We start from the raw sequence: 278,828 nt of genomic DNA, 5'->3' as shown, positions 1-278,828 counted from the left end.
GAGAAGGGAGTTCTCCTCTACCTGTAAATCTCTCTTCGAGCGTAACATCAAATTTGCCCTCCTGTATCCAGCAAAGCTGAGGGTCCTCTCTAACGGCAAACCCATCTTCCTCGACACTCCGATTGCAGCCAGATCTCATTTTCGTTTCGATGATCCGTTACCCCCTTCTACTTCACGATCACCTCCCCCTCCATATTGAATTTAATATTCTTGCTATTAGGTTTATCATTGAAATGTTTATGCCATCTTGTGGTAGTTATTACTCCTTTGATGAGTATGGCAAGGTGTTGAAATTTATAGGAGAGGTCATGTGTTAATGTCACATTGGTTCCTAACTTTTTTCATCTGTGTTTTTGTTTTATTTTGGTTTGTTTTTTGCCCACCCTTCCCATTTTCAGGTCCTCCTTGGGGGCGGTACAGTATGCTTGTCCTACAATTGTTGGATGGTTGGGAACTCTCCTTTTTCTCCTTCGATTTTGGTGGCGTGACCCAGCTCATGGGGACAGGGTCAGGTCTCAGTCCACATACCACTTCTGGAATTACACTTCTGTAGAACAGGTATAGGATGACTCACTCCTCTAACGCCACACAATCTATATCTATGGTAGTCTCCACTACCATTAATTTTATTTCCTGGAATATAGCTGGCTTCAACTCTCCCATTAAGCGCCGAAGGGTTCTCACACACCTCAAATCCTTTCACCCTGACATCATCTTTCTCCAGGAAACTCATAGGCTAAATACAGGTGATAGTACACTGAGGAGTCCCTGGCTTAGGGAGTGTATTTCGGCCCCCTTTATCAAGAAAAAATGTGGGGTTGCAATACTCTTTAGTGCATATTTGCAGTATGAGATTCAGGATTCTTTGATAGACCCGGAGGGCAGGTATTTGCTTTTACATGTTCTCATTCGTGGAGAGCGCTTTACGTTACTGAACATTTATGCTCCCAATGTCCCCAACCAATCCTTTTATACGAAAATATATAATTTGCTGATGGAAACTGATACTCCCAACCTAATCATAGGAGGGGACTTTAATATTGTAGAACAAATCCATCTGGATAGGTCATTGCCCTCAGGTTCCTTGCCGCGTGCCCTGGGGGGGATTCATATTTTAAAAAACAGACTTCGTGTTATTGATCCTTGGAGAATTGGTCATGGTAACAGCCAAGAATACACCTTCCACTCTCGGGTGCATAATACTTTATCAAGAATTGATTCGTTTCTTATTGCAGCTGGCTTGTTCTCCAGGGTTCACCGTACTGCAATCAATTCTATTCTTATATCAGACCATGCCCCGATTCAATTGACTCTGGAGGGTTCTCCTTGTAGCTCTAGTCGCTCTTGGCGTTTCCCATCATATCTCTCCCAGAGTGATGATTTTAAGCAATATCTTAAATATCATTGGAATAACTTTCTTGATGATAACATTGCTCACTGGGACACACCTGTGTTGTTTTGGGAAACGTTGAAGGCGGTGATGAGGGGATGCGTAGTTTCCTATCTTGCCAAAAAATGTAAGGATTATTTGATTAAATATAGGGCCTTACATGATCAGATGGTGTCATCATAAAATACTTATGTTTCTAACCCTACTGATGCCAACCTACAGGTCTATAACCAAAGTAAACAGCTTTTGAAGGTATTTTTGACTGAACAGGCTCAACGCAGGTTAGATTTACTAAGAATAGATATTATCGATGGGGCAATCGATCAGGGAAGCTATTAGCATATATTGCTAAACAACAATCCCGTAAATCTTATATCACTTCGGTAATTGACTCTAGCTCTGGGAAACGGTGTACCACTTATAAATGTTTAGTTGGGACAGACCAACAAAGAAAAAAGATTGCTTCTTTGGAGCACTCTTTTTAATGATTTTAGTACTTAATTTGACATGTTTGTAATGTTAAAACGTAACCTTTATTGTATTCCAATAAAATAAATGGGGTAATTTAAAGGTATTTTAAGAATTATTATGAATATATCAGTGCATATACTATATTTAACCCCTTGTCTCTCTTACACAAATCTAATAAACATCAAATTGTGTTATGTGGTGAATTATTTATAAAAATACATTCTTTTCAAAAAATATCATGTTGTGTGGTGAAAAGCTACAATGTTTGTGAATCATTGAAGGATTATATATTTTTGTATAATAACGATTAACTGAATTTCTAATAAATAATTCATCACACAACTTGATATTTTTTTAAAAGAATGTATTTTTATAAATAATTCACCACATAACACAATTTGATGTTTATTAGATTTGTGTAAGAGAGACAAGGGGTTAAATATAGTATATGCACTGATATATTCATAATAATTCTTAAAATACCTTTAAATTACCCAATTTATTTTATTGGAATACAATAAAGGTTACGCTTTAACATTACAACCATGTCAAAGTAAGTACTAAAATCATTAAAAAGAGTGCTCCAAAAAGCAATCTATTTTCTTTGTTGGTCTGTCCCAACTAAACATTTATAAGTATATTTAACTTTTTTGATTGCAGGAGCACCTCCAGCTTTGTGAGTTATTAGAAACCCAAATCATGGGATACATTTATAGCTGGTTTACTAAACTGTTGTGACTAATGCTACCTTTTTTACTGTTTGTCTGGTGCGGGATAAAAATATTTTGCTAAATGGTGTACCACGCAGGATGATATCTCCTCCTTATTTTATAAATATTTTTCTGTTTTATATGAAGCTGTGGATGTTGATACTGGTTTGTCCTGTGAGATTCTTTCGGAGGCCTCCCTACCCAAACTTACTTCCTCACAAAGGGAGGTTTTGGATGAGGAGATCTCGGAGGAGGAAGCTCTCAGTGTAATTTCCTCATTGCCATCTAACAAGTCCCCAGGCCCCGATGGTCTAAATGGAGACTATTGTAAACTATTGAAGGATGACTTGGTGCCCACGTTGACAAACTTGTTTCAAAGGTTGCGTGCTGATAATTTACCCTATCCTACCTTTAGTGCTTCTTATACTATACTCATTCCGAAACCAGATAGGAATCCAGAATTGCTTGCTTCCTACCGTCCTATCTCCCTTTTAAATCAAGACTTTAAATTATTTACTAAAATAATATCAAACAGGTTACAACGATTATTGCCATCCTTAATTACGTATCATCAATTAGGATTTACACATGGTAGGCACTCAGTGAAAGGAGTTAGAACAGCAATGGGAGCCATTTTGGCATCCATGGGCCAGCGTAAATCACAAAATATAATTTCTCTTACGTCCTAGAGGATGCTGGGGACTCCGTAAGGACCATGGGGTATAGACGGGCTCCGCAGGAGATAGGGCACCTAAAAAGAACTTTGACTATGGGTGTGCACTGGCTCCTCCCTCTATGCTCCTCCTCCAGACCTCAGTTAGATCTTGTGCCCAGAGGAGAATGGGTGCACTGCAGAGAGCTCTCCAGAGTTTTCTGTGGAAAAAGAATTTTGTTAGGTTTTTTATTTTCAGGGAGTCCTGTTGGCAACAGGCTCCCTGCATCGTGGGACGGAGGAGAGAGAAGCAGAGCCGGCTTGTCAAGTTGGGCACTGCTTCTAAGGCTACTGGACACCATTAGCTCCAGAGGGAGTCGGAACACAGGTCTCACCTGGGGTTCGTCCCGGAGCCGCGCCGCCGTCCTCCTCACAGATGCCGAAGATAGAAGCCGGATAAAAAAGGCAGAAGACATCTTAGGCGGCAGAAGACATCAGATCTTCATGAGGTAAGGCGCGCAGCGGTAAGCTGCGCACCATTGCTCCCAGTCACACACACACAGAGCAGCACTGAAAGGTGCAGGGCGCAGGGGGGGGGGGGGCCGCCCTGGGCAGCAATAAACCTCACATTTTGGCACAAATACAGTTGGATTAGACTGCGGAGGCAGTAAATCTATGATCCCCCGCCATTTTATTGAAAAATCACTGGGACCGAAGCCCGCCGTCGGGTGGGCGGGGCTTGATCCTCAGCACTAACCAGCGCTATTTTCTCCACAGAAGCTGCATGAGGAAAACGCTGGCTCCCTGGTCTCTCCCCTGCTGAACTCACAGGCTGGAAAAAAGAGGAGGGGGCACATTAGCGACGCAGTGAGTGGGAATTGGCATAATGTATATAAAAAAGCGCTATCTGGACATATTTTTTCTAGTGTTTTTAAGCGCTGGTGTGTGCTGGCATACTCTTTCTTTGTCTCTCCTTAGGACCTGGTTGGGGTTTTGTCCCCTTATAGGTTAATCCCTGTGTGTGTGGGGTGTCGGTACGTGTGTGTCGACATGTCTGAGGCGGAAGGCTTCTCCAAGGAGGAGGTGGAGCAAATGAGTGGTGTGTCCCCGTTGGTTGTGCCGACTCCAGATTGGATGGACATGTGGCATATGTTGAATGCAAGTGTGGCATCTTTACATAAAAGGCTTGATAAGGCTGATTTAGGGGGGACATCAGGGGGTCAATCCTCAGATTGGACCGACTCACAGGGCCCGTCGGGGTCTCAAAAGCGTCCCTTAACACAAGACACTACTACCGACACGGATTCTGATTCCAGTGTCGACTATGACGAAGTAAAATTGCACCCTAGGGTGACTAAAACCATTCAGTGTATGATTGTGGCAATAAGGGATGTGTTGCATATTGTGGATGAACCCTTGGTCCCCGACACAAGGGTACACAGGTTTAAGGAAAAGAAACAGATTATTAACTTTCCCACATCTCATGAATTAAATGAATTTTTTGGAAAAGCTTGGGAGACTCCGGAAAAGAGTCCGCAGATCCCCAAAAGAATTTATATGGCATACCCTTTCCCTAAGCAGGACAGGGAGATTTGGGAATCACCCCCCACTGTGGACAAGGCCCTGACGCGCTTGTCCAAGAAAGAGGCGCTACCGTCTCCTGACACAGCGGCCCTTAAGGACCCTGCAGATCGCAGGCAAGAAACTACCTTAAAGTGTATTTATTCTCATACGGGTGCTGTGCTAAGACCGACAATTGCGTCGGCATGGGTGTGTAGCGCAATTGCAGCTTGGACAGATGAGCTGACAGATCAATTTGATAATATGGATAAGGATACTATATTCCTAACTCTAGCCCATATTAAAGACGCAGTCTTATTTATGAGGGATGCTCAAAGGGACATTGGATTGCTAGCTTCTAGGGCCAATGCCATGTCTGTCTCAGCGAGAAGATCCTTATGGACTCACCAATGGACAGGTGATGCGGATTCCAAAAAACATATGGAAGTACTACCCTATAAGGGGGATGTATTGTTTGGGGATGGGCTAACGGACCTGATTTCCACAGCTACAGCAGGTAAATCAAATTTTTTACCATATATTCCCCAACAGCAAAAGAAAGTAACACCCTATCAGATGCAGTCCTTTCGGTCGCACAAGTCCAAAAGAGGTCGGGGATCCTCTTTCCTCGCCAGAGGTAAGGGCAGAGGCAAGAGAGCACCTGCTGCGGCAGGTGCCCAGGAACAAAAGGCCTCCCCGGCTGCTCCAAAACCCACAGCATGACGTTGGGCTCCCCTGAGGGAGTCCGCACCGGTGGGGGCACGTCTTCGACTTTTCAGTCAGGACTGGGTCAGTTCGGACCTGAATCCCTGGGTGTTGGAAATAGTTTCCCAGGGTTACAAATTGGAATTCGAGGAGGTGCCCCCGCGCCGGTTTTTCAAATCGGCCTTACCAGCTTCCACATCGGGAAGGGATGTAGTGTTAGCTGCAATTCAAACGCTGTGTATACAGCAAGTGATAATCAAGGTTCCCCTGCACCAGCAGGGAAGAGGTTATTACTCAACCCTATTTGTGGTCCCGAAACCGGACAGTTCGGTCAGACCTATTTTGAATCTGAAATCCCTAAACCTGTACATAAAAAGATTCAAATTCAAAATGGAATCTCTCAGAGCGATAATAGCCAACATGGAGGAGGGGGAGTTTATGGTGTCTCTGGACATAAAGGATGCGTACCTTCATGTCCCCATATATGCCCCCCATCAGGAATACCTGAGATTCGCTGTACAGGATTGTCATTACCAATTTCAGACGTTGCCGTTTGGACTCTCCACGGCCCCGAGGATTTTCACCAAGATAATGGCGGAAATGATGGTGGTCCTGCGCAAGCATGGAGTCACAATTATCCCATACTTGGACGATCTCCTGATAAAAGCGAGATCAAGGGAGAAATTGCTGAGCAGTGTGGCGCTCTCTCTGAGAGTGCTCCAGCAACACGGTTGTATTCTAAATCTACCGAAGTTACAGTTGATTCCGACAACTCGACTACCGTTCCTAGGTATGATACTGGATACGGAACAAATGAAGGTCTTCCTCCCAATAGAGAAAGCCCAAGACATCCAGAACATGGTCAGAGACCTGCTAAAACCGAAAAAGGGTGTCAGTTCACCAATGCACTCGAGTTCTGGGGAAAATGGTGGCGGCCTACGAGGCCATTCCCTTCGGAAGGTTCCATGCAAGGACTTTTCAATGGGACCTTCTGGACAAGTGGTCCGGGTCCCATCTGCACTTACATCGGAAAATAACTCTGTCCCCAGAGTGTCCCTCCTGTGGTGGTTGCAAAGTGCTCACCTCCTGGAGGGTCGCAGGTTCGGAATTCAGGATTGGATCCTGGTTACCACGGACGCGAGCCTCCGAGGATGGGGAGCGGTCACACAGGGAAAAAAATTTCAGGGTCTTTGGTCAGACCAGGAGTCCTGTCTACACATCAATGTGTTGGAACTCAGGGCCATTTACAACGGCCTTCAACAAGCGGAGAGTTTTCTTCGAAACCTACCGATTCTGATTCAATCAGACAATGTCACAGCAGTGGCTCATGTGAACCGCCAAGGCGGGACAAGAAGCAGAGTCGCGATGGCGGAAGCCACAAGGATCCTTCGCTGGGCGGAAAATCATGTAAGCGCTCTGTCGGCTGTCTTCATTCCGGGAGTGGACAATTGGGAAGCAGACTTCCTCAGCAGACACGATCTCCATCCAGGAGAGTGGGGACTTCATCAAGAAGTCTTTGCAGACGTAACACGTCTTTGGGGAACTCCTCAAAGACATGATGGCGTCACGCCTCAACAAAAAAACTTCGGAGGTATTGCGCCAGGTCTCGGGACCCTCAGGCAGTAGCAGTAGATGCTCTGGTAACACCGTGGATGTTCAAATCGGTCTACGTGTTTCCTCCTCTCCCTCTCATCACAAAAGTGTTGAGGATCATAAGACGAAGAAGAGTACAGACGATACTCGTTGTCCCAGACTGGCCTCGAAGGGCCTGGTACTCGGATCTACAAGAGATGCTCACAGGAGATCCCTGGCCTCTTCCTCTAAGGGAAGACCTGTTGCAGCAGGGGCCCTGTGTATTTCAAGACTTACCGCGGTTACGTTTGACGGCATGGCGGTTGAACGCCGAATCCTAGCGAAAAAGGGGATTCCGGAAGAGGTCATCCCTACTTTAATAAAGGCTAGGAAGGAGGTGACGGTAAAACATTATCACCGTATCTGGCGAAAGTATGTGTCTTGGTGTGAGACCAAGAATGCACCTACGGAAGATTTTCATCTGGGTCGTCTTCTCCACTTCCTACAGACAGGAGTGGATATGGGCCTGAAATTAGGCTCTGTTAAGGTACAGATTTTGGCCCTCTCGATTTTCTTTCAGAAGGAATTGGCTTCTCTTCCAGAAGTCCAGACGTTTGTAAAGGGAGTGCTGCACATCCAGCCCCCTTTTGTGCCTCCAGTGGCACCATGGGACCTGTACGTGGTGTTGCAGTTCCTAAAATCACACTGGTTTGAACCGCTTAACAAGGTTGAGTTGAAATTTCTTACCTGGAAGGTGGTCATGTTGTTGGCCTTAGCATCAGCAAGGCGAGTGTCAGAATTGGCGGCTTTGTCACACAAGAGCCCCTACTTGATTTTTCATGTGGATCGAGCTGTATTGAGGACACGCCCGCAATTTTTGCCTAAAGTGGTTTCTTTGTTCCATATGAATCAACCTATTGTGGTGCCTGTGGCTACAAGTGACCTGGAGGATTCCAGATCCCTGGACGTAGTCAGGGCCTTAAAAATTTATGTAGCCAGGATGGCTAGAATTAGGAAAACAGAGGCTCTGTTTGTCCTGTATGCGGCCAATAAGATTGGCGCTCCTGCTTCGAAGCAGACTATTGCTCGCTGGATCTGTAATACGATTCAGCAGACTCACTCTACGGCTGGATTGCTGGTACAAATTCGGTTAAGGCCCATTCCAGTAGGAAGGTGGGCTCTTCTTGGGCGGCTGCCCGAGGCGTCTCGGCATTACAACTTTGCTGAGCGGCGACTTGGTCGGGGTCAAACACTTTTGCTAAATTCTACAAGTTTAATACCCTGGCTGATGAGGACCTATCGTTTGCTCAGTCGGTGCTGCAGAGTCATACGCACTCTCCTGCCCGATTGGATGCTTTGGTATAAACCCCATGGTCCTTACGGAGTCCCCAGCATCCTCTAGGACGTAAGAGAAAATAAGATTTTAAACCTACCGGTAAATCTATTTCTCCTAGTCCGTAGAGGATGCTGGGCGCCCGTCCCAGTGCGGAAACTCTGCAAGACTTGTATATAGTTGTTGCTTCCATAAGGGTTATGTTACAGTTGACATCGGTCTTGGACCGTTACTGTCGTTTGTTCATACTGTTAACTGGTTATGTATGTTCCAAGTTACATGGTATGATTGGTGTGGGCTGGTATGAATCTTGCCCTTGGATTGCTAAATCCTGCCTTCTAGTGTCCATCTCCTCTGGGCACAGTTCTCTAACTGAGGTCTGGAGGAAGGGCATAGAGGGAGGAGCCAGTGCACACCCATAGTCAAAGTTCTTTTTAGGTGCCCTATCTCCTGCGGAGCCCGTCTATACCCCATGGTCCTTACGGAGTCCCCAGCATCCTCTACGGACTAGGAGAAATAGATTTACCGGTAGGTTTAAAATCTTATTTTTAAGTTTAGACGCCGAGAAGGCCTTTGATAAGAATTTATGGTCTCATTTGCATAATGTTTTTACGATTAGAGAGTTTGGTTCCTCTTTCACACAATTTGTAAAATTTATTTATACTTCCCCAACAACCTCATTGATTATTCACATCTCGTGGAGTGACCCTTTACCTTTATTTAGGAGCCCCGACAAGGTTGTCCACTCTCTCCACTACTTTTTAACCTTGCCCTGGACCCTCTAATTAGAATACTACAAAATTGGCAACAGTTCAAAGGTATTCAGATAGGACGGTTGGAGGTTAAGGTAACAGCTTTTGCAGGCGATTTACTTTTATATTTGGGTAATCCGGCTGTGAGTTTATTGCCCTATTAGATAAAATTGCCCGCTTTGGTGAAATATCGGGTTTTGTAATTAATATTGAAAAATCATCGGCTCTTTCCCTAGGTGCTGAGGTACAACCCTCTTGGGCACGCGGCACTGGTCTACATTGGGGGGCAAAATATATTAAATATTTGGGAATTTATTTACCCCGTAATATTTCTGACTTATACTCTCTTAATGTTAAACATCTTATCTTGCGTTCACTTGATGTGCTCCGGGATTGGCGCCACCCCCCTCTCTCCTTTTTAGGCAGAGCAGACCTTATTAAAATGATTGTCTTTCCAAGAATATTGTATCCCCTACAGGTGCTGCCGATTATACTCTCTAAATCAGACGAAATCAGGTGCTGCCGATTATACTCTCTAAATCATCACTTGATGTGCTCCGGGATTGGCGCCACCCCCCTCTCTCCTTTTTAGGCAGAGCAGACCTTATTAAAATGATTGTCTTTCCAAGAATATTGTATCCCCTACAGGTGCTGCCGATTATACTCTCTAAATCAGACGAGGCTAATATTCTTAAATCCTTTTGTTCCTTTATTTGGAAAGACAAAAAAAACTAAAATTAGTATGGTTGTTCTGCAGAAGACGAGATTGAACGGTGGCATCAATTTTCCGGATGTGCGGCTCTACTCACAGGCTGCTATGTGTAGATACATTAGAGACTGGTTACATAAACAAGACATCTACGCTGATACACTCTTAGAACAGCAGTTTTTACCCCAGACAGGTCTGATATGTTTCTTACACATGCATAAGCAAGAGATTCCCCCTCATTTATTAGATAATCCACTTTTAATGACTGCTTGGTCAACCTGGCATACTGTGAGGAATGCTTGGAATCTTAATAGTCATCATTCTCTTTTCCTCCCCTTTTTGGCAAATCCTCAATTTCAAAATGGTGAAGCCGCACTTCCATTCCGCTCTTGGGCAGGGAAGGGCCTTAAGTATATCCGACATTTAACCAATAATAATGCTAAAAAGCCGCTCTCCTTTGCAGAAGCGAGTTCGCTTTTTTCTTTTCCCACAGTTGATGATTTTAGATTCTTACAAGCACAACATTATACTTCAACTTTCCTGGCCTCTTTATCTAACATAGATATATCTAACTCCTTGGATGTGATATTTCAAAATGAGGATGTGTTGTCCAAAGCCATTTCATATTTTTATATTACTCTGCGTGCACCGTATTATGATAAACACAGACATACTGGTATTCATCAGTGGGTTTCTCAATTTCCACAACTAGAGGAGAAGAAAATTGTGGCCCAGTTGCTTTATACAAATAAAACCTTATCGGCTGCCATGTATAAAGAAATGCATTTTCGTTTATTTTATAGAGGATATTTATCCTTGTCTAGACGAAGCCTGATGGGCTTACAGTCCCATTCGTGTTGTCCTAAATGTTCCTGTGTAGAGGTCTCATTATATCACTGTTTGTGGGACTGTCCTCTAATTAAAAGATTCTGGGTGCAAATTAAAAGCTATGCTACTGCCCACCTCCTCAACTACCTGCCACTGACACCAGAGTGGGCCATACTTGGTATAACATCTCCGGGGTCTAAATACACTAAAGGCAGCAAAAAACTACAACTTATTATTTCAGCAGCTGCAAAAAAAGCCATCCTCCAGCACTGGATTCATCCCAGTCCTCCGAGTCTGTCTCTTTTTAAGGAAAAATTATTTTCTCTTTTTAAAATGGATTGGCTTGAGGCATCCCTTCATAAGGAGGCTAGAGTGAAAAATGTCTTTGAATTATGGGAAAGCTACGTGGATACTTTGCCATCTCCCACATGTCTACAAGTTAAAACCTGCTTACAACACACGGGTTGGTATGAAATTAGAACGCTGTTGGAGGATGAACCTATTCAGGTGTAATTGTTTTGATATATACGGGTTCAAGGTTTGCCCCCTTGGAGGACTGAAATATCGGGTTTTGTAATTAATATTGAAAAATCATCGGCTCTTTCCCTAGGTGCTGAGGTACAACCCTCTTGGGCACGCGGCACTGGTCTACATTGGGGGGGCAAAATATATTAAATATTTGGGAATTTATTTACCCCGTAATATTTCTGACTTATACTCTCTTAATGTTAAACATCTTATCTTGCGTTCACTTGATGTGCTCCGGGATTGGCGCCACCTCCCTCTCTCCTTTTTAGGCAGAGCAGACCTTATTAAAATGATTGTCTTTCCAAGAATATTGTATCCCCTACAGGTGCTGCCGATTATACTCTCTAAATCAGACGAGGCTAATATTCTTAAATCCTTTTGTTCCTTTATTTGGAAAGACAAAAAAACTAAAATCAGTATGGTTGTTCTGCAGAAGACGAGATTGAAGGGTGGCATCAATTTTCCGGATGTGCGGCTCTACTCACAGGCTGCTATGTGTAGATACATTAGAGACTGGTTACATAAACAAGACACCTACGCTGATACACTCTTAGAACAGCAGTTTTTACCCCAGACAGGTCTGATATGTTTCTTACACATGCATAAGCAAGAGTTTCCCCCTCATTTATTAGATAATCCACTTTTAATGACTGCTTGGTCAACCTGGCATACTGTGAGGAATGCTTGGAATCTTAATAGTCATCATTCTCTTTTCCTCCCCTTTTTGGCAAATCCTCAATTTCAAAATGGTGAAGCCGCACTTCCATTCCGCTCTTGGGCAGGGAAGAGCCTTAAGTACATCCGGCATTTAACCAATAATAACATACCCTCCAACATGACCCGCCCCACTAGGTACAAAGGGGCAGATGTATTAACCTGGTGAAGGCATAAGGAAGTGATAAACCAGTGATATGTGCAAGGTGATAAAGGCACCAGCCAATCAGATCCTAACTGTTAATTTACATATTGGAGCTGATTGGCTGGTGCGTGTATCACCTTGCACATATCACTGGTTTATCACTTCCTTATGCCTTCTCCAGGTTAATACATCTGCCCCCTAATGCTCTGTTTCTGGACTTCCCTCTTAATTTATTATTGCCATTACCTGTGAAGAAACAGCTTTCTTATCATTTAACTAGTTCAACACAGGCATAGGCGTGCGCACGGGGGGTGCCTGGTGCGCACAGACACCCCCTAATGTCCGGCACCCCCTGCACGTCACACCTGCGATCCGATCATCGCGGTCTGTGTGCTGCTGTTGTAGCAGTGCTACTACAGCAGCACACAGATAGCAACGATCGGATCACTTGAATCGCTGCTCGGCGGTTACATCCCCTCCTCTTGCGCCGCCGCCGGTCAGCTGCGGCAGCCTCATAGTCACTCACAGTGAGTGACTGCCTCGCGATGTGACGTCAGCACCCTCCCTTCCTCCCTGGCCGCCTGGCCGCCCTGTGTTGGTCTCCCTCTCCCGGCTCCAAGTCCCGCCCGCGCTCAGTCCCTCTCTCCAGTCTGGGTGAGAGTCTGCGGGGGGATAGAAATCAGCATACAAGAAGGGTTGTTACTTTTATATATATATATATATATATATATATATATATATATATATATATATATATACCAGCTGGACAACACTCACAGAGGCTGAATGAGGAAAATAACTGACAGCTCACAAGCTTGTGAGCTGTCAGTTATTTTCCTCAATCAGCCTCTGTGAGTGCCGTCCAGCTGGTCCTTTGTATATACAGTTCTTCTAGGGGGTTCACTACGATATGCCGGCGGTCGGGCTCCCGGCGACCAGCATACCGGCGCCGGGAGCCCGACCGCCGGCTTACCGACAGTGTGGCGAGTGCAAATGAGCCCCTTGCGGGCTCGCTGCGCTCGCCACGGTACGGGCACGGTGGCGCGCTACGCGCGCCACACTATTTTATTCTCCCTCCAGGGGGGTCGTGGACCCCCACGAGGGAGAATAAGTGTCGGTATGCCGGCTGTCGGGCTCCCGGCGCCGGTATGCTGGTCGCCGGGAGCCCGACCGCCGGCATACTGAAGACCACCCCTTCTAGGAGCATGGTGTGTTATACAGTCCACGGGAGTGCCAAACATTTGCAATTATATATATATATTTTTTTTTTATTATTTTTTTATTAGCTGGGCTAAGCAACCCGTAGTTTACTGATTGCACCTACAATCTATCAGTGCACTCAGTAAACTACTGATTTCTTGGCTCTGCTATATATACTGTATATATATATTAGAGATGAGCGGGAGCGGGTTCGGTTTTACTCGGATTTACTCGGTTCTCAAAACGGCATTTTATTGGCTCACGGATGTCACGTGTTTTGAATAGCCAATAAGATGCCGTTTTGAGAACCGAGTAAATTCGAGTAAAACCAAACCCGCTCATCTCTAACATATATATATATATATATATATATATTTAGTAAGCAATTCACGGCACTCCTATGTCCTGTATCCAGTATGAAGGTGTTTAATGGCCGGTGCCCTCCGAGGAAAAACGGGAGAAGCCGGTTCCTTAGACAAAGTGCATGTAGCGGCGGCACTCTCGGCGCATGAAGAACTGAAGTAGACACGGCTTGGTGTGATATATATATATATATATATATATGTATGTAGTGCTCAAAGTGGGCCGGTATACACCGGTATGGAATAACGGCACTTTGAGCACTGACTGAAGATCCCCGCTGCCGCATCCGCTGGTCACAGAGCTCTCTCAAACCGGCAGCCAATCAGGAGCGGCCGCCTCATCCACCGCACCGTAGTCCACAGCCTCCGCCACAGCTAAATAGGTAATTTTACCCTGCTGCCTTTTTCTCTCCCTAGTCCCTAATGCATGCTCTTGCTGACCCTGTCCCTCTCCCTCTGTCACTCTCCCTGTCACTAGGGGAAATTTACTAAGCTCCCGATTTTGACCGAGATGGTGTTTTTTCTTCAAAGTGTCATCTCGGGAATTTACTAAACTCAAATCACGGCAGTGATGAGGGCATTCGTATTTTTTTGGAACTCAAAGAAAAAAAATACGAATGAATACACCATCGGTCAAATACGCCTGTTATTTGGTAGAGCTCGGTAATTTACTAAAAAGTGTAATTCACAAACACTGCCGGCAATAGCCAAACACTGCCGTGAAACAATACATCGTAAAAAAATGCTAAAATAAAACAGACCTTCTTTTTTTTTACTGTGTTCTGATAGGCATGCACGGATCCATGAGATCCGTGCATGTTTATCAGTGGGAAGGGGTGGGAAAGTGTTAAATTTGCAGGAAAAAAATGCGTGGGGTCCCCCCTCCTAAGCAAAACCAGCCTCGGGCTCTTTGAGACGGTCCTGGTTGAAAAAATATGGGGGAAAAAATGACAGGGGTTCCCCCATATTTAATCAACCAGCACCGGGCTCTGCGCCTGGTCCTGGTTCCAAAAATACGGGGGGACAAAAAGCGTAGGGGTCCCTTGTATTTTTGAAACCAGCACCGGGCTTTACTAGCCAGGTACATAATGCCACAGCCGGGGGACACTTTTATATTGGTCCCTGCGGCCCTGGCATTACATACCCAACTAGTCACCCCTGGCCGGGGTACCCTGGAGGAGTGGGAACCCCTTAAATCAAGGGGTCCCCCCCTCCAGCCACCCAAGGGCCAGGGGTGAAGCCCGAGGCTGTCCCCACCATCCAAGGGCGGCAGATGGGGGGCTGATAGCCTTTTTGTAAAGATGTGAATATTGTTTTTAGTAGCAGTACTACAAGTCCCAGCAAGCCTCCCCCGCAAGCTGGTACTTGGAGAACCACAAGTACCAGCATGCGGTGGAAAACCGGGCCTGCTGGTACCTGTTGTACTACTACTAAAAAAATACCCCAATAAAAACAGGAGACACACACCTTGAAAGTATAAGTTTATTACATACATGCACACCGCCAAACATACATACTTACCTATGTTCACACGAGGGTCGGTCCTCTTCTCCATGTAGAATCCATGGGGTACCTGTTGGAAAAATTATACTCACATAATCCAGTGTAGATCGGTCCTCTTCTGTTCTTTGTATAATCCACGTACTTTGCAAAATAAAAAAACGAACACTCGACCACGCACTGAAAGGGGCCCCATGTTTTCACATGGGACGCCTTTCCCGACTGCCAGGACCCCCCCCTGACGCCTGTCTAAGAGGGTTCCTTCAGCCAATCAGGGAGCGCCACGTCGTGGCACCCTCCTGATTGGCTGTGTGCTCCTGTAGTGTCTGTCAGGCAGCACACGGCAGTGAAACAATGTAGCGCCTATGCGCTCCATTGTAACCAATGGTGGGACTTTGTGGACAGCGGTTGACCGAAAGTAACCTCACCGCTGTCCGCAAAGTTCCCACCATTGGTTACAATGGAGCGCATAGGCGCTACATTGTATCACTGCCGTGTGCTGCCTGACAGACACTACAGGAACACACAGCCAATCAGGAGGGTGCCACGACGTGGCGCTCCCTGATTGGCTGAAGGAACCCTCTTAGACAGGAGTCAGGGGGGGGGGGGTCCTGGCAGTCGGGGAAAGGGGTCCCATGTGAAAACATGGGGCCCCTTTCAGTGCGTGGTCGGGTGTTCGTTTTTTTATTTTGCAAAGTACGTGGATTATACAAAGAACAGAAGAGGACCGATCTACACTGGATTATGTGAGTATAATTTTTCCAACAGGTACCCCATGGATTCTACATGGAGAAGAGGACCGACCCTCGTGTGAACATAGGTAAGTATGTATGTTTGGCGGTGTGCATGTATGTAATAAACTTATACTTTCAAGGTGTGTGTCTCCTGTTTTTATTGGGGTATTTTTTTAGTAGTAGTACAACAGGTACCAGCGGGCCCGGTTTTCCACTGCATGCTGGTACTTGTGGTTCTCCAAGTACCAGCTTGCGGGGGAGGCTTGCTGGGACTTGTAGTACTGCTACTAAAAACAATATTCACATCTTTACAAAAAGGCTATCAGCCCCCCATCCGCCGCCCTTGGATGGGGGGGACAGCCTCGGGCTTCACCCCTGGCCCATGGGTGGCTGGAGGGGGGGACCCCTTGATTTAAGGGGTTCCCACTCCTCCAGGGTACCCCGGCCAGGGGTGACTAGTTGGGTATGTAATGCCAGGGCCGCAGGGACCAATATAAAAGTGTCCCCCAGCTGTGGCATTATGTACCTGGTTAGTGGATTCCGGTGCTGGTTTCAAAAATACGGGGGACCCCTACGCTTTTTGTCCCCCCGTATTTTTGGAACCAGGACCAGGCGCAGAGCCCGGTGCTGGTTGATTAAATATGGGGGAACCCCTGTAATTTTTTTCCGCATATTTTTTCAACCAGGACCGGCTCAAAGAGCCCGAGGCTGGTTTTGTTTAGGAGGGGGGACCCCACGCATTTTTATTTTTTATTTTTAACAATGGTTTTTTTTTTAACGAAAGGTGCACAATGAAGCCCAGCACGGATCTCACAGATCCAGCCGAGATTCATTGTGTTAATGTCGGCAGTGTTTTACAATTCACTCCCGTAAAACACTGTCAAAAAATACGAATGACATCGACATCGGAAAATACGAAAATGCAGAATACGACAGCTTAGTAAATTAGTCGTAATAAATTCAAAAAGTTGCAATTTTACACTTTTGATGTCATTCATGTTTGAACTTTAACCTCCTTCTGAAAAATAAGAATTTTAGTAAATATACCCCCATATGTCCATGCTGTCACTCTCCCTGAATTTTCTCTCATTCCGTGTGGCATAATGTGAATTTCGGCTCATACCGTGTGGTATAATGTGAATTTCGGCTCGTACCGTGTGCTATGTGAATTTTGATTCATACCATGTCCTATAATGTGAAATTTGGCTCATACTGTGTGCTATAATGTGAATTTCGATTTATACCATGTGCTATGTGAATTTCGGCTCATACCGTGTGCTATATTGTGATTTTCGGCTCATACCGTGTGGTATAATGTGAATTTTGGCTCATACCGTGTGCTATAATGTGAATTTCGGCTCATTCAGTGTGCTATATTGTGAATTTCGGCTCATACCGTGTGCTATATTGTGAATTTCGGCTCATACCATGTTCTATATTGTGAATTTCGGCTCATACCGTGTGCTATATTGTGAATTTCGGCTCATACCGTGTGCTATATTGTGAATTTTGGCTTATATCGTGTGCTATATTGTGAATTTCGGCTCATACCGTGTGCTATAATGTGAATTTCAGCTCATACCGTGTGGTATAATTTGAATTTCAGCTCATACCGTGTGGTATAATGTGAATTTTGGCTCATACCGTGTGGTATAATGTGAATTTTGGCTCATACCGTGTGCTGTATTGTGAATTTCGGCTCATACAGTGTGCTATAATGTGAATTTCGGCTCATACCGTGTGCTATAATGTGAATTTCGATTCATACCGTGTGCTATAATGTGAAAGGGGCAACAGTGCTAGATAGTATAAGGGGTCCTACTAGTGTGATGTATAAGGGTTATATGGGGTGGTAAACTACACTGAAGGGCAAACCCCCTTTTGAGTGACCACACACCCTTTTCTGGAGAATTTCCACCTTCACTTCTTCATACCCCCACTTCAAAATTTCCACTTCGACCACTGTATGTATGTGTGTGTCTATATATGTATATGTGTATATATATATATATATATATATAATGTGTGTGTATGGGGGGGCAGAGTGGTGACTGGAGGGGACAATGGCCCTCATTCCGAATTGATCGCTCGCTAGCTGCTTTTAGCAGCAATGCAAACGCTAAGCCGCCGTCCTCTGGGAGTGTATCTTAGCTGAGCAGAAGTGCGACCGAAAGGTTCGCAGAACTGCTCCAAAATATTTTCATGCAGTTTCTGAGTAGCTGCAGACCTACTCCTACCTTGCGATCACTTCAGACTATTTAGTTCCTGTTTTGACGTCACATACACGCCCTGCGTTCGGCCAGCCACTCCCCCGTTTCCCCAGGCACGCCTGTGTTTTCATCTGACACGCCTGCGTTTTTTAGTACACTCCCGGAAAACGGTCAGTTACCTCCCAGAAACACCCCATTCATGTCAATCACTCACCAATCAGCAGAGCGACTGAAAAGAGTCGTTCGACTTTGTGTAAAACTGCATCGTTTGTTGTGAAAGTACGTCGCGCTTACGCATTGCGTCCCATACGCATGCGCAGAAATGCCGATTTTTTTGCCTGATCGCTACGCTGCGAACAACGGCAGCTAGCGATCAACTCGGAATGACCCCCAATGTGTGTGTGGAGGCAGACTGGCCCTCTCCCACCCCATGTGGTTTGTGCCACTTTTTTATATATATATTTTTACGGAGGGACCTGCGGCAATGTGGTACATTGAAGGGGCATACAGCAGCACTGTCAACGCAGTACTAGCGTGAGGAGGCGATCCAGTCCCTCCTCTCACCTTTTGTTCTCCTCTCTGGTGCTGTTGCCCGACGTTACAATCCAACAGAAACCAGAAGAGTGGAACCGCTGGTGCTGGTGCTGAAAGGGGGACCCGCCGCTGCCTCAGGTTCATAGTGCCTCTTGTATTGAAGGGACACACACACACACACACACACACACACACACACACACACACACACACACACACACACACAGTGATGCTTGTACTAGGGGGTACGGGGACAGAACGAGCTACACAGTGCCACCTGTACCCCCTCTCTCTCTACCCTGGCCCTCTCTCTTAACCCTCTGTCTCGCCTCTCTCTTTTTCTCCCTCTTTCTCTCTGATTGCTAATATATGGTGCTAGGCATGCCCGGTAGGCAGAGCAAGGCACGCCACTCCAGTTGTGCACCCCCTTATAAAATGTGCTGCGCACGCCTATGAACACAGGTGATGGAAATCATAAATTAAGAGGGAAGTCCAGAAACAGAGCATTTTGTACCTAGTGGGGCGGGTCATGTTGGAGGGTCTGTAATAATGCTAAAAAGCCGCTCTCCTTTGCAGAAGCGAGTTCGCTTTTTTCTTTTCCCACAGTTGATGATTTTAGATTCTTACAAGCACAACATTATACTTCAACTTTCCTGGCCTCCTTATCTAACATAGATATATCTAACTCCTTGGATGTGATATTTCAAATTGAGGATGTGTTGTCCAAAGCCATTTCATATTTTTATATTACTCTGCGGTGCGTATTATGATAAACACAGACATACTGGTATTCATCAGTGGGTTTCTCAATTTCCACATCTAGAGGAGAAGAAAATTGTGGCCCAGTTGCTTTATACAAATAAAACCTTACCGGCTGCCATGTATAAAGAAATGCATTTTCGTTTATTTTATAGAGGATATTTATCCCTGTCTAGACGAAGCCTGATGGGCTTACAGTCCCATTCGTGTTGTCCTAAATGTTCCTGTGTAGAGGTCTCATTATATCACTGTTTGTGGGACTGTCCTCTAATTAAAAGATTCTGGGTGCAAATTAAAAGCTATGCTACTGCCCACCTCCTCAACTACCTGCCACTGACACCAGAGTGGGCCATAATTGGTATAACATCCCCGGGGTCTAAATACACTAAAGGCAGCAAAAAACTACAACTTATTATTTCAGCAGCTGCAAAAAAAGCCATCCTCCAGCACTGGATTCATCCCAGTCCTCCGAGTCTGTCTCTTTTTAAGGAAAAATTATTTTTTCTTTTTAAAATAGATTGGCTTGAGGCATCCCTTCATAAGGAGGCTAGAGTGAAAAATGTCTTTGAATTATGGGAAAGCTACGTGGATACTTTGCCATCTCCCACATGTCTACAAGTTAAAACCGGCTTCCAACACACGGGTTGGTATGAAATTAGAACGCTGTTGGAGGATGAACCTATTCAGGTGTAATTGTTTTGATATATACGGGTTCAAGGTTTGCCCCCTTGGAGGACTGAGATACCACCCCCCCTCCCCCTTTTTTATTTATTTATTTATTTATTTATTTATTTCTGTTATGTTGATTGTTTTGTTATTTTATGCCACTATTTGTTACTTAAGTGATGATGTTTGTTACTCACTGGAAAGTTTAAAAGAGGAAGAAAAAAAAAAGCAAACACACATAAATAAAAAAAATTGATGTACACCCATACTGTTTAGAACACAATTCACAGTATTCCACATTGTTGAATATGAATATAGGCTTTGCTTCATATTTATTGTAACTATGTGGATATTATGTTCGGCCTTTTATTTTGTACAATAATGGCTAACTGTACTTTGTGAACTTGTGATGTGTTTAATAAAAACATGTAAAAAAAAAAATCAGCAGGGCTGTGTTTTTTTTTATATCATTAGCCCCATCCCCCGTTGTTGCAAAATGTAAATTGCGGATCAGTGATAAAGGGCATGGGCTAAAACATCATAATTTTCATAATTTAGCTCCACCCCTTTCACGCAGGCCCACAAAGCGGGATGTGGGAGATCCACCCTCTCTTCCAGGAGTGCGGGGTGTCCCCAAAAAATCGTGAGTGTCCCACATCTTCTGGAAAAGTAGGTTAGTATGATTCAGTTGCACAAATGTGTGTAATAGTATAAAAAAAACTCACAAATAGATGTAATAATTTCTTTAAAACTCAATGTGGAATCTTTTCTTCTCTCATTACTAGTAATAAACATATAAAACCCTTTATGAGCAATGTGAACTTGCTCCTAGCTGCAACATGAATGGATGAAAATGGATATAAAGACCAATACACCAATACCTCTTTTCCCTTAGATGGCGTGTGAGGAAATTGTTTGGTTCTCGTACTGGCCCTGCATGGTGAATGAATGAACTTAATTTACCTGATTTACAATTAAGGGGGTCATTCAGATCTGATAACTTCTGTGCGTTTTCGCACAGTGGGTGATCAGATCCTAGCTGCGCATTCGTATGCACAGTAATGCGCAGGTGCATCGGACAGCTACAACGGGCATCGCAGGTCGGCGACGGGATGGTGCGAAGGATCCATTCGCACGGGCGTTCGCAAGATGATTGACAGAAAGAGGCCGTATGTGGGCAGTGTCAGACTGGAGCATGAAGGGCCCACCGGGGGTATGCAGTGGTAGGGGCCCATGCTTAGACGTGTGGCCAGCCTCCAAAGGGGGTTTGGCCAGCCACCCCAGAGGTTTGGCTAACCATTAGAGAGTACCTGGTCTGGACCCCTTGATATTGTATGTAGTAATTAATGCTAGTGCATGCATGATAATGTACCAGATTTATGACAGCAATGTATTGTAGAGAATACATTATAGTCCTGTGCAGTATAAGGTAACATATGTATAATATATCCTAGAGGAGGAGGGCCCCACAGGCGGTGGGACCAACCGGTGGTTTCCCCTGTACCCCTGTGTGCCAGTCCGACCCTGTATGTGGGTGGCAACTGAACGTTTTCAGGGAGTGTCCGGAAAAACGCAGGCTGGCTCAAGCATTTTGAGGGAGTGTGTCTGACGTCAGCTCCGGCCCCGATTAGCAGGATTCAATCGCACTGGAAGAGTAAGTCTGGGCTGCGCAGAGACTGCACAAACTTATTTTGTGCAGCTCTGCTACACATGCGATCGCACACTTGCACAGTGAAAAAACACTCCCACTGTAGGCTGTGACTATCTGATCGCAGGACAGCAAAATTAGCAGCCCAGCGATCAGATCTGATTTAGGCCCTAAGTCCCTTCATAGACTTCTCTCCCCTGACAACTGTAAATAGGTTGCATACACCACCAAGAGAAAAGAAGAACGTATTCAGATCTGATGATTTATTTTTTTAATCTTGTAATTGTTGATTGAATTTTAAACAGGCATTGCAAAATTAATAAAAATAAATGATCAAATGTCAAAATAGGTAGATATAAATATAATAAAAGGGATGATAGATCCATTATTCTATTATCAAAAAGATTGGCATTAGTGAGTGAGGTCAGAGGCGTAGCATGGAGACATGACACCTGGAGCAGGGTCATGTCACGGCGCCCCCACCCACCACCACACATACATACATACATACATACATACATACATACATTCACTCACACACATTTAGGTACATACAATCATAAACACACACATATACACAGATATATACACATATACACACACACAAACTCACATATATACACACACAGATATACATAAACACACACATATACACAGATATATATGCACACATACACACAGATAGACATACATAAACACACATATACACAGATATATACACACTCATATATAAACACACAAATATACACAGACATACATAAACACACACAGATACACAGATATATACACACACATATATAAACACACAGATATACACAGACATACATAAACACACACAAATACACATACACACACACAAATATTCACATATACACACAAACATACATAAACACACACATATACTCACACATACTGTATTCAAAGATATATACACAAACACACATATGCACACAGACATACACACATTTACACATAAACACAAAGTGTACACAGACATAAACACATACACACACATATACATACACACAGACACACACACACACACACACACACACACACACACACACACACACTATACACACACATTAATTCTCACCAAGTGGGCATCAGCTGAGCACTCCTCGTTCTAGACTGGAGGGGCGGAACGTCCATGGGATTGACAGGCTGGGCCCCCCTGAGTAGAAGGAAAGGACTGAGGAAAGGGAAGGGATGGCCGCCACACTGCTTGCATGTCCCAAGCGGCGCCTGGAGCTCAAGCTCCACTCGCTCCACCCTCCCTATGCCCCTTGGTGGGATACAATATTTGAGACCGAAATTACAGTACCTGTCAAGAATGAAAAGAGGAAAGAGGAAATAGGGGAGAAAAAGAAAGAAGAAGAGAAGAAAAAAAAGAAAGAAAAAAAGTGTCTCCAACATAAATCAGAGGTGTTGGGATGTATTCGCAGCAAACGCTCCAGAACCAAATACCAGCGGGAATATACTTTGTAGGAGTTCTCCCGAATATCTACGCTAATGGAACACTTAAAGACGGTGGTACAAATAGTATCCCAGTCGTCTCCATTGAAATGCATGCCCAGATCTGATTCCAAGCCTGTTTGTGAGGTTAGAGTGGAGGAGACGTCAATGCCAAAACAGAGATATACAGGTGTGAGATAGCGCCCTTGTCTGTGGGCCTATACATAAGTCTTTCACCACCATTACAACTGTGGTACACGCTTTTTTTGTGTGTTTTTTTTAAAGGGCACCCATCTATCAAAATTGGTTATTGCAGTGATAGGATTTATTTGCTTTGCTCTTTTTACTTACCTCATCATTATTGATTGAGACCCCATGGTTCTTCATGAGTGTCTTTATAAATTGTCAAGCAATGAGACAGTAATTTCTCTGCTGCTTCTTTGGCATAGACAGTGCTATATCTGCTACACTAAGATAAAAAATAATCTTCTCTTAAGCTCATCTATACTATACAGCCTCTTGCAGTGTGCCACCCATGCATTAACTCCCACTTTGGCAGCATGTTGCTCACACTATACAATAGGTAATACCTAGCGGTGTTGGACACACACTTAGGGGGGAGCAAGGCATGTCTCCTTTGGCAACTAGCGTGGATACTACTGTACAAAATCTCCCTAGGTAATGCCAGAGTTCTGGATGCCAGCGTTCAGAAGACCGTCTGCGGCATCCAGATGCTTAGAATCTCGACTTGGGCAAAGAAAGTATAACTCTAACCTCCCTCCCCGCAGTCTAAACCTAACCCTCATCCTACCCCCACAGCCCTACCCTAACTCTCCATGGCAGTGCCTAAGCCTAAACCCCCCCTTCCCCATGCAGTTTAACCCTCCCCGGGGTGCCTTAACCTAATCCTGCCTTCCCACAGCCAAAACCCTAAGCCTCCCCTCCCTGCAGCCTAATCCTACCCCCCCCCCCCCCGCCCTCTACGCAGCGTAAACGTAACCACCCCACTCCATGGCTTCAGGGCCATCTTTTTGTATAGGCTCAATGGGCAGTTGCCCAAGGGCCTCATGAATATATGGGCCCTAGGCTGATAATTTAGGGTACCCTTTTTCCAGGGATACCAGATTTTTGAAACTCGGCCCTGGGTTACCCGAGATATCGACTTCAAAGCAGTGATCCCCATCTGAGCCTGTTAATTGCTTTTCCCCGCCAGATATATTGGGTTCTGTCTGAGAGTTTTTCTGAGGGCATATTCCAAAAGCTAGTACTCCCCGTTTTGGTGGCAGCTTGCCTCTACTATGCCCAGAACCAGAGATATCAGACTTCCAGTAACTGGTCCCTGCTCCAGATCCAGGCATGCAATTTATATTTTCAAAAGGAAAATCAAAGGAAAGTTAAGAAATAATGTGGATTTAGGCAATAGTGGAATGAGTTGAGTAATTGGTTGAGTATAGATATGGGGGATTGGAGGGGAACAGGGATGGGTGGGCAGAAGGAGAAAAGAGGTTATAGATGAATGGGGAGGTTTGGAGGGAACCAGTGGAGTGATTATATCAGAAAGGGTTTCGGGATTAGGTAATAGTGTAGGCTGTAGAGGTTTTTATAGGGATATGTGTTGGAAGATAGAAGGGTATAAGTAGGGAAGAGATAACAATACATTGTATATATAGAGATATGGGCCCTCATTCCGAGTTGATCGCTCGCAAGGCGAATTTAGCAGAGTTGCTCACGCTAAGCCGCCGCCTACTGGGAGTGTATCTAGCTTCTTAAAATTGCGACCGATGTATTCGCAATATTGCGATTACAAACTACTTAGCAGTTTCAGAGTAGCTTCAGACTTACTCGGCATCTGCGATCAGTTCAGTGCTTGTCGATCCTGGTTTGACGTCATAAACACACCCAGCGTTCGCACAGACACTCCCCCGTTTCTCCGGCCACTCCTGCGTTTTTTCCGGAAACGGTAGCGTTTTTATCCACACGCCCCTAAAACGCTGTGTTTCCGCCCAGTAACACCCATTTCCTGTCAATCACACTACGATCGCCGGAGCGAAGAAAAAGCCGTGAGTAAAAATACTATCTTCATTGTAAAATTACTTGGCGCAGTCGCAGTGCGATTATTGCGCATGCGTACTAAGCGGAATTTCACTGCGATGCGATGAAAATTACCGAGCGAACGACTCGGAATGAGGGCCATGGAGAAAGCTGTAATGTGCATCCAGGGACATGAGACAGACAGTGTCACCTGCCATGAACTCTGGTAATAGACCACGTTTATATTCCCAGGAGCAGTCACTAGGAGACATACATAAGGTGTACAATGCATTACTTCCATCTTCATTACACAAAACCGCATCTATGTAAGCTCACCATTAATATCGTCCCCTCTGCATTGGAGTTGTGTCAACAATGAGATATACCACAAAGGCAGCTCTAAAAATTATACATGTGCAGATCACCCACCATCAGGTTTGCATTGAAATCCGCATCTGGCCCTTTGTGCATTGTGATAGGAAAGCCTGGCTTGCTTAAAGCTGTCTCCATTTCACCTCCTACTATGACGCTGTTGGTAGAATTCTGGAATGGACAAGTGTAAGATAGGTTAGGCAATAATTTCTACATGCTACAGTGAACCTTGTGAAACAATGAGTGTTGGTTCTGTGTCCAATTCCAATATCCTGTCAAATATATTTAAGCAACTTCTTGAATAGCGTTTTCATTCCTGACAAAATATACCAGAGATTGGGAAAAGAGACCCAGCAACTTGGACTAGAATAACATTTTTAATACTACCCAAGTAGGGTCCTAATTCAGACCTGATCACAGCAGCAAATTTTTTAGCTAATCGGCAAAACCATGGGGGTCATTCCGACCCGATCGCACGCTGCACTTCGTCGCAGCCTTGCGATCGGGTTGGAACTGCGCATGCACTGCGGCCACATTGCGCAGGCACGTCATTGCCCGGCGACGCCGCTAGCGAAGAAAGTGGTCGCAGCGGCGACCGCAAGAAGATTGACAAGAGGAAGGCATTCCGGGGCGTCAACTGACCATTTTCTAGGAGTGGTGCGGCGCACGCAGGCGTGTCCAGGTGTTTGGAGGGCGGATGTCTGATGTCAATTCTGGGACCTTCAACGCTGGATTCATCGCACAGGGTAAGTAACTCTTACCCTGGTCTTGTCCTGCACAAAACTTGTTTAGCATAGCAGGGCTGCACAAGCGATCGCAGCCCTGCTATGCTAAAATACACTCCCCCATAGGCGGCGTCTAGTTGATAGCACGAGCAGCAAAAAGTTGCTACGTGCGATCAACTCGGAATGACCCCCATGGTTTTGCCGATTAGCTAACAAATTTGCTGCTGCGATCAGATCTGAATTAGGCCCTATGTTACTTAAGCCTCTCCATCATTGAGACCCAATACAAGTTATTTCTAGGTGTTTCCAGTGTCCTAAACTTTTAGCCAAAATATATCCAAACGTAATTCCAAATACTTGTTGGAAATCCAGTGCTTCGGTTCGAATACTGTCACGCTTCTGGAGTCAAGTCACTTGCCGGTGTGAAGGTAGAAGGGTTAGATCAGAAGCTGGAAGTCCTTTTATAACTCCTGCTCATGGATAATGACGAGGATACTGGAACCTCACTGCCTGTGGGTAACACAGAGAATGGACTGCTGGCTAATAAAGGCACTATCATCAATAAATCATATATAGAAAGACATTTATCAAAAAACAGGCCTGAGTCACTTGCCGCTTTATGCAAATTATGCATTTGATGCACTGTTGCTCGTCTGTCAGACTGAACAAGTCTGCCCACTTCGTTCCGCTTGAGTATCCAGTAGCCATGTATGACCACAGGTCTTTTGCTCAGACTCAGTTTTAATTCTTGCCAGGGCCGCATCAAGCGGTGTGCTAGCAGTGCCTGGCACACAGCACATATGCACTGTGGGTGCAGTACGGCTGGAAGCACCCGCATGGCCACACCGCCGCCATATTAGCCTGGCTACTACTCACACAGCAGCCGGGCAGCGCTGCAACATCCTATACCTCCATAGGCTCCGCCCCTCCCAAGTCCCGACTTCTTCTTGTGTACCCACAGCAGAAAAACAAAGAGACGGATTAAAAAGTTCGGCAGGTGGAAGTAGCTGCTCCAGAGGTGGACCTAAGTATAACACACGCACGTACAGACACACACATACACATACAAACACACACATACACACACACACACACACACACACACACACACACACACACACACACCATTGCAAAAGGGGGCTCTATATGGCACAGTGTGTAAAAGGGAGCTCTACCTGGTGCAATGTGTAAATGGAGCTCTACCTGGCATTGTAAAAGGGGACTCTACCTGGTATAATGTGTAAAAGGGGTCTCTATCTGGCGCAGTGTGTAAAAGGGGGCTTTACCTGGCATAATGTGTAAAAGGGGACTCTACCTGGCACAATGTCTAATGGGCTCTACCTGGCACAATGTGTAAAAGGGGGCTCTACCTGGCATTGTAAATGGGGACTCTACTAGGCATAATGTGTAAGAGGGGACTCTACCTGGCACAATGTGTAACAAGGGCTCTAGCTGGCGTAATGTGTAAAAGGGTCTCTACCTGGCATAATGTGTAAAACGAGGCACTACTTGGAGTAATGTGTAAAAGGGGCTCTACCTGGCGTAATATATATAAGGGGCTCTGCCTTGTGTGTATAAGTGGCACTACTGTGTGGCATCATTTGATTAATGGAGACTACTGTGCGGCGTAATATGAATTGGTATTATTTTGTGACCAAGCCCCTTCCCCATGAAGCCACGCCCCTATATTTTTGTCACGTGCCTTTGGTGCGCACTCTCCCTGTTTTAATTATGGGGAGAGGGCATCAATTCCATTTCTGGCACAGAACATCAAAATGTCTAGTTATGGCTCTGATTCTCGCACTACTGCTGTGAATGGCAACAATCATTCTATGTTCAAAGTCTACCAGATCGCATCAATTACCCACTATTTCACGAGTGATACACTTCATTAATCAATTTCTGTGCTTATACAGATTCAGACAGTGGCGTAACTAGAAATTTTTCTGCCCCAAGCCAAAAAATTCTCAGCCCCCCCCCCCATAATTGGCACTAGTAAAGCGATGAATCTGCGCCTTCGATGCGTGACGCAAAAAATGGGCATGGCCTTGCTGAAATGGGCGTGGATTTGCATAAAGGGGCGTGGCGTTGCAGGAAAAGACTACCTTATACCCCAGTTTTGTAACCTGCACGCCCAGACGTTGGCCACCACAGGTAAAAAAAATAATCCTGATTCATGCCCCTTACATTATTTGTCATTTTTCCTCCTTATAGTAATGCCCAGTATACATTATGCCACATACTTGAATGGCCCTTAGACATTATGCCACACACAATAATGCCCATGACACAATATGCCACATACCATAATGCCCCCAACACATTATGCCACACACCGTAATGCCTGTGACACATTATGACAGGCATCGCAATGCCCGTTATTCATCATGCTACACACTGCAATGCCCCTGATACATTATAGCACATACAATGCCTGTGACACATTATGACACACACCGCAATGTCCATGATACATTATGCCACACACTGCAATGTCCGTTATACATTATGCCACACACTGCAATGACCCTGAGACATTATACCACATACCACAATTCCCGTGATATAGTATACCACACACCATAATGCCTGTGACACATACCGCAATGGCCGTTATACCCTATGCCACACACCACAATGCCGTTAAACATTATGCCATACACTGCAATGCCCCTGAGACATTATACCACATACCATAATGCCCATGATATAGTATACCACACACACACCGTAATGCCTGTGACACATACCGCAATGCCCATTATACCCTATGCCACACACCGCAATGCCGTTAAACATTATGCCATACACTGCAATGCCCCTGAGACATTATACCACATACCACAATGCCCATAATATAGTATACCGCACACACCGTAATGCCTGTGACACATACTGCAATGCCCGTTATACCCTATGCCACACACCCGTTATACATTATGCCACACACTGCAATGTCCCTGAGAAATTATACCACATACCACAATGCCTGTGATATAGTATGCCACACACCGTTATGCCTGTAACACATTCTGACACACACCGCAATGTCCGTGATACATTATGCCACACACCGCAATGCCCATTACACATTAAGTCCTACAGTAAGGCTTCTAATTACTTTTAAATGACCTGCTCGTTGCCAGAGGTTTCATGCTCTTGGTTCCATGCACGGTGCCAGGGGTTTTCATGCTCAGGGTGTCATGCTCGTTGCCAGGAGTTTCATGCGGTAGGTGTTATGCTTGTTGCCAGAGATATCATGTGCTGGGTTTCAAGCTTGTTGCCAGGTGGTAATATTTGTTGACAGGGATTTCATGAGCTGGGTGTTGTGCTTGTAACCAAGGGGTAATGCTTGTTGCTAGGGCTGTGCTTTCAGTGCCACATATGCCCCCAGTGCCAGATATTCCCCCACAGTGCCAGGTACACATATGCCCCCAGTGCCAAATATGCCCCCCCAGTGCCAAATATGCTCCCCCAGGGCCAAATATGCTCCCCCAGTGCAAAATATGCCCCCCAAGTGCCAAATATGCTTCCCCAGTGCCAAACATGCCCCCCCAAGTGCCAAACATGTTCCCCCAATGCCAAATATGCCCCCCTGTGCCAAATATGCTCCCCCAGTGCCAAACATGCCCCCCCAAGTGCCAAATATGTTTTCCCAGTGCCAAATATGCCCCCCTAGTGCCAAATATGCTCCCCCAGTGCCAAACATGCCCCCCCAAGTGCCAAATATGTTCCACCAGTGTCAAATATGCCCCCCAAGTGCCAAATATGTTCCCCCAGTGCCAAATATGCCCCCCCCCCCGGGCTCCCCCGCTGCTGTGCTATTTTGGGAAGGAGGGACACGGAGGGCACAGCGCGTGCCTCTCCTGTGTGTCCTTACTGCGTCTCCGGCGGCAGGGTCATGCCTATCAAATGAAGTGCCGGTTCGTGAGCCAATCAGAGCTCATGAACGGACACTTAATTTAACAGACACGCCGCTGCCACCGGAGACCCAGGAGGGACACACAGGAGAGGCGCGCACTGTGCCCTCCGTGTCCCTCCTTCCCAAAATCAGTGGTGGCTAGGGCGCCCACAGCTCTGCGCACCTCCAAACGATCGCAGTGGCTGCGGACCCCTAGTTACGCCACTGGATTCAGACATCCTACATCAGCATTACGTATATACGGAATAGCTACTTTGTATAAAATCGCCTGCTGTTTGTAATAATTTGTCCGCTCACTGTTTACCACCCTACATATTCAGACCTGAATATAACAGTCAGACAAGGAAATTATTATAGTGAAAACCAGGGACGTAACTAGAACTTTGTGGGCTCCATAGCAAAATTTTTAAGGGGCCCCCCCAACTCATGTCTCCACCAGGCATAGTGACATGAGGTGAGGTAAATGGCTGCGGAGGCACCGGCTAGTATCAGGGTCAGATTTACACACATCTTTATGAATCTGAGGGTTCATGTGGGCATTATACAAAGGTGCAGCAGTATATACTGCTGGAAATTTGGCGAGGTGATGTGCAGACAAGGTACGCAGGGGATGCACTGCCTCACTTGTCATATGCCAGTATATTCCAGAGTTTTGACTATAAAAATTATTAGAATAAAGTATTTTTCATATCATTTTTATAGTCATAACTCTGGAGTATGATAGGAGAGGCTCTGCCTCACCTCAATGCACGTCACTGGTATAGCTAGTGTCGCACAAGAGGCGTGTTAAGTGTTGTTAGGCAGAGATAGACTGTAGAAACATACAGAGAAAGACAGCAGGGACATTGGGGGCTAATTCAGACCTGATCACTAGGCTGCGTTTTCATACAGCGGTCAATCAGGTCTAAACTGCGCATGCGTATGCACCACAATGCACAGGCGCGTCGCACGGGTGCAAAGCGGATCGCCGCCCAGCAATAGGTTTGTAAAAAGGATCCATTCGCATGGGCGTTCGCAAGGAGATTGACAGGAAGAAGGCGTTTGTGGGTGGCAACTGACCGTTTTCTGGGAGTGTTTGGAAAAATGCAGGCATGTTCAAGCGTTTGCAGGGAGGCTTCCTGACGTCAGTTCAGGTTCCGGACAGGTTTAAGTAAGTCCTAGGCTACTCAGAGACTGCACAAAATCTGTTTGTACAGCTCTGCTACACATGCGCATTCACACTTGCACAGCTAAAATACACTCCTCTGTGGGCGGCGACTATCTGATCACAGCAATGCAAAAATCGCCTGCTAGCGAACAGGTCTGAATTACCCCCATAGATAGAGTGGCAGCAGGGACATAGAGAGAGTCGGAGAAGGGACAAAGAGACAGACAGAGGCAGCAGGGAGATAGAGAGACAGCACGGACATAGATAGAGATAGTGGCCACAGGGACATAGAGAGTGGGACAGCAGGGACATAGAGACAGGGGCAGAAGGGAAATAGAGATAGAGAGAGTGGCAGCAAGGACATAGAGACAGACAGAGGCAACAGGGACATAGAGAGACAGCAGGGAAATAGATAGAGATAGTGACAGCAGGGACATAGGGGTTCATTCCGAGTTGATCATAGCTGTGCTAAATTTAGCACAGCTACGATCATCTTCCCAGACATGCGGGCGACGCCCAGTACAGGGCTAGTCCGCCCCGCATGTCAGTCCGCCCTCCCTCCCACACACAAGTACAAAAGCATCGCACAGCGGCAATGCTTTTGTTCTTGAAGAGTAACTCCCGGCCAGCGTAGCTCCTGCGGCTGGCCAGGAGTTACTCTTCGCTGCCCCGGGTTGCAGCCGTTGCGGCGCACCCCCCGCATGGTCCAACCACGCCTGTGTTGGCCGGACCACGCCTTGAAAGCGGCAGCCAAATGCCGCTGTGCCGCCCCTCCCACCCAGCAACTACCTCTGCCTGTCAATCAGGCAGAGGCGATCGCTAGGCAACGATGGCCTTCGGCCATCTGGCATAAGTCGGCGCACTGCGGCGCCAGCACATGCGTAGTTCAGACCTGATCGATGCAATGCGAATAACTGCAGCGTACGATCGGGTCGGAATGACCCCCATAGAGAGAAAGAGTGTCAGCAGGGACAGAGAGAGAGACAACAGGAGCATAGATAGAGGGACAGAGAGACAGCAGGTACATAGAGTGTCAGCAGGGACAGAGAGAAACAGCAGGAGCATAGATAAAGGGACAGAGAGACAGCAGGGACATAGAGTGTCAGCAGGGACAGAGAGAGACAGCAGGGACATTGATAGAGTGGCTGCAGGGGCAGAGAGAGACAACAGGGACATAGAGATAGTGACAGCTGAGACAAAGCGAGATAGCAGAAACATAGAGATGGATAGAGGCAGAAGTGAAATAGAGGCAAATGTACTAAACCTTGGAGAGAGATAAAGTGAAGAGAGATAAACTGCAAACCAATCAGCTGTCATTTTTCAAACCCAGACTGTAACATGGCTGCCATGAGGTGATTGGCTGGTACTTTATTTCTCTCCACCTTATCACTCTCCAAGTCTTAGTACATCTCCCCAGAGAGGCAACAGAGACATACAGCCAGCAAGGCAGCAGGGACACAGGGACAGATAAAGACAGCAGAGACATAGACAATGAGTGGCAGCAGTGACTTAGAGACAGAGAGATGCAGCAGGAACATAGAGACAGAGTAATATCAGGCAGGGCTGTCTTTTTGTATGGGCTCAATGGGCAGTTGGCCCCAGGAGTATAAGCACCCTAAGCTGATAGCTGAGGGTCCCCTTTTTCCATGAGTACCAGATTTTTGAAAATCGGCCCTGGGGAACCAGAGGTATCCCACTTCAAAGCAGTGGTCCCCATCCGAGCCTGGTAATTGCTCTTCCCAACCAGATATCTCAGGTTCTGTCTGACTTAGAGTTTTTCTGAGGGTATACTCCAAAAACTGGCACTCTCCCCTTTTGGAGGACACTGGCAGCTTCTCTCTACTATGCCGAGATATCAGCCTTCCAGAGCTGGTCCCTGCTCCAGCTCCACACACCTGGTATGCAGTTTATATTTTCGTCAGTGGATTGCTCTGGCTCCTGTACTCTGATCCCCAAGTCCCCAGTACCTCCTGAAAGGTGGAACTCTCTAGTTGAAAACTAAGAAATCTATTTCCAGGAACTGGCGATATCTATAGTCAAGGTATCTGCCCTCCCATCGGAAAATGATTAATATTAAGCCTGTCGAAGGCGGAAAAAGAAGACAATACAAACTGCACACAGAGTGGCGCTTTTCGATTGTGGCATAAGGATGCAATTAACGTATATGGATGCACCATGCTTCTTTACCGTACATCATGCATAGAGTCGCACGGCGTGCGTGTTGCAGCGTGGCGGGTGTATATACGGTAAAAGGCACAATCACTGAGAAACGCCATAAAGACGCACACAAACACATATTCATACAACACATAAATTACACATAGACAAAATATATCCAGCACCAGACTTCTATTATATTGTATTTATATAATAGAGTGTAAAACCAGATATATATGTATTATTGGGACGGAACAAGTTCATTATATCATGCTTAGTGTCAAAATGGTCAGGAGAATGTGTGGATTAATTTGATAGCTATGGGTAAATTGTAGTACATTGCAACGATTAGTTATGAACAAATGTATGAAATATAAAGTCACATCCTACGAGAACAAAGGACTTCCTGAGAAAACATGTGGGCAGAAGCCCAGTGGTTAACCCCTGTATCTGCGTCTTCAGATTGGACATTGCTTACATATGAACTGACCAATAACACACAATGAATGAGAAACCTCCCTCTCCTGGGCCAATGGAAGGAGACCGAAACCAACAACCTGTTAACTCCCACTGATTGATATATGCAGTTTTCTAAGGCATAGGGGGTAATTCCAAGTTGATCGCAGCAGGAAATTTTTTAGCAGTTCGGCAAAACCATGTGCACTGCAGGGGTGGCAGATATAACATGTGCAGAGAGAGATAGATTTGGGTGTGGTGAGTTCAATCTGCAATCTAAATTGCAGTGTAAAAATAAAGCAGCCAGTATTTACCCTGCACAGAAACAAAATAACCCACCCAAATCTAACTCTCTCTGCAAATGTTATATCTGCCCCCCCCCCCCCCCCCCCTGCAGTGCACATGGTTTTGCCCAACTGCTAAAAAATTTCCTGCTGCGATCAACTTGGAATTACCCCCATAGTTAGGTTAGTTGCTGTGAGGAAGACATGGAGGAATGTTCTATGGGATAGGGTGACATATACTGGCTGTATCTGTTTCTTTTGTAACTGTAATTCTGTACCACTTACCTAGGCTTATACATGTTATACTGAATGATATACTGTACATATGTTATTTTGTATGCATAACTTTGAATATCAAATACATATTTCTCATACGTCCTAGAGGATGCTGGGGACACTTCAAGAACCATGGGGTATAGACGGGATCCGCAGGAGACATGGGCACTTTAAGACTTTGAAAGGGGTGTGAACTGGCTCCTCCCTCTATGCCCCTCCTCCAGACTCCAGTTTTAGAATTGTGCCCAGGCAGACTGGATGCACTTATGCACTTGGAGGAGCTCTACTGAGTTTCTCTGAAAAGACTTTATGTTAGGTTTTTTATTTTCAGGGAGGACTGCTGGCACCAGTCTCCCTGCATCGTGGGACTTAGGGGAGAGAAGTCAGACCTACTTCTAGTGAGTTAAAGGCTCTGCTTCTTGGCTACAGGACACCATTAGCTCCTGAGGGTTTCGAACACTAGGTACGCCTAAGGGTTCACTCCCAGAGCCTGCCGTCACCCCCCTTGCAGAGCCAGAAGTCAGAAGACAGGTGAGTAGAAGAAGAAAAGAAGTCTACAGTAACGGCTTCTGAGGTACCGCACAGCGATTGCGCTGCGCGCCATGCTCCCACACACAGCGGCACTTCAGGGTGCAGGGTGCGGGGAGGGGGGGGCGCCCTGGGCAGCATAAAAATCCTCATTAAGGCTGGCAAAGTGGAAAATAAATAAATCCTAACCCCTGCCAGTGTAATTATTTAAAAAAATAGCGGGGCTGAAGCGCGCCATTAAGGGGGCGGGGCTTAGCCCTCACAGCTCTCATCAGCGCCATTTTCTCTTCACAGAGCTGCAGAGACGCTGGTCCTTCCTCACCACTGCTATACAAGTAACAGGGTGCAAAACGGGGGGGGGGGGGGGTGGAGGCACATTAAATTTGGTGCAAGAATAAGTATTTTAAAAGCGCTGCAGGGTTTGAGGCATTATATTAAGGTTTCAGAACCGGGATAAGCGCTGGGTTGTGAGCTGGCAAACTCCCTCTGTGTTTCTCTGACAGGCTTTATTGTGGGTCTGTCCCCTATTTGCCCAATGTGTCTGTGGGTGTCGGTACACGTGTGTCGGCATGTCTGAGGCGGAGTGCTCTTCCCAGGAGGAGACTGTGTTAGGGACAGAAACGGCTGTGGGAGTGACCCTGTCGGCACCGCCGACTCCTGATTGGGTAAATGTGTTGAATGACTTGAATGCTAATGTGGCTCTTAGTAATAATCGGAACCAGGCATGGAAGAAGTCTGTGGAGGATGTGTTATCACAGGTTCAGACCCCCTCGGGGTCACATAAACGTTCATTTGCTCAGTTGGCAGACACAGATATCGACACGGACACCGACTCCAGTGTCGACTATAGTGATGCCAGATTAGACCCAAAATTGGCAAAGAACATTCAGTACATGATTGTGGCAATAAAAGACGTGTTACATATCACTGAAGACCCTGCGGTTCCTGATACTAGGGTCTGTATGTATAAGGGAAAGAAGCCTGAGGTAACGTTTACTCCCTCTCATGAACTGAATACTCTGTTTGCAAAAATTTGGGAAAATCCTGACAAAAAGTTTCTGATTCCCAAAAGGATTCAGGTGGTGTATCCGTTTTCCTCTGGGGATAGAGAAAAGTGGGAATCATCCCCCATTGTGGACAAGGCTCTATCACGGTTGTCTAAAAAGATGGCTTTACCGTCTCCTGACACGGCAGCCCTTAAGGATCCTGCGGATCATACACAGGAAAATACGTTAAAATCCATTTTACGTCACCACAGGTACTCTGCTCAGACCAAGCATCGCATCGGCGTGGGTGAGTAGTGCTATCGAAGAGTGGGCAGAGAACATGTCTTCTGATATAGATACCCTAGATAGGGATAGCATCCTGTTAACTCTGAGTTATATCAAGGACACTGTGGCCTACCTTAACTCTGGGTTATATCAAGGAGGCGGCGAGAGATATTGGTATTTTGGGATCAAAAGCCAATGCCATGGCGGTCTCAGCTAGGAGGGCATTGTGGATTCATCAATGGAATGCTGATGCTGACTCTAAGAAAGCTATGGAGTCTCTCCCATATAAAGGTAGTGTCTTGTTTGGTGAGGGTCTCACTGATTTGGTATCTACGGCTACCACGGGTAAGTCGTCATTTTTGCCTTATGTTCCTCCACAACAAAAGAAAGCTCACCACTTTCAGATGCAGTCCTTTCGGCCAAATAAATACAAAAAAGGCAGAGGTTATTCCTTCCTTGCTAATAGGGGAAGAGGAAAAGGTAAAAGATCTCCGGCCGTGGCAGGTTCCCAGGAACAGAAGTCCCCCCGGCTTCTGCCAAATCCACCGCATGACGCTGGGGCTCCTCTGCGGGAGTCTGCACAGGTGGGGGCATGTCTCAAACTCTTCAGTCAATTCTGGGCTCGTTCGGCCCTGGACCCATGGGTTTTAGAAATATTGTCCCAGGGATACAAACTGGAGTTTCAAGACGGTCCCCCTCACCGATTTTTCAAATCGGCCTTACCAGCTTCTCTTCCGGACAGGAAGGTTGTATGCGATGCAATACAAAAGTTGTGTCTAAATCAATTCATTATCAGGGTTCCCCCGTCTCAACAGGGAGAAGGCTTTTATTCAAGCCTGTTTGTGGTCCCAAAGCCGGACGGTTCGGTCAGACCAATTCTGAACCTAAAGTCCCTCAATCTTTACCTAAGAAAATTCAAATTCAAGATGGAATCTCTCCGAGCAGTGATCTCAAGTCTGGAGGAAGGGGATTTCATGGTATCGGTCGACATAAGGATGCCTACTTACATATCCCCATATAACCTCCGCATCAGGCTTACCTGAGATTTGCTATTCAGGATTGTCATTACCAATTTCAGACGTTGCCGTTTGGTTTGTCCACGGCTCCGATTTTCACCAAGGTAATGGCGGAAATGATGGTTCTCCTTCGCAAGCAAGGAGTCACAATTATCCCTTACTTGGACGATCTCCTGATAAAGGCGAGAATCCAAAGACAAGCTGGTACAGGACATTACGCTCTCCCTGACAGTTCTACGACAACATGGTTGGATCCTAAACTTGCCAAAGTCACAGTTGAATCCGACGAAACGGCTATCGTTTTTGGGAATGATTCTGTATACAGATCTACAGAGAGTTTTTCTTCTAGAAGAGAAAGCTCTGAAAATTCAGAGTTTGGTAAAACAAATTCTGAAACCAGCGAGAGTGTCAATCCATCAATGCACTCAATTGCTGGGGAAGATGGTGGCGGCCTACGAGGCCATTCAATTCGGCAGATTCCATGCCAGAGTGTTTTAGTGGGACCTGTTGGACAAGTGGTCCGGATCCCATCTGCACATGCACAGGACAATAATCCTGTCCTCCAAAAGCAGAATCTCACTCCTGTGGTGGCTGCACAGCTCTCATCTCCTAGAGCGTCGCAGGTTCGGGATCCAGGACTGGATCCTAGTAACCACGGATGCGAGTCTCCGAGGTTGGGGGGCAGTCACTCAGGGGGAAACCTTCCAGGGAAGATGGTCAAGCCAGGAAATGTGTCTACACATAAACGTTCTGGAGTTAAGGGCCATTCACAACGGCCTTCTACAAGCGGAACATCTTCTTCGCAATCAGTCCGTCCTGTCACGATCCGGGTATCTGGACGCCATTTCTTACCTATCAGATGCCTCCTAAGGCTGGCTCAGCGCTCCAGGACCGGATCCCATCTGTTATCCTGATGTGCACATTCCCGCATCCTCTCCTGTCTCTCTGGACGCAGTCACAGTAACGCCTTATACATCTGACATGGCGTCTCCCGCGGCCTCCGCCGCCGTCCCTGAGCTTCTGCATTCAGAGTGGCGATTACGTCAGCCGCGGCCTCCGCTGTGTCCGCGTGGTCGGATGTGCATCTGTCAGCCTGGCGTCTCCTGTCTCCGGTGGCCGGCGCCGCCATTACTGTTTTCCAGACCACATGGATTACAATCCAAACTTCCCTCCAAGTGTCTGCATGGGCGCAGCCATCTTGGATTCTGTCAGCTGATCTTTCCTACCAATCCGTTGTCAGTATTATTAATTTGCATAATTGCCTAGCCAATCCCTTCCTTGCTGCAGGTATAAATAGGTTGTGCCTGAGCAAGGAAGGCGTCAGTGCTTTGGTTGTCAAACCTAGTTCCAGTTTGTCTCTCTCCTGTGATTGTCTTCCAGGTTCCAGCTCCTGTCTCCAGACTTCTGCTATAGAGACCCGCACCAGCATTCCATCTGCGGTGTAGCCTGACTCTCCGATCCATTCTGGACTCACCTGTTTCCAGCTACAACATCACCTGCTTCCAGCTCAGCTTCCAGCAGCGTACAGCTTCTCTTAAAGGGCCGGTGTCCTTTCTGCAGTTTACCACTCTCCACCGGTATTATTATTTCTCCGCTCTCAAATTCTACATTTCATCTATATTGCATCGCTCTCAAGCTTTATTTATTATTTAACTGGTTCCAGCCAGTATCCACTCCGTGCCAACACCTGTCTGGTTCTAACCAGTACCCACAGCAGCATTTTATCTACAGCAGTCCAGCTTTCCCTGGAACACCAGCTGGTACGACCCTGGGCTTTCCTCATTGCTACAGTTGAGCCTGGTAAGGACTTTCCAACTTGCAGATAATAAGAACTGTCTCATACCACCAGAGCTCTGTGGCCCCTGCCACCCTGTAGTACCCAGGAACTGTATTATTATTTCTCTGCTGATTTTTATGTTTCTTTTTACTGCTACTGTGATGCATGGAGTTTGTCATAAATAAATATCATTGACTTTTACTCAAGTTGTCGTGGTCACGCCTTCGGGCGGTTTCTCTTCATGTTACTTACATGTCCAGGGGTCTGATACAACCTCCCAGGTTCCGGTACATCTCAGCCCCTACAACTGAGGCTGCTTTCCGTCAGCTCAGGCCCTCAGTTGTGACAGTAAGCACTGACAAAATGAATCCAGCCGGAGACCAGGATCAAGCGGCCAGGCCGATGCAAGAACTGGCAGCCCGACTTGAACATCAGGAGGCTGCACAGGGCCACATCATCCGCTGTCTCCAGGATCTCTCTACTCGGCTGGATGGGATTCAGACAACTCTCCGTGGATCAGGCGCATCTGGGGCGTCAACCACAGTGACTCCAACTATAACCCCACCCACCTTACCCGTTTCTGCTCCACGTCTTCATCTTCCAACGCCAGCAAAATTTGACGGATCTCCAAGATTCTGCAGGGGATTTCTCAACCAGTGTGAGATTCAGTTTGAGCTACAACCTGGCAATTTTCCCAGTGACCGTACAAAAATTGCCTACATCATCTCTCTTCTCAGTGGCTCAGCCCTCGACTGGGCATCACCGTTATGGGAGAGGTCCGACACCCTGCTATCTTCTTACACTGCATTCGTGTCAACATTCAGGCGCATCTTCGACGAGCCAGGCCGGGTAACTTCAGCTTCGTCTGAGATTCTCCGTTTACGCCAGGGATCACGTACTGTAGGACAATATCTTATACAGTTCCAGATTCTGGCATCTGAACTGGCATGGAACGACGAGGCCCTGTATGCTGCATTCTGGCATGGTTTATCCGAGCGTATTAAAGATGAGTTAGCTACCAGAGACTTACCCTCCAAGTTAGATGAGCTAATCTCACTTTGTACGAAAGTTGACTTACGTTTCAGAGAGAGAGCAACTGAGCGTGGAAGATCATCTGCTCCAAAATCTTCTGCTCCTCCTCCTCACCAACTGTCACCAACTAAAGATGAACCCATGCAAATTGGTCATTCCCGTTTAACTCCTGCTGAGCGCCGAAGACGACTCTCTGAGTCTCTCTGTCTGTATTGTGCAGCTCCGTCTCACACTATTAATGCCTGTCCCAAACGTCCGGGAAACTCCAAATCCTAGCTCGCCAAGGAGTGGGCCGGCTAGGAGTAATGATCTCCTCTCCATCTCCTCAAGATTGTAATCTCCCAGTCTCGCTTCAAGTTGCTCAACGTTATCAGAACGTCATTGCCCTCCTGGATTCCGGAGCAGCTGGGAACTTTATTACCGAAGCCTATGTTAAACGGTGGTCCCTACCCACCGAGAGACTTCCTTCCTCCTTTTCCTTAACTGCCGTGGATGGCAGTAAAATTTTTGATACAGTTATTGCTCCAAGGACTCTACCAGTTCGTCTGAGAGTGGGAGTTCTTCATTCCGAACTTATTTCACTTTTAGTGATTCCAAGAGCCACACATCCTGTGGTCCTGGGCCTTCCATGGCTCCGTCTTCACAATCCTACAATTGATTGGATGACTACGCAAATTCTGGCATGGGGTCCCTCCTGTGCTGAGACATGTTTGTTTAAAGTGTTGCCTGTCTGTTCTTCCTCCCCCAGGTCGTCTGATGTTCCACCTCCTCCATATCAAGATTTCACGGATGTGTTCAGTAAAGCTTCTGCTGATATCCTTCCTCCTCATAGAGAATGGGACTGCCCGATTGATCTCGTTCCAGGGAAGGTTCCACCTCGAGGCCGAACTTATCCGTTGTCTCTGCCTGAGACGCATTCTATGGAGGAATACATTAAAGAGAACCTAGCAAAGGGGTTCATTCGACCTTCTTCTTCTCCAGCCGGCGCAGGCTTCTTTTTTGTAAAAAAGAAAGATGGTGGTCTGCGGCCGTGCATCGACTACAGAGGTTTGAACGACATTACCATCAAGAACCGCTATCCTTTACCCCTGATTACTGAGCTCTTTGACAGAGTTAGCGGAGCTACCATCTTTACAAAGCTGGACTTGAGAGGTGCATACAATCTCATCCGGATCCGTGAGGGTGACGAGTGGAAGACCGCATTTAACACCCGTGACGGACATTATGAGTACCTCGTCATGCCCTTCGGATTGAGCAATGCTCCAGCTGTCTTCCAGCATTTCGTCAATGAGATTTTCAGAGACATTCTATACCGTCATGTCGTGGTCTATCTAGATGATATCCTCATTTTTGCCAACAATTTAGAGGAACATCGTTTTTGGGTAAAGGAGGTTCTGTCCCGTCTCCGTGTCAATCATCTCTATTGCAAATTAGAGAAATGCGTCTTTGAAGTCAAGTCCATTCCGTTTCTAGGGTACATTGTGTCCGGTTCCGGACTAGAGATGGATCCTGAGAAACTACAAGCAATCCAGAATTGGCCGGTACCCTTAACCCTCAAAGGGGTCCAGAGGTTCTTAGGGTTCGCCAATTATTACCGAAAGTTTATACGAGACTTTTCCACCATTGTGGCGCCTATTACTGCTTTCACCAAGAAGGGTGCTAACCCGTCCAAGTGGTCTGAAGAAGCCATGCAAGCTTTTCATCTTTTAAAACAGAGGTTCATCTCTGCGCCTGTCCTGAAACAGCCTGACATCGACTCTCCTTTCATCTTAGAGGTGGATGCCTCCTCCGTTGGAGTAGGAGCGGTGTTATCTCAGAGGCCTAAAGATGGCCATTTACATCCTTGCAGTTTCTTCTCACGGAAGTTCTCCCCAGCGGAGCGCAACTATGCCATTGGCGACCAGGAGTTGCTAGCCATCAAGCTCGCTCTAGAGGAGTGGAGATATCTGTTGGAGGGAGCTTCTCATTCAATCACCATCCTTACAGACCACAAGAACCTTCTATATCTGAAAGGCGCACAATGTCTCAACCCTCGTCAGGCCAGATGGGCACTTTTCTTTTCCAGGTTCGACTTTAAACTCCAGTTCTGTCCGGGCTCTCAGAATCGCAAGGCCGATGCCCTTTCCCGCTCATGGGAGCAAGAAAATGAGTCAGAGTCTTCAGACAAGCATCCTATTATAAATCCGTTGGCATTCTCCACGGTAGGGATGGACTCTACGCCCCCATCAGGGAAAAGTTTTGTGAAGCCGACACTAAGGAAGAAGCTCATGCATTGGGCCCATGCTTCCCGCTTTGCCGGACATACAGGTATCCAAAAAACCCTGGAGTTTATCTCTAGGTCCTATTGGTGGCCAACTCTGAAAAAGGACGTTTTGGAGTTTATTGCATCTTGCCCAAAGTGTGCTCAACATAAAGTATCCCGCCAGTCGCCTGCGGGGCAACTGGTTCCACTATCTGTTCCCCGTCGACCATGGACCCATTTGTCGATGGATTTTATTACAGATTTGCCCATGTGCAACAAGTTTAATACCATCTGGGTGGTAGTTGACCGGTTCACCAAGATGGCACACTTCATTCCTCTTACCGGTCTTCCGTCAGCTTCCAAGTTGGCTCAAGTATTCATACAAGAGATCTTTCGACTCCACGGTCTTCCAGAAGAAATTATCTCAGATCGAGGAGTTCAATTCACAGCCAAATTCTGGCGAAGTTTATGTCAAGTCCTCCAAGTCAAGCTAAAGTTTTCCACGGCTTACCATCCTCAGACCAATGGTCAAACTGAGAGGGTGAATCAGGACTTGGAGTCCTTCCTCCGCATCTATGTGTCCTCCTCTCAAGATGACTGGGTTCAATTACTTCCCTGGGCCGAGTTCTGTCATAACAACCAGTATCATTCTTCATCTTCTTCAACACCATTCTTCACCAACTTTGGATTCCACCCTAAAGTCCCTGAGTTCCAACCGCTTCCAGCAACTTCTGTTCCCGCAGTGGATATCACCTTGCATCAGTTTGCCAATATCTGGAAGAGCGTACGATCAGCTCTGCTCAAGGCATTGTTCAGGTACAAGAAGTTTGCGGATAAGAAGCGTCGAGCAGTTCCTGCTCTCAAGGTGGGTGATCGGGTATGGTTATCCACGAAGAATTTGAGGTTAAGAGTTCCCAGTATGAAGTTTGCACCTCGCTACATCGGTCCTTTTAAAATTGATCAAGTCATTAATCCTGTTGCTTACAGACTCCAGTTGCCTCCCTTCTTAAAAATACCCAGGACATTCCATGTTTCCCTGTTGAAACCGCTAATCTTGAATCGGTTTCATTCCTCACTTCCTCCAACTCCGAAAGTCCAAACTCAACGAGGCGTTGAGTATGAAGTAGCCAAGATCCTGGACTCACGTCACCGTTACGGTCAACTTCAGTATCTTATTGACTGGAAGGGTTATGGCCCTGAGGAACGTTCATGGACCAATGCTTCTGATGTCCATTCTCCTGCCTTGGTCCGGAGATTCCATTCCAAGTTTCCTCAAAAGCCAAAGAAGTGTCCTGGGGCCACTCCTAAAGGGGGGGGTGCTGTCACGATCCGGGTATCTGGACGCCATTTCTTACCTATCAGATGCCTCCTAAGGCTGGCTCAGCGCTCCAGGACCGGATCCCATCTGTTATCCTGATGTGCACATTCCCGCATCCTCTCCTGTCTCTCTGGACGCAGTCACAGTAACGCCTTATACATCTGACATGGCGTCTCCCGCGGCCTCCGCCGCCGTCCCTGAGCTTCTGCATTCAGAGTGGCGATTACGTCAGCCGCGGCCTCCGCTGTGTCCGCGTGGTCGGATGTGCATCTGTCAGCCTGGCGTCTCCTGTCTCCGGTGGCCGGCGCCGCCATTACTGTTTTCCAGACCACATGGATTACAATCCAAACTTCCCTCCAAGTGTCTGCATGGGCGCAGCCATCTTGGATTCTGTCAGCTGATCTTTCCTACCAATCCGTTGTCAGTATTATTAATTTGCATAATTGCCTAGCCAATGCCTTCCTTGCTGCAGGTATAAATAGGTTGTGCCTGAGCAAGGAAGGCGTCAGTGCTTTGGTTGTCAAACCTAGTTCCAGTTTGTCTCTCTCCTGTGATTGTCTTCCAGGTTCCAGCTCCTGTCTCCAGACTTCTGCTATAGAGACCCGCACCAGCATTCCATCTGCGGTGTAGCCTGACTCTCCGATCCATTCTGGACTCACCTGTTTCCAGCTACAACATCACCTGCTTCCAGCTCAGCTTCCAGCAGCGTACAGCTTCTCTTAAAGGGCCGGTGTCCTTTCTGCAGTTTACCACTCTCCACCGGTATTATTATTTCTCCGCTCTCAAATTCTACATTTCATCTATATTGCATCGCTCTCAAGCTTTATTTATTATTTAACTGGTTCCAGCCAGTATCCACTCCGTGCCAACACCTGTCTGGTTCTAACCAGTACCCACAGCAGCATTTTATCTACAGCAGTCCAGCTTTCCCTGGAACACCAGCTGGTACGACCCTGGGCTTTCCTCATTGCTACAGTTGAGCCTGGTAAGGACTTTCCAACTTGCAGATAATAAGAACTGTCTCATACCACCAGAGCTCTGTGGCCCCTGCCACCCTGTAGTACCTAGGAACTGTATTATTATTTCTCTGCTGATTTTTATGTTTCTTTTTACTGCTACTGTGATGCATGGAGTTTGTCATAAATAAATATCATTGACTTTTACTCAAGTTGTCGTGGTCACGCCTTCGGGCGGTTTCTCTTCATGTTACTTACATGTCCAGGGGTCTGATACAACCTCCCAGGTTCCGGTACATCTCAGCCCCTACAACTGAGGCTGCCTTCCGTCAGCTCAGGCCCTCAGTTGTGACACGTCCTGATCCAGTCGGACAATATAACAGCAGTAGCGCACATAAACCGCCAGGGCGGAACAAAGAGCAGAGCGGCAATGGCAGAGGCCACAAAAGTTCTCCGCTGGGCGGAAAGACATACAAGCGCTCTGTCAGCAATCTTCATTCCAGGAGTAGACAACTGGGAATCAGACTTCCTCAGCAGACACGATCTCCATCCAGGAGAGTGGGGTCTTCATCAAGAGGTCTTTGCAGAAGTGACGAGTCTTTGGGGAATTCCTCAAATAGACATGATGGCATCTCGCCTCAACAAGAAACTTCAGAGATATTGTTCCAGGTCGAGGGACCCTCAAGCAATAGCAGTGGACGCACTAGTGTCACCATGGATGTTTCAGTCGGTGTATGTGTTCCCTCCACTTCCACTCATTCCAAAGGTGTTAAAGATCATAAGAACAAAGGTTCAGGCGACCCTCATTGTTCCGGACTGGCCAAGGAGGGCTTGGTATCCAGATCTTCAGGAACTACTCATAGGAGATCCCTGGCCTCTTCCTCTACGAGAGGATCTGTTACAACAGGGGCCGTGCGTATATCACGACTTACCGTGGCTATGTTTGACGGCTTGGCGGTTGAACGCCGGATCCTAGCCCGAAAGGGTATTCCCAGTGAAGTCATTCCCACACTTCTTCAAGCTAGGCAAGGAGTAACATCAAAACATTACCACCGTATTTGGAGAAAATATGTGTCTTGGTGTGAATCCAAGAAGGTTCCTACGGAAGAATTTCAGCTAGGGCGTTTTCTCCATTTTCTGCAAGCAGGTTTGGATGTGGGCCTAAAGTTAGGCTCGATTAAAGTACAAATTTCGGCCTTATCGGTTTTCTTTCAAAAACAATTGGCCTCCCTTCCAGAAGTTCAGACTTTCGTGAAAGGCGTTTTGCACATCCAACCTACATTTGTGCCCCCAGTGGCACCGTGGGATCTTAATGTGGTGTTGCAGTTCCTTCAATCACATTGGTTTGAACCTTTACAGAAGGTGGAGTTGAATTTTCTCACTTGGAAAGTGGCCATGTTATTGGCCTTAGCATCCGCAAGGCGGGTGTCTGAGTTAGCGGCTTTGTCTCACAAGAGTCCTTATTTAATCTTCCATGAAGATAGAGCAGAGTTGAGGACTCGTCAACAATTTCTGCCGAAGGTGGTTTCACCGTTCCACATGAACCAGCCTATTGTGGTGCCGGTGGCTACTGACGCCTTTGCTGAGTAAAAATCTCTTGATGATGTCAGGGCTTTAAAGATTTATGTAACCAGAACGGCTCCACTTAGGAAAACAGAAGCTCTGTTTGTCCTGTATGCTTCCAACAAGATTGGAAATCCTGCTTCCAAGCAGACTATTGCGCGCTGGATCTGTCATACGATTCAGCAGGCTCATTCTACGGCTGGATTGCCGTTACCGAAATCTGTGAAGGCCCACTCTACCAGAAAGGTGGGCTCATCCTGGGCGGCTGCCCGGGGGGTCTCGGCATTACAAATCTGCCGAGCAGCTACTTGGTCGGGTTCAAACACTTTTGCGAAATTTTACAAGTTTGATACCCTGGCTGATGAGGACCTCATGTTTGGTCAATCGGTGCTGCAGAGTCATCCGCACTCTCCCGCCCGTTCTAGAGCTTTGGTATAAACCCCATGGTTCTTGAAGTGTCCCCAGCATCCTCTAGGACAGGGGTGGCCAACCAGTCAGAGACAAAGAGCCAACAAATCTTGTTAGGTACGTCAAAGAGCCGACATCAAGCCGAAGGAGCGTGTGCAAAAATGGGGTGTGGCCTTGTGCCTGCTAGGCCACACCCCTGGTATAAAATACAATGAAAATGTCAGATCCACTTAAAATACATTTTAAAGCCAGAATCAACATAAAATACATTGAAAAAGACACTTCCACATAAAATAATGTAAAAATCCAGATCCACATAAAATATATTGAAAAAGCCATATTCACACAATACACGTCAGCTCCTCCATGTGTCACTCCAGCCAGTTCCCCTATGTGTCAATGTGTCACTCCAGCCAGCACCCTCCTGTGTCACTCTGGTCAGCTCCCCATTGTGTCTCTCCTGCCAGGATTCTCCTTTGTCACTCCAGCCAGCTCCCCATTGTGTCACTCCAGCCCACCCTCATATGTCACTACAGCCCAGTATCTGGCCAGCACCCTCCTGTGTCACTCCAGCCAGCACCCTCCTGTGTCACTCCAGCCAGCACCCTCCTGTATCACTCCAGTCATCTCCCCCATTATATCTCTCCTGCCAGGATCCTTCTGTGTCACTCCAGCTAGCTCCCCCTTGTGTCACGCCAGCCCACCCTCATATGTCACTACAGCCCAGTATCTGGCTCCCTCAGTTTTTAATTGCCGTAGTGTTGCTGTGTGTCTGGCTGGAGTGCACCAGTTTCCAGAATCTGTTGTGGTCAGGTGACTGAGTGTCGGGAGCCACATTTGAATAAAGAAAGAGCCGCATGTGGCTCAAGAGCCACAGGTTGGCCACGGCTGCTCTAGGACATATGAGAAAATAGGATTTTAATACCTACCAGTAAATCCTTTTCTCTTAGTCCATAGAGGATGCTGGGCGCCTGTCCCAGTGCGGACTCTATCTGCAGTTATTAGTTATGTCTACACACAGGTTGTGTTTCTGTTATAGTCAGCCTGTTGCTGACATGGTTCATGCCGTTGACTGGAGTTCTGTTAAATGCCATGTTGTATGGCGTGTTTGTGGTGTGAGCTGGTATGTATCTCACCTTAGTTTAACAATAAATCCTTTTCCTCGAAATGTCCGTCTTCCTGGGCACAGTTCCTATAACTGGAGTCTGGAGGAGGGGCATAGAGGGAGGAGCCAGTTCACACCCCTTTCAAAGTCTTAAAGTGCCCATTTCTCCTGTGGATCCCGTCTATACCCCATGGTTCTTGAAGTGTCCCTAGCATCCACTACGGACTAAGAGAAAAGGATTTACCGGTAGGTATTAAAATCCTATTATATATCTCTGAGCGTTGGACCTCAGTATACCATGCGTGTAAGTACTTGCTTTCTTTTAAGGGACATAGTGCTGCGACGTTCAGCGCACTATTATCGTATATGGTAATAAGATGCACCTTGCGTCCGCAGTATATATTAACGCTGGTATTTAAATGTTTATTTGAAATAATGGAAATACACACCCCGCTCCACTATCCATCCCTTCCCTGCGTATTAAACACACCCCGTGGAAGTCATGTACCAGGGCCCCTCATTCAGCCCAATGCCCCCTTCTACAGTTTAGTGTTCTTCCTCGCGCCCCATCTCCCACCATCTGTGCAGTAGAGGAGTAATAAGCAGAATAACTGCTCCAGGTCCTACATGCTGAGCGGAAGATAGAACACCTCCTACCGTCCGCGGGACATCACAGCTGCTGCTGATTGCAACCCCGCACCCCTACCACTGGAGGATGGGTAGGGGCCCCAGTGCATTGCTGTGCCCAGGGGCCTACACTGCTGTTAAATCGGCCCTGGCAGCAGGGACATAGAGACAGACAGAGGCAGCAGGGACATAGAAAGACAGAGAGAGACGGAGAGAGGCATCAGGGCCAGAGAGACAGCTGGGACATAGAGTGTCATCAGGGATAGAGAGACAGCAGGGACATTTACAGAGTGTCATCAGGGAAAGAGAGACAGCAGGGACATAGAGAGAGGTACTGCAGGGACATAGAGACAGCAGGGACATAGAGACAGCAGGGACATAGAGTGACAGCAAGGACAGAGAGAGACAGCAGGGGCATAGATAGAGGGGCGGTAGGGGCAGAGAGATACAGTAGGAGCAGAGAGAGACAGCAGGGGCATAGGTAGAGAGAGGGACAGCAGTGATATAGATAGCAGGGACAGAGAGACAGCAAAGACGTGGACAGAAATAGTGGCAGCAGATACATAGACAGCAGGGACAGAGTGAGTGGCATCCCTGGCCCATGCCCACACATATTGAGTTGTTCACACCCCCCTCCCATTTCCCGGCCTCCAGAACCTGTCCCAAACGGGTGGTCCCCATAGCAGTTGCATCCCCAAGGTTCAGTGATATTTAGAAAGTGTGTCATTGAGTACAACGGTAAAATGTGTAACAGATCTTGTTTAGTAGGGCGGTTTATGAGGGTGGCTGGGCTTGTTTCCACTCCTAGGCTATAAATAATTGTATACTTTACAAATATGTATGAGTAACTTGTTAGTGGACTTACTCATGAAGGTTAAAGGTTTATGGAGATGAAGAGTTTTTCAATATCTGAACAGAGGTAATCTGCTCCAACAGATCCAGAATATAATCCCAGAACTGCTGGATTACAGGGTATTCCCATCAGATGCGCAAGGAGATGCCAACCACGCCACAATTTCTCCAAATCTGGTTAGACAAGAGAGGCTAAATATGTAGGATCTTCTCTGAGACCACGTACAGTATACCCCTTTGTATATACTTCATTGGGGTTCTTGCTGATACCCACACTTAGAGGGGCTTTCACTATGATTTAAACTGTTTTTTTTTTTATTATTAATTTGGAATGATTTTGATAAACTGACCTCTGGTACTGAGTATAGTAACATTTGTAAACAATCTTTTTTCTTTAACATATATAATGAAAAGCTCTCCTGTCTGTTTACATTTTTGTACAGTAGTATGGCATTAGTCACTTGCGCAATGATTATGCATGAGTCTACCACCACTTAAGAAGGGTACACACGGGCAAACGATGCAATGTCGTCAACAATTTCTCTTGAACTCCTGGACAAACGATTTATGATTATTATCCTTTATTTAATTGTCGCCACAATGGTTCCGCAAGCCCCAATTACAGAGTACATAAACACATAATCAAAACAGGAAAACAGTGACTTACAGCTGAAGACAATGTCGGACAAGTACAGGATAAGTAAACATAGCTACATCAGCAGATAATACTGTCTGAGATAAGTATAAGGGTGGCCGAAAACCGCGGGATTTGGTGCAGTTGAGATTATTAAAGTAAGAAAAGGATAAGCACATGAGGGAAGAGGACCCTACTCATGAGAGTTTACATTCTAAAGGGGAGGGGCAGACAGACAGGGGTGACACAGATGGGGTAAACCGAGAGTGTGGAACAGAGAGTTAGGATGAGATTTGGCTGGGTTTGGTGATGAAGTAGGTCTTGAGAGCCCGTTTGAAGTTTTGTAGAGAGGTGAAGAGTCTGAGGAGGAAAGGTAGGAAATTCCAGAGAAAGGAAGCAGCACGTAAAAAATCTTGTGAGGAATTTGAGGAAAGTGTGAGAAGCTTGAATTGGATTCTGAAAGGGAAGGGAAGCCAGTGAAGGGTTTCTAGGAGAGGGGAGGTGTACGTAGTGCGTTTGGTGAGGAAGATGAGCTGGACTGCAGCATTGAGGATAGATTGGAGTGAAGAGAGGCATTTGTCGGGGATGCCAGTCAGGAGGAGACAGTAATCTAGACTTTAGATGACCAGTAAGCGGAAAAGGGGATAGTGCGTACACACTGTGCAATCTAGCAAAAGACCTAAAGTTATATCGTCAGTGGTCACATCCAGGAGTATGCTGTTGATGATAGCCTCAGACTGAGCAGCATGTAGGGTAGACCTAAAGATTATTATTGTTATTATTATTATTATTATTATTATCCTTTATTTATATGGCGCCACAGGGGATCTGCAGCGCCCATTACACAGTACATAATCAAATGAGCAAACAAGAAAACAGCACTTACAGTTCAAGACAATATAGGACAGGTATAGAAAACCAGGGGTTAGGTGCCATCAAAGGGAGTATGGAGTATAAGATTGTATAAGTAAGAAAAGGAAAGGCACATGAGGAAAGAAGGCCCTGCCCTTGAGAGCTTACAATCTAAAAGGTGAAGGGCCAACAGACCAGGGTGACACAGAAGGGGTAGACAGTGAGCATAGACAAGAGGGTTAGGAGGAGAGTTGGCTGGGTTTGGTGAAGAAGTGGGTCTTGAGAGCCCGTTTGAAGTTTTGTATAAAGGTGGAGAGTCGAATGGGGAGAAGTAGAGAATTCCAGAGATAGGGAGCAGCACGTGCAAAACCTTGTAGTTATGAGTGGGGGGAGGTAATCAGTTGGCAGGAAAGACGGTGTGCATTAGCAGACAGAAGAGGACGAGTGGGAATGTAAAGAGAGATAAGGTCAGAGATGTAAGAGGTAGAAGAGTGGGTGAGGGCTTTGGAGGCGAGTGCGAGAAGCTTGAATTGGGTTCTGAATGGGAAGGGTAGCCAGTGAAGGTCCTGCAATAGAGGGGATGTGGATGTAGTACATTTGGTGAGGAAGATGAAACGGGCAGCAGCATTGAGGATAGCTTGGAGTGGAGAGAGGCATTTTTGATATAGGCCAGATTTGAGGAGATTGCAGTCTGGAGATGACCAGTGAGTGGATGAGGGTCTTAGTAGCGTCCTGGGTGAGAAAGGGTCTGATCCTAGAGATGTTTTTAAGATGGAAATAGCAGGTTTGTGAGAGGTACTGAATGTGTGGTTTGAAGGAGAGGGAGAAGTCAAGGAATACTCCAAGACATCGCACCTGGGGGCTAGAGGAGATAGTTGTGCCATCAATGGATAATGAAATTGTGGGAGGTGAGGTTCTGCGGGAGGGAGGGAAGATGATCAGCTCAGTCTTAGACATGTTAAGTTTAAGAAAGCGCTGGGACATCCAAGAGGAGATAGCAGAGAGACAGTTGGAGATACGAGTGAGAAGAATAGGGGAGAGGTCATGGGACGAAAGGTGGATTTGAGTATCGTCAGCGTAGAAATTATATTGTAAGTCAAAAGAGCTAATGAGCTCACCTAATGAGGATGTGTAGAGAGAGAAAAGGAGAGGCCCAAGAACAGAACCTTGGAGGACAACTACTGGTAGAGGAAGTTGGGGGGGGGGGATGTGGAGTCATGAGAGGAGGGGTATGGGTCGTTGGGTTGACCCAATTTAGGTTGACACTCATTAGGTCGGCCACTGAAGGTTGACATTGCCATTAGGTCGACATGTACTGGGTCAACAGATCAAAATGTCGACATGAGGTTTTTTACTGTTTTGGTGTCGTTTTCTCTGTAAAGTGACAGGGAACCCAAATAAGTGCACCGTGTCCCCTCACATGGCTCGCTTCGCTCGCCATGCTTCGGCAAGGTGCTTCGCTCCACTACTGCTTTGCTCGGCTCAGATTACCATTCCAATCGTAGTCCACGTGGATCGTTAAGTATGAAAAAAATCCCAAAAAATTAATAAATGTGAAAAGACCTGTCGACCTAGTACATGTCGACCTAACGGCCATGACTTCCGCTCCAGGTACAGGGAAGAAAGATGTCAGAGTTGGTTGGAAAGAAGGAGAGAGAGGGGGGGGGGGGGGGTCAGGAAATGGAGGAGGGGGGTTGCTCAGGTTCTGGTGGGATGTTACAGTATGTCATGACCTGTGACGACAACACCGCAGGAGCACACTGGACGATTTGAATGACTTGTTGTTGCGATCCGTTGGAATGTGGCAGATCGTTCAAACTATCGTCTAGTCAGTGTGTAATCAGCGTTTCTTTACACTGACTTGTCTCTTCTCTCAACTTCTCCCTTCTTTTCCCTCTGTATATACACAGTTGGTGACGTCATTCCACACATCACCCGGCGCAACACCAAACCTCACCAGCAGGTGGCAGCTTCTCTCCTCCGTCGCTAAATCTTTTTCTCTCCTGTTTATCATTGACCCTAAAAGAAAAAAGGAAAAGGAGAAAGCAAAACAGAAAGAGAGAGAGAAGGCCCTGTCTGCGCCGGCTCTCAGTCCCCTGGGATACCGCATATGTACTATCCCCGGGAGATCAGCCCACTGGAGGGAAATGACCAGGACCTGCTGGCAGCTCACAGGGATTATGATCTGATTTACCTACATTGTTCTCCTGCACCTCTCCAGTGCAAGCTAGAAAAAAACTTTCCTATATGCCACCAGTTGGAGCTGAGCGATCGCACTGCTGCCCATTTATTTCCTGGCGGACCTTGCTCCTTCCCTGTATTACTCTCTGCTGCTTAATTTCCTTATTTTCTTCTATTCTCCCCCCTCCCCTTCCTTCTCAGCGTCTTAATCTGAGATTTTCTATTTCCCTCTGCTCCTCATCGTCACACTTATTACTGCCTACAGCACCGTAACAGTAAACCCATTGCCGCCTGGCACCGCTGGCTGGCAAAGAGAATGGAGTTCTCAGAGAGGAGAAGGAGCAGGAAATCCCAGAGCTACAAGCTGGTGAATGAAGGTAGGCACCGGCCGGGGAGGGGGCACGGCGCTGGGTGCTATTGCTGCTGCCACCTGTCAGGAAGTGGCAGGGCTGTGTGTGTGTGACATATACTCTATATAGGTAGTATATAGTACAGACAAGGATGGCAGGGCTCAGGCTGCTGCGTGGCGTGGGCACGGTGGTGGCATGGGTGGAAGTGCCACCTGTCAGGAAGTGGCATGACTGTGTGACACAGGTATGGTGTATGTATAGGCATTATATTGTACACAGTACATGACAAGGATGACAGGGTTGATCTGATGTTGGCAGTGATTAGTTCCACTCTGGTCAGGAGGTTCTGCAGCAGCTGCGGCATTTGTCACTCACGGGTCCCCTCCCCCCCGATGTGTGGACACAGACACAGAGGGTGAATTTGTCTCTTTGCTGCCTGCTATTTGGGCCTCCAGTAGAAGAGCCCTCGATGACAGTGCTGGTGCCCGCAGGGACACACAGTGACAGACAGCACACAGTGAAGACAGCCCAATGAATGAATAGGTCTGCAGAGGACAAAAGCTGTAAGGACCCCATAAAGAGCTTAATGCAGGCACCATGCCAGGATGGGAGAGCATGGCATACATACATTACACATACAGAGGAGAAATTGTCTCGCACATTTTCTTATTGCATTGTTTTATTTCGCCCTCATGCTCATATTATAATCCATTATAATAATCAGAGCTGTCCTCTGTGGCATATTTCATTGTTGACACAACTCCAATGCAGAGAGGACATATTAATGGCGAGCTTAAATGTGGCTTTGTGTAATGAGGACAGCACAGGCCATAAAGATGGAAGTAATGCATTGTACACCTCATGTATGTTTCCTAGTGACTGCTCCTGGGAATATAAACGTGGTCTATTACCAGAGTTCATAGCAGGTGACACTGTCTGTGTCTCGTGTCCCTGGATGCACATTACAGCCTTCTGCATATCTACAGTATGAGATATATATATATATATATATATATATCTCTAGAGATTTATTTCACTTGGATAAGTAATATATAGAAAGAGCATTCATTCAGTTTATTGCATCAGTTTATTTAAAAGTTAAAAGCAACTTCTGATTTTTATCATTTGGAAACAAGAATACAGAACATTGGTAATAATGGCTGTGCAGTCTGCTAGAATTGGTTACAAGTATTTGTCAGAGAATTACACCTATTGGCAGCTATTTTTAAAAGGACTGGTATAAATTAGATTAATGCTAGGTACAGACTTGTACAGTCATACTTTCGATGCTACTTTACTTATGTTACGAAGTCTCGGTCAAAGTGCCGACATCTGCGTACACACCAACACACCTTTACCATTTACTTTTAATTGATGAAACTCATCTGTCTAAAATATCTCACAAAGGTGGCGTTGCTTGAGAATATCGGATAGAACGGTAGAAAGTGCGTACTCACTTCACTTTTTGTCAATATTTTACCATCAAGTCCGATGAAAATGAAACAGCACATAAAACCTGATCTTCTGTTGCGACCAGAGGCGTTTCTAGAGAGGAGGGGACCCGTGTGCAGACTCCGTGTGTGGGACCCCTCCTCTCCCGTAGCCGTCACCGCTGCTGTCAGCGCTCTCAGCACCGAGACTCTGGCACAGTGCCAGAGTCTACAGCACATGTGCAGGACTCCGAAAAAATGGACGCCGCGCCATTTTTCTGGAGTCCTCCGCATGCGCTAGCGCTCAGTGCGCTAGCAGCGGCGGTGACGGCTACAGGAGAGGAGGGGGCCCACACACAGTCACCGATGGACACCAGAAAGGTGAGTATAGAAGAAATGGGTGCAGTGTGTGCGGTGTGGGCACCTTCTGGACCCATGGGCCCGTGTGCCCCACACACACTGCACCCATTATAGATACGCCAGTGGTCGCGACCTATTTTGACTGCAAGACAGGTCTCTATTGGTTGTTGCATTCCTGCCAGCCTGACACTTTTCAGTGTGATAAAAATCTGATTCTACTTTTTCCACTTATTTTCTGCCTGCAGTTGAAGTACTTAATTGTGTGAAAGGCCTTTCTTTCTTTAAATATAACTCAGCCCTTGTTGCCATTGAAAATAAAGTGTGAAAATCAGTAGATGACCATTTTATCAAAAGTGAGTTCAACTGGCGTGGGTGGCATGAGGGTCAGTTCAAGGGTGCGACCGGTGCGGCTGCATGGGGGAGCCATAACATAGGTGGTGCACCACAAAATTGACTGACTCCGAAGGAGCGTCACGGTCAGTCCTCAGACACATGCCCTGGACTGCCCACCTGACTCTTCTAATATGGTCTGACCCAAGTCAGGCCGGGCACATTGGATAACTGTTTGACCTGTGAAGTCCCTGTCAGGGAGAGTTACGGGCCATGAGTCACAGAACTTCAGTACCAGTGCTCGAAGCCTGTCCCCACTAGTCTAATGGGCCCTACACACTGGCAGATAATACTGAAAAATATGAACGATCATTAATGAACGAGATACCGTTCATATCTTTCAGTGTGGAGGCACCAGCGATGAACGATGCGCGGCTCCGCGCTCGTTCATCGCTTGTCCCCCGTCGGCTGTGCATGCAGGCCAATATGGACGAGAACGTCCATATTTGCCTGCACTGCTATGGAGCCGGGTGACGGGGGGAGTGAAGAAACTTCACTCCCCCCGTCACTGCCGCCGGGCAGCTCGGCGGCAGATCTATCGGTGTGTAGGGCCCATTAAGGTCCGTACACATTAGACGGTCGCTCTGTGAGCTCGTCCAATGTTTCCCTTCCTGGGCCGGCCGGTCGGCGGCCGACAGTACACACTGAGCGATATGACCGCTCATATCGCTCAGTGACTTCACGTCTCCGCCAGCCGTGCATGCAGGTCGTGGACGACAGTCCAGATCCTGCATGCATGCACTGGCGACAGCGACGATCGTTGCTGACCCACGGGGCTGCACATTGGTCGTCGCTGGCGGCATACACACTTGCCGATAAAATGAGCGACGTCGCTCATTTTATCGGCAAGTGTGTATGGGCCTTTAGATACAAGAGGAAGCAGGAAGGCAGCCTGGTTGGTCTGCACTTTGCACTGCAGCATACTGTAGCAGCATCATGTTCTTTTGCTTGCAGATAAGCGCAGTCTATCAGGAGAAAGGAATATCAAGTATGTCTAATTTTGATTTTGCCTTGCTTTGGAACTTATTATTTTTGTTATGACATTTTGGGGTAGTATGGGGGCAATGGCATCTTGAAGCACTGTGGGGGATATGACATCTTGGGGCACTACTAACTGGGGGCAAAGGCATATAGGGCACTATAGTTTGGGGGCACATGGGGTGTTTCTGTAGGGATATATCTATTTGGTACTACAATGTGGGGATGTATGGGGCACTGTTTAGGGGACACATCTATATTACTCTACAGCATTAATTCTAAACATAGTTGTATGGAGAAAAGGAGAAGGATGACACTCCAAAAATTCTCATACAGGGTGCTAGTAGACCTGGGTACAGCTCTGGGTAGAACAACAGTTATATAAAACCTACATTGATTTGTGTGGAATGTTAAATTACGCAGCAGAGTGGAGCGGCTTATATATGTTTGTCCTTTCATCTGTGATAACTATAATTGGCATTTTGTGTATAAGTACGTTGATATAATTGAATTTCAGTCTTACAATAATTTTCAATACCACAGATAATTAGAATTATACATTTGTTTTTGTTGCTATAGCATATTTCACAGCTTGGTACAAACCAATTAAATTATTTGGGGCCAAAAAGAAATGTAATGAAACCTCAATCTTAATTACTGTATGAATGAAAAATGATATGTGGCATGCCTATATTCTCTGTGCGTCTGCAGCTGTAACTAGGGTGGCCAGTATCGGGATTGGCAGGGTCCCGGGATTTTGAGCTAAAATAGTCAGGATTTGAACTTTTTGATTTGAACCAATCCCGGGATTTCAGGATCAGTCAGTGTGCACTTGTGTTTTTTTGTTTTGATTTATTTGTTTTCATTTAAACTACTGGGCAGCGCTGAGCACTTGCAGCAGGCGGCTCAGACATTACCTGTCTGCCCCTGGCCCCCAGCTGTGCGGCTGTGCACAGTGTGACATGATGTCATAGGTCACACTGCTCAGACCCAATGCCAGCCATGCCCATCTGCCTGCCCGCACAAACACCATGCTTAAGGCCAAGCAGAGGAGGAGTGTGTGCTTCTTGGTGGGGAGCCAACCGTGGAGGGAGGAGCACACAAGCAGAGGCCAGTATTTGGGGGGATGGGGAAGTGGGATAGAGATATAAGGACTGAGGAACAAGGAGGGTGGAGAGAAAGAGATAAAGTTCTGAGGGACAGACAGGGGAGAGAGATAAGGCCTGAAATACAGGAGAAAGATGGAGTGCATCCACCGAGTTCTGCCTGCCAGTGCCACCACCAGTCCCGGGACTGAAAAAATGGCCCAGGATTGGCCTCCCTAGCTGTAACCTATCATTAGGTATGCAGATACAGCCACGGTTGCACACAGAATATACCATGCAGCATATCATTTTAATGAACATAAGCTGCTTGTGCATCCTATTCGCATAGTGTTGCGAATAAGGTGCATTTTAATGAAAAAAGACGCACATAAAGAAGCTCGGAACTACTGAGATGGCATGGCATGACATGACTAGAAGGGCTGTTTAACGTGCAGGCAGACTAGATTCAAGTGGACACATCTGTAGATGTATAGGTATACTTGTAATTAGTTTATATGTCTTTCAAAGGACTTAAGGTGCATACACACGGTGAGATCCTTGCTGTGCCCGATTTTGACTATGCAATTTCCCTTGAACTCCCCCAGAGCCCAGATAGCACCGATAATACAGTTTTTGACTATCTATACTTTCGATTTTGTCTATGTACGATTTTGACTAAGTGCCAATTTTGATTATACTTTGTACTAGATAGTACACTATATAGTCAAGATTGACTTGCCTGCACAGTCTATCTAGCCTTACGATACCGACCCCACGGGAGTGCGCATCCGGATCGAATCAGTATCGCAAGCTGCCTAGCACTTTGAGATTTGCACTAACTTTCCTTAAGATTTTGACTATATAGTCAAAATCTTACAGATTTATCTCACCATGTGTGTACACACCTTTAAGTTGGTTTTGTTTATGTTGTTCTGGCTGTGTTGAGATTCTTGGGTCCTCCTTTAAAGTTAACAAATGTCAGTGGTTGCCAAACGTTCTTATATCATGGCACACCAGAGTATCAGCCTTTTTTCCATGGCACCTCAAGGCCAAAAGTTACTCAACTGAGAAATTCAGCAAAAATGATTGAATACAAATTTGTGTTTACTTATCATCCTTAGGTTCAGTTATGTGGTAGGGGGCATGGTTGCTCTTCTGTTTGTCTACATATTTTATGATTGACAGCCACTAGCACTGGTTTTGCCTATCACATGGACTATAAATAATTTGATTTAGTCCTGGACCAGAAAACCATGGCACCCCTGCAAGTGCCCTGCGGTACCAGTTTTGGAACCACTGGTAAATTCAGGTAAATCAGAGCTTCTCAAATCCAATGCTCATATGTCCTCATCAGCTCTTGTTTTTAGGATTACTGTCTGTTTAAAGAGGGAGCATAATTATTGAACCAGTCAAGTGGACTAATGCCCCTTTTTACACCGAGCTTTTGACCCGGTTATTGCTTGGTCTACCCAGGTCACAGCTTGGTAGACCCCCTTAAGTGGGGTCTGTGAGTGACACATCATACCTCCCAACATGACCCATTCCAGGAGGGACAAAATGCACTGCTCCTGGAGTTTCCGCTAAATCTATGATTTGGTGTCACCTGTGTTGAAATAGTTGTTTGATAAGAAAGGTATATCACCAAAGTTGATGGCAATCATAAATTAAGAGGGAAGTCAAGGAACAGGGCATTTTGTCCCTCCTGGAAAGGGTCATGTTGGGAGGTATGCATTCCAGAAGGGACAAAATGCTCCACCTGTACTTCTGTCTTAATATATGATTAGTGTCACCTATGTTAAACATACCTCCCAACATGACCCTCTCCAGGAGGGACAGAATGCTCTGCTCCTGGACTTCCCTCTTAATTTATGATTACCATCACCTGTGCTGAAACTCCTTTGTTATCCATTAACCTGTTCAAAACAGGTGATGGCAATTACAAATGAAGAAGAAAGTCCAGAAGCAGAGCATTGTGTCCCTCCTGGAGAGGGTCATGTTGGGAGGTATGGTTAAACTATTTCATTTATAAGAAAGGTATTTCAACACAGGTGATTGCAATTATAACTTAAGAAGGAAGTCCAAGTGGAGAGTATTTTGTCCCTTCTGGAATGGGTCATGTTGGGAGGTATGGGTGACATGCAAGGCAGACCCAGGTTCAGTGTAAATGGGGCTGACCCGGGAATAATCCGGGTCCAATGTGCGGTGTAAACAGGGTCTGACCCAGGTTGGAACTGTGGGGATGATTCAGACCTGATCGCTGCTGTGCGTTTTCACACAGCGGGCGATCAGGTCCTAACTGCGCATGCGTATGCTGGTCAGCGACGGGATGGTGCGAAAAATCCGATCGCACGGGCGTTCGGAAGGTGATTGACAGAAGGAAGCCATTTGTGGGTGGTAACTGACCATTTACTGGGAATGTCCATAAAAACGCAGGCATGCACAAGCGTTTTCAGGAAGGGTGTGTGACGTCCGCTCCGGCCCTGATCAGCCTGTTCTCATCGCACTGGAGGAGTAAGTCCTGGGCTGCGCAGTGACTGCACAAAGTGAATTTTAGCAGCTCAGCGCACATATAGGATCGCACACTTGCACAGCAAATTTACACGAAGGACAGCCCAGCGATCAGGCCTGAATCACCCCATGTCCGGAAACCTGGGTGAAAACTGGGTTTTTGTTGTAAAGTTAACCACACATCTAAAGATAAAGATAAGAAGTACAGCTTTTATCAGTACTTCCCTAATCCAGTCCTCAGGATATTCTCTACAGTGCAAGTTTCTATATCTCCTTGCTGGAGCACAGGTGTACGAATTACTAACACATTTTAAAAGATCCACAGGTGTTTCTTATTATTTCACATGTTATGCTTTGATGAGACCTGTAAAACATGCACACCGAGTTAAATGGTGTAAAGTTGCCTCTGGATAAACAATGTTGCGATGAAAGAGTTCCAAATAGTATTTTTTTATTTTTCATGCATGGATAATAGTGTCTGCCTGCTGGCCTGTAGCACACACATACTGGGTAGCTTTGTTTTACACGGGAATTTAGTTTTGAGCATACCTCCCAATATGACCCTCTCCAGGAGGGACACAATGCTCTGCTCCTGGACTTCCCTCTTAATTTATGATTGCCAGCACATGTGCTGAAACACCTTTCTTATCCATTATCCTGTTCAAATCAGGTGCCTGCAATTATCAATTTAGAGAAAAGTCCAGGAGCAGAGCATTGTGTCCCTCCTGGAGAGGGTCATGTTGGGAGGTATGTTTTGAGTGTGATGAAAAATGAGCATGTTTCCGTGGAGTGACTTCTCATCGCATAGCATTGAATCTCCCCCTAGGGATGCATTTGAAGTTTCACTTTTTTTGGCCATTGGGACAGATACCCATGATACTGCATCCCTTTCAAGTTGTAACCTTTTCTACTGCAAGTGAAAGCAAATAGAATATTAATTAGTAACACCAGTAAATTATTAATGCAATGTCCCTATGGTAGTTAAAGGTCTGGTAAACAATTGATTTTATACTCTTACATTGTTAGCAATTGCTACAGGATTAGAATTCCACCTTTGGAATTGATGTTTTAATTGAGTGAGAAATTCTTAAATGTTAATTACAATATGTGAAATTAACAATTTTCCTAGCTAAACTGGTGTTAGAAAGTTTACATAAACCCTGGAGGCACTCATTTTGTATGCTAGAATGTTGTATGACTATTATAGCAAACTTTCTTTTCCCTTCTTATTTCTAAAGTTCCAGCGTGTTGCACAGTACTGTACATAAAATGTATGACATAGGGACACATTACTTTGCTTTAATATATTAATGCACTGCAGGCATACTTGCCTACCTGACCCTCTCCATGAGGGAGAAAATGCTCTGTTCCTGGACTTTCCTGGTAATGTATGATTGCCATCACCTGTGGTGAAACCCCTTTCTTATCAATTAACTAGCTCACCACAGGTGATGATCTGATATTGTATCTTATGGGATCGCATAAGGGCCCTCATTCCGAGTTGATCGCTCGCTGCTGTTTTTCGCAGCGCAGCGATCAGGTGAAAAATCGGCATTTATGCGCATGGTACGCAGCGCGTACGCGCTAAGTACTTTCACACAAAACTTTGTAGTTTTACAGAGGCTCGAGCGACGTTTTTCAATCGCTCGAGTGTTTGATGGATGATTGACAGAAAGTGGGTGTTTCTGGGCGGCATCTCAGCGTTTTCTGGGAGTGTGCTAAAAAACGCAGGCGTGCCAAGCAAAAACGCAGGAGTGGCTGGAGAAACGGGGGAGTGGCTGGCCGAACGCAGGGCGTGTTTGTGACGTCAAACCAGGAACTAAACATTCTGCAGTCATCGCAAGCTAGGAGTAAGTCTTGAGCCACTCTGAAACTGCATGAAATTATTTAGTAGCAGAACTGCTAATCTTTCGTTCGCACTTATGCTAAGCTAAGATACACTCCCAGAGGGCGGCGGCCTAGCGTGTGCAATGCTGCTAAAAGCAGCTAGCGAGCGAACAACTCGGAATGAGGGCCAATGTGTATATAGCAGTGTAAAAATAAAGCTGTCTATCATTTGTGGGCTACATGCAAAAGCAGCCAGTATTTACCCTGCACAGAAACAATATAACCAACCCAAATCTAAATATCTCTGCACATGTTACATCTGCCCCACCTGCACTGCAACATGTTTATTTTCCCAGTTGCCCAGGCCCTATGCTCAGATTATCGCTAATGAATGCCACACAATGCTGGATATTGGGAAATTGAGGGCGAGATTTTCTGTTTTGGCCGATCCGATAATCGAAGGAACGTGTACTGACCATGATATCTTCGGTTTAACAGAAAAACAACAAAACGGTTGTTTATACGTACTATACAATAAAAAAGGCAGAGCACCCGACTATTGGCAAATTGATCCGATAATTGTATAGCGTGTACCTAGCTTTAGCAGGTTTATAGTCCCTTACATGTTGGCCTGCAAATTGCACATTTTAGAGAACACTTCTTACCACCCCACTTCTGCCTCTTTGGTTGTAAGGGACGATGCACCAAAATTGCGTGTGACATAGCTGGATGTTCATTTTCTGAGCATGCACAGTTAAAATTCATGCAAAATACACTGTGCAAATGGTGGTACATTCATCTCTGCATTAATGCCAGAATTATCTTTCCTTGCCGTGTCATGAAAATCAGTGCAAATATGCTGCCTTGGGATTGTGAATTCTAAGATGTCAGCTAAATGACACAAACAAGACCCGTTTTGCAAACAGAACACAAGGACACCCATGTTATATGAAGTTGTTCTAGAAAGCTACCATTGCAGGTTATTTCTTGAATACGTCCTTTTTCCTGACAATAATAATCACAGTACTCAGCATGTGTATACTATGCTAGCACTCGTTGACATAAGTGCCTGTAAATCTGTATTCTGGCAATTCCATTAGATACAGTTTGCGAAAGTGAACTCACATCATGAAACTTGCATACTGCGTTGCGATGCGAGCACACGCAGAATGCGAGATTCAGCTAGAAATGTTTATTCGCAGCATTCATGGGGATGTCACACAATTTTGTTCTACAAAAAGTAACCTGGGAGAAGTGCCTGAAAAAGTGGGGGATTCATCCTGGGCCATCTAAAAAGTGGCAACTGAGATAGCAGGGCGAGAGTAGAACTTAGATTTCCTGGCCTTTGCGATGGGCGGCTTGTGCAGCACCCTTGGTGCCGTAAGCCGCCTGATGCTGACTGAGTGATCAGATGCTGCATCCTAGGAAGCAGATCTGATCACTACTGCAGCAGGAGGCATCTGCTTGTAATAGACGCCTCCTGCTGCATCACCATACAGCGCTATCACTGCTGCTTCCAAGGAAATGACAGCCACTCCATCCACATCTGAAATAAGCTAAGTATGCAGTGAGGTGAGGTTGTGCGATTGTTATTCACTTTAAGCTGCCGTGGCATTCAGGTGGTGAGCCTTACTGGATATAGCCACCATCCAGCGCTTCATTTCCTGCCTGTCACTAGATGACAGCGTTGTGTGTGACCAGCATCAGCCCTACGTAGTAACACAGTATCTAAGGTTGAAAAAAGACAATTTGTCCATCGAGTTCAACCTATTTGTGGTCTCCTATGCAGTTTTATTTTAATCTAATTTTGCCTGATGCTGATGTCAGCCGTTGTGTATTAATATCAGCCGTTGTGTTTTAATAACTATAGTGCGTGACTCTGCACCATAACCCTGAATATCCTTATCCAAAAGGAATTTATCTATCCCATTCTTAAAGGTGTTGACTGAGTCTGCCGTTACTACTCTCTCAGGCAGGGAATTCCAAACACGTATTGTCCTTACTGTGTAAAAACCTTTTGCGACATTGTGCGGAATCTCCTCTCCTCTAACCTAAGCGAGTGTCCACGTGTCCTCTGTGCTGATCTTATCAAAAACAAGTCCCGCGCAAGCTCTGTGTATGGTCCCCTTCTATATATGTAGATGTTGATCATGTCCCCTCTTAGTCTCCTCTTTTCCAGTGTAAACCTGCCTAGCCTTGCAAGCCTTTCCTCGTATTCCAGTGTCTCCATGCCCTTGATTAGTTTGGTCGCCCGCCACTGAACCTTTTCTAGCACCAGGATATCTTTTTTTGTAGTATGGTGCACAAAATTGCACACGGTATTTGAGATGTGGCCTCACTAGTGATTTATAAAATGGGAGTATAACACTCTTGTCCCTTGCATCAAGTCCCTGTTTTATGCATGCTAATATCTTATTAGCCTTCTTTGCTGCAATCCTACTTTGGGTACTGCTGCTTAGTTTGCTATCTATGTGAACACCTAAGACTTTTTCCAGTACAGAATCCCCTAATATTACCCCATTTAGTATGTACGTGTAGGTGTTATTTTTGTTCTTGCTACCACAGTGCATTACCTTACACTTGTCTGTATTGAATCTCATTCTCCATATTGCTGCCCATGCTTCTAGTTTAACTAAGTTGTTCTGAAGAGACTCGGCATCCCCCTCCATATTTATAACCTTACACAATTTGGTATTGTCTGCAAAAATTTACACCATGCTCTCTAGGCCTACTGTTAGGTCGTTAATGAAAATGTTGAACAATAGTGGTCCAAGTACAGACCCTTGTGGCACACCACTTAGCACTTCAGTTTAATTTGAAAATAATCCATTAACCACAACACGCTGCTCCCTATTATCTAACCAATTTCTGACCCAAGTGCATATTGTGCTCCCTAGCCCTGTTTCTTGTAGTTTATAGATAAGTCACATGTGTGGTACTGTGTCGAAAGCTTTGGCAAAGTCTAAAAAGATTACATTCACCTCCTTACCCTGATCAAGGTTCGCACTTACTGTTTCATAAAAGCCAAGTAAGTTGTTTTAACATGATCTGTCCTTCACAAAACCATGTTGGTTCCTTATAATGACCTTATTGGCTTCAAGGAACTTCTGAATACTATCCCTTAGAATACCTTCCAATACTTTCCCCACTATAGATGTAAGACTTACTGGTCTATAATTACCAGGTTCAGTTACTTCCCTATTTGAATATTGGCACTACCTCCGCTATACTGCAGTCCTTGGGAACCATACCTGATATAACTGAATCTTTGAAGATCAAAAATAGTGGTCTTGCTAGTTCAGAGTGAAGCTTCATAAGAGCCCTTGGGTGAATTCCATCGGTACCAGGTGACTTATTGATCTTTACATTTTTAATCGGCCACAGACTACCTCCTCACTTAAATAAGCAGTTATCAGTGGGACATTATCTTTGTTGCGATTGTGTGTTAGTCCCTGCATTTGGTCCTCTCTGGTAAATACCGTTGAAAAAAACTCATTTCGTTTGTTCGCTATGTCATTATCATTTTTGCTTAAGACTCCCAACTTGACTTTTAAAGGGCCTATACTCTCCTTTTTTAATCTCTTGCTGTTGATGTATTTAAACATTTTTTGGGGATTTGCTTTGCTTTCCTTAGCTACTAGTTTTTCAGTTTCTACTTTAGCCGCTCTTATTTCTTTTTTGCATTACAATCCTTATAGTGCTGAAATGACTGCATTCCCTTCAGATTTGTATATTTTGAATGCTCAACTTTTTTGCCCATTAGTTCCCTTATCTTTTTGTTAAGCCACATTGGTTTGGGATTTTTATTCCTTCTTTTGCTGCTCATGGGAATAAATTTGCGAGTATTTTTAACTAGCAGTGATTTTAATACATCCCATTTCTCTGTAGTATTTTTTTCTTGAAACAGAATTTCCATTCAGTGTCCCTAAAAGCTTCCCTCATCATGTCAAAGTTGGCTTTGCTAAAGTTTACAGTCCTAGTTGAGCCGGTATAGGACTGCTTATGAAAACTGATATTGAATGTGACCATATTGTGGTCGCTGTTTATTATGAGCTCCCCTACTATAATATTTGATACCAATTCCCCATTGTTTGTTAATACCAGGTCTAAGATTGCATTGTACCTAGTTGGTTCCTCGATTAATTGAACTAAGTAGTTATAAATTAGTGTGTTTAAAAACATATTGCCCCTAGCAATATCACATGAATCATTTTTCCAATTTATCTCTGGATAGTTAAAATCTCCCATCACTACTACGTCTTCTACTCCTGCTGCTCTTTCAATTTGTTTCAGTAACAATTCCTCATCAGACACATTAATACCAGGTGGCCTGTAGCATAACCCCAATACTAACTTTTTTATTCCTTTACCCCCGCATGCAATTTCTATCCATAACGTCTCAAGAGTATTTACAGTCCCCTCTTGAATATTTTCCCGTATATCAGGTTTTAAAAACGGCTTTACGTAAAGACACACCCCTCCACCCCGTTTATTTAGTCTGTCTCTCCTGAACAGCGTATAACCCTCTAGATTGTCTGTCCAGTCGTGAGATTCGTCCCACCAGGTTTCAGTAATGCCTATAATATCATACTGTTTGCTTGTTGCAAGGATTTCTAGTTCCCCCTTTTTACCTGTGAGGCTTCTAGCATTTACATACATACAATTGAGATATGTATTTCCCCTAGTGCTAGGGACATCATTCTCTTTATGCAGCAATGATGACCCGTAATCGTCGTTAGTTAGTGTTATGCTAAAACCTTTTATAATACCCATGTTAACACCCTTGCCGGCTGCTCTTTCCCTCCCCCCTACTCCTCCCCCATTTCATTCACTAACGCCATCCCTGCTATTCTCACTGAAGGACCCGTAGTTTCTAGCTAAACCCTCCGCCCAGGCACCTAGTTTAAAATCTCCTCCAACCTTCTAACCATCCTTCCCCCCCAGCACCGCTGCCCCCTTCTCATTCGGGTGCAATCCATCACGACAAAAAAGATGGTGCCTGACTGAGAAGTCCGCCCAGTGTTCCAGGAACACAAACCCCTCTTTCCTGCACCAATCCCTAAGCCACACATTTACCTCCCTAATCTCCCTCTGCCTCCCTGGGCTAGCGTGTGGCACGGGTAATATTTTGAAGAATATTACCTTAGATGTCCTTGCCTTAAGTTTCTTACCTAATTCCCTATAGTCTTTCTTAAGGACATCCCACCTTCCACTAACTTTGTCATTGGTGCCAACATGCACCAAGACCGCCGGGTCATTCCCAGCCCCTCCCAACAATCTATCTACCCGGTTTGCGATGTGCCGCACTTGAGCACCCGGGAGACAACAGACTGTACGGCGATCACGGTCCCAGTAGCAGATTGCCCTATCTGTCTTCCTGATAATGGAATCCCCTACCACCACAATCTGACTAGGTACCTCACTATCTTTTTCCTCACTGCGCCAGAGGGACCGCTCCTCAGGTTGCTAGAGGGAACAATCTCCTCCAGCACCGTAATTTCTCTGACGTCCTAGTGGATGCTGGGAACTCCGAAAGGACCATGGGGAATAGCGGCTCCGCAGGAGACTGGGCACAACTAAAGAAAGCTTTTAGGTCACCTGGTGTGCACTGGCTCCTCCCACTATGACCCTCCTCCAAGCCTCAGTTAGATTTTGTGCCCGGCCGAGGTTGGATGCACACTAGGGGCTCTCCTGAGCTTCTAAAAAGAAAGTAAATAATTAGGTTTTTTTATTTTACAGTGAGACCTGCTGGCAACAGGCTCACTGCAGCGAGGGACTAAGGGGAGAAGAAGCGAACCTACCTGCTTGCAGCTAGCTTGGGCTTCTTAGGCTACTGGACACCATTAGCTCCAGAGGGATCGACCGCATGGAACTGGCCTTGGTGTTCGGTCCCGGAGCCGCGCCGCCGTCCCCCTTACAGAGCCAGAAGCAAGAAGAGGTCCGGAAAATCGGCGGCAGAAGACATCAGTCTTTACCAAGGTAGCGCACAGCACTGCAGCTGTGCGCCATTGCTCCTCATACACACTTCACACTCCGGTCACTGAGGGTGCAGGGCGCTAGGGGGGGGCGCCCTGAGCAGCAATAAAAACACCTTGGCTGGCAAAAATACCACAATATATAGCCCCAGAGGCTATATATGTGATAATTACCCCTGCCAGAATCCATAAAACAGCGGGAGAATAGTCCGCGAAAAAGGGGTTGAGCTATCTCCTTCAGCACACTGGCGCCATTTCTCCCTCACAGCTCCGCTGGAAGGCGCTCCCTGGCTCTCCCCTGCAGTCTACACTACAGAAAAGGGTAAAAAAGAGAGGGGGGGGGGGGGCACTAAATTTAGGCGCAGTATATATAACAGCAGCTATAGGGGACATAATTCAGTTAGTCCCTGCATTATATAGCGCTCTGGTGTGTGCTGGCATACTCTCACTCTGTCTCCCCAAAGGGCTTTTGTGGGTCCTGTCCTCTGTTAGAGCATTCCCTGTGTGTGTGCGGTGTGTCGGTACGGCTGTGTCGACATGTTTGATGAGGATAATGATGTGGAGGCGGAGCAGATGCCTATAGAAGGGATGTCACCCCCTGCGGGGCAGACACCTGAGTGGATGGACTTATGGAAGGAATTGCGTGCACGTGTCGACTCCTTACACAAAAAATTTGACGACATGCCAAATGCGGGACAGCCGGCTTCTCAGCTCGTGCCTGTCCAGGCGTCTCAAAGGCCATCGGGGGCTCTAAAACGCCCGCTACCTCAGATGGCAGACGCGGATGTCGACACGGATACTGACACCAGTGTCGACGACGATGAGTCTAGTCTAATGTCCACTAAGGCCATTCGTTGCATGATTGAAGCAATGAAAGAGGTGTTACAAATTTCTGATATAAACCCAGGTACCACTAAAAAGGGTATTATGTTTGGGGAGAAAAAACTACCCGTAGTTTTTCCCCCATCAGAAGAATTAAATGAAGTGTGTGAAGAAGCGTGGGCTTTCCCTGATAAAAGATTGGTAATCTCTAAGAAGTTACTAATGGCGTTCCCTTTCCCGCCAGAGGATAGGTCACGTTGGGAGACACCCCCTAGGGTGGATAAAGCGCTCACACGTTTGTCTAAAAAGGTGGCACTACCGTCTCCGGATACGGCCGCCCTCAAGGAACCTGCTGATAGAAAGCAGGCGATCCTGAAGTCTGTATATACACACTCAGGCATTATACTTAGACCAGCTATTGCGTCAGCATGGATGTGCAGTGCTGCCGCTGCGTGGTCAGATTCCCTGTCAGAAAATATTGACACCCTAGACAGGGACACTATTCTGCTAACCATAGAGCATATAAAAGACTCAGTCTTATACATGAGAGATGCACAGAGGGAGATCTGCCGGCTGGCATCTAAAATAAGTGCATTGTCCATTTCTGCTAGGAGAGGCTTATGGACTCGCCAGTGGACAGGGGATGCAGATTCAAAAAGGCACATGGAAGTTTTGCCTTATAAGGGTGAGGAGTTATTTGGGGATGGTTTCTCGGACCTAGTTTCCACAGCAACTGCTGGGAAGTCAGCATTTTTACCCCATGTTCCCTCACAGCCTAAAAAGGCGCCGTTTTATCAGGTACAGTCCTTTCGGACTCAGAAAAACAGGCGTGGAAAAGGCGGGTCCTTTCTGTCCAGAGGCAGAGGTAGGGGAAAAAGGCTGCAACAAACAGCAGGTTCCCAGGAGCAAAAGTCCTCCCCCGCTTCTTCCAAGTCCGCCGCATGACGGTGGGGCTCCACAGGCGGAGCCAGGTACGGTGGGGGGCCGCCTCAAAAATTTCAGCGATCAGTGGGCTCGCTCACAGGTGGATCCCTGGATCCTGCAAATAGTATCTCAAGGGTACAAACTGGAATTCGAGGCGTCTCCACCCCACCGGTTCCTAAAATCTGCCTTGCCGATTACTCCTTCAGACAGGGAGGCTGTGCTAGCGGCAATTCACAAGCTGTATTCCCAGCAGGTGATAATCAAGGTGCCCCTACTTCAACACTGTTTGTGGTACCGAAACCGAACGGTTCGGTGAGACCCATTTTAAATTTGAAATCCTTGAACACATACATAAAAAAATTCAAGTTCAAGATGGAATCGCTCAGGGCGGTTATTGCAAGCCTGGACGAGGGGGATTACATGGTATCCCTGGACATCAAGGATGCTTACCTGCATGCCCCCATTTACTATCCTCACCAGGAGTACCTCAGATTTGTGGTACAGGATTGCCATTACCAATTCCAGACGCTGCCGTTTGGACTCTCCACGGCACCGAGGGTGTTTACCAAGGTAATGGCGGAAATGATGATACTCCTTCGAAGAAAGGGAGTTTTAATTATCCCGTACTTGGACGATCTCCTAATAAAGGCGAGGTCCAAGGAGCAGTTGTTGGTGGGAGTAGCACTATCTCAGGAGGTGCTACACCAGCACGGTTGGATTCTGAATATTCCAAAATCACAGCTGGTTCCGACGACACGTCTACTGTTCCTGGGTATGATTCTGGATACAGTCCAGAAAAAAGTGTTTCTCCCGGAGGAGAAAGCCAAGGAGCTGTCATCTCTAGTCAGAGACCTCCTGAAACCAAAACAGGTATCGGTGCATCACTGCACGCGGGTCCTGGGAAAGATGGTGGCTTCTTACGAAGCAATTCCTTTCAGCAGGTTCCATGCCAGAATCTTTCAGTGGGACCTGTTGGACCAATGGTCCGGATCGCATCTTCAGATGCATCGCCTAATAACCCTGTCTCCAAGAACCAGGGTGTCTCTGCTGTGGTGGCTGCAGAGTGCTCATCTTCTAGAGGGCCGCAGATTCGGCATACAGGACTGGGTCCTGGTGACCACGGATGCCAGCCTTCGAGGCTGGGGGGCAGTCACACAGGGAAGAAACTTCCAAGGACTATGGTCGAGTCAGGAGACTTCCCTACACATAAATATTCTGGAACTAAGGGCCATTTACAATGCCCTAAGTCAGGCAAAATCCCTGCTTCTACACCAGCCGGTACTGATCCAGTCAGACAACATCACGGCAGTCGCCCGTGTAAATCGACAGGGCGGCACAAGAAGCAGGATGGCAATGGCAGAAGCCACAAGGATTCTCCGATGGGCGGAAAATCACGTACTAGCACTGTCAGCAGTGTTCATTCCGGGAGTGGACAACTGGGAAGCAGACTTTCTCAGCAGGCACGACCTCCACCCGGGAGAGTGGGGACTTCATCCAGAAGTCTTCACGCTGATTGTAAATCGATGGGAACGGCCACAGGTGGACATGATGGCGTCCCGCCTAAACAAAAAGCTAGAAAGATATTGCGCCAGGTCAAGGGAGCCTCAGGCGATAGCTGTGGACGCTCTAGTGACACCGTGGGTGTACCAGTCAGTTTATGTGTTCCCTCCTCTGCCTCTCATACCAAGGGTACTGAGAATAATAAGAAAACGAGGAGTAAGAACAATACTCGTGGTTCCGGATTGGCCAAGACGAGCGTGGTACCCGGAACTTCAAGAGATGATCTCAGAGGACCCATGGCCTCTGCCGCTCAGACTGGACCTGCTGCAGCAGGGGCCCTGTCTGTTCCAAGACTTACCGCGGCTGCGTTTGACGGCATGGCGGTTGAACGCCGGATCCTGAAGGAAAAGGGCATTCCGGAGGAAGTCATTCCTACGCTGATTAAAGCCAGGAAAGATGTAACTGCAAAGCATTATCACCGCATATGGCGGAAATATGTTGCTTGGTGTGAGGCCAAAAAGGCCCCAACAGAGGAATTTCAACTAGGTCGATTTCTGCATTTCCTACAAGCAGGAGTGACTATGGGCCTGAAATTAGGCTCCATTAAGGTACAGATCTCGGCTCTGTCGATTTTCTTCCAGAAAGAACTAGCTTCACTACCTGAAGTTCAGACGTTTGTGAAAGGAGTGCTGCATATTCAGCCCCCGTTTGTGCCTCCAGTGGCACCTTGGGATCTCAACGTGGTGTTGAGTTTCTTAAAATCACATTGGTTTGAGCCACTTGAAACCGTGGATCTAAAATATCTCACGTGGAAAGTGGTCATGTTATTGGCCTTGGCTTCAGCCAGGCGTGTGTCAGAATTGGCAGCTTTGTCATGTAAAAGCCCTTATCTGATTTTCCATATGGATAGGGCGGAATTGAGGACTCGTCCCCAGTTTCTCCCTAAGGTGGTATCAGCTTTTCACTTGAACCAACCTATTGTGGTGCCTGCGGCTACTAGGGACTTGGAGGATTCCAAGTTACTGGCCGTAGTCAGGGCCTTGAAAATGTATGTTTCCAGGACGGCTAGAGTCAGGAAAACTGACTCGCTATTTATCCTGTATGCACCCAACAAACTGGGTGCTCCTGCTTCTAAGCAGACTATTGCTCGCTGGATTTGTAGCACAATTCAGCTGGCGCATTCTGCGGCTGGACTGCCGCATCCTAAATCAGTAAAAGCCCATTCCACAAGGAAGGTGGGCTCATCTTGGGCGGCTGCCCGAGGGGTCTCGGCTTTACAACTTTGCCGAGCTGCTACTTGGTCAGGGGCAAACACGTTTGCAAAATTCTACAAATTTGATACCCTGGCTGAGGAGGACCTTGAGTTCTCTCATTCGGTGCTGCAGAGTCATCCGCACTCTCCCGCCCGTTTGGGAGCTTTGGTATAATCCCCATGGTCCTTTCGGAGTTTCCAGCATCCACTAGGACGTCAGAGAAAATAAGATTTTACTCACCGGTAAATCTATTTCTCGTAGTCCGTAGTGGATGCTGGGCGCCCATCCCAAGTGCGGATTGTCTGCAATACTTGTACATAGTTATTGTTAACTAAAGGGTTATTGTTGAGCCATCTGTTGAGAGGCTCAGTTGTTTTCATACTGTTAAACTGGGTATAGTATCACGAGTTATACGGTGTGATTGGTGTGGCTGGTAGGAGTCTTACCCGGGATTCAAAATCCTTCCTTATTATGTCAGCTCGTCCGGGCACATTGTCCTAACTGAGGCTTGGAGGAGTGTCATAGTGGGAGGAGCCAGTGCACACCAGGTGACTTAAAAGCTTTCTTTAGTTGTGCCCAGTCTCCTGCGGAGCCGCTATTCCCCATGGTCCTTTCGGAGTTCCCAGCATCCACTACGGACTACGAGAAATAGATTTACCGGTGAGTAAAATCTTATTTTCCTCACTACCATCCACCAAATCCTCGTCCAATCGGGCGAATTTATTGGGTTTGGTAGTTCAGAGATGTCGAGCCTCCCCCTCTTTTTCTTCCTTCTAACTGTGACCCAGCTAGCTGCCTGGTCATCCTCATCTACCAGTGACCCTTCCCTCAACTCCTCCACCGTTCTATCTAAGCTTTGCTCGAGATTGTGAATCTCCCTCAGCCGCATAACGGTTTGCTCTAGATCAGTTACCTGTGATTCCAGGGCAACCGTTTGCACACACCTCGTGCAGATGTAATCACACTGGGACGGTTGCTCCAGGTACGCGTACATCTTGCACGACATGCACTGAGTGAGGTACCCAATCACAGCCCCACCCATATTGCTTGTAAGGTCTAACTCCCTGTTACCTTCAGAAGAAAAAGAAGAGGCAAAACAATCTAGGCAATGCAATACAGTACTATAGCCTAGTTGTGACGAGAAACAATATACAACAGTTGGGCAGTAATTGATAATACAAAATAATCAAGGACAGGGGAGATAAAGAAGGACAAAGAGAACAGGAGAAAAAAAACAAAAACAAAAAACACTCACTTATACAATATGAAGTTGGGCTTATACTTATCTATCCTTGTGCGCCCCCTGATCCTTCTCTCTTTTTTTTTTTTTCTCTCTTTCTGTTAAAGGTTTTTTTATTCCAGCATTAAAGTCACTTTATTTTGTATGAGAGAGAGTACTCTTAAAATACAATAATCTCTCTTTCTCTCCCTCTCTTCTTTTTTTTTTTCAATTGTTTATTTAATTTTCCAAGTTATACAGGGTTACATTAGCCCCCCACAACAGGTGGGGAGGGTATTTCCGTAAAACAACATTATACTTAGAGCAGAGTTATAATCTAAAAACAGAGATCATGGGGTTCCCATATTGAAAAATCATCATGTTGATAATAAAGGAAATAGAGATAAAGTATACACCGAGAGCGACCAAAGCACTTCGATTAATTAGGAACCAAAAAAAAAAAGAAAAAGAAAAAAAAGAAAAACAAAAACAATATCGTGGCTGTAACAAAAGAGAGAAGAAGGATAAAGAGAAAGCAAGAAAAGAGAAAAGAGGAGAGGGGAAAGACGAGGAAAGTATAGAGTAGGGAGAAAAAAAGACAGAGTCGGAGGATCCGCCGGCGCGCCTCTTTATACAGCAAATACCGCTCGGATCGCTAGTGTAAAATAGGAGGTAATACTGAAGGTACCCGAAAAGGTAGTTTTAAGGACGGTCACACACCTACTCTATATGGGGCGAGACTACTAAAATCACAGTAGAAGTGCTGCGGGACCCTCAGGGGAGCGCGTTCTACGTGCTGGAGCTTGAGAGTTGAACCATAATTCCCAAATCATAAGATACTGGAAAGATCTGTTATGGAGGTATGCAGTGATTTTTTCCATGCTTGCAAAGTACCATACTTTATCAATGACCCGCTTAATAGGGGGGGCCTCCTTCTGTTTCCAATGGAGAGCAATTGAGCAGCGAGCAGCATTTAAAATCTGTGTCAGTAATTTACCGGTATTTGGAGGTGTGTTAATAATGGGGAGGCCCAGCAGAAAAGACCAAGGGTCTTTAGATATCTGGGATTGGAGCACTGTACTTATCAAGTGTGCGACTGAGTCCCAAAATAGCCTGATCTTGGGGCACTTCCACCAGATGTGGAGGAAAGAGCCATGGCCGCCGCAGCTTCTCCAGCACGTGGGCGAAGAGGAAGGGAACATCTTATGGAGTCTAGAGGGGACAAAGTACCACCTATATAATATTTTGTAAGCATTTTCCTTTACTAGCGTTGAGATGGAGGATTGTGGGGCAGCAGTGAAGACATCCGACCAATCATGGTCAGCAGGCGGCGGACCTAGGTCCCGTTCCCACTGGAGAACAAAAGCCGGGGTCGTTTGCTGACCTCCAACCTGGAGAAGGGAGTATAGTAGGGAGATGATTCCTCGAGCCAGCGGTTTATGATAGCTGTATGACTCCAGAGTGGATAAAGGTTGGAACGGGGAAGAATTCGATATAGAAGAGACAAAGTGTCTTATCTGGAAGTAGGTAAAAGGGTTCGCTTCCGGGAAATTATATTTTGTTATGATATCCGATAGAGGCGCGCACGTACCCTCAGACAGTACATCCAGTACAAAGCGGATATTCCTTTCCGACCATGGGCGAGATCGAGTTAGGGACTGACCCGGGGTGAAAGAAGGGTTATCCCATAAAGGGGTAAGCGGAGAGGGGGATGACAGTAGGTGAAAGCGCCGAGTGCAGTAGTCCCAGATCTGGCAGGAGAATTCCAGTACAGGGTGCAGTTGCAAATGAGGGGATCAAGCCTTGGGGGAGGATAAAAGTAGAGACGACAAAGACGTAGTGTGGCCCAGTGCAGATTCCAGCTGTAGCCATCGAATGTTCTGAGCAGGGGCGAACCAAGTGACAGCTTGGCTGAGATGAGTGGCCAAATAGTAAAGGCGGATATCTGGGAAGCCTCTCCCGCCCTCCTGTACAGGTTTGCGTAATGTGGAGAAACCTATCCTAGGGACCTTATTTCTCCAAACAAAGCGGAGAAACCAAGAGTGAACTTGCGCCAGGACAGAGTCCGGGACTTTCACAGGCAGCGTCTGAAACAGATAAAGTAGGCGGGGGGATTATATTCATTTTCAGAGCTATGATACGTCCCAGCCAGGATATAATCAGGGACTGCCATTTATGGAGATCGGCCTTAATGTTGACAAGCAAGGGGGCAAAGTTTGCCTTATATAAGTCACCATAGCGGCGCGTAATAAAGATCCCCAGGTATTGGATTTTAGAAACACACCAAGAAAATTTAAAGTTGGATTGCATGCGGGCTAGGTGGGTAGAAAAAATGTGGAAGGGGAGGGCTTCCGTTTTGGACCAATTAACCTTATATCCCGATACATGCCCGTACTCCGACAGAAGATGGAGAAGGTTCGGCAAAGAAGTGTGCGGTGAGGAAAGCGAAAGGAGGACATCATCTGCAAACAGGGAGATTTTGTAGACTGAGCTCCCCACCTCTAACCCCCCAATGTCGGTCGAAGTCCGGATGCGTGCAGCCAACGGTTCTATTACTAGAGCAATGATCCTTCTCTTTTATGCAACAGAAGTCCCCGGCTCCTCCAGTGGCAGCAGCTGCAACGGCAGCAGTCTCCGTCCTCTCCTCTGATGGCTACAGCAGCAATCACCATCCCCTTGTACAGCTCAGCAGTAGGTTCTGATCCCAGAGGCAGGCTGTGGCGGCAGCAATTCGCAGCAGCATCCCTGGCATTACCTAGTAAACACCCACACAATAACAAATCAAAAACAAAACAGGCAGCCCCACACTCCCAAAAACTCAGCCCCTCACACACACACTCAAAATCTCAGCCACTCACACACACACAAATTCTCAGCCCCTCACACACACACAAATTCTCAGCCCCTCATACACTCAGCCCTAAAACCTGGACTGTTAATGTTCCTTGAAGACAGAGGTTGGGAAACACTGCCATAGAGGATGAGGACTGAGGTTGGGAAACACTGCCATAAAGGATAATGACCAAGGTTGGGAAACACTGCCATAGAGGATGAGGACCGAGTTTGGGAAACACTGCCATAGAGGATGAGGACCGAGGTTGGGAAACACTGCCATAAAGGATAATGACCAAGGTTGGGAAACACTGCCATAAAGGATGAGTACCGAGGTTGGGAAACACTGCCATAGAGGATGAGGACCGAGGTTGGGAAACACTGCCATAAAGGATAATGACCAAAGTTGGGAAACACTGCCATAGAGGATGAGGACCAAGGTAGGGAAACACTGCCAATAAGGATAATGGCCAAAGTTGGGAAACACTGCCATAGAGGATGAGGACCGAGGTTGGGAAACACTGCCATAAAGAATAATGACCAAGGTTGGGAAACACTGCCATAGAGGATGAGGACCGAGGTTGGGAAACACTGCCATAGAGGATGAGGACCGAGGTTGGGAAACACTGCCATAAAGGATAATGGCCAAGGTTGGGAAACACTGCCATAGAGGATGAGGACCGAGGTTGGGAAACACTGCCATAAAGGATAATGATCAAGGTTGGGAAACACTGCCATAAAGGATAATGGCCAAAGTTGGGAAACACTGCCATAGAGGATGAGGACCGAGGTTGGGAAACACTGCCATAAAGAATAATGACCAAGGTTGGGAAACACTGCCATAGAGGATGAGGACCGAGGTTGGGAAACACTGCCATAGATGATGAGGACCGAGGTTGGGAAACACTGCCATAAAGGATAGTGGCCAAAGTTGGGAAACACTGCCATAGAGGATGAGGACCGAGGTTGGGAAACACTGCCATAAAGGATAATGACCAAGGTTGGGAAACACTGCCATAGAGGATGAGGACCGAGTTTGGGAAACACTGCCATAGAGGATGAGGACCGAGTTTGGGAAACACTGCCATAGAGGATGAGGACCGAGGTTGGGAAACACTACCATAGAGGATACATAATTTTTTTTTTCAAAATAGACAAAAAATAGATAAAATGTTTCTAAAAATGCTTAATTTAGGGAATAAAGCATTTTTCAAAATGATTTCAATCTGAACAGAATAGCTATTGTGAGAGTACAAGTATAGCTATTATATTTGGGCATTTTAGAAGATGAAAGCTGGCAAATTTTAGTGCTGTAAAGATTTTTTGCCAGCGACAGAAAATTGTGCCAACCTCAGATGTCTCTAAGTTGCTTCTGATCAGTGGCCAGCAGGACTGCATTGTCTTCAGTAGAAGAGGAGGAGGAAGGTAAGGGCAGAAGAGGACAGAAGAAAGGGGTGGTGGGAGAAGGTGCAGGGCAAAGGGTACAGTGGCTTGTAAAGGGCACAAAGAGAAGAGAAGAGACACTGGGGACATGGCTACATAAATACCAGTGACTGCAGGGGACTTGGAGACCTAGAGACTGAGGTCTGAGGGGGTGACATAAATACACACTGGGGGGCATGGAGACATACACTGCTGGTGCCTGCTCTGCTTCCACTGCACACCATGCACCCTCTTGGAGACACTGATCACATTGCTGTCAGAGTGGATGATTGGTCACCCACCCACCGTGCCTGCCCACCAGTCAGCCGTATAATGGAAACCTGCCCCATTGTTAATCTGGCTCTATGTAGGCTGGACTGACTATCGAGGTACACTGGTGTTAAAAAGGTGTTGTTTTTTTTTGCAGTGCATATCAAGAGCAGTTTGTTAATTAACTTAAAAATACATGTCTGCAGCAAGTCTGCATAGCTGTCAGACAATGGGGGTAATTCCAAGTTGATTGCAGCAGGAAATTTGTTAGCAATTGGGCAAAACCACGTGCACTGCAGGGGGGGCAGATGTAACATGTGCAGAGAGAGTTAGATTTGGGTGGGGTGTATTCAAACTGAAATCTAAATTGCAGTGTAGAAATAAAGCAGCCAGTATTTACCCTGCACAGAAACGAAATACCCCACCCAAATCTAACTCTCTCTGCATTTGTTATATCTGCCACACCTGCAGTGCACATGGTTTTGCCCAATTGCTAACAAACTTGCTGCTGCGATCAACTCAGCATTACCCCCAATATCTGTTAGTTATCACTCTCATAATATGGCAAGCTGCTGCAGAGGGATGGAACAGCATGGTGGACTCATGTTGTTAAGTATAAACGCTTCAGTTATTTAATGCATATTATTCAACTTAGTTAAAAAGCATTTTATACATTAATGTCAAATACTAGTTCTCTCTTTGAAGTACTATACAAGTGAAAATGGAATATGCTAAATACATTTGCTTTTACAAATCCAATGTGAAGAAGGTTGATTAACGGTAATAGCTTGCTAATTGTGTGCTTTGAGTATCTGCTTAATTCATAAGCAGTATATTTAACATATATTTAGCTGTCCCAGTGACTTGTGTTATTTGCAGATATATACTTGACTCCATACATAATAATAAACATTTATGTCCTTAAACTTGGCAGTATCTTCGAATTCCAGTCAGTAAAACCAAGTGGAGGTACACAGTGAATGTGGTGAGACGGTTGGATGCTGATAGTGAGATCTCTTCCATAACCATATGCATGTCTAATCTAAGGAGCCAGTCATTAATGGACGGAGGGGAAGTTGATCTCCATTTAACTGGGATAACCGCCTTAGCAGCATTCTGATTTTATTGATTGAATGTAAAGAAGATATGTAAAAAGGCTATGCAAAGATAATATTACTAAAGATTAGTCTATTGTGATGCCTAATATTGGTAAAAATTCTGTATAAAAAAATTAATGGATCAACACTCAGTATGAAATAGTCTTTGGCCATTTAGCTCTTTTAAAAATAGACTTCTCTCAATAAAAAAATGTATATCCAATTCTGAACTAGAGTCTTTCTGGTCCCAATTAAGACGTAATAGTACCTTATATAGGCATTATAGTACATCTCCTCCCATGCAGTGTCCCACAGAGATAAGCTGGGGGCAAGTGTGGTACTAGTCACTCACCCTTCCCAATGAGACTGCTGTGGTGGCATCCAGTGGTCCAGGTAAGCTGGGTTTCCGGTGTCTGAGTAAGTGTTATAGTTTTTTTTTTTTTTTTGCTAAACTGGAGTATGACCTTCAGCCTTGTTGCTGGGGAAAGACATGATGGCTTTTCTTACCAACGCGTTTCACCTCAAAAATCTTTATATTTTGTTATACTGATTGAAATATGTGTGACATCATAGTATAGGTGATTCGCAGGGATTTCTATTACACTTTCATATATATCAAGGGATAGGAGAACCCCTTATTTTTCTAATAGCAGCAAACCTTACTATTTGGTACCACTGACCATCTGTGTTTGAAAAAGGATAAGAGCTGATTGGTTGATACTTTATCGCTATCCACTTTGTCTATCGCCAAGCTTTGATACATCTTACCCATTACTGGTCCTCTCCAACTTCTGTATTAGCTTGCAGGAGCCACATCTGGGCTGTACATAGGGGTGGACACACCTGTTCATCCTTTGGAGGAGATGTATTAAACTTTTGAGAGAGATAACGTGGAGAAGTGCCCATTGCAGCTTCTAGCTGTCATTTATCTAGCACAGAGTATAAAATGACAGAAGCTGATTTTTTGCTACAGCATGGGCAACTTCTCCACTTTATCTCTCTCATAGGTTTGATACATATTCCCATGTATACTTTGTGTTGGGAGTATCCTGGACTCCATGGCCTGAACAGACATCCTACTAGCACCACCTAGTTTGTAACCATCACACACCCCTTCCCCAAGGTATAAACTCGGAGAGTGAGTGACTATGGGACGAGTTCTTTTGTGCTGAATTTCCTCTTCCACTCAATTTGCTGGTGTGCTCTTCCATCCAGTGGTTTCATCTTCCACATTCCTTTCTCTTTCTTAAGCCTGTGAAATACCAATGCTGTGCACTTTTTTTTTTACTACATCTTTCTTCCTGATTTCTTCATCACATTGTGAATCTTTGTTTGTTCTCTTGCACAGACCTCCCGTTTACAAATTTGATCAGAATGGTAATTGCAACAGGTGTACAACACCCTTGACAAAGGGCAAAGGAATCACAACTACTTTCATAGACAAATGATGCAGCTTACTTATAAATATAAAGCAGTCATGATCAGTCTTCTTACTACCTATCTCCTTGTTTATGTCATACTGTAACACACACTGCCATACTTAGAGGTGTTGTCCTCAAATGCTTTCTGCACGGGAAGTTTAGGATGTTTCATTACACATTTCAATAAGCTAAAAATGCATATTCTCTAGTATAGCCATCACCTTATTGGCTAGCTGGTTACACGCAGAGCCAGGGTGATTTTTTTCTAAGTGATTTTTAAACCCGTTTTGTACTTGGGGGTCCTATGTTTGTATTACCTCTTCCTTGTCACCTACCAAGATCTCCATCTCATCATGTAATTGCTCGATAAAGCTTTTGAATTGCACAATCATTTCCAATGCCTCATTTATTGAGCAAGCCAAAGTAAGAGCTTCCATCTCTTTATTTCAAGTATTTGCTGCGATGTTCTCCTACATACTATATTCTGTAGAAAGAGCTTTCTCCTAATTAAGTAACCAATAAAACTGCTGAATTTTCTATTATATTTCTCTCCTGAAACTTGAAGACAATGAGGAACAATTCATGGCCTTGCAGGCTTGCACCATTGAGAAGGTGTACAACATATTTATTACATTATTTCTCTCTTTTATCCACGTTGTGTGAATCTACAACAGTAAAAGTGACTTCTCGTTTTTCTCAAAGCACCATTGGAGTGCACATATTAAGTATACAGTTATGTCTTGAAAAAGGTCACTATTTGACTGAAATGCATTGATAGAAGGAGTGTGGACAACCAGCGTTCCTTTTTTGTCTGAACTAAACCACCCATTAACATCGCTACCTCCGGATCAGGTAATCTCTATAGTTTTCCATCTTACATAGAGAGATGCCGTAGAGGTTAGCACTGGTGGTGTACATATTCACTTGTATTTATATTTAAAATATTTTTAACTGTCGTTATCTGAACTTTGTGTGATTTTTAATGTTCAAAGTGTTTTTGCTCCTTCCATTTGGGGTCTTTTGTACAATAAAAACTTTTTCCTGATTTTACTATTTGCCGGATATACGTTTTTTTGAATGAAGACTGGAAAAGAAAATATACCCTTTACGTGCCTTGAAAATCTCCACTAACACTGTGAGTTGGGTACGCACATTACCCTTTTCTTTCATCTAAGAATATTTGAAGATACCTTAATGTGTATTACATCTTTTATTTTAAAGTGAGTTTTGGTAAAGGCTATATACCTTCCCTAAGAACGTATACTAATGACTCATAAGTACGTGTCTCAATAGTTGTTATACCATTGTGTTAAGTGTATAACATCTATACTACACATTGGATATTTTGCTTTCTTTCTGGGATCCATCTGGATCTTATTAAATTATATTAGTTTGGCTGCATGAACATCATAGGATCCCTTCAGATAAAGATACCTTGATGAGCTTCAACCTACCTTTAACACTGTGAGTGGGGTACGCCTTCTTCTCTTCACCTAAAGATACCTTTATATGATTACTCCACATCATTATTCAGTGAGTGGGGTACGCTCTTCACCGTTATACGTTTGTTAAAATTGTAATACACTATTGTGTGTTTTTTTATGTTTTTTATGCACTGAATTCTTTGCACAAGCACCAAGTGTCAAGCAGACTGAAGGCTGGACACAGGAAAAACTTCAAGATAGGAACGTCTCATATACATTGAGCTTGTTATATCAGCGCCCGGGTGGTACACCTCCCAAATTGTTGTACTTTGTTGGTTGTTTTGTAGTTGTGTGGTGACATCTGAGGGGGGTATATAACCTAGGGCACCTTATTCTAGTGCCAGTCTTTGAGCTCTTCATTTGTATTTTTCACATAGTTATCTGTATATATGTGTTATGTTTTACTATCAGCCAATCATACATGTAACTGGGCGGCAGGTGAGTGTATGTGTGCTTCTCTAGGACCACACAAACTGACCCGATGTGATCTGGTTGCTGAATCCATTTGGCTGGCACCTGGTGACTAAATTAGGAATAGTTTTGCTTGACGGTAACAGGATTAGGGGTATATTCAATTGGCGTCAGATCCATTCCGACATGCATTTGACGGAATGGATCCGACAACCCCTATTCTATCCCATCTCAATTCGACTTTTTCAAGTCGAATTGAGATGAGGGACCCAGAGGAGGAGGAGGAGGAGGGGGGGGGGGGGGGAGCCGCTGGGAGACCAGCAGGGGACAGCCGCCGGCAGACGCAGGAGATCAGCGCTACAGTAGCGATGCAGAAGGATGTCACACAGCCGCCCGACCTCACGGCAGTGTCCACCCGGCTCCAGCAAGCGTGACCTCACTTGCTGGAGCCGGGTGGAAGCTGCCATGAGCGGCGCGGCTGTGTGACATCCTGCTGCAGCGCTGTGCTGTAGCGCTGATCTCCCCGGTATGCCCGCGGCTGTCTCCCTCCTCTGGGTCCCACATGTAAGTCCGACATTTTTTTATGTCGGACTGGGATGGTTGAAAAGGTTTTCGACACAAGCACGTGGATCGGCAGCTATACCGCCAATCCACGTGCTTTTCGACAAGTCGAGTTTCTCATCTTGTCGAAAATATTGAATAGGTTGGAACCCCTTCCGACCTAAAAAAAGTTGAAAACTGCCGTCTTTTTTCGACAGACGGCAGCTTTCGACGTCCATTGAATATACCCCTTAGTCTGTCTGTGGCAAGTTTGAAGGTAAATTAAATGAGAAATCAAATGACACATAGGGCTTTATTTACTAAGCAAGCTGACTTTTTCAGCCCACTTTATCCCCAAATTTAAAATGCCAATGACCTTAACAGCACCGTGTTTTCTAATAAAGTAATTTCTGTTTTAAATTCAGAGCTTAAACACACTGAGACGTAGTGTTTTGTAAATTAATCCTGTGTCCCCATTGCAGTGTTGGTGGATGTACCACTGATTCTCAATTCTGTCAGTAGCCTGATATAAGGAAACACACAGTATTTGCCATGAAAGCTCCCACCAGCACACAGTCCTGATTCAAATAATAGGTTCTAACATTTTTATCAGGTTATGTATTTTTTTTTTTAGAGATACAGTATACATTTGTTAGACACAGAAAAACCAGATACTCTGCCGTACACAAATGCTAGACCCAACACAAGTTGGGTCCAAAATACTAGTACAGGTTGAGTATCCCTTATCCAAAATGCTTGGGACCAGAGGTATTTTGGATATCGGATTTTTCCGTATTTTGGAATAATTGCATACTATAATGAGATATCATGGTGATGGGACCTAAGTCTAAGCACAGAATGCTTTTATGTCTCATATACACCTTATACACACACAGCCTGAAGGTCATTTTATCCAATATTTTTAATAACTTTGTGTATTAAACAACGTTTGTGTATATTGAGCCATCAGAACACAAAGGTTTCACTATCACAGTCTCACTCAAAAAATTCCGTATTTCGGAATATTCCGTATTTTGGAATATTTGGATATGGGATACTCAACCTGTACTCACATAATCATTTAATCGGAAAGGATTTTAATAATAGTGATGAAATTGCTTCCTGTTTTCCTCTATGCAGAATACCATTGTGAAACATTCCTGTAATCGTTTGTTTCTATAAAGAACAGGTTTGTCTTAAACTTCTGTGGAGTTGGCCTTTTGGAGCTTCCAATTACCGGGGACAAATAATATGCTGACAGATTTAAACTGTGGAGGGACAGAGGCAATAATGTTATAGTCTCCAAGTGTAACATCTTTATTCTTGTTTTCTTCTGTATTATTAAGTCTCACAAGAAATTCTGGAGCAACCCTTACCCTATTAATAGGTCTTATTACGCCCTGACTCTCATGCATGGTGCTATTTTTTCTTCTTCTATTTATAATTTATTTATAACAACCTAGGCATGTAAACTATTTTGTGACTTGAATATTTTGTCTCATTTTGTACCAAAATATACTTTTACATGTTACATCAACAAAACGCAGAAAACACTTGAATTTTGTAAGACAATAGTTTAATTTGTGTGTTACATGTTTCAAGCAATATGATCAACATTATTTTTGACACAATATAAAAAATCTGTTCACTACTAATGGCTGAGGACAGATTATTGGATGATTCATTCATGATTGTAATGTCATTTTATCTTCTCTTCCATTGAATTTTGCAATGACACTTCAAAATTTGTTTGCAGCCCTGGGACTACTATTCCTGTATTTCCGCTTTGTTGGAACATGGAGGAAGTCTGTATATACTACTATGCATAGGACATAGCTGTGAGTCCAGTAGAAAAGCTAAAGAACCGAACTGGCCTAGTGATTATGCTTTCACACTCTCAGTGATCTATTTATTAATGTAGTTGCTGCGATAATCATCATTCTGTATTGCAGCAATACAGAATGATGTAAGTCTCCAGCTAGAGTTCATAGCATTCATTGTGTAACCCCTTATCAGAATCAGCTGTATTGGCCAGGTATACTTGCGTATACTAGGAATTGTTTGCGGTTACAATGCTTCGCCAAATAACAATATGGAGGGGATTTACTTAACATGGGGCCTAATTCAGACCTGATTGCTCGCTAGTGTTTTTTTGCAGTCCAGCGTTTGCATAGTCGCCGCCCACCGGGTAGTGTATTTTAGCTGTGCAAGTGTGCGATTGCATGTGCAGCCAAGCGGTACAAAAAAACTTTGTGCAGTTTCTGAGTTGCCCAGAACTTACTCAGCCGCTGCAATCACTTCAGCCTGTCCGGTGCTGGAATTGACGTCAGACAGTTGCCCTGCAAACGCTTGGTCACGCCTGCATTTTTCCAGCCACTCCCAGAAAACGGTCAGTTGCCACCCACGGACACCTTCATACTGTCAATCACCTTGCGATCGGCTGTGCGAATGGATTCATCATAAAACCCATCGCACAGCAGCGATCCGCTTTGTGCCCATGTGCATACGCATGCGCAGTTCTGACCTGATCGCAGCGCTGCAAAAAAACCTAGCGTGCAATCAGGTCTGAATGTCCCCCATGGTACGGTACATAATGTGTAGACATTGTTATGACACTCAGGGGCAGATGTATTAACCTGGATAAACACACCAGCTAATCACCTCCTAACTGTTAATTTACAAATTGGAGCTGATTGGCTGGTGTGTTTATCACCTTGCACTTATCACTGGTTTATCACTTTCTTATGCCTTCTCCAGGTTAATACATCTGCTCCACAGTTCTGTAGGTTAATAGGTGATGCCTTATGACGCTCACGCAATTACCCACTGCACAGCAGTCTTTTAGTCTCCTGCAGCCAAAGACTTCGCCTATAGCAGCTGCCTTTCCATGGTAAATTAGGTCCACCCCATACTGAGATGCCCCCATGTGTTATGTATATACAAGGTGACTATCGGAGGCTGGGCAGGGGTAAATGCAGTACGGTGAAACGTCACCTGACACAACCTTACTACTGTGCTAAGACAGCTGCTCTGCTGCATGTATCTAGAGCTACAGCTGAGTTACTAATTACCCAGCAACGGGGAACGCCATCTGCCTCTGGCGTCCCCGTTGCTAGGAGTCCAGCGGCTCCCAGCCCCCGGCGTCAGCCTGTTGCTAGGCGCCGGGCGGGGACTGGAAGGCTGTGCGCCCGGTATCCACGCGTTGCTAGGTGCCGGGCGGGGGTCAGCGGGAGGCGCGGCGTCCCGGCTCCTAAGCAACGCCCAGGACGCGCGCCTCCCTGCTCTACCAGACATACATACATAGCATACATTACTACGGGAACACTGTGCAACATAGCATCTCAGTTCATAGCGCCAGGCATTTTAGACATTGTTTAGTAGATGAACAGCTAGTGGGAAGAAGCTTTTAGAGCAGGGCTGGCCAAATCGGTCTTCGAGATCTACCAACAGTTCATGTTTTCAAGGCCTCCTGGAGATCTGTAGAATTGTCAGGAATGAATGCAGCGCATCTTAATTAGTAATGACTACACCTGTGCACCAGCTAGGTGGTCTGGAAAATGTGAACTGTTGGTAGATCTCGAGGACTGGTTTGGCCAGCTCTGTTTTAGAGGTTCTAGTCAACTAGGCGGGAATGGACCTATAACGCCTGCCTGATGGGAGAGTTTCAAACAGGACGTGACCAGGGTGTAGCTTGTCCGCCATGATTTTCCCAGCCCACTTCTTGAGTATAAGTCGTGGACAGAGGGTAGATCGGCCCCAACGACCCTTTTTGCCGACCTCACCACCCTAGCCGCTGTCTGTCACAGTCTTTGGCAGCTCCGTACCATACTGTGATTCCACAATGGCTGTGTAGAAAGTGAGCAGTTAAAACTCTGGTACAAACATTAGTTTGACAGGAAAGGCTCTGCCTCATCCCACCACACGTCACTGCTACAGACCAGTTAGCTTCTCATCAGTAGTAGGGAAAGTAATGGAAAAACTATTAAAATAAAGAGTTGTGGTATATCTTAAATCAAACAACTTGCAGGATTCAAAACAGCATGGATTTACTGGTGGGAGATCATGCCAAACAAATCTTACTGACTTTTCTGACTCCGTGACAAAAATAATAGATCAAAAGGGGGGCTGTAGATGTAGCATATCTAGACTTCAGTAAGGCATTTGACACTGTCCCACATCGCAGGCTGCTAAATAAACTTGAGAGTGTGGGATTTGATTATGAAACAGTTAAATGGATAAAGACCTGGTTGCAGGATAGGGTACAGACATTTGTAGTAAATGGAGTGCATTCTTTGGAGGGAAATGTTACCAGTGGAGTACCCCAGGGATCTGTACTTGGACCAATTCTCTTTAATATCTATGTTGGTGACATTGAAAATGGTATTGAAGGGAGAATATGCCTTTTTGCAGGTGATACAAAGATATGCAACAGGGTAGACACACCGGGAGGGGTAAAACAAATGATTGATGACCTAGGTAGGCTTGAGAAATGGTCAAAGACATGGCAACTACAGTTTAATATTACAAAATGCAAAATCATGTATTTGGGTCACAAAAACCCAAAGGCTGAATATAGTATTAAGGGTACCATAATGGAAACTACTGAATGTCACAACTGAGGGCCTGAGCTGACGGAAGGCAGCCTCAGTTGTAGGGGCTGAGATGTACCGGAACCTGGGAGGTTGTATCAGACCCCTGGACATGTAAGTAACATGAAGAGAAACCGCCCGAAGGCGTGACCACGACAACTTGAGTAAAAGTCAATGATATTTATTTATGACAAACTCCATGCATCACAGTAGCAGTAAAAAGTAACATAAAAATCAGCAGAGAAATAATAATACAGTTCCTGGGTACTACAGGGTGGCAGGGGCCACAGAGCTCTGGTGGTATGAGACAGTTCTTATTATCTGCAAGTTGGAAAGTCCTTACCAGGCTCAACTGTAGCAATGAGGAAAGCCCAGGGTCGTACCAGCTGGTGTTCCAGGGAAAGCTGGACTGCTGTAGATAAAATGCTGCTGTGGGTACTGGTTAGAACCAGACAGGTGTTGGCACGGAGTGGATACTGGCTGGAACCAGTTAAATAATAAATAAAGCTTGAGAGCGATGCAATGTAGATGAAATGTAGAATTTGAGAGCGGAGAAATAATAATACCGGTGGAGAGTGGTAAACTGCAGAAAGGACACCGGCCCTTTAAGAGAAGCTGTACACTGCTGGAAGCTGAGCTGGAAGCAGGTGATGTTGTAGCTGGAAACAGGTGAGTCCAGAATGGATCGGAGAGTCAGGCTACACCGCAGATGGAATGCTGGTGCGGGTCTCTATAGCAGAAGTCTGGAGACAGGAGCTGGAACCTGGAAGACATTCACAGAAGAGAGACAAACTGGAACTAGGTTTGACAACCAAAGCACTGACGCCTTCCTTGCTCAGGCACAACCTATTTATACCTGCAGCAAGGAAGGCATAGGCTAGGCAATTATGCAAATTAATAATACTGACAACGGATTGGTAGGAAAGATCAGCTGACAGAATCCAAGATGGCTGCGCCCATGCAGACACTTGGAGGGAAGTTTGGATTGTAAACCATGTGGTCTGGAAAACAGTAATGGCGGCGCCGGCCACCGGAGACAGGAGACGCCAGGCTGACAGATGCACATCCGACCACGCGGACACAGCGGAGGCCGCGGCTGACGTAATCGCCACTCAGAATGCAGAAGCTCAGGGACGGCGGCGGAGGCCGCGGGAGACGCCATGCCAGATGTATAAGGCGTTACTGTGACTGCGTCCAGAGAGACAGGAGAGGATGCGGGAATGTGCACATCAGGATAACAGATGGGATCCGGTCCTGGAGCGCTGAGCCAGCCTTAGGAGGCATCTGATAGGTAAGAAATGGCGTCCAGATACCCGGATCGTGACAGCACCCCCCCCCTTTAGGAGTGGCCCCAGGACACTTCTTTGGCTTTTGAGGAAACTTGGAATGGAATCTCCGGACCAAGGCAGGAGCATGGACATCAGAAGCATTGGTCCATGAACGTTCCTCAGGGCCATAACCCTTCCAGTCAATAAGATACTGAAGTTGACCGTAACGGTGACGTGAGTCCAGGATCTTGGCCACTTCATACTCAACGCCTCGTTGAGTTTGGACTTTCGGAGTTGGAGGAAGTGAGGAATGAAACCGATTCAAGATTAGCGGTTTCAACAGGGAAACATGGAATGTCCTGGGTATTTTTAAGAAAGGAGGTAACTGGAGTCTGTAAGCAACAGGATTGATGACTTGATCAATTTTAAAAGGACCGATGAAGCGAGGTGCAAACTTCATACTGGGAACTCTCAACCTCAAATTCTTCGTGGATAACCATACCCGATCACCCACCTTGAGAGCAGGAACTGCTCGACGCTTCTTATCCGCAAACTTCTTGTACCTGAACGATGCCTTGAGCAGAGCTGATCGTACGCTCTTCCAGATATTGGCAAACTGATGCAAGGTGATATCCACTGCGGGAACAGAAGTTGCTGGAAGCGGTTGGAACTCAGGGACTTTAGGGTGGAATCCAAAGTTGGTGAAGAATGGTGTTGAAGCAGATGAAGAATGATACTGGTTGTTATGACAGAACTCGGCCCAGGGAAGTAATTGAACCCAGTCATCTTGAGAGGAGGACACATAGATGCGGAGGAAGGCCTCCAAGTCCTGATTCACCCTCTCGGTTTGACCATTGGTCTGAGGATGGTAAGCCGTGGAAAACTTTAGCTTGACTTGGAGGACTTGACATAAACTTCGCCAGAATTTGGCTGTGAATTGAACTCCTCGATCTGAGATAATTTCTTCAGGAAGACCGTGGAGTCGGAAGATCTCTTGTATGAATACTTGAGCCAACTTGGAAGCTGACGGAAGACCGGTGAGAGGAATGAAGTGTGCCATCTTGGTGAACCGGTCAACTACCACCCAGATGGTATTGAACTTGTTGCACATGGGCAAATCTGTAATAAAATCCATCGACAAATGGGTCCATGGTCGACGGGGAACAGATAGTGGAACCAGTTGCCCCGCAGGCGACTGGCGGGATACTTTATGTTGGGCACACTTTGGGCAAGATGCAATAAACTCCAAAACGTCCTTTTTCAGAGTTGGCCACCAATAGGACCTAGAGATAAACTCCAGGGTTTTTTGGATACCTGTATGTCCGGCAAAGCGGGAAGCATGGGCCCAATGCATGAGCTTCTTCCTTAGTGTCGGCTTCACAAAACTTTTCCCTGATAGTAGAGTCCATCCCTACCGTGGAGAATGCCAACGGATTTATAATAGGATGCTTGTCTGAAGACTCTGACTCATTTTCTTGCTCCCATGAGCGGGAAAGGGCATCGGCCTTGCGATTCTGAGAGCCCGGACAGAACTGGAGTTTAAAGTCGAATCTGGAAAAGAAAAGTGCCCATCTGGCCTGACGAGGGTTGAGACATTGTGCGCCTTTTAGATATAGAAGGTTCTTGTGGTCTGTAAGTATGGTGATTGAATGAGAAGCTCCCTCCAACAGATATCTCCACTCCTCTAGAGCGAGCTTGATGGCTAGCAACTCCTGGTCGCCAATGGCATAGTTGCGCTCCGCTGGGGAGAACTTCCGGGAGAAGAAACTGCAAGGATGTAAATGGCCATCTTTAGCCCTCTGAGATAACACCGCTCCTACTCCAACGGAGGAGACATCCACCTCTAAGATGAAAGGAGAGTCGATGTCAGGCTGTTTCAGGACAGGCGCAGAGATGAACCTCTGTTTCAAAAGATGAAAAGCTTGCATGGCTTCTTCAGACCACTTGGACGGGTTAGCACCCTTCTTGGTGAAAGCAGTAATAGGCGCCACAATGGTGGAAAAGTCTCGTATAAACTTTCGGTAATAATTGGCGAACCCTAAGAACCTCTGGACCCCTTTGAGGGTTAAGGGTACCGGCCAATTCTGGATTGCTTGTAGTTTCTCAGGATCCATCTCTAGTCCGGAACCGGACACAATGTACCCTAGAAACGGAATGGACTTGACTTCAAAGACGCATTTCTCTAATTTGCAGTAGAGATGATTGACACGGAGACGGGACAGAACCTCCTTTACCCAAAAACGATGTTCCTCTAAATTGTTGGCAAAAATGAGGATATCATCTAGATAGACCACGACATGACGGTATAGAATGTCTCTGAAGATCTCATTGACGAAATGCTGGAAGACAGCTGGAGCATTGCTCAATCCGAAGGGCATGACGAGGTACTCATAATGTCCGTCACGGGTGTTAAATGCGGTCTTCCACTCGTCACCCTCACGGATCCGGATGAGATTGTATGCACCTCTCAAGTCCAGCTTTGTAAAGATGGTAGCTCCGCTAACTCTGTCAAAGAGCTCAGTAATCAGGGGTAAAGGATAGCGGTTCTTGATGGTAATGTCGTTCAAACCTCTGTAGTCGATGCACGGCCGCAGACCACCATCTTTCTTTTTTACAAAGAAGAAGCCTGCGCCGGCTGGAGAAGAAGAAGGTCGAATGAACCCCTTTGCTAGGTTCTCTTTAATGTATTCCTCCATAGAATGCGTCTCAGGCAGAGACAACGGATAAGTTCGGCCTCGAGGTGGAACCTTCCCTGGAACGAGATCAATCGGGCAGTCCCATTCTCTATGAGGAGGAAGGATATCAGCAGAAGCTTTACTGAACACATCCGTGAAATCTTGATATGGAGGAGGTGGAACATCAGACGACCTGGGGGAGGAAGAACAGACAGGCAACACTTTAAACAAACATGTCTCAGCACAGGAGGAACCCCATGCCAGAATTTGCGTAGTCGTCCAATCAATTGTAGGATTGTGAAGACGGAGCCATGGAAGGCCCAGGACCACAGGATGTGTGGCTCTTGGAATCACTAAAAGTGAAATAAGTTCGGAATGAAGAACTCCCACTCTCAGACGAACTGGTAGAGTCCTTAGAGCAATAACTGTATCAAAAATTTTACTGCCATCCACGGCAGTTAAGGAAAAGGAGGAAGGAAGTCTCTCGGTGGGTAGGGACCACCGTTTAACATAGGCTTCGGTAATAAAGTTCCCAGCTGCTCCGGAATCCAGGAGGGCAATGACGTTCTGATAACGTTGAGCAACTTGAAGCGAGACTGGGAGATTACAATCTTGAGGGGATGGAGAGGAGATCATTACTCCTAGCCGGCCCTCTCCTTGGCGAGCTAGGGTCTGGAGTCCCGGACGTTTGGGACAAGCATTAATGGTGTGAGACGGAGCTGCACAATAAAGACAGAGAGACTCGGAGAGACGTCTTCGGCGCTCAGCAGGAGTTAAACGGGAACGGCCAATTTGCATGGGCTCATCTTTAGTTGGTGACAGTTGGCGAGGAGGAGGAGCAGAAGATTTTGGAGCAGATGATCTTCCACGCTCAGTTGCTCTCTCTCTGAAACGTAAGTCAACTTTTGTACAAAGTGAGATTAGCTCATCTAACTTGGAGGGTAAGTCTCTGGTAGCTAACTCGTCTTTAATACACTCAGATAAACCATGCCAGAATGCAGCATACAAGGCCTCGTCGTTCCATGCCAGTTCGGATGCCAGGATCTGGAACTGTATAAGATATTGTCCTACAGTACGTGATCCCTGGCGTAAACGGAGAATCTCAGACGAAGCTGAAGTTACCCGGCCTGGCTCGTCGAAGATGCGCCTGAATGTTGACACGAATGCAGTGTAAGAAGATAGCAGGGTGTCGGACCTCTCCCATAACGGTGATGCCCAATCAAGGGCTGAGCCACTGAGAAGAGAGATGATGTAGGCAATTTTTGTACGGTCACTGGGAAAATTTCCAGGTTGTAGCTCAAACTGAATCTCACACTGGTTGAGAAATCCCCTGCAGAATCTTGGAGAACCGTCAAATTTTGCTGGCGTTGGAAGATGAAGACGTGGAGCAGAAACGGGTAAGGTGGGTGGGGTTATAGCTGGAGTCACTGTGGTTGACGCACCGGACGCGTCTGATCCACGGAGAGTTGTCTGAATCCCATCCAGCCGAGTAGAGAGATCCTGGAGACAGCGGATGATGTGGCCCTGTGCAGCCTCCTGATGTTCAAGTCGGGCTGCCAGTTCTTGCATCGGCCTGGCCGCTTGATCCTGGTCTCCGGCTGGATTCATTTGGTCAGTGCTTACTGTCACAACTGAGGGCCTGAGCTGACGGAAGGCAGCCTCAGTTGTAGGGGCTGAGATGTACCGGAACCTGGGAGGTTGTATCAGACCCCTGGACATGTAAGTAACATGAAGAGAAACCGCCCGAAGGCGTGACCACGACAACTTGAGTAAAAGTCAATGATATTTATTTATGACAAACTCCATGCATCACAGTAGCAGTAAAAAGTAACATAAAAATCAGCAGAGAAATAATAATACAGTTCCTGGGTACTACAGGGTGGCAGGGGCCACAGAGCTCTGGTGGTATGAGACAGTTCTTATTATCTGCAAGTTGGAAAGTCCTTACCAGGCTCAACTGTAGCAATGAGGAAAGCCCAGGGTCGTACCAGCTGGTGTTCCAGGGAAAGCTGGACTGCTGTAGATAAAATGCTGCTGTGGGTACTGGTTAGAACCAGACAGGTGTTGGCACGGAGTGGATACTGGCTGGAACCAGTTAAATAATAAATAAAGCTTGAGAGCGATGCAATGTAGATGAAATGTAGAATTTGAGAGCGGAGAAATAATAATACCGGTGGAGAGTGGTAAACTGCAGAAAGGACACCGGCCCTTTAAGAGAAGCTGTACACTGCTGGAAGCTGAGCTGGAAGCAGGTGATGTTGTAGCTGGAAACAGGTGAGTCCAGAATGGATCGGAGAGTCAGGCTACACCGCAGATGGAATGCTGGTGCGGGTCTCTATAGCAGAAGTCTGGAGACAGGAGCTGGAACCTGGAAGACATTCACAGAAGAGAGACAAACTGGAACTAGGTTTGACAACCAAAGCACTGACGCCTTCCTTGCTCAGGCACAACCTATTTATACCTGCAGCAAGGAAGGCATTGGCTAGGCAATTATGCAAATTAATAATACTGACAACGGATTGGTAGGAAAGATCAGCTGACAGAATCCAAGATGGCTGCGCCCATGCAGACACTTGGAGGGAAGTTTGGATTGTAAACCATGTGGTCTGGAAAACAGTAATGGCGGCGCCGGCCACCGGAGACAGGAGACGCCAGGCTGACAGATGCACATCCGACCACGCGGACACAGCGGAGGCCGCGGCTGACGTAATCGCCACTCAGAATGCAGAAGCTCAGGGACGGCGGCGGAGGCCGCGGGAGACGCCATGCCAGATGTATAAGGCGTTACTGTGACTGCGTCCAGAGAGACAGGAGAGGATGCGGGAATGTGCACATCAGGATAACAGATGGGATCCGGTCCTGGAGCGCTGAGCCAGCCTTAGGAGGCATCTGATAGGTAAGAAATGGCGTCCAGATACCCGGATCGTGACACTGAAGAAGAAAGGGATTTAGGAGTCATTATTCCAAATGACTTAAAAGCAGGAAAGTAATGCAACAAAGCAACGAGAAAGGCAAGTCAGATGCTTGGGTGCATAAGGAGAGGAATCAGTAGCAGAAAAAAAGAAGTAATAATAATATAGGTCATTGGTACAGCCTCATCCAGAATACTGTGTCCAGTTCTGGAGACCATATCTCCAGAAGGATATAAATACATTAGAGAATACAAAGAAGGACAACTAAAATGCTGGTATCGGCATTCTGAGTAGTGTCGGTATCCCCGCATCGGTATTTCAACTGCTGGGATCCCGGCCGCCAGGTTCTTGACCGGATCCCCATGGAGCAGCCCAAGCTTTCTAGGTCTATACTGGAAGGTTAGGGATTTTCGCTAATTTTTGGGAATTCAATATGGTGACTACCACATCAAAAATATGTGCTAATATCAGTCACTGGGAACAATGTAATCAATAGCCTTATTGACCACATAACTACATGCTGGCCATATCTGCAAAGTCCTGCCCATCCTGCTGTTAAGGGAAGAAAATGAAAATACACTGATCACTAACCACCTGATTAGTGGATTCTCATGTACTGCCGTAGAGGCAGACTCTCACTAATGTCATAAGATCACACGCATGTGCATGTTGTGAAAAATACAAGCAGTAAGGAAAGGTTCTTTCAGAGTATTGATCCCCATCCCAGAACATGACTTACATAACCACATGTGTCAGGGGGTATGCTGGGACAAGTAATGCGCCTTTAGAGATGGGGGGGAAAAATCAAACCATTTAATTAGAAAAAGACACCACTGCACAAAACCCAGTCTCTTGCTCACCTGATTCTTGGGATGGTCATCTTCAGTCCATGAAGGCAGCCACTAGTTAAAAAAATGGTAAGCTGTTATTTAATGACATATGACTTGTTCCTCAGGGTGTAGTACGGCTGACCGGCGGTCAGGAGACCGCCGGTCAGCTTATCGACGCCGGGATCCCGGCAGCATACCAACGCCGGGATCCCGGCGGGGAGGGGCGAGTGCAGCAAGCCCCTTGCGGGCTCGCTGCGCTCGCCACGCTGCGGGCTCGGTGGCGACCTGCGGTCGCCACGGGTTCTATTCCCACTCTATGGGTGTCGTGGACACCCACGAGTGGAAATAGTCCCTGTTGGTCGGCATGCCGACCATCGGGATAGCGACCCGTCGGGATGGTGGAGGAGGTCATGTGACTGTCGGTCAGCTGACCGGCGGTCACATGAATACCACCCGTTCCTCACAGAGCCCGGTGTGAATGAGAAAAACATGACATACTTCTATTTATGCAGTGGAGGTTCCCACGATCTGAGGTCAGACATAGGGAATCCCCACTGTAATACATTGCAGTGATACGCAGATAGTGTTTTATAAGATTAAAGGGGATGTAGTCATGTGGCGAGCACAGCGAGCCCACAAGGGGTTTCCTGCTGCTGGGATATCGGCGGAGGTATGCTGACCGCCAGTCACGCATACCCAACCCGTGTAAAGTCTATCTTATACTTTTTTTTGTTTCTTACATTATTACCGTATCCTACACTATTGGTGAAAAAAATCACAGGCATCTTCGTTTACTCTCCATATATTGCACAAACTGCTTATTTTTAGTGGATGCAATTTCCTCCTACATTTTTTTTACAGAAATTTTGTCTATCTCTTCACCAGTTACATATAGGATGCTTTGAGTACACACTCTTGCGCTGTGATAGAAGTCAAAAAGACATAGCACTAGGATTTGTGTAAATATAAATTATTCAATACCATGTGTAGGAGCCCTTAGTCGGCTGTCCCAGAAATGTTTTTTTTTTTGTTATTTATTTTCCTCATTGTATCATCTTCTGCTAATCCTAAATCATATTTATAAAAAAGACCAGCGAAACAAATCAGATAAACATAGTAACATAATATCTAAGGTTGAAAAAAGACAATTGTCCATCGGGTTCAACCTATTTGTGGTCTCCTATGCACGATTATTTTGTATAAAATTTTGACTGAAGTTGCTGACTGACGTTCCGATTAACCCCTCTTTTTTATAATAACCATAGTGCGTGACTATGCCCCGTAACCCTGGATATCCTTATCCATTAGGAATTTATCTAACCCATTCTTAAAGGTATTGACTGGGTCGGCCATTACAACTCCGTCAGGCAGGGAATTCCAAACACGTATCGTCCTTACCGTAAAAAAGCTTTACGCCGTATTGTGTGGAATCTCCTCTCCTCTAACCTGAGCGAGTGTCCACGAGTTCTCTGTGTTGATCTAACCAAAAACAGGTCCTGCGCAAGATCTGTATATTGTCCCCTTATATATTTGTAAATGTTGATCATGTCCCCTCTTAATCTCCACTTTTCCAGTGTAAACATGCCTAGTCTTGCAAGCCTTTCCTCATATTCCAGCGTCTCCATACCTTTAATTAGTTTGGTCGCCCGCCTTTGAACCTTTTCTAGCTCCAGGATATCCTTTTTGTAGTAAGGTGCCCAGAATTGTACACAGTATTCAAGGTGTGGCCTCACAAGTGATTTATATAACGGGAGTATAATACTCTCGTCCCTAGCATCAATTCCCCGTTTTATGCATGCTAATATCTTATTAGCCTTCTTTGCTGCAGTCCTACTTTGGGTACTACTGCTTAGTTTGCTATCTATGAGGACGCCTAAGTCCTTTTCCAGTACAGAATCCCCTAATTTTACCCCATTTAGTAGGTAGGTGTTATTTTTGTTCTTGTTACCACAGTGCATTACCTTACACTTGTCTGTATTGAAGCGCATTCTCCATTTCGCTGCCCAAGCTTCTAATTTAACTAAGTCATTTTAAAGCGACTCAGCATCCCACTCCCCATTTATAACTTTACACAATTTGGTATAATCTGCAAAAATTGACACCATGCTCTCTAGACCTTCTGTTAGGTCGTTAATGAAAATATTGAACAATAGCGGTCCTAATACTGAGCCTTGCGGCACACCACTTAGCACTTCAGTCCAAGTTGAAAAAGATCCATTAACCACAACGCGCTGCTCCCTATTATCTAACCAGTTTTTGACCCAAGTGCATATTGTGCTTCCTAGCCCTGATTCTTGTAGCTTGTAGATAAGTCTCATGTGTGGTACAGTATCGAACGCTTTGGCAAAATCTAAAAAGATTACATCCACCTCTTTACCCTGATCTAGGTTTGCGCTTACAGTTTCATAAAAGCCAAGTAAGTTGGTTTGACAGGATCTGTCCTTTTTAAACCCATGTTGATTCCTTTTAATGACCTTATTGACTTCAAGGAACTTCTGAATACTATCTCTTAGAATACCTTCCAATACTTTCCCCACTATAGATGTAAGACTAACTGGTCTATAATTACCTGGTTCAGCTTTACTTCCCTTTTTGAATATAGGCACTACTTCCGCTATACGCCAGTGTTTGGGAACCATACCTGATATTACTGAATCCTTAAAGATCAAAAATAGCGGTTTTGCAAGTTCAGAATGAAGCTCCATTAGAACCCTTGGGTGAATACCATCGGGACCTGGTGACTTATTAATCTTTAAATGTTTTAATCGGTCACAGACTACTTCCTCGCTTAAATAAGTACCTATCAGTGGGATATTCTCATTATTGAGATTATATGTTAGTCCCTGAATTGGGTCCTCTCTAGTAAATACTGTTGAAAAAAACTAATTTAGTGTGTCCGCTATGTCATTATCATTTTTGCTTAAGACTCCTAACTTGTCCTTTAAAGGGCCTATACTCTCCTTCTTTAATCTCTTGCTATTAATGTATTTAAATATTTTTTTGGGATTCGCTTTGCTTTCCTTTGCTACTAGTTTTTCAGTTTCTACTTTAGCCGCTCTTTATTTCCTTTTTGCAAATTTTGTTACATTCCTTATAGTGCTGAAATGACTCTGCTTCCCCGTCAGATTTGTATTTTTTAAATGCTCGCCTTTTCTTGCCCATAAGTTCCTTAATCTTTTTGTTAAGCCACATCGGTTTATGATTTTTATTCCTTTTTTTGCTGCTCGTAGGAATAAATTTGAGTGTATTTTTAGCTAGCAGGAATTTTAGTACCTCCCATTTCTCCGTAGTATTTTTTCCTAAAAACAAACCTTCCCATTCAATATCCCTGAAAAATACCCTCATCTTTTCAAAATTTGCTTTGCTAAAGCTTAGAGTCCTAGTTGAGCCAGTATAGGGCTGTTTATGGAAACTGATATTGAATGTGACCATATTGTGGTCGCTGTTTCCCATGGGTTCCCCTACTATAATACCTGATACCAAATCCCCATTGTTTGTTAATACCAGGTCAAAGATTGCATTGTACCTAGTTGGTTCCTCAATTAGTTGAACTAAGTAGTTATCATTTAGTGTGTTTAAAAACATATTGCCCCTAGCAGTATCACATGAATCGTTTTTCCAGTTTATCTCTGGATAGTTAAAATCTCCCATCACTACTATGTCTCCTACTCCTGCTGCTCTTTCAATTTGCTTTAGTAACAATTCCTCATCAGATGCGTTGATACCAGGCGGCCTATAGCATACACCCAATACTAACTTTTTTTATTCCTTTTTCCCCGCATGCAATTTCTACCCGTGTTGTCTCGACAGTGTCTACAGTCCCCTCCTGAATATCTTCCCGTATATCAGGTTTTAAAAATGGCTTTACGTAAAGAAACACCCCTCCACCCTTTTTATTTAGTCTGTCTCTCCTAAACAGTGTATAGCCCTCTAGATTGACTGTCCAATCATGAGATTCGTCCCACCAAGTTTCAGTAATGCCTATAATATCATACTGTTTGCTTGCTGCAAGTATTTCTAGTTCATAAGTTATTCGATTTTGTAACTGGTGTTTGTAAAGCAATAGCTATAGCCAGCGCTATTTTTCAGCAGGAACTGAGCTCCTGAACCTCTCATTAAATATGATATCACCTGGGTTCTTGAACTGCTCCTGTGCAAAAATTTATTTTCTATAAAATAAGTTTTATTTTAAAGTCCATTTTGAGTGCCTTCTTTTCTAAAAACTATCATCTGTCTATCTATAACTTATTTAATAGCTACGCCCCCAGACCCGTAATTCCTAAACCTATTTTTCTAAAAAAAATAGTACTGGTGTAACTGGCATTGCTGAGGGCATTGTGTATCTGGCACTGCTCGGGGCATTGTGTATCTGGCACTGCTGGAGGCATTATGTATCTGCCACTGCAGGGGGCATTGTGTAACTGGCACTGCTGTGGGCATTGTGTAACTGGCACTGCTGGAGGCATTATGTATCTGCCACTGCAGGGGGCATTGTGTATCTAGCATTACTGGGGGCATTGTGTAACTGGCACTACTGGGGGCATTATGTGTATCTGCACCACTCGTGGCATTATGTGTATATATGGCAGTACTTGGAGCATTATGTGTAAAAAATAAAAAAAGGTTTGGTACCAATTGATGCCACGCCCCTTTGATAGCTCCACCCACATCACGCTCACCTCTGTTCTGCCCACAGTTCCTGAACCTATTTTCCTACAAAAATAGCACTGGCTATAGCCAATATCCATAATAGGTTCATCAATCTCGGAGATCAGATTAGAGGTAGTTTTGCCTTTTATTCTGAATAGAACTGTATCAGCTCATTGAAATTTATGGTCTTTCAGAGGTGAACTATACATTATGCTATTTCAGTTGAGTTAAGCCAGGACTTTGATCTTGTCATTTCAAAACACTGAGGTCCCTATGTACTAGTATAGAGTGTCAAAGAGTAGAGCTCACTCCATCCCCTTTGAGGCAGCAGAGGATTTTGGCACACATAGAAAAGGAAGGAGCGGTACACAGGCCTGCACCATGTTGTTCTCCTTTAGAAATTGCTAATACAAATCATAATTTATTGTTCCTACAGTAACTGCAGAGCAACTCCAAACTATAGTATAGAAATAACAATAATAAAAATAAAAGCCAACGGTGCAGGTGCTTGAGCCCCTACAATATCTGTACCTCCATAGCTGCTAACCATGGGGTTCATTCATACCCAATCACTGCTGTGCATTTTCGCACAGCAGCGATCGGGTCTGAGCTGCGCATGTGCTGGCGCCACAGTGCGCTGGCGCATGCCAGACAGCCGATGGCTGTCTTTAGCTAGCGATCGCCTCTGCTGATTGACAGGCAGAGGCGGTCGCTGGGTGGGAGGGGGCGGGACGGCAGCGTTAAGCCGCCGTTTAGGGGTACATCACACGCAGCCGCTGCGACCTGGCCAGCAACAAGTAGCTCCTGGCCAGCGCGCAGGAGCTGCGCCGGCTGGGAGCTACTCCTGAAGTACAAAAGCGATGCTTTTGTACTTTGGCGATGGGGCAGGGACTAACATGCGGGCGGGCTAGCCCTGTGCTGGGTCCCCCCCGCATGTCTGTGTGACTGATCGTAGCTGTGCTAAATTCAGCACAGCTATGAGCAACTCTGAATCACCCCCCATGTTTTCAGATTAACATTTTTCAGCCACTTGGCTCCTACAGTCCAAACCATGGTATGCCTACCACCCAGAGCCGGATTAAGGGGGGAGCCCAGGGGACACATTACCCTGGGCCCCCCAAATTTAAGGGCCCCCCGTGCCTGCCGTGAAGCACTGGCAGTTTTGCATGTTTTTTTTTTTTCAATGAAGTTGAGCAAACTGTTTCAGAGACGGAGACAGCCTTATCTCCGTCTCTGCACCCGGCGGGACCACCCACAGCCACTAACGAGCTGCCGAGAACTCTCCTCACAGAGAGCTCTGATCAGCAGCGCTCTCTGTACTGGACACATGAGTCACAGTGGAAGGAGCTGCTGAGCATGTGCAGCAGCAGCAGCAGCTCCTGTGCGTAACTAACTCAGTCAGAATCTCCTTCTCTTCTTTTACATTGGTTAGTGCTGTGTGTGTGTGTGTGTGTGTGTTTCTGTAGATATGCTGTTTATTTGTAGGTATGTAGTGGGTGTGTGTGTGTGTGTGTGTGTGTGTGTGTGTGTGTGTGTGTGTGTGTGTGTGTGCCTGGTGTGTGTGTGTGTGTGTGTGTGTGTGTGTGTGTGTGTACTGTATGTGTGTGGATGTTTTGTGTGGATGTAGGTATACTGTGTGTGTATGTTAACAGTTTTCTTCTTGTAGTACTATAGGGTTTAGGATTAGTTGATATACTTAATTTTGTGACAGGCAGATTATACAATCCTGCACTGTTGTAACCATCAGCTTGCCTATCCCTAGACGCAAGCAGATCATGCCCCCACATAATACTATCACCACCTACTGTGTGACAGGTTTGCGATGACCCTGTGCCTCGCAGACTAGCCACAACGTCCAATCCTCTGAGTCTAGCTGAGCACTACAGTGTGATATCATATTGTTTTTCTACAGTGTATACATACGCTAATTTTCTGTTGAATAATATGTGCTATATGTTGTTACTGCCTATAACAGCTGTCTTCTTATACTTTTATCTATCCTATATATATATATATATGTATATATATATATACGCGCACACACATGTAAGGTACATCCCCTTCCTATATACACTATATTTAGTCCTCTGGGGCCCCCCTTGTCTAAAGTACCCCGGGCCCCCTGAAGCCTTAATCAGGCCCTGCTACCACCTGTTGGGCCAAAGTTTGTTGAAACTTATTTTTTTTTGTTTTCTCCAAAAACATTTTTCTCAATTCTGCTGAAAAGTTCCGCTGTTGTATTTTCTGTCCACATACCATTATTACTCAAGAATTGGAGCAGTACGGATGGTGTAATGGTTAGCATTATTGCCTTCACAGCACTGAGGCTGTGGAGGGTCGATTCCCACCACAGCCCCAACGGTGTGGAGTTTGTATATTGTCCCCGTACTTGCGTGGGTTTCCTCCGGGTACTCCGGTTTCCTCCCAGAATCCAAAAATATACTGGTAGGTTAATTGGCTCTTGAAAAAACACCCTAGTGTGTGTGCATGTATGTATGGTACGGAATATAGAGCCTGATTCATACCTGATCGCTGCTGTGCGTTTTCACACAGCGGGCAATCAGGTCCTAAATACACATGTGTGTGCACCGCAATGCGCATGCGCGTCGGACAACAACAACCAGTCAGCGACAGGATGGTGCGAATAATCAGATTGCACGGGCGTTCACAAGGTGATTGACAGGAGGGGACGTTTTTGGGTGTTAACTGAGCGCTTATTGGGAGTGTCCGGAAAATCGCAGGCATGCCCAAGCGTTTTCAGGGAGGGTGTGTGACGTCAGCTCCGGCCCTGATCAGCCCGTTCTGATCGCACTGTAGGAGTAAGTCCTGGGTTGCGCACAGACTGCACACACTTGTAAAAACCAGCCACTGGTGAGTGAGGTGCGAACAGATTTGCAGCTGTCCGCTGACTGAGGGTATTTTTAGCAGCTCGCCGTGTGCGATCGCACACTTGCATGGCGAATATACACTCCCCTTGGGCGGCGACTATCTGATCGCAGTGCTACAATTTTAGCAGCCTAGCGATCAGGTCTGAATCACCCCCTAAGATTGTAAGCTCCACTGAGGCAGGGACTGATGTGAATAGGCAAATATTCCCTGTAAAGCGCTATGGAGTATGTGTGCGCTATATAAATAACTGGTAATGAATAAATAATTAATAAGAATTGTGTATCATCCAGAATACTCCATATTGGTAAAATGTTCTTTTTCTTAAAAACAGTGATTTTTTTTAAATTGATATACTGTACTATGAGGTATATCATATTTGCTGAATGGTTTCCTTATGGTAAACTCACTGCTCTAAGAGCATCATACAAATCCATTAATATGAGGTTCTTTGTGATGTCCTGAAGAATTGTATGCTTTGCTCTGGGATTGGTATCTGTTTAGATTCCTGCTCTTGGAAAAATATTCAGCGATACTGTATTATATTTACAAGCCATATACTAACAATATTTCCTTAATCCTTTCCAGGTTCATGAGCATCTAAAACTATTTTATTGAGGTTCTCAGAAATCTCTTATAATTAGTGCATGGTTCTCTTTCAGCAAGAGCATTTCCAAATGTACGAAGCCATGGACACCAGGGCTTTTGCTGGCGTTACCCTAGAGAAGCCTATGGACTTCTTTCCACATTCCTAGCTGAGAGAGATTTGATTGGATCCCTCCCAGCATCCCGTGGCCGCCACATGCGCAGATGGTCTCCCGGTTCATATCCTTTGCGATACTAATCGCATATGCTAGTACATATGTGATTAGCATGGATGCGATGTGTGGCTAGATGTACCACACAAGGTTAGTGCATCCCGCTCTCATTGTGCAGTGACATCTAAACTGTGGTCAAGGTAACCAATATTGTGTTGGGGTGGGGGAATCTTTAAGGAACAGGCCCCGCCCCCCCGTAGCCTATTTGTCTTCCTATTAACTCAGAGGGGGCGAGTTAATTGTTTTTGTGCAGCAGATCATGTCTTATCCCCTGTCGGAGCGATAATCAGTTGGGTTGTTTTGCACTTGCCATGCCCAAATAGACCGAGTTTAGTCACGTAAAGTGGCCAAACCCGTTTGAAGTCCTGATTAGCGCACCCAGAAAGTAGTTTAGGCATTCCAAACCAGAACTTTTACCAATTTCTGTGCACCACCTCAGGAGGTAGTGATGAATTATGTTACAGCACCCGCCGGCATTTATTGGCATATTTTTTCTGGACCCGCTGAGGTCCGGAAGCAAAATCCCCTATAAGTGCTGTTTTTCTGCGTCCGCAATAACGGGGTTATTCAGAGATGAATGCAGATCGCTGCATACATTCATCTCCACACATGCTGGGTGCCGCCCGGCACAGGGCAAGGCCGCCCAGCATGTGTGATGCCGTCCCCCGATGTGTCTGCAATTAGATTGCGGACTCATTGGATCTAAGGTTGACCACTGGCTGTCAGGCGGTCAGCGCTCATCTTATTTCGGAGTGGCTGCATGTGACGTCACACAGCCACCCTGAAAAACGGGCCCAGCGTGCCCCCATTCGCCTCATCTCGCTCCTGCAACGCCGCATTTGCCGCCCCACGAACGCTCATCGCTGTCAATTACATTGCGGTCCGCAATGTGCATGTCCGCGCATCCACAATGTGGCCGCTGCGCATGTGCAGTTTGCTGCCACCAGCAAAGTGGGCTGTGCACCACAACAGCGGCAGGTTTTGAATGACCCCCACAGGTCCAGGAGGTTTTCCATGATCCTATGTTCTCGCCCTAAAAATGGGATTTTTTTTGTGGGAGAAAAGGGGCTTTAATTAAATTGCCCAGAAAAACAAAATTGGGCAAGAAACTGCAATAAAGCCCTTTTTGTGTGAAAATATAACGAGCACAATTGAATCCCGCCCCCCCCCAAAATGCAGTCCCAAGACTGTGTCATACTATAAGAAGAAATTTGTTTTTTACTAATTTTCCCTGTTTTGTTTCCAAAGGCTGCAAATAATGATTTATAATTCTGTACATTAACTAGAGTGGCAGACAGAGGCTATGGAATTTCCCCCCAGGGGAGTAGCCAGAACTTTATGGGCCCCATAGCAACATTTTGAAGGGGCCCCTGTTCCATTGCTTCTAGAGATACACCTCTCTGCAGCAATTGTTAATTTTACGACCCATAATAGTGCCATAGTTCATTTTATGAACACCAGTAGTGCATTTCTTAATGTTATGCCCCATAATAGTGCTCTAGTTTATTGTAATGACCATAGTAGTGCCCTAGTTAATATTATGCCCCATAGTAGTGACCTAGTGTATTTTGTGAACAGCAGTAGGGCCCTAGTTCACGTTGTGTCACATTGTAGGGATGCCAGTACACATTATCCAACACAGTCACCCCAATGCACATTATGACATAGTGTCCTCAGTTCATATTATATCACATTACAGTGCCTTATGTTCTTATTATGCCACACTACAGTGCCTTCACTTCATACTGTGCCATATTACAGTGTCCTACTTCATATTATGTAACATTATAATGCCCTCCAGTTCATTTTATACCACATTACATTGAGCAGGTCCAGGGGTGTAACTAGATATATTGTAGGCCCCAAGGCAAAAGTCTGTAAGGACACCTATATACCACCCAATGGTGAAAAATGTATATTAACACGTTACTTTGACAGGCAAGGTGAGCCCCTTTCAGCTCTGGGCCCCATAGCAGCTGCACTTGAATCCGTGAATCTCCCTCTGAGCTCTGTCTGCTTGGTGTACTGTAAAATCTGCCTTCCTCCAAGTCCACCCTCTGTCATCACATGACATGCTGAGAGCTGTAAGCTTTTGTCTGTGTAGCTGGCACACATACTCTGCAACCTCCAGAGAGATTTTAAAAAGGAGATAATCTTTTGTAGAAGGACCGAAGTTTAGTGTGTATGTAGGATTACCTATTTAATACATCTGTGAAAAAATGATATATATAAAAAATTACTTAGCCTTCCATTACAATTGTGATATTTAGGTCTATAATATTGTCAAAGAGAAAAACCCAACAGTTTACTTTATCTAGTGTAAATATGAAACCAAATTTTCATAAAACTATCCTGTTTTACAGATTATCAGACTGATATCTTTAAGGCCCCAGAATATAATGACATCAATGGAGAATCCATGGACTCTCAGCATTTTTCAGGTAAAATCTTATATTATGTATTGACTATCCTTTGCACTAAAATACTGTATTTTAACTATGGCTGTAGTGTGGGTATTACATGGATCAGAACATTTTATTATATGCAGCCATCATCTCATCTCTTTGTCCTATGATTCCTTCATTTTAAAAAGGGGGGAATTGTACAACTACTTTATTCAATCATATCATCATGTGAGTTCTCACAATGCCAGGAGATGTGTGTGATATGTATTTATGGGGGCTATTATCAACTCATGTGTATAGATGACTGCCTCCATAAATTAAGTCCACCCATTATCAGTGTTACTCAGGGCAGGGATGAAGGAAACAGGAAGCAACAGATTAAATTAAATAGTGGTCAGAGCAGGATCCCCCAAAAAGGAATTAGGGCTGGGTACATACTATGCGATATATCGTTTGTACACCCGGCGAACAATATATCGCACTATGTGCATCAGCTCGTGTGTGCAGCCGATATGTCTGTTAATGGTGTAGTTCACAGACATATCACGTTGACCCTGCAACATGGCAGATGCTGATATATTTTACCGATATATCGGTACATCCGCCTGTGTGTACGAGTGACTGGCCTACCGACCCCATTATCCTGGCTGCAGGATCCAATGACACTTGCAACATTTAAGTGCCCGCCCAGTTGTTATGTCTTGCCAGACATATTGAGCAGCCGATTGGTATGCTTGATATGTATGCTTAACAGATCGGTCAGTTGGATGGCCAGCCAGCTGGCATCTGAAGCAGAAAAATTAAAAAAAGTTCACACACATTTTTATTTTATTTAGTGGTCTGTCTCTGAATTATGGTCACTATCTGGCAACTGAGAAATATTTGACAATATAGGGCCTTATTCAGGTTTGTTAGCAAACCAAAAAAGCAACCACCTTGGCAAAACCATGTGTACTGCAGGTGGGGCAGATGTTACATGTGCAGAGAGAGAGTTAGATTTGGGTGGGGTGTGTTCAAACTGAAATCTAAATTGCAGTGTAAAAATTAAGCAGCCAGTATTTACCCTGCACAGAAACAAAATAGCCCACTCAAATCTAAATGTCTATGTACATGTTACATCTGCCCCACCTGCAGTGCAAGATGGTTTTGCCCAGTTACTTGCTTTTTTGGGTTGCTAACAAACCTGAATAACCCCCATAATTCACTAATGCAATGAATATGGACATATTAAATACTTGTACAGTTAGATGTATGCAGCATACTAGTGAACATTACATAGCGGGCTAATTAGTATTTTGATGATGCAGTCAATTGTTTGAAAAGTCAGTTGGGAGTCTGTTTTTTTCCTATTTAGTAGACAGGAAAAAACAGACACCCAACCGACTTTTCAAACAATTGAATTCCGCCCAATGTGTCCACTCGCAAAAAGTTAATGGTTATTACTGAAAAGCCCAAAAAATGATGCAAGTTTAGATAATTCAGAGGTGGCATTAAAAACATAAACTTAAATAAGGCTAGCTTAGAGCAAAGATGAGCATACTATATTTGCAAACATTTGTTTATATAGCACCAACATATTCCATTTTGTTGTACAATTGTGAACAATCAATGTAAAAAAATGCAAATGGGAAATAAAAGTCAGACAAAGAGGTGAGAAGCCTCTGTAGGAATTTTATATAGGAGGATAAGTGCTACATATTTCAGTTTGGTCCAGCCAAATTGTAAACATTCTTGGTGGACTGCATGATCTAGTTGCACAGCAGTGTTGGCCTGGGGTCAGTTAGTTGTGTGAGCGTAGAAACAGAACATAAGTCAAATTATATGTGTGTATTGTGTGAATGGGAGGTAATTGTGTAAAAGGGGTGTGGTGGGATGGTGTTGCATGCTGCCATGCAGGTGTAGGTGATGGCCTACCTGATTCTTACAACGGACGGTCCTGGTATGTAGGCTGGGTACAAAGCAGGAGGTCTAGGAGGAAGGACAAAATGTGAGCGCCGTCCTACCTTTGAAGACCGCAACGCCTTACCAGACCCAAACTTCAAAAATCCTCACTAGCACTTTTGGCATCAGATCATAGATTCCATCTATGGGCAGCAGGTGAAGATTTGACCTTGCACCAGAGTGCAAGGTCCACTGTCAACCCAGAAGAAATATAGACAGAAAGTGACAGACAAAGATGGTTCTCACCAGTGTTGCTCTTGAACTTTGTCCCACATGCTTTCTTACAAGTCCCTGTAAAAAGACAGTAAACACCACAGCCTTCAGGACCTAATCGTAACTTAGGTGTGGGACTAGCTGTCCTAACTAACACAACTATAATAAACAAGGCCCTCAACTCACTGACCTAACATACGTTAACAGTGAGTGTAGTGAAACACAATCTGCAATCTAGTGTACAATTTACCCTGCACGGATACAATATAAGAATGACCATTATATAGGATAACACATGGTACTGTCTCTCAGGCACATTTCCTGCCTAACCAACAGATCATGTGAAGTGATTTGGGCCTAATGCCCAGGATCACTCTAATTTAGGGCTCAGGCATGTGGCTTGCCTAACTGCTGCACATGTTTTCTAATGACTATACTTTAAGTGACATGGGCGTACTGTCCAAGGTCACTTAATCTGCAACACAGGCTCACTGCCAGCCAACATGTGGTACAGGCCTAGTGCCTGACACCTGGTGGTCTAGGAAGGAGTTAACAGTAGGCATCACCGAGGACCTACCTGTAACGGTGGAAGAGGCTGAATTGGGGAGCTTCATTCATAGCTCTTTTGCTTCCCCCACCAGCAGCACTCTCTGGTCCTCAGCTTCTTCTGCTGCCACCTCCTGACATCTGCTACCATCCTCAAGGCCGGCCACTGCTTCTTCCTTTCTTCTTGCCACTGGTGCTGCCCACGGCCCTCCGCCAGGGCTGATTTCTGGGCCAGCTCTTCCCTCTTCTTTTCTTCTGGAGTTCTTCTCTCCTCCCTCCCGGCCACCAAACTGACTTCCAACTCTGCAATGCCTAATATAAGATGTTGCGAGGGGGCCGAGCTATGACATGGCCGCTTCCTATTGGCTACTGATCCACAAGCCGTGTTAGCTCAAGGACAGTGCCAAATTCAAACGCCCGATGCTTTTACCGCTTTTGACCGTCACTGGTAACAGAAACCCTGTCCCAGTGCCAGCCACTAAGGACCACTGCACCACTGGAGCTGGGTGCCGACACCTGGTCCCAGTGCCAGATGGCCTGCCACACTTCCGGCACTGGGAACAAACATACTATCCCAGCACCTACACCTGATGTGCCAGTGGGACACATCTATACCATTGTGTAGAACAGTTTATGGAAATTATATAGTTGGATTTGTAATTTGATAAGATTGCCAGAAGGGTTGTTTTTTTCCTTCTGGATCGTGTGGCAGGCTCTCGAAAATAGGGTGACGCTTCTGGCTGCCTGTAAGAGTGGATAAAGCTCCTGGAGGCACCAACTGCAGCCGCCCTCGTCCCGAGTGAAATGGGCGGGACAGACAGATGATGACGCTCTTTGTGTTGAATCCTGGCTCCACCCATCACTTCACAATGCCTGGAAGAAAGTTTTGTTGTGCAATGGAGGTAATTCCACAATTCTGTAACTGTGAATGAGAGCAGTTAACGAGTGTGGATGTGAGACACATTTTGAGTCAAACGAAGAAAATGTATTTTGGTGTGGTTAGGTTGATAGCCCCATCTGTAAACAGAAATATTTTATATGTACAGTACACTTATCTTGTAAAAAAAAGAGTGATGTTTATGTAAAATCCAAGTAAAACCGAACCCGCTCATCTCTAGTTATAATACATTGGCAAATAAAATAATAATTAACAGTTACTGGCAAATAGAACAAACATTTAAGTATTTTATTACCATTTAATTATGTGTTGCTGTAATTGCTTTGTTTCCGTTTAATTATTTTCTTTCATTCTTTATGAGAGAGCAGAAATTAAAGATCTGAGCTCTACGAATGCTTTATGTCTTTTTGTGTCAGGTTTGCAGTGGTGGGATCCTAGAGGGGGGGCTAGTGCAGAGCTTTGCATTATGCTCCTGAAGACCACTGCTGAATATAAGTGATCGATAGTCATCAAAGATATTTGGCATAATACAACCCCTACAGTACAATATAAGATTAGTTACAAAGGAGTTATGTAGCTATATAAAAACACAAGGCCACAGAAGTAGCCATTTCTCCCTGATTCTCAAGTGCGCAAATAAGCAAATGCCAGCGTAACAGGGGCACATCTAGAGAGGAGGAGGCCCGTGTGCAAGCTTCGTCTAGGCCCCCTCCTCTCTAGCCGGCAATGCTGTAGCTCTGAGACCCTAGCGATGTCCCAGAGCAAAGAGCGCATGCGCATATCTCCTGGAAAATGGCGCGGTGGCCATTTTCTCAGCGATTTTCCTACTGTGCATACGCGAAACACCAGAATGTGCTTCACCATTTTCCCAGTGATTTCTGCAGCGCTGCTGCTGCACCGCGGGACTCTGGAGGGTAAGTATTAAAAATAATGGGTGCAGGGTGTGTGGTGTGGGCCCCACCGGTGGGGGATCCAATTACTATACCAACGATGCAAATTCGACTCCTCAAGCAGCCCTTGCCTGGAGTCTACCTTGTAACTTTCTTAACATATGGCCACAGTGGCCGCAAAGCTGCATAAGTGATCGCAATCACATGCTGAAACACGCCCATGACATTCCCATACCATGCTTATGACGTTTCCTCCTCTTGTGAAGACTTTAGGTCACCTCCCAGTCTCTATCCGTATCAGTCCATGGATCACAGAAGCCGTCTCAAGTAATAGCTATGTTGTATGCAAATGTGCACTCCATCGCACACCATGGTTCACACGTGTGCAGTAATGGTTTCCTAGATTTTTTTTGACATGCGCAGTAGCAAATATCGGCGATGTGTCCACCTCTGAATCGGGCCCTCTGTGAGGTAATGAGGGCATTCAAATCTTGGGACTCACTACTAATAGGTCTCCTCTGGTTACTTTACACATGTTTTTCGTTTATCTGTTTGTATGTGTTTTCAGTTGAAGAGGTGATATAGCTTGTTTTTTATAAATTACTCTGGAATAGGGAGGTACCAGGGCAGCAGAAATTCCTGCTGCCCTACTTCAGGTGAGTTTAGGAGACTCTCCTTCCATCCTGATGACTTTTTACATTTTGTGAGATGGGTTCCTTTAAGTATTTATAAATAACATATGAAAACACATCTATCAGACACTGGTGTACGCTTTAGGTGCATACATATTAGTCAGTTGGCTCCAGGAGCGACATTGCCAAGTGTGTCCCCTCCCAGGCCGGGCCCCCCAATGTGGGCATACACACTGTGCGGTATCTTTAGCCGCGGCCAGCCCGAACATGCAGCATATGACAATATCATCAGATTGAGCTGCATGCACAGCCCACAGAGGGGGTCGTTAACAACCCCCGTGACCGTGCATCGGCCGTCGTTTGCAGCATACACACTGGGCGATATAGTAAGCAATATCGTTAAGGAGGGTAAAAATGAGCGATAAAGCTTACTATAGGGGTGATTCAGATCTGATCGCTGCTGTACGTTTTCGCACATCGGCGATCGGGTCCTAACTGTACATATGTATGCAACGCAATGCGCATGCGCTTCGGACAACAACAACGGGCATCACCAGTCAGCGACGGTATGGTGCGAAAAATCTGTTTGTACGGGCGTTCGCAAGGTGATTGACAGGAGGAGGCCATTTGTGGGTGGCAACGAGTTCAGTATGGTATGCATACCGGCGCTGGGAGCCCGACCGCCGGCTTACCGACAGCATGGCGAGCGCAAATGAGCCCCTTGCGGGCTCGCTGCGCTCGCCACGCTACGGGCATGGTGGCGCGCTATTTTATTCGCGCTATTTTATTCTCCCTCCAGGGGGGTCGTGGACCCCCACGAGGGAGAATAAGTGTCGGTATGGCGGCTGTCGGGATTCCGGCGCCGGTATACTGTGCGCCAGGATCCCGTCAGTCGGCATACTGAAGACCACCCGGTGGCAACTGACCATTTACAGGGAGTGTCCAGAAAAACGCAGGTGTTACCAAGCGTTATCAGGGAGGGTAATGCACATATGATGGTGAGCTGCTCAATCAGATTGTGATTTCACTCAGGTGCTAAAAGGGAGGGGTAATTCTGTGGAAGAAAAAACAATTTGTGTTCCCTAATGCACACTGAGTGAAAAATAATAATACTACATAATAATCAGATAATACGGAGATCTTAGTTGCGTATATCTGCAGATATAGGGTTAAGCCCCCAGGCCGATCGACAAGGCTTCTCCGTCACTGGGGGTCCCTAATACTAGGTATGGGTCCGGGGTGCAGGACCCCATCACGTCGGCACAGGTCGGCTACCCCAGGTCAGCACACAGGTGAAAATTAATAAGGGTTAATAAGAAGCACAGAAGTGCTATGTAAGTGGTGTGATTAAAATAATACAAAAATATATACAAAGCGATAGGGAAAATCATAAGTGTTAATAACACTTTATGATTTATTAACACTTATGATTTTCCCTATCACTTTGTATATATTTTTGTATTATTTTAATCATACCACTTACATAGCACTTCTGTGCTTCTTATTAATTTTCACCTGTGTGCTGACCTGGGGTAGCCGACCTGTGCCGACGTGATGGGGTCCTGCACCCCGGACCCATACCTAGTATTTGGGACCCCCAGTGACGGAGAAGCCTTGTCGATCGGCCTGGGGGCTTAACCCTATATCTGCAGATATACGCAACTAAGATCTCCGTATTATCTAATTATTATGTAGTATTATTTTTCACTCAGTGTGCATTAGGGAACACACATTGGCCCTCATTCCGAGTTGTTCGCTCGCAAGCTGCTTTTAGCAGCATTGCACACGCTAAGCCGCCGCCTACTGGGAGTGAATCTTAGCTTATCAAAATTGCGAACGAAAGATTCGCAATATTGCGAAAAGACTTCTCTGTGCAGTTTCTGAGTAGCTCGAGACTTACTCTTCCAGTGCAATCAGTTCAGTGCTTGTCGTTCCTGGTTTGACGTCACAAACACACCCAGCGTTCGCCCAGACACTCCTCCGTTTCTCCAGCCACTCCCGCGTTTTTCCCAGAAACGGTAGCGTTTTTTCACACACTCCCATAAAACGGCCAGTTTCCGCCCAGAAACACCCACTTCCTGTCAATCACACTCCGATCTCCAGTACGAAGAAAAAATCTCGTAATGCCGTGAGTAAAATACCAATCTTCATAGCAAATTTACTTGGCGCAGTCGCAGTGCGAACATTGCGCATGCGCAATTAGCGGAAAATCGCTGCGATGCGAAGAAAATTACCGAGCGAACAACTCGGAATGACCACCATTGTTATCAGAGAGGGTGTCTGATGTCAGCTCTGGCCCCGATCAGCCTGTTCTCATCGCACTGGAGGAGTAAGTCCTGGGCTGCGCACAGACTGCGCACACTGAATTTCTCATACGTCCTAGAGGATGCTGGGGTCACATTAGAACCATGGGGTATAGACGGGATCCGCAGGAGACATGGGCACTATAAGACTTTCAAAGGGTGTGAACTGGCTCCTCTCTCTTTGCCCCTCCTCCAGACTCCAGTTTTAGAATTGTGCCCAGGGAGACTGGATGCACTACAGGGGAGCTCTACTGAGTTTCTCTGAAAAGACTTATGTTAGGTTTTTTTATGTTCAGGGAGGCTGCTGGCAACAGTCTCCCTGCTTCATGGGACTTAGGGGAGAGAAGTATGACCAACTTCTAGTGAGTTCAATGGCTCTGCTGCTGGCTGACAGGACACCATTAGCTCCTGAGGGTGATGATCGCTGGGTACGCCTAGATGCTCACTCCCACAGCCTGCCGTCACCCCCTTACAGAGCCAGAAGTCAGAAGACAGGTGAGTAGCAGAAGAAAAGAAGACTTCTTCTCCAGTGACGGCATTATGAGGTACCGCGCAGCGAGCGGAACGCTGCGCGCCATGCTCCCACACAAACAAGTCACTGCAGGGTGCGGGGGGGGGAGCGCCCTGGGCAGCATAAATTCCTCACAATAAGGCTGGCAAAAGCGGACACTGTCCTTACCCCGCCAGCGTGATTAATTATTTCTGAGTGGGATAGAAGCGCGCCATTACGGCGGGCGGGGCTTCTTCCTCACCTCACCAGCACACTGCTCGGCGCCATGTTTTCTCCTCAGAGAGACGCTGGTCCTACCTTCACTGCTGACAAGATCAGGGTGCAAAACGGGGGGGGGGAGCGCAGCAATTTCGGTGTATGATATTAAACTAAAAGCGCTACAAGTCTGTCACTGTAGAATTTATTATTTCCCAGACTGTATACTTTTGGCGCTGAATTGTGAGCTGAAAAATCCTCTGTGTCCCTCTGACAGATTTACTGTATATATAAATAGGTATATATATGTATAGATATATAATGAAAGCGGTCTGTCCCCCATAAGCCAGTGTGTCTGTGGGTAATTGGTATACGTGGGTCAACATGTCGGTGGCTGAATGGTTTTCCTAAGAGGAAACTATATTGGGGACGCAGACATGTGGTGGTGACCCTGTCGGCACCACCGTTAACTGACTGGGTGTAAGTTTGATTGATAATATGATTCATATCAGAATAAATATGTGTCCCGGACACAGATGTGGAGAAAATCTATGCTTCTTTTCCCTCAGGCCCTCGGGGTCGCACAAATGTTATTTTGCCCAGTTACTACTGATACCGACACGGATACGGATTCCTATGTCGACCATAATGTTTCCTGATTAGATCCAATATTGGCAAAGAGCATTCAGTACATGATTGTGGATATTAAGAACGTATTAACGTCCCTGAGGACCCTGCTGTTCCTGACAAATGGGGTCTATGTATATATATATATATATATATATATATATATTTCTCTATCGTCCTAAGTGGATGCTGGGGTTCCTGAAAGGACCATGGGGAATAGCGGCTCCGCAGGAGACAGGGCACAAAAGTAAAGCTTTTACAGGTCAGGTGGTGTGTACTGGCTCCTCCCCCTATGACCCTCCTCCAGACTCCAGTTAGATTTTTGTGCCCGGCCGAGAAGGGTGCAATTCTAGGTGGCTCTCATAAAGAGCTGCTTAGAGAGTTTAGCTTAGGTTTTTTATTTTACAGTGATTCCTGCTGGCAACAGGATCACTGCAACGAGGGACAGAGGGGAGAAGAAGTGAACTCACCTGCGTGCAGGATGGATTGGCTTCTTGGCTACTGGACATGAACTCCAGAGGGACGATCACAGGTACAGCCTGGATGGTCACCGGAGCCACGCCGCCGGCCCCCTCACAGATGCTGAAGCAAGAAGAGGTCCAGAATCGGCGGCTGAAGACTCCTGCAGTCTTCTTAAGGTAGCGCACAGCACTGCAGCTGTGCGCCATTTTCCTCTCAGCACACTTCACACGGCAGTCACTGAGGGTGCAGGGCGCTGGGGGGGGGCGCCCTGGGAGGCAAATGAAAACCTTTAAAAAGGCTAAAAATACCTCACATATAGCCCCAGAGGCTATATGGAGATATTTACCCCTGCCTAAATGTACTAAATAGCGGGAGACGAGCCCGCCGAAAAAGGGGCGGGCCTATCTCCTCAGCACACGGCGCCATTTTCTGTCACAGCTCCGCTGGTCAGGAAGGCTCCCAGGTCTCTCCCCTGCACTGCACTACAGAAACAGGGTATAACAGAGAGGGGGGGCAAAATAAATGGCAATATATTAATATAAAAGCAGCTATAAGGGAGCACTTAATCATAAGGCTATCCCTGTCATATATAGCGCTTTTTGGTGTGTGCTGGCAGACTCTCCCTCTGTCTCCCCAAAGGGCTAGTGGGTCCTGTCTTCGTATAGAGCATTCCCTGTGTGTCTGCTGTGTGTCGGTACGTGTGTGTCGACATGTATGAGGACGTTATTGGTGTGGAGGCGGAGCAATTGCCAAATATGAGGATGTCACCTCCTAGGGGGTCGACACCAGAATGGATGCCTTTATTTGTGGAATTACGGGATAGCGTCAACTCGCTTAAGCAGTCGTTTGCCGACATGAGGCGGCCGGACACTCAATTAGTGCCTGTCCAGGCGCCTCAAATACCGTCAGGGGCTGTAAAACGCCCCTTGCCTCAGTCGGTCGACACAGACCCAGACACAGGCACTGATTCCGGTGGTGAAGGTGACGAATTAACCGTATTTTCCAGTAGGGCCACACGTTATATGATTTTGGCAATAAAGGAGATGTTACATTTAGCTGATACTACAGGTACCACTAAACAGGGTATTATGTGGGGTGTGAAAAAACTACCAGTAGTTTTTACCGAATCAGAAGAATTAAATGACGTGTGTGATGAAGCGTGGGGTGCCCCGATAAAAAAACTGCTAATTTCAAAGAAGTTATTGGCTTTATACCCTTTCCCGCCAGAGGTTAGGGAGCGCTGGGAAACACCTCCTAGGGTGGACAAAGCGCTAACACGCTTATCAAAACAAGTGGCGTTACCCTCTCCTGAGACGGCCGCACTTAAAGATCCATCAGATAGGAGGATGGAAAATATCCAAAAAGGTATATACACACATGCAGGTGTTATACTACGACCAGATATTGCGACTGCCTGGATGTGCAGTGCTGGGGTAGTTTGGTCAGAGTCCCTGATCGAAAATATTGATACCCTGGACAGGGACAATATTTTACTGTCGTTAGAACAAATAAAGGATGCATTTCTTTATATGCGTGATGCACAGAGAGATATCTGCACACTGGCATCACGGGTAAGTGCTATGTTCATTTCGGCCAGAAGAGCTTTATGGACACGACAGTGGACAGGCGATGCGTAGAGGAGTTATTTGGGGTCGGTCTATCGGATTTGGTGGCCACGGCTACGGCCGGGAAATCCACCTTTCTACCTCAAGTCACTCCCCAACATTCAACCGCAGCCCTTTCGTTCCTTTAAAAATAAGAGAGCAAAGGGCTATTCATATCTGCCACGAGGCAGAGGAATGACGCTGGGGCTTCGCAAGCGGACTCGGGGGCGGTAGGCGGTCGTCTCAAGAATTACAGCGCGCAGTGGGCTCACTCGCAGGTAAATCCCTGGATCCTGCAGATAATATCTCAGGGGTACAGGTTGAAATTAGAGACAGAGCCACCTCGCCGTTTCCTGAAGTCTGCTTTACCAACGTCCCCCTCAGAAAGGGAGACGGTTTTGGAAGCCATTCACAAGCTGTATTCTCAGCAGGTGATAGTCAAGGTACCTCTTCTACAACAAGGGAAGGGGTATTATTCCACTCTTTTTGTGGTACCGAAGCCGGATGGCTCGGTAAGGCCTATTCTAAATCTGAAGTCCTTGAACCTGTACATAAAGAAGTTCAAGTTCAAGATGGAGTCACTCAGAGCAGTGATAGCGAACCTGGAAGAAGGGGACTTTATGGTATCCTTGGACATCAAGGATGCGTATCTCCACGTTCCAATTACCCCTCACACCAGGGGTACCTCAGGTTCGTTGTACAAAACTGTCACTATCAGTTTCAGACGCTGCCGTTTGGTTTGTCCACGGCATCTCGGGTCTTTACAAAGGTAATGGCCGAGATAATATTTCTTCTTCGAAGAAAAGGCGTATTAATTATCCCATACTTGGACGATCTCCTAATAAGGGCAAGGTCCAGAGAACAGCTAGAGATGGGTTTAGCACTATCTCAAGAGGTGCTAAAACAGCACGGATGGATTCTGAATATTCCAAAATCCCAATTAATGCCGACAACTCGTCTGCTGTTCCTGGGGATGATTCTGGACACAGTTCAGAAAAAGGTTTTTCTTCCCGAAGAAAAAGCCAAGGAGTTATCTGACCTGGTCAGGAACCTCCTAAAACCAGGAAAGGTGTCTGTACATCAATGCACAAGAGTCCTGGGAAAAAATGGTAGCTTCTTACGAAGCAATCCCTTTCGGCAGATTCCATGCAAAGGGATCTGTTGGACAAATGGTCAGGGTCGCATCTTCAGATGCACCTGCGGATAACCCTGTCGCCGAGGACAAGGGTATCCCTTCTGTGGTGGTTGCAGGAGGCTCATCTATTGGAGGGCCGCAGATTCGGCATGCAGGATTGGATCCTGGTGACCACGGATGCCAGCCTGAGAGGCTGGGGAGCAGTCACACAGGGAAGAAATTTCCAGGGAGTGTGGTCGAGCCTGAAAAAGTCTCTTCACATAAGCATTCTGGAACTAAGAGCAATCTACAATGCTCTAAGCCAGGCGAAACCTCTGCTTCAAGGAAGACCGGTGTTGATCCAGTCGGACAACATCACGGCAGTCGCCCATGTAAACAGACAGGGCGGCACAAGAAGCAGGAGGGCAATGGCAGAAGCTGCCAGGATCCTTCGCTGAGCGGAGAATCACGTGATAGCACTGTCAGCAGTATTCATCCCGGGCGTGGACAACTGGGAAGCAGACTTCCTCAGCAGACACGACCTTCACCCGGGAGAGTGGGGACTTCATCCAGAAGTTTTCCACATGCTATTAAACCGTTGGGTAAAACCAATGGTGGACATGATGGCGTCTCGCCTCAACAAGACACTGGACAGGTATTGCGCCAGGTCAAGAGATCCGCAGGCAATAGCTGTGGACGCGCTGGTAACACATTGGGTGTACCAGTCGGTATAGGTGTTTCCTCCTCTGCCTCTCATACCAAAGGTATTGAGGATTATACGGCAAAGAGGAGTAAGACTAGTGGCTCCGGATTGGCCAAGAAGGACTTGGTACCCGGAACTTCAAGAGATGGTCACGGACGATCCGTGGCCTCTACTTCTGAGAAGGGACCTGCTTCAGCAGGGTCCTTGTCTTTTTCAAGACTTACCGCGGCTGCGTTTGACGGCATGGCGTTTGAAGGCCAGATCCTAAAAGGAAAAGGCATTCCAGAAGAAGTCATTCCTACCTTGATAAAGGCAAGGAAGGAAGTCACCGCGAAGCATTATCGCCGTATTTGGCGAAAATATGTTGCGTGGTGCGAGCAGCGGAGTGCTCCGATGGAGGAATTTCAACTGGGTCGTTTTCCTACATTTCCTGCAATCAGGATTGTCTATGGGTCTCAAATTGGGATCTATTAAGGTTCAAATTTCGGCCCTATCAATATTCTTCCAAAAAGAATTGGCCTCAGTCCCTGAGGTCCAGATTTTTATCAAAGGAGTACTGCATATACAGCCTCCTGTGGTGCCTAAGGTGGCACCGTGGGATCTAAATGTAGTTTTAGATTTCCTCAAATCCAATTGGTTTGAACCACTAAAGAATGTGGATTTGAAATATCTCACATGGAAAGTGACTATGTTACTGGCCCTGGCTTCGGCCGGGAGAGTATCTGAACTGGCGGCTTTGTCTTATAAAAGCCCTTATTTAATTTTCCATTCGACATAGGGCAGAGCTGCGGACGCGTCCGCATTTTCTCCCTAAGGTGGTATCAGCGTTTCACCTGAACCAGCCTATTGTAGTGCCTGCGGCTACAGACGACTTGAAGGACTCCAAGTTGTTGGACGTTGTCAGAGCCTTAAAAATATACATTTAAAGGACGGCTGGAGTCAGAAAATCTGACTCGCTGTTTATACTGTATGCACCCAACAAGTTGGGTGCACCTGCTTCTAAGCAGTCGATTGCTCGTTGGATTTGTAACAAAATTCAACTTGTACATTCTGTGGCAGGCCTGCCACAGCCTAAATCTGTTAAGGCCCATTCCGCAAGGAAGGTGGGCTCATCTTGGGCGGCTGCCCGAGGGGTCTCGGCATTACAACTCTGCCGAGCAGCTACGTGGTCAGGGGAGAACACGTTTGTAAATTTTTACAAATTTGATACCCTGGCAAAGGAGGACCTGGAGTTCTCTCATTCGGTGCTGCAGAGTCATCCGCACTCTCCCGCCCGTTTGGGAGCTTTGGTATAATCCCCATGGTCCTTTCAGGAACCCCAGCATCCACTTAGGACGATAGAGAAAATAAGAATTTACTTACCGATAATTCTATTTCTCGGAGTCCGTAGTGGATGCTGGGCGCCCATCCCAAGTGCGGATTATCTGCAATACTTGTACATAGTTATTGTTAACTAATTCGGGTTATTGTTTAGGAAGCCATGTTTCAGAGGCTCCTCTGTTATCATACTGTTAACTGGGTTTAGATCACAAGTTGTACGGTGTGATTGGTGTGGCTGGTATGAGTCTTACCCGGGATTCAAAATCCTCCCTTATTGTGTACGCTCGTCCGGGCACAGTACCTAACTGGAGTCTGGAGGAGGGTCATAGGGGGAGGAGCCAGTACACACCACCTGACCTGTAAAAGCTTTACTTTTGTGCCCTGTCTCCTGCGGAGCCGCTATTCCCCATGGTCCTTTCAGGAACCCCAGCATCCACTACGGACTCCGAGAAATAGAATTATCGGTAAGTAAATTCTTATTATATATATATATATATATATAAAAACAAAGATCCCTGCACTCTCACAAACCACAGCCAACTACTAGGGTGCCCATCAAAGTCACACCCCCTAGGGGATGTAGCCCAAAGTACAATACAGTATTTTACACTACTGTGGAAAGAATAGCACTCTGTAGATCTAAATCAACCAAGTGAAATGGAAATTTAATGAAAAGGTCAATCTCACAGTTCCAAGTAACGGTTTCCTCCGCCAACGTTTCGGTCCACACCAGGACCTTTGTCAAGGAGTTCACAGCTTAGTCAAACAAGCAGCATAGCAACACAAATCAATAGTGCGGTCAACTGGAACCAGAGGTATTGCCTCACCGGCCCCTGTTAAATACCATCACTAATATATATATATGAGGTAACCTCCACCTCATGTGCTGAATGCTCTGTTTGAGAAAGTCTGGGTCAGCCCTGACAAGATGGTTTCAAATCCCCAAGAGGATTCCGGTTGTTTATTCATTTCCCACCGCGGACAGAATAAAGTGGGAGTCACCCCCTGCTCTACTCGGGGCCCTGTCACAAATCCAGCGGATCGTATGCAGGAAGCTACGTTGTATTCTAGTTATGTAACCACGGGTACGTTACTTAGACCTGCCATTACAGGCGCAGGGGTGAGTAGTAGTAAAAAAAAAAAAAAAATGTAGGATGCCTTGTCATCCGATATAGATACCCTGGGGAGAGTTGGGATACTCCTTACGTTGAGTCATATCAAGGACACTGCAGCATACTTACGTGAGACTGCTAGGGATATAGGACTCTTGGGTTCACAGGCCAATTCCATAACGGTCTCGGCTAGAAGGGCGTTGTGGATTCACCAATGGAATGCTGATGCTGACTCCAAGAAGAAATGGAGTCTCTTCCCTATGAAGGTGAAGCCTGGTTTGGCGACGGCCTAGTTAATTTGACCTCGGCAGCTGCCGCAGGTAAGTCAGCCTTCTTGCCCTATGTTCCCTCACAACGGATGAAGACACATCATTATCGGATGCAGTAATTTCCGTCCAAATAGATACACAAGACTTTAGGATTCCCCTTTCTTTGCAGGTAGAGGAGGAGAAGAGGGAAGAGGTCCGCAGCCTCTTCAAGATCACAGGAGCAGACATCATCCTCTGCTTCTGCCAAATCCACCGCATGACGCTGGGGCTCTCTTGCGGGAGCCTGCACCGGTGGGGCCACGTCTAAAACTCTTCAGTCAAACGGACCTGGACCCGTGGGTTTTACAAATAGTGTCCCAAGGGTACAAACTGGAGTTTCAAGACGTTTTCCCTCATCGATTTTTCAAATCGGCCTTACCAATTCTCCGGAGGACAGGGAGGTAGTATGCGACGCAATACAAAAGTTGTGTCAGAATCAGGTCATTGTCCTGGTTCCCCCGTCACAACAGGGAGAAGGCTTATATTTATCGGTTTTCTTTCAGAAACAATTGGCATCCCTTCCGGAAGCTCAGTCTTTCATGAAAGGCGTGTTGCACATCCAACCTCCTTTTGTGCCTCCAGTGGCACCATAGGGTCTTAATGTGGGTTGCAGTTTCTTCAATCACATTGATTTGAACCTTTACAGAAGGTGGAGTTGAAATTCCTCACTTGGAAAGTGGTCGTCCTGTTGGCCTTGGCCTCTGCAAGGCGGGGGTCGGAGTTAGCGGCCTTGTTTCACAAGAGCCCTTATTTGAACTTCTATGAAGGTAGAGCAGAATTGAGGACACGTCAACAATTTCTGCCGCAGGTGGTTTCATCTTTCCACATGAACCAACCTATTGTGGTGCTTGTGGCCACTGATGCCTTCGTTGAGTCAAAGTCTCTGGATGTGGTCAGAGCTTTGAGGATTTATGTCGCCAGAACGGCTCAGATTAGGAAAACAGAGGCTCTGTTTGTCCTGTATGCTCCCAACAAGATTGGGTGTCCTGCTTTCAAGCAGATCATTGCGCGCTGGATCTGTGATACGTTTCAGCATGCTCATTCCACGGCAGGATTGCCGTTCCCGAAATAGATGAAGGCCCATTCTACTAGAAAGGTGGGTTCGTCCTGGGCGGCTGCCCGGGGGGATCTCGGCATTGCTACTTTGCCGAGCAGCTATTTAGCAAACACTTTTGCTAAGTTTGCACGTTTGATACCTTGGCCGATGGTGACCTCAAGTTTGGTCATTCGGTGCTGCAGAGTCGTCCGCACTCTCCCGCCCGTTCTAGAGCTATGGTATAACCCCATGGTTCTAATGTGACCCCAGCATCCTCTAGGACGTATGAGAAAATAGGATTTTAATACCTACCGGTAAATCCTTTTCTCTTAGTCCGTAGAGGATGCTGGGCGCCCGTCCCAGTGCGTACGGTATCTGCAGTTATTAATTGTGGTTACACACTTGTTGTGTGACGGTTCTGATCAGCATGTTGCTGCAATTGTTCATGCCGTTGGCTTGTATTCTGTTAAATGCCACGTTCTGCGGCATACTGGAGGTGTGAGCTGGTAAGGTGCTCACCTTGGTGTAACAATAAATCCTTTCCTCGAAATGTCCGTCTGCCTGGGCACAGTTCCTATAACTGGAGTCTGGAGGAGGGGCATAGAGGGAGGAGCCAGTTCACACCCTTTGAAAGTCTTAAAGTGCCCATGTCTCCTGCGGATCCCGTCTATACCCCATGGTGCTAATGTGACCCCAGCATCCTCTACGGACTAAGAGAAAAGGATTTACCGGTAGGTATTAAAATCCTATTTTTCGCAGCTTGGCAAACACATGCGATCACACACTTGCACAACGAATTTACACTCCCCCTGGAGGCGGCAACTATCTGATCGCAGGACAGCAAAGTTAGCAGCCCAGCGGTCAGATCTGAATTACCCCCTATGTCACCAGTGGCGGCTCTTGCCACTGGCAAGCGGTACTTTTGCCCGGGGCGCCGCCTTCCGGAGGGCGCCGCACCAGGGCAAGATCCGCCACTGTGCCCCCCGCAGTGCCCTGCTGTGCCCCCCGCTTTGAAGGGAACCAGACGCGTAGCGTCTAGTTTCCCTTCATTGAGAGGACCTTAGTTGTGCGGTGCGCGATGACGTCATCGCGCACCGCACAGCAAAGGTCCTCTCCATGAAGGGAAACTAGACGCTACGGTCTAGTTTCCCTTCATGGAGAGGACCTTTGCTGTGCGATGCGCGATGACGTCATCGCGCACCGCACAACATACTGGCACAGACACTAGGGCTCATAATTGACCTCTAGTGTCTATGCTGTTCTATGGGAGAGACGTTATAACGTCTCTCCCATAGATCGAAGAGAGGAGAAGAGCGGCGGCGCCGGCGGAGGCGGTCTGGATCAGGAACGGGGATGGTAAGTATAATTTTTTTTAATTTTATTTTTTCTTTCAGCGCCGTGGCCACGCCCCCATTTGAAGCCACGCCCCTATATTTTGCCCGGGGCGCCACAAGGCAAAGAACCGGCCCTGTATGTCACCTAGTGTGTATGGGCCTTTACTTTTTTCAGCAATATATGCTCAAATGCATTTAGCCTCGAGCTGTTTCAATGATTCTGGAAATGCTATGTACAAGACTGTTGTCTTTTTAAATTGTGATACAATAGTAGACCATGAAATCACAAACCAGTAATGGGATTTAGGACTGTGTTACACAAAAACATGGCAGCTGCTGATTAGCCACTACTAAATAAAATTCAGATTATCACCCAGATTCATCAAGCCTTGTAGAGTGGTAAATTGCAAGGTGATAAAGTACCATCTAATCAGATCCTAAATGTCATGTTACAGGCTGTGGCTCAGATGCATCATCGCTTGGAAAGTGATAAAATGGAGAGTGAAAAAGTACCAGCCAATCAGCTCCTAACTGACATTTTTCAAATACAGCCTGTGACATGGCAGTTAGGACCTGATTGGCTGGTCATTTATCACTCTCCATTTTATCACATTCCAAGTGATGATACATCTAGCCCTGTGTTTGAAATATGACAGTTGGGAGCTGATTGGTTGGCACTTTATCACTGTGCAATTTATCACTCTCCAAGGCTTGATAAAGCAGGGCCTATTGGTGAGATTTATTAAAGCTTGGAGAGATATAAAGTACCAATCAGTCAGCTTTTGTCATTTTTAAAATACAAACTGTAAAATGACGGCTAGGTGCTGATTGGTTGGCACTTATATCTCTCTCCAAGCTTTGATAAATCTCTCCCTATATCTTCAATGTAAGTAAAACAAAATACTTTCTGTCTAGTTAAGATTCATGTTATGGCCTGATTTGGCCTGACATTTTTTTTATGATTGTTGTTTAGCGCTGCAGCAATTCTTCTTGGAGAAAATCTAATATTTCTGATTGTTTTAGTGGCAATTGCTTATCTTATAAGTCCAGTAATAGGTCATACATACGCTATAGTACATCATATCAGATGCTATTTGTCTGACTTACTTATTTAATATTCATAACCTGTAGCATTATGTGCTTTGACTAATACATTTGTCCTTAACTGGCTGAAATGAAATGTTTGTCATCCTTGTTAAAAATGAATTGCCTTCAGATAATAGTCATTCAAGATGTATGAGAGTGAGCTAATTAAAGGCCCAAAACAGAAAATAATATGCGTGCCTGAAAACATGTAGCTGTATTGTTATGATTCAGATGCTGCACCTACGCATAATGACATTTCGCTGTGGCCACAGGCAGTGCTGTGCTAGAGATTGCGCCCCATCCCCCCACCCCCCACCTGTAACTCTGACAGTCAGCTTTGTACAGTATACCCCTCTTAATATTTGCCCATGAACCATTTTGGTTGTAGTGGTGAGCTTTTGCTTGGCTGCTAGATTTAAACATAGAAACAAAATTTGACGGCAGATAAGAACCACTTGGCCCATCTTATCTACTGTTTCTTTTCCTTTTGGTAACCTCAACCCTATTTGATCCTTATACCTCTAATTCTTTTAATAATAATAATAATAATAATAATAATAATTTTTGTAAAGACTTATTAAAAACAAAACAAAAAAGAATGTCTAATAGCAGTGTTTTTACAACACTAAGCTTTATAGCCTCCAAAACAAAACTGCAATAAAAAGTACATTTTATTTTGGGGAAAGTAGGCCTAATTCAGATCTGGTCGCAGCTGCAAATTTGCTAGCTAATGGGCAAAACCATGTGCACTGCAGGGGTGGGGGAGGGGGGTGGCAGATATAACATGTGCAGAGAGAGTTAAGGGGGGTACTCACGGAGCGATCGCTGCTTAAAATCTAAGCAATCTGACTAGATTGGGTGAAATGAGTGGCCCCCCGTCTCCCCCCGCACGCTCAGCACACATCGCGCTGTGCTGATCTCTCCCGCATCGGCCAGTGAGTACTGGCCTTTAGATTTGGGTGGGTTATATTGTATCTGTTCAGGGTAAATACTGGCTGCTTTATTTTTACACTGCAATTTAGTTTTTAATTTGAATACACTCCACTCAAATATAACTCTCTCTGCCAGTGCCGTAACTAGACATTTTAGCGCTGTGTGTAAGAAACAGCATCGGCGCCCAGACCACATATAAAACAGGGCCAATGCGCGCCGCAGGTGCGCGCTAAAAAATGTAGGGGCGTGGCTTCATGTGGAAGGGGCGTGGCCACATAGCTCCCTTTTACACAGTACGGCATGCAGAGTCCCCCTTTTACACAGTACGGAGGGCAGTGTCTCCCTTTTACACAGTACTACAGGCAGAGTCCCCCTTTTACACATTATGGCAGCAGAGTCCCCCTTTTTTACACATTACGGCAGCAGAGTCCCCCTTTTTACACATCACGGCAGCAGAGTCCCCCTTTTTACACATTGCAGCAGGCAGAGTCACCCTTTTTTACATATTACGCACGCAGAGTCACCCTTTTTTACACATTAGGCAGGCAGAGTCCCCGTTTTTACATATTAGGCAGGGTCCCCGTTTTTACACATTACGGCAGAGTCCCCATTTTTACACATTACGGCAGCAGAGTCCCCGTTTTTACATATTATAGCAGCAGAGTCTCCGTTTTTACATATTAGGCAGGGTCCCCGATTTTACACATTACGGCAGCAGAGCCCCTGGTTTTACACATTATGGCAGCAGAGTCCCCGTTTTTACACATTAGGCAGGGTCCCCGTTTTTACACATTACGGCAGGGTCCCCGTTTTTACACATTACGGCAGCAGAGTCCCCGTTTTTACACATTAGGCAGGGTCCCCGTTTTTACATATTATAGCAGCAGAGTCCCCGTTTTTACATATTAGGCAGGGTCCCCGTTTTTACACATTACGGCAGCAGAGTCCCCATTTTTACACATTAGGCAGGGTCCCCGTTTTTACATATTATAGCAGCAGAGTCCCCGTTTTTGCATATTAGGCAGGGTCCCCGTTTTTACACATTACGGCAGCAGAGTCCCCGTTTTTACACATTAGGCGTGGTCCCCGTTTTTACACATTACGGCAGCAGGGGCACCCGTTTTTATACATTACGCCAGGGTCCCCGCTTTTACACATTAGGCAGGCAGAGTCCCCGTTTTTACACATTAGGCAGACAGAGTCCCCATTTTTACATATTAGGCAGGGTCCCGTTTTTGCACATTATGGCAGCAGAGTCCCCATTTTTACACATGAGGCAGGGTCTTCGTTTTTACACATTACGGCAGAAGAGTCCCTGTTTTTACACATTATGGCAGCAGAGTCCCCGTTTTTACACATTAGGCGGGGGGGGGGGAGAGAGAGAGAAAGTGAGTGAGTGAGTGTATGTGTCTTTCACCTGAGGCGGCAGCTGAAGACAGGCGGTGGGGGCGATCCGGGGCTTCACACACAGACACACTCATGTCCGGAAGCTGCCGTCTGAGGTAGCGCTCCCACTTCCTCTGGCGGCGGCGGGTCTTAGTGACCATATAACGGGACGGGGGTTTGTGCTTCCACATACAGCCTGCAGCACCACTCCCCATCCCTTGCAGAGGCGGCAGCTGGAGGCAGGTGGTGGGGGTTGATCCGGCATCCAGGGCTTCACACTCACAGACACTCATGTCCGGGAGCTCCAGCTCCCACTCCCTTGCAGAGGCGGCCGCGGCTCTCAGTGATTGATAACGGGACTGGGGTGTGCTGCCACATAGCGCCTGTGGCACCGCTCCACGTCCCTTCAGCGGCAGTGGCGGGATTTCAGTACTCACTGGACATGATGGCCGTACGGAGGGGTGTGTTGCTAGATGGTGCGCCCTCAGTGCATTTGCGCTGTGGGCAAGGCACCATCGGCACACACCTAGTTACGGCCCTGCTCTCTGCACGTTATATCTGCAGTGCACATGGGGCCTAATACATACCTGATCGTAGATGTGCTAAATTTAGCACATCTACGATCAGTCACACAGACATGTGGGGGGACGCCCAGCACAGGGCTAGTCTGCCCCACATGTCAGGCCCGACCCCCCCCCCCCCCCCCCCCCGCACAAGTACAAAAGCATCACACAGCGGCGATGCTTTTGTACTTTAGGAGTAGCTCCATACCAGCGCAGCTCCTGTGCGCAGGCAGGGAGCTACCCTTCACTTTGAGAGTCGCAGTGGCTGCGTGTGACGTCACGCAGCCGCCGCGGCCCGCACCCCCAACAGTTCGGGCACGCCTGCGTTGTCAATCAGGCAGAGACGATCGCAGGGCTGAGACAGCCGTCGGCTGTCGGGCATGCGACGGCGCACTGCGGCACCGGCGCATGCGCAGTTCAGACCTGATCGGCTGCTGTGCAAAAACGCACAGCACCGATCTGGTCTGAATTAGGCCCATGGTTTTGCCAATTTGCTAACAAATTTGCTGCTGCGATCAGATCTTAATTAGGTCCTAAATACCATATTCTACCATGCTGTACATTCAGGCTGCCATCAATACGCATATATGTGTGGCTGATTGAATTTGGAAAGTCTTTCAAACAGAACCGACAAACTTGAGTTAACTTGGTAGCCAGGCCCAGTGACAGGGGGGTTGTACCCAAAAAAAGGAGGTTCAGGGGTCCTTCTTTTTAGTAAATGACAAGGATGTATTACAGATAATGCTCGACATGTATTCCGTTTTGTATATGTGCCAAATTCTAGGGAGGACGCGCTGAAGCGAGAGTTGCAGAAGGTTTCTTCCAATTTGACATGTAGCTGCTGATAATATATGGCGATCAGCTTTGATTGGTGACCAGAGGCCCTAGGGATCTTGGATTGCAAAAGATAGATTATGGGAGTGATCCCAATAAGGGAAGTTATCAAATTTCCTATTTCCGCCCAAAATGGACGGAGATTGGGACATTGCCACCATATGTGAAGAAATGTGCCCTCCATCACACAATTCCTTCAACAACAAGAAGAGAGGAAGAGTCCATTTTGTGTATTTGGTTGGGAACATAATTCCACCTGTAAAGCAGTTTGTAAGCGTTTATGCACTGTTTATTTTCATGAATAGCACCCCATCCTCCATTATATTTGGGGGCAGATGTACTAAGACTTGCAGAATCATAAAATGGAGAGAGATAAAATACCAGCCAACCAGCTCCTTGAACTGGGTTAGTACTACAGATGGTCAAGAACTGTAGAAGTTCTTGTAGTTGATGGGAGAACTGAATACTATATGCAGAGCGAGAACAGTACTGTGACCAGGCTTGAACCAGATTTGTAGGTCAGGGACCAGAGTTGCTCTGTAGAATAGTTGACACAGTGGAACCGGGAAGGCAGAACCAAACTGGAACCGGCTGTGAGTCAGAATCGAATAGGAACTGGTAGTGCAGTTATAGGCAAAACTATACATTGCTGGAAACGATGCTTTTAAACAAACAGTTTAGGCTAACTTGATCCAGTGAGGACTGGGTTAGACATTGCACTGGCAATTTGAGAGTGCCTGTTTTGTGGCTATATACCCCTGGCCGTGCTGAGATTGGTTGCTGGTGTCAGCTGGCTCAAGCTGGTCTCTGCTTGGTTAATTCTCAGTCAGGTGATCTGGACTGTCATGGCAACACCAAGGACCTGGCGCTGGCGTGGTTTGCGACCTAGCAATGCCAGGGACCCATTTGTATAGACAGAATGCAACTGGGGTGACCTGAGGATGACACAGATGTCAGATGCAACTGGAGCCTATTACGGAACTGGAATCTGGAGCAGGTTGTTCAGTAAGTATCCCAGCGACAGAGGAGACCTGGACATTTTGTGACAGCTGGTACTTTTTCTCTCTCCACTTTATCACTCTCCAGTGCTTAAGACATCTGCGCCCTAATGAGAAACATAGATGATCAAGTTATAAAGATTGACAATAAAATATTACTACTACCCACAACATGAATATTTACCTAATGTGCCTTTTAAGGAGCCCTGGGGTTACTGCATTTCTCTCACAGTTCCAGACAATAACCAACATTGAGGCTGGTGATCAGTTTCCCCCCCTCACACCATTCACTGCTGGCACATAAATATGGTTAGCTGGGGTGCATTTGGCATCCCTGCGTTTGGGATGCCAGTGGTCATGTGACCGAAGTCAGAATCCCTGCACATCTCAGGAGACCGGCGCCGGGACACCGACAGCCCACATCCTGAAGGTGAGTATCGGGGTGGGAGTTAGGGTTAGGGACCGGGGAGGGTTAGAGTTAGGCAGTAGGGGGGATTAGGGTTAGGCACCAGGGGGGGAGGCAAGCCCTAGCCGACACCTCTAGAGGGTTAGGGTAGGGAAAGGGGCACAAGTGATGTGACGAGTCATGTGACCGCCGGCATCCCAACCATGCCGGCATTTCATACCCAACTGGATTAGCCTAACTGGTTTGTTAGTTACAGAACCTACACAGCCCCTTGGAAAATGGCTGCATGCAGTTGCTCCCCCTGCTACAGCGGGTGTGGAACATAGGGTGGACAGTAACTAGGTCGACAGTCATTAGGTCGATCACTATTTATCAACAGTGACTAGGTCAACGTGGTCATGTCGACATGGAAAAAGGTCGACATGGGTTTTAATATTTTTTTGGGTGGTGTTTTCTCCGTAAAGTGACCGGGAACCCCAAATAGTGCACTATTCCCAATCGTAGTCCACGTGGATCGAAAAGTATGAAAAAGTAAAAAAAATATAAAAAAGTGAAAAAGTATGTTGCCCCTTTTCATGTGTCGACCTTGTCCACATCGACCATGTCGTCCCAATGCATGTCGACCAAGTGGTCGACCTAATTTATTTATTATTTATTTATTAGCAGTTTCTTATATAATGCAGCATATTCCGTTGCGCTTTACAATTAGAACAACAGTAATAGAACAAAACTGGGTAAAACCAGACAGACATAAGTAGGAAGTCCCTGCTCACAAGCTTACAGTCTATAGGGAAATAGGCATTGATACACAAGGATAAATGCTACCTATTGCAGGGCCGAAACTAGGATATGTACCACCCGGGGCAAGGCAGTAATTTAGCCCCCCCCCCCCCCCCCAAAAAAGTACATAAATAAATAAAAATATAATAATAATAATAAATAAATAAATATATAAATAAAATAAAAATTAAGAATACAATAAATAATTACAGTTTTGACAAAAATACAAGATCTACAAGTTAGTTTATGAGTGCTGTCCTAATGTGTGTGTGTGTGTGTGTGTGTGTGTGTGTGTATATAGAAGTATAGATATGCACAAAAATACATATGTATTCATGTCAAAAAGCACAACAATATATATATATATATATATATATATATATATATATAAAACAAGAAGTAAAATAGCCGGCACTCTCAGTATAATCAACCACCGGGGTGCCTTCCAATGCAGGAAATAACGTTAATGTAGTCCCCTGGGTGTAGCTATGTACACTCAACCACCCTCCAGGGACCAGGCGGCACTCCACGGATTTTTGGAAAATAGCTTTTATAAATTAAGTCAAAAGTTCAATACATAGTGCAAAAAACAAACCGACGTTTCAACGCCTCACAGGCGTTTTTTTCAAGGTGCACAGTTTGTTTGTCTTTATCCTTTTAGCACTGTGCACCTTGAAAAAAACGCCTGTGAGGCGTTGAAACGTCGGTTTGTTTTTTGCACTATGTATTGAACTTTTGACTTAATTTATAAAAGCTATTTTCCAAAAATCCGTGGAGTGCCGCCTGGTCCCTGGAGGGTGGTTGAGTGTACATAGCTACACCCAGGGGACTACATTAACGTTATATATATATATATATATATATATATATATCCTTGAATGTTATCCACTTTAGATTATGTGAGCATCTATCTACTTATCTACTTTATTGTTAGGTGTAATTATTAGTTACTCAGCATCATGCATTAATGTGCTGTAGCACTCAATAAAATAGATAGATGCTCGCATAATCTAAAGTGGATAACATTCAAGGAGATATATATATATATATATATATATATATACCTCAATGGAGAATCAGTGGAGGCCAACGCTGCAACAACTATGCTGCTCGCTGGGTCATGGGCGCACCAGTGCCTCCACTCACACCTTCAGGGAAGTCCCAGGGGAAGCTCCTGATCAACTGTGATGACTACTGGCTGTGCTCCCGGGTGACCAAGAGGAGCTCATCTGCTTCTTGGTAGCTCCCAGCATGAGCGCTGCCTCCTGCCCCCAGAGTTACTGCCTAGTTAACATGTGTCTTCACTGGCGGCGGGGGACTGGCGGTGACGAGCGGCTGGAAACTCTTGCATGCTGGGGACGGTTAATGACAGCAGCGGCAGAAGCAGGCTGGCTGCCGCTGACTGTCACGGCAGTGGCTGCAGCGGCACAGTACCATGTGCGGGAGGCAATCGCGGGTGGCGGGAGAGGTGGAGCAGCTGGACGAGGTAGCCAGGTAACGTTCCCCGCGCCCCCTGAACTCCTGCGCCCGGGGCACGTGACCCCTTAGCCCCCCCCCTAGTTACGGCCCTGCCTATTGCATAAATGTCCACCAGATTGCTAGGTTCTTAATGGGTTGTATGATATGGTCACCCCGCAATGTTCGAAAACAAAATATGTGAGGTTATGTGGACTGTACAGAGAGGATGTAATTGGATAGGGAAGCATTGAAGGTTATGTGTTGGGTCTGGTCTACTGAGTGGCAATCTAAGTGCTGTTGACCTAAAGACCGTATACTGTTATAGGAGCCAGGGTTAGCAAAACAGTTCTCTAGGTGGTAGTGTAGCTTTAACGTGATCAAAATAAATAAAATCAGCATTAAATAATGTCTGTGTTCATATGCTCCATCTTGCATACCTACAGTACTTGTGTGGGTTTTCTATTTATCACACTTAAGCAGCACTTCTCAAGTAATTAGGCTACTCTGTTTTGTACAGCTACTTACCAGACAGACAACCCAAAGCCTGAGGAAACAGAGAAAATGCATGTATGCTCTTATTATAAAGACCCCCTCATCTCTCTTCCTCTGCTGCTAATCCAACCATGAGAGAATTAAATGTAATCTACATTCTGAGCCAGCCAGATGCCAATCATTGCAGGGCTGCAGCAGAATTCCTTGCTGAAGGAGAACTCTGCTCAGCAGGCGTTAATATCTGCAACGCTGTTTTATTTTCAGCAGACCTTAGTATGAGAGAGCAATGTTTGGGGATTTTGTGGCATGGTAGTGGGCAGTGCTGTAGTGAAATGACATCACACATGCCACTACCTCCCAAACCAGGGGTTCTCAACCACTATCTTCGGGTGCCACTAACAGGTCATGTTCACTTCTTGTGACCTGTTGATGTGACACCCTCAGAACATGTAGAGTATGTCTTACTGTTGGTTGTGAGCAGCCTGGTGCTCATAGTCATTCTTCCTTCTGTATATGCACTTTTATAGTGTTCCCTAACCCCCTCGCTGCTAAACCTGTTTTGGCACGTTTTGGGCTGGTCCCATCCTAACATCAATATCAGTAATGAGTTATATAGTACCCACACAAAATAGTAATAGTTTGCTTATTTCTCCTTACATGACAAAGACCATCTACCCAAAATGGCCATTAAACTGCTTTTTACTGAAATTGAAAGAATGTGAATTGAAAGCAGATATACTTAGTGGTTTTTGCTTCAACATTAAACCACCTGTCCAAAACCGCAAAAGCCAAAATCTATGTTTAGGTTTCATAATAAAATCTGCAATTGAAAAAAATAAGGCATTTTTTTTTTTCCCTTACGTGCTTGAATGAAACACATAAAGGGCCTGAGTTGGATGCAGTGGCATTGCCGGATGTGATAAAGCAATGTTGGTCATATTCGCCTGCTTCTAACCCCTACATGCATCCCAACTTTGTACATACAAAGTCGCAGAACAGATTTGGACACAGGGTATCAGAAGTGTAAGGAGGGTTCTCGGACAGTGACTAGGAGGAAACGGAACATGTCACAGAAAGCAGTTGTAAACTCAGAACTGCTCACATAGTAAGCCATGCTCAGACAAGGAAATGCACCAGCCGTAGGGCAAGTGCAAGTTTGGTGCCTCTAAAGCAGTGATCTCCAACCTGTAGCTCGCGAGCTACCGGTAGCTCACCGTAGTATTTTCGGTAGCTCACAGAGCGTATGGTCTTGGGCAGTGACTGGCACTCCTCCTCCTTTCATTTTTAATATGGTGCCGGCCGTCAGCCAATCAGAACTCATGGACTGGCAGTGGCGGCACCTGATTGGCTGCCGGACCGCGAGTTTTGATTGGCTCACTTACCGGCACCATATTTTATATGCCCGCCGCCGCCAGAGACTCTGTCACCCTCACCGCAGCCGCTCTCCGGACTTCACAGGAGAGGCGCGCGCTGCGCTCTCCTCCCCTTCCGTCCCTCATACAGGAAGAGCAGCACCGGCGGCAGTAGAAGAAGCCAGCAAGGGTTAGCACTGTGTGGGGCACTGCATCGGACACTGCAGGGGGGCATTTTATCTGGCGCTGCAGGGGAATTGTATCTGGCACTGATGGGGGCATTGTATCTGGCACTGCTGGGGGGCATTATTTGTGTATCTGGCACTGCTGGGGGCATTATTTGTGTATCTGGCACTGCTGGGAGGCATTATTTGTATTTCTGGCACTGCTGAGGGGCATTATTTGTGTATCTGGCACTACGCGGGGGGGCATTACTTGTAGTTGTGAGGCCACACCCACTTTTGTGGGGCCACACCCACTTTTGCAGGAACGCAATCGCATTGGGGGAAGGGGGTAGCTCCTTCAGAGGTTTTATTTTCCGAAAGTAGCTCACACCCCAATTAAGGTTGGAGACCACTGCTCTAGAGACACATCAGATGATAATGCAGCTTTTATAGATGCTGCACGTGGCCATCTCTGACCTTGCACATTTGGACTCATAGAATTATACCTAGGTAGGAGTTTTGTAGTGACATTAGTATAAAGGTACAGACAACACTGTGAAAAAAGCCACAGCCAAATCTGAGTCCGACTCTTAGGGGGACATTTACTAAGCAGTGATAAGAGCGGAGAAGTGAGCCAGTGGAGAAGTTGACCCATCAACCAATCAGCAGCTCTCTATAATTTTATAGTATGCAAATTATAGATATTACTTCAGTGCTGATTGGTTTCCATGGGCAAATTCTCCACTGGCTCACGTCTCCGCTCTTATCACTGCTTAGTAAATGTCCCCCTTAATCGGGTACAAAATGTTCAGAAATATTATGGTAGCCTAACAAAGCATTTAGAAAAATAAACAAAGTGCATCTATTGAAGGGACACCTGTGATTCTTGTGGCTTGGATGGAATCTTAATGCTTTCTGTAGTATAGGGTGTTACTTTATGCAAAATAACTACTAAGGGCGCACAGTGTTTGCAACAGGGAACTCCCTTTTTTAAAAGAGGATATACCAGATTGTGTAAGTGCCAAGATGGGGGAAAATTAGCCAGCTCTATTAGTTTTTCCGTACTGCATGCTGATATTGCCTGCTTCCTATATATACTAGTAAAAAATATTTAGATACAGGTTGAGTATCCCTTATCCAAAATGCTTAGGACCAGAAGTATTTTGGATATCGGATTTTTCCGTATTTTGGAATAATTGCATACCATAATGAGATATCGTGGCTTTGGGACCTAAGTCTAAGCACAGAATGCATTTTCATATACACCTTATACACACAGCCTGAAGGTCATTTAATACAATATTTTTAATAACTTTGTGTATTAAACAAAGTTTGTGTACATTTAGCCATCATAAAACAAAGGTTTCACTATCTCACTCTCACACAAAAAATTCTGTATTTCGGAATATTCCTTATTTCTGAATATTTGGATATGGGATACTCAACCTGTAATATCTGATAAGGGTTCACCACCCTGCCTATATTGTCTGGATGTATGCGATCTCCTAACTCTTAATGCAGATTGCAGACAATCACTACATTCAAACGCAATCAGACATTTTTTTTATTCACTTTTTTTTAGGGTCCTGTCTCCAGGTCAGCTGCTGTATCATTTCAGATCACCAACAGAGCATATAGCTTACTATGTCCTTACACATATTAGACAGCATGGTCTTTATCTGCCCCATATAATTTAATTCTACAGTACATGCTGTATTATCACATACAGGCATTGATCTTCCCTATGAATGCTTACTACTGGGATCAGTAAGGCCCACCTCAAGCCTCTCTCTCCATATAAATATAGCCTGCGGAGCATCAGTTGCTATCTGTCCAAGTGGTATCTCCGTCTTTAGGATGGACATCAGAAGCCCAGCATTGGTTTGTTCGGACATCAAATAAAGTACAGTTTAATAATCATTGATGGTTACTATATGCATAGAAGTAGTTGGAGCTTCACGCATGCGCACATAAGCTGGGCTGCAGACACTGCTTCTGGTAGTCTGCAGCTGCATACAAGCTATCAGCCTTCGGATTGACCTCGGAAAGCTGCACCTGATGGCTACCATTGAAAACCTGCAATTTTGATTTAAAAACTATTATTCCTTCAGATGTCCATCCCTACTCTGCCTTCCCTCGTTATGCCCAGTGTACACATGAGTCCCGCATTTCCACACTTTTATAGGCCCTGGACGTAGAGAAGTCAACAGTATTAACATGTTATACTAAATGCCATCCTTTGTCCTTTTTTCTCTCCAATATTTAGATCTTTCTTAATCTTGTCTTTTTTTCTATGCTGTTAAAAAGACATTCAAATGAACTTGGTGTACAAGCCATACAAATAACCTATGCCTGTTAGACCACTTCTACTTATTCTTCATTGTGCTGTACTTAATTTCTACCATGTTACGTTAAGCAGCTGCGCTTATTAATAAGGAATTCATGCCAGGTTGTGTCTCTGTCCACCATTATTTACAAGCCAGTGCTCAAACTGTTTGCAACCTGCTATCTTGTCACTACGTGGCCTTCATGAATTATTAGTAGGATAGCAACTGAATTTTTTAGGTGTGTGCCAATTACCTATTTGCTGGACATGGACCCACCGACTCGCCAATCTGACAAACTGATTAGCCTTCACCTCCTAATGACAGATTAACCCCTCTGTTTCCATTATTAACTGCTAAAGCCATCCATCCGATTGCAATGCTCTGTCTGTTGGTCTACTCTTATACTCTGTAGGGGATATTTATCAAAGCTTGGAGAGAGTTAATGTACAGAGAGAGAAGGCAACAACCAATCAGCTCCTAACTAATTGTACAGGCTGTGTTTGAAAAATGACAGTTAGTAGCTGATTGATTGGTGCTTTATCTCTCTCCAGACTTTGATAAATCTCCCCCTAAAGCCTATTTTACCCAGTATATACCCCCAAAGAATAGTTACAGAAATTTCTACTTGGTGCATGCAAAGCACATTGGCCCATAACACAGCAGGTGATGGTGGCAAATGCAATTACTTCCAGAGTATCTTTCTACCTTGGACTGTATTGCATTTGGCATGGATGACCTCTCTTAGGGGTATGTTTACTAAATGGCAGGTTTTTAGAAGTGGAGATGTTGCCCATAGCAACCAATCAGAGTCTACTTATCATTTGTATTGCACCTTCTAGAACAGGGGTGTCAAACTCAAATTCATCGGGGGCCGCATCAGCAGTTTGGTCCCCATCAAAGGGCCGGTTGTATCTGTAGGTCTATCCAAAATTTACCGCTCCACCTGCCTTATATGTGCCCAGCCATCTGCCCCCTTTTAAAGTGCCCAGCCATGTGCCCCCTTTTATAGTGCCCAGCCATGTGCCCCCTTTTATAGTGCACAGGTCCCCATTTTACACATTGTGGCAGGCACAGGTCCCCATTTTACACATTGTGGCAGGCACAGGTCCCCATTTTACACATTGTGGCAGGCACAGGTCCCCATTTTACACATTGTGGCAGGCACAGGTCCCCATTTTACACATAGCGGCAGGTACAGGTCCCCATTTTACACATTGTGGCAGGCACAGGTCCCCATTTTACACATTGTGGCAGGCACAGGTCCCCATTTTACACATAGCGGCAGGTACAGGTCCCCATTTTACACATTGTGGCAGGCACAGGTCCCCATTTTACACATTGTGGCAGGCACAGGTCCCCATTTTACACATAGCGGCAGGTACAGGTCCCCATTTTACACATTGTGGCAGGCACAGGTCCCCATTTTACACATTGTGGCAGGCACAGGTCCCCATTTTACACATAGCGGCAGGTACAGGTCCCCATTTTACACATTGTGGCAGGCACAGGTCCCCATTTTACACATTGTGGCAGGCACAGGTCCCCATTTTACACATAGCGGCAGGTACAGGTCCCCATTTTACACATTGCGGCAGGTGGTGGAAGGAGGGAGAGAGAGAGAAAGAGAGAAAGGGAGAGGGGCTGACTTACATTTGAAGCGGTTCTCGCCGCTCTTCAGCCGCCTCTCCCTCCTCGTCTGCGCGGCTCCCTTCTCCCTCCTCCGACGGGGTTTCGTTGAATGACGCGTTTGCGCCGTGACGTCACGACGCAATCGCGTCATTCCGCGAAACCCCGCCCCCCCCCGAGCTGGGCACTCGGGAGAAGGGGGTTTCATGGCGGGCGGCACCGCGGGCCATCAGACGAGGTCTGGCGGGCCGGATTTGGCCCGCGGGCCTTGTCTTTGACACCCCTGTTCTAGAAGATAATAGGTAGAATCTGATTGGTTGCTATGGGCAACATCTCCACTTCTATAAACCCGTACTTTAGTAAATATAACCCTAATTATCTAATGTATGTGTTGTGTGAAGATGAATTCAACATTTTCTAGATTGAAAAAATAGCATTACCTAAAATAATACCTTTTAACCTAAATATGTTTGATATACTTAAAATGAAGCCATTTATTGATTGACAGTGACCAGCGTCCCAGTACTAAAATGTTTAAAAGTGTTCAACTAAGTAGCTGTGGCTCAGGGGAGCTGCATGATGGATCCTGAATATTATAGCAACACATTAGCCCATACATGGGGCAGAGATGCATCCTCATAATCTGCAATTCTTGGATTAGCAGTACAAAGATATATATGATGTTATATTACTAGTCTCTCATGGCTATAGCCATTTTATTCTGTGTAGGGAGCATTCATGTTAGTCTCATGTTCACATAATAGCATGACAGCCCTTAATTATGCCTGCTAAATAAACCTGAAAGTCTAGAGAAATTAAATGCAGAGCTAATTATCTTTTTTGGCAAACACACTTTGATAATTTATTTCCTTGTATTTATAAAAAAAACTTCAAAGCTAGTTGACAAAATGAGACAGCACGTAGAAGGCGTTCGTTTCAGAGCAGACTTTAAAGGATTCGTACAGCTGAAAACACTCCGAGAGAGCCTAGATTCTATATCTGGATGAGTGTATATGATCTGTCACTGAAAGGAAAAAATATCCAGCTCTTTCTCATTGCAGTGAAGAACATATGCTTATTAATTTCTGGAATTAAAATGGTGCATGAAAGCTTAACGGACAATCTCTTCTCAGTCTAAATTGACATCTCGAATATTAGTAAAGGGCATACACACGGTGCAATATAACTACCGATATGGACTATATAGTCCATATCGGTAGAAAACATAGTGCATATCGCACCGTGTGTATACACCTTGCGATGCCAATGCAAGGTCCCGCAGGGTCGGCATTGCATGAAAAAATAGACTGTGCAGACAGGTTAATTTTTACTAGAAAGTGTACAATCTAGTTTCTCGTATAGTCAAAATTGTACATAGCCAAAATAGCACCGTGTGTACAGTCAATATCGGTGTTTCTGAGCTCTGGGGAGTTCAAGGGAAATCGTAAAAGCCAAGTCAAAGCCGGCATTTAGCCAGAATCGCACCGTGTGTGGGTCCCTTAAGTAATTTGCAGGCTATATTTAAGCACACTCAAGTTGGTTAAATCCATTTGATTTAACTTAATTTAATTTGTCTGAATGACCATTTTTGTCCATTTTCCGGTGTTTGGGAATAAATGGTTGATTGTATACATTAGCAGATTTTCGTTCCAACAAGCAAATTAGTTGGCTGGTTTGCCAGATAATCTTGAGGTGCATGGCCTGCTTTATATTTGTTTTAGTAAATATTCTGTGATTAATGAAATAGTATTTGTTCTTATGTTCATTAGCAATGTATTTATTGTAGTGATGCTGTGATGCTGTTTGCCGATGTACAACTATTAGAAATCTCTTTTATTTGTATTCCTCAGATTTTTGTTTTAAAATACCCATACCCATTACAAATTAACCTATGAAATGTAATATAGTGACCTTTCAAATAATTTCTTATTGATTGCATTAATCCACCAGATTCCGGGAAGTGAAGGTGACAGAACCTAATTGCTCTGGCTTCCAGGAATCCAACAGATGAGGCAGTTAGCTGAGAACATGAAGGTCACCCTCACCTGCTAACTACTGTATCTAGCAACTCTATTGCAGTTAACATCTACCATTGCGGCAATAATGGAAACATTTGTTACATGTGCCTGAAATAAGTAAACCATTTAGCCCTGGCACTCTCCTTCAGTGGGATTGTGCTTCCAGCCCTATTGCATGTATAATATTTCCATTTCAGATTTTGTATTTGGGAATCCTAGGTGGAAAACAACATACAGATGTGTCCTCATACATCATTGCTGTAGTCGTGCCAAACAGCCCCTGTCTGCACACCAGGTCCTGATAGATTCTCCTAGCGTCGGGTGCATCTTTTATTGCCGAAAATGCATCTTAGTCGCAACGCAATGCTTTACTTGTATATATGTGTGCAGCTGAGTCTCTGAATCTGTGTACGTAGTGCTGCAATGTAGCAGCTGCAGTTTTTTCCCCAATACATGTTCCATTGTGCTCCGTATGCAGACTCAGTCACACACAATATACAAAAGTTGCATATAAAATTAATCAGCACAGTCTCCTGGTGCATCCTAGTTGCATCGCATTGCGATTAAGATGCATTTTAGGCAAAGAAAGACATCTCAAACTAGCAGAGTTACACCGAGCGGCTCACTCATGCCAGGTATCTTACGCTGCATGGCATATTAAGGGTAGATGTAAATGAACACATTAGTAGGTTAAAGGGAAATAGTGACCAGAATGCCTAATTCAGCATGGATCGTTATTCTGAGAAATTGCAGTTGAAAAAACGCCCCGTGCAAATTTGTGAATGCATCGCAGACCGCTATCCACTCGCAGATGCATACTCAAATTCCGGAACATCGAAGAGTCTTTGCTGTTTGAGTAATGTGAGCAGGTCTGATGCTGCCACTAATCTGTGACTGAGACGGGCTGGAAGTGGTCTGCGCTGACATCAGAGACCCTGCCCAAGAACGCCTGGGCACGCCTGCGTTTTTTCTGACATACCCAGAAAACAGCTTTTTTTTGCCCACAAACGCTGGCTTCCTGTCAAACAGCAGCTACATTGTGTTTATGATCTGTATGCATTTTCTGTCGCTGTTTACCAGCACGCATGCTCGATGCAAGCACGAAACATGTGCTGTAATTCGATAATTGCCCCATTTGCGAATTCTCTAAATAGTGATCCATGCTGAATTAGGCCCAGAGTCACTCTCCCCCTGCAGGTTGCAGTTTATGCTGTAAATGTGCACAGTGGATCTAACACCAGATTATAACTTTTCCCCTTTTGATATGGAAAGTACTGTTTATCAAGTCTCATCTATGTCTTATGCTGGGTACACACCTACAGATATATCTGCAGATCAATTGCTCTGCAGATACTGTATATCTAATGCCGGATTGGGCAGTGTGCTGTGCATACACACTGCCCGATCTGTCGGGACTGACATCATGAACTGGGCGGGCATTTACACACGGCCGCCCAGTTCAGCTGCCAGTCACCGCCAGCTCCGGCAGCTTCTGTATGGGCGGTCAGCTGACCCTCTGTACACACACACCCACGTGCCAATATATCTACGATATATTGGCCGTCGGCTGTGCAGAAAGGCCGACGTGATATGTCTGTGAACGACGGAGTTCACAGAAATATCGCTCGTACACGCTCTTTCAAGAAAATGGCCGATATATCGGCCAGTGTGTATGAACCTTTAAATGAATCATGAGACTGAGGAGACATTATGGGGGAGATTCAAATGTTTGAAAAGTCGGTTGGGTGTCTGTTTTTTCATGTCTATTAGATAGGAAGAAACAGACACCCAACTGACTTTTCAAACATTTGAATCTCCCCCTATGAATGTCTTTATTGACATTCCTCTTCACCTATAAATACACTTTAAGTATAAAGATGCAAAGAACTGCAGGGAACCGCAAAGGCTGAAGGGCCCCATACACTAGAACGATAATGCTAAATTTCATCCGATGTCGACCTTTCGGGCCGATAAATCGGATGAAAAAAGGGGCAAATTGGATGTGTTTTACATTCGATCCAATCCGATGCGTTGTCTCGTGAGCATTGGATCGGAGCCCCTAGGTCGTTAGTGCTGCACTAGTGATATGTCGGATCCCGAAGGCATGGCTGGGATCGCATACGGTACATCGTATGCAAAAGGACCGCATATCCTATTCGATCCTGCCGCCCGGGAAGTTGCCGGGCGGTTCAGGGGAAATCGCATCCGACTTTAGCCTCCGACATGTCGCAGTAGTGTATGGGGCCCTTAATGCTGGGTACACACTGGCAGATATATTGGCCAATTAATTGATCAATATATCCAAAATGGCCAATATATCTTTTGCTGATCTGCAGGTGTGTACAAGCAATATGTCTGTGAAAGACGTCTTTCACAGAATATTGCATCTGCTGTGCAGATATATTGGTACATCTTTCTGTGTGTATAAACAACCACCATCGGCAAATACATCTGCAGAGCAACTGAACTGCAGATATATCTGCCACTGTGTACCCAGCTTTAGGCTTGATCCCACAACCAACAAGGGCCCGTAAAGTCAATCCTGTAAATGTGTTGTCTCTCCACCCATTTAATCTCTTTTGACTATATTGCCTACAAAACAAAATCTCATTTTTATATGGGTCGTAAAAATCATGTGCACAAGTGAGCTTTACCTACTATGATCGGCTAAGATTTGGGCAGCATGGGCCTTATTCAGGTTTGCTAGCAAACCCAAAAAATCACACTAATGGGCAAAACCATGTTGCACTGCAGGTGGGGCAGATGTAACATGTGCAGAGAAATTTAGATTTGGGGGGATTGTATTGTTTCTGTGCATGGTAAATACTGGCTGCTTAATTTTTACACTGCAATTTAGATTTCAGTTTTAACACACCAACTCTAACTCTCTCTGTACATGTTACTTTCTTGAATCACAGCGCCCTAGAGTATCGGCATTATACTAGGCACCCCTAGTATAAAAGTATTGTATCAGATAGTAAGTAAATAACATTTTTGTTGCCCTTTGATGGGATAAACTTCTTAAAGGGACAGAAAGGGGTGTGGTCTCCTAAGAAAGGGCCGGTACAGACAATTTTACCCCAGTCTGCAATGCCAGATATACAAATGCCCCCAGCAGTGCCAGATATACTGTACATATGCCCCCAGTGCCAGATACACATATGCCTCCAGCAGTGCCAGATATACATATGCCCCTAGTGCCAGATACACATATGCCCCCAGCAGTGCCAGATACACATATACCCCCACAGTGCTAGATATACATATGACCCCAGGGCCATATATACATATGTCCCTAGTGCCATATATACATATGCCCCCAGTGCCAGATACACATATACCCCCAGTGCCAGATACACATATGCCGCCAGTGAAAGATATACCTATGCCCCAGTGCCAGATACACATTTATCCCCAGTGCCAGATACACATATGCCCCCAGTGCCAGATACACCTTTGCCCCCAGTGCCAGGTACACATATGCCCTAGTGCCAGATACACATATACCCCCAGTGCCAGGTACACATATGCCCCCAGTGCTAGATACACATATGCCCCCAGTTCCAGATACACATATATCCCCAGTTTCAGATACACATATGCACCCAGTGCCAGATACACATATACCTTCACTGCCAGGTACACATATGCCCGAGTGCCAGATACACATATACCCCCAGTGCCAGGTACACATATGCCTCCAGCGCTAGGTACACATATGTACCCAGTGCCAGGTACACCTATGCCCCCAGTGTAAGATACACCTATGCTCCCAGCGGCAGATACACATATGCTCCTAGCACCAGCAGTGCTGCTTACCGAGGGTCACCGCCTCTGCTGCCACTGCTGGGCTCTGCCGCCGAGAGGGTCAGGGAATGCACCGGTTCCAATAAGGAGCAGCCGCAATGTCTGACTCCTGCTACCCGGTGCCCTCCTCAGTCTGGCACCTTACTCAGCCGCATACCCCGCGTATGCGTGGGGCCTGCTCTGTATACAGTTGTGCTTCTGATTGTCCACATGTTTTATGATTGTCAGCCACAAGCACTGGTTTTGCCTATCACTTTGACAATAAATAAATTGATTTGGTCTTGGATCACCAACCCAAAGCAACCCTGCAAGAGCCTTGTAGTACCCCAGGGTGCCTAGGCACATAGTTTGGGAACCACTTGTGTAGGCTATTGATGTCTTACAGCTGTATATTGATAGTCTGGATTCTAATATCTCTCCTGTACCATAAGGGGAGATGAGGGGTTCTCTAAGCAAATGTATCAGTATATAGTGTATAAGATAGGAATAACAAGTCAAATCATTGTGACATTGTGATATGTTATTTTACTTTATTATGTTTTGTAGGCTAGGCCAGTGTTTCTCAACATATTGAGGCCGATATAAGGGGGTTAGGGAATGTGAGGTAGAAGGAGGTTTCAGTAGTCAAGGAAGTATGATGAAAGAATTAATAAGAGTTTTGGATATCCATGTGGCAAGAGTGTAGAGACAGTTGGTCACATAAGAACATAGCTTAGTGTAACCAAAACAATTTTTGCCAAAGCAAGAGACACTAAAGGTATAGCAAAATAGGTAGGGTGGGAACCAGGAAAGACCTATGGGGCGAGATGTATCCAGCAGTGTAAAGAGTGGAGGTGTTGCCCATAGCAAGGAATCAACTCCTAGCTATCATTTTATAGAATGTACTTGTACTACTGAAATCTGATTAGTTGCTACGGCAAACGTCTCCACTTGTCCACTTCTATAGAGTGAAAAGTATACCCAGTGATCACTGGACTAAAAAATGGAGTAGTCCAAGGGGATTAGTATTTTAAAGTGTCCCTTAAGCTGTCGGGTTGATTGGGCGACGTTGCTAGATACTGTAGACACCCACATATTGGGCATATGCGCTGAACTATATGCCCATTATATTGTTCTGATTCAGCCGGGAAAACGACATATCATTCCAATATAGTCTCAGTGTGTACCCACTTTACACTTTGCTGTAAGTAGATCATTGATCACTTGTGTAAGGGTAATCTCAGTGGAATGTTCAGAACAGTAGCTCATTGTAGAGATTTGAGAATTGAATAAGAGAAGAGTGCTAGCTCACAAGATGCTCAAATCATTTGGAGGAAGAGGAGAAGAGAGAAAAAGAGCAGGTATTGGAGAGAGAAGCTGGATCAGGAGATGACGTATTTGTGATGTGAGCACATGTTGAAAGGATGGGAATGTATAAGTTTGGAGGGACAGGCTGAAGAGGTGAGCTTGAGGTCGGCATATAGTGGTGAAGAGTAGTGGAGATATTGAGCGGAAATAGGTTTGAGGGGACATATGGTAGGGTGAGACAACTTCATTATACTTTCTGTGGGCAACAGCAATTTATTTTACTCTGACGTCCTAGTGGATGCTGGGAACTCCGTAAGGACCATGGGGAATAGCGGCTCCGCAGGAGACTGGGCACAAAAAGTAAAAGCTTTAGACTAGCTGGTGTGCACTGGCTCCTCCCCCTATGACCCTCCTCCAAGCCTCAGTTAGATTTTTGTGCCCGAACGAGAAGGGTGCAAGCTAGGTGGCTCTCCTGAGCTGCTTAGAAGTAAAAGTTTAAATAGGTTTTTTATTTTCAGTGAGTCCTGCTGGCAACAGGCTCACTGCATCGTGGGACTAAGGGGAGAAGAAGCGAACTCACCTGACTGCAGAGTGGATTGGGCTTCTTGGCTACTGGACATTAGCTCCAGAGGGACGATCACAGGTTCAGCCTGGATGGGTCCCGGAGCCGCGCCGCCGGCCCCCTTACAGAGCCAGAAGAGCGAAGAGGTCCGGAGAAAGCGGCGGCAGAAGACGTTCCTGTCTTCAAATAAGGTAGCGCACAGCACTGCAGCTGTGCGCCATTGCTCTCAGCACACTTCACACTCCGGTCACTGAGGGTGCAGGGCGCTGGGGGGGAGCGCCCTGAGACGCAATAAAAACGATATAAAAACCTTATATGGCTAAAACAAATGCATCACATATAGCTCCTGGGCTATATGGATGCATTTATCCCCTGCCAGTTTCCTGAAAAAAGCGGGAGAAAAGGCCGCCGTGAAGGGGGCGGAGCCTTTCTCCTCAGCACACAAGCGCCATTTTCTTTCACAGCTCCGCTGGAAGGACGGCTCCCTGACTCTCCCCTGCAGTCCTGCACTACAGAAACAGGGTAAAACAGAGAGGGGGGCACTATTGGCAGCTAATATATAAATACAGCAGCTATAACAGGGAGTAACACTTATATAAGGTTATCCCTGTATATATATATAGCGCTCTGGTGTGTGCTGGCAAACTCTCCCTCTGTCTCCCCAAAGGGCTAGTGGGGTCCTGTCCTCTATCAGAGCATTCCCTGTGTGTGTGCTGGGTGTCGGTACGATTGTGTCGACATGTATGAGGAGGAAAATGATGTGGAAGCAGAGCAATTGCCTGTGTTAGTGATGTCAACCCCTAGGGAGTCGACACCTGACTGGATGGTAGTAATTAAAGAATTACGTGACAACGTCAGCACTTTGCAAAAAAACTGTTGACGACATGAGACAGCCGACAAATCAATTAGTGCCTGTTCAGGCGTCTCAGACACCGTCAGGGGCGCTAAAACGCCCGTTACCTCAAAGGTCGACACAGACCCTGACACGGATACTGAATCCAGTGTCGACGGTGACGAGACAAACGTAATGTCCAGTAGGGCCACACGTTACATGATCACGGCAATGAAGGAGGCTTTGAACATTTCTGACACTACAAGTACCACAAAAAAGGGTATTATGTGGGGTGTGAAAAAACTACCAGTGGTTTTTCCTGAGTCAGATGAATTAAATGAGGTGTGTGATAAAGCGTGGGTTTCCCCCGATAAAAAACTGCTGATTTCTAATAAATTATTGGCACTATACCCTTTCCCGCCAGAGGTTAGGGCACGTTGGGAAACACCCCCTAGGGTAGATAAGGCGCTCACACGCTTATCAAAACAAGCGTTACCGTCTCCTGATACGGCCGCTCTCAAGGAACCAGCTGATAGAAGGCTGGAAAATATCTTAAAAGGTATATACACACATACCGGTGTCATACTGCGACCAGCGATCGCCTCAGCCTGGATGTGCAGCGCTGGAGTGGCTTGGTCGGATTCCCTGACTGAAAATATTGAAAGTGCGATGTCCATTTCTGCCAGAAGAACGTTATGGACGCGACAGTGGTCAGGTGATGCGGATTCCAAACGACATATGGAAGTATTGCCGTATAAAGGGGAGGAGTTATTTGGGGTCGGTCTATCGGACCTGGTGGCCACAGCAACGGCTGGAAAATCCACCTTTTTACCCCAGGTCACCTCTCAGCAGAAAAAGACACCGTCTTTTCAAACCCAGTCCTTTCGTCCCTACAAGGGCAAGAGGGAAAAAGGCCGCTCGTTCCTGCCCCGGGGCAGAGGAAGGGGAAAAAGACTGCACCATGCAGCCTCTTCCCAGGAGCAGAAGCCCTCCCCCGCTTCTGCCAAGTCCTCAGCATGACGCTGGGGCTCTGCAAGCAGACTCGGGCACGGTGGGGGGCCGTCTCAAGAATTTCAGCGCGCAGTGGGCCCACTCGCAAGTGGACCCCTGGATCCTGCAGGTAGTATCACAGGGGTACAAATTGGAATTCGAGACGTCTCCCCCTCGCCGGTTCCTGAAGTCTGCTCTACCAACGTCTCCCTCCGACAGGGAGGCAGTATTGGAAGCTATTCACAAGCTGTATTCCCAGCAGGTGATAATCAAGGTACCCCTCCTACAACAGGGAAAGGGGTATTATTCCACGCTGTTTGTGGTACCGAAGCCGGACGGCTCGGTGAGACCAATTTTAAATCTAAAATCTTTGAACACTTACATAAAAAGGTTCAAATTCAAGATGGAGTCACTCAGAGCAGTGATAGCGAACCTGGAAGAAGGGGACTATATGGTATCCCTAGACATCAAGGATGCTTATCTCCATGTCCCAATCTACCCTTCTCACCAAGGGTACCTCAGGTTTGTGATACAAAACTGTCATTATCAGTTTCAGACGCTGCCGTTTGGATTGTCCACGGCACCACGGGTCTTTACCAAGGTAATGGCCGAAATGATGATTCTTCTTTGAAGAAAAGGCGTATTAATTATCCCTTACTTGGACGATCTCCTGATAAGGGCAAGGTCCAGGGAACAGTTAGAGGTCGGAGTAGCACTATCTCAGGTAGTGCTACGTCAGCACGGGTGGATTCTAAATATCCCAAAATCACAGCTGATTCCAACAACACGTCTACTGTTCCTAGGGATGATTCTGGACACAGTCCAGAAAAAGGTGTTTCTCCCGGAGGAGAAGGCCAGGGAGTTATCCGAGCTAGTCAGGAACCTCCTAAAACCAGGAGAAGTGTCAGTGCATCAGTGCACGAGAGTCCTGGGAAAAATGGTGGCTTCTTACGAAGCGATTCCATTCGGAAGATTCCATGCAAGAACTTTTCAGTGGGATCTGCTGGACAAATGGTCCGGATCGCATCTTCAGATGCATCAGCGGATAACCCTATCTCCAAGGACAAGGGTATCTCTCCTGTGGTGGTTACAGAAGGCTCATCTTCTAGAGGGCCGCAGATTCGGCATTCAGGATTGGATGCTGGTAACCACGGATGCCAGCCTGAGAGGCTGGGGAGCAGTCACACAGGGAAGAAATTTCCAGGGCTTGTGGTCAAGCATGGAAACGTCTCTTCACATAAATATCCTAGAGCTAAGGGCCATTTACAATGCCCTAAGTCAAGCAAGGCCTCTGCTTCAGGGTCAACCGGTATTGATCCAGTCGGACAACATCACGGCTGTCGCCCACGTAAACAGACAGGGCGGCACAAGAAGCAGGAGGGCAATGGCAGAAGCTGCAAGGATTCTCCGCTGGGCGGAAAATCATGTGATAGCACTGTCAGCAGTGTTCATTCCGGGAGTGGACAACTGGGAAGCAGACTTCCTCAGCAGACACGACCTCCACCCGGGGGAGTGGGGACTTCATCCAGAAGTCTTCCAAGTGATTGTAAACCGTTGGGAAAAACCAAAGGTGGACATGATGGCGTCCCGTCTCAACAAGAAACTGGACAGATATTGCGCCAGGTCAAGGGACCCTCAGGCAATAGCGGTGGACGCTCTGGTAACTCCGTGGGTGTTCCAGTCGGTATATGTGTTCCCTCCTCTTCCTCTCATACCAAAAGTACTGAGAATCATAAGAAGGTGAGGAGTAAGAACGATACTCGTGGCTCCGGATTGGCCAAGAAGAACTTGGTACCCGGAGCTGCAAGAGATGCTCACGGAGGACCCGTGGCCTCTACCTCTAAGGAAGGACCTGATCCAGCAGGGACCTTGTCTGTTCTAAGACTTACCGCGGCTGCGTTTGACGGCATGGCGGTTGAACGCCGCAACTTGAAGGAAAAAGGCATTCCAGATGAAGTCATCCCTACCCTGATCAAGGCCAGGAAGGATGTAACTGCAAAACATTATCATCGCATTTGGCGAAAATATGTTGCGTGGTGTGAGGCCAAGAAGGCCCCTACGGAGGGATTTCAACTGGGTCGTTTCCTACATTTCCTGCAAGCAGGATTGTCTATGGGCCTAAAATTAGGATCCATTAAGGTTCAAATTTCGGCCCTGTCGATCTTCTTCCAGAAAGAACTGGCTTCAGTGCCTGAAGTTCAGACGTTTGTCAAAGGGGTACTGCATATACAGCCTCCTTTTGTGCCTCCAGTGGCACCTTGGGATCTCAATGTAGTTTTAGGGTTCCTAAAATCACATTGGTTTGAACCACTTGCCACAGTGGATTTGAAATATCTCACATGGAAAGTGGTAATGCTGTTGGCCCTGGCTTCAGCCAGGCGCGTATCAGAATTGGCGGCTTTATCCTATAAAAGCCCTTACCTGATATTTCATTCGGATAGGGCGGAATTGAGGACTCGTCCTCAATTTCTCCCTAAGGTGGTTTCAGCGTTTCACATGAATCAACCTATTGTGGTACCTGTGGCTACTAGGGACTTGGAGGACTCCAAGTTGCTGGACGTAGTCAGGGCCCTGAAAATATATGTTTCCAGGACGGCTGGAGTCAGAAAATCTGACTCGCTGTTCATACTGTATGCACCCAACAAGCTGGGTGCTCCTGCTTCTAAGCAGACGATTGCTCGTTGGATTTGTAGTACAATTCAACTTGCACATTCTGTGGCAGGCCAGCCACAGCCAAAATCTGTAAAAGCCCATTCCACAAGGAAGGCGGGCTCTTCTTGGGCGGCTGCCCGAGGGGTCTCGGCTTTACAACTTTGCCGAGCAGCTACTTGGTCAGGGGCAAACACGTTTGCTAAATTCTACAAATTTGATACCCTGGCTGAGGAGGACCTGGAGTTCTCTCATTCGGTGCTGCAGAGTCATCCGCACTCTCCCGCCCGTTTGGGAGCTTTGGTATAATCCCCATGGTCCTTACGGAGTTCCCAGCATCCACTAGGACGTCAGAGAAAATAAGAATTTACTTACCGATAATTCTATTTCTCATAGTCCGTAGTGGATGCTGGGCGCCCATCCCAATTGCGGATTGTCTGCAATACTTGTATATAGTTATTGTTACAAACAAATCGGGTTGTTTATTGTTGGAAGCCATCTTTTCAGAGGCTCCTACGGTTATCATACTGTTAACTGGGTTCAGATCACGAGTTGTACGGTGTGATTGGTGTGGCTGGTATGAGTCTTACCCGGGATTCAAGATCCTTCCTTATTATGTACGCTCGTCCGGGCACAGTATCTTAACTGAGGCTTGGAGGAGGGTCATAGGGGGAGGAGCCAGTGCACACCAGCTAGTCTAAAGCTTTTACTTTTTGTGCCCAGTCTCCTGCGGAGCCGCTATTCCCCATGGTCCTTACGGAGTTCCCAGCATCCACTACGGACTATGAGAAATAGAATTATCGGTAAGTAAATTCTTATTTTATTTCTGTGTTTGAGTACTTTCTGGATAAAAGATTTCTAGCAAAAAAAAATCCCATTGGTGTATGTTCTTATATAGTTTATTCAGTCATCACTCACTAGGTTAGCAGTAGCACAGCTTCATTAATGGCAACACAGTAGAAGTTAGAAAAATATGAACAATGCATTTGCTAGCACAGCAAGTCTTTGAAAAGAAATATAAGCCTATAGAAAAGTTATAGACCATTGTTATGTAATTGTGTATAGGACACTTCTCTCATTGTTTTTATTATGTACACAGGAGATGAAGGCATGGAGATTAAGAAGCAGATCACTGGCATGAGGAGACTACTGAATGACAGCACTGGACGAGTTTACCAGCGTGTTGGCAAAGAAGGGGAGAAACTAAAGGAAGAAATGCATGACTTGGATATGAGTTGGACTGAAAGTACCCCTTGCCCCGCGGAAGATCCCATTCATTCACCTCATGCTCCGTGGAACAATATGCCAATCCAAGCCACTGAGTTTTCAGGACAATACGGAACCCGTTCTAAAACTGTGCAGAATCATCTTAAAACTCCTGGATCTAATGGTATGTTATGCTTCCTCTGTATGGAAATGAAGCAGTCATAAAGTAAGCATATTATCAATAATTTCCAATATATAGTCTTACGATATAGGGGTTCTTTGTCATATATTTCCATTAGATTTACAATTAAAAGGACATTTTTCAGTCAAATTCCATCATGAACAACAATGTAGCGAAGAACTGCCTAGTTCAGAGGTTCCCAAAGCAGTCCTCAAGGCATCACAACAGTCCAATTTTTAAGAATATCCATACCTAGGCACAGGTGACTTAATTAGTACCTCAGTCAGTTTGATTATACCATCTGTGCACAAGCAGAGATATCCCTACATCCTGGACAGTTGAGGTGCCTAAAGGACCACGTTTGGGAACCACTGGCCTAGTTACATTAGATGCATTGCATTCACTGTTAAAGTATAAAGGTAAAAAATCTACTTTCTGCAGCGGGGTACACTGGTATTCCACAGGGAATAACATTGGGGTGTAGAGTTGGATATTGATCCGAGACACCAACAGGCTAAAGCTTTGACTGTTCCCAGGATGCATGCACCGCCTCCTCTATAGCCACGCCTCCAGGCACTGGAGCTCCGTTTGTAAGTTGGTGCCTGCAGTGCAGGCAGCTAACAGGTGTGGCTGCGCTAGGCAGCCCTTAAAAGAGCTTTTTTAGAAGACAAGTTTGTGAGAGTGTCCATATTCTGTATGGAAACCCTGCGAATAAGCAAACCTTGGCTAGATGGATTAGAATGGTGATTGCACAAGCCTATGCGCAGGCTGAGCTCCCAGCTCCTGCTGCTATCAAAGCTCATTCTACTCGTTCTGTTGGACCTTCTTGGGTGGCCCGCCGTTGCGCGTCCGCAGAACAAATGTGCAAGGCGGCTACATGGTCTTCAGTGAACACGTTCATCAGATTCTATGCCTTTGATACTTCCGCCTCCCAGGATGCTTCCATTGGACACCGGGTTCTTGTGCCCACTACAGTGCGTCCCCACCCATGAGGAATTGCTTTAGGACATCTCCGATGTTATTCCCTGTGGAATACCAGTGTACCCCGCTGCAGAAAAGGAGATTTATGGTAGCCTTACCATTGTTAAATATCTTTCTGCTTCGTACACTGGATTCCACAGGGTGCCCACACTGACGCACTTAGCTTCTTTGGATTTGTATGGCATTAGACGTTGGTACCTTCTCCTGTCGTGAGAATGTGGTTCTATGTGACTAACATCTACCGTCTCTCTTACCTGCTACTGTATTGGACTGGTTAACAATACTGAGCTCCAGTGGCTATAGAGGAGGCGGTGTAGTGCATCCTGGGAACAGTCAAAGCTTTAGCCTGCTGGTGCCTCGGATCAAGCTCCAACTCTACACACCAAGGGCGTGATTCAGAGCTGATCATATTCTCTAACATGTACAGGGCTAATCCGCACCACATTGCAGCCCCCCCTTCCCCCCCGCAAGGATGCAAAAGCATCGCACAGGTTCAGGGAAACCTCTGTGCTTGTTGCGGGCGCAACCATGAAGAGGAAGCTGCTTTCAGGGATTTTGTTCCGCATGCTTGACCGCAGGTATACCGGCCTAAGGACCCTATTCTGGTTGGATCGCATATTCTGCTGAAAAGCGTGTGCTGTCACACGACCGTCCCGAAAACGCTCCAACCCTATTGCAGTTTTCACAAACACAGTCCCGCAATGCGCCCACCCCCCAACGTTTGTTTCAGTCACTCATAGTTTGATTGCATCCTTCAGGGATGCGATCACACTATGAAAGCGAATGCATCGCAGTGTACTGATAATAGCTCAATTGCAACTTTCAGTACACTGCAATGCAAGCTAAATGAGGGCATAAGTGTGCAATGTAATAGTTACACTGGCTTGAAGTCAAACTTGTTACTCCTTATAGCAGACAATGTGAAAGACACATTCAATTAGCTTCATTAATTTACAGTGGCTAATTGATCACACAGGGGCTATTCAATTAACCTCAACACCAGCACTTATTGAAGATTCTTTATCTGGACCCTTTCAGGTCCCATAGCAAAATCCCCAATAAGTGCCCTGTTTTTGCAGCTGCGATCACGACATAACTTATCCCGGATCCTATGGTCGCGCAAGAAATATGGCCAGGGCCGTAACTAGGTGTGTGCAGATTGTGCCTTGCACACAGCACACTTGTGGGGGGAGCGCATCGCTGGTGATGGGAGAGTCCCGCTGCACTGCCAGAAGTCAGCCGGGAGCCAGGACACTGAATGGAGGAAGAAGCAGGATAGTTCCGGAGCTGTCCTCTTTCATGCCCAAGCAGCCCTGCCTCCCACTCGACCTTCCCACCACATCTCTCCGGCTACTGTGATATCCTCTTTCCCCCCACCTTCCCAGAATGCAGGTGCAGGCACGAGGTCTTCGCGCACAGCATTCTGGGAGCGGACGCAGTGGTGGGAGCTAGGGGAGCGTGGTATTCTACACGCGGCCTCCCGCCCACAAGCACCAGCCAGTTCTGCAGCCTGCCTGAGTGCCTGGCACTGAGGAGGAGTCCTGCCGGCTGCCACCCACGCATTCCGGGATCTCGGCACCACCAGCAGCACAGCACTCGGCCAGTCTTAGCACTGCAGGGAGAGTGCTGACCCCCACTCCCTGGCCAGTGTGAGTGCGGCCGTATATATGCCCTAACTGACACTCTCACTCTCTGTTCTCTCTCTCTCTCTCTCTCTCTCTCTCTCTCATTTGTCCTCACCCCAACTCTCCTCCAATCTCTCTCTTTTTTGTCTTCACCCCTCTCTGTCCCTCTGTCCTCACCCCTCTCTCTCTCTCTTTTTGTAAAAGGGGGCTCTGCCAGCCTAATTTGTAAAAGGGGGACTCTGCTGCCTAATGTGTAAAAAGGGGGACTCTGCCGCCGTACAGTGTAAAAAGGGGGACTCTGCCGCCATAATGTGTAAAAAGGGGACTCTGCCTGCCATAATGTGTAAAAAGGGGGACTCTGCTGCCGTAATGTGTAAAAAGGGGGACTGTACCTGGCGTAATGTGTAAAATGAGCTTTAGCTGGTGTAATGTGTGTCAGTGGCGCTACTGTGCGGGCGTAATTTAAATAATAGAGACTACTGTACAGCGTAATATGAATCGGTATTATTTTGTGGCCATGCCCCTTCCCTATGAAGCCAAGCCCCAATATTGTTGATGCGAGACTGCCGCGTGCACTGGCCCTGTTTTGTATGGGGGGGTGGGGGCCGCCCCGATGCTGTTTATTGCACACAGCGCTAAAATGTCTACTTATGGCAGTGATACTGGCTTCAATTGAATTGCCTGAAAAAAAAAACATCCGGCAAAAATCACGGTAAAGCCCATTTTTCTACACGCAATTTTTTTTCAGGCATAATTGCATTCCCCCTTATAAGCAAAAGAAAGTAAAAGTAGTAGAAAGGGAAAATGTCTAACAGTGTGGACCCAGGGGCGTAGAGAGGGTGGAACAAGTGGAGTTTGAGCTCCAGGCGCCACTGGGGACAGAAGGCGCTGGCTCACTGCACAGCTGAGAGCCGGGATCTCGGGCAGGGGTAGGAGGAGATGACTAGAAGAGAGGGAAGGGGTGGCCACCACACTGCCTGCATGTTACATATCACTGATTGCACAGTACAGAGAGTCCAGTGCAGTTAAGTGTAGTGTGGTGTGTTGTTAAGGAAGAGGGGAGGTTTGGAGGCTTGTCGGAGGAACTTTCCTTGCTGTCAGGGATCTGCATTCAGTGATCTGGAACATGCAGGCAGTGTGGTGGCCACCCTTTCCTTTTCCTCAGTCCTTTCCTTCTACCCACGAGGTCCAGCCTGTCAATCACATAGAAGCTCCGCCCCTCCAGGCTGGAACGAGGAGCTGCTCTGCTGCTGGCCTCTTGGTGACAATTATTGTGTGCATACTGTGTGTTTATGTCTGTGTATACTGTGTGTTTATGTCTGTGTATACTGTGTGTTTATGTGTATATGTCTGTGTTTGTGTGTAAATGTGTGTATATGTCTGTGCTAATGTGTATACATGTATGTGTGTGTTTGTTTATGTGTATATATATCTTTGTTTACAGTATGTGTGAGTATACTGTATGTGTGTGTTTATGTATGTCTCTGTGTGTATATGTGTATGTCTGTGTATATCTGTGTGTGTTTATGTGTGTGTGTGTGTGTGTGTGTGTGTGTGTGTGTGTGTATATATCTGTGTATATTTGTGTTTATGTATGTCTGTGCCTAAATGTCTGTGAATCTATGTATGTATGTATGTATGTATGTGTGGTGGTGGGTGGGGGCGCCGTGACATGACCCTGCTCCAGGTGTCATGTCTCCACGCTACGCCTCTGTGTGGACCTCAAATGTTATTTGCAATAAGTACTTGTACAATGCACCCAGAGCCGCAGTGAACGGTCCCTTAGAAATCTCTTCTACAACTCCACAATCTACCACCGACTGGCTATTTAAGCACCTTCCTCAGGAGACGTATGCTCTGTCTGGCGATTCAAGCACACTGCTTTCATGTAATTATATTTTGGAATTGATTAATGTGAGTCAAGTGGTAGTAGGGTTTCAGCATATTGATTCATATCCATCTGTACTCTGCCTCACGTTCATGCCATTTTTGTCAACTTTAGGTTGAAATGTGACAAATGCAACACAAATCATTTATAAATATGGTATTGCTAACATGACATTTGTAAACATTAGTTTTTCTTTTACCAGTTCACAAGTATAAGTGTGAAAATGCAATCATTTTATATATATTTACTGAGGCAAATCACGGTATGACAGACAACCTCACTCTAATTCAACAGGTGAATTGCGATTGGTTAATACTGTGCCAGAATCGAAGTGCTGCACTTGTAACTGCCAGCCCACTCTGCAGGCAATCCTTCAGGAGCTAAAGGCAATGAGGAAGTTCATGCAAGTACAGGCAGGTACTGTATGTTACATTATTTACATACTAACAACGTTTTTTGTTTATTTCTATAAATACTAGTCCATAAGTTCAAACACTGGGATGTCGTCGCCTCATGAGAAGTTTACATTAAAGCTGCAATTAGCATTTAAAATTGTACATGACCCAAATGACTCTGGCCATTTTGCTTCCGTTTGTTATCTTAGGACTTAATAGGACTCTGTATCATACTTAACTACTACAGGAAACTTCTGAATCTCGGGAAAGTGGGCAGCCAGGTGGCTTGGTGATCATCATGGCCCCATGACCTACAGCACAAAGCTACAGATCATGTCACTGTACTGCAGGAGTTGAGGTAATGGTGAAGCAAATCAGGTCACCAAGACCCCTGCACTTGCCCCCTGTACCTCGCCTTACAGGAACCTTCCAAAGTAAAAAATTTAGACATATATACTAACATACTGTATATACTAACAAAAATAGCAGCAGTATAGTAGTAAGCTAATACACCGTTTATATTCGTAGAGAAAAAAGACTTCAGATTTCAAATGTAGCTTTTTTTTAAAGTCCTCCGTTTCCGTACACGCATTAGAGGGAGCCATTTTTTGGGCTGTACCATAATTCACAGTAATGCAGCCTATTAATTTACTAAAGTACAAAGGGGGTAAGAAGTACCTGTTAAATTGTTTTCATTGCACAAATATCACTTCTAAGGTGGGGAATTCAATTAGCTGTGGTAATTTACCTTAGGCTAAGTGATCCCTCGGGACTATTCATTTAGCCTCAAATGCAGTCCGCAGCCATGCTAACCAGGGCCGTAACTAGATGTGTGCGGAGAGAGCACCGATCATAGCGCTGCAGGGTATGGGGCGCTGTTGGCAGCACTTGTCAATTACCTGTTTTAATTACTTTCACTTGCAGCTTCCCCCCTTTTTGAAGCCCAGCATCTCCTGACTGTCCCTGTCCATTACCCTGACCCCTTCTGTGGCTAATACCTATACAGCAAGGGTGTTAAACTCGCGGCCCACGGACTGCATGCTGCCCCTACCATATCCTTTTGCGGCCCCTGGCCAGGGGTCCTTATGTGGTCAGTTGGCAGGGAATTGAGCCAGAACGCTGACCAGGTTAGTGGTGCCCGGCTTCGGCCTCCGCCCCGGGGGTGTTGCCCACCTCGTCCAGGCTCCGTAGGCGGTGGCAGCAGCACCGCGGACAGGAACGTTCTTTGGACAGCAGCAGAGAGCGAGGAGTGGAGTGGGCTGGAGCAGGGGCAGCAGGCTGAGAAGGAGGCTCCCAGCACAGTCCAGCAGCACGGCCCCCAGCACACACAGTACAGCCAGGGAGAGCAGCGAGCAGGGGAGCAACTCCATCACCTCCCACCCAGCATCTCACCTGCAGCACGGTGCGGCTCTGCTCACCTGCCTGGCCTCTTATATTGCCCGGCCCCGCTCCTGTCAACCCAGTGGTGTCCCTATTAATAACAGAGCGCTTGTTTGTATGTGAACGCACACCTATGGGGAAAAAAATTGTTAGATAATACTGTTCATGTGTGATGATTAGAGAGTCCACAGATTAAAAGCTTTAAGGGATCCAATGTATTACCGTTGGTGGATGAGCGGGAGTGGAAGCAGGTAAATACAGCCGCTATCTCTCCCTAACACTAGTACCTGTACAGTCAGCGGTTCCCGGCTGGTTCTCTCTTGCGGCTTCTCCCCTGCGCCCGTTGGCGGTAAATGCTGGACGCTTGTATAGTAAGCTCCCTTCTTGCGGCTTCTCCTGTATGCCTATGGGCGGCAAATATTGGACTTGCGTCCTCCGGGGGCTGTGGCTAGTGTCTCTAATGTGCGCTAACCAACACGTTTCGGGCGGCATGTCTTTTCTTAAGAATACTTATATTTCTCTTATGTCCTAGAGGATGCTGGGGTCCATTTTAGTACCATGGGGTATAGACGGTTCCGCAGGAGTCTTCGGCACGTTAAGACTTTTTAACAGTGTGAACTGGCTCCTCCTCTATGCCCCTCCTCCAGACCTCAGTTTAGAAAATGTGCCCGGGAGACTGGATGCACACCAGTGGAGCTCTACAAAGCTTTACTGGAAAAGACTTTGTTAGGTTTTTTTATTTTACAGAGAAGCTGCTGGCAACAGCTTCCCTGCTTCGTGGGACTTAAGGGGAAGTAGGAACCAACTTCTCAATTAGTTCAATGGCTCTGCTTCCGCTGACAGGACACCATTAGCTCCTGAAGGGTACTAAACACAGCCCTTGCCTGGCTTCTGCTCACTCCCACAGCCCTGCCGCCACCCCCTAACAGAGCCAGAAGTCAGAAGGCTGGTGAGTATTCACCGGAGACCTGCAGAGAGGGGTCCTCCGGTCATCATGGCGGCATAAAGGTACCAGCGCAGCGTGGGATGCTGCGCACAAACATGTCTCTCAGCACTGGGTGCAGAGCGCACGCGGGGGGGGGGGGGGGCACACTCTGGGGGACATGGTGAAATCCTTACTCTCACTGGCATAACAGTACATACATGTGAGCCGCTGATGTACATACCCCTGCCAGTATAAATATTGTACTCACTGAGGTAGAATCGCGCCATTACAGGGGGGCGGGGCTTCTCCTCAGACTTGCCAGTAACACTCATTTGGCGCCATTTTTCCCCGCAGAGACGCCGGAGTGCTGATCCTGAACGCTGCTTCTCCTCACACATCGCTGTTACAAGTACCAGGGTGTTATAGAAGGGGAGGGAAGCATATATTATTGAGGTCTGCGGACTTCATATTGGATAAAAGCGCGTGGTTGTATATATATTTCTCTGACATCCTAGTGGATGCTGGGTACTCCGTAAGGACCATGGGGAATAGACAGGCTCCGCAGGAGACTGGGCACTCTTAAAAGAAAGATTAGGTACTATAACTGGTGTGCACTGGCTCCTCCCTCTATGCCCCTCCTCCAGACCTCAGTTAGAATCTGTGCCCGGCCAGAGCTGGATGCACCTAGTGGGCTCTCCTGAGTTCACTAGAAAAGAAAGTATTTGTTAGGTTTTTTATTTTCAGTGAGATCTGCTGGCAACAGACTCACTGCTACGAGGGACTGAGGGGAGAGAAGCAAACCTACCTGCTTGCAGCTAGCTTGTGCTTCTAAGGCTACTGGACACCATTAGCTCCAGAGGGATCGAACACAGGGCCCGACCTCGATCGTCCGTTCCCGGAGCTGCGCCGCCGTCCCCCTTGCAGAGCCAGAAGACGGAAGATAAAGATGAAAAACGGCGGCTGAAGACTCCTGTCTTCATTAAGGTAGCGCACAGCACTGCAGCTGTGCGCCATTGCTCCCATAGCACACCACACACTCCGGTCACTGTTGGGTGCAGGGCGCTGGGGGGGGGGGGCGCCCTGGGCAGCAATTAGTTTACCTTTTGGCATAAATTAGCACATAATACAGTGTATAACACTGTATATGTGCAAAACCCCCCACCATTAACATTATAAAAAGCGGGAGAAGCCCGCCTCTGAGGGGGCGGGGCTATCTTCCTCAGCACAGCCAGCGCCATTTTCTCTTCACAGCTCCGCTGGAAGGACGCTCCCCAGGCTCTCCCCTGCAGTATCCAGTACGACAAGGGTAAAAAAGAGAGGGGGGGCACATAAATTTAGGCGCAATTTGTGTATTAGCAGCTATTGGGAAAAATCACAGTATAGTGGAAATCCCTGTGTTATATAGCGCTGTGGTGTGTGCTGGCATACTCTCTCTCTGTCTCCCCAAAGGACTTTGTGGGGTCCTGTCCTCAGTCAGAGCATTCCCTGTGTGTGTGCGGTGTGTCGGTACGGCTGTGTCGACATGTTTGATGAGGAGGGCTACGTGGAGGCGGAGCAGGAGCCGATAAGTGTGATGTCGCCCCCTACGGGGCCGACACCAGAGTGGATGGATATGTGGAAGGTATTAACCGACAGTGTCAACTCTTTACATAAAAGGTTCGATGACGTAACAGCCTTGGGACAGCCGGCATCTCAGCCCGCGCCTGCCCAGGCGTCTCAGAGTCCATCAGGGGCTCAAAAACGCCCGCTAGCTCAGATGGCAGACACAGATGTCGACACGGAGTCTGACTCCAGTGTAGACGAGGATGAGACAAATGTACAGTCCACAAGGGCCATCCGATGCATGATTACGGCAATGAAAAATGTGTTGCACATTTCTGACATTAACCCAGTTACAACTAAAAAGGGTATTATGTTTGGGGAGAAAAAGCAGCCAGTGACTTTTCCCCCATCTGATAAATTAAATGAATTGTGTGAGGAAGCGTGGTGTTCCCCTGATAAGAAACTAGTAGTTTCTAAGAGGTTACTGATGGCGTACCCTTTCCCGCCAATGGATAGGTTACGCTGGGAGACATCCCCTAGGGTGGACAAGGCGCTCACACGATTATCTAAAAGGGTGGCACTGCCGTCTCAGGATACGGCCGCCCTAAAGGAGCCTGCAGATAGGAAGCAGGAGGCTATCCTGAAGTCTGTTTATACACACTCAGGTACTATACTGAGACCTGCTATTGCCTCAGCATGGATGTGTAGTGCTGCAGCAGCATGGTCTGATACCCTGTCAGACAACATTGATACCCTTGACAGGGATGCTATATTGCTAACCATAGAGCATATAAAGGACGTCGTCTTGTATATGAGGGATGCACAGAGGGACATTTGCCGGCTGGCATCTAGAATTAATGCAATGTCCATTTCTGCCAGGAGAGTATTATGGACTCGGCAGTGGACAGGTGATGCTGATTCTAAAAGGCACATGGAGGTTTTGCCTTATAAGGGTGAGGAATTGTTTGGGGACGGTCTCTCGGACCTCGTATCCACAGCAACAGCTGGGAAGTCGATTTTTTTACCTCAGGTTCCCTCACAGCCTAAGAAAGCACCGTATTATCAAGTACAGTCCTTTCGGCCTCAGAAAGGCAAGCGAGTCAGAGGCGCATCCTTTCTGCCCAGAGGCAGGGGTAGAGGAAAAAAGCTGCACCAGACAGACAGTTCCCAGGAACAAAAATCCTCCCCTGCTTACACTAAGTCCACCGCATGACGCTGGGGCTCCACAGGTGGAGCCGGGTGCGGTGGGGGCGTGTCTCCGGAACCAGTGGGTTCGCTCACAGGTGGATCTCTGGGTTCTACAAGTGGTATCTCAGGGATACAAGCTGGAGTTCGAGGCGACTCCCCCTCGACGTTACCTCAAATCAGCATTGCCAGCGGCTCCCAGGGAAAGGGAGGTAGTGCTGGTGGCTATTCACAAGCTGTACCTTCAGCAGGTGATTATCAAGGATCCCCTCCTTCAACAGGGACGGGGTTACTATTCCACAATGTTTGTGGTACCGAAACCGGACGGTTCGGTGAGACCCATTCTAAATTTAAAATCCTTGAACACTTATGTAAGGAAGTTCAAGTTCAAAATGGAATCGCTAAGGGCGGTTATTGCAAGCCTGGAAGAGGGGGATTTTATGGTGTCGCTGGACATCAAGGACGCTTATCTGCATGTCCCCATTTACCCACCTCATCAGGAGTACCTCAGGTTTGTGGTACAGGACTGTCATTACCAATTCCAGACGTTGCCGTTTGGTCTGTCCACGGCACCGAGGGTATTTACCAAGGTAATGGCCGAAATGATGATACTCCTTCGGAAGAGAGGAGTTATAATTTTCCCGTACTTGGACGATCTGCTTATAAAGGCGAGGTCCAGAGAGCAGTTGTTAGTCAGCGTAGCACTTTCTCGGGAAGTGTTGCAACAGCACGGCTGGATTCTGAATATCCCAAAGTCGCAGCTGATTCCTGCGACGCGTCTGCTCTTCCTGGGCATGATTCTGGACACAGAACAGAAGAAGGTGTTTCTCCCGGTGGAGAAGGCCCAGGAATTGTCATCGCTGGTCAGGGACCTCCTGAAACCAAAACAGGTGTCGGTGCATCACTGCACGCGAGTCCTGGGAAAGATGGTGGCTTCTTACGAAGCAATTCCCTTCGGCAGGTTCCATGCAAGGATCTTTCAGTGGGATCTGTTAGACAAATTGTCCGGATCGCATCTTCAGATGCATCGGTTGATCACCCTGTCCCCAAGGGCCAGGGTGTCTCTGCTGTGGTGGCTGCAGAGTGCTCATCTTCTCGAGGGCCGCAGATTCGGCATACAGGACTGGATCCTGGTGACCACGGACGCAGGCCTCCGAGGATGGGGGGCAGTCACTCAGGGAAGGAACTTCCAGGGACAGTGGTCAAGTGAGGAGACTTCACTACACATAAATATACTGGAACTAAGGGCCATTTACAACGCCCTGAGTCAAGCAGAGCCCCTGCTTCAAAACCAACCAGTGCTGATTCAATCAGACAACATCACGGTGGTCGCCCATGTAAACCGCCAGGGCGGCACAAGAAGCAGGTTGGCGATGGCAGAAGCCACAAGGATTCTCCGATGGGCGGAAAATCACGTGCTAGCACTGTCAGCAGTGTTCATTCCGGGAGTGGACAACTGGGAAGCAGACTTCCTCAGCAGGCACTACCTCCACCCGGGAGAGTGGGGACTTCATCCAGAAGTCTTCACGCAGATTGTAAACCGTTGGGAACGGCCACAGGTGGACATGATGGCATCCCGCCTCAACAAAAAGCTAAAAAAATATTGCGCCAGGTCAAGGGACCCTCAGGCGATAGCTGTGGACGCACTAGTGACACCGTGGGTGTACCAGTCGGTTTATGTGTTCCCTCCTCTTCCTCTCATACCCAAAGTACTGAGGATAGTAAGAAAGAGAGGAGTAAGGACTATACTCATCGTTCCGGATTGGCCAAGAAGAACTTGGTACCCAGAACTCCAAGAAATGATCTCAGAGGAACCATGGCCTCTGCCTCTCAGACAGGACCTGTTACAGCAGGGGCCCTGTCTGTTCCAAGACTTACCGCGGCTGCGTTTGACGGCATGGCGGTTGAACGCCGGATCCTAACGAAAAAGGGCATTCCAGATTAAGTGATTCCTACGCTGATAAAGGCTAGGAAAGATGTGACAGCACAACATTATCACCGTATATGGCGAAAATATGTTGATTGGTGTGAGGCCAGGAAGGCCCCAACAGAGGAATTCCAGCTGGGTCGATTCCTGCACTTCCTACAGTCAGGAGTGACTATGGGCCTAAAATTAGGATCCATAAAGGTCCAGATTTCGTCCCTATCTATTTTCTTTCAAAAAGAACTGGCTTCACTACCTGAAGTTCAGACGTTTGTTAAGGGAGTGCTGCATATTCAGCCCCCTTTTGTGCCTCCAGTGGCACCTTGGGATCTTAACGTTGTGTTGGATTTCCTGAAATCCCACTGGTTTGAGCCACTTAAGACCGTGGAACTAAAATATCTCACGTGGAAAGTGGTCATGCTATTGGCCTTAGCTTCAGCTAGGCGTGTGTCAGAATTGGCGGCTTTGTCGTGTAAAAGCCCTTATCTGATCTTCCATATGGACAGGGCAGAATTGAGGACTCGTCCCCAATTTCTCCCTAAGGTGGTATCAGCGTTTCATTTGAACCAACCTATTGTGGTGCCTGCGGCTACTCGGGACTTGGAGGACTCCAAGTTACTAGATGTAGTCAGGGCTTTGAAAATCTATGTAGCCAGGACGGCTGGAGTCAGGAAGACTGACTCGCTGTTTATCCTGCATGCGCCCAACAAGCTGGGTGCTCCTGCTTCAAAGCAAACTATTGCGCGCTGGATCTGTAACACGATTCAGCAAGCTCATTCTGCGGCAGGATTGCCGCATCCTAAATCAGTAAAAGCCCATTCCACGAGGAAGGTGGGCTCTTCTTGGGCGGCTGCCCGAGGGGTCTCGGCTTTACAACTTTGCCGAGCTGCTACTTGGTCGGGTTCAAACACATTTGCTAAATTCTACAAGTTTGATACCCTGGCTGAGGAGGACCTTGCCTTTGCTCATTCGGTGCTGCAGAGTCGTCCGCACTCTCCCGCCCGTTTGGGAGCTTTGGTATAATCCCCATGGTCCTTACGGAGTACCCAGCATCCACTAGGACGTCAGAGAAAATAAGAATTTACTCACCGGTAATTCTATTTCTCGTAGTCCGTAGTGGATGCTGGGAGCCCGTCCCAAAGTGCGGAATCTCTGCAATACATGTATATAGTACAAGGGTTATTGTTTTGAGCCATCTGTTGACTGAGGCTCAGTTGTTGTTCATACTGTTAACTGGGTATGGTTATCACAAGTTGTACAGTGTGATTGGTGTGGCTGGTATGAGTCTTACCCTGGATTCCAAATCCTTTCCTAGTAATGTCAGCTCTTCCGGGCACAGTTTCCTTAACTGAGGTCTGGAGGAGGGGCATAGAGGGAGGAGCCAGTGCACACCAGATATAGTACCTAATCTTTCTTTTAAGAGTGCCCAGTCTCCTGCGGAGCCCGTCTATTCCCCATGGTCCTTACGGAGTACCCAGCATCCACTACGGACTACGAGAAATAGAATTACCGGTGAGTAAATTCTTATTTTATATTGTATACAATACATATAGGGCGTGTGGTGTGGACTGGCAATTCCCTCTGGGTCCCTCTGATAGACATTAGGGTAGATCTGTACCCAATAGCTCTCCTGTGTGTGAGTGGTGTGACTGTACAAGTGTGTACCATGTCTAGAGAAAGCTCTTCCCCAGAGGAACCCATTTTGGATGCACAAGAGTGTTCTGAGCCGGTGTGGGTGAGAAAGTTGCAGAGTAATATGTCTAAACTGGCAAAGAAATTCTCTGAGTCTGAACAACAGACAAATTATTGGAGACAGTCTGTGGAGGATGCTCTGTTTGCTGATTCCTCCACGTCATCCACTCGGGACCCCTCCAGCTCCCACAAAAGGTCTCTGGCCCAAATTATGCAAAGGGACACTGACACAGATTCCGACACTGAGGTCGACACTGGGGATTTGAGAGGGGTAGACCCCAAACTACCTAAGAGCATTCAATGTATGATAGTCGCTATAAAAGAGGTGTTAGAATTTACTGACAGAACACCTGCACCTGACGAAAAAGATTATTTGAAATGAAATAAAAAACAGGTGGTGACTTTTCCTCCATCTAAGGACTTAAATGCATTCTTTGAGAAATCCTGGGCTAACCCGGAAAATAAGTTTTCTATTCCTAGAAGGTTGCGGGTAGCTTACCCTTTCCCTGAAGAGGACAGGCGTAATGGGAGTCGCCCCCAATGGTAGACACCTCAGTCTCTAGGTTGTCGAAGAAAATAATTTTGCCTGCCCCGGGGTCAGCGTCGTTAAAAGAACCTGCTGACCGCAAGTTAGAGACGACTTTAAAGTCCATCTGTATTGCTACGGGTACGTTACTCAGGCCCACAATTGCTTCTGCGTGGGTAGGTAACGCAGGTAAAGTGGGCAGACAACTTAATTGTTAATATTGACACGGTCGATAAAGATGATATGCTTCTAATTGTAGGTCATATCAAAGATTCTGCAGGTTACTTAGTTGAGGCTATGAAGGACGTTGGTTTACTGGGCTCAAGAGCCTCTGCTATGGCGATTTCAGCTCGCAGGGCACTCTGGATCCGCCAAAGGAATGCAGACGCAGAATGCAAGAGAAATATTGAGGCGCTCCCCTACAATGGTGAGGCCCTCTTTGGTGAAAAGCTGGATGCCATGATATCAACTACTACATCTGGCAAATCAGCATTTCTGCCGTCGGCACCTGCACCGGCTAGAAAAGTATATCATTCTCATACTATGCAGTCCTTTCGGCCCAACAAGTACAAAAAGGCTAAGGGTACCCCTTTTTTCACAGGAAAAGGGAGAGGAAGAGGTAGGAAACCTACAAAACCATCAGGCTCGCAGGAGCAGAAGTCAGCAACTACTTCCGCTAAAGCCACAGCATGACGCTGGGGCTCCCCTGTGGGAGTGCGATCGGGTGGGGGCACGTCTACTGTTTTTCAGCCAGGTCTGGGTGCACTCAGATCTGGATCCTTGGATAATACAGATAGTATCCCAAGGTTACAGGTTGGAATTTCAAGACCTTCCCCCATGCCGATTTTTCAAATCAGCCTTGCCAGTTTCGGTTCAGGACAGCACAAATGTGCTGAACGCAATACAGAAATTATGTCAAGACAAAGTAATTTCCTTGGTTACTGCCGAACAAAAGAACCAAGGCTTTTATTCAAGCCTGTTTGTGGTGCCGAAGCCGGATGGTTCGATCAGACTGATTTTAAACCTAAAATCTCTGAATCTTTATTTGAAAAGGTTCAAATTCAAGATGGAGTCCCTGAGAGCGGTGATCTCCAGCTTGGAAGAAAAGGAATTTCTGGTGTCAGTGGACATCAAGGATGCTTACTTGCATGTCCCCATTTACCCGCCACATCAAGCATACCTGAGGTTTGCGGTTCAGGATTGCCACTACCAATTCCAAACATTACCGTTCGAGCTCTCCACGGCTCCGAGAATATTCACCAAGGTGATGGCGGAGATGATAGTTCTCCTTCGCAAGCAAGGAGTCAACATAATTCCATACTTGGACGATCTCCTCATAAAAGCGAGATCCAGGGACAAGTTACTCCAGAACATAGCATTATCCCTGACGGTACTTCAACAGCACGGTTGGATCATCAACTTTCCAAAATCACAGTTGGAACCGACGATGAGGTTATCATTTCTGGGAATGATACTGGACACAGAAGTACAAAGAGTATTTCTACCGGTGGAAAAGGCTCAGGAGATCCAGAGCATGGTCAAACAAATTTTGAGACCACAAAGAGTATCGATTCATCAGTGCATTCGCCTGCTGGGGAAAATGGTAGCAGCTTACGAGGTGCTACAATATGGCCGATTCCATGCCAGGGTTTTCCAGTGGGACCTACTGTACAGGTGGTCCGGGTCGCATCTCCACATGCATCAAAGGATAATTTTGTCAGCGAAAGCCAGAATTTCACTCCTGTGGTGGCTACAAACTTCTCACCTTCTGAAGGGGCGCAGGTTCGGGATTCAGGCCTGGATCCTGGTGACCACGGATGCAAGTCTCCGAGGTTGTGGAGCAGTCACACAAGGGGAAAGCTTCCAAGGAAGATGGTCAAGTCAAGAAACTCTCCTTCACATAAACATTCTGGAATTGAGAGCTGTGTACAACAGCCTTCATCAAGCGGCACACCTTCTGCAAGTTCGTCCCATACAGATCCAGTCAGACAATGTAACGGCAGTAGCTTACATAGGGGGTAATTCTGAGTTGATCGCAGCAGGAACTTTGTTAGCAGTTGGGCAAAACCATGTGCACTGCAGGGGAGGCAGATCTAACATGTGCAGAGAGAGTTAGATTTGGGTGGGTTATTTTGTTTCTGTGCAGGGTAAATACTGGCTGCTTTATTTTTACACTACAATTTAGATTGCAGATTAAACACACCTCACCCAAATCTAACTCTCTCTGTGTCACAACTGAGGGCCTGAGCTGACGGGAGGCAGCCTCAGTTGTAGGGGCTGAGATGTACCGGAACCTGGGAGGTTGTATCAGACCCCTGGACATGTAAGTAACATGAATAATAACTGCCCGAAGGCGTGACCACGACAACTTGGATAAAAGTCAATGATGTTTATTATGACAACTCCGCAACACAGCAGCAGTAAAAGAAAACGTAAAAGTCAGCAAATAATAAATACAGTTCCTGGGTACTACAGGATGGCAGGAGCCACAGGGCACTGGTAGTGTGAGATAGTTCTTATGATCTTCTAGATGGAAAGTCCTTACCAGGCCCGACTGTAGCAATGGAGATAACCCAGGATTGTGCCAGCTGGTGTTCCAGGAAAAGCTGGGTTGCTGAAGGTAAAACAGCTGCTGTGGATACTGGCTGGAACCAGACTGTTGTTAGCACGGAGTGGATACTGGCTGGAACCAGTTAAATAATAAATGAACTTGGGAGCGATGAAATATGAACTGAAATGTAGAACTTGAGAGCGGAGAAATAATAATACCGGTGGAGAGTGGTAAAGTGTAGAAAGGACACCGGCCCTTTAAGGGAAGCTGTACTCTGCTGGAAGCTGAGCTGGAAGCAGGTAATGTTGTAGCTGGAAACAGATGAATCCACAATGGATTGGAGAGTCAGGCTACACCGCAGGTGGAATGCTGGTGCGGGTCTCTATGGTGGAAGTCTTGAGACAGGAGCTGGAACCTGGAAGACAATCACAGGAGAGAGACAAACAGGAACTAGGTTTGACGACCAAAGCACTGACGCCTTCCTTGCTCAGGCACAGTGTATTTATACCTGCAGCAAGGAAGGGATTGGCTAGGCAATTATGCAGATTAACAATACTGACAACAGATTGGAGGAAATGATCAGCTGACAGAATCCAAGATGGCTGCGCCCATGCAGACACTTGGAGGGAAGTTTGGTTTGTAATCCATGTGGTAATGAAAACAGTAAGGGCGGCGCCGGCCACTGGAGACAGGAGACGCCAGGCTGACAAGTGCACATCCAACCACGCGGACACAGCGGAGGCCGCGGCTGACGTAATCGCCACTCTGACACTCTGCATGCAGAAGCTCAGGGACGGCGGCGGAGGCCGCGGGAGACGCCATGCCAGATGTAATAAGGCGTTACTGTGACAGCGTCTCAGAGAGACAGGAGAGGATGCAGGAATGTGAACATTAGGATAACAGATGGGATCCGTTCCTGGAGCGCTGAGCCAGCCTTAGGAGGCATCTGATGGGTAAGAAATGGCGTCCAGATACCCGGATCGTGACAGCACCCCCCCCCCCTTTAGGAGTGGCCCCAGGACACTTCTTTGGCCTTTGAGGAAACTTGGAATGGAATCTCCGGACCAAGGCAGGAGCATGGACATCAGAAGCATTGGTCCATGAACGTTCCTCAGGGCCGTAACCCTTCCAGTCAATAAGATACTGTAGTTGACCGTAACGGTGACGTGAGTCCAGGATCTTGGCCACTTCATACTCAACGCCTCGTTGAGTTTGGACTTTCGGAGTTGGAGGAAGTGAGGAATGAAACCGATTCAAGATCAGCGGTTTCAACAGGGAAACATGGAATGTCCTGGGTATTTTTAAGAAGGGAGGCAACTGGAGTCTGTAAGCAACAGGATTGATGACTTGTTCAATCTTGAAAGGACCGATATAGCGAGGTGCAAACTTCATACTGGGAACTCTTAACCTCAAATTCTTCGTGGATAACCATACCCGATCACCCACCTTGAGAGCAGGAACTGCTCGACGCTTCTTATCCGCAAACTTCTTGTACCTGAACGATGCCTTGAGCAGAGCTGATCGTACGCTCTTCCAGATATTGGCAAACTGATGCAAGGTGATATCCACTGCGGGAACAGAAGTTGCTGGAAGCGGTTGGAACTCAGGAACTTTAGGGTGGAATCCAAAGTTAGTGAAGAATGGTGTTGAAGCAGATGAAGAATGATACTGGTTGTTATGACAGAACTCGGCCCAGGGAAGTAATTGAACCCAGTCATCTTGAGAGGAGGACACATAGATGCGGAGGAAGGCCTCCAAGTCCTGATTCACCCTCTCGGTTTGACCATTGGTCTGAGGATGGTAAGCCGTGGAAAACTTTAGCTTGACTTGGAGGACTTGACATAAACTTCGCCAGAATTTGGCTGTGAATTGAACTCCTCGATCTGAGATAATTTCTTCAGGAAGACCGTGGAGTCGGAAGATCTCTTGTATGAATACTTGAGCCAACTTGGAAGCTGACGGAAGACCGGTGAGAGGAATGAAGTGTGCCATCTTGGTGAACCGGTCAACTACCACCCAGATGGTATTGAACTTGTTGCACATGGGTAAGTCTGTAATGAAATCCATCGACAAGTGGGTCCATGGTCGACGGGGAACGGATAGTGGAACCAGTTGCCCCGCAGGCGACTGGCGGGATACTTTATGTTGGGCACACTTTGGGCAAGATGCAATAAACTCCAAGACGTCCTTTTTCAGAGTTGGCCACCAATAGGACCTAGAGATAAACTCCAGGGTTTTTTGGATACCTGTATGTCCGGCAAAACGGGAAGCATGGGCCCAATGCATGAGCTTCTTCCTTAGCATCGGCTTCACAAAACTTTTCCCTGATGGGGGCGTAGAGTCCATCCCTACCGTGGAGAATGCCAACGGATTTATAATAGGATGCTTGTCTGAAGACTCTGACTCATTTTCTTGCTCCCATGAGCGGGAAAGGGCATCGGCCTTGCGATTCTGAGAGCCCGGACATAACTGGAGTTTAAAGTCGAACCTGGAAAAGAAAAGTGCCCATCTGGCCTGACGAGGGTTGAGACATTGTGCGCCCTTCAGGTATAAAAGGTTCTTGTGGTCTGTAAGTATGGTGATTAAATGAGAAGCTCCCTCCAACAGATACCTCCACTCTTCTAGAGCGAGCTTGATGGCTAGCAACTCCTGGTCGCCAATGGCATAGTTGCGCTCAGCTGGGGAGAACTTCCGGGAGAAGAAACTGCAAGGATGTAAATGGCCATCTTTAGCCCTCTGAGATAACACCGCTCCTACTCCAACGGAGGAGGCATCCACCTCTAGGATGAAAGGAGAGTCGATGTCAGGCTGTTTCAGGACAGGCGCAGAGATGAACCTCTGTTTTAAAAGATGAAAAGCTTGCATGGCTTCTTCAGACCACTTGGACGGGTTAGCACCCTTCTTGGTGAAAGCAGTAATAGGCGCCACAATGGTGGAAAAGTCTCGTATAAACTTTCGGTAATAATTGGCGAACCCTAAGAACCTCTGGACCCCTTTGAGGGTTAAGGGTACCGGCCAATTCTGAATTGCTTGTAGTTTCTCAGGATCCATCTCTAGTCCGGAACCGGACACAATGTACCCTAGAAACGGAATGGATTTGACTTCAAAGACGCATTTTTCTAATTTGCAATAGAGATGATTGACACGGAGACGGGACAGAACCTCTTTAACCCAAAAACGATGTTCCTCTAAATCGTTGGCAAAAATGAGGATATCGTCTAGATAGACCACGACATGACGGTATAGAATGTCTCTGAAAATCTCATTGACAAAATGCTGGAAGACAGCTGGAGCATTGCTCAATCCGAAGGGCATGACGAGGTACTCATAATGTCCGTCACGGGTGTTAAAGGCGGTCTTCCACTCGTCACCCTCACGGATCCGGATGAGATTGTATGCACCTCGCAAGTCCAGCTTTGTAAAGATGGTAGCTCCGCTAACTCTGTCAAAGAGCTCAGTAATCAGGGGTAAAGGATAACGGTTCTTGATGGTAATGTCGTTCAAACCTCTGTAGTCGATGCACGGCCGCAGACCACCATCTTTCTTTTTTACAAAAAAGAAGCCTGCGCCGGCTGGGGAAGAAGAAGGTCGAATGAACCCCTTTGCTAGGTTCTCTTTAATGTATTCCTCCATAGAATGCGTCTCAGGCAGAGACAACGGATAAGTTCGGCCTCGAGGTGGAACCTTCCCTGGAACGAGATCAATCGGGCAGTCCCATTCTTTATGAGGAGGAAGAATATCAGCAGAAGCTTTACTGAACACATCCGTGAAATCTTGATATGGAGGAGGTGGAACATCAGACGACCTGGGGGAGGAAGAACAGACAGGCAATACTTTAAACAAACATGTCTCTGCACAGGAGGAACCCCATGCCAGGATTTGCGTAGTCGTCCAATCAATTGTAGGATTGTGAAGACGGAGCCATGGAAGGCCCAGGACCACAGGATGTGTGGCTCTTGGAATCACTAAAAGTGAAATAAGTTCGGAATGAAGAACTCCCACTCTCAGACGAACTGGTAGAGTCCTTAGAGCAATAACAGTATCAAAAATTTTACTGCCATCCACGGCAGTTAAGGAAAAGGAGGAAGGAAGTCTCTCGGTGGGTAGGGACCACCGTTTAACATAGGCTTCAGTAATAAAGTTCCCAGCTGCTCCGGAATCAAGGAGAGCAATGACGTTCCGATAACGTTGAGCAACTTGAAGCGAGACTGGGAGATTACAATCATGAGGAGATGGAGAGGAGATCATTACTCCTAGCCGGCCCTCTCCTGGGCGAGCTAGGGTTTGGAGTTTTCCCGGACGTTCGGGACAGGCATTGATGGTGTGAGACGGAGCTGCACAGTAAAGACAAAGAGACTCAGAGAGACGTCTTCGGCGCTCAGCAGGAGTTAAACGGGAACGGCCAATTTGCATGGGCTCATCTTTAGATGGTGACAGTTGACGAGGAGGAGGAGCAGAAGATTTTGGAGCAGATGATCTTCCACGCTCAGTTGCTCTCTCTCTGAAACGTAAATCAACTTTCGTGCAGAGTGAGATTAGCTCATCTAACTTAGAAGGTAAGTCTCTGGTAGCTAACTCATCTTTAATAAGCTCAGATAAGCCATGCCAGAATGCAGCATACAGGGCCTCGTCGTTCCATGCCAGTTCGGATGCCAGGATCTGGAACTGTATCAGATATTGTCCTACAGTACGTGACCCCTGGCGTAAACGGAGAATCTCGGATGAGGCTGAGGTTACCCGGCCTGGCTCGTCGAAGATGCGCCTGAATGTTGACACGAATGCAGTGTAAGAAGATAGCAGGGTGTCGGACCTCTCCCATAACGGTGATGCCCAGTCAAGGGCGGAGCCACTGAGAAGAGAGATGATGTAGGCAATTTTTGTACGGTCACTGGGAAAATTGCCAGGTTGTAGCTCAAACTGAATCTCACACTGGTTGAGAAATCCCCTGCAGAATCTTGGAGATCCGTCAAATTTTGCTGGCGTTGGAAGATGAAGACGTGGAGCAGAAATGGGTAAGGTGGGTGGGGTTATAGCTGGAGTCACTGTGGTTGACGCACCAGATGCGCCTGATCCACGGAGAGTTGTCTGAATCCCATCCAGCCGAGTAGAGAGATCCTGGAGACAGCGGATGATGTGGCCCTGTGCAGCCTCCTGATGTTCTAGTCGGGCTGCCAGTTCTTGCATCGGCCTGGCCGCTTGATCCTGGTCTCCGGCTGGATTCATTAGGTCAGTGCTTACTGTCACAACTGAGGGCCTGAGCTGACGGGAGGCAGCCTCAGTTGTAGGGGCTGAGATGTACCGGAACCTGGGAGGTTGTATCAGACCCCTGGACATGTAAGTAACATGAATAATAACTGCCCGAAGGCGTGACCACGACAACTTGGATAAAAGTCAATGATGTTTATTATGACAACTCCGCAACACAGCAGCAGTAAAAGAAAACGTAAAAGTCAGCAAATAATAAATACAGTTCCTGGGTACTACAGGATGGCAGGAGCCACAGGGCACTGGTAGTGTGAGATAGTTCTTATGATCTTCTAGATGGAAAGTCCTTACCAGGCCCGACTGTAGCAATGGAGATAACCCAGGATTGTGCCAGCTGGTGTTCCAGGAAAAGCTGGGTTGCTGAAGGTAAAACAGCTGCTGTGGATACTGGCTGGAACCAGACTGTTGTTAGCACGGAGTGGATACTGGCTGGAACCAGTTAAATAATAAATGAACTTGGGAGCGATGAAATATGAACTGAAATGTAGAACTTGAGAGCGGAGAAATAATAATACCGGTGGAGAGTGGTAAAGTGTAGAAAGGACACCGGCCCTTTAAGGGAAGCTGTACTCTGCTGGAAGCTGAGCTGGAAGCAGGTAATGTTGTAGCTGGAAACAGATGAATCCACAATGGATTGGAGAGTCAGGCTACACCGCAGGTGGAATGCTGGTGCGGGTCTCTATGGTGGAAGTCTTGAGACAGGAGCTGGAACCTGGAAGACAATCACAGGAGAGAGACAAACAGGAACTAGGTTTGACAACCAAAGCACTGACGCCTTCCTTGCTCAGGCACAGTGTATTTATACCTGCAGCAAGGAAGGGATTGGCTAGGCAATTATGCAGATTAACAATACTGACAACAGATTGGAGGAAATGATCAGCTGACAGAATCCAAGATGGCTGCGCCCATGCAGACACTTGGAGGGAAGTTTGGTTTGTAATCCATGTGGTAATGAAAACAGTAATGGCGGCGCCGGCCACTGGAGACAGGAGACGCCAGGCTGACAAGTGCACATCCAACCACGCGGACACAGCGGAGGCCGCGGCTGACGTAATCGCCACTCTGACACTCTGCATGCAGAAGCTCAGGGACGGCGGCGGAGGCCGCGGGAGACGCCATGCCAGATGTAATAAGGCGTTACTGTGACAGCGTCTCAGAGAGACAGGAGAGGATGCAGGAATGTGAACATTAGGATAACAGATGGGATCCGTTCCTGGAGCGCTGAGCCAGCCTTAGGAGGCATCTGATGGGTAAGAAATGGCGTCCAGATACCCGGATCGTGACACTCTGCACGTTATATCTGCCTCCCCTGCAGTGCACATGGTTTTGCCCAACTGCTAACAAATTTGCTGCTGCGATCAACTCAGAATTACCCCTATAAATCGTCAAGGCGGAACAAAAAGCAGAGCGGCAATGGCAGAGGTGACAAAGATACTCCTCTGGGCAGAAAGACATGCAAAAGCACTGTCGTCAATTTTCATTCCGGGAGTGGACAACTGGGAAGCAGACTTCCTCAGCAGACACGATCTCGATCCAGGAGAATGGGGCCTCCACCCAGGAGTCTTTGTAGAGGTAGCAAGTCGTTGGGGCATTCCTCAAGTAGATATGATGGCATCACGTCTCAACAAGAAGCTTCAGAAATATTGTTCTAGGTCGAGAGACCCACAAGCAATAGCAGTAGATGCACTGGTGACCCAGTGCGTGTTTCAGTCGGTGTATCTATTCCCTCCACTTCCACTAATTCCAAAAGTTCTCAAGATCATCAGAAGAACAAGGGTTCGAGCAATTCTCATTGCTCCAGACTGTCCAAGGAGGGCTTGGTATCCAGAACATCAGGAGTTATTACTGGAAGATCCTCAGCCTCTTCCTCTTCGCGAGGACCTGCTTCAGCAGGGGCCGTTAGTTTATCAAGACTTACCGCGGCTGTGTTTGACGGTATGGCTGTTGAGCGCCAGATCCTAGCCCGTAAGGGTATACCCAATGATGTCATTCCCACACTTATTCTGGCCAGGAAAGGAGTAACGTCCAAACATTACAATCGTATTTGGAGAAAATATGTATCTTGGTGTGAATCCAAGAAGTCTCCTGCGGTGGAGTTTCAATTAGGACAGCTTCTCCTATTTCTACAGGCGGGTGTGGATGCTGGATTGAGATTAGGGTCTATCAAGGTCCAAATTTGGCCTTGTCCATTTTCTTTCAGAAACAGTTGGCTTCCCTTCCTGAGGTCCAGACGTTCGTGAAGGGGGTTCTGCGCATCCATCCTCCCTTTGTACCGCGCCATGGGATGTTGTAGTTCCTTAAATCGGCCTGCTTTGAACCTCTACAGGAGGTAGAGTTGAAGTTTCTCACTTGAAAAAAGTGGTCATGCTGTTGGCCTTGGCTTCAGGCAGACGAGTGTCTGAGTTAGGGGCTCTGTCACACAAGAGTCCTTATTTGATATTTCATGAAGATAGGGCTGAACTGAGAACACGTCAGCACTTTCTTCCGAAGGTTGTGTCTTCTTTCCATATCAACCAACCAATGGTAGTGCCAGTGGCTTCTGTCACCTCAGCCGTTTCAAAGTCCTTGGATGTCGTCATAGCGTTGTAGACTTATGTTACAAGATCGGATCGCATAAGGAAAACAGAATCTTGTTTGTCCTCTATGACCCCAATAAGATTGGAGGTCCTGCTTCTAAGCAGACTATTGCGCGCTGGATCAGAGGTACCATTCAGCACGCTCATTCCATGGCAGGATTGCTGTTACCGACTTCAGTAAAAGCCCACTCTACTAGGAAAGTGGGTTCGTCCTGGGCGGCTGACCGGGGTGTCTCGGCATTGCAAATCTGCCGAGCTGCTACTTGGTCAGGTGCAAACACGTTTGCTAAGTTTTACAAGTTTGATACCTTGGTCGCTGATGACCTTAAATTTGGTCAGTCAGTTCTGCAGGAACATTAGCACTTTCCCGCCCGTACTGGGAGCTTTGGTACATCCCCATGGTACTAAAATAGACCCAGCATCCTCTCAGACGCAAGAGAAAATAGGATTTCTCTATCGTCCTAGTGGATGCTGGGGTTCCTGAAAGGACCATGGGGAATAGCGGCTCCGCAGGAGACAGGGCACAAAAAGTAAAGCTTTTCCAGATCAGGTGGTGTGCACTGGCTCCTCCCCCTATGACCCTCCTCCAGACTCCAGTTAGATTTTTGTGCCCGGCCGAGAAGGGTGCAATCTAGGTGGCTCTCCTAAAGAGCTGCTTAGAAAAAGTTTAGCTTAGGTTTTTTTATTTTACAGTGAGTCCTGCTGGCAACAGGATCACTGCAACGAGGGACTGAGGGGAGAAGAAGTGAACTCACCTGCGTGCAGGATGGATTGGCTTCTTGGCTACTGGACATCAGCTCCAGAGGGACGATCACAGGTACAGCCTGGATGGTCACCGGAGCCGCGCCGCCGGCCCCCTTGCAGATGCTGAAGTCAGAAGAGGTCCAGAATCGGCGGCTGAAGACTCCTGCAGTCTTCTAAAGGTAGCGCACAGCACTGCAGCTGTGCGCCATTTTCCTCTCAGCACACTTCACACGCAGTCACTGAGGGTGCAGGGCGCTGGGGGGGGGGCGCCCTGGGAGGCAAATGTAACCTATATAAAGGCTAAAAATACCTCACATATAGCCCCCAGAGGCTATATGGAGATATTTAACCCCTGCCTGGATTCACTAAATAGCGGGAGACGAGCCCGCCGGAAAAGGGGCGGGGCCTATCTCCTCAGCACACGGCGCCATTTCCTCTCACAGCTCCGCTGGTCAGGACGGCTCCCAGGTCTCTCCCCTGCACTGCACTACAGAAACAGGGTAAAACAGAGAGGGGGGGCAAATTTATGGCGATATTTTGATATATATAAAGCAGCTATAAGGGAGCACTTATTATAAGGCTATCCCTGTTATATATAGCGCTTTTGGTGTGTGCTGGCAAACTCTCCCTCTGTCTCCCCAAAGGGCTAGTGGGTCCTGTCTTCGTTAGGAGCATTCCCTGTGTGTCTGCTGTGTGTCGGTACGTGTGTGTCGACATGTATGAGGACGATATTGGTGTGGAGGCGGAGCAATTGCCAAATATGAGGATGTCACCCCCTAGGGAGTCGACACCAGAATGGATGCCTTTATTTATGGAACTACGGGATAGTGTCAACACGCTAAAGCAGTCGTTTGACGACATGAGACGGCCGGACAATCAATTAGTGCCTGTCCAGGCGACTCAAACACCGTCAGGGGCTGTGAAACGCCCTTTGCCTCAGTCGGTCGACACAGACCCAGACACAGGCACTGACTCCAGTGGCGACGGTGACGAATCAACCGTATTTTCCAGTAGGGCCACACGTTATATGATTTTGGCAATGAAGGAGGCGTTACATTTAGCTGATACTACAGGTACCACTAAACAGGGTATTATGTGGGGTGTGAAAAAACTACCTATAGTTTTTCCTGAATCAGAAGAATTAAATGACGTGTGTAATGAAGCGTGGGTTGCCCCTGATAAAAAGCTGATAATTTCAAAGAAATTATTGGCATTATACCCTTTCCCGCCAGAGGTTAGGGAGCGCTGGGAAACACCTCCTAGGGTGGACAAGGCGCTAACACGCTTATCTAAACAAGTGGCGTTACCCTCTCCTGAGACGGCCGCACTTAAAGATCCATCAGATAGGAGGATGGAAAATATCCAAAAAAGTATATACACACATGCAGGTGTTATACTACGACCAGCTATAGCGACTGCCTGGATGTGCAGTGCTGGGGTAGTTTGGTCAGAGTCCCTGATTGAAAATATTGATACCCTGGACAGGGACAATATTTTACTGTCGTTAGAACAAATAAAGGATGCATTTCTTTATATGCGTGATGCACAGAGGGATATCTGCACACTGGCATCACGGGTAAGTGCTATGTCCATTTCGGCCAGAAGAGCTTTATGGACGCGACAGTGGACAGGCGATGCGGATTCAAAACGACATATGGAAGTTTTGCCGTATAAAGGGGAGGAGTTATTTGGAGTCGGTCTATCAGATTTGGTGGCCACGGCTACAGCCGGGAAATCCACCTTTCTACCTCAAGTCACTCCCCAACAGAAAAAGGCACCGACTTTTCAACCGCAGCCCTTTCGTTCCTTTAAAAATAAGAGAGCAAAGGGCTATTCATATCTGCCACGAGGCAGAGGTCGAGGGAAGAGACAGCAACAGGCAGCTCCTTCCCAGGAACAGAAGCCTTCCCCGGCTTCTACAAAAGCCTCAGCATGACGCTGGGGCTTCTCAAGCGGACTCGGGGACGGTGGGTGGTCGTCTCAAAAATTACAGCGCGCAGTGGGCTCACTCGCAGGTAGATCCCTGGATCCTGCAGATAATATCTCAGGGGTACAGGTTGGAATTAGAGACAGATCCACCTCGCCGTTTCCTGAAGTCTGCTTTACCAACGTCCCCCTCCGAAAGGGAGACGGTTTTGGAAGCCATTCACAAGCTGTACTCTCAGCAGGTGATAGTCAAGGTACCTCTTCTACAACAAGGGAAGGGGTATTATTCCACTCTTTTTGTGGTACCGAAGCCGGATGGCTCGGTAAGGCCTATTCTAAATCTGAAGTCCTTGAACCTGTACATAAAGAAGTTCAAGTTCAAGATGGAGTCACTCAGAGCAGTGATAGCGAACCTGGAAGAGGGGGACTTTATGGTATCCTTGGACATCAAGGATGCGTATCTCCACGTTCCAATTTACCCCTCACACCAGGGGTACCTCAGGTTCGTTGTACAAAACTGTCACTATCAGTTTCAGATGCTGCCGTTCGGATTGTCCACGGCACCTCGGGTCTTTACAAAGGTAATGGCCGAGATGATGATTCTTCTTCGAAGAAAAGGCATATTAATTATCCCATACTTGGAGCCGACAACTCGTCTGCTGTTCCTAGGGATGATTCTGGACACGGTTCAGAAAAAGGTTTTTCTCCCGGAGGAAAAAGCCAAGGAGTTATCCGAGCTTGTCAGGAACCTCCTAAAACCAGGAAAGGTGTCTGTACATCAATGCACAAGAGTCCTGGGAAAAATGGTGGCTTCTTACGAAGCAATTCCATTCGGCAGATTCCACGCAAGAATTTTCCAAAGGGATCTGTTGGACAAATGGTCAGGGTCGCATCTTCAGATGCACCTGCGGATAACCCTGTCTCCAAGGACAAGGGTGTCTCTTCTGTGGTGGTTGCAGAGTGCTCATCTATTGGAGGGCCGCAGATTCGGCATACAGGATTGGATCCTGGTGACCACGGACGCCAGCCTGAGAGGCTGGGGAGCAGTCACACAAGGAAGAAACTTCCAGGGAGTATGGACGAGCCTGGAAACGTCTCTTCACATAAACATTCTGGAACTAAGAGCAATATACAATGCTCTAAGCCAGGCAGAACCTCTGCTTCAGGGAAAACCGGTGTTGATCCAGTCGGACAACATCACGGCAGTCGCCCATGTGAACAGACAGGGCGGCACAAGAAGCAGGAGTGCAATGGCAGAAGCTGCAAGGATTCTTCGCTGGGCAGAGAATCATGTGATAGCACTGTCAGCAGTGTTCATCCCGGGAGTGGACAACTGGGAAGCAGACTTCCTCAGCAGACACGATCTTCACCCGGGAGAGTGGGGACTTCATCCAGAAGTCTTCCACTTGCTGGTAACCCGTTGGGAAAGACCAATGGTGGACATGATGGCGTCTCGCCTCAACAAAAAACTGGACAGGTATTGCGCCAGGTCAAGAGATCCGCAGGCAATAGCTGTGGACGCGCTGGTAACGCCTTGGGTGTACCAGTCGGTGTATGTGTTTCCTCCTCTGCCTCTCATACCAAAAGTATTGAGAATTATACGGCAAAGAGGCGTAAGGACGATACTAGTGGTTCCGGATTGGCCAAGAAGGACTTGGTACCCGGAACTTCAAGAGATGATCACGGAAGATCCGTGGCCTCTACCTCTAAGGAGGGACTTGCTTCAGCAGGGTCCCTGTCTGTTTCAAGACTTACCGCGGCTGCGTTTGACGGCATGGCGGTTGAACGCCGGATCCTAAAGGAAAAAGGCATGCCGGAAGAAGTCATTCCTACTTTGATTAAAGCAAGGAAGGAAGTAACCGTGCAACATTATCACCGAATTTGGCGAAAATATGTTGCGTGGTGCGAAGATCGGAGTGCTCCGACGGAGGAATTTCAACTGGGTCGATTCCTACATTTCCTGCAATCAGGATTGTCTATGGGTCTCAAATTGGGATCTATTAAGGTTCAAATTTCGGCCCTGTCGATTTTCTTTCAAAAAGAATTGGCTTCAGTCCCTGAAGTCCAGACCTTTGTTAAGGGAGTGCTACATATACAGCCTCCTGTGGTGCCTCCAGTGGCACCGTGGGATCTCAATGTGGTTTTGGACTTTCTAAAATCTCATTGGTTTGAACCACTAAAGAAGGTGGATTTGAAATATCTCACATGGAAAGTGACCATGCTTCTAGCCCTGGCTTCGGCCAGGAGAGTGTCAGAACTGGCAGCTTTATCTTACAAAAGCCCATATCTGATTTTCCATTCGGACAGGGCAGAACTGCGGACTCGTCCGCATTTTCTCCCTAAGGTGGTGTCAGCATTTCATCTGAACCAGCCTATTGTAGTGCCTGCGGCTACAAGTGACTTGGAGGACTCCAAGTTACTGGACGTTGTCAGAGCATTAAAAATATATATTGCAAGGACAGCTGGAGTCAGAAAATCTGACTCGTTGTTTATATTGTATGCACCCAACAAGATGGGTGCTCCTGCGTCTAAGCAGACGATTGCTCGTTGGATCTGTAGCACAATCCAACTTGCACATTCTGTGGCAGGCCTGCCACAGCCTAAATCTGTAAAGGCCCACTCCACAAGGAAGGTGGGCTCATCTTGGGCGGCTGCCCGAGGGGTCTCGGCATTACAACTTTGCCGAGCAGCTACGTGGTCAGGGGAGAACACGTTTGTAAAATTTTACAAATTTGATACTCTGGCTAAGGAGGACCTGGAGTTCTCTCATTCGGTGCTGCAGAGTCATCCGCACTCTCCCGCCCGTTTGGGAGCTTTGGTATAATCCCCATGGTCCTTTCAGGAACCCCAGCATCCACTAGGACGATAGAGAAAATAAGATTTTACTTACCGATAAATCTATTTCTCGGAGTCCGTAGTGGATGCTGGGCGCCCATCCCAAGTGCGGATTATCTGCAATAATTGTACATAGTTATTGTTAACTAATTCGGGTTATTGTTGAAGGAAGCCATCTTTCAGAGGCTCCGCTGTTATCATACTGTTAACTGGGTTTAGATCACAAGTTGTACGGTGTGATTGGTGTGGCTGGTATGAGTCTTACCCGGGATTCAAAATCCTCCCTTATTGTGTACGCTCGTCCGGGCACAGTACCTAACTGGAGTCTGGAGGAGGGTCATAGGGGGAGGAGCCAGTGCACACCACCTGATCTGGAAAAGCTTTACTTTTTGTGCCCTGTCTCCTGCGGAGCCGCTATTCCCCATGGTCCTTTCAGGAACCCCAGCATCCACTACGGACTCCGAGAAATAGATTTATCGGTAAGTAAAATCTTATTTTTAATTACCTACCGGTAAATCCTTTTCTCGTAGTCCGTAGAGCACAGGTTCTCAAACTCGGTCCTCAGGACCCCACACAGTGCATGTTTTGCAGGTCTCCTCACAGAATCACAAGTGAAATTATTTGCTCCACCTGTGGACCTTTTAAAATGTGTCAGTGAATAATGAATACACCTGTGCACTTGCTGGGTTACCTGCAAAACATGCACTGTGTGGTGACCTGAGGACCGAGTTTGAGAACCACTGCCGTAGAGGATGCTGGGCGCCCGGCCAGTGCTCATTTTTCCTGCAGAATTACGTTTTATCTTTTTACACAGATCCTCATGTGTTATGATGTTTTACAGCTGTTGCTGTTACGTTATGCATGCACGTTCGCATGGGTTATGTTAAAGGCCATGTTAGGCGGCATGTTTTTTGTATGGTGTGAGCTGGTGTGAATCTCACCACTAGTTTAGTGTAAATTCTTCTCTCGAAGTTGTCCGTCTCCTCGGGCACAGTTCCTATACTGAGGTCTGGAGGAGGGACATAGAGGAAGGAGCCAGTTCACACTGTTGAAAAGTCTTAAAGTACCGAAGGCTCCTGCGGAACCGTCTATACCCCATGGTACTAAAATGGACCCCAGCATCCTCTACGGACTACGAGAAAAGGATTTACCGGTAGGTAATTAAAATCCTATTATAAATATATTTCTTGCTGCCCACACAAGACTTGGACCTTAATAATTCGGCCCAGTTGGGATTTTGAGTTTGACATGTCTGCTATACAGCATTCATGGACTTGACATGATAGTTCTTTGTTGTTCAGTCACACTGTCCTTTATTACATTTCGGGATGCTGATGTACCCGGGATTCGAAACCCGTTGCCTATGGCATTGCAGTTGGACACTATTCATTCAGCTATCTGCCCTTGCATAGAAAGCTAGAGAATTCCAAGCTGTAGAGTTCTAACTATTTGAAGCTTACCTTGTATTTTGTGAAGGGGCGATCAGCGTTACGGCTGGGCAGATCTATGTAGTGTGTGGCTGCAAGGGATTGGATATGTGGCTGCACACTGCATGGATCTGCTCGATTTATGAGTCTGGTTATTTTTTTTACGGAGTACAGGTAGTTTCATATAGTTAGAAATCTCATCGTTTTTATGCGGGATCAAGTGGCTCGTGGGTGGGGTGTTTGGCTGGGGTGCAGCAGGTTGTGGGTTGGAGTCCTGGGTGCGGCAGTATATTGGAATGTTTTATTTAATGAGGGGTATTGTGGCTGAATGGCGGCGAGCTCTCGGGTTAAGTGCATCAGTGTGGTATAAAGAGGATTTGTGTGTGTGTGTGTGTGTGTGTGTGTAATATATCAATATGTATATATATACAGGTTGAGTATCCCTTATCCAAAATTGAAAATCACACATTTTTGGTTCCCCTACTGTGATAATGACACTTATACATATATATTATGTTATATATCTATATAATATATCTATAAATACACATAATATATAATATATATGTCATTATCTTAGTAGGGGACACAAAAATGTGGGATTTTGAATTTTGGATAAGGGATCCTCAACCTGTATGTATATATATATATATATATATATATATATATATATATATACACTCACTTTAAGAGAGGAGGGGGCCCCTGTGCAGATTCTGGGTAGTCCTCCTCTCCACGGCGCCATAGGGTCCGGCATTGTGCCGGAGTGTACTGCGCATGCGCAGGTCTCCGGAAACCTGGTGCCCTTCATGGCCCGGAGACATATTTACTACTGCGCATGTGTTATGATTCCAGCACTCTGGTCTGAGGAGATCTTATTGCGAGGACCGGAGCACTGGAACGTAATGCTGGGGAAGGGAGCGGGAATGGAAAATAGCCCCTGGCACCCTAACTCCGTTGTCTCGCCCGTACTGTCAGAAATCCCCTGCGAGACTATGGTTGCTTGAGCCCATGGCAGCCGCGTTTGAAGGGCGGATTATGTCTGCCCAACTCCGATGCCCCCTCAGGTCTTAATGGGAGACAAAGGGAAATCCGAGACAGGGTGATAACAAGGGGCCCTCTGACTAAACAACCAGGCCAGGGGCTACAAGAAACAAAAAAAACTAGAATATGTGCGGAAAAACCGCCAGGGAAAAGGACAACCAAAATATCCACTTGTCCACTCTCCTACCCGGCACCGCCGAGTTCCGGAGAGGACTTGTGGAAGCGGAACCCGCCGCAAATGCTCTGAAACAGAATATAAAGATAAAGCAGCTGAGCCGCAACATACGGCAGAGCCGTAACTCACGAACACCACACGATATTCTCTGGTGATCGTTGAGGACAACAGGGGATCAAACGACTTCTTAGGATGAGATGACAACTCCAAGATACAGAACTTCTGAGGACAGGAATGACCGGATACAGCAGGACAGGAACAGACGTTCAGCAAACCAAAGCAGCATGCAGGAAGCTATTACCGGCGTCTGTGTGCAGCACTGAGCAGGTATTTAGCAGGGAGTCCTCCAATCAGAAGCTTGGAGCCTGATTAGCAAGATGCCGTGCAGCTGGCTTGCTGCACGAGCAGAAGACAAATGTGAAAGTTTTAACTGATTAAATTGACCCTGCAACGGGGAGCGCGGTCCGCCCGTGGCGTCCCCGTTGCTAGGGTCCAGGCGGCTCAGTGTTACTAGGGAGCCGGCGGCTAAGCGCGCACTGCGTCCCAGCGTTGCTAGGGACCCGGCGACTCGCACGCCTGGCGTCACTAGTTGCTAGGCGCCGGGCCGCAAGGACGTCGCGGACCACGGCGCCTAACAGTACCCCCACTTGAGGAGGGGTCAACGAACCCCTAGAGCCAGGTTTCTGAGGAAATTCTCGAAAAAATGCTTTCTTGAGTCTCGGGGCATGAAGATCCTTGTCCAGGACCCAAGACCTTTTTCTCCGGACCATAGCCTCTCCAATGAACCAAAAAATAAAGCCGACCCCGGGATATTCTTGAATCAAGAACTTTCTCTACCAAGAACACCTGTTGTCCCTGCACATCCACTGGAGATCCACCCTGAGAGATTTTCCGAGGAAATCTACTGGAAGAAACAAATAGTTTCAACAGGGAACAGTGAAAAGTATTTCCAATCTTAAGGGATCTCGGTAAACGTAGCCGAAAGGCAACTGGGTTGACCTTCTTAATAATAAGAAACGGTCCAATAAATTTGGGTCCCAGTCTAGCCGAGGATTGTCTAAGCCTGATGTTGCGAGTTGACAACCACACCTTATCTCCCACCTTAAAAGTGCAATGACGTCGGAGCCTGTCAGAAAATTTCTTCTCTCGGAAGGCCGCTTTTCTGAGAGCAAGGTGCACTTTTTTCCAAATTGCTCTGAGATGGGAGGTTAAGGTTAGCGAGGAGATTGGAGAATGATGAAAAAAAGAATTGGCTCTGGGGTGAAAACCAAAAACTGAAAAGAATGGAGACTCTTTAGTGGAGGAATGACAAGAATTATTGTAAGCAAATTCAGCCAAAGGGAGAAACTCGGACCAATCATTCTGGAGTTTGGCTGAATACAAGCGCAAATATTGTTTTAATGACTGGTTGACTCGTTCGGTTTGCCCGTTGGATTGTGGGTGGTAACCGGATGTTAACGACAGTTTCATCTTTAATGAAGCACAAAAACATTTCCAGAATTGTGCAATGAATTGTGGACCCCGATCAGAAACAATATCAGTGGGCAACCCATGAAGCCTGAACACATGGCGGAGGAACAAAACTGCCAACCCTTGAGCAGAAGGCAATCGAGGAAGAGCAACAAAATGAGCCATTTTACTAAAACGGTCCACTACCACCCATATGACTCCGGCTGAAAGGGGAAGGTCAACCACAAAATCCATGGAAATATGAGACCATGGCCTGAGAGGAACAGTTAACGGCATAAGTTGCCCGATAGGCAAGGAACGGGGAACCTTATGCTGTGCACAAACCTGACATGAATAAACAAATTCCTTAACGTCTTTAGAAAGACTAGGCCACCATACTGAGCGAGAGACTAACTCCAATGTCTTAGTGATTCCCGGATGCCCTGAAACTTTGTTGTCATGAAATTCAGTTAAAACAGTGGCTCTCAAAAATTCAGGGACGTAAAGACGACCAGCAGGAGTAAATCTAGGAGCTTGGTGTTGAAGCTGGTTTAACTGGGTAAATAAATCCTGTGTGAGGCCTGCCCGGATGACCGAAGATGGAAGTATGGGGGTAACAACAGGATTGCTATTGTGAACCGGAAGAAAGCTACGTGACAGGGCATCAGCTTTAGTATTCTTGGAACCAGGCCTGAAAGTGATTATACATTTGAAACAAGTAAAAAATAATGCCCAACGTGCCTGCCGGGCATTAAGCCATTTTGCTGATTCAATGTATTGTAGGTTCTTATGGTCAGTCAAAACCGAAATAGTATGTTTTGCTCCCTCCAGCCAATGCCTCCACTCCTCGAAAGCCCACTTTACCGCCAGTAACTCCCGATTACCAACGTCATAGTTGGATTCAGCGGAGGAGAATTTCCTGGACATAAAGGCACAAGGATGTAACTCCAGAGACTCGAGATCCTTTTGAGAAAGGACAGCCCCCACTCCAACCTCTGAGGCATCAACCTCCACAACAAAGGGCAACTCCGGATTAGGATGTCTGAGGACTGGAGCCGAGACAAAGGCTTGTTTCAAGGCCCGGAAGGACAACTCAGCTTCATGCGACCAGTTGGTAGGATCCGCTCCTTTCTTTGTCAGAGCTACTATAGGAGCAACCAGGTCAGAAAAAGAATGAATGAACCTCCTATAATAATTCGCAAACCCTAAAAAGCGCTGAATTGCTTTTAAATTGGTGGGTTGCGCCCAATTAAGGATGGCCTGGAGCTTCTTTGGTTCCATGGAAAATCCCTGAGGGGAAATTATGTACCCTAAAAAAGATACTTCCGTGACGTGAAAATCACACTTCTCCAGCTTGGCATATAAATGATTCTCACGTAACTTTTGAAGAACCAGACGAACCTGGGTAACATGTTGTTCCATTGATTCAGAATAAATCAAGATGTCGTCTAAATAAACGACCACGAATTTCCCTAGGAAGTCACGGAGCACATCGTTAATGAGGTCTTGAAAAACTGCTGGAGCATTAGACAGGCCGAACGGCATCACCAGGTATTCGTAGTGACCCGACTGAGTGCTGAAAGCCGTCTTCCACTCATCTCCAGATTTAATTCGGATGAGGTTGTAAGCTCCTCTAAGGTCAATTTTAGAGAAAATCACAGCAGAACGTAACTGATCAAAAAGTACAGAAATTAACGGCAAAGGATAGGTGTTTTTTACTGAGATCTTATTCAGGGCTCTAAAATCAATGCATGGTCTAAGCGAGCCATCCTTTTTCTCCACAAAGAAAAAACCTGCACTTAAAGGAGATTTTGATGGTCTAATAAATCCTTTCTCTAAGCTCTCCTGAACATAATCATTCATGGCCGATGTTTCTGGCCCGGACAATGCATATAATCTCCCCTTTGGCAATGTGGCACCTGGAACTAGCTCAATAGCACAATCATAAGGCCGATGGGGAGGCAGAATGTCCGCATTGCCTTTGGAGAATACATCGGCAAACTCCTGGTATTCCACAGGAATGAGCTCTGGAATGATAGCTGCTACTCTGACTGGATACGAAAATGCACAAAATGTACCCCATTGGGAAATCTCCCCGGACCACCAATCAATGGTGGGATTATGAAAGGCCAGCCAAGGGTGACCCAGAACAACTGGAACTGCTGGGCAATGTGTTAGGAAGAATTCAATATTTTCGGAATGTAAGGCTCCTACTGTAAGTACTACGGGAGGTGTACGGTGAGTAATAACCCCATTGGAAAGCGGACTCCCATCTAAGCCGTGCATGGTGATAGACCTATCCAATAATAACTGTGGAATGCTTAAGGCCTTAGCCCAAGTTAAATCCATAAAGTTTCCTGCAGCTCCACTGTCAACAAAAGCCGACACCAAAGAACTGAGGCTGCCAAAGGAAACCTTAACTGGAACTAAAAAGAGAGTTATTCGAGGAGATAAGCTGAAGACCTAGGTGAACCCCCTCAAAATTCACCTGGTCAAGGCGTTTCCCGACTTGTTCGGACAATTACGAGCAAAATGTCCCTTACCACCACAGTACAAACAAAGACCGGAATTTTGCCTTCTGGTTTTTTCCTCAGGAGACAGCCGGGAGAGACCCATCTGCATGGGCTCTTCAATGTCCTCAGGAATGGAATAAACACAAGGACTAGACCTTACAGTTGTTCCTCTTTCAGCCCTCCGCTCTCTGAGACGACGATCAATCTTAATAGAAAGCTCCATGAGTTTATCGAGAGTCTCAGGAGCGGGGTACTGGAGGAGACTGTCTTTAATAAACTCTGATAAACCGAGGCGAAACTGACTGCGCAGGGCTGGGTCATTCCAGCCACAGTCGTTCGACCAACGGCGAAATTCGGTACAATAAACCTCTGCAGGATTTCTACCTTGTTTGAGAGCGCGCAGCTGACTTTCAGCAGACGCCTCTCTATCTGGGTCATCATACAAGATCCCTAAAGACTTAAAGAAAGCGTCTACTGACAACAACGCAGGATCCTCTGCTCTTAAACCAAATGCCCAGGCCTGAGGATCCCCCTGGAGTAAAGAAATAATAATCCCAACCCGCTGAGATTCAGTTCCAGAGGAAGTAGGTCTTAAACGAAAATAAAGTTTACAGGACTCTTTAAAATTAAAAAATTATTTTCTATCACCAGAAAAACGGTCGGGCAAATGCATCTTTGGTTCAGGGACTACCTTTGGGGAGGCTCGCAAAAGATCTTCCTGCGACCTCACCCGAAGAGAAAGATCCTGAACCATCTGAGTAAGTTCTTGAATCTGATTGACTAAGAGCTGGCCAGGATTTGGCCCTAAACCTGTCGGATTCATGAGGCCAAAAAACTTTAACAAAAACTGAATGAGAAAAAATGAAACCCTGTTTAATTTTAGTTTTTGGTTTGGGCCGGTAATAATGTTATGATTCCAGCACTCTGGTCTGAGGAGATCTTATTGCGAGGACCGGAGCACTGGAACGTAATGCTGGGGAAGGGAGCGGGAATGGAAAATAGCCCCTGGCACCCTAACTCCATTGTCTCGCCCGTGCTGTCAGAAATCCCCTGCGAGACTATGGTTGCTTGAGCCCATGGCAGCCGCGTTTGAAGGGCGGATTATGTCTGCCCAACTCCGATGCCCCCTCAGGTCTTAATGGGAGACAAAGGGAAATCCGAGACAGGGTGATAACAAGGGGCCCTCTGACTAAACAACCAGGCCAGGGGCTACAAGAAACTAAAAACTAGAATATGTGCGGAAAAACCGCCAGGGAAAAGGACAACCAAAATATCCACTTGTCCATTCTCCTACCCAGCACCGCCGAGTTCCGGAGAGGACTTGTGGAAGCGGAACCCTCCGCAAATGCTCCGAAACAGAATATAAAGATAAAGCAGCTGAGCCGCAACATACGGCAGAGCCGTAACTCACGAACACCACACGATATTCTCTGGTGATCGTTGAGGACAACAGGGGACCAAACGACTTCTTGGGATGAGATGACAACTCCAAGATACAGAACTTCTGAGGACAGGAATGACCGGATACAGCAGGACAGGAACAGACGTTCAGCAAACCAAAGCAGCATGCAGGAAGCTATTACCGGCGTCTGTGTGCAGCACTGAGTAGGTATTTAGCAGGGAGTCCTCCAATCAGAAGCTTGGAGCCTGATTAACAAGTTGCCGTGCAGCTGGCTTGCTGCACGAGCAGAAGACAAATGTGAAAGTTTTAACTGATTAAATTGACCCTGCAACGGGGAGCGCGGTCCGCCCGTGGCGTCCCCGTTGCTAGGGTCCAGGCGGCTCAGTGTTACTAGGGAGCCGGCGGCTAAGCGCGCACGGCGTCCCAGCATTGCTAGGGACCCGGCGGCTCGCACGCCTGGCGTCACTAGTTGCTAGGCGCCGGGCCGCAAGGACGTCGCGGACCACGGCGCCTAACAGTATGTGTGGCAGCCACTTTGGAAGTGATTTTTGCCGCGGCTGAAGCGCCCGTCGCGGGACTCCTCAAAGGTAAGTATAAAACGTGTGTGGTGTGGGGCCCCCCCTGGACCCAGGGGCCCGTGTGCACCACGTGCATTGCACCCATGATAGAAATGCCTATGTATATATATAGTTTTTTTTCCAATAGAAATTTCATCAGTACTGTGTCAAATGCCTCTTTCAATTATGTCTCATATTTTTTCAGTACATGCAAGAAAGAGTGAAAAAAACGCATAGCATAATATTGTTTTTATGATAAAAAAAGCACACATCATACAATAAAATAAGTCCAAAGGTACATGTATACAACACTCAAGAATGGGATCAGACAGGCAGTGATTGCAAATGGGTAATTACTAGAAATCTTGGAACTGGGTTTTAATCAGTTCCAAAAGGGCATAGGGAGGATGATATATCACCATGCGGTATCCCAGAGTAGACTCGTAGGCACTCTGGTACTTAAGGTAATGTCCTCCTTGCACTCTCCAGTCACCTGATGCCACTAACGCGTTTCAACCCCCTTTGGGGTCTTCTTCAAGGTAATGAGTGTTGCTAGCCCATCCAAACAATCCTTATATACCCATAATATCCAATCCCTTCACTTCCCCCTACTGAAAAATACATAACAGCTGAGTCTGGTCTCACTCCAATCATAGATCTCCTCTAAATCATGTGACCGTAAACAGTTCCCATCTCCAGGGCAACAGTGTTTTTCTATTAACGGTGATGTCACTTGATATTGGTTACATGTTTGGGCACGTCGTCTATCTGTTGCCATCTTTTATGCTTCCATAATCTCCATCACTATGTCTCCATTCCAATGGAGATGACACTGTGACTGCTTCATTTCCTCCCCGCCTGCTGTCTTGGTGACGTGTATTTCGGATAGATGCGTGCATGTTGTTATGGCAACGGACGCGGCCTGTCATTGCTTCCTTTAAACTTGGGATTTTATATGTATTTTATCTGGGCATATATTATATATGCAGAATTGCTGACATTGTTCATTTTATCTGTTTTCCTTTTTTTTTTGCATGTTGCAATTACCTCTCTATCTGTCGCTACATCTCTACTGCTTCTCTATCTGTCCCTTCTCCCTCTCTCTGTCCCTACGTCACTGCTGCCTCTCCTCTGTTTCTATGCCCCTGCTGCCTATCTCTGTCCCTCTATCTTTGCCGGCACACTCTCTCTGTGTCCCTGCTGCCACTCACTGGTTCTGTGTCCCTGCTGCCACTCTATCTCTGTCTTTATGTTCCTGCTGCCTCTCTATCTGTCCCTACCTTCCTGCTGCCTCTTTGTTTCTATGCCCCTGCTGCCTCTTTCTGTCCCTTCTGCCTCTCTCTCTGTTTCTATGCCCCAGCTGCCTCTTTTTGTCCCTACGTCCCTTCTGCCTCTCTCTCTCTGCATCTATGCCACATCTGTCTCTTTCTGTCCCTAAGTCCCTGCTGCCTATCTCTGTCCCTATGTCTTTGCTGGCACGCTTTCTCTGTGTCCCTGCCACCACTCTCTGTCTCTATGTCCCTGCTGCCATTCTCTCTCTGGAGACTTGAGTTGGGGGGCCCCTTAAAAATGTTGCTATGGGGTCCACAAAGTTCTAGTTGCGCCCCTCCCTCTATATAAATATGGGGCTGATTCAGAGATGGACGCTAATGGCCCCTCTGCAGTTGTGCAGAATGATGCAAAAGCTACATGAGGTGTATTAAGTAAAAAAAGTAGCCCAGGATTCTGTAATGCGCTGCTGCATCTGAAGGGGCAGCACGGGATCATCTGCGTGCACATAGGACATCTAGTAACCCTGAGGTTACTCAGGATGTCGCGGGACCAGATCTGCGCGTGTGCAGTGCGGAGCCTGCTCATGCGCAGATCATTAAACATCAGAGATTTATGTAAATCTCAGAATCATTCCCTATATGTGTAACCAATACAGTATCTCCACCTATTAGCTAATAACACTATTCTGTAACATTACTTTTTTTGCTTTATCTTTGGCCTAATCTGAGCAAGACAGGGCCATGCCAGTTCAGGGGCTCGACACATCATGTCCTACTGGCATTACAACATGGAGGGGCGAGAGAAAACATGAGATTTGGGCACTACCATAAATGTGCTTAGCTGGGCAAGGGAGAGATGTAGCAAACCTTCTAAAGAGTTTGTTGCCCATAGCAACCAATGAGCTTCTAGCTATCATTTATCAAATATATTCTATAAAATGATAGCTAGAACCTGGTTGGTTGGTTGCTATGGGCATTGTATGGCGGTCACTGGGAAGCTTCTTGGGCATTGTACGGTGGTCACTGGGATGCTCCTTGTAATGAATATCTCACTGGAATGGTAGACAGAGGCATTGTGATTTATTTTTTCTTTTACACCGCAAGGAAAAATGTGAGACAAGTGGGTATTTAGCAATGGATGAGACCCCAGTAAGAATGATCTATTTTATAATGACCTTTTACCAAATCATTGCTAATCATAGGAATTTCCTGCTGTTGGATTGAATAGTAGTAATCATTTAATGTGTGTACTTGTCACTCTGGTGTGCTGCCTACCAGTGCAGTACCTCACCTACTGGTGTGATCTCTACCTACTGTGACAGGATCCTCCTGCTGCTGCTATGACTGCCTACCAGTGCAATACCTCACCCACTGGTGTGATCTCCACCTACTGTGACAGGATCCTCCTGCTGCTGCTATAACTGCCTACCAGTGCAATGCCTCACCTACTGGTGTGATCTCCACCTACTGTGACAGGATCCTCCTGCTGCTGCTATAACTGCCTACCAGTGCAATGCCTCACCTACTGGTGTGATCTCTACCTACTGTGACAGGATCCTCCTGCTGCTGCTATGACTGCCTACCAGTGCAATACCTCACCCACTGGTGTGATCTCCACCTACTGTGACAGGATCCTCCTGCTGCTGCTATAACTGCCTACCAGTGCAATGCCTCACCTACTGGTGTGATCTCCACCTACTGTGACAGGATCCTCCTGCTGCTGCTATGACTGCCTACCAGTGCAATACCTCACCCACTGGTGTGATCTCCACCTACTGTGACAGGATCCTCCTGCTGCTGCTATAACTGCCTACCAGTGCAGTACCTCACCTACTGGTGTGATCTCTACCTACTGTGACAGGATCCTCCTGCTGCTGCTATGACTGCCTACCAGTGCAATACCTCACCCACTGGTGTGATCTCCACCTACTGTGACAGGATCCTCCGGCTGCTGCTATAACTGCCTACCAGTGCAATGCCTCACCTACTGGTGTGATCTCCACCTACTGTGACAGGATCCTCCTGCTGCTGCTATGACTGCCTACCAGTGCAATACCTCACCCACTGGTGTGATCTCCACCTACTGTGACAGGATCCTCCTGCTGCTGCTATAACTGCCTACCAGTGCAATGCCTCACCTACTGGTGTGATCTCCACCTACTGTGACAGGATCCTCCTGCTGCTGCTATGACTGCCTACCAGTGCAATACCTCACCCACTGGTGTGATCTCCACCTACTGTGACAGGATCCTCCTGCTGCTGCTATGACTGCCTACCAGTGCAATACCTCACCCACTGGTGTGATCTCCACCTACTGTGACAGGATCCTCCTGCTGCTGCTATAACTGCCTACCAGTGCAATGCCTCACCTACTGGTGTGATCTCCACCTACTGTGACAGGATCCTCCTGCTGCTGCTATGACTGCCTACCAGTGCAATACCTCACCCACTGGTGTGATCTCCACCTACTGTGACAGGATCCTCCTGCTGCTGCTATAACTGCCTACCAGTGCAATGCCTCACCTACTGGTGTGATCTCCACCTACTGTGACAGGATCCTCCTGCTGCTGCTATGACTGCCTACCAGTGCAATACCTCACCCACTGGTGTGATCTCCACCTACTGTGACAGGATCCTCCTGCTGCTGCTATAACTGCCTACCAGTACAATACCTCACCTACTGGTGTGATCTCCACCTACTGTGACAGGATCCTCCTGCTGCTGCTATGACTGCCTACCAGTGCAATACCTCACCCACTGGTGTGATCTCCACCTACTGTGACAGGATCCTCCTGCTGCTGCTATAACTGCCTACCAGTGCAATGCCTCACCTACTGGTGTGATCTCCACCTACTGTGACAGGATCCTCCTGCTGCTGCTATGACTGCCTACCAGTGCAATACCTCACCCACTGGTATGATCTCCACCTACTGTGACAGGATCCTCCTGCTGCTGCTATAACTGCCTACCAGTGCAATACCTCACCTACTGGTGTGATCTCTACCTACTGTGACAGGATCCTCCTGCTGCTGCTATAACTGCCTACCAGTGCAGTACCTCACCTACTGGTGTGATCTCCACCTACTGTGACAGGATCCTCCTGCTGCTGCTATAACTGCCTACCAGTGCAATACCTCACCCACTGGTGTGATCTCCACCTACTGTGACAGGATCCTCCTGCTGCTGCTATGACTGCCTACCAGTGCAGTACCTCACCTACTGGTGTGATCTCCACCTACTGTGACAGGATCCTCCTGCTGCTGCTATAACTGCCTACCAGTGCAGTACCTCACCCACTGGTGTGATCTCCACCTACTGTGACAGGATCCTCCTGCTGCTGCTATAACTGCCTACCAGTGCAGTACCTCACCTACTGGTGTGATCTCCACCTACTGTGACAGGATCCTCCTGCTGCTGCTATAACTGCCTACCAGTGCAGTACCTCACCTACTGGTGTGATCTCTACCTACTGTGACAGGATCCTCCTGCTGCTGCTATAACTGCCTACCAGTGCAATACCTCACCCACTGGTGTGATCTCCACCTCCTGTGACAGGATCCTCCTGCTGCTGCTATGACTGCCTACCAGTGCAATACCTCACCCACTGGTGTGATCTCCACCTACTGTGACAGGATCCTCCTGCTGCTGCTATAACTGCCTACCAGTGCAATACCTCACCCACTGGTGTGATCTCCACCTACTGTGACAGGTTCCTCCTGCTGGTGCTATAACTGCCTACCAGTGCATTACCTCACCCACTGGTGTGATCTCTACTTACTGTGACAGGATCCTCCTGCTGCTGCTATAACTGCCTACCAGTGCAGTACCTCACCTACTGGTGTGATCAGAGGCAGAACTCTGGGAGGCAACGGAGTCATCTGCCGCCGGGCTCCTGCTCTGAAGGGGGGCACCTCTCCTCCCATTCTGTGACACCATTGAATTAAGTAATTGATAGCTGTCATTGTCTTTTCAGTGGCCGACTTCCTCACTGGTCCCTGCACCTTACAAATCACACCCTCTTTATTATACTGAATATACACATTTTACAAGTATCACACCCAGGATTAGAAACCACAACCTATTACACTGGAAGCAGATACCTTACTGATGAAGGTATTTGCTCCTGTATAGGAAATATGAGAATTTTAACTATATGAAGATACTTCTCTGACAATTACACGTAACTTCATATAGTTAGAATTCTCAAGCTACCTCTACAGGAGCAAATAACTCCATCAGTAAAGTGTCTGCTGTAACAGGTCATGGGTTCTAATCCTGGGTATGACTGCTAAGAATTGTGTGATTTAAAATAAAAGACAATTAAATGTATAAATACAGTATATACATTTTTTCAGAACACTCCATATATACACACACACACACACACACACACACACACACACACACACACACACACACACGCACACATTCATACATATATTTATCTTAATATAGGATAGGGGGGCACCAATATTTATCTTGCCTCCGGGCAACTGTGACGAACTTACGCCACTGGGTGTGATCTCTACCTACTGTGACAGGATCCTCCTGCTGCTGCTATAACTGCCTACCAGTGCAATACCTCACCTACTGGTGCGTGTGATCTCTACCTACTGTGACAGGATCCTCCTGCTGGTGCTATGACTGCCTACCAGTGCAGTACCTCACCCACTGGTGTGATCTCCACCTACTGTGACAGGATCCTGCAGGTGCTGTGACTGCCTACGATGCTGCATTGGCCTTGCTTACTACCATTATGGCTAATGCTAACAATTTGCTATTCCCCAATTTGTATTGGGCCCCAATTATAGCTGACTTACTCAAACCTACATGAGGCCACTTTTCATATTTTTCCAGGGCCACGTTGAGTTCCCAATCCGCCCCTGTCTGGCATGTTAAAAACGTGAATGATAATTCAAAGTAAATGTACCAGGAGGGTATTTGCAAGCTTTAGAAAGTTATCGGAAGATGGAAACCCTTTTTAACATTCTTATGCTTTTAATTTCTTACCCTGTTTCCAAGACACATACATTGTCATTTATTAATTTAACCTGTTAATTAAGTGAAAGGGAGACATGATATTTTCCGTTGAGTATTTGCCCAAAGTAAATGATGCTTCTAACTACAGGTATCATTTCATGTACTGTGCTAGATAAGTGACAGAAGATGATTGGGTGCTTTGGATATCTCTACTTTATCTCTCTCCAGGCTTCATACATATCCCCAGGAGTGCTGTATATAAAATATATGTCTGGCTGCTATACAGCAGGCCAGGAGCACCAGCAGGACAGTAGAGTAACAGTCATATCGGTAATAATTTGCGGACCCTGTGAAATTTACATGCAGTAAAGACGAGAAAGACGGGAGACTCAGTCAATGACTACATAAAACATTTTTTTGTTTATTTTAAAATATAAAAATGTTATTATGTGGAATATATAACAAATAATATATGCAAGACATCTCCAAAAACAGTCAGTTTTGGGGGCTGCCAACAAATGTTAAACAGCCCCTGAATGTATATATTGGGGACTGCAATGGAAATTGAAGATATCTGCTGCTTTCCTCCTATTGTGATCACAAAGGCAGCCACCAAAAGTTTCTATGGCAGTTGGTAAACTGCGAAACTCGCCAAGCTCCAGAATGCAAAGCATTTCTGAGCTTGGCCCGGCAGCTAATGCCATTTCTAAATGGCATTTGTCTTCCCAAAAGAAGGATCCTCGGGATCCCTCTGCATTACTTTCTGCTCTCACATACGCAGTCTGACGAATGCACTTGTGAAGTAGCGCAGCCGGGGTCTAAACCCAGAAGTAAAGTGATCGCATTAACAATTATTTTACTTCTTATACATTGCAGGGATGGGCATGAGATTGATTATGGCATAAAAGCTACACCTCTGGACTCACAAAGAGTCACCCTTCAGTATTCAGGAGAGGAAAACCCCCCTTGGGGGGAAACCTCTGTGGAACCATGGCCTCAGGATCACCCTTACCTCTGGGCATTAAGAGGTGTACTAATAGGGGGATCAGTATGATATCCCGGCGCATGGGATCCCTGTGATCGTAATACTGACGCTGGGATCCTGATTCTAAAAAGACTGACAGGGGTGAGTAAGGGGCGTTTCTGCAGTGGGGTGCACTGGGGTTCCACAAGGATAACATCGGGGTGTAGAGTTGGATCTTGATCCGAGGCACCAACAGGCTAAAAGCTTTGACTGTTCCCCGGATGCTTAGCGCTGCCTCCTCTATAATCCCGCCTCCGTGCACAGGAGCTCAGTTTGTAAGTTGGTGCCTGCAGTGCAGGCAGCTAACAGGGAGGGCTGCGCTGAGCAGCCCTGAAAAGAGCTTTTCTATGAAGAAAGAAGACTACAAGGGCCGCAGCATAGGCACTTAAGAGTGCTATATGTCATTTCTGACATATCATGCTGCGGCTCGCTCACCTCCCAGCGCGCTGTATACCCCTGCGCCCTGGTTGCCGGGTAATTATAGCAGAGGGCTCCAGTTCATCAATTAGGCACACACACTAACTGCTGCTCTCTGGGATCGCGTGGCCGCATCAAGGAGGAGGTAAGAGGGTCCCCCAGGCGGAACCCGCTGCAAATCGCAATCTGGCGCGTACTCTAGGAGACGAACCGCGCGCGCTGGCGTGGACACTGTGGCCGTGCAGGGACCCCACTAGACCACCAGGCCAAGGGCACAGGTCGGATTATGTACATAATCCGTTTTTTTAAGGCCCGCAGTACTCGGTGGTTAAGTCCAGCAATGGGATAAGGCTCTGACCTGTAGCCCCTCCCCCAGCCCCAGGGCGCCATTTACTGTTAATGTTCCCACCCTGGAGCTGCATCTCTCTCTCTCTCCCTCACTCCCTGTCAGCGTTTGGGCGCCATTACACACACAGCTGTGCTGATCTGGGGCTGCTGGGCAATGTCTCCCCTGTAAAGCATCATCAGCGCTGTGCATTTACAGGACACTTAAGTATTCTACATGTCTTTAGACAGTGTTAGTTAAAAACAAGTGCACAGTGTAAGGGATATTTAGCACAAGTACCGTGATATACATCCAGTCTTCACTGTGCATTGATATATTTCTATACCTAATTAGCTTTACTTGAGTAGTATTGTTACTAAAGAATTGCTAGTCCAGTGCAGTTTTATTGTTTTTTGTGATAATTTCTGCAATGTACATGTGACTGTGTGTGTGCCAATAGCTGCTGTGTGATTTCCATTCCGTGTATCTCACATATACTGCTATCCCTATATTCTGTACCCTGAGGGGAGGGTTTTCATATAATATAGTGTTTCACAGGATATACTATTTTGGTATTTTCTCAGTGTATTGCAGTCACCATATACCTCTTAAATCCTCCGTGTGTGCTTTGCCTGTAGTCTCACTGTCCGGGGGGATTTTTGTTAGGTACTTTGTCTGCTTATATTGTACTGTTCCACCCTAAAGTAAAGCTTTCATATAATGTCAGCTCAACAGGGTGAGTGTTCTGTGGCTGACCCTGCGTCCTGCAGTGCTCATGCCCCGGATGTCTCTGAGGAAAGTATTGCAGCTGAGGGTTCAGGTGTTGGGGGCTTTGTACCCCTCAGTAAGTTTACTACAACGGGGGCAACTACTGACCCACCGTGGGCTACTTTTTCTAATTTACTGACTACGCTGGTAACTAGACTTGCACCCCCTATGGGATCTCCTGTGCCATTACAGCCACATATTGTCCCTGCTGTTAATCCGCCATTTGCAGATACTCTGTCCTCTCAGTTACAGCAATTAAATCAGTCTTTGGCCAAGCAAAATCCTAACCCTCGCCCGCCTAAGACCAAGGTGTCATCTAAGTGGGCCATTGCGTCCTCACAGTCCACTCATGTTACTGATACTTCATCTGATGAAGATGGCGCATATACGGATCCCTCAGACACTGATGCAGATGCTTCTGATGGGGAATCCCTGACCCAAGTGGATGTTTCTGACCTCTTAGAGGCTGTAAGGCTGATTCTTCAAATTGATGATGACGAAGAACCACCGGCTCCCTCTAAGAAACCAGATAAGTTCAAGCGTCAGAAGGTTACTAAGTTAGCTTTACCACATTCTGACCATTTAGTTGACATACGTCAGGAATCCTGGGAATATCCAGGAAAGAAATTCTCTCGGTCTAAGAAGATGTTAGCTCGTTATCCCCTCGCCGTAGAGTTAAGCAAAAATTGGGAAACACCGCCGCCGCACGTCTGATAGTATCATCTGCTCTGCCTGTCACTACTGTCACCTCTCTGAAGGAACCGACGAATAAGCGTGTGGAGGGTTGCTTGAAGTCCCTTTACACTCTGGCTGGAGCTGTGCATAGGCCTACTATTGCGGCCTCTTGGGCTGCTAAAGCTGTTGATGCCTGGGTTCAGGAAGTTGAAGTGGAACTACCGTATAATTTTCCTGATAATGCAAAACAATGTCTTTCGTACATTGTTACAGCCTCTCATTATATTCAAGAGGCGGCATCAGATGCAGGTATCCTAGCGGCCAAAGCGTATACCGCGTCTATTCTGGCTCACCGGATCCTCAGGTTGCGGTCCTGGTCTGTAGATCTGGACTCTAAAAAGACATTGGAGGTGATCCCTTTTAAGGGAAACATTCTGTTTGGGGAAGATCTCAACAAGATTTCGCTGACTTAGCGTCTGCTAAGACGGCATGTCTGCCTAGTACTACTCCTTCGGCCCCGAAGGCTAAGAGTACTTCCTTTCGTGCCTTTCCACCCCCAGGTAAAGCAAAGGGTCAGGTGTACCCAAAACAGGCTCGCAATTCCAAATCCACTAAGCCCAAACCTAAACATGCCTGGGCTGCCCGTCAGCCTGCTGCCAAAACAGACAAGCCTGCTGCATGACGGGGCGGGCCTCCCTCTGGGGGATCCCGGGGTGGGAGGTCGACTTCTACGGTTTGCTCAGGTATGGCTATAGACCACTTCGGACGCCTGGGTAAGGGAAGTCGTCACTCACGGATAAGCCATCTCTTTCAAGAAACGTCCCCCTCGCCAGTTTTGCTCCACAAACGTCCCTTTCGGATCTGGTAAAAGCAAAGACTCTCCATATGGTGGTACAATCCCTCCTGGACACAGGAGTGGTAGTGCCGGTGCCTCTGGCTCAGAGAGGCAGGGGGTAATATTTAACGCTGTTCCTAGTCCCGAAACCGAATGGATCTTCTCGGCCCATTCTCATCCTCAAGTCTTTGAACAAATTTGTGAAAGTCTCCAAATTCCGTATGGAAACGCTTCGCTCTATTGTTCTGGCCTTGGAGCCCAAGGACTACATGGTATCCCTTGACATACAGGATGCTTACCTGCATATACCTATTGCAGTGTCGCATCAGCAGTACCTGCAGTTTGCTATTGGCAACCTACATTTTCAATTCCAGGCCTTGCCTTTTGGTCTGACCTCATCTCCTCGAGTTTTCACAAAGATCATGGCGGTCATGACGGCCCTACTCTGCCGTCAGGGTATCAGGATCCTGCCATATCTCAATGACTTGTTGATCCTGGCGAACTCTCCAGAGGTTCTCCTTCGTCATCTGGAACTGACGGTTCAATTCCTGCAAGCCCACAGGTGGCTCATCAACTGGAAGAAGTCTTCCCTGGTTCCTGCTAAGAGCATGGTGCACCTGGGAGCACTATTGGACACCCACAACCAGTGGTTGTTTTTGTCTCCGGAGAAGGTCTTGAAGCTTCAGGACAAGATAAGATGCTTCCTCTCTCGCCCACGTGTGTCCATACACTCGGCGTTGCAAGTACTAGGCCTCATGGTGTCGACTTTCGACATAATGGAGCACGCTCCGTCTGTCATTAACTTGGTGGCTGCAGGACCAACAACTGAGCAGGGGTCATTCATTCTGGATCTCCAACTGGGTCCTTCTGACGACGGATGCCAGTCTGCGGGGCTGGGGCGCGGTGTTGGAGCAACACTCTCTTCAGGGTCAGTGGACGAAGGATGAATCTCTCCTCCCGATAAACATTCTGGAATTGCGGGCAGTGTTCAGTGCATTGACACTAGCCCTGCCTCTAGTACAAAACAGGCCTGTTCAAGTACAGTCAGACAATACCACCATGGTGGCGTACATAAATCATCATGGTGGCACCTGAAGCCGCAAAGCACTGATAGAAGTGTCAAAGATTCTTAGTTGGGTGGAACACCATCTGCCAGCTATATCGGCAATGTTCATTCCGGGGGTCCTAAACCGTGAAGCGGACTTCCTCAGTCGTCAGGACGTACACGCCGGAGAGTGGAGCCTTCATCCGGAGGTCTTTCAACTCCTCATGTAACAGTGGGATCTACCAGATGTAGACCTGATGGCGTCTCGACACAATCACAAGGTTCCGGTCATAGGAGCAAGGACAAGGGATCCTCAAGCAGCGTTCGTGGATGCACTGGCAATTCCATGGAACTTTCGGCTGCCGTACGTGTTCCCTCCGGTGTCACTTCTGCCCAGGGTGATAAGGAAGTTCAAGTAAGAAGGAGGAATACTACTTCTAATCGCTCCGGCGTGGCCCAGACAGCATTAGTTCTCAGACCTGCAGGGTCTCTCGATAGAGCGTCCTCTTCTGCTTCCGCAGCGCCCAGACCTCCTCGTTCAGGGCCCTTGTGTCTACCAGGATTTGGCCCGGCTGGCTTTGACGGTGTGGCTCTTGAAGCTTCCATACTGAGGGCCAAAGGTTTTTCTGAGGCGGTCATTCAAACTATGTTGAATGCCCGTAAACCGGCTTCTGCTCGTATATATCATAGGGTCTAGAATTCTTACTTTGCTTGGTGTGCAACTAACAATTATGATGCATACAAGTTCAGTACCGCCAAACTATTGGCTTTTATGCAGCAGGGCCTGGACTTAGGCCTTCGCATGTCCTCCCTCAAGGTTCATATTTCTGCCTTGTCGATATAGTTTCAGAGAAAAATTGTGACTCTGCTTGATGTTCATACATTCACTCAGGGTGTTTTATGGATTCAACCTCCCTATGTCCCGCCTGTGTCTCCTTGGGATTTGTCCGTTGTTCTGGATGCCTTACAAGAGTCTCCGTTTGAACCTCTTGGGTCTGTGGACCTTAAATGACTTACTCTTAAGGTCTTGTTTCTGCTGGCTGTTGCCTCTGCTAGACGGGTTTCAGACTTGGGTGCATTGTCCTGTCAGTCACCCTTTCTGATTTTTCACCATGACTGTACGGTTCTTTGAACTCGTCCTGGTTATCTCCCTAAGGTGGTGTCATCTTTCCACCTTAACCAAGAGATTGTGGTTCCGGCATTTACCTCTCCAGGTTTATCCTCCAAAGAGCGGTCTTTGGATGTGGTACGGGCTCTCCATATTTATGTGAAGAGGACCGCTTCTCTTAGGAGATCTGATTCCTTCTTTGTCCTTTTTGGTTTTAACAAACGTGGCTGGCCTGCTAATAAGCAGACCCTGGCCAGATGGATTAGAATGGTGATTGCACATGCTTATGTACAGGCTGTCCTTCCAGCTCTTCTACCATCAAAGCCCATTCTACTCGGTCTGTTGGACCTTCTTGGGCGGCTTGCCATGGTGCGACCCTTGAACAATTGTGCAAGGCGGCTACGTGGTCCTCAGTGAACACGTTCATAAGGTTCTATGCCTTTGATACTTCCGCCTCCTAGGATGCCTCCTTTGGACGCCGGTTCTTGTGCCCGTGAACTGCTTTAGGACATCCTCGATGTTATCCCTGTGGAACCCCAGTGTACCCCGCTGCAGAAAAGGAGATTTATGGTAAGAACTTACCTTTGTTAAATCTCTTCCTGCGAGGTACACTGGGTTCCACAGAGCGCCCACCCTGACCCACTTAGCTTCTTTGGGTTTGTATGGCATTAGCCACTGATGCCTTCTCCTGTCGTGAGAATGTAGTGTATGTGGCTACTAACGGTTGTCGTCTCTTTTACCTGCTACTGCATTGGACTGGTTAACAAAACAAAGCTCCCGTGCACGTAGATGGGGTTATAGAGGAGGCGGCGCTAAGCATCCTGGGAACAGTCAAAGCTTTTAGCCTGTTGGTGCCTCGGATCAAGATCACCCCGATGTTATCCCTGTGGAACCCAGTGTACCTCGCAGAAAGAGATTTAACAAAGGTAAGTTCTTCATAAATCTCCTTTTTCCCCTCTCCCCACCTAACACTAACCTCCCCCTTTGTGCCTATCTCTAACCCTCCCGCGGAGGTGCCTAATCCTAACCGCCGTCCCCACTGCCTAAACCTAACCCTCCCTCCCCTGCAGCCTAACCACCCCCCGGGGGGTGCCTAACCCTAACCCACCCTACTGTCAGCTTAACCCTAACCTTTCCCCACCCGCAGCCTTAATCTAACACCCCCCCCCCCACCCCCCAGGAGCTATAGGTAATGGGAGGAGTACAATACTTACCTATACCTGCCTATACTTGCCAAAGGTCAACTGCTGTGTAGACTAAGAGGAAAAGATGAAAAACCATTGTTAGTGGATGAACAAGCAGAAAGACAAACTGCAGACAGTGGTGTGGTTGTGTAGAGAGAAAAATCTCTCTATGTAAATATGTTACTCTAACTATTAAGGACATGGAAAATGCCTAAAATACCTCTAGTTTACCCAAAGGGTCTATTGTTTTTATACAATACACACATTGGGGGGATAAGTTCTTTCTTATAGTAATAAGTGGGTACCTTCAGAAAATAAATTTGACCAGTAAATAATAAAAGCTATGAATTGCTAACATTTAGGCGTCAATCCAATTAGGTACAAGTTGCCATTGCTGCAACATTTCGACACTGGCAACGGCACCCAAACTCTCACCCTTTGTGGCCAGACAGGGCTGCGGGCACTTTTGAGCGAGTTTGGGCTGCCGGAAAGTGTGGGTGGATTATATTGTTTCTGTGCAGGGTAAATAATGGCTTCTTTATTTTTACACTGCAATTTAGATTTCATTTTGAACACACCCCACCCAAATCTAACTCTCTCTGCACATGTTATATCTGCCCCACCTGCAGTGCACATAGGCCCTCATTCCGAGTTGATCGGTCGCAAGGCGAATTTAGCAGAGTTACACACGCTAAGCCGCCGCCTACTGGGAGTGTATCTTAGCTTCTTAAAATTGCGACCGATGTATTCGCAATATTGCGATTACTAACTACTTAGCAGTTTCAGAGTAGCTCCAGACTTACTCTGCCTGTGCGATCAGTTCAGTGCTTGTCGTTCCTGGTTGACGTCACAAACACACCCAGCGTTCGCCCAGGCACTCCCACCGTTTCCCCGGCCACTCCTGCGTTTTTTCCGGAAACGGTAGCGTTTTCAGCCACACGCCCCTGAAACGCCGTGTTTCCGCCCAGTAACACCCATTTCCTGTCAATCACATTACGATCGCCGGAGCGAAGAAAAAGCCGTGAGTAAAATTACTTTCTTCATAGTAAAGTTACTTGGCGCAGTCGCAGTGCGAACATTGCGCATGCGTACTAAGCGGATTTTCACTGCGATGCGATGAAAAATACCGAGCGAACAACTCGGAATGAGGGCCATGGTTTTGCCCAACTGCTAACAAATTTGCTGCTGCGATCAACTCTGAATTAGGCCCAGGGCTCTCCAGCAGAAACACAGGTCACAATGGGTAATATGCACGCTCACGGAAAGGTGTTTGAACAGAACTAACACGCCTGTGTACAGTTAGATGTATTAAGCCCTGCAGAGTGATAAAGTGGAGAGAGATAAAGTACAAGCCAATCAGCTCCTAACTGCCATGTTACAGGCTGTTTGAAAATTGACAGATAGTAACTGATTGGTTGTTATTGTTTTTCAGGCAGCTCGCTGTCACTTTACAAAGTATGGGAGGGCTCAAATTTATAGTTTGCAAGGGTGCGCCGAACACCCTAGCACCGCCCCCGCCCCCACATCATCTGTATGTTTTATACTGAGCTGCCCTCTTCTGCATGTTTTGTATTGTCCACTCTCGCCCACCATAGGGGGTCATTCCGAGTTGATCGCTCACTAGCTACTTTTTGCAGCACTGCGATCAGATAGCTGCCACCTATAGGGAAGTGTATTTTCACTTTGCAAGTGTGCGAACGCCTGTGCAGCCGAGCTCTGCAAAAACATTTTGTATAGTTTCTGAGTAGGTCTGAATTTACTCAGCCCTTGCGATCACTTCAGCCTGTCTGGTCCCGGATTTGACGTCATACACCCGGCCTCAAACGCTTGGACACGTCTGCATTTTCATAACCACTCCCAGAAAACGATCAGTTGACACCCATATACGCCTTCTTCTTGTCAATCTCCTTGTGAACGGCTGTGCGAATGGACTCTTCGTTAAATCCATCGCTCAGCAATGATCCACTTTCTATCCGTACGACGCGCCTGCGCATTGCGGTGCATACGCATGCGCAGTTCCTACCTGATCGCAGTGCTGCGAAAAACGGCAGCGTGCGAACAGGTTGGAATGACCCCCATAGTCTCTGTTTTATACTGTGCTCTCAATACCCCCCACCACACACACAATTACACAAGTATGGCAACTTACCTCCTACATGTTATTCTCCAGTCTTTGCTGCCTCTGCGACCCCTCCCGTCGTTTTCAACTGACACTCTGCAAATCTCTTTGCCAGAACTTTTCCAGATGATGATCTAAACAACCAGAATTTCTTGGTCAAACATACTATGGGGGTAATTCAGACCTGATCATAGCATCAAATTTGTTAGCAGTTGGGCAAAACCATGGCCCTCATTCCGAGTTGTTCGCTCTGTAATTTTCTTCGCATCGCAGCGATTTTCCGCTAATTGCGCATGCGCAATGTTCGCACTGCGACTGCGCCAAGTAAATTTGCTAAGAAGTTTGGTATTTTACTCATGGCATTACAAGGTTTTTTCTTCGTTCTGGTGATCGGAGTGTGATTGACAGAAAGTGGGTGTTTCTGGGCGGAAACTGGCCGTTTTATGGGTGTGTGTGTAAAAACGCTGCCGTTTCTGGGAAAAACGCGGGAGTGGCTGGAGAAACGGGGGAGTGTCTGGGCGAACGCTGGGTGTGTTTGTGACGTCAAACCAGGAACGAAACTGACTGAACTGATCGCAGTGGCAGAGTAAGTGTCGAGCTACTCAGAAACTGCAAAGAAATTTCTATTCGCAATTTAGAGAATCTTTCGTTCGCAATTTTGCTAAGCTAAGATTCACTCCCAGTAGGCGGCGGCTTAGCGTGTGTAATGCTGATAAAAGCAGCTTGCGAGCGAACAACTCCGAATGAGGGCCCAATGCACTGCAGGGTGGGCAGATATAACATGTGCAGAGAGAGTTAGATTTGGGTGGGGTGTGTTCAAAGTGAAATCTAAATTGCAGTGTACAAATAATGCAGCCAGTATTTACCCTGCACAGAAACAAAATAACCCACCCAAATCTAACTCTCTCTGCAAATGTTATATCTGCCACACCTGCAGTGCACATGGGGGGTCATTCAGACCTGATCGCTCGCTAGGGTTTTTTTTGCAGTCCTGTGTTCGCATAGTTGCCGCCCACAGGGGAGTGTATTTTAGCTGTGCAAGTGTGCAATCGCATGTGTAGCAGAGCTGTACAAACAGATTTTGTACAGTCTCTGAGTAGCCCAGGACTTAGCCACTGCGATCGCTTCAGCCTGTTCAGGACTGGAACTGACATCAGGAACCCGCCCTGTAAACGCGTGGACACGTCTGTTTTTCCAACCACACCCAGAAAATGGTCATTTACCACCCACAAATGCCTTTTTCCTGTCAATCTCCTTGCGAACGTCCGTCCGAATGCATCCTTCGCACAAACCCATCGCTGAGCGGTGATCTGCTTTGTACCCATGTGATGCGCCTGCGCATTGCAGTGCATGTGCAGTTTAGACCTGATCACCCGCACCCTAGCGTTCAGGTCTGAATTACCCCCATGGTTTTGCCCAACTGCTAAGAAATTTGCTGCTACGATCAGGTCTGAATTACCCCCTATATATATAATTGTACTACTACATTTTGTTACATACTTCCAATTTTATTAATTTGAAATGTATCTATTTTATTGACTTTTTAATCCAAAACAAAGATCCTGCCTCATGAGACCGAAGTTATCTGCTCCAGGTTTTATCTTCCCTAGTGCTAGGACCATGTTAGTACCATACAATACCCACAGTGTGCAGGTTACAGTCATAATGATAGAGCTACTGTAACTATCCTTTATATTAGAGATTACATTATATGTAATAGGAGCACTACTATGGGCATTATGTGTATAAGGGGCACTACTGCTGTGGGCTTATGTTTAAGGGGCATTTCTACTGTGGGCATTATGTATAAGAGGCACTAACGTTGACAGACTCTTGATGAGAGTGCCGGACAACAAGAAATTATATATATATATATATATATATATATATATATATATATATATATATATAAAATCTACCAACTATCCTGATTTTTTGGGAGGCGTCTGTCAATCGCTGCTCTACTGTAGAGCAGCGGTGAATAGACGCTGTGCGTATGCGCATACAGTGTCTGTTCACGTAGACAGAGGGACCGGGGCATGCCAGCAGCTCACAGAGTGCTACAGAGTGTTACATACATAACACTGCCACAGTCTCCGGCATCCAGCCTCTCCCGGCTCCCCCTTCAACCGCAGTGAATCCTCCGCAAAGCCTCCCCCCCCCCACCCCCCCACGCGAGGCAACGCATTCCCACCACTGATCCAAAGCCGCTGGCAGGTTTTTGTTATCCTTTGAAGCTAAGCCATGTGACATGTCAGCAGCTGCTCCTGGTATCTCCTCAGTGAGAGGCCAGGCAGAGAAGCTTCCTTTAGCGGCAGCTGCGGCCAGTTCCTCTGGCACTATGAGAGCTGTCCCGCAATGCACTCTTCTTCAGTCCCCCGGAGAGGTTTCTGTAATAAGCTCCACTGTATGTGTGGCAAATGTGCTGTAGTGTAGTGTGGTAGTGCTGCACTGCAGGGTTGGGGGGGTATTAAGTACATGATGATAGCGGTGTGTGTCAGCAGGGCCGTAACTAGGTGTGTGCCGAGTGTGCTCAGCCCACAGCGCATGGGCAGTGGCCCAATTTTAGGTAAGGATTGGCGGGGGAAGGGGGGGGAGACACCAGTTTTTCTTCTGGCACAGGTCACCAAAATGTCTAGTTACGGCTCTGAGGCTAACACATAGGATAATAAAAGTGTGTATAAACCACTGGCACCACTCAGTGAAATAAATATAGTTAAAAACAGTAATACTCCTGTCTTGTGTGGTTTTCTCTCAAATTCTCAGAATATGCAGACACATATGGAGAGGAAAAGATAAAACCAATGATAGTATGATATTTTTTTAAAAACACACTATCATCGGTTCTATCTTTCTCTCTCCGTATGTGTCTGCATATTCTGAGAATGTGAGAGAAAACCACACAAGAGAGAAGTATTACTGTTTTTTACTATATTTATTTCACTAAGTGACGTCAGTGGTTTATATACAGTTTTACTATTACCGTATTCCATTTTGGGGTTTAAGGTTACCCTCTTATATTCACCGTAGACTGCCTTTCAGGTTGCTCTAGCAGGGGTATTATCTTATTTATTCCACGTTAAGACATATGCCTGGGAACTTATCTAAGATGGGAATTCAAATGTTTGAAAAGTCGGTTAGCTGTCTGTTTTTTCCTGTCTATAAGATAGGAAAAAAATGACACCCAACTGACTTTTCAAACATTTGAATTCCCCCCTATGTGTTAACGCCCAATAACAGGGTAATTTACCGGGCGAGAATTGAATAGCCCTGGGCATTAAAGTCTGAAGCTACCACCTTTTACCGTGTCTGATTGGTTCCCCCCTAAATATACTTTCTATTACGTCCTTGAGGATGTTGGGGACACCAAAAGAACCATGGGATATAGACGGATCCGCAGGAGACATGGGCACTTCAAGACTTTCAAAGGGGGCGTGACCTGGCTCCTCCCTCTATATCCCTCCCCAGACTCAGTTTAGAAAATGTGCCCAGCGAGATGGAGGCACTCGGGGGAGCACTTTGAGTTTCTCTGAAAAGACTTAATGTTAGGTTTTTTATTTTGGGGAGATCTGCTGGCTACAGACTCACTGCTTCGTGGAAAAGAGGGGAGAGCAGTCTAGACCCACTTCTAATGAGTTTCAGGGCTCTGCTGCTGCTGACAGGATGCCTTCAGCTCCTGAGGGGAGATGAACGCCGGGCTCTCCCGGATGCTCGCTCCCACAGCTTGCCGTCCCCCCTCTTGAAGCCAGAAGTCAGAAGACAGGTGAGTATGTGAGGAAAAGACATCTTCTCTTCAACAAAGACGGCATATAGAGGTACCGCGCAGCATGATTTGCTCAGTGCACGCCAGGCTCCCGGACTGTACACACCGCTGGGTGCAGGGCGCTGGGGGGGGGGGGGGGGGGGGCGCCCTGGGGAGCTAGAAATACATCATAAATAAGGCTGGCATATCTGTACAGTGCCCTGGCTCTGCCCGCAAACCCCCGCCAGGATAAACATGTAAAAATAAGCGGGAAGAAGCGCGCCATGTTGGGGGCGGGGCTTCTTCCTCCAGGCTCACTCTGCGCCATTTCCTCCTCCAAGCAGCAGCGCTGGTCCTTCCTCACAGCAGACAAGTACCAGGGGCTATAAAAACAAGGGGGGTCAGATTATTTCTATACAGATATATAGCGCTGCAGTTCTGTGACACTTGAGGGTGTTTTCAGACCTGCACTTTGGCGCTGGGGTGTGAGCTGGCTCCTTTCCTTTTGTTTCCTCACAGGCTTTTCTTTGGGTGCTGTTAGGGAGACAACATGTCTGAGGCAGAATTTTCCTCTCAAGGGGATAATTTATTAGGGACATCAAATGTTTTGGGGGTCCTGTCGGCACCGCCGATGGACGATTCATTAACTGCTTTAAATGCTAATGTTACACTGTTAAATCAATACTGAATCTGACTCTCAACTGCAGATTTGGAAGAAATCAGTAGATGACGCTTTATTTCAAGGGTCGCTGAAACGTAGTGTTGACCAATTAGATGACACAGATACCGACATGGACTCTGATACCGGTGCCGATTATGCTGATTTTAGGTTAGATCCTAAATTGGCTAAGAGCAGGGGTTAAAGTGAGCCGGAACGGGCCGGAACTGCGTTCCGTCAGTTCCACTTGGAGACGGAACGCAGTTCCGCCTCCTCTGGCTCACCTAACCCGGCGATGTGTCCCCGTCGCTGCAGCGAGATGACGGGCGCCCGCTGAGTGTGTGTTACCAGCGGCCGCCCGTCTTCCCGCACAGCGGCAGCCGGAGGCAGGAGCTCAGTACCGAGCTCCGGCTTCCGGCTTAGTCAGTGCGCGCTATGGGAGAGACGTCATGACGTCTCTCTCATAGTGCAGAGGAGCGGGCGGCGAGAGGACTGCAGCGGCCGGACACGGAGCGGGGCTTGGTAAGTATGGTGTGCGCTGTGTTTTTTTATTTTTTTTATTTGTGTAGCAGCTGGGGGGCAAACTACTGAGAGGGCATTACTACTGGGGGGCAAACTACTGAGGGGCATCTACTGGAGGCATTACTACTGGGGGGCATTTACTGGAGGCATTTACTGGGGGACATTACTACTGGGGGCAAACTACAGAAGGGCATTACTACTGGGGGACAGACTACTGAGGGGCAGTACTACTGGGGGACATTACTACAAGGGGGCAAACTACAGGAGGGCATTACTACTGGGGGACAGACTACTGAGGGGCAGTACTACTGGGGGACATTACTACAAGGGGGCAAACTACAGGAGGGCATTACTACTGGGGGGCAAGCTACTGAGGGGCATCTACTGGGGGGCAAACTACTGGGGGGCATTTACTGGGGGACATTACTACTGGGGGGCAAAAAACTGGGGGACATTACTTCTGGGGGCAAACTACAGGAGGGCATTACTACTGGGGGGGCATTACTACTGGGGGCAAACTACAGAGGGGCATCTACTGGGGGCATTACTACTGGGGGCAAACTACTGGGAGACATTACTACTGGGTGCAAACTACTGGGGGGCAAACTACAGGAGGGCATTACTACTGGGGGCATAACTACAGTGGCATTACTACTGGGGGCGTAACTACAGGGGTTAAACTACTGGGGGCATTATTACTTGGAGGCATTACTACTGGGGGCTAAACTACAAGGGGGCATAACTACAGGGGCTAAACGACTGGGGGCATTACCATTAAGGGCATTACTACTGGGGGCACTACTAATGAGGGCATTGTAAAGGGGGCACTTCATAAGGGGCATCACTCCTGGGGTCATAAGGGGCACTGCTATTGCAAGCATTGCATAAGGGGCACCACTACTATGGGCTCTATATAAGGGGCGCTACCACTGTGGGCATTGTATAAGAGGCGCTACTGCTGTAGGCATTATGTGTATTATGGGGTTCTACTACTGTGGGCGTTATTACTATTGTGTAACACGCCCCTTTTTGAGACCACGCCCCTTTTTGCGGCGCGCCCCTACGGCGCGCACAATACCTTTGTTGAGTTGCCACCGTGGGAAGGGGGGTGAGTTCCACCACCTCTCTAGGACCACTTTAAGCACTGGCTAAGAGTATGCAATATATGATTGTGGCTGTCAAAGACATATTACGTATTGATGAGGACCCCTTTACACCAGAAACGAGGGTCCTTATTTACAAAGAAAAGGGACGCTCGGTTTCTTTTCCTCCTTGTTTTGAACTAAATGACCTTTTTGATGGCATTTGGAATACACCTGATAAGAAATTTCTCATTCCTAATAGGATCAAGGTGGCATACCCCTTTCACGCAGCGGATAGGGATAAGTGGGAAATACCACCCACAGTAGACAGAGCCCTAGCACGCTTGTCTAAACAGGTAGCGCTCCCTGCGGCTCAGTCGACGACTCTTAAGGAGCCGGCTGATCGTAAGCAGGAGGCTACTTTAAAAGCTATTTTTACTACCATGGGGACAGAGCTTAGACCGCTTTTTGCGTCAGCGTGGGTTAGTAGTGCCATTGAAAAATGGGCTGAAAGTTTATCTGCAGATTTAGATACTCTGGATAGGGATAGCATCCTAGTGACGCTTGGTTATATCAGGGACGCAGTTGCGTACTTGAAAGAGGCTGCAAGAGATGCTGGCCTCCTGGGGGCTAATGCTATGTCAATTGCGGCTAGGCGTGCGCTATGGACTCATCAATGGAATGCTGACGCTGATTCCAAGAAAAATATGGAGTCCCTTCCCTTTAAGGGTGGGGAACTGTTTCGTGACGGGCTTACTGATTTAGTATCAGCGGCCACAGCGGGTAAGTCCACTTATTTACCTACTGCTCCTGCGCAACAGAAGAAACCGCACTATCAAATGCAGTCCTTTCGGCCCAATAAATATAGAAAAGGCCGAGGTAACTTCTCCCTCGCTACCAGAGGTAGAGGAAGGGGCAAGAGAACTCCCGCCTCCTCGAGTTCACAAGAGCAGAAGTCCTCCCCGGCTTCCGCCAAATCCACTGCATGACGCCGGGTCTCCCTTACAGGAGACCGCACCGGTGGGGGCACGTCTAAGGCTTTTCAGTCAGGTTTGGGTTCGCTCGGACCTGGACCCTTGGGTGTTACAAATTGTGACCCAAGGGTACAAACTGGAATTCCAAGACGTTCCCCCTCGCCGTTTTTTCAAATCACCCTTACCAGTTTCGCTTCCATACAGAGTTTTAGTCTATGGAGCAATACAAAAATTATATCAAAATCAGGTTGTGATCCCGGTCCCCCGGGCGCAACAAGGGGAAGGGTTTTATTCAAGCCTATTTGTAGTGCCGAAGCCGGATGGCTCGGTACGACCAATCCTCAACCTAAAATCTCTAAATTTTTTCCTGAAGAAATTCAAATTCAAGATAGAGTCTCTCCGAGCGGTGATCTCCAGCCTGGAGGAGGGGGAATTCATGGTGTCTTTGGACATAAAGGATGCCTACCTTCATGTTCCCATTTATCCCCCTCATCAGAGTTATCTCCAGTTTGCAATCCAGGATACTCATTACCAATTTCAGACGTTGCCGTTTGGCCTGGCCACGGCTCCGAGGATTTTCACAAAAGTCATGGTAGAAATGATGGTTCTCCTCAGAAAAAGAGGAGTTACAATTATCCCGTACTTGGACGATCTCCTGATAAAGGCGAGGTCCAAGGAAAAACTGGTACAGGACATTGCACTGTCTCTGTCGCTTCTACAACAGCACAGCTGGCTCTTGAACCTGCCGAAATCACACTTAATTCCAACAACCCGGTTGGCATTTTTGGGTATGATTCTGGACACGGTCCAGCTGAGAGTGTTCCTCCCTCCGGAGAAAGCACTGGAAATTCAGAGTTTGGTAAAACTCATTCTGAAACCACCAACTGTCTCCATTCATCAATGCATTCAATTGCTGGGGAAGATGGTGGCGGCATACGAGGCCCTCCAATTCGGGAGGTTCCATGCCAGAGTGTTTCAGTGGGACCTGTTGGACAAATGGTCCAGATACCACCTTCATGTGCACCGGAGGATAGTTCTATCCCCCAACACCAGAATCTCACTCCTGTGGTGGCTACACAGCTCTCACCTCTTAGAAGGACGCAGATTCGGGATCCAAGACTGGATCCTAGTGGCCACGGATGCAAGTCTCCGGGGTTGGGGAGCAGTCACACAAGGGGTGACCTTCCAAGGAAGATGGTCAAGTCAGGAAACTTATTCACATAAACGTGCTGGAGTTGAGGGCCATTTACAACGGCCTTCTACAAGCGGAGCATCTTCTTCGAAACCGGCCTGTCCTGATCCAATCGGACAATGTGACAGCAGTAGCGTACATAAACCGCCAAGGCGGCACAAAGAGCAGAACAGCAATGGCAGAAGCCACAAAGATTCTTCGCTGGGCAGAGACTCGGGTAAGCGCTCTGTCGGCAATTTTCCTTCCGGGAGTGGACAACTGGGAAGCAGACTTCCTCAGCAGACACAATCTACATCCAGGAAAGTGGAGCCTCCATCAGGAGGTCTTCTCCCTACTAACGAATCTATGGGGGGTTCCCCACATAGACATGATGGCGTCCCACCACAACAAAAAACTACTAAAGTATTGTTCCCGGTCCAGGGACCCTCAGGCGGCGGCAGTGGATGCACTGACGTCACCTTGGGTGTATCCGTCGGTGTACGTTTTCCCTCCGCTTCCTCTCATTCCAAAGGTTCTGAGAATCCTAAGAAAATCACAGATTCCAGCGTTCCTTGTAGTTCCAGACTGGCCAAGGAGAATTTGGTACCCGGATCTTCAGGAGTTGTTAGTCGAAGATCCATGGCCTCTTCCTCTTCGCAAGGATCTGCTGTGGCAGGGGCCGTTCGTCTATCAAGACTTACAGCGGCTACGTTTGACGGCATGGCGGTTGAACGCCAGATTTTAGCCCGTAAGGGTATTCCCGATGAAGTCATTCCCACTCTTATCCTTGCTAGAAAGGGTGTGACGTTGAAACACTATCACCGTATTTGGAGGAAATATATTTCCTGGTGCGAGTCCAAGAAAGCTCCAGTGGAGATGTTTGACCTTGGACATTTTTCTCCATTTTCTACAAATTGGAGTGGATGCGGGCCTTAAATTAGGCTCCATAAAAGTGCAGATTTCTGCTTTGTCAATTTTCTTTCAGAAACAATTGGCCTCACTTCCTGAGGTGCAGACCTTTGTAAAAGGGGTCCTGCACATCCAACCTCCTTTTGTGCCACCTGTGGCACCTTGGGACCTTAATGTGGTTTTGACATTCCTAAAATCACATTGGTTTGAACCCTTAAGTAAAGTGGAGTTGAAATTCCTCACTTGGAAGGTTGTCATTTTGTTAGCATTGGCATCCGCAAGGCGGGTGTCTGAATTGGCGGCCTTGTCTCACAAGAGCCTTTATTTGATCTTCCATGAAGATAGGGCAGAATTGAGAACTCAGCAACAATTTCTGCCAAAGGTGGTTTCCTCTTTTCATATTAACCAACCTATTGTGGTGCCAGTGGCTACTGGCACTTTGGCTGAGGAAAAGTCTCTGGATGTCGTCAGAGCTTTGAAAATTTACGTTGCCAGAACGGCTCCAGTTAGAAAAACAGAGTCTCTGTTTGTGCTATATGCTCCCAATAAACTTGGGTATCCTGCTTCCAAGCAGACCATTGCCCGCTGGATATGTCACACGATTCAGCAGGCTCATTCCACGGCAAGTTTGCTGTTACCTAAATCGGTAAAAGCCCATTCCACTAGGAAGGTGGGCTCATCCTGGGCGGCTGTCCGGGGTGTCTCGGCATTACAACTTTGCCGAGCTGCTACTTGGTCGGGGTCAAACACGTTTGCTAAGTTTTACAAGTTTGATACCTTGGCCGATGAAGACCTAAAGTTTGGTCAATCGGTGCTGCAGAGTCATCCGCACTCTCCCGCCCGGTATAGAGCTTTGGTATAATCCCATGGATCTTTTGGTGTCCTCAACATCCTCAAGGACGTAATAGAAACCAGGATTTTAATACCTACCGTTAAATCCTTTTCTATAAGTCCGTAGAGGATGTTGGGCGCCCGTCCCAGTGCGTACTGTATCTGCAGTTTAGTTCTGGTTACACACAGGTTGTGTTATGGTTTCTTCAGCTTGTTGCTGAATTTTGTTCATGTCCGTTGGCATGTGTTCAGTTGAATGCCATGTTATTCGGCATGTTTATGGCGTGAGCTGGTATGATGCTCACCTTGTTGTTAATTCCTTTCCTCAAAATGTCCATCTCTCTGGGCACAGTTCCAAACTGAGTCTGGGGAGGGATATAGAGGGAGGAGCCAGGTCACGCCCCCTTTGAAAGTCTTGAAGTGCCCATGTCTCCTGCGGATCCGTCTATATCCCATGGTTCTTTTGGTGTCCCCAACATCCTCTACGGACTTATAGAAAAGGATTAACCGGTAGGTATTAAAATCATGTTTAAAAATACCCCTCACGTTTCAGTTGAGAAAATATCAAATATTTAAATACATTCTGGTAAAAAAAAATTAAAATAATATTAATATAAAGCAAATAGCGTTCTTATGTCGCTGGTTGACAGATGTCAGATGAGTAAAAGAGGATCCTGTTGTACGGGCACTTTGTGTGAGAATATATTTGAATATACAGAATCTAATTTATTGGATGTCCTGAATTCACACCTTTAAGTTTGGTTCTTCACTGCAAATGTTGTAACATATTTATCACAACTGAGCTAATGAACAAAGATTAATTGACTGATTAGGTAGTGCAGAACAAAATGATGACATGTAAGGGCAGCTCCAGTACACCATAGCGCTTAGTGATGTGTGCATGTTTAAGTCGCAAAGAGTAACGATTCTTATGGGAAATATGAAAATAGTTTTTAGTAAAACATTTATTAAACGTATAATTAATATGATGTAGTACATGTCTCAATGAATATGACAAGCAGTTCACTAATAATCACCTACGGTATAGGCAATTATCTACATGTTCAAGCACATGCTGGTTTACAGATGTCTGGAATCCAACTGTAGAATGAAAATACACATTAAAAAGCTGTTGCATAGCAATTCTATCACCGCACAAACGCCGCTCTGCAGGGCAGTGTGATTAATCATATAAACAAGAAGAACAGCAGTGCATAGCATACTCGCTTGATTAAATGTACCCTTACATTGAATGGCAGATAACTCAGATATAAGATGAAATACAGATCCATTTATACATTAAAACAAATGAATGCATATTGGCCCTCATTCCGAGTTGTTCGCTCGGTATTTTTCATCGCATCGCAGTGAAAATCCGCTTAGTACGCATGCGCAATGTTCGCACTGCGACTGCGCCAAGTAACTTTACTATGATGAAAGTATTTTTACTCACGGCTTTTTCTTCGCTCCGGCGATCGTAATGTGATTGACAGGAAATGGGTGTTACTGGGCGGAAACACGGCGTTTCAGGGGCGTGTGGCTGAAAACGCTACCGTTTCCGGAAAAAACGCAGGAGTGGCCGGAGAAACGGTGGGAGTGCCTGGGCGAACGCTGGGTGTATTTGTGACGTCAACCAGGAACGACAAGCACTGAAATGATCGCACAGGCAGAGTAAGTCTGGAGCTACTCTGAAACTGCTAAGTAGTTAGTAATCGCATTATTGCGAATACATCGGTCGCAATTTTAAGAAGCTAAGATTCACTCCCAGTAGGCGACGGCTTAGCGTGTGTAACTCTGCTAAATTCGCCTTGCGACCGATCAACTCGGAATGAGGGCCATTATTTCAATAAAGATAAGAATCAGAAAGGGTGTTTTTTTCCCCACATACTGTGTCCAATTCGGCATTAGTCCCATAACACTAAGCCTATTTATCCTGAAGGTCTCTCTATGGCAGCATTTAAAGAAACATCTTCACCCATACAAGTTAAGGTGCATACACATGGTGCCAATTCTGACTATGCATTTTCCCTTGAACTCCCTGGAGCCCAGAACAACCAATTTTGACTATATTTACTTGTGATTTTGACTATATACAATTTTGACTAAACTAGATAGTACAAATATAGTCAAAATTGCCTTGCATGCACAGTCTATTTTTTCTTGCAATAACGACCCCACGGCAGCGTGCATTGGTATCGCAAGCTGTATACACACGGTGCGATATGTGCCAACTTTTCTTACGATTTTGACTATATAGTCAAAATCATAAGCACACATCGCACCTTGCGTATGCACCTTTGGAGGAACATCGACAACCCCAGTTAGTTACATATGCACAGGACTATTACAGTATTTATATCAGATTATGCCGCATACACTTATGCGACTTCTCCGAGGGAAGAAGTCGCATAGGATTCCCTTGAGCTCCCCGGCAGCTTTCCGGACGGCAGGATCACATACGATACATCACATGTGGTCCTTCTGCATACAATGTATCGTATGCGATCCCAGCCAAGGCTCCAGGATCTTACACATTTATAGTGCAGCCCTTGCAATCTCCGACTCCGATCCGATGAGCACGGGACCGCACATCGGATCGGAATCGGAGGTAAAACACATGCAATTTGCCACTTTTCTTCCGATTTCTCGGCCCTATCTGTTGAAATTGGATGAAATCGGCCCAAATCGCACAAGTGTATGGGCACCTTTACAATAACTAATCTTTGCGTATCTTCCATTGTTATTGTAAAGTAAGATATTTTCTGGAACAAACCAAGTGTAGGGTAAACAAAAAACCAATACAATGTAATAATTAGCACCTCTATGGAATGCTTTAAATATATGTACCAATATTATGGGGTATATGCAATTGCCTGCGAATTGCGTCAATTTTTCGCCCGTTTTTTAATTCGACACAATTCGACCGTCGAATTCCGGCAGGTGGGTGCCGGAATTCTACATATTCAATAAAAAACGGATTCGACAGTTCCGCTGTCGAAAAACGGCCGATTTGACGGATTTTGATTAGATTTTTAAAAATGTTAAAAAAACGGGAAAAAAATGGAAAAAAAATTGCGTGGGGTCCCCCCTCCTAAGCATAACCAGCCTCGGGCTCTTTGAGCTTGCGGGGAGGCTTGCTGGGACTTGTAGTTCTTCTGCAAAAAAAACAACATTCTTACATTTTACTCAAGGCTATCAGCCCCCCATCCGCAGCCCTTGGATGGGGGGGACAGCCTCGAGCTTCACCCCTGGCCCTTGGGTGGCTGGGGGGGGGGACCCCTTGATTGAAGGGGTCCCCACTCCTCCAGGGTACCCCGGCCAGGGGTGACTAGTTGGATATTTAATGCCACGGCCGCAGGGCGCTGTATAAAAGTGACCCCCGGCTGTGGCATTATCTGTCCAGCTAGTGGAGCCCGGTGCTGGTACATAAAATACGGGGGACCCCTACTCTTTTTGTCCCCCGTATTTTTTGCACCAGGACCAGGCGCAGAGCCCGGTGCTGGTTGTTAAAATACGGGGGATCCCCTGTCATTTTTTCCCCCGTATTTTGGCAACCAGGACCGGCTCAAAGAGCCCGAGGCTGGTTATGCTTAGGAGGGGGTACCCCACGCAATTTTTTTTTCAGATTTTTACCATTCCATTAAAAAATATATATATTTTTTTTAAATATATAAATAATATTTGTGCCTCCAAAATAGACAAACCAAGTACCTAATCCTTTCTAATATAAATAGATATGCTATTACCAATAAAAAAAAACATGTTTTTAACATGTTTTTCATTAGATTCCGCCAGCAAAGTGTGGCGGATTGAAAATGCCGAATTTACTGTCTAAAAGCACTGTTGTCGAATTTACAATCTTCAATTGAATATACTTTTGTCGAATTGCCGCATTTGTACCATTGCAGAAATGTCGAATTTGACAAATGTCGAATTTCAAAAAGTCGAATTTGGAAAGTCCGTTTTTTTGACGAAAAGTACTGAATTGCATTGTCGAATAATTTTTTTTGGCGAAAACGTCCCGTTTTTCGACATTTTCGGGAATTCGACCGCAATTGCATATACCCCTATTCCTCCCAAGTTCCCAGATATTAAATGTAGTATGGCCTTTTCACAAATATTCAAGGTCTTGCAGTGGGGAAAGGTGTTGGTTTGAGGATATATAAACTCACTGGTTCCAATTTTACCATCTGGAATATTGTACTGGAATATGCATGCATTTGTAGTATAAGTTGATGTTAGATAGAAATGTGAATGTTGCTTCATACCTAATAGTTGTTACCCAGATGATAACATTTTACTAAGAAATATCTCTTTAATAACTGGCCTCTGGGCTGTTTTACATTTTAGTGCTATGTTTTTTTGTAACTGGTTGTGCTTTGCGTTATAAATATATGCTCACAAAATTGAAAACAGATCTACTGTACAAAGCAGGCTAAGGATGCACTCCAAACAACTGTGACCACTAAAGCAGCCTGGAGATGGACCCGCACTTGGCCTGAATTTCACCTTGGTTAGGAAAGCAAGATTTTGTTATTGACTTTGCTATTTACAATGCAGTAACAGCAAGGGAACCTCAATTTGCTTTTCCTTCCTATAGATCAGTGATTCTCAAACCTTTCCTGAGCCTTCATATCCAGTGTGTGTTTTGTGGACCTTTTTCCAAGAGGGTAAAACCAGAGGATGTCTGACACATTGTGTATGAGAGAACAAACCTCCTTACATTTCAGTTTCGCCGCTTTGGTCTGTACTTGCAATCGAAATACACATGACTTTGCATTGGCCATACTTGCACGCCCTTTTCTCTTACGTCCTAGAGGATGCTGGGGACTCCGTAAGGACCATGGGGTATAGACGGGCTCCGCAGGAGACATGGGCACTCTAAGACTTTAGATGGGTGTGAACTGGCTCCTCCCTCTATGCCCCTCCTCCAGACCCCAGTTAGATCCTGTGCCCAGAGGAGACTGGATGCACTACAGGGGAGCTCTACTGAGTTTCTCTGAAAAGACTTTTGTTAGTTTTTTTATTTTCAGGGAGCACTGTTGGCAACAAACTCCCTGCTTCGTGGGACTGAGGGGAGAGAAGCAAACCCACTTTCCTGGACTGATGGGCTCTGCTTCTTACTTCTTAGGCTACTGGACACCATTAGCTCCAGAGAGTCGGAACACAGGTGTCGTCCTTGCTGTTCGTCCCAGAGCCACGCCGCCGTCCTCCTCCTCCTCACAGAGCCGGAAGGTTGAAGCCGGGTAAGTATAGGAAGCAAGAAGACTTCAAAGGCGGCAGAAGAGATCTTCATGAGGTACCGCGCAGCGGTCGCACTGCGCGCCATTGCTCCCACAACAAACACAGGCACAGCAAGGGTGCAGGGCGCAGGGGGGGGCGCCCTGGGCAGCAAATTTTTACCTCACATAAGACTTGCACACGTATATAGATACTGCGGAGGCAGTATATAATAAATCCCCTGCCAGTATAATAAAAATAGCGGGACCGAAGCCCGCCGTCGAGGGGGCGGAGCTTGATCTTCCAGCACTAACCAGCGCCATTTTCTCCACAGCATGCTGCAGAGAAGCTGCTCCCGGACTCTCCCCTGCTGAACAAGTAACGGGGCAAAAACGAGGGGGGGGGGGGGGCACATTTATTTGGTGCTAATTCTATATATAAAGCGCTGTACAGGCTGGGACTTTGGGGGTAATTCTGAGTTGATCGCAGCAGCAAGTTTGTTAGCAATTGGGAAAAACCATGTGCACTGCAGGGGGGGGGGGGGGCAGATATAACGTGCAGAGAGAGTTAGATTTGGGTAGGTTATTTCGTTTCTGTGCAGGGTAAATGCTGGCTGCTTGTTTTTACACTGCAATTTAGATTTCAGTTTGAACACACCCCACCCAAATCTCACTCTCTTTGCACATGTTATATCTGCCTCCCCTGCAGTGCACATGGTTTTGCCCAACTGCTAAAAACTTTCCTGCTGCGATCAACTTGGAATTACCCCCTTTGTTTCAGTATCTAGTGGCGCTGGGTGTGTGCTGGCATACTCTCTCTCTGTCTCTCCAAAGGGCCTTATTGTGGGTCTGTCCCCATATTCATATAGCCCAGTGTGTGTGGGGGTGTCAGTACGTGTGTGTCGACATGTCTGAAGCGGAAGGCTCGTCTAGGGAGGAAGCAGAGCAGATGGTGGTGGTGTCTCCATCGGCACAGCCGACACCTGATTGGTTGGACATGTGGAATGTTTTAAATGCTAGTGTGGCTTTATTACATAAGAGATTGGACAAAGCAGAGTCCAAGGACAAAGCAGGGAGTCAATCCATGGCTGTTGCTGTGTCACAAGACCCTTCAGGGTCCCATAAACGTCCCTTTTCCCAGATAGCAGACACTGATACCGACACGGATTCCGACTCCAGTGTCGAATATGATGATGCAAGGTTGCACACAAGAGTGGCCAAGAGTATTCAATATATGATTGTTGCAATAAAAGATGTTTTGCATATCACAGAGGACCCCTCTGTCCCTGACACGAGGGTCTGCATGTTTAAGGAAAAGAAACCATGAGCTGAACACTTTATTTGAAAAGGCTTGGGAAACTCCAGACAAAAGACTGCAGGTTCCCAAGAGAATTATTATGGCATATCCGTTCCCCTCAAAGGACAGGGTACGGTGGGAATCCTCGCCCACGGTGGACAAGGCCTTGACGCGCTTGTCCAAAAAGGTGGCACTACCGTCCCCGGACACAGCGGCCGTAAAGGATCCTGCGGATCGCAGGCAGGAAACTACCTTAAAATCAATTTATGCGACTACGGGAGCCCTGCTCAGACCTGCAATAGCGTCGGCATGGGTGGGTAGTGCAATTGCAGCTTGGGCAGATAACTTGTCATCTGACATTGACACCCTAGATAAAGATAGTATTTTGTTGACCTTAGGTCACATCAAGGACGAAGCATTATATATGAGAGAGGCTGCTAGAGATATTGGGCTTTTGGGTTCAAGAGCCAATGCCATGGCAGTTTCTGCTAGAAGGTCCCTGTGGACCCGTCAATGGACAGGTGATGCTGACTCAAAGAGACATATGGAGGCTTTGCCTTACAAAGGTGAAGTTTTATTTGGGGAGGGCCTCGCGGACCTGGTTTCCACAGCTACCGCGGGTAAGTCTCCTTTTTTGCCTTACGTTCCCCCACAGCAGAAGAAAACACCTCAATACCAGATGCAGTCCTTTCGGTCTCATAAGTTCAGAAAGGGGCGTGGCTCTTCCTTCCTCGCCAGAGGTAGAGGTAGAGGGAAAAGAACACCAGCTACGGGTAGTTCCCAGGAACAAAAATCCTCCCCGGCCTTTACAAAATCCACCGCATGACGCTGGGGCTCCGCTGCGGGAGTCCGCACCGGTGGGGGCACTTCTTCGACTCTTCAGCCAAGTCTGGGTTCAGTCGGATTTGGATCCTTGGGTGGTCGAAATTGTATCCCAAGGCTACAAGCTGGAGTTGGAAGATGTGCCTCCACACCGATTTTTCAAATCGGCCTTGCCAGCTTCTCCCCCAGAAAGGGAAATAGTTTCAGCTGCCATACAAAAGCTGTGTCAACAGCAAGTGATTATCAGGGTTCCCCTAGTGCAACAGGGGAAAGGGTTTTATTCAACCCTATTTGTGGGCCCGAAGCCGGATGTCTCGGTCAGACCAATTCTGAATCTAAAATCCCTAAACCTATATTTGAAGAGGTTCAAATTCAAGATGGAATCTCTCCGGGCAGTGATCTCCAGCCTGGAAGGGGGGGATTTATGGTGTCACTAGACATAAAGGATGCATACCTTCATGTCCCCATATATCCTCCTCATCAGGCGTACCTGAGATTCGCTGTACAGGATTGTCATTACCAGTTTCAGACGTTGCCGTTTGGGCTTTCCACGGCCCGAGAATTTTCACCAGGGTAATGGCGGAAATGATGGTGCTCCTGCGCAAGCAGGGGGTCACAATTATCCCATACTTGGACAATCTCCTGATAAAGGCAAGATCAAGAGATTAGTTACTAAAAAGCGTGTCTCTCTCCCTGAGAGTACTACAACAACACGGCTGGATTCTAAATCTACCAAAGTCGCAGTTGGTTCCGACAACTCGGCTGTCATTTTTGGGCATGATTCTGGACACGGAAAAAAAGAGGGTTTTTCTCCCAATGGAAAAAGCCCAGGAACTCCAGAACATGGTCAAGGACCTGCTGAAACCAAAAAGAGTGTCAGTTCATCAATGCACTCGAGTATTGGGAAACGTGGTGGCAGCCCACGAGGCCATTCCGTTCGGCACGTTCCATGCGAGAACTTTTCAGTGGGACCTCCTGGACAAGTGGTCAGGGTCCCATCTGCAGATGCATCGGAGGATATGCCTGTCCCCCAGGGCCAGGGTCTCTCTCCTGTGGTGGCTCCAGAGTGCTCACCTTCTAGAGGGTCGCAGGTTCGGCATTCAAGATTGGGTTCTTGTGACCACGGACGCGAGCCTCCAAGGATGGGGAGCAGTCACACAAGGAAACATTTTTCAGGGAATATGGTCAAGCCAGGAGGCTTGTCTACACATCAATGTGCTGGAATTAAGGGCCATATACAACGGCCTGCAACAGGCGGAGAATCTTCTTCGCAACCTACCCGTTCTGATCCAGTCAGACAACGTCACAACCGTGGCGCATGTAAACCGCCAGGGCGGAAAAAGGAGCAGAGCAGCAATGGCAGAAGCCACCAGGATTCTTCGCTGGGCAGAAAATCATGTAAGCTCTCTGTCAGCGGTCTTCATTCCGGGAGTAGACAGCTGGGAGGCAGACTTCCTCAGCAGGCACGATCTCCATCCAGGAGAGTGGGGACTTCATCGAGATGTCTTTGCAGAGGTAACAAGTCGTTGGGGACTTCCTCAAATAGACATGATGGCGTCATGCCTCAACAGAAAGCTTCGGACGTATTGTTCCAGGTCGAGGGACCCTCAGGCAGTGGTGGTGGACGCCCTGGTGACACCGTGGGTGTTTCAGTCGGTCTATGTGTTCCCTCCGCTTCCACTTATCTCAAAATTATTAAGAATCATAAGACGAACAAGAGTGCAGGCAATACTCATTGTCCCAGATTGGCCTCGAAGGGCCTGGTATTCAGATCTTCAGGAAATGATCACAGAAGATCCGTGGCCTCTTCCTCCCAGGGAGGACCTGTTGCAACAGGGGCCCTGTGTGTTCCAAGACTTACCGCGGTTACGTTTGACGGCATGGCGGTTGAACACCAAATCCTAGCTAGGAAAGGTATTCCGGGGGAAGTCATCCCTACTCTAATCAAAGCTAGAAAGGAGGTAACGGCGAAGCACTATCACCGTATCTGGAGGAAATATGTATCTTGGTGTGAAGCCAAGAATGCGCCTACGAAAGATTTTCAGCTGGGTCGTTTTCTCCATTTTCTACAGACAGGAGTGGATATGGGCCTAAAGTTAGGCTCCATTAAGGTGCAGATTTCGGCCTTATCTATATTCTTTCAGAAGGAATTGGCTTCTCTCCCAGAAGTCCAGACTTTTGTAAAGGGAGTGCTGCACATCCAACCTCCTTTTGTGCTCCCAGTGACACCGTGGGACCTTAACGTGGTGTTACAGTTCCTTAAATCACACTGGTTTGAACCTCTTTAAACAGTTGAATTAAAATTTCTCACTTGGAAAGTGGTCATGTTGTTGGCCTTGGCATCTGCGAGGCGGGTGTCCGAATTGGCGGCTTTGTCTCACAAGAGCCCCTATCTGATTTTCCATGTGGATCGAGTAGAGTTGAGGACTCGGCCTCAATTTCTGCCTAAAGTGGTTTTGTCGTTTCATATGAACCAACCTACAGTATTGTGGTGCCTGTAGCTACGGGTGACGTGGAGGATTCCAAGTCCCTTGATGTAGTCAGGGCCTTAAAAATGTATGTAGCCAGGACGGCTTGGGTTAGGAAAACAGAGGCACTGTTTGTCCTGTATGCAGCCAACAAGGTTGGCGCTTTTGCTTCTAAGCAGACTATTGCTCACTGGATCTGTAACACGATTCAGCAGGCTCATTCTACGGCTGGATTGCTGTTACCAAATTCGGTAAAGGCCCATTCCACTAGGAAGGTGGGCTCTTCTTGGGCGGCTGCCCGAGGCGTCTCGGCATTACAGCTTTGCCGAGCAGCTACATGGTCGGGTTCAAACACTTTTGCAAAATTCTACAAGTTTGATACCCTGGCTGATGAGGACCTCATGTTTGCTCAATCGGTGCTGCAGAGTCATCCGCACTCTCCCGTCCGGTCTGGAGCTTTGGTATAAACCCCATGGTCCTTACGGAGTCCCCAGCATCCTCTAGGAGTCTAGGACGTAAGAGAAAATAATATTTTAAACCTACCGGTAAATCTTTTTCTCCTAGTCCGTAGAGGATGCTGGGCGCCCGTCCCAGTGCGGACAAAATCTGCAAGGCTTGTATATAGTTGTTGCTTACATAAGGGTTATGTTACAGTTGAGATGAGTCTCTGGCTGATGCTGTTTTGTTCATACTGTTAACTGGTTTAGTATATACCATGTTGTACGGTGTGTATGGTGTGGGCTGGTATGTATCTCGCCCTTAGATTAACAAAAATCCTTTCCTCGTACTGTCCGTCTCCTCTGGGCACAGTTCTATAACTGAGGTCTGGAGGAGGGGCATAGAGGGAGGAGCCAGTTCACACCCATCTAAAGTCTTAGAGTGCCCATGTCTCCTGCGGAGCCCGTCTATACCCCATGGTCCTTACGGAGTCCCCAGCATCCTCTACGGACTAGGAGAAAAAGATTTACCGGTAGGTTTAAAATCTTATTTTCTAGGCATGCATAATGCAAACTCATGTAAGATACATTCCTCATACTGGTGTACGTTCATTCTACATCAGCCCCATAGGTATATGGGAGTTAAAGAGTAACAACATAGCAGCCACAGGAAACACTGCAAAAATGAAATTTAGAAACTGCAAGGCAGCATCTGCATACATCATCGCCTCAAAGCAACTCGCTGTCTGATCATTATCATAGCATTATTATTCTATGGGACCGTCGGAGCTGATTTCTTATTGGTTTTCACTTCCTTAAGGCCTAGGTCCAGGTAATGCACTGGAGGGCTACATGCAGCCCCAGGTACACTACTTATACACCAGTGTTTAGATGTTTTGCAGACCTCTTGCGTTTCCTGGGTGCTGTCAGTGTGCCTGTGTTGTCAGCAGTCACATTACTGTAGATTTGGGATTTAAGTGCATTGTTTACGTTTTATGTGCTTATGGCTGTGTAAATTGTATTTATCTATTAATGGGAGTTATCGGTTAAAGCTTGTTGCAGTACATAAAATGCATTTGTCATCATGGTACAGCATAATTATGACTTTGATATAAACGGTAATTTAATAAGATTTCCACTGGCAAGAAATATTTTAAAGACTAGTCATTGATTTCCAAACTGTTATTATTCCACTACTGGCCAAAAATGATCAATAAACCATGTTTGTTAATCACTATAGAGTGCATTCTCCCAAGATGCTCAGCATACACATAACTGTAGAATCATATTTGTACTGTGGTCAGACACACTGCAGTACAAGCCTGTCAGCATCAGTGATCTATTACATGAACTTTCTAGTTACATCATGAAATACATTTATGTAGCTGCCTCATTTTATTGTTGATACTTCATACTGATTCCCTCTGCATAGATATCTTTATCATGTCTTAAGTTACAATATATATATATATATATATGTATATGTGTATATATATATATATATATATATATATATATAGTACATTGATTGGCCATAGATGCTGTGTGCAGTGCACTAAATCCTCTATTGTTGGTAATATATTGGTCTGATTTCCGATCAATGCGGGCAGTGCAGTATATCAGCCAAGACGATGACTGCGCTTTTTGCATTGCTTACAGCAGGGGTGGGGAACCTCAGGCCCGCGGGCCGTATAAGGCCCGCAAAGCTACTTGATCCGGCCCTCCCAGGCTCACCTAACCAAGGTAGATGCCGGGCGTCCGGCTTCTTCCACTCAGCAGCAGCCGGAAGAAGGACCTCACTCTTGAGCTCCGGCTTACGACTCTGGCAGTGTGCATGTGTGCCTGTGCGGTGCTATGGGAGAGATGTCATGACGTCTCTCCCATAGTTCTGAGGAGCGGGCAACCAGGCAGAGAGCAAGGGTCCAGAAGCAGGAGCGTGGCTGGTGAGTATTGTTTTTTCTTTCTTTTAATGTGTGTGTGTAAGCAGCGCTTCTAGGGGTCATATCTAATGGGGGCATATCTACTGGGGGCAGGCTAATTTTTAAGTTGATAATTTTTGTATGGCCCCCAAAGGATTTTATAAATATCCAAATGGCCCTTGGTAGAAAAAAGGTTCCCCGCCCCTGGCTTACACTGTCAGAGAAGTCTTCTGCTGCTGTCAGTGAATGAAGCAGGTCTACTATACACATGTTCAAATTAGCCACTTGACAAAAAGATTGGTTTTGTTCCACAATTATCTATTATTATTTATTACCAATTTCTTATATAGCACACCATATTCCATTGAACTTTACCATTGGAATAACAGTAATAGAACAAAACTGGGTAATAACAGACAGACATAGAGGTAGGAAGGCCCTGCTCGCAAGCTTACAATCTATAGGGAAATAGGCACTGATGCACATGGATAGGTGCTCCCTATTGCATAATGGTCCACCAGATTGCACAGGTTCTTGGTGGGTTGTGTGATATAATCACACAGCAATGTTGACCAAAGGTCAGGAGGATGTCGAATTGAAGAAGAAAAAAAATACTGTATGCGGGGACTGTATGGAGGGATGTAATTATATATGAATGTTTATGAAGGTTATGTGGGTGGATCCGGGATTTGATAAGCTTGGCTGAAGAGATGAGTTTTCAGGGAACGCTTGAAGGTTTGGAGACTAGGGGAGAGTCTTATTGTGCGTGGGAGGACATTCCATAGCGTAGGTGCAGCCCGAAGAAAGTCCTGCAATCTTGAATGGGAGCAAATAATATGTGTGGATGAGAGACGCAGATCTTGTGCAGAGCGGAGAGGTCAGTTAGGGAGGTATTTTTAGATAAGCGAAAAGATGTACATTGGTGTAGTTGGGTTAATAGCATTATGTGTACGTTAAGGTTTTTCATACTGAATATGGTAGAATACAGGCAGCCAATGGAGGGACTTACAAGTGGATATGCAGACAATGAACGTCTAGTGAGGAAGATTAGCCCCGCAGCTGCATTCAGAATGGATTGTAGTGGCGAGAGTCTTTTTTTTGGTAAGACCAGTAAGGAGACTATTACAATGATAATTGCACTGTATCAATTCACAAGTAACGATCCCATAGTGATCCAAAAGATCAATACAGAACCTCCAATCCTCCATACCTAGTTTCCTGTGATATTGGTGCAATTTGCGTGTGCATCATTCCGTAGATCAAAGTATTGTGCTGCAGATTGTTATAATAATTCTAGCTGTTTAAATTTATTTGTATAGAGAGATGTAAAGTTTCAATGAATTAATTAATATTATGCTTCTAAAACCAGTGACCCAATTTTTCTTTGAACTCTTCATTTCTGGAGTATAATGGTGTTGCTTTTAGATGGATTTCATTCTTGATGTCCATGCTGTTTTAGTTGTATAACTGGTGTAGTTGTACTTGGCATCATCAGCATCAGGTGTCAGTGAGCCTCCGGCCTGTATGTGAGCATATTTTTTTTTGTGTAAACTGTTTTTATTAGTCAAAGCAGTATTCAAAAACATTACAGAAACATTTTCAAAAACAAAAGGAGGGCATACAAAAATATCGCGTAGCATATATACATCAGTACACCACACATAGAGCGCCCTTAGCCGAAAAATATCTGTCTGCATTTCAGACAACATTAAAGCTTATAAAAGAAGAGCATAATATCAAAACAGCATCAATGAATGGGAAAGAGAAAAAAGAGAGAGAAGAGAGGAGGAAAAGAGGATAAGTAAGGGAAGGTTAGGGTGGGCAGGGTCCGGTGTGACAGTCTGCATAGTGCGGGCAGACTATTTGGGGAGCGTATGGGCGGTCCCCACCAATCCTGAGTCTGGGCCACAGTACAGAAACAACGTTGTCAGAATGTGAGTATGGGTATAAATAATGATACAGGTATGGATATGGGCCCGTTTACCAACATGAGGGGGGTTATGTCGCAATATAGGACCGATACTGCGATGTGTCCTTAAAGTCGTACCAGGGAAACCAAATAGCTATGAAGTTAACTGCTTTCCCAGATGAGAAGGAAACCAGGTCTTCCATGTCCAAGAAGTGATCAATCTTTGTGAACCACATTTTAATTGAGGGTGGAGAGGTGGATCTCCAAAGAATTGGGATCACCGCTTTAGCAGCGTTGCAAAGGTGTCTTAACAGGGAATGTTTGTAGGAGTGTGACCCTGCGGGGGTGTGATTAAGGAGCCAGAAATCTGGGTCTCTCGGGATTTCGTCACCTACTATCTGTTCGGTGCATTTAAATACTTCTGCCCAGAATGGAGTTATAAGAGGGCAATCCCACCAAATATGTATAAAACTCCCTGGGGCATTTTTGCATCTCCAACACATATTCGAAAGAGAGGGAAAACTTTTTATTGAGAACACGAGGGGTCCTATACCACCTATATATAAGTTTATAAAGGGTCTCTAGTGTCGAGATGCATAAAGAACTCGCCTGAGCGTTCTTAAACACGGATTCCCAGTTAATTTGAGTAGGTAGCCCCGACAATTCCCTCTCCCAGGAAGCCAAAAAGGTAGGAGGTTGTGGGAAGAAATTTTCCATAATCAACGTATAGATTTGTGAAATAGTATGCGTGGGTGAACTGGGGGAGATACATAGTTTCTCAAACCCAGTGAGGTCCCTAGTTACGTCAGAGAAGTTCTTAGGAGATGATACAAAATGGTGGACCTGCAGGAACCTCCAAAACTCAGCACTGTGTAGGTTCCAAGAGGATTGAACATCTGAAAAAGAGCGCACCCTACCCGAGCTCACCAGCTGACCGACTCTAAAGATCCCAGCTTCTGCCCATGGGGCGAAAGCAGTCCCTTGAAGGCCAGGGGCAAATTCGGAGTTATAGAGAAAAGAGGTTAAGGGGGACCATTTGGAGGATATATGACTCTGGGATCTCAGCTTGGCCCATAATCTGAGCGTGGGAGAGACCGTGGGGTGTGACACCTTCGGGAGGGTAGGAAGCCAAGGTGCAATTTCAATATAATGTGGGAGACAGCCCTCCTCTAGGAGGACCCATTGTTTGCGATCCTTGGCACGTGTCCATTCCAGTATCCTATTCAGGTGTACCGCGTGGTAATAGTTAGGGATATGTGGGAGTTGTTGCCCCCCTTGATGTTTTCTCCTGAACAAAATGTCATGTTTAAATCTAGGTGTATTACTACCCCATACAAATGTACGGATAAGCCTCTGGACATCCCGAAGCCATAGCAGGGGGATGTGTATCGGAAGGGTCTGGAGAAAGAATAAAATCCTGGGGAGGGCGTTCATTTTAACTACGTTGATCCTTCCGAACCAGGACAGTCTCAGCTTTTTCCATGACAGGAAGTCTAAACGAAGCCTAGACAATAAGGGTTTAAAATTTAGGGAGAACACTTTGGATAAGTCATTGGTCAGTAACACCCCTAAATATTTTAATTTATGATCATGCCAGGTGAAGGGGAAGGCTTGTTTCAGGCTTTCTACCATAGCAGGAGGTGTAGTTAAGTTCATGGCAATAGATTTGGAATAATTAATTTTGAAGTTAGAGAGAACTCCAAACTTCTCAAACTCCACCATTAAGTTTGGCAAAGAGGTGACCGGATTCGTGATTATTGCGAGTAGATCATCGGCATATAATGCCAGTTTGTATTCGGTCCCCCTTACCAACAAGCCCGAAATATTTGGGTTAGCCCTAATGCTTCGGGCTAGTGTTTCCATGCAAAGGACAAAGAGCAATGGGGATAGCGGGCATCCCTGTCGCGTACCGTTGAAAATTGGAAAGGAGTCAGAAAGGGAGCCATTAATCCTAATTTTGGCGGATGGGGAGGTATAGAGGGATAGGATTCTGTGGAGACAGATGCTACCAAGTCCCAGATGCCTCAACACTCCGGTCAAAAAATCCCAGTCCACCCTGTCAAAAGCTTTTTCTGCAGTCGACAGTAGGACAGATGGGGATGAGAGCTGGCCGGCATAGTGAATCATGCTGAGCACTTTGGAGGTATTGTCCCTGGCTTCTCGGCCTAAAACAAACCCAGCTTGATCTCCATGTATCAAGCCAGGCAACAATAGTTTAAGGCGGTTTGCAATCAATTTAGCGAAAAGCTTTATATCAATATTTAATAGGGAGATTGGGCGGTAGCTGGAGCAAAGACTGGGGTCCTTACCCTCTTTGGGTAGAACTGCAATATGGGCTTCGAGAGATTGTGGGGAGAAGGGCGATTGATCAGATATGGTGTTAAAGGCTCTTGTGAGTATAGGGATTAATTTCTCCTTAAAAGCTTTGTAATAGGCAATGGTATATCCGTCGGGGCCGGGACTCTTGCCATTAGGAGAGGATTCAATAACTCTCTGAACCTCCTCAGTAGAAAACGGGGCGTCTAGATCTTCTACTTCTGTTGCATGTGAGCATATTTTATTAGTATGGACTCATTGTACAGGGTGAGGCAAAAAACTCCCAGTTTTTAAAGGTTAACAAAAAAGGCATGGTAAATGCTATACAAAATGTTAGTACATAATGTAAAAGTGCATGGAATACAGTTCATTTTCAATAGGTTTTGAATATGATCTCACCCAGATGGTGTCCTTCATTCGTGATAAACATCTGTGGTTGATTTCTGAAGTTTTGCATAACTCTACGTGCCATTTCTGGCGTTATCACTGCAAGTTCTTGACGTAGCTCAATTTCATTTGTCTGGATACGTTAACAAGAAGAATTTCCGTTACTGGGTGGAAAACAGTCCTCATCAGCTTCATGAAAGGCCTCCACACAGCCACCGGGCCATCTGAAAGCTGAGGTCTACAAACATCGACCAAGAACCATTAATGAACTGAAGACTGCTATACGCCAAGAAATGGCCATATCATATTCACAACCAATCGAAAATAAACTGTATTTCATGCACTTTGAGATTATGTACTAAAATCTGGGAAGTTTTTTTGCTTCACCTTGTATATTTTATGAATAGCAATGAAATAAAAAGGAATTTATAGTCAGGAGTTGTCCTTCTTTTATTTACTGCTGGACCTGAATTCCAGTCATTTTGCGCTGAGCGATTATAAATATGATTCATTTGCCATTTAAATAAAATACAAACAACAGATTTTAAGGGAAGATATACAAAGACTTAGAGAGTGATAAAGTGGACAGACATAAAGTACCAGCCAATCAGCCCCTAACTGTCATGTTACAGGCTGCGTTTAAAAATATGACAGGAGCTTATTGTACTTTGGGCCTAATTCAGAGTTGATCGCAGCAGCAAATTTGTTAGCAGTTGGGCAAAACCATGGCCCTCATTCCGAGTTGTTCGCTCGGTATTTTTCATCGCATCGCAGTGAAAATCCGCTTAGTACGCATGCGCAATGTTCGCACTGCGACTGCGCCAAGTAACTTTACTATGAAGAAAGTAATTTTACTCACGGCTTTTTCTTCGCTCCGGCGATCGTAATGTGATTGACAGGAAATGGGTGTTACTGGGCGGAAACACGGCGTTTCAGGGGCGTGTGGCTGAAAACGCTACCGTTTCCGGAAAAAACGCAGGAGTGGCCGGGGAAACGGTGGGAGTGCCTGGGCGAACGCTGGGTGTGTTTGTGACGTCAACCAGGAACGACAAGCACTGAACTGATCGCACAGGCAGAGTAAGTCTGGAGCTACTCTGAAACTGCTAAGTAGTTAGTAATCGCATTATTGCGAATACATCGGTCGCAATTTTAAGAAGCTAAGATTCACTCCCAGTAGGCGGCGGCTTAGCGTGTGTAACTCTGCTAAATTCGCCTTGCGACCGATCAACTCGGAATGAGGGCCCATGTGCACTGCAGGGTGGGCAGATATAACGTGTGCAGAGAGAGTTAGATATGGGTGGGGTGTATTCAAACTGAAATCTAAGTTGCAGTGTAAAAATAAAGCAGCCAGTATTTACCCTACACAGAAACAAAATAACCCACCCAAATCTAACTCTCTCTGTACATGTTATATCTGCCACACCTGCAGTGCACATGGTTTTGCCCAACTGCTAACAGAATTCCTGCTGTGATCAACTCGGAATTACCCCCTTTATCTCTCTCCACTTTATCACTTTCCAAGGCTTAGTACACCTGCTCCTTAAACTGTTAATCATGACTACAATTCATATCCTGTTTATGCTGTAGATACCATTGTCATTATTCACAACAGTACACTTTGTTCATTCATAAAATGACTCATTTTAGGGTTCATTGTCCTAATGACTCCTGAAAATGTAACCCCTTCACAATTCAGAAAAAAATTATGTGTTTCAGATTAAAGTTTACAACATTAAATTTTAAAAAGTGTCTGCAGATGAAAAATAAATACAGCTTTTCACATGAAAATACTGATTATCTACAGAATAACATAAGAAGCAGTGACTTGCGGTGAGGCAGGTGAGGTAGACCCCTTTCTGTCATACTAGCATTTGTACTAGAGTTTTGACTGTATAAAATATATGAAAAATACAAAGAATATGTTAGAAATATCTTTGTATTATTCTAGTCATTTTTATAGTCAAATCTCTGGAGTAAAAAGTCTATGGCAGGGGAGGCACTGCATATCTTTTCCGCACATCTCTGATCAAAACTCACCAAGTTTCCAGCATTATACACCGCTACACCTGTGTACAATGTCCACATGCACCCTTTGGCTCATAATTGTGTGTAAATCTAGTTCTGGTACTAGCCAGTGCCTCCTGAGCCATTTACCTCACCGCACGTCCCTGATAAGAAGCAATAGTAGAAAGTTATTTATTTATTACCAGTCATTTATATAGTGCACTCATATTCTGAAGTGCTTTACTAAGAATATTTGGCCATTCACATTAGTCCCTTCCCTAGTGGAGCTTACACGCTATATTTCCTACCACATGCACACACTCACATTCACGCTAGGGTTAATTTTTGTTGGGAGCCAATTAACCTACCAACATATTTTTGGATTGTGGTAGGAAACCACAGTACAAGGAGGAAACCCACACAAGCGGGTGTAATAGGGCATGCCGGCGGCCGGGCTCCCGGCGTCCAGCATACCAGCGCCGGAATCCCGACCGCCGGCATACCGACAATTGGGCGAGCGCAAATGAGCCCCTTGCGGGCTCGCCACGCTGCGGGCACGGAGGCGCGCTATGCTATCTATTCTCCAAGGGGTCCTGGACCCCCAAGAGGGAGAAACGATGTCGGTATGCCGGTATGCTGGTTGTCCACCGGCAAACAGAAGACCACCCACACAAGCACGGAGAGAATATACAAACTGCAGACATGGCCATGGTGGGAATTGAACCCATGACCTCAGTACTGCAAGGCAGTATTGCTAACCATTACACCGTCCGTGCTGCCAAAAAGTTATTTGGTCCTTCCTGTAGCCATTAATTTTTTTCCAGGTTTTTCCTGTTAGCCTGTAGAAGATTGGCACACTGCCAATCACAAAATGCCTGCACTCCAATGGCTGAAAATACCATGATTTTCAAACTATAGCTAACAGCTGATTCTATTGTACTTGACAGAACGTGTAGTACACTGCGCGGTTTGCGCAAAATTGCCACAGTTCTCAAGAAATGGTTCCTAGTGAGATAATATATATCATTAATTGGTCCCAAAATGTCTGTTTTGTATGTTTTTTCCATTAAGTAAAGGTAAATGCTTAGCAATGAAAAATGTAATTCATAATTACATATCTGCAAGAAACCATTCATTGTTATGAAATGTATTGACAGTCCTTATTCTATGAACCTGCTTTGTGCACTGCCTGGACACTCCCTATTGAATTATTTACAATTGATACTTACTAAAAATGCTTTATTTCATTTTTTTTTCCATTATGTTGCTGTTTGTAGCCTTTTTTTCAATTCATAATAGCGACTTTCTCTGCACCCCCTTCTCACCAGTGACGTGTGGTGGGGTGAGGCAGATCCTTTCCTGTCATACTAACGTTTGCCCCAGAGTTTTGAATAGTATATGAAAAATACAAAGAATATATTAGAAATATCTTCTTTGTATTATTCTAATCATTTTCATAGTCAAAACTCTGGAGTAAAAAGTCTATGGCATGTGAAGTGCCTCCCCTGCGTACCTTTTCCGCACTTTTCTGATCCAAACTCACCAAATTTTCAGTATTTTATACCATTGCACTTTTGTATTATGCCCACATGGGGTTCATATATTGTGTGTTTATCTGGCTCTGGTACTAGCCAGTGCCTCCTGAGCCATTTACCTCACCGCACGTCCCTGCTTCTCGCATATCTTCACTTTTTTATTTGCCGCAGTTTACTAATAAGATTTTCACTTTGCCACTTGCTCCCTGTCTCACTCCTGCTCAATGTTCTCCTTATTAACTACAGCTGAGTACTGCCAGGTTCAGCTGCTGTTTTCCAATTCTTCTACTGTCCTCTCTGCTGATACTGTACATCTCTTCTTCTCTCTCACCACCACTCCATGCATTTTTTCTCCTTCTTTCTATTAACCTCCACCTTTTCGCTAACTTCTCAGCTCTACCTTTCCAGTTGATGCTAGAATCAAGTTGGAGAAAGGACTTTCTTGTGTCAGGGGGTGGAGCCATGACACCAGGGGGAGGAGCTAGGCCAGCGGGATAGTTCTTCCACTATCCACGGCACCAACTACTCCCTATATTAACCCGGTGGCGAGCGAAGCGAGCCCACAAGGGCACATTTCGGCTACCCTGTTCGGGCATGGCTCCTCCCCCTGGTGACGTCAGAGGTCCCTTCCCTAACTTGGTTTTAGACCTTTCCCCTGCCTGTAGCTTCAAATGTTCTGTTCCCAGCACCCTCGTCAAAATCTATGCTACCACTGGTACTACTCCCTCAACCATATATCTTCCTCCATCTTCCCTAATCCTTATTTCAGCCCTCTCTTTCTCCTGGAGGCATTTCCCTCAGTCGTAAGGGGGGTACACACGGAGCGACGTCCACTTAATTTCTAAGCGATCTGTGTAGGGGTGCTGGCGACAGCGATGCGCAGTCCCGCGCGCCACTTTCGCCAGTGAAAGATTTGCCTGCATGCAGGCACAATCTAGCATGTGAAATGAGCGGCCACTCGTGTGTCCCCCCCTCGCTCAGCACACATTGCGCTGTGCTGAGCAGGGGGAGAGATGTGTTCACTCAGCACACATCTCCCCGTCTGTACTTCCCCTTAGATTACACACAATCCCCACTATCTGTAAATTTTAACTTTATCCCCTTTTCCTGTGTACTCTAGAATGCGATCGTTGTGGGTAATTCAGACCTGATCGATCGCTAGCGTTTTTCGCAGCGCTGCGAATAGGTCAGAACTGCGCATGCGTATGCACTGCAATGCGCAGGTGTGTCACACAGGTACAAAGCGGTTCGTTGCTCTGCGATGGGTTTATGCGAAGAATCCTTTTGCACGGGCGATCGCAAGGTGATTGACAGGAAGAAGGCGTTTGTGGGTGGTAACTGACCATTTTCTGGGAGTGGTTGGAAAAACGCAGGTGTGTCCAAGCGTTTGCAGGGCGGGTGTCTGGAGTCAATTCCGGTACCTGACAGGCTGAAGTGATCGCAGTGGCTGAGTAAGTCCTGAGCTACTCATAAACTGCACAAAATCTTTTTGTACCGCTCAGCTGCAAATGCGATCGCACACTTGCACAGGTAAAATACACTCCCCGGTGGGCGGCGACTATGTGGACGCAGGACTGCAAAGAACAGCTAGCGAGTGATCAAGTCTGAATTACCCCCTTTGTCTTCAACACATTTTTACCCATTTACAACATAATCTTCTCTCCTTTCTTTAGTCTTATTCCCTTTACTGAAACTTGGCCCCATCAATCTGACACTGCTTTCCCTGCATCTGTCCTATGAAATGTCAGGTGACTGACAAGGTGGCAGAATAGGCTTCCTACTGTCTTCTGGTTGCAATGACTTTGTCATACCCCTGAACTCTCCTTCTCCTTTTTTAAAGTCAATACCATACATCTCATCTTTCCCCTCCACCTCTGTACTGGAGTCTATTGCTCCCAGGCCCAGTCTCCCAATTTCTTTGCAGCCTTTCCGTCTTATATCTTTTCTACAGACTAAAGGTGCGTACACACTTGCAAACGATGCAATGTCGTCAACAATTTCCCTGGAACTCCTGGACAAACGATATAGTGCATACACACTGTATGTCAACAATATTTACAAATCATTTTGCAAGTATACAAGATCAGAGGAAGGGACAAATGACACGTGGGAGTGCGCATCGGTATAGCATAGTGCGTACACACTGGGCGATTTTGAACGATATGACGTTCTGATGCGTCGGAATCGTCCATATCGTTTAAAATATTGTCTAGTGTGTAAACACCATTACCAATTATTCTAGAGGATTTGTAAATCTCCATCAACAATCCCGGTATTTGGATATATCCTGATGCTTACTTATGATCTCAGTGGGCATCATGGTCCTTATTCAGACTTGCCCGCTGATGCGGCCCGCAGCACAGTTTGCCTGCATTGGCAAAATGCGCACGTGCAGTGGCCGCATCGTGCCTGCGGGATCTTACACATTGCAGCCGCATCTCGGAAGGATGCAGTCGCCATGCAGAATGCGGACACAGTGTGACGGACAGTGGCTGGCATTATTCAGGCGGCGTTGCGGTAGCATGGCTGGCCAAACAGGGGCATGCCAGAAGCGTTTTCATGGTGGCTGCGTGACGTCACACACAGCCGTAGCGAAAGATGGCGGCAGACCGCCTGATAGCGCAGCCAGCCTGTGTTGACGGGTCAACCTTAGTTTGATGCGTACGCAATTTAATTGCGGATGCATCGTTAGGTGGCGCCACACATGCTGGGCGATCTTGCCCTGTGTTGGGCAGCCCCCAGCATGTGAGGAGATGAAAGCAGATCTTGCTGCATAGGCAGCGACCTGCGTCCATCTCTGTATAAGGTCCCGTGTCACCCATCGTGATAAAACTCATCTTCTCTCATCTCTCCATATTAATAAATGCTGCCTTCCCCAACCTCCTTTCCTTCTACCTTATCTTACCTTGCCTTACATCTCCACCCACACCCGAGCAAAGTTTTACATCTGTAATATCCACCCAGTTTATGACCACTGTTGCCTGTTAAGCATCTTTATCGCACTTCACTGCCTACCTCCATCCCTCCCCCCGCCCCCCGCTTCTTCCTTCACCGCTCATGACTTTACCCCCTACTTCAAAAGCAAAATCAGCACCACCAGAAAGAAATGTATCACCCTAACCTGCCCTCTCCTCCACTCACCCACCCTGAGATCTTTCTGTCCTGCTACTGAATACAAGTGTTTACACATTTGCTCTTCCTTCTTAGCCTATCTTCTCAATCCAATTTCCTCCCAACTGGCTATGTTTTCCCGCAGAGCTTGCCTGCTCCTTAATCTCCTCTACAACCTGCACTTCATGTGTGTGTGCCATCTCAGCACAACAGGGAGCTCTTTGTTTCCGGTCTCCTAGTGTCGTCTAGGGAGTAATTTATCAAACAGACATTTGCTAAAATTGCTGTATTTTACCATAATTTCGAGTGATTCACACGCTATTGAAATATTGGTGCAAAAGCGATGTTATCAAATCCAATTTACCATGCTGATTTTTTTTTTTTATACATACTATATATGTGTATGTATACACAGTGCATAGATAGATAGATAGACATATATATATATATATATATATATATATTTATATAGTTTTATACATAATATACACTGCTGCCCGGGCCTGATTCAGATGCAGTCGCAGCTGAGCGATTAATGTCAGACTGCACATGCATTGCGGCCACAGTACGCAAGTGCCAAGGTACCTTTGCGATGCCGCTCACAGTACGGAATCAGTCGCAGAGTGGTTGACATGAACAAGCCGTTTGGGGGAGGTAACGGGGTGTGTCTGCAAAAACACAGGTGTGTCATGACCTTTTTTTTGGGGGTGTGTCTTGGTGTGAGATTGCAATCTCGTACGCATAAAACATGGCGCCAGCTGCCATTCTGCGCAGCCATGCAGGCACTCGGGGAGTTGATGTTTCTCTCATCTGTGGCATGCTTGTGATGGAGTATGCAGTTGCTGAGCGTGTTGCGATGGCTTCAGTGGGCATCTCTGTTCATTTGTGGGCGGCTGCTACACTTGCGTTGCTTCGCAGTTCCATCAATGCTGCATTGGCACTGCGACCGCATATGAATCAAGCCCCATATGTTAACCTGCGGCTACTAAAATCACCCTAAAAAAGAGCTATTTGTGACAAGCGCTTGCCCATTGGACTACATTTGCTCAAGATTAGGTCATGAAAGTTTGTAAGTACACTATACTACAGAAATATGCCGGCAATATTATATATAAGTCTTATAATGGCATTAATTATATTATAGTTATACAAATAAAGGGGACAACATGTTAGGGTCTGTACATGATATTTCTTTGAAGGGGGCACATTATTTATTATAAAGAAAACACATCTTTATTATAATGGTGGCACTTTTTTTAACCTTTTTGTGTCATGCATTGTAATTTTTTTGCCTTGGTACCTACAAATCTAGGGCACTGATTGTAAGCTCCTAAGAGCAGGATCCTCCACCCTACTGTTCACAGGCCTTTTAACTAACACTTTAATGACAGCCTTCACCTGCTCAGTGGCCATTCAGCCCAGAATTCCTTTCACTCATAGCCGTTCGCCGTTCATCTCTTCCAGCGGCTCGACTCCTGCCAGTCGTGCCATCACTATTGGAGACAGGTTCCACCCTCGCAGATTACTCCCTCGCTCAGCTTGTTTGCCAGCTGTAGTGTGTACTAAGAATTGTGGTGTCTTAAAAATAAATGTAATAGCGTGGCTTAACGGAGGAGCTGACTGGAAGTGCATTCAGGGAGCTCCTGCTACTTTCTGCTTATGGTGCCCGAGTCCTGCCTCCTTTGCAGCCCCTACTACCCTCCAGCTGTTGCCTGCGGTGGTGGGAAGCCCACAGCACTTACCCCGGACGCTGGGACCGCCGGAGAAGAGGTTTCCGGCGCGCGGCCTATTCCAGCTCCAGAAGCCGGGGGCTAGATTTAGCACTCCTGCCCGGCGGCGAGCTCCGTGGCCGGATCGCGGACGCGACGGCTGAAACGGACACCCGGGGAGGCTCCACAGCTGCATCCAGCACTGGCCCCATATCCCCCCTGGATCCTCTCCACTAGGGCCCTCTCCCCCACCGAATAGGGCTCCTAATCTGGGACTAAATATCTGGCCCAGGAGACAGGAGGTGGCGGCCATCTTCACACTGCAAGGCATAAGGAGAGCTTGGGACACTGTGCTGCTGTATTGCCCTGTCAGTTGCTCTGTCATTGCTCTGAACCTCAGCAACACAGATTATCATCCTGAGCCCTGTCTACCTGCATGACCAGTCCTGATACATCCCGGTGTTGTGCACGCTGCTGTACCTATAGGATGTAGACACCTTTCCAATGTATCTTCCCCGTAACTCCCCGCAATCATTTTAGCTGACGCAATCACGCACGTGGAATAGAGGATCTCTACCGTTCTGGGCCTTTGACGGAATTCTCCTTTCTACTGGGGTTCTTCTACTCTCTCAAGGTGATACATGATGCCTCCAAAAAAGCATAAAGTCTCCAAATCAATTTCCCAAGTTGCCTTTTTCAAGCCTTCCCCTTATCGTAATAAGGCTCAAGGGCCTGGGGCCTGTACCACCGGATCAGATCCTCCGACTACGACTTCCTCGCCCAGGATGGCCTTGCCTTCATCTCAGGATCCCCCCTCCTCTCCACGCCTAGAGGACAGTGAAGCCTTAACGGTGGGCGCCATGAAGCTCTTGTTACACCAGTTTAAAGATGAGGTGGCGTCTGAATTTCGTACTATGTTGCAATCTTGCCAACGCTCCATTGAGGATTTGGGCGAGGGGACCGGACATTTGGAAACAAAGATGGGTGAGGTAGTGGGCTCTCATAATACCCTTATCGACTCCCATGATACTCTTGAGGGGGAAGTGGCGGCTTTGCGGGATAAAGTAGCAGACTTGGAGGACCGCTCACGCAGAAATAATCTCAAGCTCAGAGGGGTTCCTGAATCCGTATCTAACAGCAGCCTACATGACTATACAATCGAAATATTCAAGAAGCTGCTACCCTCAGCTACATCTGCGGACTTGTTATTGGACCGTATTCATAGAGTTCCGAAGGCCCGCAGCGCTCCCGAGGGGGCGTCGAGGGATGTTTTAATGAGAGTCCATTTTTTCCACATTAAAGAATCCCTGCTTAAAGCGGCTAGACCCACCTCTGACACGGTGAAAGCTTTGGGCCAGCTTCAACTTTTTGGAGACTTATCACAATACACCCTTATCAAGAGGCGTTCCTTTCAACCCGTCACTGCGGCCCTTCGGAAAGCTGGGATCATATATAGATGGGGTTTCCCCACGCGTTTGCTGCTTTCTAGAGAAGGTTCAACTATTGTGGTGTCTTCGGTGGAGGACGGTTTGAGACTTCTTCACAAATGGAATATAGCTGGAGATCAAGGGGCTGGCTCTCCTGACCGCCGACTTCAGCAGGACTGGTCGATGGTGTTAGGGTCTCCTGCCCTGTGCTGCCACGTCGTCATGGCAACCGGGAGACAAGTGCTAGCGGAGTAACCTGAGCGCAGCTGATACTCCGGTTCGGGTCTTTTGCTGTGCAGTGGTTATAGGCTCTGTGCATGGCAGGGGATCCGGTGCTGGTTTTTGTGCTCACAGTCTGTGAGGTCTGAGTGGGGCGTGGACAGCACCTGCTTTATAAGGCCTCTTTTCAGGGTAAGCAGATGCTGCTGAATCTTTGTTGGTTAGTCAGTTTCTGAAAGTTAGCCAGTACTGTGTAGCTTTGTATTTGTTTGTTGCTTACTGCAAATAGGCCTGGGGATTTGGTATTACACTCTGCCAATCCAGACCTAGCAGTAAGACTGGAGTCAGTCGTTCAGCTTGCTGGGGTTCTGTTACTACTCTGTGAACTTAGCAAGTCTGCGGCTGTATTCTAAGACTTGCCTGTCTAATCCTGTCTCACTGTGCTAGGTGTCAGGGGTCAGTTTAGTGGCAGTAAACCGAACCTGTGCACTGCAAGTGAGAATTAGGATTGTGGAGAATCTCCTTGTGTCTATCATTCCATCTCTGACCAAGGAGTTTACTGCCACACCCGTTGGTAACCCTTTAGGGTTTTGTTGTTGCCCTTAGCAACAGCATTTCGGGTTTTCTATGTATTGAAAACACAACATCTTGCTTTTCACATCTGAGCAGTTCTAATACAAGGGAGATACCCTGTTCCTTAGCCTCTGGGCTTCTCTGTTCACGTTGTGTGTATTTTGTTACCCTTCCACCTTCTGTGTACGTTATGTCATATTCCCTAGTCTGTCTGTGAGTCCATGTGTTTTGCATAACAGTTCAAACACCAGTACATTCCTGCAGGCACTGGAGTGCATAACAGTCCTGACACCAGTACTTTCCTGCAGGCACTGGTGTGCATAACATATTCAGCAGCCCAATACTCCTGTTGAAATTTTGTGGGAATATGGAGCATACCCCTCAAAATACGTTGCAACAGGTGGTTGATCAGGTGCAGGTCCTGACTCAAAAATGTAATGATTTGTCCATTAAAATGCACACCTCCCAGGCTGCTGGCGGAGCTCCCGCAGCAGAAGCACCTGCAGGGGTTAAGGAGCCGAAAGTAAATCTCCCGGATCGTTTTTCTGGAGATCGCTCGCAGTTCTTTTGTTTCAAGGAGAGCTGCAAGCTATACTTCCGGCTTAGGCCTCAGTCTTCTGGGTCGGAGATTCAGCGGGTGGGCATAGTGATTTCCTTGCTACAAGGAGACCCACAGGTCTGGGCATATGGGTTGCAGCCTGACTGTCCGTCGCTTAAAAGTGTTGATGCTTTTTTTACGGCACTGGGCATGTTGTATGATGACCCTGACAAGACGGCCTCAGCCGAGGCTCAGATTTCGATCCTTAAGCAAGGGCGAAGGCCAGTTGAGGTTTACTGTACGGAGTTTCGGAGGTTGGCCCATGATACCCAGTGGAATGACCCAGCCCTGAGACACCAGTACCGAAGAGGTCTTTCTAACCAGATAAAGGACCAACTGGTACAACATCCCTTGCCTGATAGCTTGGATCAGCTCATGCAGTTATCCATCCGGGTGGATAGACGGCTGAGAGAGCGTAGGCTTGAAAGGGAGACTGAGATTTCCTTCCTTCCCAAGGGAACCTCAGACTCTGAGGAATTTTCCGAGGAGTCTATGCAGATTGGGGCTACCCGCCTCTCCTCGCGTGAGAAGATGCGGAGGAGACAGCAGGGGTTGTGTTTGTACTGTGGGAATAAAGGTCATGTGGTAGTATCATGCCCAGAAAAGCCGGAAAACTTCAGGGCCTGAGGGTGATGGGAAATATCCTGTCAGGCCAGAAGTCAGAATTTCCCAAGAAGACTTTTATCATTCCGGTGACCTTGAAGATCCTCGGTCAAACTGTCAAGACTGAGGCCTTTGTGGACAGTGGGGCCGACGGGGTTTTTATGGACCGCCAATTCGCCCTGAAACACTCTGTTCCCTTAGTACCCTTGGCATCGGAAATTGAGATTTGTGGGTTAAACGGGGAACCATTATCCCAAGGTAAAATTACCTCTTGCACTAGCCAGATTTCTTTGTTTATTGGAGCCACACACTCTGAAAAATTGTCCTTTTATGTGACTGTCTGTACTTTTGCCCCATTGGTGTTGGGGTTACCCTGGTTAAGGGCCCACAATCCTCAATTTGACTGGGTCTCTGGGGAGATTCTTAGTTGGAGTACTGATTGTTTCAGGAGTTGCTTGAGCCTTCCAGTCAGGTTCTCGCAGCTAAGTTTGCCAGGATTGCCAGGGTGTTATGCAGATTTTGCGGACGTGTTCTCCAAAAAAGTTGCAGAGGTACTACCTCCCCATCGCTCCTATGACTGTGCCATTGATTTGTTGCCAAATGCTAAGCTTCCCAAGAGCAGGTTGTACTCCCTGTCACGTCCTGAGACTCAGGCTATGGCAGAGTACATTCAGGAGAACTTGGCTAAGGGATTTATCAGACCTTCACAGTCTCCAGTTGGGTCGGGGTTCTTCTTCGTGGGTAAAAAGGACGGTTCGTTGCGACCCTGCATCGACTTCAGGGAATTGAACCGTATCACGATTAAAAACTCATACCCACTGCCTCTCATTTCGGTCTTGTTTGACCAGCTTCGTACTGCCACCATTTTTTCTAAGATTGACCTACGCGGTGCGTACAATCTAATCCGAATAAGAGAGGGGGATGAATGGAAGACTGCCTTTAATACCCACTCGGGGCATTATGAATATTTGGTGATGCCTTTTGGGCTCTGTAATGCCCCGGCAGTCTTCCAGGATTTCATGAATGATGTGCTCAGGGAATATTTGGATAGATTCTTAGTTGTATACTTAGATGACATCCTAATCTTCTCCCATTCCCTGGAGGAACATCGGAAGCATGTACGCTTAGTCCTCCAGAAACTCAGAGACCACCGGCTTGGGGCGAAGCTGGAGAAGTGCGAATTTGAAGTTCAGCAAATCGCATTTCTAGGATATATTATCTCCCCAGAAGGTTTCCAAATGGAGGGTTCCAAGGTACAGGCAGTCCTGGATTGGGTGCAGCCCACTAGTTTGAAGGCGCTTCAGCGTTTCCTGGGCTTTGCGAATTTTTATAGACGATTTATCGCTGGATTTTCGTCTATAGTGGCGCCCTTGGTGGCACTCACTAAGAAAGGGGCGGATGTTGCTCACTGGTCTTGTGAGGCTAAAGCGGCTTTTGCCCGTCTCAAAAGGGCATTTGTTTCGGCCAAGGTGCTGCGACACCCAGATCCAGAGCGTCCTTTTGTGGTGGAGGTGGATGCCTCTGAGATGGGTATTGGGGCAGTGCTTTCTCAGATGGGAGTGTCAGATAATCGCCTTCATCCCTGTGCTTACTTTTCCCGTAAATTTTCGCCTGCCGAGATGAATTATGACGTGGGTAACCGGGAATTGTTGGCTATTAAGGATGCACTCGAGGAGTGGAGACACTGGCTTGAGGGGGCTAAGTTTGTGGTCTCAATTCTCACTGACCATAAGAATCTGGCATATTTAGAGTCAGCGAAGCGTCTCAATGCCAGGCAGGCACGATGGGCTTTGTTTTTTGCTCGCTTTAATTTTTTGATAACATATCGCCCTGGGTCAAAAAACATCAAGGCTGATGCGCTCTCGCGGAGTTTTGCTCCAATCCAGGAGACCACCGAGGAGCCGTTGCCCATTGTTTCCCCATCATGTATTAAAGTGGGCATTACCCAGGACCTCTTATCATTAGTCCTTAGAGCACAGGAGCAGGCTCCTCCAGACCTTCCGGTAGGTCTTTTGTTTGTGCCTCCTAGGTTAAGACAGCGAGTGTTCCTGGAATTCCATGCCAAGAAGTCTGCAGGTCACCCGGGTATTGCCAGAACTCGGGAGTTGCTATCTAGGGCGGTGTGGTGGCCCTCGGTGGCTAAGGATGTGGATCAGTGGGTTCGGGCATGTGACATCTGTGCCCGAAATAAGACTCCTAGAGGGGTTCCTGTTGGCCCACTACATCCACTCTCTATCCCATCTAAGCCATGGACCCACATTTCAATGGATTTTGTGGTGGACTTGCCCAAATCCTCGGGGATGACAGCCATCTGGGTTGTCGTTGACAGGTTTTCGAAGATGGCGCACTTCGTTCCACTGGTTGGGCTGCCATCGGCCAGACGCCTGTCTGAATTATTTATGCTGCATGTTGTGCGTCTCCACGGGTTGCCACTTGATGTGGTCTCTGACCGCGGATCCCAGTTTGTGGCCAAATTCTGGAGGGCATTTTGTTCCGATCTCCAGATTTCTGTCAGCTTGTCGTCGGGCTACCATCCGCAGTCTAATGGGCAGACTGAAAGGGTGAACCAGTCCTTGGAGCAGTTCCTCAGGTGTTATGTCTCCAAGTGTCAGACTGACTGGGTTGCTCATCTGTCCATGGCGGAGTTTGCCTATAACAACGCGGCTCACTCTGCTACAGGGATCTCTCCCTTCCTTTGTGTGTATGGGCATCATCCTAAGGCCAATTCTTTTGACCCCCTGGACTCCACGCCTGGTGGTTCCTCTGTGGTTTCGGTCCTTAGAGGTATTTGGCGGAAAGTGAAGAAAGCCCTTGTGTCTGTGTCATTAGTGACCAAAAGGGTTTTTGATAAGCGGAAAAGACCCTGCAGCTTCAAATTAGGAGACTTCGTCTGGTTGTCTACCAAGAATTTGAAGTTGAGACAGCCATCTCATAAGTTAGGCCCCCGGTTCATCGGCCCTTATAAGATCACCAGGGTTATCAATCCGGTGGCATTTCAGTTAGATCTGCCCCGTTCTTTGGGTATCAATAAAACATTTCATTGTTCCCTTTTAAAACGGGCGATTAGTAATCCTTCTTCCAGTGGAAGACCTTCCCCTCTTCTGATACGTGGCCAGAGGGAGTTTGTTGTTGAAAGGATTCTTGACTCCAAGGTGGTTCGGGGTCGGCTGTCATTTTTGGTGCACTGGAAGGGGTATGGCCCGGAGGAGCGGTCGTGGGTGCGCAGTTGTGATCTTCATGCCCCCAGACTGATACGCTCTTTCTTCTCGCAGTTCCCCGATAAACCCGGTGGTAGGGGTTCTTTGACCCCTCGTCAGAGGGGGGGTACTGTTAGGGTCTCCTGCCCTGTGCTGCCACGTCGTCATGGCAACCGGGAGACAAGTGCTAGCGGAGTAACCTGAGCGCAGCTGATACTCCGGTTCGGGTCTTTTGCTGTGCAGTGGTTATAGGCTCTGTGCATGGCAGGGGATCCGGTGCTGGTTTTTGTGCTCACAGTCTGTGAGGTCTGAGTGGGGCGTGGACAGCACCTGCTTTATAAGGCCTCTTTTCAGGGTAAGCAGATGCTGCTGAATCTTTGTTGGTTAGTCAGTTTCTGAAAGTTAGCCAGTACTGTGTAGCTTTGTATTTGTTTGTTGCTTACTGCAAATAGGCCTGGGGATTTGGTATTACACTCTGCCAATCCAGACCTAGCAGTAAGACTGGAGTCAGTCGTTCAGCTTGCTGGGGTTCTGTTACTACTCTGTGAACTTAGCAAGTCTGCGGCTGTATTCTAAGACTTGCCTGTCTAATCCTGTCTCACTGTGCTAGGTGTCAGGGGTCAGTTTAGTGGCAGTAAACCGAACCTGTGCACTGCAAGTGAGAATTAGGATTGTGGAGAATCTCCTTGTGTCTATCATTCCATCTCTGACCAAGGAGTTTACTGCCACACCCGTTGGTAACCCTTTAGGGTTTTGCTGTTGCCCTTAGCAACAGCATTTCGGGTTTTCTATGTATTAAAAACACAACATCTTGCTTTTCACATCTGAGCAGTTCTAATACAAGGGAGATACCCTGTTCCTTAGCCTCTGGGCTTCTCTGTTCACGTTGTGTGTATTTTGTTACCCTTCCACCTTCTGTGTACGTTATGTCATATTCCCTAGTCTGTCTGTGAGTCCATGTGTTTTGCATAACAGTTCAAACACCAGTACATTCCTGCAGGCACTGGAGTGCATAACAGTCCTGACACCAGTACTTTCCTGCAGGCACTGGTGTGCATAACAGATGGTTGGGAAGTAGGCCCTTCCCACTGCGGTACTTTACCTGCCAAGAATGGCTATCTAAAGGGCTAGCGCTGTTTCTACAAGATAGTATTAATTTCACTGCTTACTGTAAGTCAATTGCCTTGTTATCTCATGCCTAATGCCTTTTATACCATTGTATGACGGGATTTTTTTCTTTTCTCTTTAACGACTGTCATTGTTTCACAGGCTCCTGGTCTGATTTGTATGCTCCCCTTAGAGCCGTCCTCTTGCTGTATTTACAGTATTGCTCTTTGCCGGTTCCAGGACCCTGTGACTCATTACAAATTAGCCTATCATTCCATCCTTAACAATATTCTTTTGTTATGCCATGTGCGATTGTTTGCTTATAATGTTTACAAAATTTTGGTTACTTGATTGCGGGGAGGTTGGCCACTAACCTCCCAACTTTGCTGGGTGAGGCGCTGTATGTTTTGGCGTCTTACTATGACTTCGTCTCTGCACGGAGTCGGCTTTCTTTGTTTTGTGTACTGTGTTTTTCTCTTTTCTCTCTTTGTCCTCCTCCGTGTTTCTCCCTCTGTGTCTCGTCCCCCCCATGCTTCTTTCTTTCTGCACTATGTGTTCAGGGTATTGCACTTTTTTAATTGTATTCTCTGGTTTCAGCGGATGCTCCGCCTCCTGATTAGCTTGTCATGGTTAAATTGGTATCACTGAATGTTAAGGGATTGAATTCCCCACAGAAGCGTAGGTTGGCCTTATCTTCCTTCTATAAACTGAAGGCGAATGTGGTCTCTATCCAGGAAACCCATTTTAGAAAATTAGACCCCCCCAGACTCTATGATAATCATTTCCCTACCTGCTACATGGCTAATGGTCCCGCAAAAAAGGCCGGAGTGGCTATACTAATTTCTCGTGAATGCCCATTCACTCTAGAATCCCAAATCATAGACCCCGAAGGAAGGTATTTAATATTAATTGGACAGCTTGAGGATACTACAGTTACCTTGGCGTCCTGTTATGCACCCAACTCTGGTCAACTCTCCTTTTGTAGGAGACTATTCTCCCTGATACAGAAGCACGCTAAAGGTGCCGTCATGCTATTGGGGGACTTCAACTTAGTTGTAGACCCCTCTGTTGATAGATCTCTCCCCACTAGAAACCCCTTAGCTAAACCCAGAACATCTCCGGTTAATACCCTTGGGCTTTGCCAATTGTTAGGAGAGTACGAACTCTACGATGCGTGGAGAACTAAACATCCTACAGTTAGGGATTACTCCTTTTATTCACATGTCCACTCCTCATATTCTAGAATTGATCTTGCTCTGACTGACAGAGTGTCATTACCGGCCATTACGAAAATCAATATCTTACCAATGTCATGGTCTGACCATTCTCCGCTGAAGGTAGTGTGGAATCTTGGGGCCTGTAAGGTGTCACCAAGCCCTTGGAGACTGGGAAATTTCCTGTTGTGCCATCAAGAGGCTTCACTTGCTATACATCAAACCTTAAAGCTATATTTAGAAACTAACAAACCCGAAGATACTTCGGTCTTTAATAATTGGTGCTCTTGTAAGGCTGTAATGCGGGGGGCGGCCATTCAGGCCGCGTCAAGGCTAAAACGCTCTCAAAATGCTGAACGTCTCTTAGCTGAAAGCGAAGCTGCAAAATTAGAATTAGCACATAAGGCTGACCCGCAGAATAGAACTGCCTTTAAGCTTTTGCTTGCCGCAAGGGAAAAGGTGAACGTTTTTTCTCTTCGGGAAGTACAACGCAATCTTGCCAGATTGAATCAGAGATTTTATGTATTTGGAAACAAGGCAGGGCGACTCTTGGCACGGAAACTGCGAGGCCAGCGAGCTAAGGCCAGACTTCACTTTTTCTATTCCCCTACGGGCTCAAGAGTCTCTGACCCCTATAGTATAGCGGACACTTTTGCAGAGTATTACTCCCGACTTTACAACCTACAGTCAGATACTAATACCCCTCAACCCATTGAAGCTGAAATTCAATCCTTTTTAAAAAACCTGTCCCTACCGACACTGAACTCCGAGGCCTGCCTGTCCCTCAGCTCTCCCTGGACTATTCCTGAACTTGAGGCCGCTATTGACAGTCCTCCACGTGATAAAGCGCCAGGTCCAGATGGATTTCCGTCTAATTTCTACAAAACTTATAAAGCAGATTTGACACCAGTGTTATTGGCGGTTTTCAACGAGGCGTCGGAAGCTGGGAGGTTCCCGAAGGAGATGCTTGAAGCGCGGATAGTTGCTATCCCCAAGCCTGGTAAATCGCCCACATCCGTTCAAAATTACCGACCGATAGCTCTGCTGAATACAGACGTAAAGCTTTTTGCTAAGCTTATCGCTAACCGTCTTTGCCCTTTATTGCCTTCCCTTATAGCTGCTGATCAGGTTGGCTTCGTCCCGGGCAGGCAGGCCCCGGACAACACTCGGAGAGTTTACAATGTCATGGAGTATTGTAACGCTAATAGAGAGCCTCTCCTCGTCCTATCGTTGGACGCTGAGAAGGCGTTTGATAGATTACACTGGGGATATCTAAGATCAGTCCTGGGTAAGTTTGGCTTCCAGGGAAGGTTTCTAGATTCCATTTTTGCTTTATACTCTGCCCCCTCTGCTAAGGTGTATGTTAATGGGTGTCTATCCAGGGGTTTTGATATCCTTAACGGCACCAGACAAGGGTGCCCTCTGTCCCCCCTTGTTTTTGCCCTGGCTATTGAACCCCTGGCTGAGACTATTAGATCTGATACGGGGGTCTCGGGACCCGAGATAGGAGGATTGAGTCATAAAGTCAATCTTTTTGCAGATGATATTCTACTCTGTTTGACCAACCCTGAATCCTCCCTTATCGGTCTCCATGCCATATTAGATAAGTATTCCAGATTATCATATTATAAACTGAATACTGCAAAAACGGAGGCTCTACCGCTCCATATCCCACCACATATCCTGGCTTTACTTAAGGATAGATACAGATATGCTTGGCAAACGAGAACTATTAAATATGTAGGTATACACCTATCGCTTGACAGAGATTTGTATGACTGTAACTACTCACCTTTGTTTAGTGCCTTCGAAAAATTGATTAAAGAGTGGTCCTTACATGAAATCTCTTGGCTGGGGCGTATCTCTGCAACTAAGATGGTATTGCTACCTAAACTCCTTTACCTATTTAGGGCCATCCCCCGCAGCTTCCCTAAATCTCTTAGTGTTAGGGCTAATAAAATTCTATCACAATTCATCTGGAAGAGATCTAGACCGCGTATCTCTAGGCAGGTTTTATCATTGCCCAAGGGTTTTGGTGGGGTTGCTTACCCCAACTTAGATGCATATCACTCCGCCTGCCTTCTTAGTCAGGCCCGCGACTGGTATGCTGCCCATCCCCCCAAGCCATGGGTAGTTATTGAAAAATCCTTTTTAGGGTCGATTAACATTACAGACCTATTTCTACTGCCGATAAATAACGTTCCGAAATGGACTGGTCCTGGGGACGCGATTAGATGCACTTTGAAAGTATGGCACTCAGTTGTTGTGTCTGACCCGACTATTACATTACCGGCAGCGGATCTCTCTAACAGAACCGTTGCTTGCACTATCCCTGATCTTATATTAGACACCTGGATTGATGCTGGAGTTGTGAGATTGAAAGATCTGTTCTTGAATAATGGTTTAATTCCCTTCTCCCAGCTTCAGTCTCAGTTTGGGATATCAAAGCATGATTTTTTCAAATACTTACAACTACGCCATTGGCTCCATTCTTATGTTGGCAGGTCTGGTGGCCCCCTTCCTCTACCTGCTATTATGCTCTCCAGATTGTCTACCTCAGGTCATAGAGGGGGGGTATCCAGATGGTATCAGTATATTGTTCTTTTGAATAAAACTGGTAAACTCCCTCCGCAGGTTAAGTGGGAGAAAGATCTCTCTATTGTACTTCGAGAGGAAGAGTGGGATACAATTTCCTCACAGTGCTTTAAAATCTCTAAATGTCTCCAGCATTCAGAAATGTTCTATAAACTATGCAATAGGGCGTACTTCACCCCGCAGAGGCTTCACCGTATCTGGCCCTCGACCTCCCAGCTATGCTGGCGAAAATGCGGCGATGTAGGTACCATTCTACATATTTTCTGGGGTTGCCCAGTTTTCAGGCCTCTGTGGACGGAAGTGTTCTCTCTTTTGGAGGAAGTGGTGGGAGCGAGTGTGCCACTAGATCCATTATTTGCCTTATTCCACTACTCTCCTCGCGCTCTCCTCAGCTGTGACAGGTACATTGTAGGCCACGTCTTAATATCAGCTAAAGCAGCGATAGGCCAATTGTGGAAGTCACAGTCCATACCTCACATTCAGACGGTTATTAATAATACCCACAAGCACTTCCTTTTTGAAACAGCGGGATGTGTGTACTCTTCATCTCCTTCTTCTATCTATATGAGATGGTTTAAATGGAGCGAATTCCGGGAGAGACAGGGTCACTCCGTAATTTATAGTGATCCCATTGACACGGCAACTCTACACTCTCCACAATCTGATAATACCCATTTGTGACAGATGAGCCTGTCTCTTTACCTATTTATTTTCATGTTACATTACCTGAGTAAGGTATTCCCCTGACATATATGTTCTCTTCTCCTTGTCCATACTTCTTCCCTCGTGTGTCGCTGTCTTGTTATGTCTTTCTCTCTTTCTTTCTCTACTGAGCTCTCTATTTTATTACTTCTATAGTTCTATTTCTGGTTGATAGTTAAGAGAAACTATGTACACTATTAGTGAACTGAGCTTCTGAATTCAGATTCGTTGTTTATGATCGGGTTCCATGTATTAGCTCAATGATGTACACTTTATACGATCTCTGTAAGTGTACATTTACTTGTTCTGTTTTTTTCTCTCTATATTTTGAAACTAATAAAAAAATCATTATTGAAAAAAAATAAAAAATAAATGTAATAATAATAATCCCTAGGTGCAGATTGGAAATGGTGAAATTAATAATTCCATCCTAGCGTCCTCACAGTTAGCAATACCTCAATCCTACTGCCTTGGTGTCATCTTTGACCCTGTTGTCTACTTCTACTAGACTATGGGCCTGATTCAGAAGTGGATGCAATGCCGATAATTGTGCAGTTATGGGATTACTCGCTGCACAGAAAGAGCTGAAATCCCCTATGACGCATGCATTCCCCTGAGTGTACACAGAGAACGCTGTTGCATACATAGTCACTGGTATCGCCAAACCATGGGTGCTCCTGGGCGATGACTGGGAGGTGGCTGAAGTGAGCACAAGAAAGTTAGTCTCATTGGAGTGTCACGGGAATGTCAGTGGACACAACTGCATTCTCAAGCACAGATCTACAGCCACAGAAGCCATGGGGCAGATGTATTAAGCCTGGAGAAGTGATAAAGCAGTGATAAGTGGAAGGTGATCACCTTCCACTTATCACTGCTTTATCACTGCTTTATGACTTCTCCAGGCTTAATACATCTGCCCCCCTGTGTAGAGGAATTTCAGAAGGAGACACTGCGCCTGCCATAGGATGGTCAGTGGTTTACAAACAATGGTGCGCCAATGGTGGAATTGCATTGTCCACAAGCGCTACAAGTGGACGTCTCAACTTGCACAGTCCAGTACACGCTAGTACACAAGGGGGAGGCTGAACTACATTTGCTTCTCCTTTATCAGCCTTGATGGTATTTGTTTTATTGTCATGTGTGATTGTATTTTGTGTGATATGTAACTATGACAATTGAATGTGACTGAAACCAAGTTTAATGGAAAATATTTGTCTGAGATCCTTGAACTAGATTAGTACAACGTTTTGTAGGAAACTGTATGCATATTTGCTTTATTACAATGATGACAGCATCCTGCAGCTGAAAAGGTGGCCTTCATTTTTTATTTCTGTTTTTATAGTTGCACAAAGCCGACAGCAGGTTCCCCAGTCATGTGTTTGCTCCCAGAAAACTGTTCTTACAAGGAAAAGAATAATGAAGAAAAAGATTCTTCCAAAAACTCTGAGTGTGACCCCGGTACACAGTGCACACAATGCGAGTGCGAGGGAACACAAGCTACCGGCACTTCCAGAAAGGCCCTCCAGTCTGTCACAGACAGAGCACATCAAGAAAGAGGAGGTTCATGTGCCAGGATTCGGGATTGTTGTCAACTCCACATCCTCCGATGTAAGTTCCAATACAAAGGTTCATTATTTGCTGTAGCTTTTAGCAGTGTATTCATATTCTGTTATACAGTATGAAAACATATTGGCCAAAATTTACTAATATTCGTGTTTTAGCCGTTTTTAAGGGTGTTTGAACTCGAATGGTATCGGGTGCATTTTACTGCAACTTTTTGAATCCTGATACGGTCAGTTACTAAGCTGCCGAGTTTTCCACATTCGTTTTTTCCGATGTCTATGTGATTCGTAATGTCAGGCAGTGTTTTACGGGAGTGATGAGTAAAACACTGCCTGACAAAACACAAGGAATCCCGGCCGGATCTGTGAGATCCGTGCAGGGCTTCATTCTGCACCTTTTTAAAAAAAAATTAAGTGTTAAAAATCAAGAAATTTTTTTGCGTGGGGTCCCCCCTCCTAAGCATAACCAGCCTCGGGCTCTTTGAGCCGGTCCTGGTTGCAAAAATATGGGGGGGAAATTGACAGGGGTTCCCCCATATTTTAACAACCGGCACCGGGCTCTGCACCTGGTCCTGGTGCCAAAAATACGGGGGACAAAAAGCGTAGGGGTCCCCCGGATTTTTGGAACCAGCACCGGGCTCCACTAGTCAGAGAGATAATGCCACAGCCGGGAGACACTTTTATATAGGTCCCTGCGGCGCTGGCATTAAATCACTAACTAGTCACCCCTGGCCGGGGTACCCTGGAGGAGTGGGAACCCCTTAAATCAAGGGGTCCCCCCCTCCAGCCACCCAAGGGCCAGGGGTGAAGCCCGAGGCTGTCCCCCCCATCCAAGGGCTGCGGATGGGAGGCTGATAGCCTTGTAAAAAAAATAGAATATTGTTTTTTGTAGCAGTACTACAAGTCCCAGCAAGCCTCCCCCGCAAGCTGGTACTTGGAGAACCACAAGTACCAGCATGCGGTGGAAAAACGGGCCCGCTGGTACCTGTAGTACTACTACAAAAAAAATACCCAAATAAAAACAGAACTCACACACCTTGAAAGTACAACTTTATTACATACTTGCACACCTACATTCACACATACTTACCTATGTTCACACGAGGGTTGTTCCACTTCTCCAAGTAAAATCCATGGGTTACCTGAAAATAAAATTATACTCACAAAAATCCAGTGTAGATCGGTCCTCTTCTGAGCTTGTAATCCATGTACTTGGCAAAAAAACAAACCGGAAACCCGACTACGCACTGAAAGGGGTCCCATGTTTACACATGGGACCCCTTTCCCCGACTGCCTGGACCCCCCGTGACTCCTGTCACAGAGAGTCCCTTCAGCCAATCAGGGAGCGCCACATCGTGGCACTCTCCTGATTGCCTGTGCGCTCCTGAGCTGTCAGTCAGGCTGCGCACGGCAGAGATACAATGTTGCGCCTATGCGCTCCATTGTATCCAATGGTGGGAACTTTGCGGTCAGCGGTTGGTCGGGTATCCGGTTTGTTTTTTTGCCAAGTACGTGGATTACAAGCTCAGAAGAGGACCGATCTACACTGGATTTTTGTGAGTATAATTTTATTTTCAGGTAACCCATGGATTCTACTTGGAGAAGTGGACCGACTCTCGTGTGAACATAGGTAAGTGTGTGTGAATGTAGGTGTGCATGTATGTAATAAAGTTGTACTTTCAAGGTGTGTGAGTTCTGTTTTTATTTGGGTATTTTTTTTGTAGTAGTACTACAGGTACCAGCGGGCCCGTTTTTCCACCGCATGCTGGTACTTGTGGTTCTCCAAGTACCAGCTTGCGGGGGAGGCTTGCTGGGACTTGTAGTACTGCTACAAAAAACAATATTCTATTTTTTTCACAAGGCTATCAGCCCCCCATCTGCAGCCCTTGGATGGGGGGGACAGCCTCGGGCTTCACCCCTGGCCCTTGGGTGGCTGGAGGGGGGGGACCCCTTGATTTAAGGGGTTCCCACTCCTCCAGGGTACCCCGGCCAGGGGTGACTAGTTAGTGATTTAATGCCAGGGCCGCAGGGACCTATATTAAAGTGTCCCCCCGGCTGTGGCATTATCTCTCTGACTAGTGGAGCCGGGTGCTGGTTCCAAAAATACGGGGGACCCCTACGCTTTTTGTCCCCCGTATGTTTGGCACCAGGACCAGGCGCAGAGCCCGGTGCTGGTTGTTAAAATATGGGGGAACCCCTGTCAATTTTTTCCCCATATTTTTGCAACCAGGACCGGCTCAAAGAGCCCGAGGCTGGTTATGCTTAGGAGGGGGGACCCCACGCAAATTTTTACCAGTTTTTACACTAAACAGACCCTTTCCCATAGATAACCATGCACAGATCTCACTGATCCGTGCATGGTTATCCAAACTCGACTGGAAAAAGCAGGTCTATTTTTTTGCTGCTTTTTTTAACGATTCGCAAAAAAATACACCCGCACTTGAGCACTCAGAGACTAACACCCAAATACGAATGAATAGTGAATACCCGTGTTGTAGGAAATAACAGCCGCGTTTGACCGATGGTCTATTTATTCGTATTTTTGAACTTTGTCATTCAAACCATTATGAATAGTCCAAACACTGCCGAGATTTGTGCTTAGTGAATTCCCGTGTTGGGACTTAGAAAAAAAAAACACAAATCGGACAAACTCGATTTTTTTATAAATTTTGGCCATTGTCTTCATTAGCCTTATAGAATTATTATATTTTCCTCCCAGTGACACTGTGAAACTGTTTTTTATTTTGTCACACCATCTAGTTAAAGGACTGGTACCGGTACTAAATATCTAATTTGATCAGGGTTTTTTTGCCTACTTCCACGTAAGATTAGGTTAAGCTGGGCCGACCTCTCAATCCAGTTTATGTCACACATTAACTATTACTCTGTTGATTTCTATGGGCAATAAAGGGTTATACACCTTAGCATCATTAGGTACCACACACTGGTATCGGTATGATAGCCTTTGAAGATGTACTGTAGAAGTATTCAGTGGCAGGTAGGGCAGCAGCTTATTGGTTATGAACAGGTAGTAACCAATCAGAGGCTGTTCTCTATGACTTTAAATGCTCCCTTCTTTTCAGTGCACTTCTGTACAGATGTTGTCAAATTGAGAGGCTGGCATATAGATCCACTTAGGCATGCAACCCCTTTTGAACATGTTGTAAAGGTCCAGGTAGCCCTGACGTGAACTGCTAACTTGGCCAGTGAAGGCCTGTCTGGAGCCATACCTCATTCCTCATTCTAAGTGATGTGACCTAAAGACTGTGCAATCACATCTGTATAAAAAATAATTATTCATTGTTTAGTCCTCTTACTCTCATATGGTAGTGGGAGTAAATGCTATTGATTTAAGCAAGCTACTTTTTTCTGTCAACACTTTCCTGGTCTCCAAAGAGGATTTTCTCAAGAATTACTTTTTAAACAACCTTTTTGGTAAGAAAACATTTGACTGTTGCTTGCAGATACATTTATCAGGAAACATACTGTATATAAACAGGACAGCAGCTGATCTAGCACTGTTGCTCCATTCATTGGCTACAAGGATCTTTACCTTTATCCCTGACGATGGGCGAGATGCTTCCTTACTATGTAATGATTGACAGTTCCTATTTTGCAACTGGAAATATATTTATAATAATGACAGACTCCCGTGTTTTATACATTGTCAACTGCCATGGATCATAACAAAGATTAATAATAGTAATCATTGCACTTTATGTCTAAAATAATTAGTATTTGGCAATGTAACATTATGATATTTTTTGGTCATTCATCTTGTAGTGTAATTCCTATGGATGTTACTTTTATTAAGCTGTCCATGAAAACCTTGTGTAAGAAATAATTGCCTAAAGCAATGAATACATATTTGCTAAAATAAGTTGTGCTAATTATTACACTTGATTTTTCATGACATGCAAAATATATGGATGGAGGTGATTCAGAGAGGGAAAACTCTTTAGCCAGGCAAAGATAAATCTACCCGGTGACAATATGTAAATGCAGGATCGAAGATAAACGATGCAATGACTTCCTGGCATGATGCCATTTTGATGTCAATGTTTGTGTTGCTTTGGTAGCCAAATGTGCAGTTGGCGGAAGGATTTGATGTCTTCATGCCGAAATCCCAGCTGGACTCCATACTGTCAAATTATAAGAGGTCAGGAAGCCTGCTCTTTAGGAAACTGGTGTGTGCTTTTTTTGATGATAAAACTTTGGCAACATCACTACCCAATGGAAAGCGGAAGCGAGGGCTCAACGACAACCGGCAAGGATTAGATCAAAATATTGTAGGAGCAATAAAAGGTACACCTTATTTATAATAACTGTCACGTCACCTAAGTAATATAATATGTACCATGCTTTGTATGTATGAGTAAGTACACTTATCTAGTGCCATAGGGTGTGCAGCAAGGAAAAGCTCCCTGACCATTGTTAGGTATATAGAAAACATTACAAAGCTAGATCAAAGTTAAGTGCACTTCTGTATCCATACCATGCGGGTCAAAGTGCAAAGAAGGACTCATACACTTATTTAAATTGCATCTGTTGTGGAATTAAAATAAAGTCCTCTGATTTATTTTACAATTATTTTGTTTAATCATTTTATATTTTAATTTTGTGATATTGTATATGAGCCCCCCTGTGTATGTTCAGTAAATGGCAGGGGAGCTTTACTAACATTGAAAATGAGTTTGGGTACACAGTATTGGAACAAAAACAATTCAGCCTTTTCACATGTAGCGATTTTTGTGTGTTGTGTAATGGGTGGCATATACTTCTTTGCCAGTGTACATTATTCAGGATTCAGACTCGCATAGATGGCAGCCAGTTCTCAGCAAAGGCTACAAGAGAGTTTCTATGTGGTAACTGGGATGCAACGATGTGAATTCATGCAAGAGAACTGTCTTGTGGATGTTCCGGGGTTTAGCCAATGTCACTCACTATTCTGAGTCACGTGTAGGGAGGCCAATCCCGGGCCGTTTTTTCAATCCCGGGATTCGGGATTGAAAAACGATCAATCCCGGGATTCCCGGGATCCCGGAATTGCAGTAGGGATCAGTAAAGAAGGGTGTAGGGAGCAGCGCTGGAGGGTAGGTAGCGGTGCGGGAGGGTGTAGGTAGCGGCGGGGAAGGGAGGGAGGATGTAGGTAGCAGTGCAGGAGGGTGTAGGGAGCTGGGCGGGAGGGTGTAGGTAGCGGTCGGAGGGTGTAGGTAGCTGGGCGGGAGGGTGTAGTTAGCGGTGCGGAGGGTGTAGGTAGCTGGGCGGGAGGGTGTAGTTAGCGGTGCGGAGGTTGTATGTAGCTGGGCGGGAGGGTGTAGGTAGCTGGGCGGGAGGGTGTAGTTAGCGGTGCGGAGGTTGTAGGTAGCTGGGCGGGAGGGTGTAGGTAGCTGGGCGGGAGGGTGTACAGTAGGTAGCGGGGAGGGTTGGTAGCGGCGCGGGAGGGAGGCTGGGTGTAAGTAATAACACTTACTATTAGGTGGGCGCCAGCCATGGACACACTGAACGCAGCGGCATTTCAAATGAAGCGCCGGCCACCAGCCAACCAGAGCAGGCGGACCAGCAGCCAATCAGTGAAGCGGCCGCAGCAGTCGCTCCTGATTGGCTGCCGGTCCGCCAGCTCTGATTGGCTGGCGGCCGGCGCCACATTTGAAGTGTCGCCGCGTTCAGCGTTCGTCTGTGGCTGCCGCCCGCCTAAATGTAAGTAGTATTACTTACACACACTCCCTCCCGCACATGCGCAGTGCAATCCCGTGAATCCTGGGATTGGATGCTCCAATCCCGGGATTCAAATCCCGGCATTTTTGGGCCCAAATCCCGGGATCCCGCCGATCCCGGGATTGGCCTCCCTAGTCACGTCTATGCATTATAGATGACAAATTCAAATGGTTCTCCTGCACCTAGCATAGGGTAGGTGTAAGTGCCAATGATAATGATTATGGGGTGTATGTACTAAGGGTTGGAGAAAGGTAAAGTGGAGAGAGATGAACAGGGACTGAATGGGGCCATGAAGCAGCCCTAGCATATCACGCATGATAAAGGGGGTATGGCCACGGCTGAAGGGGACGCATCTATTGCTCTTGGAGGTGTACTGCGAGTCAGGGGGGCCTGGCCTCGCAGCATGCCCCCATCTATCAGTATGCTGGGCGGCCGAGCAGAGTTCTGGGAGACTACACTGTTCGTCCAGCCCTGCTCTTTGTGTAGCCAGATCGACACATCAGGCCATCGGCCCTTCTGGCATTTGACAGAAGTGCCAAATGGGGAGTCCTGGCCCTGGAGATAAAGTACAAATCAATCAGCTCCTAACTTTCGTGTTACAGGCTGTATTTGAATATGACAGTTAGGAGGTGTTTGGTTGGTGCTCTTGGGGATCTTTAATAAAAAAAAGTATCTCATAAAAGCTGGAAAATGTGATATTTATGTTCTCTGGAGATGGAGATAAACATCTCCGCTCCAGTGGTAGTTGCAGAGCAGTCCACAATTCAAATAGGGGAGCCACATCAACTGCACCCCAAACACTGTATGACATTGCTGTTCGGGAATCACAGACTGTTGGTGTGGCTCCCCTGTTTGCATTTTGTGCTGTGTGGTGTGGGGGGCCCACACCACACACCCTGAACCCATTTTTTCAATACTTACCCTTCCATGGTTTCACGGTAGCAGCACTGCACAAGCCACTGGAAAATGGCTGCCGCACCACTTTCCCAGAGACCTGCGCATGCGCACTAGACTCTGGGACAGCGCTAGGATCTCCTAATGACCCTAGTGCTCAGAGCCTACTGCTATGCTGGCCAGAGAGGAGGAGCCCCAGACGGAGACTGTATACGGGCCTCCTCCTCTCTTAATAAGCCCCTTATTTCTCCAATTATAATGATTAGGTTATCAACTAATGCAACTCTTAAATTCTCCTCAAAAGAAGGCTTCACCTAAGGTATCGCTTTGGGATAACGCTGGTTGCATTTTTATTTTGCTCATGATTGTGCAGTTTTAGCTCCTTTCATGTCTCTTCTCTTCTCTTACTGACAGCTGTTATGCCTTTGTATTGCTAAAGAATGGGCATATGTCCTCTTTACGGGTGTGGTATGTTAGGTAGATAAGACTTAGGTCGACAGTATCTAGGTTGACCACTATTGGTCGACAGTAAGCAGGTCGACAGGGACTCTAGGTCGACATATACTATGTCGACATGAGAAAAGGTCGACGTGAGTTTTTTTTCTTTTTTGGGTGCCGTTTTCTCCGTACAGTGACGGGAACCCCAATTAGTGCACCGAGGGCCTTCGCATGGCGAGCGAACTTCGGGCAAGGTTGCCGTTCCCAGTTGTAGTACACGTGGTTCGTAAAGTATGAAAAAGTTATAAAAATGAAAAATTTTTGAAAAACTCATGTCGACCTTGTGTCATGTCGACCTAGAGTCCCTGTCCACCTACTTACTGTCGACCAATAGTGGCTGACCTACTTACTGTCGACCTAAAGACCGGATCCCCCTCTTTACATATGATTCAAAAGGACAAGTTGTTTTTCTATTTCTGTCCAGTGATACTGTCCGAAAGATGAGAGAAGCAAGTGTGCTTTGTGTATCTATTCTGTGTAGTCCACATCACAGTCAGTATCCACGTGCTGTACTCTGCTTGGCCTATAGGCGTTTCTATTAACAGGTCATATAGGGTTGCACAGACATCTCCTCAGCAGAGAGATTGGGGTCTCCATTGCCATTTTGTATATGCAGCAATTTGAGGAGCTTTACACAGATATTATTACTGCAGTTTTTATACACATGCACTTATTCCTAGAAATGGTGCATCTCAGCCATCTCTCACAAGAGACTATTTTCCAGCAATCTATTGTACTTTTATTTGAGTTGCCTCCGTGATTTTCTTCTCACTAGTGTTCACAGAAAAGTATTGCACTGCTAACAATGTGGAAAAGGTTCCTGGGCCGAGACACTGGGTACAAATTCTTCAGGATCAAATCAAACTCGCCAGGAGAAGATTAAAAAGAGGCAGTGATCTAGGTGAGCAAATGTCATCTTGCTACATTTCCACCACAATATCATTACTTTATTATGTGTCTTGCAATGTTTCTTGGTCTCGGTGGGGAAACAATTTATTACAAATTTAAGGGATAGCAAAAACATTATACTTATATAAAGCATGAAGATACTGCAAAAATGTGGGTAACAGTTTGTTAATAAGGTTATTCATTATTTCTCTAACGTCCTAGTGGATGCTGGGAACTCCGTAAGGACCATGGGGAATAGCGGGCTCCGAAGGAGGCTGGGCACTCTAGAAAGATCTTAGACTACCTGGTGTGCACTGGCTCCTCCCACTATGACCCTCCTCCAAGCCTCAGTTAGATTTCGTGCCCGGCCGAGGTTGGATGCACACTAGGGGCTCTCCTGAGCTCTTAGAAAGTTATAGTCTTAGAATTTGTTATTTTCAGTGAGACCTGCTGGCAACAGGCTCACTGCAGCGAGGGACTAAGGGGAGAAGAAGCGAACTCGCCTGCTTGCAGCCGGATTGGGCTTCTTAGGCTACTGGACACCATTAGCTCCAGAGGGATCGACCGCAGGCCCAGCCTTGATGTTCGGTCCCGGAGCCGCGCCGCCGTCCCCCTTACAGAGCCAGAAGCAAGAAGATGGTCCGGAAAATCGGCGGCATGAAGACATCCTGTCTTCACCAAGGTAGCGCACAGCACTGCAGCTGTGCGCCATTGCTCCTCATACACACTTCACACTCCGGTCACTGAGGGTGCAGGGCGCTGGGGGGGGGCGCCCTGAGGCAGCAATAAAAACACCTTGGCTGGCTAAAATACCTCAATATATAGCCCCTGGGGCTATATATGAGGTAAATACCCCTGCCAGAATCCCATAAAAAGCGGGAGAATAGGCCGCGAAAAAGGGGCGGAGCCTATCTCCTCAGCACACTGGCGCCATTTTTCCCTCACAACTCGGCTGGAAGGAAGCTCCCTGGCTCTTCCCTGCAATTCTACAGTACAGTAAGAGGGAAAAGAGAGGGGGGGCATTAAAATTGTCACTGTATACAGTATATTATATAAAAAGCAGCTATTAGGGACATAACTCAGTTAGTCCCTGTATATATATAGCGCTCTGGTGTGTGCTGGCATACTCTTACTCTGTCCCCCCAAAGGGCTTTTGTGGGTCCTGTCCTCTATTTGAGCATTCCCTGTGTGTGTGGAGTGTGTCGGTACGGCTGTGTCGACATGTTTGAGGAGGATAATGATGTGGAGGGGGAGCAGATGCCTTTAGCAGGGATGTCACCCCCTGGGGGTCAGACACCGGAGTGGATGGTATTATGGCAGGAAATGAGTGCACGTATAGACTCCTTACATAAAAAATTTGACGACATGCCGACTGTGGGACAGCCGAGTCTTCAGCTCGTGCCTGTCCAGGTGTCTCAAAAGTCATCAGGGGCTCTGAAACGCCCGTTATCTCAGGTGGCACAAGTAGATGTCGACACGGATACTGACACCAGTGTCGACGACGATGAGTCAAATTTAATGCCCGTTAAGGCCATTCACTGCATGATTGAGGCAATGAAAGAGGTGTTAAATATTTCTGATTTACATCCAGGTACCACAAAAAAGGGTATTATGTTTGGGGAGAAAAAACTACCTGTAGTTTTTCCCCCGTCAGATGAATTAAATGAAGTGTGTGAAGAAGCGTGGGCTTCCCCTGATAAGAAATTGGTAATTCCTAAGAAGCTACTAATGGCGTTCCCTTTCCCGCCAGAGGATAGGTTACGTTGGGAAACACCCCCGAGGGTGGATAAAGCGCTCACACGTTTGTCTAAAAAGGTGGCACTACCGTCCCAGGATACGGCCGCCCTTAAGGAACCTGCTGATAGAAAGCAGGAGGCGATCCTGAAGTCTGTATATACACACTCAGGCATTATACTCAGACCAGCTATTGCGTCAGCATGGATGTGCAGTGCTGCCGCTGCGTGGTCAGATAAACTGTCAGAAAATATTGACACGTTAGACAGAGACACGATCCTGCTAACAATTGACCATATAAAAGACTCAGTCTTATACATGAGAGATGCACAGAGGGAAATCTGCCGGCTGGCATCTAAAATAAGTGCATTATCTATCTCTGCTAGGAGATGCTTATGGACTCGCCAGTGGACTGGAGATGCAGATTCCAAAAGGCACATGGAAGTCTTGCCTTATAAGGGGGAGGAATTATTTGGGGATGGTCTCTCCGACCTAGTTTCCACAGCAACGTCTGGGAAGTCAGCATTTTTACCCCATGTCCCCTCACAGCCTAAGAAGGCGCCATTTTATCAGGTTCAGTCCTTTCGGTCCCAGAAAAACAAGCGGGGAAAAGGAGGGTCTTTTCTGTCAAGAGGCAGAGGCAGGGAAAAAAGGCTGCAGCAAACAGCAGGTTCACAGGAACAAAAGTCCTCCCCCGCTTCCTCTTCCAAGTCCGCCGCATGACGGTGGGGCTTCACAGGCGGAGCCAGGTATGGTGGGGGCCCGCCTCAGGAATTTCAGCGATCAGTGGGCCCGCTCACAGGTGGATCCCTGGATCCTTCAAATAGTATCTCAGGGATACAGGCTGGAATTCGAGGCGACTCCACCCCGCCGTTTCCTAAAATCCGCCTTGCCGATTGCTCCCTCAGACAGGGAGGCGGTGCTAGCAGCGATTCACAAGCTGTATTCCCAGCAGGTGATAATCAAGGTACCCCTACTTCAACAAGGCCGGGGTTACTATTCCACACTATTTGTGGTGCCGAAACCGGACGGTTCGGTGAGACCCATTTTAAATTTGAAATCCTTGAACACATACATAAAAAAATTCAAGTTCAAGATGGAATCGCTCAGGGCGGTTATTGCAAGCCTGGACGAGGGGGATTACATGGTATCCCTGGACATCAAGGATGCTTACCTGCATGTCCCCATTTACAATTCTCACCAGGAGTACCTCAGATTTGTGGTACAGGACTGCCATTACCAATTCCAGACGCTGCCGTTTGGACTCTCCACGGCACCGAGGGTATTTACCAAGGTTATGGCGGAAATGATGATACTCCTTCGAAAAAAGGGAGTTTTAATTATCCCATACTTGGACGATCTCCTAATAAAGGCACGATCCAAGGAACAGTTGTTAGTGGGAGTAGCACTATCTCAGGAAGTGCTGAGTCAGCACGGCTGGATTCTGAATATCCCAAAGTCACAGCTGGTCCCCACCACACGTCTAATGTTCCTGGGAATGATTCTGGACACGGCCCAGAAAAAAGTGTTTCTCCCGGAGGAGAAAGCCAGGGAGTTGTCTTCTCTAGTCAGAGACCTCCTAAAACCAAAACAGGTATCGGTGCATCACTGCACGCGGGTCCTGGGAAAGATGGTAGCTTCTTACGAAGCAATTCCATTCGGCAGGTTCCATGCCAGGATTTTTCAGTGGGACCTGTTGGACAAGTGGTCCGGATCGCATCTTCAGATGCATCGTTTAATAACCCTGTCTCCACGAACCAGGGTGTCTCTTCTGTGGTGGCTGCACAGTGCTCATCTTCTGGAGGGCCGCAGATTCGGCATACAGGACTGGGTCCTGGTGACCACGGATGCCAGCCTACGAGGCTGGGGGGCAGTCACAAAGGGAAGAAATTTCCAAGGACTATGGTCAAGTCAGGAGACTGCCCTTCACATAAATATTCTGGAACTAAGGGCCATTTACAATGCCCTAAGTCAAGCAAAATCCCTGCTCCTACACCAGCCGGTGCTGATCCAGTCAGAAAACATCACGGCAGTCGCCCATGTGAATCGACAGGGCGGCACAAGAAGCAGGACGGCGATGGCAGAAGCCACAAAAATTCTCCGATGGGCGGAGAATCATGTACTAGCACTGTAAGCAGTGTTCATCCCGGGAGTGGACAACTGGGAAGCAGACTTTCTCAGCAGGCACGACCTCCACCCGGGAGAGTGGGGACTTCATCCAGAAGTCTTCCAAATGATTGTAAATCAATGGGGTCGTCCACAGGTGGACATGATGGCGTCCCGCCTAAACAAAAAACTAGAGAAGTATTGCGCCAGGTCAAGAGACCCTCAGGCGATAGCTGTGGACGCTCTAGTGACACCGTGGGTGTACCGGTCAGTTTATGTGTTCCCTCCTCTACCTCTCATACCAAAGGTATTGAGAATAATAAGAAAGCGAGGAGTAAACACAATTCTCGTGGTTCCGGATTGGCCGAGAAGAGCGTGGTACCCGGAACTTCAAGAGATGATCTCAGAGGACCCGTGGTCTCTGCCGCTCAGACAGGACCTGGTGCAGCAGGGCCCCTGTCTGTTCCAAGACTTACCGCGGCTGCGTTTGACGGCATGGCGGTTGAACGCCGGATCCTGAAGGAAAAGGGCATTCCGGAGGAAGTCATTCCTACGCTTATTAAAGCCAGGAAAGATGTTACGGCAAAGCATTATCACCGCATATGGCGGAAATATGTTGCATGGTGCGAGGCCAAAAAGGCCCCAACAGAGGAATTTCAACTAGGTCGATTTCTGCATTTCCTGCAAGCAGGAGTGAATATGGGCCTAAAACTGGGCTCCATTAAGGTACAGATCTCGGCTCTGTCGATTTTCTTTCAAAAAGAACTAGCTTCAGTACCTGAAGTTCAGACATTTGTGAAAGGAGTGCTGCATATTCAGCCCCCATTTGTGCCTCCTGTGGCACCTTGGGATCTCAACGTGATGTTGAGTTTCTTAAAATCACATTGGTTTGAGCCACTAAAAACCGTGGATCTGAAATATCTCACGTGGAAAGTGGTCATGTTATTGGCCTTGGCTTCAGCCAGGCGAGTGTCAGAGTTGGCGGCTTTATCATGTAAAAGCCCTTATCTGATTTTCCATATGGATAGGGCAGAATTGAGGACTCGTCCCCAGTTTCTCCCTAAGGTGGTGTCAGCGTTTCACCTGAACCAGCCTATTGTGGTGCCTGCGGCTACTAAGGATTTGGAGGACTCCAAGTTGCTAGACGTTGTCAGGGCCCTGAAAATATATGTTTCCAGGACGGCTGGAGTCAGAAAATCTGACTCGCTGTTTATCCTGTATGCACCCAACAAGCTGGGTGCTCCTGCTTCTAAGCAGACTATTGCTCGTTGGATTTGTAGTACAATTCAGCTTGCACATACTGTGGCAGGCCTGCCACAGCCAAAATCTGTCAATGCCCATTCCACAAGGAAGGTGGGCTCATCTTGGGCGGCTGCCCGAGGGGTCTCGGCTTTACAACTTTGCCGAGCAGCTACTTGGTCAGGGGCAAACACGTTTGCAAAATTCTACAAATTTGATACCCTGGCTGAGGAGGACCTGGAGTTCTCTCATTCGGTGCTGCAGAGTCATCCGCACTCTCCCGCCCGTTTGGGAGCTTTGGTATAATCCCCATGGTCCTTACGGAGTTCCCAGCATCCACTAGGACGTTAGAGAAAATAAGAATTTACTCACCGGTAATTCTATTTCTCGTAGTCCGTAGTGGATGCTGGGCGCCCATCCCAAGTGCGGTTTATCTGCAATACTTGTACATAGTTATTGTTAACTAAATCGGGTTATTGTTGAGCCATCTGTTGAGAGGCTCTATTGTTTCATACTGTTAACTGTGTTTCATATCACGAGTTGTACGGTGTGATTGGTGTGGCTGGTATGAGTCTTACCCGGGATTCAAAATCCTTCCTTATTGTGTACGCTCGTCCGGGCACAGTACGTAACTGAGGCTTGGAGGAGGGTCATAGTGGGAGGAGCCAGTGCACACCAGGTAGTCTAAGATCTTTCTAGAGTGCCCAGCCTCCTTCGGAGCCCGCTATTCCGCATGGTCCTTACGGAGTTCCCAGCATCCACTACGGACTACGAGAAATAGAATTACCGGTGAGTAAATTCTTATTTTTCTCCCATCTCTCATGTTATTTTGTTTTAGCCATTTATAGAACTATTGTACAGTTTTTTTTAAATGAATCAGAAGTAGGTTTAAATGATGATGTAGTATTATCAGCTATGGTTGCTATGACACCACTGGCAATACCTCAGTATGACATTATCAGTCTGTAGAAAGGATTTCGGTTACCTAGGAAACAAGTACACAAATTCTCATTCCTGAATTTTCTAAAATGCAAGATAGAGACACACCACCCACCAAAGCAATGTGTACTTTCTGTAAAGGACAGATTCTGGACATTTATATCAGACTTTACTTAGCTTAGTAACATACAGGATGTATGTTTATAGCCTGTAGAATAATTTATGTTGATAAGTAGCTTTACTGGTCTTCCCAGGAGAATTATAATATTACATCTCAGAAGTGCATAAGCTATCAGGTATTTTACATCTCTAATGCAAATGAATACTGTATTTTATTGAATAAAAAGACAGTTTATCCACACATGGCAGAAGATTTCAGACATTCACACAGTGTGCAAACCCAGTCATACACTTAGCCACCGTATAGCCAGCTTGGATTGCAGAATAACACCATTGGTGACTACTTTACAGTACTGCTGGCTCATGGCTCAAAAAATGTTTGAAAAGCAGTCATTGACATCTCTACACAGCAATGTAGGCATGATGGAAAGGACTGGACATGCCTACCCCATTCTGTAAAAATAAATGTATCATTCTCAAAAATGGACAGTGTCTTTGGTTGTACTCTCTTTTTAAATATCCCACAGGTTAAAAGATTTGTCAGATCAGCTGTTTTGTGAATCATCACAATTTAGTAGATACCAGAAGTGGTACAAGTCAAACAAAGGTGCATCTAATTACAAGTTAGTTAGCCATGACTGTCAGATTGTAGTCCTCAGAGAATGATATAGACTTCAGAATTGGAATTCATAATTAGTAAAGCCACACCTGGATTTGTGCTCTATGCATTCCACAGATGTTGGATGAGTAAAGGGATAATCTGCTAAACATAATGTAACTGAGGAGGATGTGAACTGCGATGAGTCGGAATACTGACACCCCTCCCATACAGTAGAACAATGACATATAGGTGTGTGATACAATGGTGCCAGTAACTTGGCTCAGCATACATCATAATTATAACTTCTGTTATACTAGCATTCTGACTTTCTCATTTAAGCAACTCCATTTTTTTACTTATCTCAAAGACTATTTAGAGTCTGACCTGTTTAAGCAACCTTAAGCTTAGCATACAGATGCATTGACTAATTGAGGCTGCAAGTGTTGTGGCAAGTGTATAGAAAGGCCACCAAGGTTGTATACATTGGAGTAAACTATGGCTTTCCATGTAAGTGTGCACAAGAATAACAGGACCCTGTGAGTGAACGCAAGACTGTTAGTGCGTATTTAACAATGGTGGAGTAACAATGGTGTGCGGATGGAAGATAAACTGTAAATAAGCACTCGATAGGTTGACATCAAATGGTCGACATTCAAAATGTCGACAGCTAAATGGTTGAAGTGGACTTCAGTCAACTTAGGTCGACAGGGTCAAAAGGTCAACATGTGAATAGTTGACACAAAAAAAGGATGACGCATGTTTTTGGTGATTTTCCATGATTTTTGGGGTTAGGGGGATAGTCTTAAGGTTAGGCACTTGGGGGAGGGTTAGGTTGCTGGGACGGTTAGGGTTAGGCATTTGGTGGAGGGTTAGTGTTAGGCTGTGGAAGGGGACGTTTAGGGTTAAGCACTAGGAGGAGGGGTAGGGTTAAACACTAGGGGGAGGGTTAGGGTTAAACACCAGGGGGAGGGTTAGGGTTTGGCACTCTTGGGAGGGTTAGGTGTAGGGTTAAGGTTAAAATAACACAGAAAACATCTGTCAACCTTTTTGTGTCAACCAATTGCATGTTAACCTTTTGACCCTTTCAAAATTCCTAAATCCATGTCGGCCATTTAACTGATGCCCTTTTTAGATTGTCGAGCTGTTAACACGTGACCATCTGAAGTTTACCTATTGACTGTCTATCTAGACTCTGTCGATATTGTAAGCCTCACCTGCTTACAATGTGTCTGTATATATACTAAGGCCTTGTACTTTTTCTGCAGGAAATGCTCTTCAAACCACTGATGATGACATGTGGCTTCATTCTAAGGCAGGCTTTAAGCTACAAGTATGAAGAACAGCTGTCCAGAAGACACAGAACCAGAACTTTGTGTTGTCACCATTGTGGCTAAAATTCCTGTCACTTTCTGCAGAGTTTATTTTGTATTATCAGGAAATACATAACTGAAGAACACCACTAACAGACTGGACAGTGTGGTCTTGTTACAGAACCTCTGTTTGGTGGCTTGTTCGCTAGTGGTATTAATAATGTGCTTTTGGGAAAAAGGCATTTCTGAAAATACTGGAGATCTACTTGTGTTTAATGAAACTGTTAAAGCACTTAGCTTCTAGTTGGAGTCATGGGACAAGAGATGTGATAGACAGCAAGGGAGTCAGTTCTTGTCAGACTCCTCTACACTTACTGGGACAGGTTGTAGAGACTCTCAGTTATGTTTTATTTACTATGGTGACATTCACTAGTTGCAGAATGAAACTAGTTAGCAGCAAGCACCTTTCTTTTCACTGAGTAACATGTAGCAGAATTTTGCATTATGTTACTGGAACCCAGAATATATTGCATAAATAGAACTGTTAAAGTATTTTTCATTGTTATTATACTAGAAAACCATAAGATTTTATTATTTAGGCAAATACATCTGATGTCCTTTTATATCTAAAGCCAAAAGCGAAATTCATTGCAGTATGGAGAGGTGCAGAAAATTTCCACCAGGAATAGGAAATGTTAGATTGCATTTTATCACATGACATCTATGGATACCAAACAGTATAAAATAGAGGACTCACGTCTGAGCTGCTTTATTGTCCTTTTAGGCAAGAGGGACCACACTCACCCCCAGTAAAGCAACTTAGATGTGAGTTTTATACTGATATGTGCATCTACCATGTGAGCCTGATTCAGAGGTGGTTCTGTTGTCATGGAGTGCATCAGAAGAATCAGGTCCTGTGATCCTGAATCTGGTCCTGTGTTTGTTCCTGTTGTATTGCAGATTCTATGTCGAGGAGGAGCCATTGAGCAAGAGGAGTGTGATATATGGTTCCAACCAAGCAAATATTATTTATGGTCACCAGGTACCAGTCACGTACATGAAAATAGATGCATATATTATGCTGTTTGTTTACTGATAATGCAACTGTTCATCATGTCACGCAAAACATAGCATTACAGACTCTTTGTTTTATGTAGGGTTTTTGTGAAAGTTCTATTTCTGCTTTCTCAGACAGTAACCGACTACCGGAGAAAGTGTGATCCAGTGTCCATGTCATTATGCATATGTCAGTGGCCATGTTTTGGAACTGCCTGTGTAAAAGTGTTCTCTGTCTGCTTTTGCGGGTATAAAAGTTCACCCCCTTTCTTAAATCTTGACAGTGAGGGGGCATTGTGACTCTGTATAAATTGTGTCTCTATTGTACATTGGAATGTTTTTATTATGGTACATACCATATTGCACTCTTAAATTTGCTTTACTTGTGTAAAATTTTGTGTAAAATTTTCCTGAAGAAAATATTCTGGTAAGTTACAGAAGACACCCAAATAAAAGGTATTGGTCACCCACAAGTTCAATTATAGGGAGAAGAGGACACTTGCCCAATAAAATGCCTCATAATTGAGCTATTTTGAATATAATTGTAAACATCATCAGGTTGGTTTTGCCTTGTAAATGATTGCTGCTTTAAAAAAAATGGCCAGACTCACACAAAATTCCTACACCTCCTGAATTTGGAGGCCATTAGATTTTCCGCCTATATCAGGTAATAGTTTGTGCAACTCTGTTGTACCCTCCCCCGCAGTTGCATTAGGCTCTTATAAATGCATGATTTCACAGTGCTGCTTTCTGTATATTCCATGTTAACTTTTGATTGAACAATATGGCTTTCCTCAGTAGTACTTATTTTCCCAGCTCTTTTATATGAGGTTTAGAATTGCATTTCTTTAGGTTCCTATAATGAGAAACCATATTGCAATATACATATTTTACTGAAAACTTGTCAGACTGAAGAGTTTTACCGGCCTAGATCTCCCTCACCCATAGTGTGTGTATTGTTGTTGTAGTATACACCTGTATGCCATGTACTGTATGCCTCGTCTTCTGCACAGGGCTGTAATGTCAGTGGATGCCATCTTCTGTTGAGCAAGTATTTCTGCATATGTTTTTTAAGCAATGAAGAAGGAAATTCCTGTGGGTGTAGATTCCCTTTAAGCACCTTACCTCACCTGTATTTATATCCTCTTATATATACACATACTGTATGCACCAGTTTTTGTTATATAACAGTGATTTCCGAATTCCTCTTTACAGAATTCAAACTAAAATTCCTAATACTGTACAACAATATAAAGGGCTTCTATTTCCAGCAAAAAGAAAAAAAGAAATGCACCAAATAGATCCAGAGCTATAAAGAAATACAAATATACCAAATGAATTACAATTTGTGGAATTATAGCTAGCAATTGTGAAATTATATACACATCTCAATTGCTGACTATGTTGGGAAGTTCATATTAAGAGGCTTCCTGGGGGAGAGTACTGGAAAGTGCTGTACATACAGTGATGTGATTAATCCACTTACAGGATATGAGATATGAAAAACATGCACTTTCATAACTGTGAAAATAATAGTGTACAAAGGTATACTTAGAAAATGATTACCTGTACTGCCTCAGTTGTATATCTTACATGATCACCCTTTAAGAACCAATCTATAACCAGTGACGTACCCCTGTGGCAGTCACATATTTGCACTTTGATTTCTCCAGCACTCTTGGATGGCAAATCTCAGAAACGCTTGCAAAACTGAGATCCATTTTGCGTTTGTTAGTTACTGTAGTTGTTGGACATTACGACAAGATTGACCTGATGAAGGAGTTAGTTTTTAGCACTTCATGGATCAATCCATCCCACTGGCTGTCGCTTTATTATTGATATACCAATATGTGCTGTGACTGTTAAATACATAATTCAAAGAGTATCTAGAGAGGTATAGAATGTTGGTCCTGTTAATATGTGAAGCAGGGTGTGGTTAATATTGTTATTTAAATAGTAGATTTATAAGATGATATATTTTTATATCTATATCACTATATATAAATAGGTATGGATAAATGCTTTTGTTATGGAGGGCCATTTATTTGTCTGTTTGATATAGTGCAGCACAGTTATTTGTGGGAAGTTACACACTGACTGCTGGGCCTCTGAACAACTGTAGGCAGTGGTCTCAAAGATACGTCTGATTGGACACTGAGAACTGAAATTGCAGGCTGATTGCTGTTCATGATATAATCTACGTAAATGCTGCAGTCTGGACATTCTATTCTTAAACACAATGCTTTTATTACTGTACTAGATTGTCTTCACTGCACAGTTTTCATCTGTCAGGTTCAAAGATTTCCATTTGTCAGTTGCAATTCAGTTTACCCTGTATGGGCCTAATTCAGAGTTGATCGCAGCAGCAAATATGTTAACAGTTGGGCAAAACCATGTGCACTGCAGGGGGGACAGATATAACATGTGCAGAGAGTTAGATTTGGGTGGGGTGTGTTCAAACTGAAATCTAAATTGCAGTGTAAAAATAAAGCAGCCAGTATTTACCCTGCACAGAAACAAAATAACCCACCCAAATCTAACTCTAAAATCAAGACAAAACTAGTAAAGAAATTGCCTCTGCCTTTGGGTCTGATTCTGAGTCACATTCAAGTGGCAATGCGCACGGATCCTTAGGGATACTACTACTGCACCAAAGAAAGAAATCCGCTTCTGCACACGCACCATTTCAAATATCCACACACGGACGGAGATTGCTAGGGCATACAGATTGATCCGTCTGTCAACAGACTGCACTTTCTGTGAAATGGGCGGTAAGTGGGCAGCCACAACTCCTGTCTCGTGGGTGTGCCATGGGCATGCAAGCTGACTTCCTTGCTTGATCGTAGCCTGTGGATGGAGGTGGGCATCTGTTTCAGCACTGGATGGTGTAATTCCCATTACCAATAACAGCTGCAGACATAAGAACAGTGGGAGGCTTCCACATGCAGTCACACAGATAGTATACAAAGGCAGATTCTTACAATAGCAGAAGCTAGTAAGCAGGCTGCCATATACATATGGAATCTAGCCTATGATGGGTTTGATTTAGAAGCAGCCTCTTAGCAGAAATGTAAAAATGAATTAGAACCATTAAGTTATAAACTGACTGGAGAACCAATTGTATATAGACGTCTTAACTTTTGCTTCTTAACTCTTTATTCAGCAGTGATTCCCAAACTCAGTCCCCAAGGCACCTAACAGTCCAGGTTTTAATGATATCAATGGTTGAGCACAGAAGGTTTAATTAAAATGAATGATCTACTAATTAAGTAGCCTGTGCTCAAGTGTGGATATCATTAAAACCTGGACTGTCAGAGTATGTACTAATCCTTGGAGAGAGATAACGTGGAAAGAGATAAAACACCAACCAATCAGCTCCTGTCGTTTACACAGCCTGTAACGTGGCAGTTATTAGGTAATTGGCTGGTACTTTATCTTGGTCTACTTTATCTCTCTCCAAGGCTTAGGGCCTGATTCATGTTTGTAAGTAAAGCAGAAAGCCAAGCAACTGGGCAAAACCATGTTGCACTGCAGGTGGGGCAGATGTAACATGTGCAGAGAGATTTAGATTTGAGTGGGGTGTGTTCAAACTGAAATCTGTCTAAAGCTGTCCAACATTACAACAACTCACAAACGAGCGACGTTGCTAACAATTTCCCTTGAACTTCCCAGCAGCTCGCCGGCAGTCCCGGACTCATGATATAGTGCATACACATAAGATAGATCTTTAAGATCTTGCAAAAGATCTGAAGAGTGGCCACATCCAGGAGCATGCTGTCATTGACGATGGTTTCAGATTTTACGTGCAGCAGGGAAGATCTGAAGAATTGACAAACAACCCATGGGACCTCGCATCAAATCGTTATCGTTCGTGAAAACAGCACGATTTGCACAATTTCAAACGATTTATCGTTCTGATGCATCAAAATCGTTCCATTGGCCCTGAAATTGTTCTAATGTATGGCTAGCGTAACATTTGTGGGCTGCATGTAAAAGCAGCCAGTATTTACCCTGTACAGAAAAAAATCTAAGTGTATTTGCTCTCCCTTGCATGGCAACATGGTTTGTTCCAGATACAAAGTTCCGTGCTTATTTTGCTTTACTTACAACCATGAATCGTACCCTTAGTACATAGACCCGCGAGTTTGGGAACCATTGCTTTACTGTGTTGTTCATTTTGTGAGAATAAAGATTTTGTTCACGTTCGACATACAAAGTAAGGAATCCCAACAACTGTTTTTAGGATAACAGTTAATTATGGAAATTGCACTTTTGTATTTGTTTATACATTTTCTTGTGTCATTAATTCTCACAAAAAAAATGGTATTTGGTGATAAAGAGAGTGGCGCAACAGGAATTGCACTTCAAGCCATTGTTTTCTATTTCCATCATAGAGCAGCATTTATTAACCTGTGCTAAATGTATTATTTAAATTCCTGTATAATACGGTTTTATTAAAGAGATTGATAGAGGTAATATATATAAAATCTCAACCCAGCCATTAGTTGCTATGCATTAACTATATTGACCCTTTTTAGAAGGAAACAGTTTGTTTATACTAAGAAAAATAACATTCCAGTACAAGATCATATTTTCCATTTGACCAATTATCACCGGTTAGTAGTTACTCAGTATCCGCTGTAATATTTGTATCGCCATATATCATTGGTGCTCCTGGTATATATTTAAAGTTTAAATTTACTTTGCACTTTTAATGTTATGTTTTTATGTTATGTTATGGTGTTTTTGGACAGACTGAAAAGCTGATAAAAAAAAAAAAAATACAGCTATGAATATAATTATTTCTGTTAATAAAAATTATTATTTTTATGTTAAAGATTTAATTACCAAGGACTACTATTTTTAGTGTATTTCTATAAATGCTGCATAAGGATTATACTTGGTTAAATCATTCCATATATACAGGGAAACGTTTTGATTTTATTTGTAGATACAATTTTATTAATATGTACAGTAAATATATAGATATTTTTAAATTTGGATCCTGTTTCAAGGTTTTGCTTTGTTTTTGTTTTTTTTTATAAAGAAAAAAAAAAAAGGGGACATTTGTGACAATTGTGTCTAACATTGTTTCTTTATCATCCACTAGGGGTCACTGGAGTACTCTTGGGATATGGACGGTGTAGCAGAACAAAGGCACTGAATATTTAAATTTAGGACTCTCCACCCCTCCATATCCCAGAGTACCTCAGTGTACGACCTCAGTGTTTTTTCGGTGCTCACAGCACTAACATCGGCTTGTGGGAAGTTCCCACATTTGGTGGAAGATTTTATTAATTTTTCATTTTTACTTTTTATTTTTACTTTTTACACTTCCCTTCCCAGTTTCTAGAAAAACATGGGTCCGGGATGGTGCCGCTGCAAGGCAGCGCATGGCGTGTCGGTCCTCACAAAGAGCACCCTCACAGCCACAGGCAGCCCACTGTCTCCTGCAAGCTGGACGGAGCTTACAGAAGAAGCCCCGTCACAGCCAGGGAAAAAACAAAGAGCTGGACGGAGCTTACAGAAAGAAGCCCCGTCACAGCCAGGATGAAGTGATCAAGAAGCTGGACGGAGCTTACAGATAGAAGCCCCGTCGCAGCCATGATCTGAGAAGCTGGACGGAGCTTACAGAAAGAAGCCCCGTCACAGCCAGGATGAAGTGATCAAGAAGCTGGACGGAGCTTACAGATAGAAGCCCCGTCGCAGCCATGATCTGAGAAGCTGGACGGAGCTTACAGATAGAAGCCCCGTCGCAGCCAGGACTGGAGACATGATCACATAAGGTAGGCTGGGGAACGGGACGGTCAGCGCAGGCTGCCGCCCGCTATGTGGGGGTATTGTAAGTCGCTCCCGCCGCACATCCGGCAGTCACAACGCCCCAGCCGCTCTATACTGCAGCCGCTCCGTCCGGCCATCTCAGCCGCTACGTCCGGCCGCCCAGCATGCCAGAACCGGCGCCGCTCCGTACACCCGCAGACAGCGTTAAGAGGGTGGCAACGGGCCGCCGCTCCGTTCGGCCGCCTAGCAACGGCCACCCGCAGACGCTCCGTCAGTCAGCAGAAACGGAGCGCTCCTGGTGACCTCCGCTGCTCGGCAAGAAAGCCTCCCTGCAATGAATTCCCTGGCTTCCCGCTGAGACACAGCGTTACAGGGAGCACGGGGGGAAGGGGGGCGGTGAAACTGGCAGATTACAAGGTGATGTAATCTATAAACCACAGACATATATATGTGACATGTCACTAGATAATAGGCTATTGAGTCTATTTTAATGATGGTGAGGCATGTATGGTAACACTGCAGGCATGTAGTGTAACATGCCCTGTGATTATTACTGTATAATAGGCTATTTAGCCTATATATTGATGTCTGTTATTATATATTAATGTCTGTGGTTATCACTGTAGGCTATTTAGCCTATATATTAATGTCTGTTGTTATATATTAATGTCTGTGGTTATCACTGTATAACATCATATATATATATTTATTCAAGAGCATGTGTTGTACCCTGCCTATGATTATCATTGTATAATAGATTATATTAACACTGAAGCAATTGTTCTGTGTTTATCAGGGTCAGCATGGCATGACGGCCATTTTAACCATGCTTCCTGTTGTTTTACAGTTGTAGTTCCGGAACTTTCCTGCCATACATTCCTACGCCACCAGAGGCGCAGGGGTGTTAGTGGGAATTTTTGGTTCGGGTTTCACATAGGCTGCCTATGTGAACTGTTTTTCAGCCAGAAATAAATATATATTACACACCTTCAGATAATAACTTTACTAAGTCGTGCAGGTGTCTGTCCGTTGCCTATTGTGTTGTCTGTCTGCATAGGGAGTAAGGCTCCAGCGCAGACTAAAAATACTTTTAAACTAGACATAAATCAACCACATGTTCACTACGTGGGTAGGTTTTCAGAATCCCAGACATTGGCAAAT

At 46.4% G+C, this 278,828-nt stretch overlaps 1 protein-coding gene across 4 annotated transcripts; it reads left to right on the top strand.

The window, feature by feature from the left end:
- Window positions 1–52,633: 52,633 nt before the first annotated feature.
- On the top strand, window positions 52,634–270,976 carry BEND7 (BEN domain containing 7). 4 transcript variants are annotated; one of them, XM_063926900.1, is made up of 9 exons: window positions 53,361–53,463; window positions 105,959–106,036; window positions 140,105–140,188; window positions 151,399–151,689; window positions 156,475–156,597; window positions 254,564–254,829; window positions 258,863–259,088; window positions 262,669–262,794; window positions 270,786–270,976. In XM_063926900.1, exons 4-9 carry the CDS (start codon window positions 151,410–151,412, stop codon window positions 270,854–270,856), a joined length of 1,092 nt encoding a protein of 363 aa, XP_063782970.1. In that variant the 5' UTR covers window positions 53,361–53,463; window positions 105,959–106,036; window positions 140,105–140,188; window positions 151,399–151,409; the 3' UTR covers window positions 270,857–270,976. The 4 variants fall into 4 exon arrangements, with proteins under 4 accessions (XP_063782967.1, XP_063782970.1, XP_063782969.1 ...); XM_063926897.1 differs by lacking the exons at window positions 53,361–53,463; window positions 140,105–140,188 and adding an exon at window positions 52,634–53,246; XM_063926899.1 differs by lacking the exon at window positions 140,105–140,188.
- Window positions 270,977–278,828: the final 7,852 nt, after the last annotated feature.

Source organism: Pseudophryne corroboree, chromosome 6 (assembly GCF_028390025.1).
Source record: "Pseudophryne corroboree isolate aPseCor3 chromosome 6, aPseCor3.hap2, whole genome shotgun sequence".
In the NCBI taxonomy this organism is placed as follows: Eukaryota; Metazoa; Chordata; class Amphibia; order Anura; family Myobatrachidae; genus Pseudophryne; species Pseudophryne corroboree.
Note: the sequence above shows the minus strand (reverse complement) of the source record. Positions and strands in the feature narration are given on the sequence as shown.

What these genes read in the sequence shown, in the direction of transcription:
- BEND7 (XM_063926897.1), top strand. Translation starts at nt 53,186, where the DNA reads ATGGAGTTCTCAGAGAGGAGAAGGAGCAGGAAATCCCAGAGCTACAAG. An exon ending in GTTCATGCAAGTACAGGCAG is followed by an intron (nt 156,598 to 254,563) that starts GTACTGTATGTT and finishes CTGTTTTTATAG; the next exon opens with TTGCACAAAGCCGACAGCAG. An exon ending in TCAACTCCACATCCTCCGAT is followed by an intron (nt 254,830 to 258,862) that starts GTAAGTTCCAAT and finishes TTGCTTTGGTAG; the next exon opens with CCAAATGTGCAGTTGGCGGA.